The sequence below is a fragment of the Zalophus californianus genome, chromosome 7 (genome assembly GCF_009762305.2).
Source record: "Zalophus californianus isolate mZalCal1 chromosome 7, mZalCal1.pri.v2, whole genome shotgun sequence".
Classification (NCBI taxonomy): Eukaryota; Metazoa; Chordata; class Mammalia; order Carnivora; family Otariidae; genus Zalophus; species Zalophus californianus.
This window is the reverse complement of record NC_045601.1, coordinates 8,342,587-8,630,944: the sequence shown is the minus strand read 5'-3', so window position 1 is coordinate 8,630,944 and position 288,358 is coordinate 8,342,587. Positions and strand designations below refer to the sequence as shown.

The 288,358-nt window shown below is 43.3% G+C and overlaps 7 protein-coding genes, 1 long non-coding RNA gene, 2 other non-coding genes and 2 pseudogenes across 16 annotated transcripts; 5 read left to right on the top strand and 7 right to left on the bottom strand.

Annotated features, from left to right (window-relative positions):
• The first annotated feature begins 54,095 nt into the window (after positions 1–54,095).
• Positions 54,096–55,377, top strand: LOC118357194 (L-lactate dehydrogenase B chain-like). The gene has a single exon (XM_035728562.1). It carries the CDS (start codon positions 54,178–54,180, stop codon positions 55,180–55,182), a length of 1,005 nt encoding a protein of 334 aa, XP_035584455.1. The 5' UTR covers positions 54,096–54,177; the 3' UTR covers positions 55,183–55,377.
• A 107,212-nt stretch (positions 55,378–162,589) lies between these two features.
• SOD2 (superoxide dismutase 2) lies at positions 162,590–174,489 on the bottom strand. The gene is made up of 5 exons (XM_027601251.2): positions 174,097–174,489; positions 173,549–173,751; positions 168,835–168,951; positions 167,089–167,268; positions 162,590–165,508 (listed from the first exon to the last, which is right to left on the bottom strand). The coding sequence occupies exons 1-5, from the start codon at positions 174,117–174,119 to the stop codon at positions 165,363–165,365; spliced, it is 669 nt and encodes a 222-aa protein (XP_027457052.1). The 5' UTR covers positions 174,120–174,489; the 3' UTR covers positions 162,590–165,362.
• A 4,822-nt stretch (positions 174,490–179,311) lies between these two features.
• LOC113926567 lies at positions 179,312–192,469 on the bottom strand. Its single transcript, XR_003521359.1, has 3 exons — positions 192,344–192,469; positions 179,910–180,009; positions 179,312–179,420 (listed from the first exon to the last, which is right to left on the bottom strand). It is a non-coding gene; the product is annotated as an uncharacterized LOC113926567 (long non-coding RNA).
• Positions 192,470–193,015: 546 nt separating this feature from the next.
• On the top strand, positions 193,016–219,097 carry LOC113926566 (WT1 associated protein). 3 transcript variants are annotated; one of them, XM_027601626.2, is made up of 8 exons: positions 193,016–193,146; positions 200,272–200,309; positions 202,670–202,725; positions 205,803–205,861; positions 207,556–207,683; positions 211,122–211,300; positions 216,239–216,393; positions 217,836–219,097. In XM_027601626.2, exons 2-8 carry the CDS (start codon positions 200,280–200,282, stop codon positions 218,417–218,419), a joined length of 1,191 nt encoding a protein of 396 aa, XP_027457427.1. In that variant the 5' UTR covers positions 193,016–193,146; positions 200,272–200,279; the 3' UTR covers positions 218,420–219,097. The 3 variants fall into 3 exon arrangements, with proteins under 3 accessions (XP_027457427.1, XP_027457426.1, XP_027457428.1); XM_027601625.2 differs by lacking the exon at positions 193,016–193,146 and adding an exon at positions 193,292–193,482; XM_027601627.2 differs by lacking the exons at positions 193,016–193,146; positions 216,239–216,393; positions 217,836–219,097 and adding exons at positions 193,292–193,482; positions 211,520–212,353.
• LOC113928184 lies at positions 209,267–209,379 on the bottom strand (annotated as a pseudogene).
• A 6,844-nt stretch (positions 219,098–225,941) lies between the features above and the next one.
• Positions 225,942–242,284, top strand: ACAT2 (acetyl-CoA acetyltransferase 2). The gene is made up of 9 exons (XM_027601902.2): positions 225,942–226,075; positions 226,612–226,746; positions 232,944–233,125; positions 234,640–234,757; positions 238,956–239,099; positions 239,974–240,096; positions 240,686–240,840; positions 241,364–241,474; positions 241,880–242,284. The coding sequence occupies exons 1-9, from the start codon at positions 226,021–226,023 to the stop codon at positions 242,048–242,050; spliced, it is 1,194 nt and encodes a 397-aa protein (XP_027457703.1). The 5' UTR covers positions 225,942–226,020; the 3' UTR covers positions 242,051–242,284.
• On the bottom strand, positions 236,393–236,830 carry LOC113926666 (annotated as a pseudogene).
• TCP1 (t-complex 1) lies at positions 242,168–253,013 on the bottom strand. Its single transcript, XM_027601901.2, has 12 exons — positions 252,778–253,013; positions 251,879–251,964; positions 251,558–251,686; positions 249,638–249,735; positions 249,149–249,259; positions 248,659–248,840; positions 248,148–248,274; positions 244,374–244,549; positions 243,881–244,004; positions 243,383–243,575; positions 243,082–243,245; positions 242,168–242,490 (listed from the first exon to the last, which is right to left on the bottom strand). Exons 1-12 carry the CDS (start codon positions 252,839–252,841, stop codon positions 242,274–242,276), a joined length of 1,671 nt encoding a protein of 556 aa, XP_027457702.1. The 5' UTR covers positions 252,842–253,013; the 3' UTR covers positions 242,168–242,273.
• On the bottom strand, positions 243,700–243,829 carry LOC113928171. Its single transcript, XR_003521848.1, has one exon. It is a non-coding gene; the product is annotated as a small nucleolar RNA SNORA20 (small nucleolar RNA).
• Positions 249,342–249,481, bottom strand: LOC113928176. The gene has a single exon (XR_003521853.1). It is a non-coding gene; the product is annotated as a small nucleolar RNA SNORA29 (small nucleolar RNA).
• Positions 253,014–253,310: 297 nt separating the features above from the next.
• MRPL18 (mitochondrial ribosomal protein L18) lies at positions 253,311–259,022 on the top strand. 3 transcript variants are annotated; one of them, XM_027601905.2, is made up of 4 exons: positions 253,311–253,995; positions 254,274–254,460; positions 257,913–257,995; positions 258,634–258,701. In XM_027601905.2, the coding sequence occupies exons 1-4, from the start codon at positions 253,944–253,946 to the stop codon at positions 258,699–258,701; spliced, it is 390 nt and encodes a 129-aa protein (XP_027457706.1). In that variant the 5' UTR covers positions 253,311–253,943. The 3 variants fall into 3 exon arrangements, with proteins under 3 accessions (XP_027457706.1, XP_027457705.1, XP_027457704.1); XM_027601904.2 differs by having other exon boundaries at positions 253,806–253,995; positions 257,913–258,144; positions 258,634–259,022; XM_027601903.2 differs by having other exon boundaries at positions 253,806–254,037; positions 257,913–258,144; positions 258,634–259,022.
• Positions 259,023–260,530: 1,508 nt separating this feature from the next.
• Positions 260,531–278,584, top strand: PNLDC1 (PARN like, ribonuclease domain containing 1). 3 transcript variants are annotated; one of them, XM_027600927.2, is made up of 19 exons: positions 260,531–260,627; positions 261,074–261,131; positions 261,439–261,512; positions 262,698–262,737; positions 263,295–263,418; positions 263,578–263,666; positions 265,285–265,385; positions 266,812–266,888; positions 267,069–267,212; positions 267,718–267,787; positions 269,323–269,408; positions 270,609–270,664; positions 273,928–273,992; positions 274,435–274,488; positions 274,676–274,718; positions 276,268–276,334; positions 276,679–276,854; positions 276,983–277,081; positions 278,337–278,584. In XM_027600927.2, the coding sequence occupies exons 1-19, from the start codon at positions 260,552–260,554 to the stop codon at positions 278,398–278,400; spliced, it is 1,563 nt and encodes a 520-aa protein (XP_027456728.2). In that variant the 5' UTR covers positions 260,531–260,551; the 3' UTR covers positions 278,401–278,584. The 3 variants fall into 3 exon arrangements, 2 of the variants coding, with proteins under 2 accessions (XP_027456728.2, XP_027456727.2); XM_027600926.2 differs by having other exon boundaries at positions 276,268–276,367; XR_003521254.2 differs by lacking the exons at positions 276,983–277,081; positions 278,337–278,584 and having other exon boundaries at positions 275,801–276,367; positions 276,679–276,717.
• The last annotated feature ends 9,774 nt before the right edge of the window (positions 278,585–288,358 follow it).

Genomic DNA, 288,358 nt, shown 5'->3' with positions numbered 1-288,358 from the left:
CAAGGACTTCAGATATTAAAATGCCACACATAGATAAACCCCATATTAAATGTTCAAAGGAATAAAATATAGAATTACAAACATGAAAAAGCAGCAAAAGATGATTAAAACTGACCAATTTTAGATACTTTAAAAATAAAAAATAAAATAATAAATAAATAAAATAAAAAATAAAAAAATACAACTATTTGAAAGAAGAAATTGTGATACTCCTCACAAAGGTAACCAGGAAAACCCATGTCAAATAAGCAAACTGGGTCAACAGGCAAGGGAAGGTGTGCTAAGAACAGGGTCTCGACAACATCTCGAGAAGTGAAATCACAGAGGAATTTTATGGCACCGGACCTGTGTTGAGTGTTAGGATTCAGCTGATTTGGGGGTGGGCTTTCAAAGGCACCCAAGTAAAGATTGGATGAAACAGTCAAGAGTGGATTGGTGGGGGGCATGGAGAAGGGTTTTCCCTGGAAGTTGTGTCATGGAGCATGATACAGTCTTAGCTTTCCAGAGTAGGTCATGGTGGCAGACCTGGTTCCTGGCTACTCTGCATGACTCCTGCTAGGGAAGGTTTTCATTCCTACATCACTCTTCTGTGTCCCTACAGTACTTTAAAAACAGCTCTTTCTTGGGACTTTTAGCATTCATCATTGCTCTCTCCATTTTTCAGTACCTGCTATGTAACTTTGAAGGTTGAAAGGCTTCAAAACATGTTTATGACAGAAAGGAAAGAAGAGGGAGGCAGGGAATGAATACTACATATCCCTTATTTGTTGGGGTATCAGACTTCTGGTCTTGCCTCTTAGAAAGACTTGCACATTCCATGAACTCGAGGACTAGTAGAATTTCCAGGAGCCTACTTAGTGTTTCTCAGAGGTAGTCAACACTTCTGAGTACCCATCTGTGAAACAAGAGCTTTGAGCACTATCAAATATGGGTTTCCCCAGAGTCTCCCTTCCTTGGTCTTTCACATGAAGAAGGGCCACCTCTGAAAGCTACTCAGCTGGGTGGAAAGAGAAAAAGCAAATGGGCTCAATTATCACTTTGTATGCCATGTTCCTGCCACAGAGCCCTAAGGAATGATGGTGGATCTTCACATAGAAGAGCCAGAAGTGACCACAGTGAACTTCTAAGAATGATGGCCACCACTTCACACCTGCCTTCCACATCTCCCGCAAATATCCTTTGGCCAACTCTAACCCAGGAAAGGGGATTCAAGGAACCATAGCTCCCAGCTTCACCAAGTTGGCCTAGAACAATCTAGCAGAGTTGGCAATGTAGAAGTTCCTAAATGAAAAAGTTGCTGACTTGGGGTTCCTGGGTGGCTTACTCGGTTAAGCATCCAACTCTTGATCTCAGCTCAGGTCTTGGTCTCAGGGTCGTGAGTTCAAGCCCCACATTGGGCTACACACTGGGCATGAAGCCTACTTAAAAAAAAATTTCCTGACTTGAAGAAGACAGAGGAGAGGAGGCAGACAGAGTTCATAGAAAGAGCTTCATGGAGGAGGTGCAGTGTTCACTGAGGCTCAAAACAAGAGTATAATTTAGAATACAGAGAAAGAGAATGAGCACATATTTCCTGTTTAAATGTGGCTGCCTCCTTTATTTTGATGTTGGTCCAGAGTGTATACCACTTCCACGGAACACTGACAAGGAACCAGAGGACTCCGGAGCTAGGATGTGGCCGAGAAACAGACACAGATGAAAAGCCTCATCCTCGCCTTAACTCTGTGATTGGGAAGGACAGATCCAGAGTCCTGCTGCCCAACTCACCCAAAGTGGAGTGGTAGGTCTATGCAATGGCCTCAGTTCTGCATCCCACTGTTTCTGTGTCTGCTCAGAGACCTTTTGGCATGCCTACCCTAGAGGAGAATGAATTCTGTCTGTCTGGTTGCTTTTTAAGGCAAATTTTAAAATAAAGACAGCTTTGAAAACAAGTAGAGTTTTGTTCTTCCCTGACCTCAATGAGATGCTTGTTGGCACCAGTGCCCAGCAGTCTGGCTTAGAGTTCTGCTAAGCCAATGGCACCTCATGTGGAGTGAGCACTGCAGAGGAGGGATGCAATGCTGGTTTCTGCTGCAGTAGGGAAAGGGGACCATGTCAGAGGGGTTCCTCCAGGGTCACAGCTGCAGTGCTAGCCCAGGGCCTCCCTCCGGGGTTGGTGGGGGAGGGAGGAGCCTGCATAAAAGGCTCATGGTGTTCAGAGGGGAAGCAGTTCAGAAAGAAAAGGAGGAGGTGGCAGCCAATGAAGAAACAGGCTCCCCCTGGGTGGCTCAGTCGTTAAGTGTCTGCCTTTGGCTCAGGTCACGATCCCAGGGTCCTGGAATCGAGCCCCACATTAGGCTCCCTGCTCGGCGGGGAGCCTGCTTCTCCCTCTCCCACTCCCCCTGCTTGTGTTCTTTCTCTTGCTGTGTCTCCCTCTGTCAAATAAATGAATAAAATCTTAAAAAGAAAAGAAACGGGCTCCCCAACGATAAGCTCCAATCCTCAACAAATGAAGTCACCTCTACTGCAATATAGCCCAAACTTCAGGAGCCTTTGGGGTAGGAAGCTCTTTTAGATAGCTGACACAGCTCCTCCTGCTCTCAGCATCCTCAAAACCACGTCTTTACTCATGGGAAGACTGAAAGGAAGGATTTCCCCACACACTTCCACAAAAACATCATGAGATTCCCTTTTTTTTTTAAAGATTTTATTTATTTATTTATTTATTTATTTATTTATTTATTTATTTATTTAAGAGAGAGAATGAGATAGAAAGCATGAGAGGGGGGCATCAGAGGGAGAAGCAGACTCCCTGCTGAGCAGGGAGCCAATGCAGGACTCGATCCCAGGACTCCAGGATCATGACCTGAGCTGAAGGCAGTTGCTTAACCAACTGAGCCACCCAGGCTCCCTGAGATTCCTTTTAAGCTATTTCTTGGTATTTTTAGATTCTCTCCTCTAGGTCTTCAACATTTGGATAACTTCTTCAGCTCTGGGACACAAAACTGAAAGAAGACTCTTCACCTCGCTGATCCCACATGTATGTTGACTATGCACATGACAGATTATTTTAACTTGAGAGCTGTATTGTTAACTGGGGACATTCATGCTGACATACTTTTTAAATGGTACCAAAGAATACCTAGGGGTTTCCTGTCTTGTTAGACCACTAAGATCTGACCCATTTCCACTTCACAAAGAGCTTACTCTGGTCCCAGGTTTGAGCAAGCTATCTTTCCTCCCCATGTCAAGGATATTGAATCAGCTTCTTTTTTTTTTTTTAGGGAAAATTGAGTTTTCATCAAATGGTTCTCACATTTCTTTTCAAACAAGCAGGGTAAATGGACTCCCGGGCTGGTTGGCGTGTGGCCCTTCTGAGACACAAATGATTTCCTCCATCTGGGGGAAACCTGACCCTGCAGCATCCTACGCCTTGCCACTGGGAGTGTTGAATGTTGTTGACAGGAAAGATAGTCTTTCTTTCTACTCACCAAGAGGCTTTGATGTCCAAATCCCAATCACTCATTCTTAGAGACTGTCAGGGGTGCATGTGAGAGCACCAAATGCAAATCTCTGAGATCAGGGTCTTGTCTGTGTTCAAGTGCATGTGCCCCACAGTCCCTAATGACCAGCATGTCCCTGTCTGCCCGTGGGACCATCCTTGGCCTGCAGCTCCTACTATGCTCAGGATTCACCTCACACGCAGGTGGAGTACAAATGAGGAAATCAACACAATCTGATTTCTAGAGGCATGAGAAAGCCCCGATTTATATTTTCTGTTTACATTTGCTCAATGAGTTCATTCCTTCACCTGCCATTGGAGTAAAGAAAATCAGTCCTTGGAGAAGTCTTTTGCCCACAGTCTTCACTGTACTCCATGAGGTGCCCCCCCTTCTCGGGGGAGCAGCTTCGGGAGCAGAATGACATTATGGAGGGAGGGAGACAGTGGAGAGGGCAAGCCAAGGCCGCTGCAGCTGTTGGTCTTTGACCACCTGAAGAGGCAGCCTCACCCCAGCCCGGTCCTGCTTCCTGCTTCATGTGTTCCCCACATCCCACTATGTCCCAGTCCCCAGCCTCTCTTCAGGCTGCCAGAATTATATTTTTTTAATGCAAGTGGAATTATGTCATTCTCCTGCTTAAAACCATCTTCTGGCTTCCACTGTCCTTGACTTAAAAGAAGAGCTTTTGGGGTCCCTGCGTGGCTCAGTTGGTTAAGCTTCTGACTCTTGATCCCAGCTCAGATCTTGATCTCAAGGCAGTGAGTTCAAGCCCTGTGTTGGGCTCCATGCTGGGCATAGAACCTCCTTTAAAAAAAAAAAAAAAGAGCTTTTTCCTGGGCCCCCAGCCACCATCACCAGCCTCCCTCCTTCACCTACCATCTGAACTTCCTTTGGTTCTTGCCTCCTGTCATGGCCGTTCCCCACTCTCAGCCTCACGCATGCTACCCTCCCTGCTGGGCTGGTGCCCTTTCTTTCTCCTCCTGTCAAACTGGCAAATGTGTCGTCTAGAGAGGCCCTCACTGACCTCTAACCCCTGCTCCTACCGTTACCAATGGTCCCCTTGCTATACTGTCCCATAGGATTTTGTGCTTGTCCTTCATGGAACTTATGACAATGTTCAATGACATAGCTTGTCTGCTAGTTATCCAACATGTCTGTCTCAACAGACTTGGAAGCTTTAAGTGGCCAGAGATCGTACCTATATTGCCCACCATGGTCTACCTAGTGCCTACTACAATGCCCACCACACTGAAGGGACATAATCATTTGCTGAGGGAATGGACATATGAAGGGACAAATAATGAAGCCTAGATTTCAACCCCCTGCCCCACCAGGGCCACACATCCTGGAGGGCACTGCTCCTGGCCTCTCCTTCCCAGACTCATGCCTAGTGTTTGTGGTTATGTGAGCTCCGTCCACTCAACTAGCAAATCAGGCCTGTCCTCCACCTGCAGCAAAGAAATGCAGGAAATCTCTGTGTTTTGGAACAAGGAACTCCAACTTCTTAAATAGACCCCTGAGTTCTACAATGAACTTCACCAACATTAACCCTGGAAGGTACCTTGACAGCCACCTCCCCATCCCTCCTGCACTCATTTACTGATGAGCAGAAAGACCCATGAGGGTGACATAGGACACTATTGGATAGCACTTTGGGGTCCAGACCCCAGGAAGTTTTTACGGCAAAGGTCAGTCATCTCGTGGTCAGTGCTGTCTCTTTCCCATCCTTGGAATCAGTGTGCAGGACCCCCAGCCAATAATAATGGCCAAGCCATTATTCATGATAAGTTCTGACCTTAGCATGATTTTGAGACATAGCAATTCAAGACTTAAAGCAATATTGATAGAGTCTAGCTAGACAGTGGTTTTCCTAGCCCTCTTAGTAGAAACATTGTTACCACTACTGCCATTCTAAATATTTCATTTTTGGAACATCAGTTCAACAAGAAAACATGAGACTTGTTGTGTTAATAGGTGTGCCTGAACACACAGTTGGCCAATCTGAGTATCTCTTGTAAGGGACTCCATGGGTCAACGGGATGTAATTTGGTTGAGGAAGGGGGAATCTTGATACCACAGCAAATGAATAAATGATTTGATGACCTAAAAGGAATGAATAGAATTTTCACCACAAGATAAGGCAAAAGAATTAATTGTTAAAAGTGCACAGAAAGGTGATAGGATCCTCTTTTAATAATAATGCTGTTCAGAAACAAAATTAATCTAACATACACAGCCTGAAATATTTTCACATGCAATAACAAAAATGAAGATTATTGGCCCCTGTAGCTCCTTAGGGATTATTTGTCTGTGAACAGCATATGAAGAAAACTTTGGAACTGATTCCATATAACAGAAAACATCTGTTTGGGTATCTTTCAATTATAATATGTTACGGGGGGGGAAATGGGATTTAGAAATACCAGTCTGACATGTATACTGGCCATTTCTGACTTAAATATTTCATAGACTCCCTTGGCAGAAACAGCTATGGCAATCCTTTAAATTTATCTCTTTGCCTTTTGCAATTCTTGAAAACATTTCTCTCCCCGGCTTCTGATGGAGTAAAATAAGCAGGCATACAAACAAAGAATAATCATGAGGCCAGGTTCAGAAACATTTCCCCATTAATATGTAAGAAGAGGGAGGAAAGGGAAAACCTGGATTAATAGCTGGAAAATCTTCGTCATATGATGTGAGTCACTGATCGTGGTTTTTCAGGTGGAAGCTGCAAGGAGCGAAAGAAGGAAAACCCGCATCTTCCATCTTTTAAAAACTCTGTGAGCTCACATTGCCTTCAGTGGCTGTGCTCTCTCCTTCCCATCACAGCTCAGCAAGTTCCCAGCCATGGTCTCACAGGCAGCGGGCACCGGGCTCCACTTACACACGATCCACAGAAACTAGACTCTTCCCTGAAGTCTCCTACTGTCACCGGGGCTGTCCTGAGGGCCAGTAGGAGGATGTGATGTGAAATGCCCGTTCTTTGGCAACTGTTTTTCTTCTGCTGCACCCCGCTTGCCGATTCATCATGAGCCCTTCATCCCTTAAATATCCTGTTTCCTTAAATATCCTGTGTTTCCTGTGTCCTCAGTTTCCACCCCCCGGATGTGTCTGACCCTGCCCCTCCTGCTCCATTGGTCCAGGCCCTCATTTTCCCCCCTAGATGGTTGCATGTGCCTCCTCAACACACACCCCCTCACTCCACCCCATCTCCTCATCCTGCCCCAGATTGCAGTCAACCATCACTCTACAGGGCAAATCTGTGGCCTCATTTCTCCCCTGCCTTAAAATCCTCCAGGGGCTCCCCACAGCTGTCAGGATAAGCCCAGTTTGCCCTGCCCAATCTGGACCCTCCTGGCTACACCTGCCTCCCGTCCTGCCCTTCCCGAAGGCCAGCCTCTCTCCCACTGCTCCAGGCAGTGAGCAGCACCGGCCTCAGCCCCTGTCACTGGTCCAGACTGTCCTCACTGCTGGGACATCCGTTCCCCTGCATCACCTCCTAACTCACTCTCAGCTCTTTAAACCCCTACCTCCGCACCCCCTTTCTCATCTCCGGTAGTGACTTCTCTGCCTTTTTTCAGTGTCGTATTGATCCGCCTTGCCCATGATTTATCAATTTTATTCATCTTTTCGGGCGCCTGGGTGGCTCAGTTGGTTAAGCGACTGCCTTCGGAGTCCCAGGATCGAGTCCCGCATCGGGCTCCCTGCTCAGCAGGGAGTCTGCTTCTCCCTCTGACCCTCCCCCCTCTCATGCTCTCTCTATCTCATTCTCTCTCTCAAATAAATAAATAAAATATTTTAACAAAATAAAATTTTTATTCATCTTTTCAAAAAACATAACTTTTGGCTTGGTCTATTCTGCTTGGCTTTTATTTCAGTATTTTCTACTCTTGCCCTTATTGTTTCCTTTCTTCTAGTTTCTTTGCATGTGTCTGGCTTTTCTCTTTCTAATTTCCTGAGACAAACACATAGTTCACTGAGTCTTTTTCGGGCTGTATCTTTTCCTAGTACAGCGTTCTCAGGTGAAGATTTCTCTTTAAGCTCTGGTTTCACTACATCCCACATGTTTTTTAAAAACACGTTTTCTAAAAAATGTGGTTTTGTTGAGATTTATTTTTGACCTGAGGGTTATTAGATATTTTTTCTTAAATTTTAAACATATGGTGATCTTCCTGTGAACTTTTTGCTTTTGAACTGTGGTCACATTACATCCTCTGTAATTTTAACCCTTTGAAACTGTTGATAACCTGCTTTGTGGCCTCCTATAGGCTGAGTTTTGTAATTTAATGTGTACTTGAAAACTAGGTATATTATCATGTTGTCTCTTGGTGTGTCAGGTTTTTAATCATGTTTTTGAAATTTTTCACAGCCTTACAGATTTTTTGCCTGCTTTATCTATCAATTCTGAGAGAGATCTGTTACAAAATTCCAGAATGACTAGATTTACCTATAGCTCCATCCTCTGGTCTCTTTTTCCTTCAAATATTTTGAGGCCATATAATTAGATGCATATAAATTTTAAGTTATTCAATATCCCTGATGGGTTGAATCCTTAATCAGTAAGAAGTGACTCTTAGTCTCCAATAATTTCTCTTTCTTTCTTTTTTAAATTTGCTTTGAGGTCAAGTTTGTCTGATGTTAATACAGATTTAATAGCTTTCCTTTGGCTACTGTTTGCAAAGTACAGTTTTTTCCACTCCTTTATTTTCAAACTTTTTTTATTTTTATATTTTAATTTGTGCCTTGGAAACAGAATATAATTTGGCTTCGATTAGTTATCAAGCCAGAAAATCTTTGTCTTTTAACTGAAGTATTTAGTCTACTTATATTTAATATAATTATAAAATATTTAACTTTAAATCTATTGTCTTACAATATGCTTTCTATTTGTCCCACTCACTCCATGCTTTTTTTCTCTCTTTTCTTGCCTTCTTTTGGATTGACCATTTTTTTTTATCATTTCATTTTCTCAGTCTCTTTATTTAAAAGTTTTAAACTTTTTATTATGCTTTTAATGTTTACTTTGGAAATCACAACATGAATCCTGGATTTACCAAAGTGTCATGGTAATTGGGCAACTATTTACTTCCTCTTCAGCAATTTGAGGACCTTAGAACACTTACAATCCTTTTAGTCCCTTCCAAACTTAAATATTTTTGTGTCCTATGTAGAGATAGATGACAGATTGATTGATAGATAGATAATAACACACACATATATATGTATCCCGCAAGTATTATTGTTTTATAAAAGCCATGTCATTTGGGTTTACTCATATATTTATACCTTCCTTTGCTCCCATTGAGGATTACTTTTTGTCTGCCTAAAGAACTCTCTTTAATGTTTCCTTCACTGACAGTCGCTGCTAACAACTCTCTCTGTTTTTGTCTGAAAACATCTTTATTTCACCTTCATACTTGAAAGATATTTTTACCGATAGTCTATGTTAGCGGTTTGTTCTTTGCTTTTGCATTTTCAGTGTATTGAAGATATTCCACTATCTTCTGACTCCATTGTTGTTCTTAATAACTCAATTACCAGTGTATCTGTTGTGCCTTTAAAAAGTAACCACATCAAAAACTAATGATGTACTGTGTGGTGACTAACATAACATAATAAAATTAAATTAATTTTTGAAAAAAAAGTAATTTTTCCTCTCAGGCAGTTTTAAGGATTTGTCTGCAATGACACCATGATATATCCTTTATATTTATCCTGACTAGGATTTCTTGTGAATTTTTATATGTATAAAAATGTCTCTTAGGAAAATTGTCAGCAATTATTTTATCAATTGTTATTGATAAATATTATAACTTTAGCGGTTATTTTATTCTCAAGGCTCATGGCACTGCTCCTTCCAAATCTCCAAATAGACATGTGTTGGACCTTCTAATTATATATATATATATATATATATATATATATATATATATGTTATATTACATTTTCTTATTACCTTTTACCTTATGTGCTTCATTTTGTATATATTCCTCTAACTAATCTTATAGTTTACTAATTTTCTCTTCAGCTGTGTCTAATTTGTCATTCATCTATACATTGAGTTTTAATTAAGTTACTAGATTTTTGTTCCAGAGTTTATTTGTATTTATTTAAATCTGCTTTGCACTTTTTATGGTTTCCAATAATCTGACAAATTTTTCAAACTTATCTTTTCTCTTTTTAAAAATAGTAAGCATAGTTGTTATACAGTCTCTCACTGATAATTCCCATATCTGATATTCTTATGGGTGTGTGTGTTATTTCTTGTTTTCACTGGTTCTTTCTCAGGTGAGTGTCTATCTTCATGTACCTAGTTTTTTGTCTTGTTGGAATTTTTTAACTATGTGCTTGACATTGTATTTTTTAAATTATTGGTAGAAATATTTTGAAGTCTAAACTGATGTTACTTTTTAGATTTAATTTTTATTTGCTTCTGCCAAGTCTCAAGACACTATCAATTCATTACCCTTAATTCCTACTTCAGGACATAAGATTTCTTGGTCACCCAGATGACCCAGAACTAGGCCAAATTTCATGAGAGATCTGTTTTACTTCTGTTTCACCCTTACCTCTAGGATGAAAAGCTCTGCTGAGACTGAGACCAAAGCATAGCAGCTTATATCTTGGTGGGCTTGGGGCTCCAAACTCACATCCCCTCATCTCCCAGGACTGGAAAGGTGCTGCTTACTCTCATAACCATATTTCAGATTCTCAATTGCCCCTTGGTCAAAAGCAGTCCCGGTGCCAACATCTTCTCTGGATTTTCATCTTCTCTTGAATCTTAACCCACTAATTCCTCACTATGTCATTAGCTCTTTAACGCTTTTGAGAAAATTTTTGAATGTCATTTAATTGTCTGTTGGTTATTTACAGTGAGATGATTGGTATGGATTTTCCCACCTTTATCACCAACAGAAAGAATCTCTTTTGCCACTTTCAAGCAATGTTATTCATCTTTCCACTCTTGCTATGCACTACAGTATCAGATAATCATGCTGGTCTGGTATAGCATGGGGGTGTGGCCCCCTGAGAGCTAAAGGCAATGATTATCCAATATTGGATAAACGTCTAGCAAAGAAGACACTTTCAGCTTCTGCCAGCCAGCTTGTGTCCCTCCCCTGGGCCCCACTCCTTCTCTGTACCATCCCCTCATCACTCTCCTTCTGCTCTCCCCTGTTCCTCCCCCGCCATAAAACCAGTTCATCTACAAATGGCTCTTGAATCCATTCTCATTATTTTGTGTTTTCCATCTTAAAAAATCAAAAGCGATTCTTTTTCTGTATGGATTCAAATGACTCTTAATTTATTTTTCTAGAAAAGAAAGGTCCAATTCCTTTAAATTAAGAAAGACATTGAGAGGGCGCCTGGGTGGCTCAGTTGGTTAAGCGACTGCCTTCGGCTCAGGTCATGATCCTGGAGTCCCGGGATCGAGTCCCACATCGGGTTCCCTGCTCAGCAGGGAGTCTGCTTCTCCCTCTGACCCTCTTCCCTCTCGTGCTCTCTATCTCATTCTCTCTCTCTCAAATAAATAAGTAAATAAAATCTAAAAAAAAAAGAAAGACATTGAGAAACAATGTTAAATGAGTGATTCATCATGCTAACATTAACTAGGAGGATGGCCAAAGCACACAGAAGAGTAAACACATTTAGAAAGATGATTTTTCATGTTTAAAATCATAATAACCATGTTCCCCATGTACTCTTTGTTGAGGTTTAAAGTGTCAGACTAAAAGTAATTAAGCTTTACATTCAGTACAAAAACGTATTCAGAAAACTGTCATGTCTCAACTTTGTCTTTATTTTTATGGTTGTATAACAAGGACTGGCCTATCACCAAAGAAGTGGCACTGCATTGTCAACATCTCTATCCCTCACCTCCTCCCATGCTCAGCCTCCTTCTCAGAGGAGCATCTGTAAACTCCATTCTCATAAAAACCCAAAAAGATGCAAAACCCACAGGACTGAGTTTATTAAAGTAAAACCCAAAACAAAATCCCTACATTCCTCCCTTTTAGATCTATTCAAAAGAACCAACAGCCTTCAAAACTGCCACATTATTTCCATTCCAATGAAAACAAACATGCTTTAACTGAAAAATCTTAGACTCCATGGCAAACAATAAATCAGGTAATTTCCCTCAATAGGGACACATACTTGTAATTAATGAGGCAAAGCAGTAAATTTCAAGGGGCATTCTTCCCTCCCATAACTTCCACCAGTCTTTCCTTCAGTGTCCACCATCTTACATCATACTACTTCCCCCGGTCAATAAACAACCTCGGTAAAATGAGCTGTTTGCCATAGACATGTATATGTGCATAGATAGAGGGATAGAGAGAGATGGAGACAGAGAGAGAGAGACATAGAGCTACAGAGATGAAATGGGGAAAGGGAAAGCAATAAAGCAAATGCAGTGAAGTGGTAATTTGGGAAATCTGGCTCATCTACAGAATTCTTTGTACTATTCTTACAACTTCTCTATAAATCAGAAATCATTTCAAAAGAGAAAGTAGAAACAAAACCAAAAGCAACAACAAAAAATCGGAGGCTTTTCCCTCAATTCGTGAGCTGGACAAACACAATCTCTATTCCCTAGCTCCTTTTTAAATAAGTCACTGCAAACGGCATCTTCAGGCAAGTTACAAAACAGTCAGCTGTGTCACAGGCTTCCTTTATGTCATTATTGTCATTGTCCTTCCCAAAGTCTTGTCTTGTTGCCATGATAAAACTTGGGTGTTTTCCAAGTCTGTGTCAGCGAGAGGTAAACAAATTGTCTCTTCAGGTAAGGAACTTCTGTACATGTTCTGAACCAGAAAGAAAAAGAAGTAAAATTAAGAGTTATTTTGTAAAAGAGAAACCAAATCTCCTACTAGCTCACTAGAAGACAAGGTATGTATTAGCCTCTCATTAATGTTCAGTGGATACATGTCAAGGGATGAAAAAAATATGAAATGTACATGAATGTCCAAAATATCACAAAGCATACAGATGTGTTCACACCATGGCTTGGATACTATCCCCTCTACCCTGGTCTTGCTCAAGGTTGGGATCTTCTACCAGCTCAACATCCTGATTCTGCTCTGTCCTGCAGCCACATCAGGTCCATGCTGGTCTGCTTCCTTCAGACCATGGGAACTTTGGGCACCTATCCTAACTGCAGAGCGAATTTGATTTCTTTATCTGAAAATCTCACATTTTAGTCTTTAATGCCCAAAAATCGGTTAGCCTCAACTACAGAGACTTCATAAACTTTCCTTTGCTCCACTTCTTTCTACTGCACAAATTTATCACCTGCAAGACTTGACACACCCAGCAAAATGCAAGATGCTTGCTAAGCCCTCTCAAGGTGGCTCAAGGGGTTACAGACCCTCCTGGGTTCAGAAAAGGAAAACCATATCCTCCGTGCTGGGGGCTGTCTGCATGATAATTCACTATTTCTTACATTTCTTCTTTGCTTGCTTCCTGTCTTTCCTATGGCTGTGGTTAAAACCCATCCACTTGGTAAATATTTGTCTATTTGGAACCTTGAGATTTCATATTTTATTTACTTACACATGTGGGGTTATGGTCATTCAGCAAAATGCATCAACTGTCTGCCATAGAGCTGGCACTCGGGTTGAAAATGCAAGGTTCAATCTTGGACAAGATATAGTTCCTGCTGAACGCAGCACCTCTGGTCTTGGAAGTCAGCACTTCAGTACTAGCATTTGGTGGTATATCATGTATCAGCATATGATAAGTATCAGCTCAAATAATGTTAATTAACCCTCTATGCCCACCTAACACAATACAACTTTTTATATAATGAACAAAAATTTAATGAGCCTACAAAGTGAAGATCATTGTACCAATGACCTACAGGAGTAAGAGAGTTCAAACTGTCTTGGAGGAGATACGACATAAATGTGTGAAAAAGTAATGAACAATTTATGGAAGTTTATGATCCAGGACCATCCACTTCCTTGAAAGGAGCAGGCCGTGAAGGCAAGGCAGCTCTGCTGGCAGAATTCCAGACACCGTCACACCAACATGAGAAAGGTTTCCAGCCAAATTTCCTCATGCTCTTCAAATCACAGCACACAGGTTACTACCTATCTCGTGTTCCTCCCAAAGACACAGTGCACCATATTGGCCTGCTCAGAATGGGCCAGACATCCTTAGTAGGTCAGGAGGGATGTTGGAGCCCATGGTGCACAGGAGGCTCTGTACTCCGGGAGCAGCCCAGGGAGGCCCCTTGCATGTTCACCTCCATCTATGTGCCATGCTTTCCAGCCACTGGGTGCCGCCCAGATGGACATAGTCCCCAGATAAGGTGCCACACTCACTATTGTGTTTTCTCCACTGTGAGTAACACACCGACCTGTGGTCAGTGCCTCCCATCCCTCCGGAGGAACATATTGTCACTGAATCACTCACTCCTCTCTTAATGAGTCTTTATTGAGGACTTACCCTGGTCCCCCAGTGAGCATGACTTGCTGGACTCCAGACCTATCCCAACATTGACTCCTGAGTGAAGACAGCTGAGACTCCAAAGGGAACCCCTGCCTCACAAGCATCAACAAGGGCTCATGACCAAACCCTTGACTAGACACCGCAGTGAGCCCAGCTGTGCGTATCAGGCACGTCGACACTGGGCGCATGTAGGAGGGTGCTAGGACAAAGGCACCGCTCAAGGAGCTCGGATTCATGTTCCTATTGGAGAATCTCCTAGCCCGGATTATTCCTTGGGCAAAGGAGTTCCAGCCAAAACTTATACTGAGCTCATTTAACTTCCCACTGTGTCGAGACCTGGGCATGCGCTCCCCACACCACGAGCCAGGTCAGAACTCTGGGAATGAAAAGTGAATGGAACAAATAAACAAAGACTTGAGACACTTCTACCCTGTAACGGAGGGCACCTCCTTGGTCCTGCCATGGCCCAGGCAGGCAGAGGGTCAAAGCATGCACAGGTGTGGAGGTCTGGATCCGCTGACCCCGGCGCAGGCTCTGCTCCGGGAAGTGCCAGCGAGGCAGCTCCTGAGTGTGCATTTATGAGGCTGCCTGCACAGGCTCAGATTGTCTCTTTGGGGGCCTTCTTGGCCCCAGGTGGGAGCAGAAGGTGGGGAGCCAGTGCTCCCAGTCAGAGGGAGCCTATTAAAGACCTTCGGGAGGGCGCCAGACTCATTCGTGTGGTTCTTTTTCCTTTAGGAAAGCGGACTCTCCTGGAATAATTAAGCCAACGTGAGCTCCTGCCCCACCCTCCCGAGTCTGGCCAGGCAACTCAAGCCCCGTGCCCATAGCTCTCTCCTTGACCATTACCTCATCCCCAAACACTGCAGGCCAGGCCTCCCAAGCAAGCGTGGCAGGGTGGGAAAGGAAAGGCAAAGTTTCTGGAAAAGGGAAAAGACTTCACATGACAAGGGCACTCCCCTCCCTCCTGGGTTTCTCCAGGACATCCTGCCCTGCAGCATGAGGACCCTCGAGCCCCCTCACCAGGGCCTCAGCACAGCCAGACTGAGATGCCACAGCAGTGAGCCCCAGCCTGGGTGCACCAGAGTGGCCCGGGGAATATTTTCATAATAAAGATGCTCAAACACCCTACTCACTGCCTGACCTACTGCATCCTAATCTCCAGCTGGGGGCTTGGGGTGGAATAGAAGGCATGCACCATTTTCAGAAGCCCCTCAGATGACTTTTAGAAGCTCCCACATCTTCCTGGTGAAAAGCCTCTGCACTGCAGTGTATAAAGTCTGTAGAGTGTCAACAGACACACCACCTCTGCCCTCACAGAACTCTCAAACTTGACTCCTGTCCAAACACCTCACACATAACATGGCTTGAGAAGATGAGAAAGGTGGGTATGGGGCTTCATCCAGCTGTGGGCCCACAAACAGCACAGGCACAGGCCAAGTGTGGTCTGGAGGCCACTGTTGAGGTGGTGAAGCCATGAGGCCAGAGTCGCCGTGAGTGACGAGGCTTCCTTCAGGTTGGTAGAGGGACCCAGGAAGCTTCTGAGGCTTGGGACCCACTCTTAGGAGAAAGGCACCAACTAGACAGGATGTCAGGGGCCATCCCAGCAGTCTACAGGTGGGAACAGACTTCATCTTCAGTGACATACTCTCCCAGGTACATGGCACCAGGGCCCTGGAGTCTCAAGATTCACCTGGCCCGGACCCGCCTCTCCCCGCTCACCTGCTCCCCACCCACCACCACCAGGACCAGCGCTGAAGCCACTGCCCAAGGCAGGCAGGTTGCTTTCCACGTTGGCCACACTCTACCTCAGCTGCTAAGAGCCCTGGGGTCCTGAGAGGAAACAAAGGACTGCTGGGGCCAGCCTATCCTGAAGCCCTCTTTCTGCTCTATCTAGCCATTATTAACAGGCTAATCCTAAATTTTCTGCTTCTTCTGGGACTATGGCTACTCCTCCCATGCACTAAGAGGTAAAACCAATCAGGGTCTGAAGGGAGACAATCTTATTCTGGCCATATAAACAGACAAGTCTGATCATTCAGAGTTTATACCAAATTCCACATACACTCAAATCATAGCTATGGTTTTTGGGCTTTTGCGTGTGCTAACCCCCTGAAGACTCACAGCGATGCCTGCAGTAGACACAACTGACCCTCTACCTATAGGGAAGGAGACAAGGGCTCTAGTGCTCAGCTGTCACAGGGCCTATGAAATCCCACCTCATAACCTTGTTTAGAAAGTAGACGAGATGGGGAGAGGTAGAGCATAGGGGATTTTAAGAGCAGAGAAACTATTCTGTAGTATACCTTTGTCCAAACCCATGAAACTTTAGGACACAGAGAGTGAACCCTAAGGTAAACTCTGGACTTTTGTTAATAATATTGCATCAATAGGGGCTCATCAGTTGTAACAAATGTACCACACTAATGCAAGATGCTAATAACACTGGAAACTGTGGGGAGGGGTGATATATGGTGAACTCTGTCCTTTATGCTCGATCTTTCTGTAAACCTAAAAATGCTCTAAAAAATAAAGCCTGGCTTTTTAAGTTAAAAGAGAGAACATGTTTTAAAGCATTTGCAAAGTGTCTGACATGTTACCTGCTATAGTTATCATCATTTTGCCTGGAAGCCCAGGACTTAAGTGAGTTGTCATGGAACCCAGGTGGATCAGAAAAGCCCCATCCAGGAATCTAAAAATTAAAACAAGCAAACAAACAGCAACAGCAAAAACAGAAGGAGACTCATAAATACAGAGGACAAACTGGGGGTGGCCAAAGGAGCAGGGGCTGGGGGACCTGGGCAAAATAGGTGAAGATGATGAAGAGGTACAAACTTCCAGTTATAAAACAAATAATTCACGGGGATGAAAAGTATAGCATAGTATAAAGTAGCAATATTGTAATAGCTGTCTGGTGACAGATGGTAGTTACACTTATTGTGATAAGCAGTGTGTAATATATATAATTATGCAATTACTATGTTGCACATCTGAAACTATATAACATAATATGCCAACTATACTTCAATGAAAATAAAATATAAATAAATAAGTAGAATAAGTTACACATTTAATTTTTTTAAAAAAAGAACAGTCCCACTTAGACTTCATAGACAAAAGTTATTTCCTTGTGTCCACCATCTTTGGGGACAGCCCTCCCATTAGGTACTGCTGAAATTATGTGTCAGTGGCAGACAAATTTATAAAATTGCTGAGTATTCACCAGACACCTGTTTTTCTTGCCTACCAGCCATGCTGCTCAGTGAGAATGTGACATCCGAGCCCCAGGTGTAGAAAAGATGTGCTCAGAGACACTGTATCACTGTCCCCACTGCCATGCCCTCTTCTGGCCTTACTTATATCCTTGTGTTTTTAAAGATATGGCCTTAGTCAGGGTTCTCTAGAGATACAGAACCAATAGGATATATATGTTAAGAGACATATTTTAAGGAATTGCCTCATCAATTGTGGGGGCTGACAAGCCTGAAATTTGTAGGGCACACTGGTAGGCTGGAAATTCAGGCAGGGTTTGAGTCTTGAGGCAGAATTCCTTCATCTTAAGGAAACCTCAGTTTTTGCTCTGAAACTCATAAGGCCTGCAACTAATTGGATGAGGCCCACCCATATTATGGAGGGTAATCTCCTGTACTTAATGTCAATTTAGCCTGGATGTGAATCACATGTATAAAATACCTAAAAGCAACATCTAGACTAATGTTGGCAGAACAACCAGGCACCATAGTCTGGCTAAGTTGACATGAAATTTAACCATCACAACTATTTTCCTAAACAAACAAGATGGATTCTATCACATTGATTGATTTGCAAATGTTGAACCACCTTTGCATCCCGGGGATAAATCCCACTTGGTCGTGGTGGATGATACTTTTAATGTATTGTTGAATCCTATTAGCTAGGATTTTGTTGAGGATTTTGGAATACATATTCATCAGTGATATCAGTCTGAAATTCTCCTTTTTGATGGGGTCTTTGCCTGGTTTGGGGATTAAGGTAATGCTGGCCTCATAGAATGAGTCTGGAAGCTTTCCTTCTGTTTCTATTTTTTGAAACAGCTTCAGTAGAATAGGTATTATTTCTTCTTTGAATGTTTGGTAGAATTCCCCAGGGAATCTATCAGGCCCTGGACTCTTGTTTTGTGGATACATTATGTGGAAAACCCAAAAGGCTTCACCCCCAAATTACTAGAACTCATACAGCAGTTCAGTAATGTGGCAGGATACAAAATCAGTTGCTTTCTTATACACTAACAATGCAACTGTAGAAAGAGAAATTAGAGAAATGATTCCATTTACAATAGCACCAAAAACCATAAGATACCTCGGAATAAACCTAACCAAAGAGGTAAAGGATCTATACTCTAGGAACTACAGAACACTCATGAAAGAAATTGAAGAAAACACAAAAAGATGGAAAAACATTCCATGCTCACGGATCGGAAGAATAAACATTGTTAAAATGTCAATGCTACCCAGAGCAATCTATACCTTCAGTGCCATCCCGATCAAAATTCCAATGATATTTTTCAAAGTGCTAGAACAAACAATCCTAAAATTTGTATGGAATCAGAAAAGACCCTGAATCACCAAGGAAATGTTGAAAAAGAAAAACAAAGCTGGGGGCATCATGTTGCCCGATTTCAAGCTATATTACAAAGCAATGATCACCAAGACAGCATGGTACTGGCACAAAAACAGACATAGAGACCAATGGAACAGACTAGAGAGCCCAGATATGGACCCTCAACTCTATGGTCAAATAATCTTTGACAAAACAGGAAAGAATATGCAATGGAAAAAAGACAGTCTCTCAATAAATGAAGCTGGGAAAATTGGACAGCTATATACAGAAGAATGAAACTCGACCATTCTCTAACACCATACACAAAGATAAACTCAAAATGGATGAAAGACCTCAATGTGAGACAGGAATCCATCAAAATCCTAGAGGAGAACATAGGCAGTAACCTCTTTGACATCGGCCACAGCAACTTCTTTCAAGATATATCTCCAAAGGCTAGTGAAACAAAAGCAAAAATGAACTTTTGGGACTTCATCAAGATAAAAATCTTCTGCACAGCAAAGGAAACAGTCAACAAAACAAAAAGGCAACCCACAGAAAGGGAGAAGATATTTGCAAATGACACTACAGACAAAGCACTGATTTCTAAGATCTATAAAGAACTTCACAAACTCAACACCCTAAAAACAAATAATCAAGTCAAAAAATGGGTAGAAGACATGAAAAGACACTTTTCTGAAGAAGACATGCAAATAGCTAACAGACACATGAAAAAATGTTCATCATCATTAGCCATCAGGGAAATTCAAATCAAAACCACATTGAGATACACCTTACACCAGTTAGAATGGCAAAAATTGACAAGGCAAGAAACAACAAATGTTGGAGAGGTTGTGGAGAAAGGGGAACCCTCTTGGTGGGAATGCAAGTTGGCACAGCCACTTTGAAAAACAGCATGGAGGTGCCTCAAAAAATTAAAAATAGAGCTACCCTATGACCCAGCAATTGCACTACTGCATGTTTACCCCCAAAGACACAGATGTAGTGAAAAGATGGGCCATATGCACCCCAGTGTTCATAGCAGCAATGTCCGCAATAGCCAAAGTGTGGAAAGAGCCGAGATGCTCTTCAACTGATTAATGGATAAAGAAGATGTGGTCCATATATACAATGGAATATTACTCCGCCATCAGAAAGGATGAATACCCAACTTTTACATCAACATGAATGGGACCGGAGGAGATTATGCTAAATGAAATAAGTCAAGCAGAGAAAGTCAATTATCATATGGTTTCACTTATTTGTGGAACATAAGGAATAGTATAGAGGACATTAGGAGAAGGAAGGGAAAAATGAAGGGGGGGAAATTGGAGGGAGAGATGAACCATGAGACACTATGGACTCTGAGAAACAAACTGAGGGTTTTAGAGGGGAGGGGGGTGGGGGAATGGGTTAGCCCTGTGATGGGTATTAAGGAGGGCATGTACTGCTTAGAGCACTGGGTATTATCCGAAAACAATGGATCGTGGATCACCACATCAAAAACTAATGATGTATTGTATGGTGACTAACATAACATAATAAAAACAAACAAACAAACAAGATGGAAAAAGGTATGTTTGGAAAATATTTACATTTCAAATGCTCTTGGAGAAGTGTACCTCAAAATGTTGTTATCTGACCTTCCAGGCTGAGATGTGGACTCTTTTGTGCCCCTCTTGGCTACCTCTGGAGAAAAGGACTTGGCCCCCTGACATGGCCTGCCACACTCCACCCCATGTTTATGGGGATTTAGGAGTAGAGGATGTAGTGCCCAGTTTAAGAACCTGCTCATGATGTAGAAACATCCTTGCCTGTACACATCACTCTGGACACTCCTTGCAGCCACTAGTCAGAGCTCTGTTCTGTTGTCACCTGAGTACCTAATACCAGAAATGCTTCTCAACCAGACCCTGGGGAGGTGAAATGTCCTCACTTTTGGTAAGAAGACAGATAAGGTCAATCCCAGCATCAGAGGGCCAAGAGACACTGACCAGGACGTGGTTATTCCTAACAAACACTTGGCCCTGGAACTCTCAGCACTGGTCTAGCAGGACAGAGAAGGTCATTCCCTTCCAGTGCCCACTGTGAGCTGCGACAGAAGGGTTCTACAGAGGCCCGACAGGAAACCAAGCTAGAAGTGTGAAGAAATAAGCTTAGGTCATTTTATTATAATGTCTTTTTGTGCTGTGCTCACAAAGAATGATGAGTAATATGGAGTTGCTAGAACATGGCCCAAGGGGTAGGTGGGATTTAGGAAGCCATCACTATCCAAACATTTTGAGGACACTCAGCCAAGAAAGAGCATCTTCATCTATAGGACCATCCCTAGGTGGACAACTGATTGAGCAAAGACAAATCCAGACAGAGATTATTCCCAGGGGATCAAAACTCATCAGGGGGGGTGGGAGGGTGGGGTTCCACCACTAACCAAGGCTGCCCACTCAGCCTCAGACAGGCTAACATCCTTTCCCCCAACATGAAAGGCTCCCTTCCAGAGGAAGGCTCTGCTTGGTGGCCCTGGAGGATCCTCCATCACAGTGGTGGCTCTTTGAACATGAACAGGTCTTATTGGGTGGGACACCACTTAGGACTCCTATCCTACTGAGGGGTGGGAACACCCTGCCATGAGCATTGAGCCTGCTCTGGGTGCAAATCCCCACAACTGCCAGAAGAGGCCAAACATGAGCATTCAAAGAATCCAGGTGGGGTGATAAGCAATATTGCTCATCCTTCAAAAGGCAGAAAAATGAGACGTAAGCCAGGTTAACCAGAGAGATCAACCTTTCTGAGCACGTTTCCCCACTTGCCTGCCTACCTCAGAGTGCGGTCTGGTGAGCCAGGCAAGCACTGCATGGGAAGTGATTTAGGAAGATTACCGTGCATGGGAGAGAACTTTGGAACTGTATTGCAGGAATGCAGGCTACCAATATATTGTCATCCTAACTAAAACAGGGTAGGTTTAGGGTAACTGGATAATTTTTTCCCTAGAATGTAATGCTCAGTTGAGATCATCATCTTAGTGCACAAAAGCTATCTGGGCTCACAGTTTGCACATATTTTAGACATTCTTGGTGCTGTTAACCAAAGCTCTGCCAAAGCTGATCCACTCCTCCCCAACTTGCCCTCTGTAAGCTATTTTATAAATTCCTCTCCTCTGGGGACACCTGGGTGGCTCAGTCTGTTAAGCATCCAACTCTTGATTTTGGTTCTGGTCATGATCTCAGGGTCATCAGATGGAGCCCTGAATGGGGCTCTGCACTCAGTGCAGAGTCTGCTTGAAATTCTCTCTCTCTGCCCCTTCCCCCACTTGCACACTCTCTAAATAAATAAATAAATAAAATCTTTAAAAAAATATTCCTCTCCTCTGCTAAACCAGCTACCACTCTTCTTCAACCACTTTCTTCTGAAGTTTTGTTTGTATCTCCTGCCACTGTTTTCTTCTCTCTGGCATTCTTTGGACTTAAAGGTTTGTAGGTTTTTCCTATCCTTTTACAAGGGGTTCAGTAGGAAAGAGGGGTACATTCATGTAGCTCATCTGCCATACTTAAGTCAACATCACGTTGAGGTATTATACCTCATTTCTGATTCCATGGTATAGGTTTGATTATTGTGGGAATTTTCAGGGACTTTCTGCAGTGGAAGTGAGAATGATTTCAGGAAATATGACATAAACAACACAGGAGCCATCTGCACTCTCTCAGCCAGAAGATGGCTCCAGAAAATGCCAGTCTCTGATGACAGGGTCAAGAGGGCCTCACATCTATGGCAAGAAGGTGATGCTGCAGGAGTCAGAGCCCACTGACCCTGCCACTTAGCAAAACCTCCCCTTCCAGTCATTCCTGCCTGAACCCTCACTCCATTGTCACTGATTCAGACAAGATTTTTTCCCTGGAACCCCTTTTCCTCATTCACCAGTTGCTTCATTTATTCAATTAATGCTTACCAAGCACATCCTATGTGCTGTGAATTATGCTATGGATCATGGATACAAAAATGAATAACATAGGATATTTGCTACCATAGAATAAATATTGTAGCTGGAGAAACAGACATATCAGCACATTATGTGGTCCTTGTGGGAGCATACTGGTTGGAAAGTTCTACCTGGCTGAGGATGCCTTCAAAGAGAAACGTCCCTGAAGACATTGAACCAGGCAGGGGAAGCAAAGTAATAATGAACAGAGAAAGGTAGGAAAAGCCAAGGACTCCTGAGAGAAGCTATCTATATTAAGTCATATCACCTTGGTATGAATTACATTGAATAGTTTAATAAGTAATCTCCAGTAAGCCACAGAGGTGGGTAAGAGGTGGGCTTAAGAAGTAGAATATCTACCTATCAACAAACATGATAGGTAGGAACAGAAAACAATGAACTCCACATTCTTGTATTCAGCTTTGGTTAAGAAATTTCAACAGATCTTGAGAGAGTGAGAAAGCTGTCATCACAAGTATTTTGAGAATACAAAGTACCAAGTTTGCCACATCTTATTAAAAGTTATTGCAGGGGCACCTGGGTGGCTCAGTCATTAAGCATCTGCCTTCGGCTCAGGTCATGATCCCAGGGTCCTGGGATTGAGCCCTGCATTGGGCTCCCTGCTCCGCAGGAAGCCTGCTTCTCCCTCTCCCACTCCCCCGGCTTGTGTTCCCTCTCTTGCTGTGTCTCTCTCTCTGTCAAATAAATAAATAAAATCTTAAAAAAAATTATCACAGAAGGTAAAAAACATTTATAAGTCAAACACCTCAAAGACACTCCCAGATACAAACACTAACCAGTCTGGCAAATTCTTATTCTGCCTAGTGTCAAACTGAGTCTAGGCTGATTTATTTGCAGGAAATTCTCCTGTGACATTCTGTTTGCAAATTCTAAAAGTCTTATTATCATCTCTTCTGGAATGCAACCCTTAATCTCTAGGCTACGCTTGCTTTGTATAGTTGTGGAGAATTGCTTTCCTTTGCTATTTTATTTGTTTAGGAGATTGCATTTGTTATAAGATATTTATTGTAGAACACAATAGTTTACTCATCTAAATTATAATGTACATAGCAGTGCTGTGGTAATTAGATCACTCTCATGACCTCACTGATTTTATTCTGGAAAGCTCATCTGTATATATCTGGCTTGACTTGACTTATGCATCAGGAATTATCAGGAGTGTATCTTGGCTTTGATCCTACAAGCTGATTCAAGAAACAAACTGAGCTCTGGTCAGAGTCATTCCTTTGAAAACAATGCAAAGTGAGTTTTGCACAACACAAATACACAACATGTTCAGATGAGGAAAGCTACAGGCTAATTTCACAAGCAACTTTGAATGACACCGGCTTCTTCCTAGCTGAGAGCTTCTTTTTCTACATTGTACAGCTCTGCCTGACTCTCCTGACAGGGGCTTGCCCAAGCCTTCACTGCAAGAAGACGAACCTTAGAGCGGGAAGGGGGTTGTTTCTGGAGGTCTGCCCTGTGCCATCGAACCATTCAACTAGAGAAAGAAACAACAAATGTTGGAGAGGTTGTGGAGAAAGGGGAACCCTCTTACACTGTTGGTGGGAATGCGAGTTGGTACAGCCACTTTGGAAAACAGTGTGGAGGTGCCTCAAAAAATTAAAAATAGAGCTACCCTATGACCCAGCAATTGTACTCCTGGGTATTTACCCCAAAGACACAGATGTAGTGAAAAGAAGGGTCATATGCACCCCAATGTTCGTAGCAGCAATGTCTGCAATAGCCAAACTGTGGAAAGAGCCTAGATGCCCTTCAACAGACGAATGGATAAAGAAGATGTGGTCCATATATACAATGGAATATTACTCCGCCATCAGAAAGGATGAATACCCAACTTTTACATCAACATGGATGGGACTGGAGGAGATGGTGCTAAGTGAAATAAGTCAAGCAGAGAAAGTCAATTATCATATGGTTTCACTTATTTGTGGAACATCAGGAATAACATGGAGGACATTAGGAGAAGGAAGGGAACAATGAAGGGGGGTGGGAATCGGAGGGAGAGACGAACCATGAGACACTATGGACTCTGAGAAACAAACAGGGTTCTAGAGGGGAAGGGGGTGGGGGGATAGGTTAGCCCTGTGATGGGTATTAAGGAGGGCACGTACTGCATGGAGCACTGGGTGTTATACGAAAACAACGGAGCATGGATCACCACATCAAAAACTAATGATGTATTGTATGGTGACTAACATAACATAATAAAATTAAAAAAAAAAAGAAGATAGATGCAAAAAAAAAAATCAACTAGAGCACAGAAAGTGGACATTCTTTGCATCACAAAGCAACACGCCCATTGTAGAACATAACAATAGTTTGTTGCTGCTGTATTCCCAACACTTGTAGTGGTGCCTGGCACATGGAAGGTGTGCAATAAATATTTGTGAGATTGAATGAACCTGAACGAATAAACTAATTCCAACCTTCATTTCCTGTGATACGTATCAAACTGTAGACAATGTCTTGGTTTCTTTTGATTCCATGACACACACCACCCCAGGCTACTATGTTGAAGAAAGCATTGGATAATGGCATCACCATGTCACCCATGTCACTGGGGGAAGTGGAAACTTATATAATCAAAAAATACCACAGTTGTAACTGGTCATCTCTCTCATTTTACTGATAATGATACACAACCCCAGAGAGAAGACGCGGTTGCCCATGGCTTTCTCCCCACTCATGGAACCCCAGCTGTGAACTAGACACTAGGCTAAATGCTGGGACTGGCACAGGGGACAAACAAGGTCCCACCCTCACAGAGCTCACTGTCCAGTGAACACAGAGGTTTTCAAGACCTGTCCTCAAACCAGGCCAGGCATTCCAGGATCCTCTGGAAGCCTTATTAAAAGTAGAGAGTATCTTTCAATGAATGCCAAAGCTAGTGGGTGATGGTGGTCAAGATTACAGGAACTAATACTGTCTAAATATCTCTCTCTACAAGGTACTTATTAATTACAAAGGGTAAAATCACTTTATGGTTGAGAAACCTGGCAGGGACCGCCTTAACCGATAACTAATGCTGCCATTGCCAGGAATGGAGCTAGCCAACTGAAGGGGCCTCCAGACTCGATGCACAGAGAAAGACACATCATCACTCCCATGGTGTGACAGATGGCCCAGAGAGCATAAGCCGAATCCAGTCATAAGGAATCAGCAGACACACCCAAATTGAGGGACATGTTGCAGAATCACTGACCTGCACTCTTTAAAAATACTAATGTAAAAAGTAAAGCCTCAGGAACTCTTCCAGATTAAGAGAGGCTAACGAGATATGGCAATGGAATGCAAGGCCTTGGATTTACTTTTTCTATAAAGAATACTGTTGGACCATTGGCAAGATCTGAATAAAGTTTTTAAATTAAACAATTGCATTGATGTTAATTTTCTGGTTTTGATTATTATATTGTGTATTATGAGATAAGTCTTAGTTTTTAGGAAGCAAGGATATTTAAGGGTAAAGAGGCATCATGTCTCATGCCTATAACTTTCTCTTTCTCTTAAGTCGTTCAGAAAAAGACTTAAACACACATAAGCAAATAAGCAAGCATGCGCGTGTGTGTGTTGAGAGAATGAAAATAGGTCATCTAGGTGAGATTATTCGGGAATTCTTTATATGATTCTTGCATCTTTCCTGTAACTTTTAAATTATGTCAATTTTTTTTTATTTAAATAGAGATACTTGGGCTTTCCCCTGAGAGATTTTGATTTGGTAGACTTGGGATGAGTCTAGGTATTCTTGTTTTTAATAAATACCCAGGTAATTCTGATGCAGCTTGCTTTCAGAAAGGGATCCGGGAAACAGAATGCACTGAGATTTGCCTACAATCACACAGCTATTCAGGGACCAAGCCAAAACCAGGCTATCTCTTCCCTTCCCATCCAGGGTTCCTTCCACCATATTATAAACTTTCCTGAAGTAAAATTAGGCACATGTTTAAGATTATTTCAGCCAATAGGTATCAACAACACATTGCTCTCTCAAGGCTATGTCATTGAAAATGGCTCCAGCTGTGGGAACAGTGGGCAGTGAGTATATTCCAAAAGTAGAAGAGAGAGTGAGGAGCTTCTGATCACCTGGGTCCAGCTCACAGGTCAACCAGCAGTCATGCCCTCACAATTATCTACTCTGACAGGAGGTCAGAGCTCATACCTACACACAGCTAGGTCTAGCCACTGCAATGAAAAATATGCACCAAACCAGGGGTCATGGTACCCCCATACGAACCCATGAGGTCATTGCAGCCTGGAACAACAGTTATTTTCCCAGTGAACTGTGGGGTAAACTGGCTGTCTGTGTGTATGCATGTGTTTGTGTGTGTGTGTATGTGAGTGCACCAGAAATTCTTGGATTCGGAAATATCACTAGGTACTAGGTCTGTACAAAGAAAGAATAGCCTACCAAGCACCTTTCTTGGGCCCCAAATTCTCAAGTTCACATTTCACTATAAAAAAAAGAAGAAGAAAAGATTAGAGTCTCATCAACCACAGGAGGACTCTGGCTCCATCTACATAAAATATGATTCAAAAATCATTAGAATCTTCAATTCTTAGAATGGAAGTCCCTTTATGAAAGAACCTGGCCCCAAACCTTACCAATTTTTATAAACAGCCGTTCTGGGAATTGATAAATTTTTCAGTCATGGGGTTGACTAGAAGACGAATGTTCTAATGTCAACCCTGCCCAGTATGATCTCAAATGCAACTTTCCAGAAAGAAACGTAAACTAGCCATTGACAAACTAATAGGATATTTTCTTCATCCTAAAAAAAAAGAATATGACTGTTTTTCAGTTTGAGTGATTCAAATTCTGTGAAGTCAATTTATGGTCAGTGATGACAAGCAAAGAAGACAATGGTTATTTGAAGAAGTAGAAAAACACAAGTGATTTCCCTTGGGAGAAAGGGAAAAAGATGACCTGATAGGGATTTGTTATTTCCCCATGGTGCCTGCTCATGCACCTTTTAAAGACCAGAGGAGAAAGAAGAGCAGCTTCCCATCACCTAGTCTACGGGAATGGGTAGGAGATATGAGGCACCTGCCATTGGTCTGGGAGGTCAAGAAATGCAGGCTTCTGGTACAGGGGGGAGGCAGTACAACCACAAGCATGGTTCCTCTGCTTCATCCCACTTCTCTGATCCAAATAACCTCCAGTCCAGGGAAAGAGCAAAGGAATAAGCACAGAAACTTATTTAAATGACTGAGTTATAGGGGCGCCTGGGTGGCTCAGACAGTTGGGCATCTGACTCTCCCTTCTGACTCAGGTCATGGTCTCAGGGTCGTGGGATCAAGCCCCCATGCCAGGCTCCGTGCTCAGCACAGAGTGTGTTGAGATTCTTTCCCCACCCCCTGCTCCTCCCCCCACTCTCTCGCTCTCTCTTACTCAAATAAATAAATTAAATAAATAAATAAATAAATAAAATATTTTAAAAATAAAAAACATTTTAAAAAAATGACTGAGTTACAACTTTAATTGAGAAAAACCTCAGCTTGTAGTGTGAGCATTACAGAAAGTGCAGGGACTAAGGTCTTGGCAGGAGCTGATAGACACAGAAGGACCAAGTGAAAATACCCCAGTCCGGAGTGACCTCCTGCTGCACCCACTGAGGACTGGGGACCCTGCACGGACATCTGACCTGACTTTCGGGACCTTGGACATCAATGTGAAGATGGCCACTCTAAGATGCACACCCTAAAGCCCAGCATGAAATCATTGCTATTATTCTTGTTTTCAAAGGGAAAATTCCCTCTCTTGGGTGCAGATCTTTGCCAAATTGCTTAGTTACCAAGTGTGTGTTTGCAGTTGTATTTACAAACTCAGTCCTTCCCTTCCCTTCCCTGTTTTAATCACCAGAAACCCTGTTGGTTGACTGCCCGGGCCTGGCTTTGAGATCAGACTGTCAGAGGCACACACAATCATCAGGAGGCCTGAACAAGAGCTGCACCGGGAGGGGTGTTCCTCTCCTGCAAGCCACCGTCTCCTTCCGCAGGCCAGTTAACTTCTTTTGAACTGTGCTCCATCTCCTCACTCCCTCCAACGTGCCAACAGACTCCTACTGAGCACCTACTATGTAGCAGACACTCTGCCATGCACTTGGGGACACCTAGACAACGTGGAGCGAGTTCTTGCCGCACGTGAGGCTTGGTTCCAGGGACTTGACATATCTTAATTTACTTAATCCTCACAATTATCCTATAGAGGAGGTATTAATGCTTCTATTTCACAGAAGAGGCAATGGAAGCACAGAGTACTTTAGTAACATGACCAATGTCACACTGCTTCCAAGTGTTAGAGGCAAGATTTGACCCAGGAATGCTGATTGCAGGGCTCACACTCCCCACCATACCCTTTAATGAGAGCTCTCAGTCCAGTAGTAGACCACTCTGTGGATCCCCAGTGCAGGGCAGCGTACAAGGTGCCATCCTAGAGATGGACGCAGGGAACAGCAGGGCACAGGGTCCAACTTCACCTGCGATCCACTGCATGGAAGAAACCACATTGCCAGTTTGTGTCACTAGCCTTTGAGACCCAGAACCATCATGGCAGCATCTCAGATGTGCCCCAGGGCTCCAGACCAGCTTATGGAATAAAGTGATGATTGCATGAGAAAATGGCCTCCACTCTGTGTGCTGTGTGGACCTCAGCATTCATTTGGCCACTCCCTTCATGGGTCGCTGCAGCAGGCGCACATGCCATCTAGAAGAAATGCCTTAAAGGCCACAGCCTCAGACACCCCATTGCCTCCAAGGAGATGTCTGTTAGGTGGCTCCCTGTTAGGTGGCCCTGAGGGGTCCCGGGAGTCAGAGTTGGGAGCAGCACGGGAGGCTGGTAAGGATGCTCAGGGTCGCAAGGCTCCAAAAAAAACAAACAGAAAGCGGTGGAGATTAAATAAAATAAAAATAAAACAAATTCTTGATTTAGCTAAAGGTCAACACCTTCTGCAGTCCTCTGAGGCTCTTCTAATTTTGTTAGCTTGTCTTGTTTTAATCTCATTTAATCATTTATTTTCAGACTGCCTGCCTGGGGCTATACAACTCTATCTACAGAGTCAGGAATCACAGAATTTCCAAGTTAGAAAGGATAGTTGAGGTCACTCAGTACAGCTCTTCCATTTTACAGATGCTGACACGAAAGCCCAAGGAGGTTTGGTGACAAGTTCAAGGTCGCTCTTCTACCAGTATAGAGCAGGAATTAAAATACCTCTGCTGTCTTGCAGTCTAAACAGACTTCTATTTCCCAAACACTCAGGAATCTGTTACCTAATGTCATGGCTATTTCTGTAGTAAACCTAATATGCCCAGAGACAAATTTTTGAAAATTCTACACTTGGTTTAGTAGTTTTAATCAAAATGTCCCATTCTCTTCTGTCTTCCTAGCAATGATTTTTCTGTGTGCTTCTGTGACTCTTCCACCCTTGGGTATTTTTTACTGCCTTTTATTATCATTCTATCAAAAAAGAATCCCATCTGTTTCTAAATGTGTCTATTGTCTCTGACACTGTCTATGGCCAACCATCCCGTGGCTGGATGGTCCCACAGTGCCACCTCTGGACTGCAGTTTGGGGCATCAACTTTCACAGTGATTTGAATAAAGAGCTGAGTTGGCAGGAAAATAATTATGATTATACATTCTTTATTAACCTCTCTTGCCCATTGCTAAGAATAATGTTGAAATAAAATTGTCCGGGTTAAGAAGTTGCTTGCGGGTGAATGCGTGGCATCACCCTTTTGAAGTCCTCTCTCCCATCATTCACAGACACATGGGATTGTTCACCTCTGTGACTACTCATGAATAATATGGCAAAGCAAGTGCAGTGCAACTAAGAAGAGATCTGAGGACATGAAAATGTGAAGCCTCCTTTTATCTGGCCCCACAGCCAACAACTCCAAAGGAAGTTGGTCCCATCACTGTGGCTCTACTTTAAGAGGGACAGAAAGAGCCTCTGGCCAAGGGTCCAGAAAAAGAGTTCCAGAAACCTTGTGATTGGCTTCAAATGACTGTGTCTGTATATTTTTAATCCACATTTCAAAGATATACATGACCCCCAAATATTTTTAAGTTAACTGCAGGAGAAGATAGGAAACCATGGAAGGATTTTTCAGGACAAGTATAGCCTGATCATGTTTTTCAGATCTCTCTAGCGCCAGGGCACAGTCCCCAGGGGAGGATGGCTGGAGACAGGAGACCGGCGGGAAGGGTAAGGAGGGGGTTGAGGCACGGGAGGGCGAGCGCCCAGCCACACACAGCCAATAGAGTGTGCGGAGAGCAGGGGTGGAACTGTGAGATTTGGGGGACTATGGCTGGATGTGGGGTGTAGGGGACAGAGAGGAACCCGGCATGATCCCCTGGATTTCTAGACTGGGCAAGACACAAGACAGTGTCACCAGATGAAGCCGGACTGCAGCAGGAAGAGAAACCATTTTGAAGACAAGATGATGAACTCCGATTCAGACACTTTGTACTTCAGTTTCCTGTGGGGAAAGATGCTCTGAGATGGTTTAAAATGCACCCAGTGCTTGGGGGGGGGGGCGGGTTGGTGATCAGGGACAGAGCCAGAAAATGCCATTCACATTTATTTAGGTACCAGTTAAATGATGATGGTAAATAAGATCGTCTAGGGAGGAACTGCGGCAGGAGACTACAGATGGTGGGAGACCAAAGCCAGTGACACCCCAACATTTGAAGAACAGGCAGAAGAAGGGGTCACGGAGGAGAGACGGGAGGAAATGGCCCAGGAGGCTGAGCGAAGATCACTAGGGTGTGAAGGACGTCGGTCCGGTAAGACAAGGAATGGGAACTGCTCGTTGGATTTTGCAAGTGGAAAGTCACAGGTTAGCTTAGCTGGAGCACTTCCACACCCTTGAATCATGGAAGAAAAATGGTTGTGGCTTTTCCAATGTCTGAAAGGTAATGAAGAAGAAGTAGTGAGTGTCTTGGTCCATTCTGGCAGCTGTAACAAAATACCACAGACGCGGTGTTTTATACACAACAGAAATTTCCCTCTCACAGCTCTGGAGGGTGAAAGTCCAAGATCAAGGCCCAGACAGGTCCAGCATCCACAGAGAGCCCACTTCCAGATTGTAGGTGGCCCCACGTGGGACCGGGGCCAGAAGTGGGAGGGGGCTCTGGGGCCTCTTTTCTAAGGATGCTAATCCCACTCCTAAGGCTCTGCCTAAGCACCTCCCACAGGCCCCCCTCCTAATACTGTCACCCTGGAGCTTAGGTTTCAACCCATGAATGGGGGGGACACGAACATTCAGACCACAGCAGGAAGCACACGGGATCAGGCCGAGAATGTGAGGTAAAAGGAGAGAGGGAGAGTGGTAGCTAGAGATGGTGCCAGGGAGACATTTTGGGTCCCCTTTCCAAATGGAGATGGAAGTGAGTTTGGGCCTGTTGGGGGGGCAGTGAAAAGTCAGTGAGAGGGCACACGCAGGCAAGAGGATGAAGCCTGAAGACACAGGCCTGAGGAGACAGCGATGTTTGTAGTGGTGGTCCCTTTCCTTTTGCTTTGTTCTTTTGTATACATGTAAAGTATACAATTTGATTTGATTTATGTATACACTGTGAAGTAAACACCACAACCAAGCTAATTAACACATCCAACACCACACGTAGTTACCGTGTGTGCACATGTGTGTGTGTATGCATGTGAGAGTGTGTATGTGTGTGTGTGTGTGTGAAGGGAGAACATTAGGATCTACCCTCTCAGCAAATTTCAAGTGCACAGGATGCTACTGTCACCTCCAGTCACCATACTACACCTTAGACCTCCAGAAGGTCATCTTGCCGAAGAACCAAAACTTTGTACCCCTTGACCAACATCTCCCATGTCCCCCCTGCCCCAGTCCGGGTAACCACCACTCTACTCTCTGCTTCTCTAAGTTCGGCCTGCTCAGATTCCACATGTAGGTGAGATCATACAGTACTCGTCTCTCTGTGTCTGGCTTATTTCACTTAGCATAATGTCCTCCAGGTCTATCCATGTTGTCACAACTAGCAAGATTTCCATCTTTTCTCAGGCTGAATAATATTTCCTTGTATGTACCTACCACTCCTTTATCTCTGCATCTGTCAATGGACACTTGGGTTGCTTCCATATCTTGGTTACAGGGAAGACCACAGCAATGAACACAGGAGGGCAGGTATCTCTTTGAGATCCTGATCAATTCTTTTGGATAAGTACCCCCACGTAGGATTACTGGATCAGACAGTAGTTCTGTTTTTAATTTTTTGAAGAACCTCCATACTATTGTCATAATGGTTGTACCAACTTACATTCCCACCAACAGTGTGCAAGAGTTCCAATTTCTCCATGTCCTGGACAACACTTAATTTTTGTTTTTTTAATAGCAGCCATTCTGATGGGAGTGAGACTGTTACTGAACCCAAGTTCGGTTGCCCGTCACTCGGAAGGCCAATACTCAAAAGATGAGTTTCGACTGGAAAGGAATATGAGTTTTATTCGGGAGTCTGGGCACCTGGGGAGAAAGCAGACTCCTGTCCAAAAGCCAACTCAGGTTTCTGCCTGGCTGAAGGATTTTTAGAGGGGTTTAATTGGTTAAGGGAGTGCAGTGGGCTGCGACATTTCTTGACTACACGCAGACTGATGATGCCAGCTACTGAGTTATCTCAGTGCTCGGAGGTTGTGCAAGAAGTTCTGGTTCCCTGGCGCTCGGGGGAGTGGGGAATTGTGCAAGGAGGTCTGGTTCCTCGGTACCAGAGGTTGTGCAAGGGTCCTCTGTTCTTCCTGCTAAGGAGAGCAAGGTCTAGAGATGCGCAAAGGGAGGTCAGTAAAGTCATTTGTTGTGACCTTAAGAAAGAAAAACATTTTGCTAACAGATTGCTGGGCTGCTCAGAAAGCCGAGGTGGCTTCAAATAGACGTGCTGGCCTTTGTGGCCTGGGAACGTTCTGGCCCTTCATTCCCAAAGGCTAGTGGTCTGCAGATCTCAAAGAAAGTCAATCCGTTCTATTACAGCTCAAGGGCCTTAAGTCAGCAAGCACAGAGTGTGTTACCTTGAACAAGTTAACCCTTCAGACCGGCTGGAGTGCTGGTATGAGGTGATATCTCATTGTGGTTTTGATCTGCATTTTCTGATTAGTGATGTTGAACAAATTTTCACGTACCTGTTGGCCATTGTATGCCTTCTTTGGCAAAATAGGTCAGTTTTTTTGTTTTTTAGATAAGGTCTTTTCTTTTTTTTATTTTTAAGATTTTATTTATTTATTTGATAGAGAGACAGCGAGACCAGGAACACAAGCAGGGGGAGTGGGAGAGGGAAAAGCAGACTCCCAGCCGAGCAGGGAGTCCGATGCGGGACTAGATTCCAGGACCCTGGGATCATGACCTGAGCTGAAGGCAGACGCTTAATGACAGAGCCACCCAGGTGCTCAGTTTTCAATGGGAACCAGGGTGTTTTAGGACCATGTAGAGCTTTAGAGTAAAGTCATCTAATCTCTTCAATTTGTGGCCGAAGCTGAGGCACAGTAAGGATCTGGGCTGCCCAAACAGACTAAGACACTATTTCTTCAGCAAGAGCTCTTTTTCCTCCAGGACAGAACTACTGTTCCAGTTCTGGTTCTCGTGCTCCTGAAAATAAGCATCTGATTTGCTAAAGGCAGGTTCCATGGGGCTGCAGTTGGCTAATAACTATATACCTCTGCATCCAAAGCTGAGTTATCACTCCCCAGAGAACATGGTCAGCGACTCCTGCCAGAGGCCAGCCCCACAATTAGCATGGTTTCATTTCTTTGTCATTGACCTACAAGAAGGATTGAAGGATACACCCATCTAGCTTGATGGATGCTGCCGAGTGAGGCAGGGGAGCTAATGTCTTGGAAGAGAGATGCAGAATTCAGTCACTTGGTTGAGTTAGACAAATGGTTCAAAGGGAAAAAGAAAAAGTTCATGAGGAATTATGTTAAAAAACAGCACCACGTTTGCACAAAGGAAAAGGACTCAACAGGTATAGCTTAGCAGCAAGACATGCAACTATGAATAATTGGCTGCTTTCAAAAGCCAGAGAATCCTGTTTCTATTGCCATCTGTTTTGGTCTCATCATTCCTACAGTATTAGACCTAACTTAGATCTTTGCATTTTTTTTATTTTATTTTATTTATTTGAGAGAGAGAGATCACAAGCAGGGAGGAGGGGTAGAGGGAGAAGCCGACTCCCCGCTGAGCAGGGAGCCCAACTCAGGACTCGATCCCAGGACCCTGGGATCATGACCTGAGCCAAAGGCAGGCACCTAACTGACTGAGCCACCCAGGCACCCAGATCTTTGCATTAAAAAAACAAAACAAAAAACTGAGCTAACAAGAGTCAGGAAAGAGGGAAACAATGAAAGGAGATGGAAACTAAACCCTACCTAGGAAAGATAAAGAACAGAAGGACAAAGGAGAACTATTATGATCATCCCACCATTTTGTTAAGAAAAATGTCTGATGTGAATATATCAATAAATGAACATAATGTCTTAAAGTGCTCTTTTACAGTGTCAAAGAATAAGTATTGAGAACACAGGCTTGTTCTTCACTTTTGGAAAGTAATTGATGAGCCAGCAGCCAGGTGGAGCTCAACTGATCTGCAAAGCAGAGTCCAATGCAAAATAAAATGGACCATGAGATGCTGCAGAACCTCCTTTCCTGAAAACTGTTAAAAAAAAAGAGACACTTGTTTCACTGCTGGTATAAATTCACATCGGGAGAGCAATTCGGAAATATGGTCAAAAGGCTTAAAAATATTCATATTCTTGACCCAAAAATTCCATTTGTAAGACTTTATGCAAAGCCTCAGTTCTGATTTCTACTCCTTAATTTAACGTCTCTGTGCCATTGAATATCTCTGAGCCCAATGGCTCTTCCTGATCCGTTAAATGGGCAAATAGCACTAAATCACAAATTGTATTCAGAAATAATCAAAATAACGTAAGTCCTATGTTAATAACTAAAATAATAAATTTTAATAAACAATAGTTGTTTACAAGCCTGTTCTGGTAGGCATCCATTTAATTATGTAAAATGAGAAAATAACAATAGATAATTAGATAATAGGTAATTAAAGATATATACATACCATAATAACTGTTCAACTGCTAAAATAAAAGATTCAGAAAGTGATAAAGTTCATGATATATTTGTCTGTGCTTTCCGGTACAATCCCAACATATTTGGGATACATAAATTTGTAAATCGATCTGAAAGCCATACGACATGGGTTGCTTATGGGTGGTACAGTAACAAGTGAACTTTTTTACCTTTATGTTTTTCTATTTTCTAAGTCATCTACAATTAACCATATTACTTTTTTTAAGATTTATTTCCTTATTTTAGAGAAAGAGTCTGTGCATGAGTGGGGGAAGGGCAGAGGGAGAAAAAGGGGGAAGGAAGCAGACTCCCCACTGAGCACAGAGCCCCATGTGGGGCTCACGGGACTCGATCCCACGACCCCGAGATCATGACCTGAGCTGAAACCAAGAGTCGGACGCTTGACCGACTGAGACACCCAGGCACCCCCACATATTACTTTTCTAATCAAAACGTACAAATGAAATGTTCTATTTAAAATTTTGGTTTAGAGAATCAGCTGGCCTTTGTGGTATTATTAAACTAGCTGTAATTCTGTTTAAAAATTCCCTAAACAGTATTCAAAATAATCTCTAGGAAGAGGTTCAAGTTACCTTCGGAAATAATTTCTGGAAGAGTGTGCAAGTTTATAAGGCTTGCAAATGAGCTCTATCAAATGCTAGAAACTGATGACAATGGTTTACGTATGTGTCCCCAGCGGCACTTCCCAGAAACTTAACCTTAGGAGGAGGAAGGAGGTTACAGATGCCTGTAAATTCCTCATAAAAGCTCTGGACCATCTTTCCAGGACATGCACATTTCCTGTATATACTTGGAATGTGGGGTCCTGCTTCAGAGGATGCAAGGACTCTCTGCCATTTAGCCCACCAGTTGCTATTTGGGAAACTCCAAAGTGAGATGCTCCCTTCAATCTAAGAATGAAGTGGAAAACCACTTCTTTCCTATTTCAGAGAATAAGACAGGAGCTTGGCATAAAGAAGTAGCTAATGACCAGCCTGGCTCTTCCTTTTTATTTGCCCCAAGAGAACAGAGGAGAGACAGAGACAGAGAAGAATGGGCTGGACCTCATAGGTGACCTGTTGTGTTAAAGATGCTAATTAAGATTAGTTTGAATAATCTAAGCATAAAGAGTAAACCTCCTATAGTTGAGTTGGGGGGCAGAAGTCACTGGTACTTGTAGATCCCAGTAGATCAATAGACTATAAATATAGATATAGTTTACATGATATAGACTATAGATCTATAGACTAAGACCACTGGAAAATTTGCGCTGCGATCAAATGTTAGACCAGTTTTGGATTCGGTTGTTCTAGATAATTATTGTTTTTTAGTGAAAGCCTTGTAGAAGCTAATAGAGTTAGGAGTTTATCTCTTTTACAAGCTGACTCCGTAAGATTATCTACTTCACTCTTTGATGCTTGGGTTTTTTAAATATAGTTTTCATTTTATAAGTGTGGTTTGGGAAATTCACAGGCATTCCTACATCTTGTAGCTCAGAATGCAAGAAGGGGGCCCAGAGTGCTGCTGCCCAACCCCGTGGCAAAGTCCCAGCACTGTAGAAGGAGAGTACTTGCTCTAGGGACATATGACAGATGTCTGGAAACCACAGGTTCAGAGCTAAGTGACGGCCAATGTCCCACACTGATTTGGGCACTCATCTTTATGACACTTTAGCATGAAGCTTGCGCATTTTTGACTGTTGGTGTAACCCCTCTCTTTGCTCCATGAGGGGATAGCTGGGTGCTGTATTTGTGCTTCCAGCATGGAGGGAAGCTGGGAGCTGCCAACTGGGGAGGCCTCTGAATAGTTCTGTGAAAGAGGAGAGGAGAAACACTTCTGGAAAATACGCAAAAATTGCCATGGACAGCTTAGTTGCCAAGAAACAGTGAAACACAAGATGAAGATCAGAAGAGAGGAAGGCAGAGAGTCGGTGACCTCATGCGCCAGCTCTAAATCTTACTCATGAGGCACCTGCCCCGCCGGCACCGTGACCTGAAGTCATGACCTCCCTGCACACATGCTCACCCAGGGGGCCGCATGACTGGCCTCCCATGGGTCGAGGGAGTTGACCGAAGGTCAGTGGAGGGTTGTTTCTGAGCCTGACTCCTAGAGTGGTATGACTAAGGTCACGGTCAGGACCATGACCCCATGTGAGCCAGGGGCCTCGGGGAAGTTCAGTGGGAGCACAGAGGCTGGGGGCACAGGTAGGCTAAGCCATGGACATACAGGGCATCCAGCAGTTCTGCTCAGGATCACAACTCATATAGCGTAGGGCTGCACACAGCCTGGTGAGGACCATGCATCATCAGAAAATAATTCTCTTTATATGTTTATAATAGGAGCTATAATAATCACTGCAGCATATTACCTTCAGAGTGCACATGGGCAGATTTCATGGGTCTATAAATCAATGCAGGACTCAAGGTGAAAATGGCTGGACGGACAGCCTAGCCTACCAGACAAAGAGGAGTAAATCATCAAATGAGGCTGATCTGGAATTGGAATTAAATGTGCAAAGAGTTCCCAGGACTCCAATAGAAGTAAGACTCCTCATGACCAAGGCCGAGAGAAGGGAATGGATGCCTGGAGGCTCTGAGAAGGCATCGCCCAATGCTCTCACAACACTAACAGCTTATGTGTATCGAGCGCTTGCTCCGTGCCCCTGACATTGATAATCTAATCCTCCCCCACAATGAGCAAGGTTTGTGCGATTCCCATTTTATAGATGAGGACACTGATCTTCAGGGAGTAGTCTGTGGTGATTTCCCTAATAAGTAAAATCGGGCTCTGAACCCAAGTAACCTGACTCTAGAGCTTGATGCTTTTCCCCCCAGCTTTGTTGAGGGATAATTGGCAAATATACTTGTATATATTTAAGGTGTACAACTTGATTTAATATAAACACATTTTGTGAAATGATTACCACCATCAAGTTAACACACCCATCTCCTCACATAGTTACCATTTTTTGTGTGTGAGAACACTTAAAATCCAATCTCTTAGCAACTTTCGAGTGAACAGTACAGTATTACTAACTGTAGTTGCCGTGCTCTCTCTTAGAACCCCAAAATTCATACATCTTGTAACTGAAAGTTTGATGGGTTTTTTTTTAAGTTTGATATTTTCAATAACTCCACTCTGTATCTCCTCTTGAGCGTCCACCCCACCACCTCCTCTCTATTTCAATCACTTGACAGTGAGTCCGGGGCTGCTGGCTCTCGAGAAGCAATTTTTGGCGTAAAGGGTGAAATCTGGTTTATGTCCCACCCTCTCCTCCAGCTCTCTCGGAACCCTGACACCGGGTCCAACAGCCTCTAGGGAGCTGCTTCTGTTCTGGCTCAGAGGGTTGGAAAAGGTAAGTAAGCCACACATTATGACAGGTAGAAAAGAAGGGATTAGTCTCAAGTTCATTTTTTGTTTTTGAAAAGAAGAGCAAATTGAATGGTGCATACTGGAGATAAAATGAGACTTGAATGCATGCAAACCAAATGGCCTTAAACTTGACTGCAGCCAAGCAGTTTCTAATGGTACAATATTGGCTATTCTGGTCGTTTTCTCTGTCATAAGGACTAGCCAATAAGCCAAAGAAAGACCCCTGGGCAACTCGCTTCAGCCAACCGTTACAGTAACTGATACTCATCCCACCGCTTGTGGTTCTGTCACCATGATCCTTGTTAAAAGAGATCAGAACCATCCACTTATTCACCTGACTCGTCATACTCCCTGTGGCCAAGTCTGTCTGGCTTTGGCTTCCCTCTGAAGACAGCCTGTTCTAACTGGACCGCTCCACAGAATTCAGGCTGCTACGGAGGAGGCTGCAAGAGCTGCAGTAAACTTTAAACTTCTCTGATGAACGAGAATGGATGACCAGTAAAATCACGAAATCCTCTCCCAATTCGCTCAAAAAGAAGAAAACCTCTCAGGGCAGACATAGAGAAAATAAGGCTGCAGAAGAGGCAAAGAAATGGAACTCCACAATGGTGGGCACTGATCTGCAGTAATGGGTCTGTACATTTGTTATGACTGCTGCAGGGAGACACAGAAAGGGAGGTTTGAAGAAAGGATTGGTGGGTCATTTTTGTATAGTGTTTACTGCTGGTCCAGCCAAGTATCAGCAGAGGCAAAATCCAAAATACCTGCCATGGCTTCCGTACTGACCCTGGCTTATCAACAGCAAAGGAGTCCCCATTATCCCCAGAAGAAACAGGCCATCCTCAGCATCCACTCACAGACCAAATAACACATCCAGCTCAGTAGGAGTCACCCTACCTGGGGCTCTGGGAGCTTGCATGTGGGTGGTAGTTACACAGCTCACTCCAGACAACTTCTGCTGTGCCACACACTCATTCTCTACAGAGCATTCTCTCAAGTGTGTAGTCTCCCACAAGGCTACAGGCCCGCCATCTTGCAAACAAGTCTGTTAAAAGAGCCCTGTGCTGGGAGCCATCATCTCTAATCTTACCATAGCCCCTGGACTTTGGTTCTTTACTTGGCTGATAATGAGCCAAAGACCCAATTGGAAATGTAGGTTTCCCAACCAATATATCTAGAACAGAATAATCTTCTCAAAAAACAGAACTTCCTATTTGTCATGAAACTGCTTTCATGTTTTAAATAGATCCATATTACTTGGCATGCATGAAGAATTTTGTGTTCCTCTAAAAATGGAACTTTCCAATGAATAAATAAATAAATAAATAAATAAATAAATAAATAATGAAACTTTCCATGGTGTATCCGGTGCAGGGATAAATCTTCTCTACAGGGAAATTTAGCAGTGAAATATGTAGAGGACTGAACATCCAGATGTGCCAGGTGCCTAACGCTTGTTGTGCAAATAGCCCAGTGCTTCTGTTTCTCTCTTTACAAGATGAGCTTATCACCTTACCAGCCTCACTGCTATTTCCTTTTTTAAAGATTTATTTATTTGAGAGAGAGAGAGAGAGAGAAAATGAAGCAGGGAGGGGGAGAGGGTGAGACCCCGTGCTGAGCACAGAGTCCGACACAGGGCTCCATCTCACAACTCCAAGATCATGACCTGAGCTGAAATCAAGAGTCAGATGCTCAACCGACTGAGCCACCTAGGTGCCCCCTCATTGCTATTTCTATTCTTAGACCAAAAAAGGTTGATGTACCCAAAAAACAAATAATCAAGTCAAAAAATGGGCAGAAGATATGAAAAGACACTTCTCTGAAGAAGACATACAAATGGCTAACAGACACATGAAAAAATGTTCATCATCATTAGCCATCAGGGAAATTCAAATCAAAACCACATTGAGATACCCACCTTACACCAGTTAGAATGGCAAAAATGGACAGGGAAAGAAACAACAAATGTTGGAGAGGTTGTGGAGAAAGGGGAACCCTCTTACACTGTTGGTGGGAATGCAAGTTGGTACAGGTACTTTGGAAAACAGTGTGGAGGTGCCTCAAAAAAATTAAAAATAGAGCTATCCTATGACCCAGCAATTGCACTCCTGGGTATTTACCCCAAAGACACAGATGTAGTGAAAAGAAGGGCCATATGCGCCCCAATGTTCATAGCAGCAAAGTCCACAATAACCAAACTGTGGAAAGAGCCGAGATGCCCTTCAACAGATGAATGGATAAAGAAGATGTGGTCCATATATACAATGGAATATTACTCAGCCACCAGAAAGGATGAATACCCAACTTTTACATCAACATGGATGGGACTGGAGGAGATTATGCTAAGTGAAATAAGTCAAGCAGACAAAGTCAATTACCATATGGTTTCACTTATATGTGGAACATGAGGAACAGCATGGAGGACATTAGGAGAAGGAAGGGAAAAATGAAAGGGGGTGGGAATTGGAGGGAGAGACAAACCATGAGAGACTATGGACTCTGAGAAACAAACTGAGGGTTCTAGAGGGGAGGGGGGTGGGTTAGCCCGGTGATGGGTATTAAGGAGGGCACGTACCGCATGGAGCACTGGGTGTTATACGAAAACAATGGATCGTGGATCACCACATCAAAAACTAATGATGTACTGTATGGTGACTAACATAACATAATAAATTTTTTTTTAAAAATGTTGATGTTGCTTTGTAGAAAATAAATTGTGATGAAATCTCAGAAATAAGAAATAGTAAAAACATATTACCGTGACTCATGCAACCATACCTAGCTTGTCTTAACATCAGAATCGTGGACACTATTGAGGAAAGTGACAAAGCATGGCTCATGAACATGTCTTTGGACTCCACTTCAGCTCCCATAAAAGGATATAGCCTACAGCTGCCACATTTTAAAAGTTATAATTTCACATATTGATTTGCTTGAGGAAATCCTATGGATGGGATCAAAGAAATGTAACTAGATGGGGTAGACTCAACATCCTGCCATATGGTTATCAGGTAAACTCTGTGGGGTCAGATATGAGACATTATGGCTATCACTTAATTCCTTCTCAGTGCCCACCACTGGCTACCTATATCCGTTTGTATTCCAATGAACTCTCATTTCTTTATTGGCCCTTAAAGTACCTACCTACCCAATCTCCTTTACAAATCTGTTCTACACTGCTTTTGACTTGCTCTTGCCCTGCAGAACATAGAAATACGGTCCTCCCTCACTTTCCTTAGGACACTCTTCACTATGCCCTGGGCCAATGGATTGATTTCAGGAAGATGATCAGACTTGCAGCTGAAAACTCTACCTCTGAAATTTATCATGAAAAACAGTTGTTAGGCTTGATTCTGAATCAAGAATTTACAGAAAATCATGAGAGTTATTCTCTTCTTCTTTGGAAGAGTATGAACAATAACCAAACTCTAGTCAAGGCCTTGAGCACAGTCAGAACTAAGAAATCTTTGTGCACACAGCATACGCCAGTTTAAGGTCAAGCATAGGATAACAGCTCTGTCTGGCATTGTCAGCTAGTGATTTGACCATTAGATTCCCACTCATGCTTCTATTGTGCATTTTTCAAGTTTGTGTGAAATAATCTTTATTATTCTACCCTACTATAAACTCCTTCAAGGAAGTGATCTATTCCCTATAGTGCCTGGCATACATCTTCACAAATAGTATAAGACAAAATAACTTTAATAAACACATGAATAAATAATCAGTGCAGGCAGGAAATTCTTTGGGGAATAGAAAGTTTTATAAAATTATATGTGGAACAAAGGTACATGTTTCAACTTAAACCCACAATTTACCATGGCACTAAAACAGACCTCTATTTCACCAATTTGCTAATACTCGTGACTTTGGCATATATGAGTCTCCAATCTCTAGCCAGAAGATACTTATAACATTCCCAGAAAATTCTTTGATTAATTTTAAGACCTGAAGCTAATGTCAGCTCTAGCTGGAACGTGATCATACACATAAATTCCAACGGAGACTGAGAAGTGCCTTCCAGCAGCCACTAGCCTCGGCTTCCTGAGAAAAATCCCAGTTTTTAGTTGGGATCATTGATTCTCCAGCCTTTCTAGCAGCTAATGGTGGACATGTGACCATGCCTTAGTCAATGAGATAGGAGCAGAATATTGTATGTGGTTTCTGGAAACCATCATTAGAGGGAAGGGGCTGGCCCTTCTCCTTCCTCCTTCCTGCCATCTAGAAAGAAGAGCTGGTGGCTGGAGCTGGTGATATCGGACCATGAAGCCATCTTGGATATGACCACCCCATGTGGTAAAACAACAGCAAAGCTCCTAACTTTCTTTTTCAAAAACAAAAAATAAAAATGAAAAACTCCACATTGTATGACTTTTCACATTTATCAAGCACCTCAGGCACCAACCAACCAACTTTTCAGTCATCCTGGTGCCTCCCGATTACTCCCACCACCATTGGATTATTCACATACAAAATATTTTTAGAATACCACGTAGTTGTTAGGGTCCTTGAAAACACACCACAGCCCCAACTCCTTCCCCATACTCTAGAAATAAGAAAACTCAAACCAATTAGACAAACTTTATTCCTAAACAGTCTGTCCCGAGTCCCAGCATCCTTCAAAACCTCCAAAGCAGTCCTTGTCATCTCTCTCCAAGAGCAGGGCCCATGGATGCATGACTTACATGTTCTTCCCCATCCTCCTCAGGTTCTCACCCAGGGCCAATGTGTGCAAGGACAGGTGAGCTCGGGTGGAGTTGGGTGGCTCTCATTCCCCTGCTGCTGAAGATACTCCCTCTCTAGTGTCTCCCTCTGCCTCCTCTCTCTCCCTCTCTTCCCCTTCTCAGAGAACTTCCCAGCCTTGCTCTCCCCTTGGTACACTTGGAACCTCGCTATGAGCTGTGGTTGGGTGAGCTACATCATGTCAAGGAAATGGGATGGTCTCACTTTGATTGAGCATTTAGTATCTGACATAGCACTTTTTTTTTTTGCCCATAATACATTTTCTCATCTAATACTCACAGCTAATCAGAGTGGTTTGTGTCAATATTCCCATTTTCCAGATGAGAAAACTGAGCCTTTGAATTGATAGGAAATTTTCCCAAGATCACAGCATGCATTATAGCCGGCATCTGAATTCAGGCTTGTATGATCTCAAAGCCCATCCTTCCACTACATCCCACAATAGTGCAGCTCTAATAAATACATTTGAAATTGTTAATATTTAATAGCTACCTAAAAATACAATCCAATTTCTTTTTCTCTGGATCCACGGAATTAAGGCGGTGAGGGAAATATTTGGTCCAATTTGGAAAAGATAGAGAGTTGGTTTTGGGGGGACCTTTTTTTTTACCCAAAGCTCCTTAAGAAAGTAGCATGCCAGTTTTCAGGACCAAGCTAAGAAAGAAGCATTTAAATCTTAATTTCATCTTACAAGAATTAAGCATTTCATTAAGGTCAAAAATAGAGCTTAAGACACAGAGTCCAAAGTTCAGCTGTCCTGAATTTTAGGCAGCAACAATACATCTAAAACGAAGTTAAGTAATAGTATGAATAATGGAAGGAAACATTTTGTAAGTTTATATATAAAAGATAATTTGGCAATATAAAGTCCCCACTTAATATGTATTATGCCAGCACAGCCTAAGCTCCATCTGCTTCAAGCATACTTCAGTTTCTAGAACTGCCAACTTTCTCTAATACCAACACGTAAGGGAAAGGAAAGAAAACTTGCTTCCTCATATTGCCTTCTTTGTTTAAAGGAAATGAAAGGAGGGTTAACCTAGGTGAACATCTCAAAGATTCTTATTACGAATGTGGAAAATGGAGCAAAATTGTTAAGAAATTGATTTATGTAAAGCCAGGAGGTCCGCAGGCCGGAGTGACTGTGGGTTTATTCTTAGCAGTTAAAGTCACTGCTTATCTTTTTGAAATAAATTTTTCATCTTTGGCTTTCAGCACAGGTGCCAAGTTCCATGAGAGGATGCTTGAAGATCTATTAGTGAGAGCAAAGGGTCTCTCTGTTTTCTGAGAGTAGTCTCCCAGCCCCCACCCTGTAACCCCCCAAGGCCTTCAATGACACAGAAAATACATAAATTCCATTTCCGTATGTGGCTTGGAATGCTTATTGTCCTCACGCTATTGTGTCTGCCCTAAGTATCTGGGCTCTGGGAAAGGTTTCACTTACAGCTCCTTAGGAGGCAAGGGAACCCTCGGCCTTTTCTCTCTTCCTGGTTCCATCATCACCTCCATTTCCCTCCCATCTGAGAAACTGTAGGACTGAGGGGAGTGAACCTGTCTCCAGTGAATCAAGGAAAATTCAGGTCATTTTGACCAGAGGCACGGAGATGGATCCACACAGGGCAGCACCCAGTGCTCACATTTTCTCCTCACCATCCAGGGCTACCGCTCACCGGTGTGGCCTGGGAGGAGGGGATGAAGGTGCAAGCGGTGTTCATTTCAAGTGGGCAGGCAGTGCTACCCTTAGTCCTGAGGCTCTAAGAACTCTTAACATGGTTCAGCCTGCCTGCCAGACTCCAAAACTGTCAGCTATTAACTGCACCACGGTGCTTGCTCCCCACATTCTTCCTAAACAAATAAAGATCACTGTCATCTTGAAGTATTTTAAACATACAGAAAGAACACTATAGCAAACACCCATGCACACATCACCCAGATTTTTTTAAGTGTTGAGGACACAGAAATATCTGGGCCGGTAGACTTTCCAGATCAGCTTTGCCAGGCGACCCTGCCCCTGATTTGCTTCTGCGTCTGTGTTGTGATGTTCGGGGTTTGTACCACTCGTATCAGCAAAGATATGTGAACAGCACGTGGAGTTCTCAGAGCCGATGAAAGGTGCTGTGTGACACTGGTATGCTCTGCTCAAACAGGGCTCACTCTTGCTTCTCACACCCAGAATACACGTGGCCCATCAGGGCCTGCAGGCCCTCAAAGGGGCCTCCTATGCAGCAGATGTATCATCAGTTTTTCTCAGTCCAGTAGCCGCAATTGTCCTAATTTAGAGCTGAAAGAATTCCCAAGACCCATCCAATTCAACCCGTCATTTTATAGATGAAAAATTGAGTCTCAAAGGGGTTCAGTAGGCGTACACAGGTCACAGAAACACTTGATAGAATCTGGGCTGGAACCCTCTTCTCTCTGATCCCTCAGCCCAATGTGTTTCCCATCAGCTCACCATACTGCTTTCCTGAAAAACACAGCGCAGCCCTTGCGCAAGGTATCAGCCCCGCCTTTCCTTACAGTTTTTACCTCCTTCTGACCAGGTGCTGAGGACCCCGACTTTCTCCTGATTGCCCGGAACACCACCCTCTGTGATTTCTCCCCTAGCTTGTCCCATTTATGCCTGGAACACCACACAGGGCCCCATTCCCGCTACCGTTATCTGCGCCTGTCTAATCTGAGCAAGGAGCTCTCCCTAAAGATATTGTTGTATTTGGTTAGTGGCCCACTGTGGCCCTCAGATCCCACCGCATTAACACCTAACACTTGACGTGAATCTCCTCCTAGCACCATTGGACCAGGATTCCTTGATTGGGCCTTCTCCATTGCCCTTCCCTCCACGATCAAATAGCATAAGGGCAAAGTCCAACTGCAAAAACATAAAGGTAATACATAATAGAACAGAGAAGGAAAAGACCCGGAGCCCCCACTAACAGAATAATCTAACACTGAAAAATAAAGAATGGGCCATAATTATCATCCTTCTCTCGAACGTTCTTCCAAGTGACTTACTCTCCCACACCTTCAGTCATGGCAGCGAGACACCAAGAAGGCTTCCACATGAACACTTTTATGTCAGGGGAGAAAAGGCATCTGGACTCCTAGTTACCTGTGGTGCTGATGCTCGACATGAATCTGAATCACAATTCCCAGATGCTTCCCTGAGAGGCCCCAAGCCCTGCTTTCACGGCACAATCCCACCTCAGAATAGAGTCAGTGCCACGCATCCCCAGAGCCTGGAAAATGCGAAGAAGCCAGAGTCTTGGTCCAGAAGGGGCTCTGCACACAGCACTCAGAGCTCCCCTATCAGCCTGCCCAGGAATCTCCTGCAGCTCCTTTCTTTCTTTCTTTTTTTTTTTTTAAGATTTATTTATTTATTTATTTACTTATTTGAGAGAGAGAGCACAAGCAGGGAGGAAGGGCAGAAGGAGGCTCCGCACCGAACAGGGAGCCCAACCTGAACCGAAGGCAGCCGCTCAACTGACAGAGCCACCCAGGTGCCCCACTCTGGAAGTTTCTGAATCTAGCTTCAGGCTACTGGTTTCAGACGGACTTGTGTATTAGAGCTGCTGAATGCAGAAATCCATTTTTTTTTAAGATTTTATTTATTTATTTGAGAGAGAGAATGAGAGAGAGAGAGAGAGAGAGAGAGAGCATGAGATGGGGGAGGGTTAAAGGGAGAAGCAGACTCCCCGCCGAGCAGGGAGCCCGATGCGGGACTCGATCCTGGGACTCCAGGATCATGACCTGAGCTGAAGGCAGTCGCTTAACCAACTGAGCCACCCAGGTGCCCCAGAAATCCATTTTATCTTTAAATCCTAAGACTCTATGGTTCCAAGGTCATTTTTCTGCAGAGCTGGGGTTTCCCTGAGTTGGGGCCAATGGGCCATGGAGAATTCTTCACTGGCCCAAGGAAGCCCTCCTTGCTCCACCTTGCCTCAGTTCTCGAGTGCTGGCCATTGGGCATGACAGGAGAAAATATCCTCCAGCTCGTGAGAGGACCCCCGTGAAACTGGCAGCTTCCCACCACTGGACTAGGACAGATTTGTGACCAGGTTGGCCTCTACTACTCTCTGGATGCCACAGCGACAGAAGCACGTCTCCCGAATCACTCAGCCCCCCTCAGAGAGGCCGATTCAGAGTTAATGCTGCCTCCAGAACCTTCTACGCCTATGCAGCCCACCAAGTCACTTCCCCCTTTCAAGACTCTGCTTCCACCTCTGAAATAGGAAAACGGTTTTACTTAACCTGTAGGGATGCTTGCATAGAGAAATGAGAAAACATATGTAATCTCCTAGCACAGTGCCTGGGACATGCTGCTCTTCACCAGCGGGCCTCCCAGAAGCTGGGAACTAGGATAATATTGGGAATCATAAGGTCCAAGGCCCCCTCTAATACTGGAGAAAACAGAAAGCCAGAAAGGCTCATGCCCCTGGTCGGAGCAGAACACAGATCAGAATTGGGGTGCCCAGCCCACAGCCAGTATGTTCACATGCCCTCAGCAGCTTTCTCTCTGGGCTCAGCCCTTTTCTTGATGGCCACAAAGCCATCTTGAACGTCTACTTGTTTCTTTTTCTTAGTTAAACAAAAACCAGCACCCTCTGGAGCGCCCATTCACTTTCCAGAACAGGCCATCTGCCTTGAGTTGCTTTTCACACAGTATTTCCATAGACTTGGCATAAAGCTGCCTTTCCATTCCCTCCTTTCTTTTTCCAGCCCTTTGGATACTCAACAGAGCCTCATCTAAAACGTCCTTTGGAAATCCAAATGCCTTAATGACTTACGTCAAAGAGATTTCCCCTCACCTACTCATGAGTCAGAGCCTCCCAGCTGACAACTCACGTGTCCCCCCCGAGGGGAGAGGTGTGGGCCTGGCTCCCGGAAGTCACCTCAGGTCCAGAAGCTACCATAGGGCCGTGGCCCGTGGCCCCAGCTACAGGGAAACAACTCACACAAGGAACATCTTACAACTGAGCTGAAGAAATGTGGTTTCTGCTCAGAAAATGAATTTGATAAATGGGTTTTCTTACTAGGTTCTCACCCAGCTACCCCCATATTTCCCACCATAAGACACATTTTTAGTATCCATTGATCCTGGGTGAGTTAGATTCAAGGACTCCCAAAATAAATTTGCTGAATTCTTGGATAAAAAATGTACTTAGAGGCAGTGCCACAATTGGTGAACTAGAAATTCTATTTTCAAAGTCATTTCAACTCAACACATATTTATGGAGTTTCCTCTGAATACAGGGCTCAACCTAGGCGTTCTCATATACATGTCTTATTTACCTCACAACCTCCCAGTTGAGTAGATTTTGTTCTGTGTCAGTAAGTATTTCAGGAAGACAGAAGTGAATAGTGGGACAGCCGGGTTAGAGGCAAAAAAAAAGTCTTTGTCATGAATTCAGTATAGAATTCACACATTTCTCTACTTATATGATCTATAGAATAAATGTTTCATTAGTGGAACTAATCTTCCATATAGTTTGGTGTAAAGAGAGTTGATTAAGGTGGTTTTATTCTGAGCAGGCAAATTTATGACCAGCATTTAGCAACTATTTTTTATTTACATTATCCTTCAGGAAGCAAGGTAGGGGGTAGAGACTCAGAGGGGTACCTGTGATTCACCAAGATTTTCAGATTTTAAGAGTCTGCTCAGTGTGACCAAGACACAGCAGGGTCCAGGCAGGGGTCTTCTTGTGGTGAATGTTTGCAGGACACACACAAACCCCTCCGTCCCTGCAGGGTGTTTCCATGGAGGGTTGATTGCGTCCCGGGGTGCCGGTCCTACATGGTGACACCAAATTGTGAAATCCCAGATAGATGAAGTGTGGGTCGACATCTGCTCTGTCAATTAGAAACAGCCCAAGGAAATGATCATTCTTTTTCCTGGGTAATTTATAACACTCTCTCTGATCTTCTCCCCTGGCAACTGTGTGCTCCAAGACATCTTCCATTGGGATGAAAACACTCTGCTGCAGTAAAGCATTGTTTACATTACTATTTATTGAGATGATTTGAGGCCTCCCACTTGTCTAAGCTGATGGATTTCAGCAGGGTTTTATCAATGCTGGGAAAGCTGGCTCTCAGGCCTTGCCATGGTAAATAAAGAGGCATCTCTGTATCATCAGGTCTGGGGGTTTCAGTAGCCATGGTTAGCTTTTCCTTCCCTCCACACCACTGACATCTTCATTTATTATTCATTTCTGTATGAAGCTAGTGTGTCCTCCTATTGCGTATGCTGATGTTTGATACTGAGTCACAAAAAGCGTAAAAGGAAAGCAAGTGTCCTGATACAGAGGGACTGAGAGAGAGAAGATAATTTCAAAGTCTTTGGCAGGGATTATTCCACTGTTTCCCACCAGTAGTGCTGTGGCAGAAGCGGCCTGTAGTAAGTATGTGGGAACTTAGCTTTGATGTTATTTCTGACATGTGGTTGCAGCAAGCAGCACACTTGCTTTGGAGGCATCTAAGACCACATCTTTCTCAGTGGCTACGGTGAAGGCAGAGGAAGGCACCCAGCAACCCTCTGCTTACCACTGGTTTCTCTTGCATATTTTCCCACAGGAGAAAAATGGCTGCTCTGTTTCTCACTGTAAACTGAAATTTTAATGACCTGGTTTCTAATGTCTCTCGAGAGTGCAGTCATGGGGAGCCAGCTCCTCTCAGGTGATCAAACCTGGGATTGTGGGGAGACCCAGACCTCAGGCAGAAGAGAACCCTTATCACCTGCCACCAAAGGCTCTGTCTGAGCTGTTGGCCAGTCTCTCTGTGTCTGGTGGTCTGACATCAAGGTCTGAGTCAGCCTGAAGCAACCACACCATCTTCCCTACAGGGCTAGGCTCGTCCAGCAAAACAGATAGGGCAGGAGGCCAACCGGCATGCTCTGTCCTCACCCTGCCCCCCAGTAGTGGAAGATCTCTCAACAATTCTCGCTCTACAGGCTTCCTTCTTGTAGACTCTATTCAAATCATCCCATATATAAAATACAACACAATTGATTGGGTTCTTTATTAATCACAACTTTTGTGCTGCCCTGTCCCCGAATCATCTTGATCAGATGGTGTGAACCCAGATCTCTCAGGTACACATTTATAAATTATTGGGAAACCATTCTTAGAAGGCAATCTCATTGGCAATTAGACATATTTCAGTTAATAAGGGGTAAGGGGAATTTGGGAATGCTAAAGATGGGACATGACTGGAGCTTTAAGTAGGAAGATCAATGTAGATCTTATGAGAAAATAACAGGGAAAGACTATACTTCACTGCAGTAGGTATTGTAAGACATTAAGATGAGTCAGACATAGCATCTGAGTGTAAGAAGTTTGTCATCTAATGGTGGAAAATTTTCAAGAAGAGACACAACAGACTGAAGTCATAAAAAAACTGATTGGAAAATGTATATAAATAGCATTGAAAGAAAGAGAAAGCTAACTCTAATGAGATACATATATATAAAGAGTGTTGGTGGGTCCCAGAATGAAGACAGAGTGGTAAGAATATACCAGAAGTATATTGGTATCTGTACCAGAAGACAGTGGTATCTCTACCAGAAGTTTGATGAGGGAGGGAGAGGAGCGATGAGAGGCCAGAATGAGGGGACTGCTCTCAGAGAATCAGGTGCTATAATGTTGGGAAGAGCTGAGAATGTGTGAAGCCTGGGGAAGGTGGGAGGAAGGCTCTGTAAGAGTCAGCAGAGAGAACTGACTGTAGACGATACGACAGAGGAGTCCCTGAGGAAGTGACGGAGGGTAGACCAAATGGATATATTACCCCTGGAGGTGAGGCACATTTCTGTCTCTGAGATACATGGGAGGCAAAATCAAAGTAAGGATGCAGAGAAGGTTGTGATGGAGAGGAGCAAGGGGGTTCAGGCACCCCTATCAATTTCCTCTAGAACTTGGAAAGTGAGGTCATTTGCCAAGAGTGAGTAAGTAGGGATGAAGTTTAGGGATTTGGCAGGCCAGAAGAGATTTGGAATAAGCACACCGAGAACTATGCTTATGGGTCAGATAAAGATAAATAAAAAGGAGCACAGAATATCAGCAGTTGGAACCAAGAAGCCCTGGTTCAGGACTTTCCCCGAGATGTTCAGCCACCTGGGACAAGGCAGAAAGACCAGGGACAAGAGAGCCAGGGGTGTGGATGGTGAAAGATCAAAGAAGGTGGAGTGATCTACCTCATAGCTCATGGGCCACATGGGCAATTCAATAGGACTGTTAGCAGTCCTACAGTATCTGCACTAAAAATCAGTATGTCATCATGAGCAAACAAATGAAATGGTTGGGAAAATCATTCGAATTTAGCTGGAATGCCATACAGTGTTGACCTGGCACACCTAATTTAATCTAGTCCTGGGCCTCCACAACAGGAGAATTGAATAGGAGAAATCCTCCCTATTTGCTCTTCAAAGAACTTTAAAGCCATTAAGGTATCATTTTGTCAGTTGTATAATGACATTTACATCTCAACTTTTTTAATTCATAAGCAGGAACAAGGCCAAATTGCATAGTTCTGAAGAAAATATAAATGTCAGCTTGTAAACCATATCTCCATAAAGTACAGCATTTGACAACTTCCCCCTTAAATAATTCAGACTTTGTTTTCCAACAAAGCACACCTCCTATACAACCAATACAAATCCATACACCCAAGCTCTTTGTTCTGAAATATGTCAGTATTGACACAATATTGTCTGTGCATTTAATTTCAATGCTTCATCTTCCTGCAACTATGTTTCTTATATAAAACGCTTGGGGTTGGCACAAAAACAGACACATAGATCAATGGAACAGAATAGAGAGCCCAGAAATGGACCCTCAACTCTATGGTCAACTCATCTTTGACAAAGCAGGAAAGAATGTCCAATGGAAAAAAGACAGTCTCTTCAACGAATGGTGTTGGGAAAATTGGACAGCCACATGCAGAAGAATGAAACTGGACCGTTTCCTTACACTACACACAAAAATAGACTCCAAATGGTTGAAAGACCTAAACGTGAGACAGGAGTCCATCAAAATCCTAAAGGAGAACACAAGTAGCAACCTCTTCGACCTCAGCCGCAGCAACTTCTTCCTAGAAACATCGCCAAAGGCAAGGGAAGCAAGGGCAAAAATGAACTATTGGGATTTCATCAAGATAAAAAGCTTTTGCACAGCAAAAGAAACAGTCCACAAAACCAAAAGACAACCGACAGAATGGGAGAAAATATTTGCAAATGACATATCAGATAAAGGGCTAGTATCCAAAATCTATAAAGAACTTATCAAACCCAACACCCAAAGAACAAATAATCCAATCAAGAAATGGGCAGAAGACATGAACAGACATTTTTCCAAAGAAGACATCCAAATGGCCAACAGACACATGAAAAAGTGCTCAACATCGCTCAGCATCAGGGAAATCCAAATCAAAACCTCAATGAGATACCACCTCACACCAGTCAGAATGGCTAAAATTAACAAGTCAGGAAACGACACATGTTGGTGGGGATGCGGAGAATGGGGAACCCTCCTACACTGTTGGTGGGAATGCAAGCTGGTGCAACCACTCTGGAAAACAGTATGGAGGTTCCTCAAACAGTTGAAAATAGAGCTGCCATATGATCCAGCAATTGCACTACTGGGTATTTACCACAAAGACACAAATGTAGGGATCCGAAGGGGTACGTGCACCCCAATGTTTTTAGCAGCAATGTCCACAATAGCCAAACTGTGGAAAGAGCCAAGATGTCCATGGACAGATGAATGGATAAAGAAGAAGTGGTATATATACACAATGGAATATTATGCAGCCATCAAAAGGAATGAGATCTTGCCATTTGCAACGACGTGGATGGAACTGGAGGGTGTTATGCTGAGTGAAATAAGTCAATCAGAGAAAGACATGTATCATATCACCTCACTGATATGAGGCATTCTTAATCTCAGGAAACAAACTGAGGGTTGCTGGAGTGGTGGGGGTGGGAGGAATGGGGTGGCTGGGTGATAGACATTGGGGAGGGTATGTGCTACGGTAAGCGCTGTGAATTGTGCAAGACTGTTGAATCACAGATCCGTACTTCTGAAAGAAATAATGCAATATATGTTAAGAAAAAAAAAAGAAGAAGATAGCAGGAGGGGAAGAATGAAGGGGAGTAAGTCAGAGGGGGAGACGAACCAGGAGAGACGATGGACTCTGAAAAACAAACTGAAGGTTCTAGAGGGGAGGGGTGTGGGGGGATGGGTTAGCCTGGTGATGGGTATTAAAGAGGGCACATTCTGTGTGGAGCCCTGGGTGTTATGCACAAACAATGAATCATGGAACACTACATCAAAAACTAATGATGTAATGTATGGTGATTAACATAACAATAAAAAAATAAAATAAAATAGCTCTTTGCAGATCCTGCGCCCGAGGAGACACACGCAGCTAACATCGTCTTCTTCGCGCGACTCTCCCCGCGGGTTCTCTCTGGGCACAATGGCAACTCTTAAGGAAAAACTGATTGCACCAGTTGCAGAAGAAGAGGCAACCATCCCAAACAATAAGATCACTGTAGTGGGTGTTGGACAAGTTGGTATGGCGTGTGCCATCAGCATTCTGGGAAAGTCTCTGGCTGATGAACTTGCCCTTGTGGATGTTTTAGAAGATAAACTCAAAGGAGAAATGATGGATCTGCAACATGGGAGCTTATTTCTTCAGACACCTAAAATTGTGGCAGATAAAGATTACTCTGTGACTGCCAATTCTAAGATTGTGGTGGTGACTACAGGAGTCCGCCAGCAGGAAGGAGAGAGCCGGCTCAATCTGGTGCAGAGGAATGTTAATGTCTTCAAATTCATTATTCCGCAGATAGTCAAGTACAGTCCTGATTGTATCATAATTGTGGTTTCCAACCCAGTGGATATTCTCACATATGTTACCTGGAAACTAAGTGGACTACCCAAGCACTGTGTAATTGGAAGTGGGTGTAATCTGGATTCTGCTAGATTTCGCTTTCTCATGGCTGAAAAACTTGGCATTCATCCCAGCAGCTGCCATGGATGGATTTTGGGAGAACGTGGCGATTCAAGTGTGGCTGTGTGGAGTGGAGTGAATGTGGCAGGCGTTTCTCTTCAGGAACTGAATCCAGAAATGGGAACAGACAACGACAGTGAAAATTGGAAGGAAGTGCATAAGATGGTTGTGGAAAGTGCCTACGAAGTCATCAAGCTAAAAGGATATACCAACTGGGCTATTGGATTAAGTGTGGCTGATCTCATTGAATCCATGTTGAAAAATCTATCCAGGATTCATCCAGTGTCAACAATGGTGAAGGGGATGTATGGCATTGAGAACGAAGTCTTCCTGAGCCTTCCATGTATCCTGAACGCTTGGGGCTTAACCAGTGTGATCAACCAGAAGCTGAAGGATGATGAGGTTGCCCAGCTCAAGAAAAGTGCAGATACCTTGTGGGACATCCAGAAAGACCTAAAAGATCTGTGACTTCTGGCTTCTAGGCTGTAGAAATTTAAAACTATGATGTGATTAACTGTGAGCCTTTAGTTTTTCATCCATATACATGGATCACAGTTTGCTTTTATCTTCCTAAATATGTGAATCTGGGCTCACAAAATCAATGCCCATGCTTGGTTTAATGCTTGCAATATGAGCCCTTGAACAAATAAAATTAACTATTGCAGTGTGAAAAAAATAAATAAATAAAATAAAATAAAATAAAATAAATTCAAATGTTAAAAAAAACATTTGGGATTTCCAAAAATAATGCTATGAAAATGATTCACTTATGGACTCAAAATAAACTCTTCTCTGTAGTTAGGCAAAGGGGACACATTAGCCAATGTGTTGTCAAGATGACTAGCAAAAGGTTCTGGGCTGTGCATGAGCCAAGCGAGGTCAGGCAGAGAATTGTGAACTGGAAGGACTGGGATCCCCTGAGGTCCAGGGAGAGATGTGCAGATGGTGAGAATGAAGAACAGTTCTATGGGGATAAGGAAGGCCAGGGAGGATGCAGGAAGTAAGAAGTGTCAGAGAGAATTTTCAGGAAGGGAAGGGGCCCAAGTTCACATGTAATGTAGCTCCTAATGATAAAGAGTTCCAATTTGAATGAGATTGCTGACCTGGACTGGAACCCAAGGTCACTGGGGACCAGAAGGCTGGATTGCTGTATGTCTAGATTTCCTTCTCCAATCTTTCTTAAAGTCACCAGAATAATCTTTCCAACAGCAAAATCTGAACTGAACTGTTGCACGTTTCATAAATGCCATCTGGGCTACTTATTCCAACTGATAAATGCTTGTTCAGCCTTCAAGCTTCTGGTCCAGTGTTAACTTCTTTTGAAGAGTCTTCCTGGGTAAAGCGTGGCATTTGCTTCTCCACCATCCCATAGCACTGTGCACAGTGTCAGCAACATTCATTGCTCTGTGTTGTAAATTCCACATAATCAATTCTCTTCTAAAATACAAGATCTTTAAGGACAAAGAGTCATATTCACTCACGTCTATACCTCAGTGCCTAACACAAAGACTGGCACATTGTTTGTGCTCAACTAATTAATATGTAAGAGTAGGGGGTTTTTAAACAGAGACAAACTGTTGAATCTTCTGGAGAGATTTTGCAAAATGCAGAATTCTTGACCCTTCCCAAGGCCTAATGGATCCAATCTCTCAGGTTGCATTTGGACAATTGTATTCCGGAGAAGCTAGTTCAGATGAGTCAGATGCTGCCCATGGTTGAAAGCCTCTGCCCTGGAGATACTACTCCAAATTCTAAGCTCTCACGCTACTAACATCACTCATGAAATCTGGAAGCAGGAGTTCACTGTGAAAAATCCAGGTTCTGGAGCCAGGTGGATCTAGATTCAATCCGAAGCCTTAGTCTGAGTTCATTGACAACCAACCATGGGAACTTGGACAAGTCCTTACACCTCTCTGAACCTCAACTCAGAAGGTGGTTGCAAAATGAAATGAGACCATGCATAGTACATAGTAGACGCTCAAGCTGGTACTGATTATGTCTGGTAATAAACTGAAGTCTTCGGTAGTATACTCTTTCCCCTGTCTTTTACAATAATGATGATATTTTGTATATTTGCAAAGCTAATTCTTCTTCCTAAAGAACTTTCACATTGTTGATATCATGTAGACTTCATAGTAATTCCGAAAGGGGGCAGAGAATGTCATGTTTCCTCATTTTATAGATGCAAGACTTGCATTTCATGGCAGTGTAAAGATTAACCTTGAGCATATCTGAATGCCTAAACTGGAACAAACACCTTCCTGCTCTTCTCACTTGACCACCAACTCACCCGTTCACATCTGCCTGCCTCCCCAGTTAGTCGGCAGGGAGCTGGTTAGAAGCGCCAAGTAAAGAGTCATTCATTAAGTCATAATCTGCTCAGGGTAAGAGGAAAGCAGCATGCCAGAAGTGAAAGTTCTACTAGAAAGATAAGATTTGAGGTGAAGAGAATACCATGTGCTAAGATGCAGAGATAGGAAAGAAAGGTATGCATCTGGAGAACGAGCTCATGGTTGGTTGTGATGAATAAGAGAATATGCCAGCAGGGAGCATACTGGCCAGATCATAAGGGACCTTGAAGGACATTTATGCTTTATTGGCTTGGCAATTGAGTTGCTGAAGATTTTTAGCAGAAAAACTGATACCTTCAACACTCTGGCCCTGGCTTTCTGAATGGATTAAAATGGGGATGATGATGATACTAAAAACAAAACACTTAATAAGGCACTTCCCTGAGTGCTTTACAAGAATTAACTCATTAAAAAAAGAAAGAGCTCATAGATAGAGAAAACAGACTGGTGGTTGCCAGAGGCCGGGGATGGGGAGATGGAAGAAACAGGTGAAGAAGGTCAAAAGGTACACACTTCCAGTTATAAAATAAATAAGTCATGAGGATGTAACGTACAGATGGTGACTATAGTTAATAATACTGTATTACATATCAGAAAGTTGCTAAGAGAGAAGATCTTTAAATTTCTCATCACAAGAAACAATTTTTAACTCTGTGTGGGGACGGATGGTAGCTGTGGCTATCACCTCACAATGTATACAGATGTCAAATCATTAGGTTGTACACCTGAAACGAATATGATGCATGTCAATTATACCTCAATTTAAAAAAAAGAATTAACTCATTTAATTCTCACACCCACCCTTAAGGCAAGTCCTATCATTTTCTTCATTTTATAGATGAGTACACTAGGATGAAGAAATGGTAAGGAACAGCCCATGATCACATAGCTGGTCAGAGGCATAGCTGGACTTGCTGGTGGTCTAGCCTGTGGCGCCAAGTTCTGGATCACCTCATGAGTGGTACCTCCCAAGACAGGAGAAAGCAGGCAGAGCAGTTAAGAGATGTTGTAGTGGGAATGAAAAGGAAGGAAAAGAAAGCCTGATGGAGAGCAAATAAATGTGCAGATACTGTGGGAAACAATATGGAGGGCCCTCAAAAGATTAAAAATAGAATTACCCTATCATCCAGTAATTCCACTACCATTTACCCAAAGAAAATGAAAGTACTAATTTGAAAAGATACACGCACCCCCATGTTTATAGCAGTATTATTTACAATAGCCAGGATATGGAAGCAGCCCAAGTGTCCATCAATAGATCAGTGGATAAAGAAGATGTGAGGGGGAAAAAAAAAAAAATATATATATATATATATAATGGAATATGACTCAGCCATAAAAAGGGATGACATCTTGCCATTTACAATGGAGGTAGAGAGCATAACGCTAATCGAAATAAGTCAGAGAAAGACAAATACCATAGGATTTCACTTATATGTGGAATTTAAGAAACAAAACAAAAGAGCAAAGGAAAAAAAGAAAGAAACAAACCAAGAAACAGACTCTTAACTATAAAGAACAAACTGATGGTTACCAGAGGGGAGGTGGGTGGGAGGATGAGTGAAGTAGGTGAAGGGGATTAAGAGCGCACTTATCATGATGACCACTGAATAATGTAGAGATTTGTTGAATCGCTATGTATACCTGAAACTAATATAACACTATGTTAACTATACTGGATTTAAATTTTTAAAAAGAACAAATAAATGTCAGTTTTTAATATAATTTAGTATTTATGGAAATCTACCTGCCAGGTAGATCAAAGACATCTTGTATTAAACACCTTTATAAATAGAAGGATGGTTGGTAAGGATGACTCATTTTCATCTTCATCTACATTTTGCAGGCAAGGAAATATTCACAGATGTTTTAAGAATTTCCTTCTATCTGTCAAGCCCATTATTTGGTCTGATGGGACCAATGCCTCACAGAAACCAAATAAGTAATGGCTCAAGCAAAGAGAGCACAGGAAGGACAGGCACCCAGTTTGTGTTTGCTGTGAGCCTCCTTCATCTTCAGAAGCCATGCGTTCTAGAAAACACTTGGCAATAAAAGGTAGAAGAATATAAAGATTGGAAGAGTTAAGGAGAGGGATTGAGAGAAAAAAAACAGAACTGAAATACTTCAGCTATCTCTGAAAATGACCAGAAATCTAAAAACATAAAACCTTTTCAAACTTGCAACTGAAATGGAAAAAGGGATAGTGATGAGTGAAAGCATACCCAAAACATTGCCTAAGCTGTCCTGGGTGTCCTGCAAGAGTGTTAGAAGTCTCTATGCCAAGAGAAAAGCCCCATCTGGATGATCTGGAGACGTCCCTCACTGACCTCACACTCTCACTGAGCTCATCTTGGATGGCTTCATGGATAAGCAAATCATGTTGGATGTGCTGCTTTTAATATCTGTCTTTGCTCTCTGATTTCTCTTTGCATAATCTCCAGAGTAATTTCTGTTCCAAACTTCCCTGAAAGACTATTTCCAGGGCACTCCGTTCTGATCGTTTATCTATAAACTCTGCAGAAGTCACTCCTACAGTGCATTTTGCTATGTAATATTCCTCGTGGGTAGCTGTGATGGAGACTGGCTGGTTGTTCCCCCAGCTGTGTTTCTTTACCTCTTGGGCACCCAGTTATGGCATTTCCCAGACTCCTTTGCTGTTAGGGGCACCCATATGACTGAGGTCTAGACTAAGACTGTAGACAGCATGATGTTCCCCATTTTCAGGCTGGCCCACGAAACCCTCCCTAATGCAGCGGGTGTTCTGCCTCAGTCATGCTGAGCCTGAAGTGCCATTGAGAGACCCAGATCTGTGGGTTAGAAGCTCAAGAGAAAAGCCTGTAGAATCACTGACAGAGATGTGATTGCCCCGAGACTGGAGAATGAGAAAGAACCTAGGGCAGATAAGACCACTAGCAATTAACAAGTGAGACTATGCCCAGAAGCTGGAGACACATTCTAAGAAGGAAAAAGGAAAAGAAAATCAGGGTGAAATGCTCATGAAAACTGAGGAAGGAGAGAGTTTCCAGGAGGCAGTAACCAATAGTGACCACTGTCACTGCAAGTTCCATAAAATGAGGAAAGAAAAATGTCTGTCAGATTTGCCAATGCCAAGGTCTTTGACAGTATCTGCCAGCTTCTAGTGGGGGGTGGGAAAAGGAGGGCTTGGGAGGCATAGAGTACAGTCTTCCAGAGTTTGAGGACTGAATGAGAAGGCAGACGTGTAGACAGGGAGTGTAGCGTCATGACGTTTATGAGGGAAAGGAAGACAGGAAAATACAGCAACAAGACAAAGAAGCATAGCAACAGGAAGGTGAAGTAGATTAGAACATGGATCTTCATTACCATTCTAATTTTGTATGTGGGGGGGGAAAGGGTAGAGAGTGAGAGAGAACACACATAGAAAAAAATCCAAAAAATAATATACAAAAATGTTAAAGATGATTATCTTCTAGTGATAATTTATATATGGGTTCTATTTTTCTTCTTTGCAATTTTGTGTATATTCCAGATTCTGTACAGCGAATACTGTATTACATTTGTCACAGTAAAGGGATTTTGGTTTGGGTTTTTAATGCAAGAGACTCAAACATGTTTATAAGCAGAAGACCAAAGGGCAAGTGGTAAGAAGGAGAGGGGCAGTTTGTGAAGCAAAGTTGTGAGTTAGTGGGGAGAGTTCTCATCTGATACTTTATTTTCTCAAGGCCACAGTTGAGGAAGAAGTGGAGAGGCATGAGATGAAGAGCTCAGAGCTGGAAGTTGAGGTACCCTGAAACACATGGTCAGCTCTCCCCCACCCACCGCCAGAATCAAAGCTCCCTGCCAGCAACCCTTGTCTTGTCTAGGCTGTCCTACCTTGTTTCCTTAGCCTGCTCAGACTTCCCAGGGCTGTGGTCCTTGCTCAAAAGCTGTCCTTCTCCCTCCTTCTATCAAAGTTAATTTTCCTGTTTATCCCTATGTGACCCCACTCCAAGCCAACATCATTACCTAGCACTCCATGAATTAATAAAGCTGACAGTGAACAATGACTAATATTTGTACTTTCTACTGATGAGAAGTTGTGTTTTTTAAGTTTTTATTTTAATCACCCAGTGCAGTGAGAAGTTGCATTTTAACACAAGACTTTTAGAGCCACATGTTTTAATCAAGAGGTGGTCATATCCAGCTCTGTGGCACTTGGGCAAGAGAGCCATTTTTTTTTTTCAGTGGAAGGGAAGAGCTGTTTGGTTTTCTTTAAACCCACCCTCTAGGTAAAGGGGTGCCTTGTCTCTGTGGGACGACAGCCACACTAACAGGGGTATTCTAAATACCCATCTGTTATAAGCCACTTCAACTAACAGAAGGATAAATAATGACATAAGAAAAGAAGATTGTATTCATCAAATATGTCTTCCAAGGACCAGGATAAAATAAAGATTTTTTTTTAAAGAAACAAAAACTGAGAGTTTGCTAGCAGCAGACCCTCACTAAAGGAAATCCTTAAGCATTTCTTTCAGGAAAAAAGGATATTATCCCAGATGGAAAGAATGAGATACAGAAAGAAATTAAAAACAAAGAAAGGGGAAAATATGTGGGTAAATCTAGGAAAACATTGATATATAAAATAAGGAGAAGAATGAGATTAACAATAATAATGTTCTTGGAGAGTAATTTCAATAAATAGAATCGAAATACACAACAACAATAGCACCATGTTAGAAGCGGTGATTGAAATGGAAGCATTTTAAGGATTTCATGTTATTTGGAAAGAGAGTTTAGAACCGATTAACTTTGTAGTTTGATAAATTATGCATATTAAATTTTGTAGTAGCTATGAAAACAACAGAAATAAAATGCATAACTTTTAAACTACTATAGAAAAGAAATGACATGAGAAAAACTAACCAATCAATCCAAATGAAGATAAGAAAAGACAGGAAAAGGAAAATGGAAATGGTGGAAAAGGCAGAAATCACAAAATAATATATAATATGGGAAATATAAAAACAAACATTTCATTAATTACAAAAATGTAAACATTAATTTCCCCAGTTAAAAGGCAATAACTAAGAGACATTTTTTCAAAGAAATACATTAAAAACATATAGGTACAAGAAATCAGCATTAAAGGAAAAGGATAAAAATATATATACAGGTGAATACCAGTCAAAAAAAATATTGCACTTGTAGTAATTTTAGAAAAAAACTGGACTTTAAAGCAAAAAAAGTATTGCTAGAAGTAAAGAGGGTCACTACATAATGATAGAAGGTTTAATTTGCTAGAAAGTTAAAATAATTCTAGACTATTATGCACCTAATTACAAGACCTCTAAATAAATAAAGCAAAAATAGAATATGTAAGTCTACCACTGCTGTGATAGATTTTCATATAACACTCTCAGAAATTGTGAGCCCAAGCTTTCAAAAAATCAACAAAGACATAAAAGATTTGAAAAATAACACAATTAAAAAGTTTTATCTAACTGGTATAAAAACAGATGCATAGATCAATAGAATAGAACAGGAAACCCAGAAATAAACCCACAATTATATGGTCAATTAATCTTTGACAAAGAAGGCAAGAATATGCAATGGTAGAAAGTCTTTCCAACAAATGATGTTGGGAAAACTGGACAGCTACGTGCCAAAGAATGAAATCAGACCACTTTCTTACACCAGACACAAAAATAAGCTCAAAATGGATTAAAGACCTAAATGTGAGACCTGAAAACATAAAAATCCTTGAAGAGAGCTCAGGCAGAAGTCTCTCTGACATCAGCTGTAGCAACATCTTTCTAGATATGTCTCCTGAGGCAAGGGATATAAAAGCAAAAATGAACTGTTGGGACTTCATCAAGATAAAAAGCTTCTGCACAGCAAAGGAAACAGTCAACAAAACTAAAAGGCAACCTACTGAATGGGAGAAGGTATTTGCAAATGACATATCTGATAAAGGGCTAGTATCCAAAATATATAAAAGAACTGAAACAACTCAATACTCAAAAAAACAAAAAATCCAATTAAAAAATGGGCAGAAGACAGGAACAGACGTTTTTCCAAAAAAGACATCCAGATGGCCAACAGACACATGAAAAGATGCTCAACATCACTCATCATCAGAGAAAAGCAAATCAAAACCAAAATGAGATGTCACCTCACACCTGTCAGAATGGCTAAAATCAACAACACAAGAAACAAGTGTTGACAAGGATGTGGAGACAAAGGAACCCTTGTGCACTGTCGGTGGGAATGCAAACTGGTGCAGCCACTATGGAAACAGTATGGAGGTTCCTCAGAAAGTTAAAAATAAAACTGCTTTATGATCCAGCAATCACACTACTGGGTTTTTACCCCCAAAATACAAAAACACTAATTCAAAGGGATACATGCACTCCTGTCCTTCTTGCAGCATTAATTAAAATAGCCAAACTATGGACACAGCCCAAGTGTTGATGTGGTGTATATATATACATATATATATATACACACACACACACACACACACACACACACACACAATGGAATATTACTCAGCCGTAAAAAAAAAAAAAAAGGAAAGAAATCTTGACATTTACAACAACAGGGATGGAGCTAGAGAGTATAATGCTGAGCAAAATAAGTCATGCAGAGAAAGACAAATACCATATGATCTCACTTCTAGTGACAGAGAGACAAACCAAGAAACAGACTTTTACCTATAGAGAACGAACTAATGGTTACCAGAAGGGAGGTGGGGGGGAAGGATGGGAGAAATAGGGGATGGGGATTAAAATGTACAGGGGCACCTGGGTGGCTCAGTCAGTTAAGTGTCCAACTCTTAATCTTGGTTCAGGTCATGAGCTCAGGGTTGTGAGATAGAGCCCCACGTTGGGCTCCATGCTGAGCATGGGGCCTGCTTGAGATTCTCTCTCTCCTTATCCCTCTGCCCCTCCCCATTCATGCATGCACTTTCTCTCTCTCTCTCTCTCTAAATCAACAAACAAATAAATAAATAAATAGTACATTTATCATGCTGAAAAAAATAAAATGATAAAAAAAACTCTAATGAACGGATAGAATATTGCACCCAATAGCTACTGAGAATATTTACAAATACTGACCATATACTGTGCCATACAGCAAGATTCAACACATTTAAAAGAATTGGTATCATACAGAACATATTTTATAGCAATGCTACCAGTAAAAATCAATAACAAAGACATCACTGAAATTGCCATGTTGAATTAAGAAACCCTTTTCAATAATGTATAGATCAAAAAAACAAAATAAAAGTTGAAAATATTTTAACTGAATGATAATGAAAATGCTGCTAATGAAAATATACCAAAGTTGCCAGGACACAGCTGAAGAAGAGCTTAGATGGAAATTCATTTAGATAAATAAAAAATTTCTTTAGATAAATAAGTGAAAAAGAAAGACTGACAATGAACAATGTAAGCACACATCTCCAGAGGCAGGAAGAGAGCTGTAAAAGAAATTTATATTGAGTGGAAAGGAGAAAACAACGAAGATAAGAAGAAAACATTATGATACCAAAGAGAAGAGCACGAGAGAGAGCCACAAACTGAGTGCTTTGTAAAGACTAATACAATGACCAGCTTTGAATCAGAGTAATAAAGAAAAAAGAGAGATCGCAAACACCATTAGGGACATAGCTTCAAGTATTGCCGATATCACAAAACATAAGAGCATATTAGGAACAATATTTAGGAACAAAATTGTACACACAAAACTTGTAATACAAATGAAATAGTCCAACTCCTAGAAAATTATTACTTAACACAACTAAGAAAAACTGGAAGACCTTCATAGTCCAATAAGCATTAAAGAAATGGAATCAGTAGCTCATTCAAGGAACAGATAATTACATCTTTGCACAAAGTATTCTAGAATACCGAAGACAAGGGAATGCCTCTCAACTTGTTGTGTGAGGTCAGTAGGATGTAGGTAGGTGAAAGGGAGAGGCAGAAAGAGCGAGATAAGCTCTATATCGTATATGATTAAGAATAAAGGGTCTGCTATAAATACAGAGAACAACCTGGGGGTTGCCAGAAGAGAGGGGATGGCAAAATGTATGAAGGGGTGAAGGAGGTACAGGCTTCCAGGTATGGAATGAGTAAGTCTCAGGAATGAAAGGCCAAGCATAGGGAACACAGTGAGTGGTATTGTAATGGCAGCAGATGGAGACAATATGGAGCTACACTTGTGGTGAGCACAGAATAATGTATGGAGTTGTTGAATCACTACATTGTACACCTGAAACTAGGGTAACGTCGTGTGTCAACTATACTCAAATTAAAAAACCAGAAAGAGGAAGAAGGAGTCTGGGGTTAAACCTTCTGAGTTTGAATCCTAGCTCTGGTCACTTACGAGCTCATCTTATGTGTAAAATAAGGACTTGAGACCAACGTACGTTGGACTGAGGATTGTGTGAGGATTAAATGAGTTGCTTAGAACTCTCCTTCTAAGGGGACTTAGAAAAACAAGCACCCAACCATATATTGCTGCTGATGCTGTTGTTATGAATTATTACTAGCTTCTTGATATCAGGCCTGACAAGGATTGTATGAAGAAAGAAAATTACAAGTCAGTCTTAGTCATGAAAATGGATATAAATAACCCAAGCAAAAAAAATAGCAGAAGGAAAACATATATGTATAAATAATAGAATGATCTACCTAGGTTTATTCCAGACATTCATGGTTGATTTAACATTAGCACATCAACTAATGTAACTCACCAGGAGAAAACCATACATTTATCTTAATAAATGTATGAAAACCTTCTGACAATAATCAACATTCTTTCGTGATTTAAAAATACCTCTCCACAAACTTGGAACAGAGTATTTCCTTCTTCTGCTGAAGAGTATCTAAAACAAAACCAACAGAAGGCTCATTTTTAAATAGCAAAACAGTGGAATTTCTTTAAGATCGAAATCCTAGGTCCACTGGGAAAATGGCACTTCTGGAAAATTGACCATTGCTTCACCCCATGTCACCGTGGACTCTTAGAAATGGGCCACAGTTGCTCTCAGTTCCTTGCCCTGCTTTGGCAAATAGGCATGGAACAAGACTGGAGGGTGAAAGCCTTGGTGTGAATGGAACGGGACCTTGTGGTGGGGCCTGACAGTCTCTTCACCCCCAAACAGGCAGGATTAGCTAGAGCTGGGGTATTCTGGGGACACAAAGCCCTTCGAAGCTTGGGCCTCGTCATTTCCATCATGCCACAGTGAGCATTAGCTTTAATTTAAGGGGAATGTGAAAGCAGATCACCAGGACCTAAACGTGCTTTATTTAGATGTTGGGATATAAGATGACTTAGCCTTTGTTGAAAAGAAACTCGAATACTTACAACGAACAAAGTAAACAAAGAATCTTGGTGAGTTGATGCGTCAACTGGAGTCAGCCCCTAAGATAAAACTTGTCCACATCATAGTCTCCATCACAAGTAGAAACAGTTTTTTTCTTTTTAACTTTTCTATTGTATTTTCCCCTTGTTAAATCCTTCTACTATAAGACACAGTGTTCACCCATCTGAAATATAAACTGCATCTATTGGAATGGACATCCAAGCTGGTTAGAGAAACTTATTTTAAGTAATTATGTGGCTGTTGGAAGTAGCAGAGGAAATAGCGACTATTTATAAAACGTGCTTATTGAACAATCAGACAGAGTAGCCAGGTCTGTCTTCTCCCCTGAGCAGTGATTTCAGTGAGAGTGCTTCTAGACAGTTTCAAATCCCAAAGCTGAACACAAATCTATGCACTTCCCAGGGGGAGTGGAAGATTGGCAGGGTCCTCTGTTCCACACCAGTTATCACTCAGACATCTGCATGTTCCCTACATACGGCCCTCTGCTGTTGAGTGCCACATTTGGGACACAGTAATTCTTAACAAGGCTCAGGATACCTGTCCTGTTTCCTCCCAAGACCATGCCTCTCCCAGGTCCCGCCATCTTCCTAGGAAGCTGTCAGAAACTCAAAGAACTGCCCCTGCCTCCATTCCAGAGCGATGTCTACTCCTGTTTCTCCAAAATAAATTGCTTCTTTCCTCAACCCTTTTCCTCTCTTGTTCTTGCTCTGGTGGGTATTAATAGCCTATTAAATCCAGATCCTTGGGGTGTCTGGGAGGCTTAGTTGGTTGAGCAACTGACTCTTGATTTTGGCTCAGGTCTTGATCTGAGGGTCATGAGTTCAAGCCCGGTGTTGGGGTCCTCGCTGGGCGCGGAGCCTAGTTTAAAATAAATAAATAAATAAATAAATAAGTCCAGATTCTTGACCATTACTACCCCTAAAAACAAGTTGTTTTATCCTCAAGGGCAAAGAAAATTTAACTTTTAAAATCCCCTGGGAAGTAAAGAGAAATATTTATGTTCCATCCTTCTAGCACATCAAAGAATGAACAAAAACAAAACAAAACAAAAAAACCAAAACAGTTTCACTTCCTATTAAAACAGTCCACACAATCATTTGCTATCACACTCTGGTCATGAACATTTACTGAAATCAGCGGTGTAGGAGCCCCAGGCAACTGTACCCTCCTGCTGTTCGTGGTGGAGTCACCCCAGGGAGGGTGTGGTGACTGTGCTGGAGGCAGGGACGCTCCCATATCCTGTGGCTTGTGTGCTAAGGAAGCCTGGAAAGGCAAGAGGGCAAGGGGTAGATTCTACAAAAATCATACTAAACAGAGTTTTATAAACTTTTTTCCACTTGAAATATACTGCAGGCATTTTCCCTTCAGTAAGTAATCTTCGACATTACTTCTAGTGGCCACTTAATAATCCATATACATGCATAACTTAATTTGTTACCAAACCAGCCCCTATTGTTAGATATTTTCGTTGTTTCTTATTTCTGGCTATTATAAGTAATGCTTCAAAGACCATCCTTGTGAATAAATATCTTTGCAGCCTTGATATTTCATTTGAATGCATTCCTAGAAGTAAAATTGTCGGGCTAAAGGACACAGCATTAAAAAAGAACAAAACTGATAAACATTACCAAAATGCTCTTCAAAGGTTTGTGCCAATTTCCAACCCTACTATCAAAAGAGGACGCTAGACTGCAGTCCTCAAAAGGCAGTGTCTCTATATTCATGAATTCAGTCCTAAATCTGACAAGTCTTGTCAGACTTTCCTTGCAAGTTCATTGTTACCACAGTCTCATGCTCTCAGACGTCATTGGTTTCTTCATTTCCAGATTGGAAGTACTCTGCATTTTCCAAATCTGATAAATGCTGACAAACTGATATATACCATGCACTTCCATTCAAAGGAATAATTAAAGCTAACCTGTATGTATGTATCAAATACTTCATATCAGGTCTCATTCTGAGCACTACATATGTGTATATCTAAATTTTCACAACTCAATCAAGTAGATGCTATTATTTTTTTACAGATAAGGAATCTGACAAAAAGATTGTGGTCTAAGACACAAATAGCTGAGCTGATAAAACCTAGGTGTTTCGGCTCCAGAGTCCAGAGTCTAAATACTATATTATACTGCCTTTCTCAAAATTAGCTGTAAGTCAGTCTCTTAGAAGTAAACAACCTTTTTGGGGGCACCCTGGGTGGCTCGGTTGGTTAAGCATCTGACTCTTGATTGGGCTCATTTCATGATCTCAGAGTCATGGGATTGAGCCCTGCGTTGGGCTCCCCTCTCAGTACAGAGTCTGCTTGAGTTTCTCTCCCTCTGCCCCTCCCCCACCAAATAAACAAATAAATCTTAAAAAAAAAAAAAGAAAGAACACAAATAACTTTTTTGACTGGTTATTTCTTAAACACCAAGGGCACAAAAACTTATCCAAAGGAGAAGTATAATATGCCATCCAGATATCCCAGTCCAAAAGTTCTTCCTGCCAATGTACTCACTGGCTAGCCTCTGTCCAAATTTAAGTTTAGTGCTCTGCATTTTAAACTTTGATTTAAATTATACTCCATTCAGATGGCTCTTAACCTTAGTAACCATAGGAGGTCTTGCCCTTTCTCCAAATGTACCAGCAATGGTTTTCAATGTGGTTAGTATATATCAGCCAAGCTAAGGAAGGTGAAGGTTAACCCCAAGTTAACTATGTTCTAGAGCATAGTTAGACTAGTTCCTATTATATCAATGGAGGGTATTTCTCTGCATATCAAAGGCAAGAGTGTATCTGGAAAAGTCAGGGGGTCCTTTTCTGTGGTATTTATTCCAGAAAAAGTATAAATAATCACCATGAAATAAAGGCATGGTGATCAAGACTCAGCAGGTTTGGAGGGTTTGGTAGGTAACTGTTAGGCGGGATTCATCCTAGGACAGCCCTTAAAACATCTGACTTGGAGATTACTCAAAGAAAGGAACAAGTTCTACAGTAAGCACCAAATGACTTTAAGGGAAAGTTCTAAGCCCTAGAGAGACAAGAAACTTGTGGTCAAAAGCATCACTTGCCTCTAAAAGTGAGCACCAGGGACGGAGAATCTTGGAGACCCTGATGCACAAAATCCTAACAGGAGTTGTTGACCTTCACAGGAGGTCAACTAACCATCCCTCCAAAGTGAGGAAAGCAGCTTAGGCTGGGGAAGTTCAGTCCCTACTTCCAGTGTTATCTTCCCTGGCCCTGTTTGGGTGCTATCACCAGATGGGAGAAGGGCAAACACAGAGACTACACAATAGAGGCCAAGAGATGGAACTGATCCTTAACACCATCTGGTAGAGCTGGGCCCCTGAAATTTTGGGTCAGACTTGAGTAAAAATGACAAAGTGATTCCTACTTGAGATTAGCCAGGAGCAAGGACTGTAGACCATAGGTTCTGTTTTGTGCCAGCTGTTCAGGTATCCTGACAGTCAGCATCCTCTTTCACTCTCAAGTGTCCCAGGGTAGCTGACAAATTGTACTATTGGACTTGTGGTTCCAGTCAAGATGGAGTAGCCCCATTCCTTGTGAGTCTTCCCTCTTACAACTCAAAACCCCTGGACATAATACAACAAACAAACATAGAAGGACTGGGGCGCCTGGGTGGCTCAGTCATGAAGCTCTCTTTCTCTCTCTGACAAATAAATACATTAAAAAAAAAAATTAAGGAGAGCACCTGGGTGGCTCAGTTGTTAAGCGTCTGCCTTCAGCTCAGGTCATGATCCCAGGGTCCTGGGATCGAGCCCCACATTGGTCTCCCTGCTCCCTGGGAAGCCTGCTTCTCCCTCTCCCACTCCCCTTGCTTGTGTTCCCTCTCTCGCTGTGTCTCTCTCTGTCAAATAAATAAATACAATCTTTAAAACAAACAAACATAGAAGGACTGAATGGTACAAAGAAGAAAGAGAGCTGGCTAGGGACCACAGGACTTGAGGAACAGTTCAAAGGTGAATTCTCTGGGTTTCTTTTAGCCTCCTATATGTCTGGGAGGGGTGCTAGAGGAGCCTGCAGCTCAGATCTACCAAAAGGGACAGACAAAGAAGCTTATCCCTCTCACCAAAGGACAAGGAAAGAGGCATAACAGAAACCTTTTTGGTAACACCCACCCATCCAAACACCAAAGGTCAATGGGGCTGAGCAGGGAGCTGAAATTCCACCCACATGTGGCAACAAGCCTGAGAGGGGCGTGAGTTGGTGCTTTTCTTCTGCAGGGGTAATGTCAGCGGGGCCCACAGGAGAATCTTCACTATCCCATGATAGCAACAAGGTCTAATGAAGCAGGGCATACAATCCCCCTCTATTTCAAACACCAACAGGTGTCCTGAAATTTGGTTCTGATGCTAACCACTCAGAGTTAGTAGAGATCCCATAACCTAAAGGGCGTGGTCCCCAACAACCCTACCCTCACTTCAGATGCCAACTGCCAACTTCAGCAATCCTTAGGCTGCCCACACTTATTACCACTGGATACAAATGTGAGGGGTCCCACAACTCTCTCAGGTTGGATAACTCACTATAAGGACTCACATAACTGAGAAAAACACCATACTTATGACTAGTTTTATTATAAAGCATAAAAATCAGGACCAGCCAAATGAAGAGACACATAGGGCAAGCTCTGAAATAGTCTCAAACTTAGAGCTTCTATGCCCTCTCTCCATGGAGTCAAGGTGTGTCACTCTCTAGCACATCAATGTGGTCACCAACCAGAAAGCTCCACTGAACTGTGGTGTCCAGAGTTTTTATTGGTGTTACATATTCAAAATTGATTGAATCATTGGACCTGTGACTCAACTTAATCTCCAGCCTTCCTCCTTTCCCAGAGGTTGGGCTGGCTCAAAGCTCCATGCTCATAATCGTAAGGTTGGTCTTTCTGGTGAACAGCCACCATCCTGAGTCATCTCATCTTCTAGAATAAATTCAGGTGTGATCCCAGGGGCTCATAATGAACAAAGATACTCTTATTACTGAGGAAATTCCAAGGAATCTTCTCCCAGGAACCAAGGACAAAGGCCAATCAAATTATTTAATACACAATGCTTTCCTCTGCCTCCACTGCACCCCTGATGTTCAGTACAGCACTGAACTTCCATGCCCACGCATTAGCTACAAGGCAGGGACAGACGAGCAAGGTAAGGCCCTCTGGCACTCCACTTTTGTTGGAGTGATGTCAGTAAGCCCAGGGGGTGCTGAATATCCATTTCCTTCTGGACCTCCATACTATACTCCAAGAGGGTGACTGCCTGCAAAAGCAGAAGATTAAATGAGACCCAGAGTCTCACAATGTATTACCCCAAGTGTCTAGAATACAGTCAAAAATCACTTGCCATACCAAGAACCAGAGAAATCTCTACTTGAAAGAGAAAGACAATCAACACTAAGATGCCACAGATGTTGGAAGGACTTTAATTGTGTGATCATCCCAACTATAAGCATAATGCAGGAGAAAAGTTCAGTTTTGGAAATAAGTGTCATGAGGAATGGTTTCTGAGCAGTGGCAGTGGCAGCCTTAGAATTTTCCAGAATCAGAATGAATTTGAGGGGGAAGGGAAGAAACAAAAAGCAACAACTGTGGTAGAGCTAAGATCCAGCTCTATTGTTGACCAGCTGGTAGTGTAGCCAGATTTTATAATTTTATAATATAATTTTATATATTTTGTAGTATATGCTAAAGGCCCTGGAAGCAAAACAAAGAGGTCAGTGGAGCCAAATATAGCAATTCTAGCACTAGGAATGATGATTTTGGACCTTTCATGTAATGTACTATAAAACCTGAATACACACACACACACACACACATACACACACACACACACACACACACACACACACACACACACACACACACACACACACACACACACCCTACCTGGGTCTCCCTGACCTCCTGATGGCAAAGATTTTTGTATTTTAGCTCATAGGAAAACCTCTCAAAATACCTGATTGTCACAATTTCTCTTGTGCTCCAAGTGAGTCACCTCATGGATGTGGGTTGTGTTCCTCACCTTTCCTCATTCCTAACTGAACTCTCTTCCACAGGTTCCTGCCTGGTCTGCACCATCCCTGAGCACTGCCTTGGCCCCATGTCACTTGCTCCTCACATTGCTGATGCTTCCCAAGTCTCCAGATTGGTCTGTGCAGATTTGGGGTGCACGTCACTCATTGCCCTTGGCCTAAGACAGTTTCAACATCTGTGTCACCTTGGTATTGATTTTCTTTTTTCAATCAAGTGGAGATTTTCCTATTTCCTGGTGTGATGAGTGATTTTTGATTGTTTCCTGGACATTTTAGGGTCATGGTGCCAAGAGTGTGTGATCTTGGAAACTCCTGAAGCTACTAACCTTGTGCCCACACCACACTCCACATGGAAGATCTATCATTACTTCACCACAGTGCTCACAAGGACAGACCTATCAATCTTCCTATGAGATCTCCAAGTGGGGAGATCACAAGGTAAGGATCATTTGTTTTTCCCTCCAATGAATATCAAATATCATGAGGAAAAACTCAAGGAAAAATAACTTTAAATTCCCCCAAGCTTCTCAAGTTTGAAACACACATTTTTCAAAGGAAACCCTCCTGTTTCTTGTTTCCATACCACCAACCTATAAAGTAGATAAAACACAGAGTCTGCCAGGCCTTCTGCTAAGAGCTATTTATTATGACAGAGCCAGTTGTCACTGTCCACATGAAGTCATCTGGGCCTGAGCATGTTAGACGCCTGGCTTGGAAGGCCATGTCATTCCTTGAGCTATGGAATATTGTTTTGGCAAAAAGCAGCTAATTGTATGCTCTCACTCTTAGGAAACCATCCAACACCTCCCCTCATCCAGTTCATCATAAGCACGCCATCCCCTGAACACGTTCCCCTAGCCCTGGATATTCTCTGCAGGGACATCCTCCTTCTGGGGGGGTGGCAGCACACCTCTTGAAGGAGCAGAAAGGTATCAAGCTGATTTGAGGCCCAGGGAAGCTAGATGCAGAAAGGCCTACAACCCAGGCTCGTGTCCTTCAGAAGTTGATGGTGGAAGTAAACAGGGGGTGTTCTCAGGAGCCCAGAACTCTGAAACCTTTCCCAAGTAGAAGGGCCTGTGTGCATCCTGCCAGCTTGTACTTTTTCAGCTGAATCTACTTGAGAGCAAACTTGCCAGAGAAAATGGAAAAAACATATCTTAGAGATAAATCAACATCAGTTCCAAGTTTTTGTTTCAGTTGTTTTGCTTCATGGTCTGCCCTTGCTCATAACTGTGTTGCAATGACCTATTGCTGCATGTTCTCTTAAGTCAAATGATGAGGTATGCTCTAGAGAGTTAACTTTTCACCTGGGTGGTCTGTTATAAAATAGGGTTCCTATGAGAGAATCATAGGATTTTAGAGTGGAAAGAAGCTTAGACAGCAACTATTCCAACACTCTCCTTTTACTGATGAAAAGATCCTCATCTTTTAACCCAGAAAGTTTAAATAACTTGTGCAAGCTTGCATAGCAATCCAGCTGCAGAGCGAGGAATGGTGCAGAGTCTCCAGAAGGTGCAGGATTCTTTCTACCTCAACATGATAAATCCCTAGGCTCTCTAGTTTTTGGTTGAGCTTGATTTCAAAATTGATTCCAAATATTTTCATTTTAAATGGAGATAACTAAAAACAACTTAAACCTCTGGGTACTTTTCTAAATTTTTCTATTTCTTTGGATCAAATAATATACCATTTTATAATTTAAGCCATCAAAATTTGAAGAATACTTAACCTAATCTTATTCAACTGAACCAAAGGATTGCAGACTTTGAGATGTTTAAAATGGTATTTTAAGTCAATTTCTGGTTTGAGTTTAGCATCATAAGTAAACATGTCATGTTTGTCATCTCCTTTGATGTATTTGGAGCCTGGGATTTATATTCACAAACTATTCACCAAGTACGTCATCCTCATAACAGGACTCAATCAAATCATCATGGTAAAGATGGGACTGGTATGTCGGATATACTGATGACATTCTAGGCCAATAACACAAAGCCAAGAAAGCAATTACTAGATAGGACATATGTTCAACCTAATGTAGAACATTCTCAAGCAATACGCTGGCAGTATTCAATCGTGTGTGTTTTGAATAAAGCAATAATTGGTCAAAACCTATACTAGTAGCTTTCATATTTCTTAAATAATATGTTCTTTAGATAACGGCAAACTGCTCATTGAATAAAATCTTCCACTGAACCTGTTTTGGAGACACTACCTGTCCCAGACTTGCTTTCTGAGACATTGGTATCTGTAGTTGGTTGATTGATGGCCCCCAAAAGATATGTCCACCCAAAACCTGTGTATGTGACCTTATTTGATAAAAAGAGTCCTTGCAGATGTGATTAAATTCAGGATCTCAAGATGAAGAGATAATCCTTGATTATCTGGATGGGTTCTAACTCCAATGATGTGTCCTTATGAGAAGAGAAGAAGACATAGACATGGGGGAGAAGACACAGAAAAAAAGCTCATGGGAAGTCAGACGTGGAGTTTGGAGTCATGCTGCTACAAGTTAAGGAATGCTTGGAACCCCCAGAAGCTAAAAGAGGCAAGGAAAAATTTCCCCCAGAGCTCAGAAAATATGACTGTGACCCTGTAAACATCTTGATTTTGGCCCAGTGATACTGCTTTCAGACTTCGGGCTTTCAGAGCCGTGAAAGAATAAATTTCCTTGGCTTGTGTCCACATCACCCCAATCTCTACCCCCAGGGCCACATCGTCTTCTCCTCTGGGTATATGTCTAAACCTCCTCTGCCTCTCACCTATAAGGACACTTATGATGGTGTTTGGGACTCATCCAGATAATCAAGGATAATCTCTTTATCTCAAGGTTCTTAATTTATTCACACCTGCAAAGACCCTTTTTCCATTTACAGGTTCCAGAGATTAAAACCTAGTATCTTGGGGGAGGGCAATTAATCTGTCCACTATGCCCCCCAAGTCTCATTGGCTTAACACAGTAAAGACCAACATGAACAGGTGGCCTTCTCCATCTTGCGGTATGCCATCCGGAACATGTGGCTCCCAAGGGCATAGCAGCAAGGAAAGAAGAGAGATGGGAAAGGATCCAGGGCTCTTAGTACATTGGCCTGAAATTAACTCACATCAGTTCTGCTCATGATCCATTGGCCAGAACTAGTCATATGGACCAAACCAAGTGTAAGGAAAGCAAGCATATGTAAGGGGGGAAATGAATATTTGATATTTGATGGGCACTAACTGTCTTTGCAACATGCTGAGAGAGATCATAAAATTACAGGGGACTTGCACCATGGGAGACTACAGCTTCTGTCACCCAACACTGATCCCCGCTTCCTCCACTCAAGCATCCCCATCCTTTGCAGAGCTGCCCCTCCCCACGCCATGTACCTCTAGTCTCAAAGGTGGCAGGATTACCCAGTCTGTGCAATCAAAGTCTTAATGTGGAATTTTCAATTTCAATGTTAAGAGGGAAAAATATCTCATCCTTTGCCAAGGTAGTTGCACATTCTCTTTGCAAGGTAGAATGCAATTCTAACCACCCAGAGTTAGGTCAATGTTCACAGGTTAAGCGCACAGTCTTATAACAGATCACCCTCAGCTCAAACCCCAGATACAAGTTGGGAATCTCCAACGCTACAAATTTGTGGATTCCCACCACCTCCTCAGGTTTGATAATTCACTAGAATGACTCATAGAACTCGGAAAAACACTATACAGCTTTATTATAGCACAAAGATACTAATCAGTACCAGCCAAATAAAGAGAGATACAGGACAATAACTGGAAGGGTTCCAAATGCAAAGCTCCCATGTCCTCAGGATGGGTCAATCTCCAAGCACTCTGATGTATGATTACCAGAGTTTTTACTGGCGTTTTATTCTGTAGGTATGATTGATGTGGTCATTGGCCTTGTGCTTAAACTGTCTCCATCCCCCTTCCCTCCACAGGAAGTTGGGCTGATACCACCTGGCTCACAGCCAACCCTCTAACCCCATGGTTAGCCTTTCTGACATGGCCAGTGCCTGTCCTGAAACTATCTAGGGGCTGACCATGAGTCACCTCAGTAGTATAAACTCAGGTGTGGTCCAAGCAACCCACATTGAATTACAAAGGCACGCCTATCACTTGGGAAATTCCAAGAGGTTAGAGGCTTTCTTTCAGGAACCATGGACAAAGGCCAGCCAAATTCAGCATACAAGAGCTGGGATGATAAAAGTCTGTAGCTGTCTGCTACCAGGTCCCCTGCTCCCTATTCATATCCCTCTGCCCACCCCCATCACCTACCACATAGAGGAAAAGTCTTGTAATAAAACCAACACAAAGAGAGAATGTGAGATGAGAGATGGAGAGTGAGAACAAGCCCTGACAACATCATTTGATTCCTCTGGGCAACCCTGTCTTTCCCAGGTACAGTAGTCAGTAAATCCCAGCTCTTACTTAAGCTATATGGACTTGAATTACCATCACTTGGAACCCAAAGAAGCTAATATCCCTGCCTTCCGGGAGCATACTATTTAATTGAGGGGTGAGATATACAAATGAGAAATTAAATAACAATTGCCAAGCAATAATTTAAGAATAATCATACATCCATTTGAGCAAGTATCAAAAGCAGAAGACAACTAATCTTCCCAGGGAAGGGTCCAGAGCTAGGAGTCTCGCTTTTATTCCCGTTCTCATTTATTCAACAATATGCCAGTGCTTGAGATGTCAGGACAAAGTCACTATGAAACATACCCAAGAGCAGAAAGAACACAAGGAAGAGAGTTGGATCTTATTTTATACCTTAAGGAATTTCAAATTATCTTCAAGGGAGGGAGAGTCAGTTGGAAAAACAAGCAGAGTCACAAAATTCTGAAAAAACATGTTGATTTTAAAACTGAAAACCAGCATTAAGTTTCAATCACTTTTTTAAAATATTAGTTATAATATTTATAATCCCCAAACTAGACTGAAAGGCGTATTTCAATGAATGAAAGGGGGAGAATGATAATGGCAAATCACACAAGTAACAACTTCCATTTCTCAAGATGTTGGAAATCACTACTTTATACAATAGGTGTGTTTCTGAGAATCTCTGTGACAATCCACGATTTGGGTCTCATTTTAGTATTGATTACCATGACTATTTCAGAGCAACAGTCCTCTCCTTTCAACCTGGCAATCAGCTCTATGTGATCTCCCCACCAGCCCCTACCTGGCCAGTAAGTACAGCAAAAGCAAGTATTGACCCAGCATTCGTTCTCCAAAAAGTATGTTTAGTGGCACCAGCAGAATCCTATCTGTTGTGGGTGTGGCCCACGTAGACAGCCTGGCAGAGCCCCAGGTTGGGCCCATCTCACTAATGTACAGAAAGCTTCCTTCCATGGAAGTAAACCATCAGCTTCAGTGGGAGTTGGCAAGGTTCAGAGACACGCTTCATCTCCCACAACAGTTCACAGAGCTTTGACAAAGAGCTTTGGTCCTAAGGGTCTTTAAACCTGAGAAACTGGACAGGTTCCAAAATTCCTGGAGGGTAGGTGGGAGTGGGATTGATAGCTGACAGGCTCAGAGACTGGCATTTAGCATCTGGCAAAAGTATCCATTGAATGAACCCTCCAAACACACTGGGATATCCTTTTGTGGTTCAGAGGATCCTTTTGCTAAAATGACATCACCCCCATGTGCCTATGATTTTGGTAAATTCTGAATCCTGGGAATAATATACCTCACATATGCCCAGCTAATGTTTCAATAAGCCAGAAACAAGTTTCCATGGTGATGATATGCTTCCAACACTACATTTTAGAAAACTGGAACTTTAGAACATTGCCAACAGCACCTGGGAATGCCAGCCAAAGACAGTCTGCCCAGCTGTGGGGCCAGCCGAGGCTTAAGAACTGAGAATGGTAACTACCATTGATTTGTGCCCATGATGTCTCAGATCCTGTGTTAAGAATTGTATAAATATCATCCCATTAATTCTCACAGTGACCTTACATGCTAAACACTGTTATCCCCATTTCACTGATGAGAAACTGAGGCTCAGAGATGTCACCCACTGATTAGTGGGACTAGAATGCAAAGGCCTGTCTAGCTCCAAACCCCACATTCCAAACACCTGCTTCCATGTAGTGAAAACTGTTGATTGTCTTCTAACTGCCATTCCCCACTTCTTCAATACTTACAGAGCCCCAATTCTATATGAGTGAGCACCCTTCCCCACCATGAGCCAAAGTAAAGCATTATTGGTCTAAGCCAACACTGTGCAAGAGAAATTGAATGTGAGCAACAAATGCAAGCTACTTACACAATTTTAAATTTTCTAGTAGGCACACTGAAAGAAGATAAATGAAAATACTGTTATAATCTGTTTTACTTAACCTAATATATTCAAAATATTATCCTTTTAATATGCAATCAATTTTTTAAATTACAAATGAAATCCTATTAAATTATCCACATAAGGACAATAAAGAAAAGTAAACAAAGCACACGGATGGAGAGTGATGAGTGAGGAGGGTGGTCAACACACAATCTGAGCAGACACAAGAGGGAAGTGAGGAGTGAGCCACATGAATATCTGGGATAAGCATCCAAAGCCAAGGGAAAAGCAAGTGCTAAGATCTCAGGGCAGGGGTGGGGTGACTGGGCAATAGTAAGGAGGTGGATCCAGCCTAAAAGAAGAAAATGAAGGGAAAGCAGTAAGGGCTGTGGTCAGGGGCCTGTGGGAATGAGGTAGACCCTCACAGTCTGCTGTAAAGACTCTGGCTGTGGATCTGAGCAAGACCAGAAGCCACTGGACAGCTTTGAGAGGGAAAACGACATGCACTGCCATTACATTTTTACAATCTCACTGCTAAAGAGGAGCGAGAGTAGAATCACAGAAACTAGTCAGGAGGCCACAGCCACATCCCAGGTGAGAACAGGCAGTGGCTTGAATTGGGCCGGTCAGAAGCTGTCAAGATCTGGATATAATCTGAAGATTTGCTGGTGCTTAGGGAGATGTCGGAGAAAGAGTCGAAAAGAACTCCATGGTTTGGGGGTAGAAGAAGTGAAAGAATGGAATTGCCATTCCCCGAGATGGGACAACTGGAGGAAGAGCAGGTTTGGGGCAGAGAAGAAATCAGGACTTGGTTTTGATGCTTTAAGTTTAAGATGCCAATTAGACATTCCATACTCACGCCGGATTTGTGGATTTATGAGTCTAGAGTCTGGTGGAGAGTCCCAAGTTGGAGGTCTAAACTTGGGAGTCATTAGCACATAAGTGACATTTAAATCCATGAGATAGGATGAGACCACTGAGAGAGAACATGGGTAGAAGAAAGCTCTCAGGACTAACCCCGGTTACGTCAATATTTGAAGTCCAGAAAATCAGAAGAACCCCAAAAAGAGACTAAGAAGAATATCAATGCAGTAGGAAGGGGACAAAAGCCAAGTAAAAAGTGTTTCAAGGCAAAAGGAGTGATCAACTACATCAAATGCTGCTGAGGGGTCAAGAAAAGAAAATTATCCACTGGATCCATCAACACTTCTGGGACCTTGATGAGAGTAGTTTCAGAGTAAAGGTCATGAAATCCTGATTGTGCTCAACATCACTACTCACCAGGGAAATACACATCAGTACCGCAACGGGACATGACCTCATACCTGTTAGAATGGCTAGAATCAAAAAGACAAGAGGTAAGTTTCAGAGAGGATGAAGAGAAAAGGGAACCCTTGCACACTGTTGATGGGAACGTGATTGGCGCAGCCACTATGGAAAACAGTAGGAAGGTTCCTCCAAAAATTAAAAATAGAACTACCATATGACCCAGCAACTTTACTTCTGGATATTTACTCAAAGAAAACAAAAACACTAACTCAAGAAGATATATGTACATCAGGTTCACTGCAGCATTGTTTACAATAGCCAAGAGGTGGAAGCAACCCAAGTGTCCATCATCAGATGCATGGATAAAGAATATGTGATATATATATATATATATATATCTCCAATGGAATATTAACCAACCACAAAAAAGAAAATCCTGCTGTTTTTGACAATATGGATGGACCTTGACAGCATTATGCTAAATGAAATAAGTCAGACACAGAAAGATAAATACTGTATGATCTCCCTTATATGTGGAGTCTAAAAAAAAACCAAACCACAGAAACAAAGAACAGATTGGTGGTTGCCAGAGGCAGGGAGTGGGGGGTGGGCAAAATGAGTGAAGGTAATCAGTCAAAAGTCAATTATAAAATAAATAGGGGCACCTGAGTTACGGAAGGGGATAAATCTCAATATGTAAGCCATTTTGTTCGGTTTTCTGCTGTCTATAGGCAAAACAACATCCTAACAAATACACTTCACTAGGAAACCCTTAAGGATTATACCAAGTGACAGATATGATCAGTCAAGATGTAGGCTTTGAAAACAAATAGACCAACAGACAACACAGAGATCCAGACCTTCAAAACAAGACTCTCAGCTGCCATAGGCTGCTCAAACCAAGAGGGTTTCAAATGCTTTAAGAATTTCTGATTTAACTCTCTTACCCATTTATCCTATCCCAATGACTCTCTCAATAAAAACAAAGGGCTGAACCTCTCCCAGCAAACTCATGCTACTCTGAGGTAATTTCCTTGAGTAAGAGTCTCCCTTGGAAGTAGATGTGCTGTTTGGCAGGAGACAGCAAGGACTTGTCCCACTTTCATGTTAATAAAAGGCCCCTGTCTCCTGCTTAAGCTTAGTGGGATTTCCTGAAGTCAGTAGAAGCAGGTCGGTTTTAAGGCTAGGGAAATGAGATGGCATGAGGAAATTAAGGGCTCTGCGCCCACAGTCCCAACATGTGAGGTGTGGTTCTCCCCACACCACCAAGCGATGCTCCAAGACACCAACTGGGTATCCCATGATTCAACTCACATTTGATACTATCTACCCCTATGTATCTGGAGACAGCTTCAGATTCCACAGGTAAAGGGTTCAGTCCTACCAGACTGCCCTCCACTTCAGACACCAGTCACAAGCTCAGGTTGTGTGCTTCCGACCAACTGGCTATAAATCAGAGGTTCCCATGAACCTCTCCTTGGGTTTGATTAATTTGCCCCTGGGCTCACAAAACTCCAAAAACCCATCCACTCACTAGATTACCCATTTATTAGGAATGCTATTGAAGGATACAAATCAACAGCCGGATGAAGAGATACACAGAACGAGGTCCCAAATAAAGGATCCCTGTTCTTATAGAACTTGGCAAGTAGAAGTGTCTTGGTTCCCCAGTCTGGAAGCTCACCAAACTCCCTCCTTGTGGGTCTTTATGGAGGCTTCATTACATAGGTATGAGTGATTAAATCCTTAGCCATTGGTGATCGATTCTCCAGAAATCAGAGGGTGAAAGCCCCACCCTTCTATTCACTTCTGGTTCCCCTCGGCAACCAGCCCCCATCCTTGGGTGTTTTGCAGGTCACTCCATGAACATAAACTCAGTTGTGATGGAAAGGGGCTTGTTATGGATAACAAGACACCTGTTTCACCTTCATGACTCTGAAGCATTTTCAGGAACTGAGGACAAGAGATGAAATATTATATATATTTAATATACAACCAGAGATGTTCCCATTGCTCTCATGCCTCAGGAGATTCTAAAAGTTTGAGGGACTGTGATCCAGGAACCATGGATGAAGACCAAATATATATGAGAAATAGATTTTGGTCATCTGAATGGCCAAATATATAAATTCCTTATAAATCACAGTATCACAGAAATGGAAATCTTCCACGTATTAGCTTTGAGCCACATATTGCTCTCAGCCATCCTAAACATCAAGTTAGAAAGACTGCCGTGGGAAACCGTTTGACCTTGGGAATGAAAGGCTAGAGGGAAAGGAATTTATTAGAGGACCAGCCTCAGCACATAGAGTCTTTCCCTACATTGAGCCCTTACCCCATCTTATCAGGCATGATAGTTTATTAGACTCATCTCCTTGACTACAGTGTAGTGCCACTAATGATTGAGTGAGTCAGTCAGTGGATGCCTCTTTTGGGTGATGGATTGATTGGTTGTTGAAAGGATCTTCTTTGTAAGACAACACAAAAGAATGGCTTGAAAATGCCTACATTTTAAGACATTTGTAAAGATAACAGAAAGTGATTCTCACACTTGTGGTACCACACAGATGGAAGTGGGAGCCAGGCAGGTGGTGGTCAGAACTCTCAAATACAGGGTGGGATTGTCATTTCTCTTCAAGTGGAAAAGAAAAAATTATCTGACAAAAGGTAAAATTCAGTTTGATCTTCATTTTGCCTTAATAGTAAAGAGTAACTCTCAAACATGACTAGTGAGCAGATTTTATTTATATTCTGAAGTAATAATAGTACTCCAAATAATCATCTGAATTAGCAAGGACAAAGCAAACAGTAAAGATTTAAGGAACATTCCAGAATAGATTACTGCTATGAAATACAAGCTTGAGAGTTAGATAAAAAGAGTTGATCATGAGAATGGCACATTTTCAGTTTTAAACATTTCATGCAGCAGATTTCAATAATATAATAGTATACAATTTCAGCAGGATAATTATAATAATATAATGAATCCTCCATGTTCCACATCACCCAGCTTTCAACACTTGTCAGCACAGGCCAGACTTCTTCCATGTGCCTGTCCCACACACCCTATTCGTTCATCCATAAATACCTCAGTGTGTATTTCACAAAGACCAGAGCTGGTTTACCATCACCACAATACTATTACCACACCTAAAAATTAACCATTCTTTAATACCACAGTTACTGTTTGAATTGAGAATAAATCTCTTGAGAGAGCTCCATGTAAATAATTTAAAACATTTTCTTTTGAAATATTTTTAAATTAAAATGAATACACACATTATGTATAAGCATAAATATACAATGAAGTAGAATGTAAAGTTTGCACAAATTTTTTGGTTGTTTTACTTTTAAAAATTTCTTCAGGGGCACCTGGGTGGCTCAGTCGGTTAAGCCTCTGCCTTCGGCTCAGGTCATGATCCCAGGGTCCTGGGATCAAGCCTCGCATTGGGCTCCCTGCTCAGTGGGGGAGTCTGCCTCTCCCTCTGCCCCTACCCCTGCATGTGCTCTCTCAAAAATAAATAAATAAAATCTTTAAAAAATTTTTTCTTCAAACAGGGGTGCTTGGGTGGCGCACTCAGGTAGGCATCTGACTCTTGGTTTCAGCTCAGGTCATGATCTCAGGGTCCTGAGATTGAGCCCCCTATTGAACCCCACGTCAAGCCCCGGGGGGGGCTCCAAGCACTCAAAATGAGATCTGCTTGAGATTCTCTTTCCCTCTCCCTCTCCCTCCCCACTCATGTTCTCTCTCTCTTTCTCTCTCTAAGATAAATAAACCTTAAAATTTTTTTAATTTAAAAAAATTTCTTCGAACATACATAGTCTGTTACATAAATATATAAATATGGTAATATATAAACCATTTTTTCTTGGACCCCTTTTACCCATATAACCACACACACTGGTAATCTCTCAATCTGGTATCTGCTTTTCTAATTTTTTCTCTAAATTTATACCGGTCGCCTAAGCATTATAGATTATGTGGTAAACAATAAAATCCCTGTGTTAGTTGAGCTTACATTCTTGAGTTCCATATACTTACACTTATAAACATGTCTTATGTACATGTACTGTGAACACATCACACAGTTTTCTGATTCTTGATTTTCTCACTCATCACTATCAAGTCCACTGGTGTATTTCCCTTCATCCTCTTTAATGCCTGTGTAACACTTCAATCTATCCTATAAACTGTTTGACTAGCTCCCTGAAAGTAAGTATTCCCTTTGTTTATCTTTTTTTTTTTTTTTGCCACTATAGATATCCTTACACATGTGTTATTCCTTCCCAGTGTTTTTATTTCTATAGATTTCAGTCCCTAGAAGTACAACTGTCAGGTCTGGATGTGTATATTTATATCCAGAGTACAAAGATTTATTAGGGGAAAAGCCATGATAAAGGAGGTTGCTAAGAGAGACAGACATGCCAGAACCATGAGAAGAATATCAAGGAGGATGAAGGATCAGCTGGGTCACATGTGGAGTCCACAGCAGGGCTGACTCGTTCCTAATTCTTTCTGCCTAGAGGCACTTAGAAAAATATTTTTCCCTCTATTCTTAGAGTTCTACATTGTTACTAGAAAATGCCTGGACACATGCTTTTTCTCAACAAATTGGCCTCAAACTGGGCTGACTCTTTTAAAACGGCAGACTTTCAAGAAAATGAGAAGACAAGCCACAGACTGGGAGAAAACAGCTGCAAAAGACATATCTGATAAAAGACTGTTATCAAAATTTTTTTGTAATTTTTTAATTAAATTCAATTTAGTTAACTTATAGTGTATTATTAGTTTCAGGGGTAGGATTTAGTGATTCACCAGTTGCATATAACACACAGTGCTGTTATTAAAATTATGCAAAGAACTTTCAAACTCACCGCTAAGAAAACAAACAACCCAATTTTAAAATGAGCCAAAGATCTGAACAGACACCTAACCAAAGAAGACATACAAATGGCAAACAAGCATATGAAAAGATGTTCCACATCGCATGTCATCAGGGAGATACAACTTAAAACAATGATGAGATGCCACTGCACACCTACTAGCATGGCCAAAATCTGGAACACTGACACCAAATGCTGGTGGGGATGTGGAGCCGCAGGGACTCTCATTCACTGCTGGGGGGCATGCAACATGGCGCAGCCGCTCTGCAAGACCCTGTCTTCCAACATTAAACATACTCTCACCATACAATCCAGCAATTGCACTCCTTACTATTTACCCAAGTGAACTGAAAACTTATCTCCACATAAAAAACCCACACTCAGATATTTATGGGAGTTTATTCATAATTGTCAAAACTTGGAAGTAACTTAGATATTGTTCCGTAGGTGAATGGATATATAACCATGATATGTCCTGACAATGGAATACTATTCAGGGATGAAAAGACATGAGACATCAAGCCATGAAAAAACATAGAAGAACCTTAAATGCATGCTACTAAGTGAAAAAAAAAAAAAACAATCTGGAAAAGCTGTATCCTCTATGATTCCAACTATATGGCATTTTGGAAAAGGCAAAACTATGGAGGCAGTAAAAAGGTCAGTGGTTGCCAGGGGTTGGTAAAGGATAGATAGAAGGAACACAGAGGATTTGTAGGGCAGTGAAGCTACTCTCTATGATACTGTAATGATGGATCCACGACATTGTGCATTTGCCCAAACCCATGGAAGGTACATCATCACAAGGGAAAGCCCAATGTGAACTATGGACAATAATAAGGTCGGTGTGGATTCATTTATTGTAACCAGTGAACACTCTGGCGGGGGATGTTGATGGTCAGGGAGGCTCTAGGGTGGTGGGGAGTGGGTCTATGGGAACTCTCTGTGCCATCTGCTCAATTTTGCTGTAAACCTAAAACTACCCTAAAAAATAAAATCTATTAAAATTTTTAAGAAGAAAAAAAAGAAACAGGCTCCAGTCTGCTTCAGTTCAGGAAAGTCTTCTGTTATCATTAGTATAATAGTTGCCCCTCCTCTGTTGTTCCTTTCCCTCTTTCTGCTCCCACTACTCACAGTTCAAAGTTTTAGGATCTACTTTCCAAGCTTCTTGTCCTTTTCTACTTGCTTTCTGTCTCTTCTTATCTCTGCTCTATGTCAAAATATTTCTTGCCTTTGATTTTCTAGGATGCTAATTCAGATCCCCTGGTGATCTTCCTGGCCTTTAATTAATCTCTTGAATTGTATTTGGTTAGGGAATTATGATTTTTAGCTCCAGAAAGGTTTGTTTTGTGCTATATTTAAATCTCCTTCAATACACTAATATTTTTTTGAATTCAAATTGTCTTGTGTCTCCTCCAGCAGCCCTGTTTGTTTTGCCATGTCTTCCTCCTCTAGGCAAGAACCTGAGAGGGGATATTGTTTTGCATCATTGGCTCCTGATTTCACTTGCCCTGATGGTAGCTGCCCTCTCACCTGTGTGGTCCAGGTCACTAAAGCAGAGGTGCTCAGTCTCTGCTGAGGCCAAAGCCTCCATGTCAGGGTCAAAGGCAGGAAAGACCCAGCCCACACATTCAGTTGCCTCTTGGCCTCTTCAAGACCAGGTAGCTCAGGCACATGCACATGGAAATTATGTCAACCTTACCCCTGGGGCTCCTCAGAGCCCGAAGTCCCCTTGTGCCCCACTTCCCATTAAGCCCAGTAGTCATTTGCCTCAGAATAAGGGCAGGGAGACTGGAGTGGAAGCAGAGGGTAGGGGAGCTATGTTTATTGGGGGGGTCTTCCCAGAGTCCCAGCATGAACCCTCAGACAAATCGTGACTTCAAATGCAAGTCCAAGCAGCATCAGGAAGCCCCCAAGCATTCTGGTGGTACACATTGTTCTCTCTCTACTGCTGATGGTGTTTGGCTGGGCACAGTTAAGAAATATGGGGCCAGTGAAACCTGGAAGAAACGGGGAAGTGAGAATAGGCAGATACACTAAAACAGAGACTTGGAAAACAAAGGTCTTTAGAAGGAATTCTCAGAATGTGACTACCTGGTTCAATTGCACTTAGCTAGTCAGATTAGTGTGTCTGCTTGGGCTGCTTTTACAAAATAACAGACTGGGCAGCTTGAAGAACAAACACTTATTTCTCACAGTTCTGGAGGCTGGGAATCCAAAGTCAAGGTGCCGGCCAGTTCAGCTCCCGTGAGAGCCCTCTTTCCGGCCTTCAGACGGCTGCCTTCTCGCTATGTGCTCACATGGCAGACAGAGAACTCTTTCTCTCTTCCTTTTCTTATAAACCACTAATGCCATCATGAGGGCCCCAACCTCATGACCTCAAACCTAATCCTAATTACTGCCAAAGAGCCTCATCTCCAAATTTAGATGGGACTCATCCCCCACCAGGTGTTAGGGCTTCCGTACATGGATTGGGGGGTGGAGGGGGACATTATTCAGGGCACAACAGAGCATTGCAGCCAACGGCTATATAACAAACTCCCAACTTCCAGTGGCTTAATGTTATAGAAGGTTATTGCTCACATATATAAAAGCCAACTGGAAGTAGGGTGTGGTTCACGTAAACATTTAGGGTCTGAGCCGTCTTTGACAGCTGATTCCCAAGGTCATTTGAAGACTCACCATCCCTTCAGCAGAAACGAGGAAGGATCAGGCTCCTGCGTGGGAGGTTTTCCTAGGCCAGTCCTGGAAATTATCCACATTAAATCCATCCACATTCCATTAGCCAGAACTCAGTCATGTGGCCTTACCTAACTGCAGGAGAGACTGGGAACTGTAGTCTGACTGTGCACCCAGGAAGAAATGTAGACTAACTATACCAAGGTTCAGGTTTGGTGAGCATCTGGCGCATCTTCCCAGAAAATCCTATTCATGAAGATATTGTACATGTGACCCACAAAGATTCACTTCCCCAAACTGTTATTAATTACCCAGACCTCCGAAATTAGCATATGATTACTCAGATAAGTTTCCTCATTGTTGTCAACTTCAAGGTAAGTCTTGAATTTATAAAATTCATGTAATGAAAATCCTAAATAATAAAGGTTTTCAACAAGTAGGTTATTGTTTATGGGACTTATTAAAAGTGTAATAATGTACAGTGGGCCTCTGCCTATATTGCATAAAAAGGAGGAACATTAGATCCACCAGAGCAGTTGTTCAAGCAGCCAACTTTTCCAAGAAAATGCAACAGAACAATCCTCACCAGAGACGGTAGATCAATGGCATAGGCTTATGTCATAACCAGCAGGTCAGCAGCTTTGTTGTCTTTTGACACCGGGTGCCTAAAGACAGGATTTCAGGGCCCCTGGTTGGTAGATAAGCTGGTAGGTCCACATGCAAAGACTGCATGCCAGGGAGGCATCCCTTAGATCATCCCTTTCAATGGCGGCCAGTAGGGTATCTGGATCTATATCCCTCATCTCTAGATTTTATCTTCAAGATATTGCTCAAACCCACCTCTTCTCCCCATCTCTGCCTCTGCCATCTTCATCCCAGCCTCCATCAGCTCACCTTTCACCTAGACCATGCAGGCTTTCCAAATGGTCCCCTATGTCCATTCTTTCTTCTTCCCATCCATTCTGTGCCCCAAATTAAATACTGCCACTATTTCCCTTTGCTCTTAGAAAGCAAAACTCCAAACATGGCCTACCAGGGCCCACATCGCTCCTTCCTACCTGTGACCCCATCCCCCTCCACAGCCCACTGGGCTCCAGCCACACTGGCCCTTTCTGTCCCACATGCTTTTCCTTTCAACTGGCACACTTCTCCCTCCATCCCACCTCTTGACCTCTGCTTGAACCTCATCTTCTAACAGAACCCTCCTAACATCTTTGAGTAGGTGTAGGGGATCAGAATTTGCCACCCCAAAATAGGTCTCTTTGGCATAAGGATTATTCTAGGCTGATTATTTTTAAGAAACCGCAAACACAGGAGAAGCTCTAGAAACCAAGTCAAAATCACCCTTTTATAAGGACATTTATGTGTGTAAGGGGAATCTCTCTGCTGTACCGGGAAGAGGGTAATGACTCGAGGGCCCTAGAAACTCTTACCCGTGGAGAAGACAGCAACTCGAATCTGCGTAACAACCTTGCCCTGTTTACTGTGCTTTTCTTGGTCACCTGGTCACCTCCCCTAACCACTCCCACCCCCCACATCTTACATCTTCTTTTGTCTTTAGGGGAAGACAGTATTTAAAGTGATAGTTTTTGGGGCGCCTGGGTGGCTCAGTCGGTTAAGCATCTGCTTTCAGCTCAGATCATGATCCCAGCGTCCTGGGATCAAGCCCCAAATCAGGTTCCCTGCTCAGCGGGGAGTCTGCTTCTCCCTCTCCTTCTGCCCCTTGCCCCTGCTTTCTCTCGCTTGCTCGCTTGCTAGCTCTCAAATAAATAAAGAAATAATCCTAGAAAATAAAAAAAATAAAAATAAAGTAATGGCTTTGGCCATCTCAGAGAGTTTTTCTGGGTGTCTCCCTGTGTATATGTAGGGGAAAAAAAAGTCTTCCTCTACCCTTCAAGGTCTTCCAACTGGACTTAAAGTTAAATTTTACATGAAATGTGCTAACAGGAGAAAAAACCCAACATTTTATTACATGTACACAAAGGCCCAATGAAATTGAGACCTAAAGAAATGACCAAGGCAGGAAGTTTTTATACATTTTAAACAAAGAGACAATAGATTTGTGAAGAATTAACAGAATAAAGAAAAGAGGAATTTAGGAGCTTTAATTAGTAGGGAATTCCAAGTAGATTTAGGTTGAGGTAATAGATCAGAAGAAAATAAGATTTGTTTCTACAGCTTTCTTGGCATTAATGTCCCAGATCTCTGGGGTTAGGAATATCTTTTTACTTCTTAGTACAGGGAGGGTATTTTTCATATAGGAGATTTATTTCCTGCTTTCAGGGCGACAAAGGAGGGTCTGAGTGTCCTTGCCACTGGCTGTTTCTTAAGTAACTTTTATTTAAAATAATAAAAAATAAAATAAAATAATCAATGCGCCAAGAGAGGCACTTTTTGGGGCAGCCTGCCCTCGGCCCCTGCATGTACATGTTACTAAACTTTTGTTTTTCTCCTGTTAATCTGTCTTGTATCAATTTAATTGTTAGACCAGCCAAAGATCCTAGAAGGGAAGAAAGGAAAATTTCTGCGCCTACATATAACCTCCTAGGCTCTATTACACATATAACCTCCTAGGCTCTATTATGTGTCTCCTTTGTCACACACACCAATTTGGGTCATATTGGATAGATATTATAATTTCCACTACCCTTATAGAGGGTAAGTTCCAGTAGGCATTGGTCCCCCTCCTGCCAGGCAAGTTGCCTGGCACAGAGCAGGTGAGTAGTAAGAATGTGCTGGAAAAATGAAACGAGGACAGAAGTGCATATGAATAGTTCTCTGCCATTTACAAAGTGCTTTTGTATGAAGTATGACATGTGACCTTCACAAGTTCACTTTCAAGTGGATTTTAGCACTTCCTTTCTACAGATGAGAAAGCTTAGTTTCGTTTTGCTCCCCTGTGGGTTTTTAAAATGCTATTTTATTATTCCTGCTCTTTCTCCTTTTTATTTGTCTTATCCTTTTTTGGGACTTACTCTATTGCTCTTTTCCTTACTTCTTAAGTTGAAACTCAGCTCACTGATTCATGAAACTTTTTTTATAAATATGTTTAAAGCCAAAAGTTTCCCTGTATACATACTGCTTCAGCTACATCCCACAATTTTTGGTAGTGGGTTTACTATTATTCAGTTCAAAATATTTAAATTCCCCATTATGATATTTTCTTTGACCTATGAATCATTTGGAAGTATTTGTTTAATTTTTTAAATACTTATATAACACATTTTGGATATCTTTTGTGTTGTTTCTTTCACATTTTGTTGTATTTTGGTCAGACTTTTTATTATTGATGATGCCAATCCTTTGGTTTTGTTGAGATTCCCTTTATGGTCAAGTATGTGATGAGCTTTTTTTTTTTTTTAAGATTTATTTATTTTAGAGAGGGGGTGGGAAGGGCAGAGGGAGAAGGAGAGAGAGAAGCTCGAGCAGACTCCCTGCCAAGCATGGAGCCCACCTTGGGTCTCAATCCCAGGACCCTGAGTTCATGACCTGAGCCGAAACCAAAAGTTGGAAGCTTAACTGACTGTGCCACCCAGGCACCCTTTAACTAGCTATTTGTAAAGGTCTCTGGAGGGCTTGAAGCCTGAAAATTACATCCGAGAAGGCCCAGGTTGTCAGTGGCAACATGGGGGGAGGGACAACTGAGCCACTGTCAGGAGGGACAAGGGTCTGTATCAAGGGTGGCAGTGATTTGGGGCTGAGGGAGTAGAGAATACTCAGGGCATTCTGAAATGTCATCTAGAGACAATATTACCCATCTCACTGTGTCATTACTGTGTCATTACTATTGTTTCTAATTAATTCCATGAATCCATCAGGGTCTTTGAGGTTAGTTTGAAAGGAAGCATTGGAGAAGTGGGTGGTTTTCTCCTCTCATTGTTGGGTGACTAATGGAGCAATCTTGTTTTGCTTTCTGGCATGAGATCCTGTGAATATTTTAAGAAAGAATAGAGACCTTTTCATTCAACCCAGAGCCTCTGTTTTTAAACTTCTCAGGAGCTCCCGGGAGGAAAGCACCTCCGCAGCTCTCTTCCACCCAAGCAAAAAAACAAGAACTCCACATGTGGGACTCATGCACCACATAAAATGGAGATGTTAACTTCATCCACGATTTTTAAAGCGTGACCTCAAAAATCCTCAGAAAATGAAGCTAATGGCCCATGTGTTCACCTTTGTCTTAGAAGACCAAAAAGAAGTGTCTGTTATGTCATGAACAGACACTTCCCCAAAAAAGACATACAAATGGCTAACAGACACATGAAAAAATGTTCATCATCATTAGTCATCAGGGAAATTCAAATCAAAACCACATTGAGATACCACCTTACACCAGTTAGAATGGTAAAGATGGACAGGGAAAGAAACAACAAATGTTGGAGAGGTTGTGGAGAAAGGGGAACCCTCTTACACTGTTGGTGGGAATGCAAGTTGGCACAGGTACTTTGGAAAACAGTGTGGAGGTGCCTCAAAAAATTAAAAACAGAGCTACCCTATGACCCAGCAATTGCACTCCTGGGTATTTATTTACCCCAAAGACACAGATGTAGTGAAAAGCTGGGCCATATGCTCCCCAGTGTTCATAGCAGCAATGTCCGCAATAGCCAAACTGTGGAAAGAGCCGAGATGCCCTTCAACAGATGAATGGATAAACAAGATGTGGTCCATATATACAATGGAATATTACTCAGCCATCAGAAAGGATGAATACCCAACTTTTACATCAACATGGATGGGACTGGAGGAGATTATGCTAAGTGAAATAAGTCAAGCAGAGAAAGTCAATTATCATATGGTTTCACTTATTTGTGGAACATCAGGAATAACATGGAGGACATTAGGAGAAGGAAGGGAAAATGAAGGGGGGGGAATCGGAGGGAGAGACGAACCATGAGACACTATGGACTCAGAAACAAACTGAGGGTTCTAGAGGGGAGCGGGCTGGGGGGATGGGCTAGCCCGGTGATGGGTATTAAGGAGGGCACGTACTGCATGGAGCACTGGGTGTTATACGAAAACAATGGATCGTGAATCATTACATCAAAAACTATTGATGTATTGTATGGTGACTAACATAGCATAATAAAATAAAATTTTTTTAAAAACCTGCAAAAAAAAAGAAGACCAAAAAGAAGCATCTTTTGGTGAAATTCAACCCTTTGGGTTCTGGGGGCTTCACAGCACTGGGGGGCCCTCCTGTGGAGGGTCCTGCAGTGAGAGTTGCCATAATTCCACAGATAGAGGACGTCACCCAAGTCAGGGGGAAAATTCAGCAGAGAGGAAGGCGAAGTACCACCCGAATACATTGGCACCAGGCTGGGTGGGCTTTCAAATGCCAAGCAATGACTGAAGCAGGATTGCCTGAGTTCCCAGGATCTCAGTCGCCCTCATGATTAGGGGTACAAGACAATCTGTGGGTCTGGAAGGACACACATGCTCATATCACAGTGAGAATTATGTTTAATCATTCAGAGCTTTAATGACCTCACGATTACTAAAAACAGGGTTCAAATCAAATGAATCCACTGCTGTAGAAACCATATCTTCTGGCTGAAATATTCCTTTTTCAGTTGTCAGTTTCTAATTTATCGTTACTTCTTCCCAAAATCACGCAAGTTGAAAGTTTGATTGCAACCAATCAGTCACTTCCAAAGGAATCATGGCCTTAATGCCCTTATTTGTTAAAAATGCTGCAACACACCCAACATGTCATTCAATCAACAAACATTTTTGCATACATCTACTCTACCTAGGAGACTGAGCCAAGAACAGAGTAATGTAAACAAAATATAAACACATGAAAATTTCAGTAATGATGCCAAACAATGAACCCTGGAGGTGCAATAGGAAATCTGTTTACCTCTTACCTTGTTATTGGGAATGCAAGCTGGAGCAGCCACTCTGGAAAACAGTGTGGAGGTTCCTCGGGGAGTTGAAAATAGAGCTACCCTACGACCCAGGAATTGCACTACTGGGTATTTACTCCAAAGATACAAATGTAGTGATGCAAAGGGGCACCTGCACCCCAATGTTTATAGCAGCAACGGCCACAATAGCCAAACTGTGAAAAGACCAAAGATGTCCATCAACAGATGAATGGATAAAGAAAATATGATGTGTGTGTATACACACACACACACACACACACACAATGGAATACTACTCAGCCATCAAAAAATGAAATATTGCCATTTATAACAATGTGGGTGGAACTAGAGGGTATTATGCTAAGCGAAATAAATCAGAGAAAGACAATTATGTGAAATTTAAAAAACAAAACAGGATCATAGGGAAGGAGGGAAAAAATAAAACAAAAGATGAAATCAGAGAGGGAGACAAACCATAAGAGACTCTTAATCATAGGAAAAAACTGGGGGTTGCTGGAGGGGCGGGGGTGTGAGGATGGGGTAACTGGGTGATGGGCATTAAGGAGGGCACCTGATGTAATGAGCGCTGGGTGTTATATGTGACTGATGAATCACTAAAGTCTACCTCTGAAACTAATACATGTTAATTAATTGATTTTACATTTAAAAAAATAACTTAAAAAATAAAAGAAAGAGGTTCAAAAAAGAAAAAAATAAATAAAAATTGAAATTAAAAGGAAGGAATCTGTTTAATTCACAAATAGAGCTGGGAGAGATGCAGCCTTGAGTTCAGTGCAGAAAGGCAGCAATGTTGCCTGGAGGGAGGGATCAAAAGTCTTATGAGACAGATGAGGTCTTGATATGAGCCCTAAAAAAAAGGAGAAGCTGGAAAATCAGAAAGCCTAGTAGAAGACATTCCAAGACAGACAAAATGATGTGAATAAAAATCAAGAAATCTGGACACTGTCAACAAAGTTTCTTAAAGGTAAGTTTCATCATCTGAGACCAGGGCCAAACGGTGATGGAATTAATATGTAGGAGGAGTTGATCTGCTGCCCTATCTCTCTCCTCTCTGCTTCGCTGCTAGATTCCCAGCGTGCAGGGCCCGCTATAGAATTTGCGGAACCCAATGCCAAATGAAAATCAGAGCACCAGTGGAGAGCGTAAGTGAGCCTCCCCTTTCCTTGGGCCCATGGCTCTAATCCTCAGGGAATGGGTGACCCCAAGGGATTGCAACCTTTATGCAGGAATGTACTGGGTTCCTGGACCACATGGCAAGTGCGCTGCCCAAATTGGGCATGGCCAGCCCAGGGAAGGATGACCACTGCCCTGCCCAGTCTGAGAGGCTGACTGTGGAGGGAGCAGGAGAACCTGGACCTCCCCCACTGATGCCTCAAGATAGAGGGTAGCATGGGTTTGGGCCAGGGTTAGGGAGAAAGCCCTGGGCAGGATCCAGGCTCCAGAAGGCAGGGTGCAGGCAACTGCAGATGTGTTCCAGGGAGGCAGTGGGAGGCCCCTGCACGTGCTGCAACATCCCACTGGACTTCACTTACAAAACATAAACGGAGACAAAATTATGAAGAATTTCAAGATGACAGCCACAGAGCAAGGCTCTCCGAGGGCTGGGCCCCCTGTGACTGCACGAATCTCTGGTCAGTGAAGCCAGCCCTGCCAACATCCCACAAGGGCCCCCCCTAGAAATCTCCCCATCTTGCAGAGCTTACTGTCCACTCCCCACCCAAAGTGATATTACAATCACGTTCTAAACTAGTCTGAAAAGTTCCTGCTAATCCTTTACGAGCAGGGGTCCCCACCTGTGCTTAAGCTACATTCACCATAAGTCAGACCTGCCCACATGTGTCGGCAAAACCAGGAGCAAGTGGGCCTCGGGTCTTTCCCAGAGAGAATGGGGAGCCTGCTCGAGAGGAACGTTTCCAGAACTGCTGAGTGGTCCAGCAGGGACTCACCAAGTCCTGGCAACAAGGATCCTGGGGGTCCTCACTGTCAGTGGCCGCGGGTTTGCCTGCAGCACCCACACTGACCAGTGAAGCCTGAGACATTTACTCTTGCACAAACATAAGTCACCCTTGAAGATTCCAAGCACCTGGGTGACCCTCTGAAAGGAGCTGAAGTTGCAACAAGTTCACTGGTAGCTTCCAGGGTCAGAGAAATAGTGGGCAGAACAATGACCTCACTCTCACCTCTTCGGTTCCTGTGTCCAGGGGTTTCTGGAATTCCAGCTAACCCACCTGCCCTTTAACATTGGCTCTCTGGAGGCAAAAGTCTTCTCACACAGAGGGACAACCATTTATGAGACCTCAAGGCATTATCATAGTTTGGAAAGAAGGATCACTTTTCAGGAAAGTGGGACAGACTCCTGGTTCCTGAGTCTGGAGTCACCTGACACAGTTTCAGGGGGACCCAGAAAGACACCTGAAGCTCCACAGAAGCCAAATCCTCCCTGAGAGGCTCTGAGGGCTGAGGTCCCTTCAGGGACAACAAGTACCATTCACCCATGAAAACTACACCCCGAGTTTTCCACAGCAGGAAAAAGACACAACTGTGACCTGCAAATTTTGCCCCGGTTTGTTGCAAAAACCTGACTGACCTTAAAAACACATAAAATATACATATTGGCCCACAAATGCATTGTATTCCTGAACTAACCAAATAGTCCACAGTCAATTCTCTAACACAAACCTGCCATTAATCCTTTAATCTTACAGCAGAAAGTTTTCCTAAAGGCATTTTGAAATCACACAGTATTTTTTTGGCTAATTTTTTTCCAACTTTTCATTCTGAAAATGTTCAAGCCTAGAGTGAAATGACAGAATGATGCACTGACTACCTTCCTACTCTCCACCTAGAAGTAGTGCGTTAACACTTGGTCACACTTGTTTGATCAAGCAGTACTGGCCCTTGGAAAGGGTGCAATGAGCCTCCCTTAGACTAAGATACTCTTGTTTCATGGCAAAGCAGGTGTTTGCCTAGATAGTAGGTGTGGGGAGATGTCTGTGGGCCTCTCCCCAGTGAGGTTTGACTACTCTTTCTGAATTAAGAACCAAGGGAGATTAGTTGAGGAAAAGCATGAATTGCACTTATGCATGCGTACTTTAAAAAATGTCAATAAATTCAGTAAATATTAAGTTTCTTTCATTTACTGGCGTCCATAATAAAAGCAAAACCCTTCTTTAAACATTTTTACGTGCTATACCTGCATTCACCAAACATCCATGAAGCCCCGCTCTGCAGTGGGGGGCCCTGTTATGGACACCGAGGACACAGCCTTGCACAGATGAGGCTGAGATCTCACGAGCTCCCCCTAGAGGGGGCGGGGACCAACAATGAACCTAGTACAGAAATGTCAATTCAGTTTCAAAAGATTCCACTGGACACTTCGTGAAAAGGTGATTGTAGGGCTTATATTAGCTTCCTAAAGCTGCAGGAGCAAAGTACCACAAAGTGGGGGGCTTCAAACAGCAGAAGCTGATTATCTCACAGCTCTGGAGGCCAGAAGCCCCAAATCATGGTGTTGACAGGGTCACACTCCCTCAGAAGCCTCTAGGAGAGGAACTTTCTTCTTCTTCTTCTTTTTTTTCCTATTGCAAGGTCTCAATTTGTTAATTTGATTTTTTTTCTTCTGCAGACCTCCGTTCAAAAGGTTGTGATTTTAACTTTGTGTATGACACACTACCCTTATTTGTCCATGCAGCACATTTAATTGTTAACAATGTCTTAGGTAGTACTTTACAGTTGAAAGATGCTTCTATATGCATAAATTATGACATGATGGGCTCTCCCTGTTGATGATAATTACTAGAACTGAACTCCAGCTACCTACCATTCAATACAATATTGAAAGACTCAACTAAATTTTCTTACTTTCTTTTTGTAAAGAGATAGTGTAGTTTCTTTTTTTTTTTTTTTTTTTAGTTTTATTTTAACTCCAGTTAGTTAACATCCAGTGTTATATTAGTTTCAGGTGCACAATACATTGATTCAATACTATTAGGGGAAGCTCTTTCATTGCCTCTTCCGCTTCTGGTGGCCCTGGTGTTCATGGGCTTGTGGCTGCATCACTCCAAACTCTGCCTCGATCTTCCCGTGGTGCCTTCCCTGTGTGTGTGTGTGTGTGTGTGTGTGTGTGTGTGTGTGTGTCTTCTCCTCTGATAAGGACACCAGTCAGACTGGATCAGGACCCACCCTAAGGATGGACTTCATTGCACCTGCAGACCGTATTTCTAAATAGGTCACATTCGGGACGCCTGGGTAGCTCAGTCAGTTAAGCGTCTGACTCTTAGTTTCAGCTCAGGTCACGATCTCAGGATCATGAGATCAAGCCCCGCGTCAGGCTCCATGCTCAGAGTGGAATCTACTTAAGACTCTCTCTCCCTGTCCCCCTTCCCCTTCCCCATGTGCTTACTCGCACGTGCACTCTCTCTCTCTCTAAAATAAATACATAAATCTATAAATAAATAAATAAATAAATAAGTCATATTCAAAATTTCAAAATTCCCAGGGGTCAGGACTTCAACATACCTCTGGCGGGGGGGACACAGTTCAACCCACAGCAGGGGCGTAGGAACCAAGACGGGGGCTGCTTCGGGCTCCTGCGGGGCGCAGGCAGGAAAACAGCCGTCAGAGATGGCTTGGGGGAAGCAGAGTGAAAAGAGAGGTAGGATTTGGGTTCTGTTTTGTAACTGTACCCATATGACTTATGAGGGTGAGAGTAGCGACTTCCAGAATCTTAGATAGTCCAACTGGGAAGATGGGAAAGTTAAGAGAAAGGTCAAGTTGTGACAGTAAATCAGGCGCTGTATTGGGAGCATGTTCCCTCTGGGATGCCTTCTCCATGAGCACGTAGATACACCTGCTGGATCTCAGGTGACAGGTACCCACTGGAGATGTAAATCTGGAAATAAGCAGCACAAGGATCCTCCTTTGAAACTGAATTTCCTCGCTAATAGGGCCATTGAGACTTTGAACAAGGAAATAATTTTGAAATAAATGATAAAGTCTATTTTAATCACCTCTTATGTTTCCAGAGAGCCGTGACCTGAGGCTTCATGCTGACAGTGTTGGGAGGTCATCTGCTGGTGGCTTAGTTCACGTGGGGCATCTGAGGAAGTGAGATGGGCTGTGTTGCTGGCTTTGTTGCTTACAGACTTCCAAACCCTTGAATCTCGTTATCAGTTAAGGACAGGTAAATCCTGTCTCATGTGGCAAAATGTCTCTGTATTTTGAACAATTGTTCTTAAATCCAAAATAAACTTATAATAAAAAGCATGGTCCCCTTTTTTGATGTTCCCTGACAGCTTTTAAGCCTCTCCCACCCACCCCCCCTCCATCCACACCGGAGAGAGCTGAGAAGGCCCAAGTGCTCCCTCTTTGGGGGTAGGGGGACTGGTCAAATGTATCTCCTGACCTTTCAGGCCAGCAAGGAGAGCCTGCCTGCTCTCCCCAAAAGCCTCCATACGTGTGTGATCAACTTCTCATATACCCTCTTGCTGTGAGTGTGGTATCAGCCCTCTTGAGATCCAGATCGAATTTTAGGGGGAGGCCATCCTGCCTCTTCAAAGTGCTTAAAACAAAACCCAGGAATCGATCATAAAGTACTGTTTAGGAAAGAAAAGAAACGCTTAGCATTACAATCGAAAAGACGCAGTTTGGAGACTGATGAACAGTGAGCCATAACGGAGCTGATCCTGGACAGAGGCACCCACCAGCCCCCTTCCCAAAGGAGCCATCGATGGGAGGCTGTCTCCCACAGAGCCACGCCAGCAAAGCCTGGCAGGAGGCAGGCTGGGAGCTGGCCGCCCTCCTCGGGCAAAATCTTCGATTACCACTCGGAGGCTAAACTGGACACAGAAATGTTAGTAAGTTATAGAAACTCGCCTCCTGCATAGGGGCCAGAGGGCGGGCAGGGACGGACAATAGCGCAAGGAAGGGCGTGAAGCACTGCCCGGTGAACGGTACAAGACAACACCCTCCAACTGGCCAGAGAAGCCCCACAGCCATAGTGGCTTCTCCAAACCTCGCTCATGTTCAGGGTCCGGGTACTCCAGGGTCCAAAACCCAGGCTGTCCCGACCCCATGCCCTGCTTTGTCCTTGTCTGGAGGAAGCGCCCCAGACCGTGGGGAGGCCTGGTGTGCATGTCTACGCAGAAGAGGCAAGCAGGCATGACCTTTGTGCAGGTGCCGGGGTGGGGGGAACAGGCGGCAGGTGCAGCTCCGGGGGACACCGAAGGCAGGTAGGTGAAAATTGATGAACAGTCCCATTTGGACATGCAAGTGAGTGATAACCTTAGCTTTTGCAGAGTCTTCAAGTCACATCAAAATATACAGTAACTGGGGCACCTGGGTGGTTCATTCAGTTGAGCCTGACTCTTGGTTTCAGCTCAGGTCATGATCTCAGGGTGGGATTGAGCCCTGTGTGGGGCTCTGTGCTGAGGGTGGGTCTGCTTCAGATTCTCATTCCCTCCCCCTCTGCACCTTCCCCTGCTCGCTCGCTCTCTAAAATAAATAAATAAAATATTTTTTAAAAATACAGTAATGTAATTCTTATAACTATTACCATCCCCATTTCAAGGATGGGAATATTGAGACAATAGTGAATATAACTGTTTTATAGCTCCAAAAAATCTGGCGTGTGAGTGTAAGACTGTCATCCCAGTTTCTACACCTGTAAAACAAACAGAGGCTGACAGCATTCATCATGTGTTGTCTGTCCAACCCACGCACCTAAGAAGAGAGTTTTAGTGTAATAAGGGAAACATTTTTATTTGCTGAACAACTAGAGCAGCAGAGGGGGAGAGAGAGGGACAGCAGACTCCATGCTGAGCACGGAGCCCCACTCGGGGGGTTTGATCCCAGGATCCTGAGATCATGACCTGAGCTGAAACCAAGAGACGGGGGCTCAATCGACTGAGCCACCCAGGTGCCCCTCATCTTCTTCTGATTGCCTCCTAGCCTCTTCCCCACTCCACTCCGCTCCACTCCACTCCTCTCCACCAGGTCCTTCCAAAGAGGAATCAAGGACCAGAGCAAGCCTACTGATGCCTTATCCAGAGCAGACCTGGAGTAAATATTTGTGGCTAATAAGCATGCTGAAACCTGTGATCCTGGGCCAATCTCCCCTTTGTCAGAACCAGGTGAAGAAAACGGAGAAGGTACTAATTTTAATGTGTGCAGTCACAAAGCATAACTTCTTTGTCCATTATTTCTGTGTTACAAATGAGAGCATGCAGGCTCAGAGGGGCTCTTTAATGCATGTGATCACAGCAGTGGGAAGGCTGTGGTTCAGACTTAACTGTTCTGACCCAGCAGCTTGTGCTATTTCCATAATACCCATCACTTTTTGTGTACTTGACTCCAAGGCAAATGAGAACAGAGACATTTTGTAGAGACTCCTTTATCAGGTTGAGGAAGTTTCCTTCTGTTCCTAGTTAACTGAGAGAGTTTATCATAAAGGGATATTGAATCTGGCAAATGCTCTTGACAATATGGCTTAGCTTTTGGTGTGCACGTGTGTGTGTGTGTTTTAGTTTGTTAACATGGGGAATTAAGTATGTTAATTTTCAAATTTTAAACAAACTTTTCATTTCTGAGATAAATATAGTATATTCCTGGCCATGATATATTATTCTGTCTATATATTGTTGTGTACAATGTGCTATAAGTTTGTTAAGAGTTTTTACAACTATTCCTATGATGATATTATGTCTGTGGCTTTCTTTTCTTATAATGTCTTTGTCTGTTTTTTTATCATTTACCATTTATTAATAGGTAATGTTAGCCTCATAAAATAATTTATGAAGTGTCCCCTTTTCTTCAGTTGTCCACAAGAGTTTGGGTAAAACTGATGTAAGTTTTTCCTTAAATGTTTGGTATGATTCATCAGTAAAGGCATTTGGGGCAGAAGTTTTCTTTGTGGGAAGATTTATAACTCTAAATTCAGTGTCTTTAATAGGACTATTTAGGTCATCTATCTCTTTTTGAGTGAGCTTTAGTAATTTGTGTCTTTCAAGGAATGTGTCCATTTCATCTAAGTTGTCAAATTTATTAGAATAAAATTTGTTCAGAATAGTCCTTTATTATCCCTTAATATCTGTAGGATCTGTGATGATACCATGTCTCTCATTTTTCATATTGGTAATTGTATCTTCTCTCTTTTCTTCCTGATCAGTGTGTCTAAAGCTTATCAATTTTATTGATTTTCTCAAAAAAAGCAGTTTTTGTCTTGTTAATGTTGCCTATTGTTTTTTGTTTATAGTCCATTAATTTCATTCTTGTTTCCTTCCGTTTATTTTGAGTTTAGTTTGCTCTTTTTTTATTGTTTCCTAATTAGTAAGCTGGAATCGTTGATTAAGACCTTTCTTCTTTTCTAATATATGCATTTAGTGCCCTAAGTTTCCCATTGTACCAATTTAGTGTTGTGTCAAAAATTTAAATATTGTATCTTCATTTTAATTTGGTTCAAAACACTTTCTAATTTATCTTTTGGATTCTTCTTTGGTCCATGAATTTTTTAGAAGTATGTTGTTTAATTGCCAAAGATCTGGGAAGTTTCCAGAGATCTCTTTGTTCCTGATATCTCATTTAATTCCATTATAATCAGATAATATATATTTTATAACTAGAATTCTTTTCAATGTACTGAGACTTCTTTTATGGCCCAATAGCTGGTCTATCTTAGTAAATGTTCTATGTGAACTTGAAAAGAAGGTGTATACTGCTATTGTTAATTTTAGTGTTCTATAGATGTCGATTAGGTCAAGATGGTTAATAGTGTTTTTCAGGATTTCTATATCCTTGCCAATTTTTCTGTCTACTTGTTTTATTCATTATTGAGAGAGGGTTATTAAAATCTCTGACATGATCGTGGCTTAGCTATTTCCCCCTTGTAGTTCTATCAGTTTTTGCATTATGTATTTTGAAGGTCTGCTATTAGGTACATAAAAGTTTATGATTGTTATGAGCTCCTGATGAACTGACCCCTTTATCATTATAAATTGACCCTCTTTATTTCTGTTCTGACATCTACTTTGTCGGATATTAATGTAACCACCCCAGCTTTCTTTTGATTAGTGTTAGCATGGCATTCTTTTTCTATAGTTTTACTTTGTCTACCCATATCTTTATATCTAAAGTGTGTCTCTTGCAAAGAGAATAAAGTTGGGTCTCACTTTTTATCCAATCCAACAATCTCTTCCACTTAATAAATGTATTAATTTTCTAGGGCTGCTGTAACAAAGTACGACAAAGTAGGCTTACACAATAGAAATTTACCATCTCACAATTCTGGAGGCTAGAAGTCCAAAAGTCACAGTGTTGGGCAAGGTTTCTTCTTTCTAAAGGCTGTGAGGATGAGATCTGATCCAGGCCTCTCTCCTCCATTGGTAGATGGCTATCTTCTTCTTATGACTGCATGGTGTCTTCTCTCTATGCATATCTATCTCTGCACCCAAATTTCCCCTTTTTATAAAGACACCAGTCGTATTGGATTAGGGTCCACCCTAACAACCTTATTTTAATTTGACTCTCCCTACAGAGACCCTATCTACAAGAAAGGTCACATTCTAAGGAACTGGGGGTTAGGACTCTAACATATCTCTTCCAGGAAGACACAGTTCAACCTGTAACAAGGTGTTTAGACCATTTACACTTAATGTGATTATTGATACAATTAGGTTTAAGACTATCATCTTGTTCTCTGTGTGTCCCATCTGTTCTTTGTTCTTTTCTTCCTATTGCTTTGGAGCAATTTAATATTTTCCACAGTTCCATTTTCATCATTTGTTGACTTATTAGCTATAGCTCTTTGGCTCTTTGTTATTTTCATGATTTCTTAGAGCTTATAGTATACACCTTTGATTTATCACAGTTTAACTTCAAGCAATATTATAGCACTCAAATATAAAGTGAGAACTTTATAAGACTCATTTCTTCACCACTGCCTTTGCAGTTTTTGTCAACATTTTACTTTTACTTTTTTTTTTTTTTTTTTAGTGTAGTTGACACACAATGTTGTATTAGTTTCAGGTATACAACTTAGTGATTTGACAAGTTTATACATTATGCTGTACTTTTTTTTCTTTCTTTTTTTTTTAAGATTTTGTTTATATGTTTGAGAGAGAGAGACAGAGATAGCAAGAGAGAGCACAAATGGGGAGGAGAGGGAGAAGCAGGCTTCCCGCAGAGCAGGGAGCCTGACGTGGGGCTTGATCCCAGGACGCTACGATCATGACCTGAGCCAAAGGCAGACGCCTAACTGACTGAGCCACCCAGGCACCACATTATGCTTTACTTTTATATATGTTTTAAACCCCACACCACATTGTTTTTGTTTATTTGTTTAATTATATTTCAAGGAGATTTAAATAGTAAGAAAAAATGTTTTTACATTTATCCACATAGTTACTATTTCTAGCACTCTTCATTCTTCTGTTTAGAGCCATATTTTCATCTGCTATAATTTTTCTTCTGCCTGGAAGATTTTCTTTAAAATTTCTTATAATGTAGGTCACTGGTGAATTCTTTTAGCCTTTGCATGTCTAAAAAAGTCTTTATTTCATCTTCATTCTTGAAAGGTATTTTTGCTAAGTATAGAATCCTAGGTTGACAGAGATTTTGTTGTTGTTGTTGTTGGGATTTTTTTTCATTCAGTAGTACTTTAAAGATGCTGCACCACTATGCAGCATCTTTTGTACAAATGTGTATTTTCCCCACTGGCTGCTTTTGACATTTTCTTTTTATCACTGGTTTTGAGTAATTTGAGATGTGCTTTTGTGTAGCTTTCCATGTGTGTTTCTTCTCCTTCAGGTTCATTGAGCTGCTTGGGTCTATGAGTATATAGTTTGCATCATATTTGAGAAACTATCAGTCATTATTTCATCAAATATTTTTCTGACCCCTTCTAGGGAGACTCCAATTGCATATACATCATACTGCTTATAGTTGTCCCACAGATCACTGAGACTCTGTCTTATTATTATAGTTTTATTATAGTTATTGTTTTCTTCTTTTTTTCTATCATGGTTTAATTTTGCACGGTTTCTATTTCTCTGTCTTCAATCTTTTCATTAAATTTTTCTTGTATAATATCTACTCTGCTTTCAATCCCATTCAGTGTATTTTTATCTGAGACACTGTAGTTTTCATCCCTAGAAGCTCTATTGGGTTTTTTATAACTTCCATTTCTATCTGAGACACTGTAGTTTTCATCCCTAGAAGCTCTATTGGGTTTTTTATAACTTCCATTTCTCTACTTAACTTTCAAGCATATAGGACATAGTTATAATCTTTTAATGTCTTTGCCTGCTAATTCTAATATTTGTCAGCTCTGGGTTGGCTTCAATTTTGACTTTTTTCCTCATTATGAACTGTGCTCCCCTGTTTCTTTGCATGCACGTCAATTTTCTATCAGATGTCAGATATTTTGAATTTTCATTTGTTAGGTATTGGATATTTTTGTATGCCCATAACTATTCTCAAACTTTGTTCTGGGGTGCAGTTAAGTTTCTTTGAACCAGTTTGATCCTTTTAGGTCTTGCTTTTAAGTCTTGTTAGGCAGAACCAAAACAGGATTTAGTCTAGAACTAATTATACCCCACTACAGTGACCAGACCCTTCAGGATGCTCTACCCAATTTCGCATGAATTATAGGGCTTTTCAATCTGGCTGGTGGGAACAGGCATTATTGCTGACCCTGTGTGGACACTGGGGTTGCTGTTCCCTCTGAACCTTTCAGAGAGTGCCTTCCTAGTCTCAAGTACTCTCCACAAACATGTGGTGATCAGTGATCTGATGAATACTCAAGAGGTGCTCTCAGCAAATCTCCAGAGTTCTTTCTCTGTGTAGTTCTCTCCTCCCCAGAACTCAGTCCTGTGAACTCTAACCACCTTGGTTCTCTCCCCTCAACCTGGGGTGTCCACTGGTTTTGGAGTGTCCTGTGGGTGTCCCATGTGGAGTTCCCCTCTCTGTGCTGCAGCCTAAACTCTCAAAGCAGTAAGCTGGGGCAATCACAGGACTCACCTCATTATTTTCCATATCTCAAGAATTACTCCATTGTCCAATGTTTAGTGTTTTGAAAACTACTGTTTCACATATTTTGTCTGGTTTCCATTTTTTTAAGATTTATTTATTTATTTGAGAGAGAGAGAGTAGGGGAGGGGCAGGGGGAGAGAATCTTCAAGCAGACTCCCTGCTGAATGTGGAGCCCGACATAGGGCTCTATCTCATGATCCATGAGATCACAACCTGAGCCAAAACCAAAAGTCAGACACTTAACCGACTGAGCCACCCAGACACCCCTGGTTTTTGCTTGTCTGTTTGTTTGTTTCAAGTGTGAGAGTAAATCTGGTCCTTGTTACTCCAACTTGGTCAAAATTAGAAGTCCTCTCCTCTGGATTCCTTTCTTATTTTTCCTTTCTTAAACTCTGATCCTAAGAGACAAATTGGCATTGCCCATCCCTGAGCTCCACTATGTGGTACTGTAAAGGCAAGAAGACTTCTCAGGCTCTTCCCAGCCTCGTAAACCTTTGTGTCTGTTGGCTTGTTGGTCTTATATCACTCCATAAGTAGACAGAGATTCCCCTGTCATAGTTAGAACATTTGATCTCACCTACTTCTACCAACATTTGGATTTCTACTGTGTCATAGAAAATATACATATTGGTCCCTGCCACTGGTTCTTGGCACAAAATTCCTAAAAGTCTTGGAATTTCATAAGTGATAAGAATACTAGGAGTATCTCTTGTTCTAATACCTGTCTTTGTCCCCCTCCCTGACACAGATCTCCTAAAACCCTTGTAAATTTCTAAGTGATAAGAGCACAAAGAGCATCTTTTGTTCCAGTGAGGCGACTCTAGTGGGCTCCTGGATAGGGACTGGCTACCAGAAAGACCAAGCGATTGGAATTTCCAGCCCTCCCTTTCATCCTCCAGAGAAGAAAGAGGGGTTAAAAACATGGTTAATAATTGATCATGCCTACTTGGGGAAGCCTCCCTAAAATCCCAATAGTACAGGGTTCAGGGAGCTTCCAGGTTGGTGAACACATCCACACCAGGAGGGTGATGCTCCCCCCAACTCTACAGGAATAGAAGCTTCTGCACTGGGGACCCTCTTAAACCTTGCCCTATGTACCTCTTCATCTAGCTACTCATCTGTGGTCTTTATCACATCCTTTAGTAAACTGGTAAACAGAAATAAGTGTTTCCCTGAGTTGTGTGAGCTGCTCTAGCAAATCAATTGAAACTGAACCCCCAATTTGTAGCCAAATTGGACAGAAGTTTTGGATAACCTGGGGACCTACTAGTTGCATTTGTCACCTGAAGTGGGGGGCCACATTCTGGGGCTGAGCCTTCACCTGTGGACTCTGATGCTTTCTCTAGGCTGGTAGTGTGAGAATTGAGTTAAACTGTAGGCTGCCCGGCTGGTGTCACAAAAAATTGGTTGGTATGGGGAAAAGCCTCCACACACTTGATAACCAAAAATTTCTGAAGTGGAATGTGCTGTGAAAATTGAAAGGTAAAGGAAACATGCAGGAAAGCAACACACAGATGGCAAAACCGAGTTTTTTCCGGTCACTACAGTCTCTGACTCCACCTTGAAGTGGGCTCCCCCACCCCCTTCCCCACCTCAATTAGGGTAAGTAGAGATGGGACTAACCCCATTCTCCCACCCCACTCTACCCCAACAGGAATACTTGTCCCACCTTTCTGTAAGGCTCTGCTGCCTGCTAACTTTTCAGACCAGCCTCACACTCTGCAGACCAGACGTTGCTCAGGGCCTGGCCTGGTCTTCAGAGATATTTATTGGACCACACACTGTATTTACACCTTTAATTTCCAAAACTTTAAAAATCAGCAGATTTTTACATTAGAAATATTAATTCCCAGCCTATCTTGAAAAATCAGAAGCTGTGGCTACACTGCATTGGCCTTCCTCGATGGCAGTTCCCTTCAAATGAGCCCTTGTGTCCAGGTGGCCAAGCCTCCCCTTGCTGGCTTCACTCCCATAATTTACTGTTTGGTCCATATAGGCATTTGGTATTGCCACAGATGGAAACTTGTGCAGGATAAATATGGGCAGATGCTTCTTTTCCTCTTTGTGGAAGTCACAAACATAATGTCCAGATATAAGAATCATTTTCAAGAAAGCAAGAGCATAACTGGGTGTTATATGAAAACAATGAATCACTACATCACTACATCAAAACTACATCAAAACTAATCATTACTACATCAAAAATTAATGATGCATTGTATGGTGACTAACATAACATAATAAAATTAAATTAAATTAAAAAAAAGAAAGCAAGAGCATAAAACATTTGTACGAAATTATGAACTATAATGACATTGCATTGAGAAATACAACTCTAAGCCTTTTCCTTTAGGCTCCTCACCTGTCTCAGAACTGTGATTCAGTCTTCTGTACATTCATCAAGATTTTTACTCTTAAAAGATTTGTTTTAAAACACTTATATACTGACATACAAGTTTTTGGCCACAGCATTGTCACCCTCTGTGTTTAATTCAAAATGGTACGGAAAGTACATCACAAGGAAATTTTGAACCTTAAGAAAATGCATATTTCAGCACATGTTTTCAATTATACTGGAATGACTTTGAAGCTCTGGAGACCCAGCTTGGCATTGTGAACAGCTGGCTGGGTGACATCCCCACAGCTTTCATCATGTGATACACACGAGCCTTCCAAACAGGGCTTTCTGAGGTCGGCTTCCAACTGTTGTCTGGCCCAACTCGGACCTTTTACAAAAAGAGGAAAATATGTATTATCCACCCCTCAAGCTCATACACCAGTGAGTAAATCAGGACACAAGATTTCAACGTTTCATTCGTCCTGAACACTGCATCTCAGAGGCACCAGCCTACCTTTCCACTGTCTTCCAACTTCCATTCTCCATTCAAAACAGAAACGCCAATTAGGGTAAAATTTTGTTTTTCTCCACGTGTTGGCTTGGAAAATGGTTTGCTCTGAATATCCACCTAGGCTGAGTGAGTCTTTTATGGGTCAAAATTGGCACAGTATTATTTTCTGGCCAAATGTCATATTTCTTTGACCGTATTATAGGCAGGAGTGTTCTGGGGGTCCAGTAGGCTTCAGGGATACTTGATTAGTCCAGCAGGAGTCAAATTCACATGGACCAGGTAGATTCCAAGGAGTCATTCCTTTCAATGAACGGACTCCCAACCATTCCTTAAGAGGCTGGCCGTTCTGCAGAAGTGCTCACGCGCTGCTTCAAGGAGGAAAAACCAAGAGTGAAGGCTGAGCTGTCAACCCAGCTTTCAATTAGGGCACTTTTGTTTCATCTGTCTTAGTATTAGCTTATTTAGAGTAATGTTTCACTTAAAGAAGAATCTGCTGGATAAAAAGTTTGAAAACCACTGCTTAGGGACAGATAACAACCGGGCAACCTAAATACCACCTTCCTCCCCTCCCCCCCAAAAATACACAGGGTTTTGTTTTGTTTTAGTAAGTTGCACACATGCTCTAATATAACTATCCCTCACTATCCAGAGCTATTTGCTTCCTGAACTTACTAACAGGAATCCAGACAGACACACAGACTGCTTTGGTTGAGTGACTGCAACTAGGCTCACATTGGCAAGTTTGCAGTGAATCTTCGTTTAATGGTATAATTTTGAGCTTTTCATGTTTCAATCACTAAACCTCAACAATGAAGCTTAAGAAGGATTACTGACATCAGAAAAAGGATGTGACCAGACTCCACACATTCTACTCATGTTCAAGTCAAGTCTAATTCTCAAACCTCCTCAAATTATCATTCTAAAAAAGAAAATGTTAACAATGTTCACACACATTTGGATTTCTGGTCATGTCTGTAGCCCACAATTAAAAACACAGAAACACTTGGTCACCCCTGAGTTGAGAAATTGGCTTACCTGTTTTAAATATAAATCCTCCTATAAGCTGAACCAGTAAGCCGTTCTCAACCGCTAGCGCTATAGATAAGGTGGCTCAGCAAAAAGCTGAGCTCAGGTCCTCAGGGAATGGGACATTTCAGGGCAATGGGTCCTCACTGTAAGCCTATATCCATGTTTCCCAAGACTAAAACTAGAATTCACTATCAAACAAATTCAACTAAGCTTTGGGGAACATTTACACTGAATCTTCAAAATCAGGACTGTCTTGCAATGTCTTGATTATACACTTGCCAAAAGCCCTGAGTTCCCATGGGAAGTGTGGAAGCCAGAAGAAAAACAAAGCTGGGAGCTGGGCAGGCACACGCTTGACCTGCTTTGGCATTTGTTCCTATGAGCCCTGAGCTTCACAACTATTTCTCACAGGTGGTGAAACCAAAGCCCAAGGGGTTACTGGACAGGTGTTGGCTAAATTGGAAGAATACCCTGGGTTGCTCAGGAACACAGGCAGGAACTTGTGTTTGGAGACAATTCCTAAAACTATGCCACAACTCCAAAAACTCTATGGTTTTTCTTTGGAAAGAAGAGCAATATTTCTCACTTTGTTTTCCTTTTTTGCCAAACATAGGTTTCTTTTGAACATCTGCGATCTGACCCAACCCCACTTAATTCTATAAATATTTTCAGATCAACTTTAACAGACATTCCCCATACACCAACACAAAGCGATAACCTGCACGTGAGGTGGGTTGAGAGGTGGAGCTAATAATAAGAGCTCAGGAGAAACTGAGACCCAGAGGGTGACCACTGCCAGGGTGACAGTGGCAGGAAGCAAAGGTCGTAGGCAAAGGAAAGCTCCTTCCCCAACCCTCCACCAATCACCAATTTCAACTTATGTTTAGGTTGTTCATGTTTTCATTATCATAAAAGATGAGTGAGAAAAGATTACATCCTTGATGCCTGTTAAATTCACCCTCAATGATCAATTTCTCCATCCAGGAGTGGACGCAAACATCCCAACACCCACTACTGGGACTGCAAGTTGGATGTCTGCATAGTCATGTAGCGTGATTTTCTTAAGTCGTTACATAGAACTATCAAAACTTTGGCACTAAGGAAACTAAGATTGGGGAAAGTCCAAGTGATAAAAAGTATCAAAATGTAAAAATTTCATTTTTTCCTTTATTCTCCCATTTTATGAAATGACTTATTTTCTTTCTTCTTGTGTTTCACTTAGTGATCATTTATTTAATCACCATGTCCCTTCTTGGGGAGGCCAGAAAACTTTAGACTCTAGCATGAGGGTGGGAGTTGACATATAATTTCCAGACATCCACGCTAGACCCAGAAGAGCTGCCAAGATGTCTAATTGCCCCATAAGTCACATTTATGAAGCCCAGAATCCTTATTTCCCATATCCAGAAAACGAATTTTGTCAAGAAAGTCTTTCCAATACCATCATTAAGTTCCTTCTCCAGTTTAGCCAAACACTAGACTCACAACAGGAAGGACTGAGTCTCAGGGGCTGGTGGTAAAAATAAGCTGAAAATTGGTAGAGAGCAAGCGGGTCCCCTTCTCATCGGCCCCAGGCTCTCAGGCACACAGCCATTGGGTCACAAAGGGACATAGCTGAGTGTCGTTAGTGGTCAAAGGGAAAACAGAGCAGAGGACATGAAATTAAAGAAACCAAAGTATTATCACTTTATTTTATCACATCGAACTTAAGGAAATACATTCTCTTTCTTGATTTTGTTAAATGAAGTGTTTCTGTAGCTAGTGGTGCATTTGCTTTCATCATTTCCTTTTTCCTATTGGTATTCTCTGGATTAATGTAGTGTAGACCTGTGCCGTGGAGCCAAGTAAGCATGTTTCCTGGGTGCCAGAAAAGGTTAAATATTAGTTCATGTCTCCATAAATGCTAGTATCCTACTTTTTAAAATATGAAAGGTAGAGAAAGACAAAGGCACATCAGAGGCTTCCCCTAGTTCCAGAAGAAAAATCGGGGAAATAACGATGAGGATGAGGATGTGGACAGCTGGGGACAGGGACAAGCTCTGGGGCTTGTTGTTCTCTGTGCATCACCCAGCTGGTGGCCAGCAGCTGACCGCTCCCTCAGTGGGGTCCTCGAGCTGCCCAGGCAGGGCCAGTGCATTTCATCCAGAGTAGCATCTTCTTGTAGGAAGTGCAAACAGACAAGCAATGATTGCTTCCCCTTTCAAGGCATGGACAAAGAAAATTACACAGTGGAGATGGAGATTTTGCAAATGAAAACTAGATTTCTGCATCTTTTGCTAAGACTTTTTAAAAGATGAGGGGTGCCTGGGTGGCTCAGTTGGTTAAGTGTCTGCCTTCGGCTCAGGTCATGATCCCAGGGTCCTGGGATCCAGCCCCGCATCAGGCTCCCTGCTCGGCAGGAAGCCTGCTTCTCCCTCTCCCATTCCCCCTGCTTGTGTTCCCTCTCTCGCTGTCTTTCTCTCTGTCAAATAAATAAATAAAATCTTAAAAAAAAATAAAAGATGATATGATTTCAATGTTATACATTAATGAGCACTTGGCTATCAGTATTATTTCCATTCTTATGGAAATATGGATTATTTCCATTCTTATAATTTAACACTAGATCCAAGCCTGTGAGCCTCGGATCCCAGTGGGGTTCTGGAGTTATTACCTTCAGGCAGGAAACCCTCTCGTCTATAGACTAAATAATAAATCAATAGATTGATATATGCACCACCTTTTCATGTGTTTGTAAACACTTTATAAATAATAAAATACAAGTTTATGGAAGCATTATTAAATTCAGGTCACCTTTTATATTTATATATATATTTGTCAATGATTTGACATAAAAAAATATAACTATCATATAGCAGATTCACTGAGGGAGTCTTGTCTGTATTTTCTTTCAACTTCATTCTGATTCTGAGTTTCCATCTCTCTGGACAAGCAGGAAATTCAAGCTGGTTTTCTCCAGGTTCCACTCACCCACATGTGAAGCTAGTGTTACATTATCAATTCTCATCCATTCTGCCCAGTCATTTTGTCAAGTATAGAAATCTTCAGTGAGCCTGGGTGTCAGCAACCTGGGACCCAGTTCCATTGGATGCAACTCGCAGCTTCTGAGGGCTGGCACCTGTCAGGACCAGTACTGAGACTCCTTCTCCTCCTCAACTCTAGGCTTCAAATAAGAAGGAAGTAAAATATATAAGGGAACAAACTCGGTATTTCTAGCAATTATCCTACTATCATCTTGTATCAATCAGGGTCTAGTTAGGAGACAGAAACCACACAACAATTTTAACAAGGAGAACTTAATATATTATATGAAAACAATGAATCATAGAACACTACATCAAAAACTAATGATGTACTGTATGGTGATTAACATAACATAATAAAAATAAGATTTAAAAAATAAAAAAATCTAAAAAAAAATTATTAACCATAACAGGGGGTTGACTATCAAGGGGTAAAGAGAACTCTAAAGAATACCCAAGAGATGAAGGAGAATGCCTAATGAAAGAACAAACTTGGAAAGGAGAACACTCCCAGCTTCCAAGGCTGGGATTCAGATCTCACTGAAAAGGTGTGATTGACGCCTACTGGGGGGTGGGGAAATTCTCTGGGCTGACCTGAGCCAGAGCTGGTCCACAGTGGCTAGGCAAAGGTTGGAAGGCAGAGTAACATGGGCTGGGACTGGCCAGCAGGAAACACCCCACCAGGGTGTAGGAAGCTCAAGGCAGAGAAGCCAACCTCTAGGGTGCCTATGAGACTCACTGAGAATCTACCGGCACAGATGCTACTGAAACTCAGTGGAGGGGGGTACCACTAGATGTCCACCCCTTGTGCCACTGACTACCACAGTAGTACTTAAAAAAAACAAGACAAAACAAAAAACAGAATCACACCAGTATAGGAAGTGATGCCCATTCTCCTTTACTTGCTGAAGTGCCCTGCCCCAGCTACATTTGGGCTCTCATGGTGCCCAAATTGTTCTGAGGCAAAATGAAGCAGGATGCCTCATCACCCACTGGAGTTCAGGTGGGCAAGATTACTTGAGAGATTCCATGGTTCTCCATTCCTTAAGAGATCGTTAATAAAGCAGCTTCTAGAACCCAGACATTTAACCAAGGAGACAAATCACAGGATGCATGATGAAACCTGGAAATGCTTCTCCTCTCCCATGATGGAAAAAGTTTCTAGGCTTGCCTGCCCCTTCTGCAGACTCAGGCAGGTGCACTTGCCCCAGCTTCTCCCACCGTCAGTTTGCCAACATGCCCAACCTCCAGCATGGTCATAGTTCTATCCCAGGAGGCTCCTCATCAGTAGAGATTCCATGAAGGGGCTGAAAGGAGTGGCCTTCCTTCCCCCACCCCACCCCACCGTTGTCACCAGCAGCCCTCTTCCATATTCTTCAATGAATAAAGGAAAGATCATCTCTGTCTTGTATAAAGTACTGAGCAAATGCAGCTGTCAGTCACGTCCCCAGCTCTTTGCCTTTCTAGCTTGATAGCCAACCTATAAACAAGTTCTACAGGCTCATCCTATAGAAAATTCTGACATCTCTGCCTCCAAGAATTCCCACCCTCACCCCCACCAGAGAGGCTTCAGTGGGGTCCATCCAACCCTGGTGATACATTCGGAGGGACACATCTCGGTCCTCACAGATTCGAACTAGGACCCTCCAGCACCCACAGTCAGATGTCTCGCCAATGACTGGCCAATTTCTGAGCAAACAGGAGGCAGGGAAACAGCAGCCTCCCAAACTTGCTCCTCCCCTCGCTCTTTCCAAGGTGAGCTTTCTAATGAGAAGAATTTTATGATCATAAAGAACTGGAAAACAATGAATATTTAAAAGACTTTAGAATTTTAAAGGAGTTGGTCATATCCAAATTTCCATTTGGCATGTTCAGAGATGTACCTTCTCTGCAGAGCGAGAGGAATTTGGGGGGGGAAAAGTAGTCTGGCTTTGATCCCAAAGGAGGACCTGATTTTTTTGGAGAGGTTTTTGGTTCAATTTGAGGGGTTTTGGGTTGGTTTGTTCATTTTTTTAGGGAGTGGGTTTTTTGGTTGGTTGGCATTTTAAATCGTGGACACTAGTTTAAAGACAACTTCACCCACAGGTGTGACTTAAAAATACAAACTCAGTGACTCAGAATTCAGAGACCAGAAAGGAATAGGAAACATCCAGCCATCACACAGTGTTCTCATATATACGTTAAGGGATCATTTTACCTTTAAGTAATAGAAAGAAAGAAAGAAGGAAAGAAAGGAAGGAAGGAAGGAAGGAAGGAAGGAAGGAAGGAAGGAAGGAAGGAAGGAAGGAAGGAAGGAAGGAAGGAAGGAAGAAAGAAAGAAAGAAAGAAAGAAAGAAAGAAAGAAAGAAAGAAAGAAAGAAAGAAAGAAAGAAAGAAGAAAAGAAGGGAGGGAGGAAGAAGAGAAAGGAAGGAAGGAAGAAGGAAGGAAATAAAGAAAAAATTGGTTCTTGGAGTTTCTTTTTGGACAGGGGTAGAAAGACTTTCTAAAACATTACTAAAATATATGTGTGTGTGTGTGTGTGTATGTTCCAAAAGCATTAATTTAGAAGTTAGAGGAAGATTAAGAGTTTAGCAATTTGCTGTTTTAAAATTTTAGCCCTATAAGATCACTCCTTAAGAAGAAAGAAATATAATGTGATGAGAACTGGGTGTTATATGCAACTAATGAATCATTGAACATTACATCCAAAACTAATGATGTACTATATGTTGGCTAATTAAGTTAAAATAAAAAAGAAGAAGAGAAAGAAATATATAGAAAGAAATGGGAAATTGGGTGCAAATTTGGAATATAAAGTTGGGTGGTATGGCCAGACATTAAGGTAAAGGTAGAGCTTTTTCTAAACACAGAGGAAAAGCTTAGCATTGTAAAATTATAGTCAGCAAAGAAATAAGAGCAGAGCTGTTAACATTCAGATTTGAAACATATGACTGCTTTGGGATTTATTTTTTACTGGATTTCGCAAATTGCTAAAACCAGGACAAATAACCATTCTCCTTGGCAATGATTTCTTCTGTTCTTAGAATGCCCCTCTGTGAGAGTGGTGCTGAGCAGCCACTTCTGACCCTAGAGAAGCTCAACAAAGCAGTCAACTTCTGGAGGTGGGGAACAGCTTCACTGGCCCCAAGGACAATACAGTGGATCAAGCTTCTAACTAGGAAATCAAGCTTCTTTGTCCAAATTCTTCTACTGATGCTGAGTAAAATGGGGAAATAACAGTACCTACCTCCTAGGCTGTCATGAGAATTAAATGGGTTGACAGTTGTACAGCACACAGCTCTGTGCCTGGCACACAGTAGGTGCTTACTTGGTGTTCGCTCTTCCCTTACCTCACGTGCCTGAACACTCTACTTTAAAACTCTGCAAAATCATTCTCAGCGTCTTCCAACCCTTCTACAAATATGTACAATTCCAGCAACTGGAGGCTACAAAATCCCATCATTCTGCAACGTTACATATCTCCTATGAAAGTGAGAAATCTGTCATAAACACCTTTAAGCAGTTTAGACGTGCACATATCTCTAAACAAATCACCCAGAAGGAATATAAGCAACTGTCAAATAAGTTTTTCCTAAACTTCATCACGTCAATCTCAAGCATGCAAATGAGAAGCCCATTTTTTCTCAAAGAAAATAGCTTTTTTAAAACAAAACCTCATCTAAAGTCTCCTATTTTAGAGAAAAGAAAGAGTAAAGTCTTCTTTAAGGTCATTCAATAAAACAAGGGAAGGCATCCGAAGGACCCACAGTGACATGTTCTTTGCCTCTTGCGCAAATGTCTTCTACCTCTTTGCCCAGGGAAATCATTTCTCCCGCGGACCATTAACCTGCTTTGAGAGAACGCAAAGGAAAGAAAACAACCCACAAATAGGTTGGAACAAGACATGTAACGTAGAAATGCAGGTATTTCTCACATTGTTGCACAAAAAGCACCGTTGTGTGTAGATGGGAGGTTTTTCCTCTCTTCACTTCCTCCCCTAAACAGATTAGGGGTACAGTATTTCCATTCAAGGTCCACAAAGTCATTGGTCATAAGATTGTCAAGTCCTTCACCAGCCTGCTGTAAGGAGTTTTCTTTTACACAGTGGGGACTTCCTGTAGACAGACGACAGAGCGCCATGAGGAGCATGGTGCGGACAAGGAAATGCCTTCACCGAGTCACTGCTCCTTGGACCCTCTTCCTCCTGCTGCTCTTCAAACAGTCCTTAATCTTTCTCCCCCTGGTGAACACTCATCTTAATTAACTAATCTAAAATATGGGGAAATGTGTGTGCTTACTTCCAGCATTTACAGAATTTTACAATAGAAAAAAAGAAACAACGTACATACACAAAAGTTGAAGAATGTTCACGTTATGGCATGCCAACCCAACAGACTATGATGAAAACATTTTAAATGGTGGTGATAAAAACTATGGACAGTCTGGATACACAGGCAAATTAACAGAGAATAATTTATTGATATTACATTACAAGACACCACATGTGAAATGGCATTTCATGTTATAGTCAGTGTCGCTTCTCTTAAAGTAATGCACAGGTATGTTGCAATGGACACAGTGCATTAGGGCAGCATTTCCTTCTGGCCCTGTGCCTGCATCAGTGATGCCTTGCCTCAGGTGACCTGTGTCTCTCATTTTCATTGACTAAAACCGTAATTCAGATCTAGCAAGCATGTGGCCCTCTCCTGTTGGCCACGTCATCCACTCTGGTTTGGGAAACTTATCATCTAACCACTTTGATGTAATGGGGTGACATGTTCTTCTACTGGAACCGCTCAGTGACCTTCCCCAACCTTCAAATGCATGCATTCATTATCGACCACTTAAAAGTGGTCAAATATGTCAGACAGTTGCCTGTGTTAGCAGACTTTATGAGACCCCTGTCTATAGACCCAAGTATTCTGACATATCTGGGTATGGCCTGAGCCCTCTTTCTGGTGTCTCTTTGCTTTAAGGATCAAAAGCCCCCTTCAGGAAGAAAGAAATGGATGTTTAGAAGCTTGGACCAAGATAAAGTCTTTTAGGTTAAAGGGAGGCATAATTATTAGTACCTATCTCTCCATTTCCCAGAGATCTTCCCAAGAGCAGCGTTTGCTGAGCCCTAGAGAGACCAGAGCTATGAATAAAACCGACCAAGTTTTTCTCCTGGGAAGACATTGCTACCCAGCCATGCTGTCTTAAGATCATGCAGCAAGGGGCGCCTGGGTGGCTCAGTCGGTTAAGCATCTGCCTTCGGCTCAGTCATGGTCTCAGGGTCCTGGGATCGAGCCCCGCATCGGGCTCCCTACTGAACGGGGGGCCTGCTTCTCCCTCTCCCTCTGCCTCTGCTTGCCACTCCCACTGCTTATACTCTCTCTCTCTGTCAAATAAAAAATTAAAAAACTAAATAAAAAAAAAAGATCATGTAGCAAGACCCATCGCCCCCAGAGCTATGAGCCCCGAATATCCTGAAGTCATGAAAACTTAAAAACAGAAAGACCATTTGACTGGCAGAACCTTAGGAGAATCAAATAAGAGTGTCAAGAAATATTTGAGATTCTCCTACATAATCTATGAACTCCAAAATTACAACTTCCTATCCCTTCTTGCTATTCCATCCTCAGCTCAATGTACACTGTGGCCCCAGTATGACTGGGTGCTGAAAGGGAGTGGACTGAATCTTACAGACCACATGACCATATAATTGATCATCAAAATCAATAAACTTCTGAGGTTGTAAAGGAGCATTATCAGAATCATGCCAGGACAGCAGGTGTCCGCTAGGACGGTCCCAGGCAAACCGGCATCTGACCACCCTATGAGTCTGCGAGTTCTAGGGGAAAACATTTGTGTCTCTAACTTTACCCATTTGTTCTGATCAACTTTTCATCTCATCAGATGTTCTTGATCTTTTAGATGCATCTTTGGCCACTCAAAGCAAAAATCTAGGCTTTTCCAAAACTGTGGAGAGAGCCAAGATGTCCATCGACAGATGAATGGATAAAGAAGATGTGGAATATATACACAATGGAATATTATGCAGCCATCAAAAGGAATGAGATCTTGCCATTTGCAACGACGTGGATGGAACTGAAGGGTGTTATGCTTAGTGAAATAAGTCAATCAGAGAAAGACATGTATCACATGACCTCACTGATATGAGGAATTCTTAATCTCAGGAACAAACTGAGGGTTGCTGGAGTGGTTGGGGGTGGGAGGGATGGGGTGGCTGGGTGATAGACATTGGGGAGGGTATGTGCTATGGTGAGCGCTGTGAATTGTGCAAGACTGTTGAATCACAGATCTGTACTTCTGAAACAAATAACACAACATATTTTAAGAAAAAAGAAAAAGAAGAAGATAGCAGGAGGGGAAGAATGAAGGGGAGTAAGTCAGAGGGGGAGACGAACCATGAGAGATGATGGACTCTGAAAAACAAACTGAGGGTTCTAGAGGGGAGGGGGGTGGGGGGATGGGTTAGCCTGGTGATGGGTATTAAAGAGGGCACATTCTGCGTGGAGCACTGGGTGTTATGCACAAACAATGAATCGTGGAGCACTACATCAAAAACTAATGATGTAATATATGGTGATTAACATAACAATAAAAAAATTTAAAAAAAAATCTAGGCTTTTCCAGACATTTTGATGAACGCCGCCAAAACTAGAAAATCCTAAACAATAATCCTATATATGTTTATCCTGGACCTTTCCCACCTGCACCCTTACTTCACAGAGATTCAGAGAGACATGTTTCCTAATAAAAAGGGTGCAAGTGGTTAGCTATTCAAAACAATCTTACCCTAGAGAGTTGCCTTTTGTTCATCCAAAGGGAAAACAAACAAACAAACACAAAAAACACAGTTACTAAATGCCAGGCACACTTCTAGGTATTGGGTGACACAACTTTTAAAAACACAGGACCATAACCCAGCTCAAGAGATTGCATATGCAGTGAGGGAAGCAGCTGATGAATAAGTAAGCAAGTAGATCATTGTGGGATTACCTGATGGTGTGACCCCAGGGGGAGAGTCTACTGCAGTAAGAGAGGTCCAGGAAGACACCTCTGAGAAGTGACATTTGATCTTACTTCAGGACGGACACTGGCCAGTGTGACAAGCCCCTTTCACAGATCACATCAATTTCGTTTCCAGCCCTACACCAATTTTTCCTGCTTCCTCCCAGTTTGTGAAGATCATGGACCCCTCTGCGGTTTTCTCACGAAATGGAATGGATATAGATGAAAAGCGAAAGGGGTTTCCACTGCACACTCGAGAAATAGTGGGAAATAGAATTAACACCATCAGTCAGTATAAGGCGGCCACAGGGTGCCTGAATGACCCACTCCTGAGTGTGGTTTTAATCATCGACAAGGTTCTGGGGTGCTCCTCTAGCAGTCCTGGGTGTGGGGATCGGTGGAGCCTGCACCCCAAGTCCTGAGGACAGGCAGCTCTCACTGGGCTTAGCTGACCACAGTATTTTCTCAGTGCAACTTTGAGCTCGTGTTTATGCCAAAGTCGGCCTGAAAGGCAGTTGTCTGAACCCATCAGTTCCCAGCATCATTCCTAGCCTCTGGTGGCCGCTGGTCCCACTGACCGATCGGTTCTTGTAATTAGATTACTCCTGCATTCAGTGTCTATTCCCCTTGCTGGCAGTGTCACACTGTGATTTCTGATCCCGCTGTCCTTGACCAATCAGACTAATGAAGCCTCTCTCTTCCAAACATGAGCCACAAGTCACTGTCAGCATCAAGCTAGTTGGGGTGTTTTCTGTATCCTTCTTGCTTTCCAAACTCCAGGTCAGGATCCCTGCACTCCTCTCCATATTCTGCAACATGTGATTTTTGGAAATGTAACCCAAAAAAAGTCTGAATAGAGCCCAGCAAGAGCCAAAGGAAATGGAATAATGAACTATTCAGTCTAGGTCTGTTATGGGCCCAAATGTGGTTTTGCCTTCTACAGTATTTAGATCATACTGTTGACTCATGTTCCATAAGAACAGACTCGATTTATCCATGTGGCCTCTTCTACTCCCCACTGACCTGCATACTCATCCTTCCTCCCTTTCCCTCCAGGAAACTTTTGCCCAAAGCCAGTTTTTATAATGGCACATTTGATTGGACTATTGTTTACAGTTAATTCACCCAATTGTGCTTTATTAACTCTCCTTTGCTTGCTTTCAGATGCTTTTCTTCTACTTGTCAAGATAAGTAAGACAGTTTTCGTTCCTTTGTTACATAGTAAAATGTTGTTATTCGCCATATCGTTTGGATCCTCAATAGATCTTTTTTCGGGTATTCTTACCACCGGACATCCTGGCAATGTCAGTAACGATACCAAACTTGTAAATAGCACTTACTATATTCCAGGCACTGTTCTAAGGACTTTACATTCATTAACTCATCAAATCCCCTAAACTCTAACAAGTAGGTATTATTATAACACTTTACAGGGGCGCCTAGGTGGCTCAGTCGGTTAAGCATCTGCCTTCGGCTCAGGTCATGATCTCAGGATCCTCGGATCCAGCCCCACAACAGTCTCCCTGCTCACAGGGAGTCTGCTTCTCCCTCTGCCTCCTCCCCCCTGCTCATGCTCTGTCTCTGTCTCTGTCTCTCTCTCTCTCAAGTAAATAAATAAAATCTTTTAAAAAATAAAATAACACTTTACAGATGAAGAAACTGAATCACAGAGAAGTTAAGGAACTCAATGTCACACAACTAATAATGCAGAACCCATAGCATTTGCTCCTTGGCACTCAAATTTAACAGTAAAATTTCACAGTGTTTTTGTTCATGTTTAATTATCACCAAATTCTTATCTGTCTCTTTTCTAAACCAGGAGAAAAAGATCAGACCGAAATAATCATGAATATCATCAAACTGGGACCAGTCATCCCCTTAGAACTGAGTGATTACATTGAATTTTTTGTACCTCTCGTCTCCCGAGAGGACAAGTAGTTCCCTTCTAGAGAAATGACTCAGATACATTAGCTTTTCCAGGCCACTGGGCTGTGATTGAACTCATCAACAGTTAGGGGACTTTTTTTCTTTTTTTTTTGGTCCAAGTTCTATCGCTTGGCACATCCAGCTTCCCACAATCTGTCTCCAGCTTCCCTCCTCCTAGTCTCATCTCTTGCTCCTCCCCCACCATGTCCCCCCTCCGGTGGGCTCCTGCTCACACCTGTGTTCATGCCATTAGCCCAGAATGCTTGACCCATCCCCCACCAATTTTTCCCTCACTTTTAGTTAATTGGTATTTTTCTCAAAATTATATAAGTAATTAAAAAAATAGTTCTATAAATCTTAAAGAAAGACAGTCGTTCCCTGCCTCATTTTTCCCGACCCCCAAGTCTTAACTATTTTCAACTCTTTTTTTTCCTTTTTTTAAAAAAGATTTTATTTATTTTTCAAGATTTTTATTTATCAGCAAGAGAGGGAACACAAACAGAGGGAATGGGAGAGGGAGAAGCAGGCGGAGCAGGGAGCCCGATGTGGGACTCGATCCCAGGACCCTGGGATCATGACCTGAGCTGAAGGCAGACGCTTAACGACTGAGCCACCCAGGCGCCCTCCTTTTTTTTTTTTAATGTATTTATTTGCCAGAGAGAGAAAGAGAGCACAAGCAGGGGAAGCGGCAGGCAGAGGGAGAAGCAGACTCCCCACTGAGCAAGGAGCCCGATGCAGGACTCGATCCCAGGACCCTGGGATCATGACCTGAGCCGAAGACAGATGCTTAATCCAGGTGTCCCTACTTTCAACTCTTTTAACTGTGTCTTTTCTATATTTTTTAACAATGTTTGTTAAATGGGTTAAGATTATGTTCATTTGCAAGTAATAGAAAACCTTTCTAGAGTGACTTAAACAAGCAAGGAGTTTATTTCATATAAAAAGAAGCCCACACATAGACATTCTAAGGCAGGCATGAGTCTCAACAGGGTCTTCAGAAACCAGGCTCTTTCCACCTTTCTATTCCACCATCCTTGCTTATGGCATCCATCCACATCATCACAAGATGGTGGCTCTTACCTCCAGGTATTATGTCCACATTCCAGGAGAAAAAGAATAGGGAAGGACAAAGATATCTTTCCTAGTAAGACTTTGCCTTTTATTTGAAAAGGAATATCCTCTGCAAGAACGTCTGCCTGTGTCTTCTCTAGTCTTTTCAAAGTTATCTGTTGGGGGCAGGGGAGGGGGGAGGGGGGAGGTTTTACTGCTTCTCAAATATTTATTTCCTCCAAATTCCTTTTTCTATTTGTCTTTGTTGTTTGTTTGTTATTAAGCTGTCTTTAATGTTGGAAACTTTCCCCTAAGTCTCATGATCTTCGTCTGCTCATTCATATTTAAAGAGTAAATTTCAGATAAAGTGGTTGAAATTTCTGTGTGCATGGCAGGACTTGTGGACAAGGGGCTTCACGGCAAGGAAATTGGGATGTAGTTTTCAGTGGACACACAGTTGTTAGTATCAGAAGGCCTTTTCTCCTGGGCTGCTCAGTCTCCCCAGAAGAGAACTCTAATATTCTGCTTGGGGTGTGTGAGCGTGGCTGCCAACATCCAGAACAGGACTGGGGAAGGTTCTAGGGTGTCTCACCAACCAGCAGCCTTAACTGCCTTAACTGCCCCAGGCCTTTTAGCCTCCAGCCTTAACTGTGCCTGGCGCCCCTGAGTCCAGAGCATGGGTAGTCGGGATACCTTCACGGAGTAACCATATGGTCTTTTGCTAGGGCAGAGGAGGAGTAGTTGCCTAATGGGATGGGATGGGGAGGAACCCTAACCACTTCTCCTGCAGACCTTCAACCTGTCCTCCGACCCCAGCTGCACCTGCATCTTCAGAGATTCCTGTAGCTCCAGATACTGAGCCGTTCTGGGGGCTGCAGCACAGAGCAGGAGCCTCCTCCCCTCCTCCCTCCCTGCCTGCTTCTCTTTCGGGTGTACCTGCTCGGTTTGGTCAGTTCTCACTCATTCAGATGTTATTTGGCCTCCAGAACAGATCCCGTTTATCTCTACCCCCGACTTATCATTTATAATTTAAAAACAAATTTTAAATCACTATATGGTCGTTTGAATGGGGATTCCAGAGGACGCACAGGTCAATCCACCACGTTTATCCAGAAGTCAGTTTTTGGGTATCAGAATTCAGAGTCATCCTTCAAGGCCGAGTGCAAATGTCTGCTCTTCCGCAAAGCTGTCCCCATTTCCTCTCCACGTTCTCCACCCTATAAGTTAATGTCTTCCTTTCCGCAGTGCTCAGCACACACTTCCATCACCCTTCTTATCACGCCATGTCACAATAAGGGCTCCCCACGGCTTTCCTCTGGCTAGACAGCGAGCCCTACAAAGGCAGAAATGGTTTAATGTTCATCTTTGTATTCCTACTTCCTGGCTCTCTGCTCACCCAAGTAAGTTCTTTACATTTTCGGACAGATTTAATGAAGCCTGATATTAAAAATAGTGGATTAGGAGACAGGCCTTCACTAAGCCAATCTGAGCTATAGTGCTGAAATAGTTATCACCTTATGTGTATGTCTGAGTCAGCTGGGGCTGCTACAACAAAATACCATGGGCTGTATAGACATAGAACTTTATGTCTCACAGTTCTGGACTCTGGAAGCCCAAGATCAAGGGCCCCACAGACTCAGCTCCTGGTGAGAGTCATCTTCCTGGTTTGCAGCCACCTTCCCACTGTGCACTCACATGGGGCGAGGAACTAGAGCAAGCTCTGGTCTCATGGTCTCATCCCCTCCATTTAAGGGCCCTAATCCCATCACTGGGGGCTGCACTCTCATGACCTCATCTAAACCTAATTACCCCCCAAAGTCCTCACCTCCAAATACGACTATATTGGAGGTTAGGGCTTCAACATATGAATTTGGAGGGGGGCAAGCGCTTGGAAGAGGATGCAAATTTTCAGTGCATCATAGTATATTTTGCTGATTGAAAGACAGCGCTCAATACCTGGTGGTGATTTTTATTGTCACTGTCTCTAAATGGCGAGAGAATTCACATCTCACTTTAGAGGACAAGCAATATGCTTACCGGGCAAGGGAAGTCCAAGATTAGGAAGACATGGTAGATAGCTGTGAGCCAGACTTACGTACAGAGTGGGAAATATTCTGGTGTTAAAGGCAGCTCAGCAACTGAGATGACCAGTCATTTTTATTTTTCAATGGCTTTCTATGCTGTAAAGCAAAAACTGTGTTCACTCTTAATCAGTAAGTTTGCATTTTGCCTACAGTACAGTCTTCATTAAAAATGGTAGCAAGCCTTCCTTAAAATTCTTACCAGTTAGTGACTCTGGTTGTGAGAAATCTTCACATACCTATGCTGTGGGTGCCCTTATTTTACAGAAGAAGAAATACATGTGAAAGGCAAAAATGATATATATGTAGGTGACTAAGATGGACATAAATACACGTAGCTTGCCTCTCAATTTAAATTCCTTCCTCAAGGTGGCACTGGGATATGAGTGTATTCCAGGATCTATGTCTCCTGTATTTAATAATACTATTCAGAAGTACTGTTAAAGACAACAGGACCCAAATTGGAGTCACATATGCTAACTCGCACATCACCAACATGGGAGTAAATGACAGTTTCGGCTCTCATAGAAATGGACTCTTAAACTAGTCATCAGGAATTGCTGGATTGGCATTAGTTAGGTAATCTGCTTGATTACCCTTCCATCCCCTAAAGGAAAGTAACCTCACAATAACCAATCTGCTTTTTTGCCTAGTACCACCTCCTTGTTCCTACTCCCTTCTGCCTATAAAATCTCTTGCCTTGTACAGCTCTTCAGAGCACCTATCTGCTAGATTAGATGCTGCCCTATCCATGAATTACTGACTAAAGCTGATAAGATCTTTAAATTTTACTCAGTTGAATTTTGTTTTCTGACAGTACTTAACCAGTAAACTGAATTACCACATTTCATTTGTGGGTGATGAGGAGCAGAACTAATATCCTCTGATTAAATATTGTGTTTATGCCTAAAAACCACCCAGAAAAACTGTATGAATTGATGTAGGAACCACTGATTCCAGTCTTAAATCCCACAATACTCTCACTTGTTTCCATTATAATTGAGCTCACATAGCTAAATAAAAAAAAGGAAGAACTAACTCACAGAGAGTGTAGCCCATCCACAGAACTTTCTCTGCATACAACAAAGCCACTGATGTCTGGCTGCTACCCAAAGTTCTCTCTGAGAATAATGCTTGGGTTTCTGCTGGAGATCCCTCTCCCTCATGCTTCCTGCTTTGAACACACAGAAACCTGGACATTAGAAGAAAAACAAGGAAGGAACCTGCACAAAGAGACAGAGCTCAGGTTGTAAATGGGGAAATAGAGGGACAGGCAAATGCCCTTTGGCAAGCACCTAGCATCTGGAGCTACTGTGGGGATGGAGAGCCAGCGTTGACTGTGACCATGACCATGACCACACTTAGAGCACAGCCTGGCCCACCAAGAGTAACCACAGCTCTTACTTCAGCAAGAAAAACATTTAGCCCAGAAAGGAGAAGAGTGCTTAAAGCAATGATGACCCCACACAAACAACAACAAAAGACTTGAAGAATCTAAAAAGAACCCTCCATCTCAGAAATAAAGATAACAACTCATTTTGAGATGACAAAGGTGGGACTTTCCATGCCCAATTTGGGGCTCAAACTCATGACCCTGAGATCAAGAGTCACAGGCTCTACCAACTGAGCCAGCCAGGAGCCCCAGATGGCAAGTGAATTTAAAGAGAAGTCAAAGTGTTCTAAAGTCACTGTCTTTTCAAGAGTAGGAAAGAGATATTTATTAACTTTATATATTGTTAGAAATATTAAAATAAGAAGTATGTATACATATATAATTAGAATGCATAATTTCCAAACCAGTATAGGAACAAGATAGAAACTGTTAAAAGAGAGAGAGAAAAGAAAGAAAAAAAGGAAAGAAAAATATATCTTTTACTTCAACAAAATAGGGTAAAGAAAAAATAAGAACCAAAGAAAAACATAGTAGTTACAAAATGAAATGATAGAAGTCTAAATATATAGTAACTACAATAAATATAAATGCCTTTGATTAACCAATTAAAAGACAAACTCCCAGATTTATTTCTTTATTTTTTGACTATCTAGTCTTTCACTTAAAATTTTGACATTGGGGTGCCTGGATGGCTCAGTCATTAAGTGTCTGCCTTCGGCTCAGGTCATGAGCCCAGGGTCCTGGAATCGAGCCCTGAGTCACTCCCTGCTCCTCAGGAAGCCTGCTTCTCCCTCTCCTACTTCCCCTGCTTGTGTTCCCTCTATCATTGTCTTTCTCTCTATCAAATAAATCAATAAAATCTTTTAAAAATAATTTAATGTTAAGGGGTGCCTGGGTGGCTCAGTCAGTTGAGCATCCAACTCTTGATCTCGGCTCAGGTCTTGAACTCATGGTGGTGAGTTCAAGCCCTGCATTGGGCTCCATGCTAGGTGTGGAGCCTACTTTAAAAAAAAAAAAAGTGACATTAAAAGGTTGAAAATGGGGACACCTGGGTGACTCAGTCAGTTGAGCATCTGCCTTCGGCTCTTGTCATGATCCTAGGGTTCTGGGATTGAGTCCTGCGTTGGGCTCCTTGCTCAGCAGGGAGTCTGCTTCTCCCTCTGCCTGCTGCTCCCCCTGCTTGTGCTCTCTCACTCACTCTCTTTCTCTGACAAATAAATAAAGTCTTTTTAAAAAGTTGAAAACAAAGCCAATTTAGTAGTATTTAGTCAAATAAAATTAAAGAAAAATATATTCATGAAGATACAGATATTACTTAATAATTAAAGGGGAAAATAACCAATAAGATATAAAAATCATTAATTTGCTTCACCTAACAAAATTCCCTTCAAATATACATGCCAAAAATTACCAGAATTAGAAAGAGAAATTGACAAATCCACAACCATAATGAGGTTTCTTTTTAAACATATTGCCATCAGAAACTGTTACATCAAGCATAATAAGAGCACAAATGATTCAAGCAATGCAATCAGATTGATATACATCCCAGTAAACAGATAATATACAATATTTTATGAAAACAAAGCAATTCTCAACACACTCCAAAATATTTGTACCATGAAAACCAGGTTCTGTGATCATAATGCAATACAATTAGAAGCAATACATTTTTTAATCAAAAAACAAAAATATCCTTGGAAATTAGAGAGCAGATTTCTTTAAAAAATCTTGGAAAAGGAAAAGCTCACATGAAAGTTCCCAAGTACTTAGAATGAACAACAAAAGAACTACCCATCAACACTTATTGGATGTAGCTAAAACAGGAAGCATATTTAAAAAAAAATGCACAAATTAATGAGATAAATATTCAGGTCAAGAAGCTAAAACCTATAAATACGGAGAACAAACCAGTGGTCGACAGAGAAGAGGTGAGTGAGGGGAGGGGCAAAATGGGTGAATTGGAGTGGAAGATACAGGCTCCCAGTTATGGAATGAAAAAGTCACAGGAATAAAAGACACAACATGGGGGATATAGTTAATGATATTGTAACACCAGTGCATGGGGACAGATGGTAGCTATCTACACTTGTGGTGAGCACGACACAATGTATAAACTTGTTGAATCACTGTGTCATACACCTGGAACTAATGTAACATTTCATGTTCACTATACTCAAATAAAAATAAATATTAAATCAATGAAAAAAACTAGAATATATAAATACAGAGAGCTCATGAAATTAAAAACTAAATACATTCAGCATATTGTATATTAATTATACCTCAATAAAATGGTTTTTAAAAGTTTATCAAAAGAATTGATAAAAAATTCAATGAATCAGAAAGAGAGCCCAGAAATTGACCCGTATATATGTGGTAACTTGGGATATGATAGGATGGCAGTACCAACCAGTGGAGAACTGGTGAGTCACCCAATAAATAGTATTAGGGCAGTTGACTTTTCATATTGAAAAGTTAAAGTAGTACACTCATTGTGATGAGCACTGAGTCATGCAAAGAATTGTTGGATCACTACACCATACACCTGACATTAACACTCTATGTTAATTATACTTCAATAAAAACAAGAAAAGTTAAATTAGATTCATACCCCCAAAATCAACATCAGATTGATCAAAGATCCAAACAGGAAAGAAGAAAAATATCTTAAAATTATTAGTAAAAAAGTATAAGAATATATTTGTGACTTCAGGGTAGTAAGGTTCTCTTAACCGTGACACCAAAAGCATGAGTGATAAGGGAGAATGTTTAACTCTGCCAAATGCAAAACTTCCAATTTTTCGAAAGATGCCATAAACAGAATTAAGAGAGAAGTCACGGACTGGAGAAAGTCTTTGCCCTACATAGAACAAACTAAGAATTCATATCCAAATATATACTTTTTTACAACTTACAAATCAATAAGAAAACAGCAAACACCCAATAAAAACATGCACAGGTGATGACTATATAGTTCTCAGAGGAAAGAATGCAAACAGCCAATACACTAATTGGAAAAAAATTTTAATGGGAAAAAAAAGCTCAACTCCACTGGTAATGAGAAAAGTCTAAATCGGGGTGCCTGGGTGGCTCAGCGGTTTAAGTGTCTGCCTTCGGCTCAGGTCATGATCCCAGAGTCCTGGGATCAAGCTTCACATCAGGCTCCCTGCTCAGCAGGGAGTCTGCTTCTCCCTCTGCCTGCCGCTCCCCCTGCTTGTGGTCTCTCTCACTCTCTCAAATAAGTAAATAAAATCTTTAAAAAAAAAAAACACCCTCCAAAATCAAGGCAGAGATAGCACTTTTCACCCATAAAAGACTAGCAAAAAATTCAGATGTAAAAGTATCAAGACTAGGCAAGGACGGCTTTGGAGAGCAAGTTGGCACACACTATCTAATAAAATTGAAAATGTTTTTATCTTACAACCAGCAGTTTTACTGGGGAGGGGGCAGTGATGGCAGTCCAGGAAGTTTGCCCCATCTGTGTTCCCTGAAAGATCTAGACTGTCTGCCCAAGCTCCAAATTACACGCAAACTCTCGTGCCACCTCAGCACCTCTCGTGCTAAGGAAGGAGAGGGGGCCCGCATGGGGTCGCACAGGAAAGGAGGAAAGCACAAACCCTCCTTGTCATCGTTCCAACAGCTGCTGCTTGCTCCGCCGCATCACCTCTTTGGAAGCTGGACACCACATCTTTCTACCTTCCTGCCACGCTCTGCCCCTCTGCCTGCCTGGGCCTGCTCACTCCGAGTTCCTCACTGGCCACCATGCTGGCTCGGCCCCATCAGACGATGATCAGACTGAGCACAAGATGTTCACAACAGGGGGGCGCCTGGGTGGCTCAGTCGGTTGAGCATCCAACTCTCGGGTTTCGGCTCAGGTCATGATCTCATGGGTCGTGGGATCGAGCCCCGAATAGGGAAATCCACGCTCAGCAGGAGGTCTGCTTGAAGATTCTCCCCCACTGCCCTTCCCTGCCCCACTCACATTCTCTCTCTCTCAAATAAATAAATAAATTTTAAAAGGTAAAAAAAGATGTTAACAACAGGCCTGGCAGTTGGTGTGTCTGGTCTGGTGAAACTCGGGGAGATAGCCTTCATCCTCACCCGCAGAACTAAACAGCCTTCCCACAGAAAAATAAACAATCTAACTTTTCCATTTGTAGAAAACAACGAAGAAGCTCTATGAGTCTGTGGAGCATGCCGGTCTCATGTGGAAATTACCTCCCTGACGCACCCGCATTGCAGCCGAGGGTTGGAGACGTTCCCGAGTCAACGAGGTGGGCTGGTGCCAGCCTACCCACACGTGTCACCAGATAGTCCTTGGCGTGGCCTGATGTGGGCGAGGGTTGGAGCAGAGCCCACAGCCCTGACCTCACCCGTGCCCCGCCCTGGCCCCCGGAGCCAACCAGCCCCAGACAGCCCCCTATTTCAAGGGGTGGGGGCGACACTTGCACCATCCCGTACTTCATGACACAGACTGACAACCATTCGTGTGCACCCAGCACTGCCTTGTCTTTCAGGGTTTGTTTGACAGTTACTGATTGATATTCTATCAATAAAAGTATATACACAAACAGGCTCATTACCTACGTATCCATTACCACAGGCTAACCCAGAGTCAAGGTTCTGGAGGAAAAAGAAGCTGGCAATTTTCCCACTTTCCTGCAGTTCTTTTTCTCTATTTGGTTTTCCTTTGGGACTTGCAGGATGAGAGGATTCCAAAAGGCAAACCAAAGGGTTCTGATTTAGGGTAGTATAACTGGTTCCCAGTAATGGAAGGGTTCATGCGCTGGCCTTGACTTTCAGCTGAGAGAGCAGCCCCACATCACAGAAGCCCAGGGATGGCTGGCGTTTCCGGGGGTGTTGCTCCGCTCCCACACCCCCACCTTGCTCCAGGGCACTTTCCACCTGGGGAGCAGAACCAACGTGCCCCCAGCTGTAGGACTCACCTGTCCTTAAAATGACCCGCATTCCTGCTTCACTCTAGCGATGGCGCCGAGCTCTCTGTCAGTCAAATCCCCGCTCAGCCGACCTGCCAGTAATTCAGTTCTTTTTTTTTTTTTAGAGATTTTATTTATTTATTTGACAGAGAGAGAGACACAGCGAGAGAGGGAACACAAGCAGGGGAAGTGGGAGAGGGAGAAGCAGACTCCCCGATGAACAGGGAACCTGATGCGGGGCTCAGTCCCAGGACCCTGGGATCATGACCTGAGCCGAAGGCAGACGCTTAACGACTGAGCCACCCAGGCGCCCCTGCAGTTCTTATTTTAGTCTGAACCTCCGGGCACTGCCAGCTCAGGCTCAAGCGTGAGCAGGCAGGACTGCCAGATCGAGGCCCTCCAGGAGTATACAGCTTGCCTGGTACAAATATGAGAGCCCTCCTGTGGGTGGACAAGACTCAGGGCCACCCCACAGAGTGGCTGAGCTCAGCCCCACTCACCCCTCGGCTGGGCAGCTTTGGGCTGTGCAGAAACGTCACCATTCTCCAGGACTCTGGCCAGAGTCCCTTCCTTGGCTTGAAAACCGTCTAGCAGCCCCATTTTTCCTGACCTTCTTATCATTACCATCCTTCTCCCCAGAAGCCATATTAGGCATTTGTGTCCTAATCACCCCCTTGCATAAAATGTTAATGCCACAGATATACTGATATACGGTGGATTGAGGCTGTTTGGAATTCCACAGACCACTGCAATATCTAAGATGGGTTTTTTTGCCTCCCCAAAACAGGATTTGTGATAGCCTACCCCTCTCATCCCCCACCAGTGAGAATGCATGCATTAGCTGTGACTGCAGTAGGGTCCACCCTCTGCCAGCAGAGAAATCCACCTGTCCAGGGAGGGTAGAACCAACTCGTGACCAGCACTAAAATGACCGGTTCCTCACACCAGTCCCAGGCGCTCCCCCTCCTCCAGGCAGCCCCGGACAGGGCACAGACCCTCATCCCTTGTCCTGTGCTCACGTTTCCTGTGCCCTCACTAACCTCCATTCTTCATCCAGTCTCCTTTTCTTTCCATGTGCTGCTTCCTGGTGTGCTGGAGAGATTCAGCCCACAAGGGAATTTCATAATCCTTGAATACTCAGTAAAGCAAAAACTCCTAAGTCTCTAAGTTGGCAAATTGATAAAGTAGCAAATGTATTCATTTATTTATGTATTGGTTCAGTTAATCAAGTAACATAAGGAGGTGGATGGAAAAGAAGCAGGCGTGAAGCACAGGACGGAGAGGGCAAGGGATGCACAGTGACTTCCAGAAAGAGCTGATGCTCACCCAGCCCTTGAGGAGCAAACACTACCTGGTTTGGAGAGTTGGAGGGACCTCTGGGCAAAGACCAGGAGGACAGATGGAGCATGACCGACAAGCTTGGGAAACTGTGCCAGAGTTGAGTGTGGAGGGCAGGCAGAGAACATGGAGCCCCAGGTGAGCGAGGAAGGCAGAGAAGGAGCTGAGAGAGGTGGTGTCAAGTCAGCGTGGGCCAAGTCAGCGTGGGCCAAGTCAGCGTGTGCCCTTGCATGAATATAGAAAAGATACGTGTGGCCCCTGGGGAGAAGTGACATCCTGGACTGTGCCCACACAGGGGATGGTGGGAGTTGAGGAGGGTCTACTACAGGTTGGAGAGAGGTGGGGGGAGAGAAAGAGAGGAAGGGAGGGAAAGAGATGGCCCATCAGGTTCAGATGGAGCTGGATGGGCTGAACAGGAGAGAACTAGAATCATAATCCACACAAGATGAAGGCTGAGGTTCTAGGCATAAGCACTGTCTAATTTTAATTACTTCTGGAGGTCACAAAGGCATATGCAGGCTTGAAACTAAAAGATGAAGCCACCAAGAATTAAGAAGGGAAGACATGACTACTCTAGCCAAAGGTCTAAGTTGAATCTAAAACATCTAGTATCTAAGCAGCGACCATGCAGGAAATTGTCAGAATTCAGATGGACAATCCAACCTCAAGACTGCAAGACAACCAGCAGCACGAAGTCTCCTCATTAGACACAGGATTGTCCAAAAGCCTGTGACAGGGTCAGCCTACAGCCAGGAGCCAGGTGGATGCAGATTCCCAGGTTAAGAAGGGAGCTGGGCCGAACCCTGTTATCAGGAGAGAAAAATATCAGTGCAGACAGAAGAACTTACTTCTGACCTGAACACATTCATTCCATGTTCATGACCTGAACGTGTCCATTCCAAAGCATATAAATCCTTCCCAACAGTTCTCTAACTCTAGAGTTATCACTAAAGGATCCCAACTAATGAGATATTGACTAAGGGAATTGATTTTAATTTAAGAAGTGCAATTGTGCTGAAAGAACGTCCACCCCAGCTGAGGTAGTGAGAAAGAACACAGTTTGCAGTAGATAAGAAGGAAAATGCAACCGCTTTAGAGTGCATGCTGATAGTAACAAAGCACAGGCATGCTGTAAACTCTTTTTTGAGTGACCTGAGTAATGGAGAAAAAGGTCACAGATTAACCCTGATTAGCCACATGTAGTACAAATATGGATAAATTTATGGATAAAAACAAGTGATTACAATTAAATTCTTAAAATGTATTTATTTAATTTTTCACAAAAAATAACTCAAAATAGGTCCTAGACCTAAATGTAAGATGCAAAACTACAAAACTTATAGGAGAAAATACAGAATAAAATGTATGTAACCTTTGATTTGGCAATGACTCTTCCGATACAATACCAAAAGCACAATCCATGAAATAAAAATTAGTTAAGTTATATTTCATTGAAATTTAAAAACATTTGCTCTAGGAAAGACACTGTTCAAAGAATGAGAAGACCAGCCACAGGCTGGGAGAAAATATTTGCAAAACACATATCTGATAAAGAACTCGAACCCAAAACGTATAAAAAACTTTTAAACTCAACAATAACAAAGCGAACAATCCAATTGGAAAACGTGCAAAAGATCCGAACAGACACTTCACTAAAGTAGACATAAAGATGGAACATTCCAGATGAGCATATTCTAGTCAAAGAAAAAGTGACATATTCAGTCCAGAGGTAATTCGTTCTGTCTACACTGATGTTTTTCATTCCTGATGTGGTAATAGCATAGAAAAAGATGCTCAATATCGCTGGTAATTAGGGAATTGAAAATTAAAACAATACAATAATGAGATATCACTACACACTTAATAAAATGGTCAAAATCTGGGGCACCTGGGTGGCTTACTCGGTTAAACGTCTGACTCTTGATTTGGGTTCAGCTTATGTCTTAGGGTCGTGAGATCGAGCCCCGTGCCAGGCTCCATGATGGGTATGGAGCCTGCTTAGGATTCTCTATTTCCCTCTCTCTCTGCCGCTCCTCCACACTCTCTCACTCCCTCTCTAAAAAAAAAAAAAGAAAGAAAGAAAGAAAGAAAAATTGGTCAAAATCCAATACACAGACAATACCAAGTGCTGGTGAGGATGTGGAGCAACAGGAATTCCCATTCATTGTTGGTGGGCAGGCAAAATGGAGCAGTGACTTTGGAAGACAATTTGACAGTTTCTGACAAAGCTAGACATAGTCTTACCACAGGATCCAGCAGTCACACTCCTAGCTACTTACCTAATTGATTTGAAAACGTGTATCCAGACAAAAGCCTGTAAATGAATGTTTATAGAAGTTCTATGCAACCAAGATGTGCTTCAAAAAATGAATGTATAAGCAAACTTTGGCATCTCCATATGATAGAATATTATTCAGCAGTGAAAACAAATGAGCCATCAAGCCACAGAATGACATAAAGGAAATTTAAACGCATATGGCAAAGTGAAAGAAACCAGGCTGGAAAGGCCACATACTATATGATTCCAATTATATGACATTCTGGAAAAGGCAAATATGTAGAGATAATTCAAAGATTAGTGGTTACCAAGGGTTCGGGTGGAGAGGTGAGGTTGAAAATGTGGTGTACAGGGGATTTTAGGATGGTGAGACTATTCGGCATGATACTATCATGGTGGCTATATGACACTGTGCATTTGTTAAAGTCCAAAACACATTACAGCACAAAGACTGAGACTTAATGCATGCATATTTCAAAAAATTCATTTAGGAAGTCAAAAAAAAGCCCAGGAAGGAAGGTAGACTATGACAAAGGATCTCACTGTATGACAAATGTATGACACAATCTCACTGAGGGGTGTTGGGGAAAGGTGCTGAACTAAGTAACTTTGGAAGTGGATGGAGCCTAGAAAATTAAAGGTAGACAGGAACTGCATACAAGCACCATTCTCTAGTGGATAAAATTACTTCCCATGGGTGTACAGCTCAACAGTTGCAATGCTGCTATCCTGTATACTGCAACTAAATAATTAAGTAACGACCAGCAGAAGGTCGAGCAGGCACTAATGGAGAAGGAATTTATACGTAAGCAAGAAGGTCAGAATGAGCCACATGGTGATATATTAGAATTGGAAACATCAGTCAGGATGCATGTTTAGCTTAATGGAGGTATAGACGGTTACATGTAGAAATATTTCCAGTGTGAGTCTGGGCAGAAAAATCCGGGCTACGCTTTCCAGCCCTTTTCGGTGGATCATCCTCTCTTGGAGGTCACAGCTCCAGGACCCACCTGGGGAGGGAGCCTTTTAAGAAGACCCCAGGCCAGCTTCCTTTTAGCACATTCCACTTCTCGTTCCTACAAACCCACACATTGGCCCCGCCGTGGACTTAGGAACCGCCAAATCAGCCAGCGCCCTCCTCCCTGCTCCCCGACTGGCAGCAACAGCCATGTCCTCTCCCCTTTACACTTCTCTTATAAAGAATTAGATCCTTACTCACGTGTCCCGACTCTCCAGGGGACACATACTGGGTTCTCCAAGGGTCCTCTTGGAGCCCCCTCTTGTGGGTTGAATTGTGTCCCCCAAAAAGTTATATTGAAGCCCTACCCCCGGATACCCGTGACTGTGAGTGTGATCTTAACCAGAAATAGCGTCTTTGTTTCTGGCTTTGGGGGCCTCTCCTGAAACTGACATTTTTAAAAGCTCCATTTTAACATCCTGCTGCATATCATATGCGACTCAACGTGTTCTATTGGCTGGATTTCTTCTCTGCCTCTTAACTCAATCAGAGTATTTGGGCCAGAATACACCACATATTTCTTGCTCCGTGTCATGCTGCCGCCTACTCCCTACCTTCTGCAACTGAAGCCACATAAGCCCCATCAGTAACCACAGCCCCGGCTCCAAACCACACTCCAGAGAAAGGCAGCAAGATCTAAAGAGTTCTGGGGAGACGGCCCATCCGCTCCACATGAAGTTGGTTTTCTCATTCACTCTTGGTATCCTCAGGGCTCTGAAACTGAGATTTAAGACTTCCTATGTCCTACTTCATTCTTCCCTCAGCACCTTTAGAAACAAGATTCCTCCCCCAGCACATTGGCTCTTCTAGCCGAAATGACGGCACTCTTGGCTCTGAACCCCAGCCCCATGAGATCAGGTTTTAACCATCTCTGCTCAATCCTTGACCCGCCCTTTGAAGAGGAAGCCTGGCTATTGGATCCGGTCTGTACCTTCTGCTAAGGAGTAGCATTTGTGCCTCACCTACTTTTCTCCCTTGCCTTCCCATCCGTTGCGGTTGACTCCAGAGAACCACACCAGACCTCCCTCCCACTGGATGGGAAGAGACAAGCATGAAGCCCTAACTGAGCTGCTGACCAAACCACAACTACTCAGAAAACAAGCCTTTGCTTGAAGCTGATACTGCAGATGTCAGAGGGGACAGACAGAAAATACCGGGATCCTTGAAGACCCCGTGAACCGCTGGCTCAACCAGCCCCAAAGTCCACCATGGCCTCAGACTTCTGTTACAAGAGCCAACCAGTGTTCTCATTAGTTAAGCCAGTGTGAGTTGGGATTCTTTTTCCTTGCAACCAAAGCACCCTATCTGATCCACCCTCAATTTGGACCAACGATCGGGTTCATGGCTCCACATGCTTGTCACCTGATATTCAACTGAGTGTGCGTGTTTGTCTACACATCTCTATAAACGCCTTGAAAAACCTAAAATGCAAACTGAAACTTCTAACATGATTTGTTCTGTATTTACATACTCTACAATGTGTCAGTAAATTAAAGTGACAGACACAATAAATATTGCAAAATTGCAAGCACACACACACAGGCACACACAAATATAGCTGACGCAGCATAATCTTAACTAGAGGGGAAAAAAAATCAGTGTTTTATGTCATGAACAATGACACTTTACCAAAATTACTAATTAGTAATTCTAGTGCCTTACAAATAAAATACGTTAGCTCTTAACTAGTGAAATACACAAATGTTAAAATTCAATGTTAAAATTTAATTCTGACCTTGATAAAGAGCAAAGCGGTATTACAGTCAGACCATGGAATAAAAATGTTAACATGTAAAATTCTATTTCACAGTCTAAATCCATGACTTTGGAGACACCCGTTGTCATTTGATTATTTTTAGTTTGCAGTCAGAGTTGGGCGTAACGTAGGGGGTCATAGCATAGCTTAGCTAATAGACATATTTACTCGTATGGAATTTTGGCCATTGTGATAGCCTCAGTGTTGTGTCTGCTTACCACAAGATTTGCTCATTATTTTTATTAGGATCCTAACGGTTATTAAGATAGCTTTTAAAATCCCATCCTAAAACTTTACACCAAAGCATTTAAGTTTTACTGCCAGAGGGGGATGCATTTCACTAGTTAAGAGCTAGTGTATTTTATTTGTAAAGCACTAGAATTGCTCCCCACATAGAACTAGAAAGTAGACCATGAAACTGAATCTGAAGTCGCTACACTTTATGTTAATATGGTCATCTCAATATTGAAGCTCTCATGCATTTTCAAGATGGTGATTCCACACTAATGTCACAATTTGGTTTTTAAACAAACGTATTTCAAATGTTCACAGATGTTAGAGTTCAAAAACTCACATTTAAGGCATATACATTTCTTTGGCGGTAGTAAAGTATATACTGTACTTTTGAAGAATTCACAGAAAACATTTGTATAAAGAAAAAAAGGAATTTGACATTTTAACTGAACTTGGCCTCGTGACAATTACAAAAGGCTAAGAAGAGATAATTAAGCCATTTATTATAATCTAAATAAACACCAGTAAGTTTTCGATAAACTCTCTATTGAACAGTCTAAAACATAACACAATGGTGAGCACTATCTCCAAAGAACATTTTAAAATAGTTTACTTAAGTGGAAAATAAAAAGCAAGTCTTGGCATTTGCCCAGGACATGCCTTCTCAAATTCTTGTATTTATTTACTAGAACAATATAGTATCTTTCATCCCTCAAGAATGCCAACTTAATGTTAAGAATCTTGAAAATAACCAGAGGCAAGCATACTCTTGATTGTCCTCAAAGATCTCCATAAGAAATTATGTACCCATCCAAATTTAAGGACTAGCCTAAAATAAACAAGTACATTTCAAGAATAACTTCTCTCTTGCTCCCTCCCTCCTTCTCTCCGTGTCTCACACACACAAATACACACACACATACCCTCCATGCACACACAGAGAAAGAAAAAATACCAAATTGATTATTTGGGTCTGAATGAATAGGCAGTAAGTCACCATTTAGCCTGATGTTTTTAAGCCACAGACCTCTGATCTACAGTTGGTCACTCTCAATTTTTTTCGACAGCAAATTAGTAAATCATTAATTATTTTTCATTTCAGTTGTAATGCATAAACTTTTAATGTATGCACTGTCTGGGCTATTGGAACATCTGCTTTATGTCTAGGGACAGCAAGGTGACTTCATTGCAGTTGGGCTGATTGATTAGTCATCGAGTAATACGACTTTTAGTTTGGTGAACTAAGCAGAAATGAATTTAGTAGATAAATGAGGCATTTTTAATCCAGTGGAAGTAAAAGGTGAATTGCATTGCCTATGGCAGAAGGAATATATATTTTGCAATATTTTGAGCAAGAGGAATGTTGGGAGAAGCACATCGCCGTAGGGAATGGGGTGCAAGGCTGCCAGGGGAAACAGGCATGGGGGGCAGGGCAGGGTTCATGCAGGAGGCACCGCTAGGTTCACTGATGTGGTTCCTGTGAATTATATCACTTTCATAATTGAGCTCATATTAAATGACATATTTATTTGGTTTTATAGTTGCATAAGATTCATAAAAGTAGACATTTTTACATAGGTTGGTATTTTTACGTATTCATATTAATTTAAGAATCATTTATGTTAGGGGCACCTGAGTGTCTCAGTCAGTTGAGTGCCCAACTCTTGGTTTTGGCTCCGGTCATGATCTCGGGATCAGCGTGGAATCTGCTTGTCCCTCTCTCTCCTCCTCTGCATCCTCCCCCCACTCCGGCTTGCGCATGCTCAAGTGTGTGCTCTCTCTCCCCCTCTCTCTCATAAATAAATAAATAAATAAATAAAATCTTTTTAAAAAAGAATCATTTAAATTAAAAAAAAAAACACCAAACTGAGTCTCTTGAATTCTTTCATTTACACACACACACACACACACACACACACACACAAATGGGTTTTCTTATCAAATCTTACCATTCCTCTGAAATCTTTTTGTCTGACTTCCCAACAAATTGGCAAAGAGGGGACATTTCAGACAGTTGCTAAATCATGACAAAAGCTGGGCCCTGCGACCCACATCTTGTTGACGCAAAGCACAGTCTTGCAATGTGTTCTTGAACAGATAGATTTTATCCAATGATGTAATTGCCTACGGCTCTGTGAACACAGGTTTCCTGTGTGATTCTAGCATTATGGCAGCAAAGGAAATAGAAATTATCACACTGATCCAACATAGCTACTCATTCAACCAATATTTATAAGTGTACAGGGCAGTGTAGTGGGTTCCAGGACACAACGCTGATTTTTAAAACAGCGCCATGAACTGCGCCTTCATGGAGCTGATGGTCTAGTGGAGGAAACCGCTACTAACCAAACGATCATGCCAAGATAGTAAAAACCAATGATGGTACGTGTTCTGAAGCCTCCTACTGCTGTGAGGAAGCTGTGCAGGTTTCATCAACCTAACATTCTATTGACAAAGGAGGCCCTTGCTTTGCCCTGAAAGTGGATGTAGACTAGCCCTCTGGCTCTCAACAAAAGGACACAGCCTGGGAAGTCACACCACTCACACTTTTCATAATCTTCTCTGAAAACCACGCAGCTACTCAGGAACAGAGCTGACCTGATACTGCAATTTGAAGAAAAAAATTTCCTGTTGATCTACCCAAAGGAGGAAGAGGGAGAGAAGAAGAAGAGGAATGAGAAGAAAGAAAGAAAGAAAGAAAGAAAGAAAGAAAGAAAGAAAGAAAGAAAGAACGAACGAAAGAACGAAAGAAAAGGAAGAAAGGAAGAAAGGAAGAAAGGAAGAAAAGAAAGAAAGAAAGAAAGAAAGAAAGAAAGAAAGAAAGAAAGAAAGAAAGAAAGAAAGAAAGAAAGAGAAAGGGATGGGAGAGAGGAGGGGAGGGGAGGAGAGAAGAGAAGAAAAAAGAAAAGAAGAGAGAGTTTCCTGGCCGGCTCAGTCAGTAGAGCACGTGACTCTTGATCTCAGGGTTATAAGTTTGAACCCCACCTTGAGTGTAGAGATTATTTAAATATAAAATCTTAAAAAAAGAAGAGAGAGAGGAGGAAGCAAACAGTGAGACACAAGTTGAACAACACACCCCTCACTCACACCCTCCAATGGCTCTCATCTTATTCAGGGCAAAAACCAACGCCCTTCCTGAAGCCAACAGGCCTACGTGAACGATGCCCCCACCCCTACCCCAACCTCGTTACCCACTGCTACCTCCTTGCTCTCCAGCCACATTGTTCTCCTGGCCACTCCTGGAACACACCAGAAACTCAGCCCCACGCCAAGGTTTTAGTGGGGTGCCCTTCCCACCGGCATCTGTGCCGCTCACCCCTACTTCCTTCAAGTTTTCACTCAAAGGACATCTTCCCAGTGAGGCCCACCATGATCACATTCTTAAATGCACCCTCTTCCCCCACTTTCTTGTTCTATTTCCATAGCATTCTTGCATTCTAACATATTAAATAATTTAGTTATTTTTTTAAAGACTTATTTATTTATTTATTTGAGAGAGAGAGAGAGAGAGAGAGACAGAGAGAGCACAAGCAGGGGGAGAGGCAGAGGCAAAGGGAGAGGGAGAAGCAGACTCCCCGCCGAGCTGGGAGCCCAATGCGGGGCTCCATCCCAGGACCTGGAGATCATGACCTGAGTCAAAGGCAGACACCCAAACATCTGAGCCACCCAGGTGCCCAAATTTACTTATTTTTTGTGCTTATTGCCTCCCACCGCTGACCAGCAACTAGAATATAACCTTCTTGAGGGCAGGAATTATTTAATGTTTTGCTCATTGCTCCATCACCAGCAGTAAGAATCATGCCTGGCAATAATAGTCAGTCAAAAAATACTTCACAAATAAATGAATAAATGAACATCTTGGCAAATTCCTACCACAACATCACAAGGGAACGCTGTCATAATGTTACCCCCATGAATGCCAATGCACAGTTAATAATTATGTCAAAAGTTTTAAGTAGTTTTTAAATATATACACTGAGCACTTACGATGAGCCAGGCATTGTGCCCAATGCGGCGGGCGAATTATTTTAATTCTTGTCCCAACTCTGTCAGAAGGCATCCATACCCTACGTTACAGATGAGAGAATTGACATCTAGGGAGATTGAGTCACTTGCCAGTGGTTACACGGGTGGCAAGAGGAAGAGCCAAGGTTAGAGCAGGATTCAAGTCAGGAACACCTGTATCTGATGCCCAAGCTCTCAACCGCTGTTTGTACTGCTCACCTGTTCAGCAAAGAAGGTCTATAGAAGACTAAAATAATGCAGTGCCCATGAGCAGCTATCCTGCCGAGTCCAGGAATGATTTTTAGCAGAGCTAGCCCAATCTGGTGATGGCAAGGGATCAGAGCCTGTCACTCACGAATGATCTCCACATGATGTACAGTCGTGCTTCATATAAATGCTTATAAATATTATTTCTTGACTTTTATAAACACTGGTCAGGAGAGAGTTTGGGGCTTTACTCTGACAACTATCTAAGGTTCAAATTGCTACTGCAAAATATGGGAGGGTCCATACCCCTTCATTGTCCGCTGGGTTGAGGTTGGATTTGTAGGATAAACTACAGGGTGCATGAACAGAAGGCGGTTCTCTCCACAGGAGGTGGCTCAGGGCCATCCTTTGCCCCACAGGACAGTTTCTGGGTCTGCTTCAACACACAGACAAATAGACCCTTGAAGTCTGAGTTGCGGGCCATTAAGGATACCCACGATAATTGTCTCCAAGCAAGTGTTTTCAAATGAATCTGACCAAATGCTATGTGTAGCCATTGTTTTAAAACAGACAAACAAACAAACAAAAAAACACAACTAGTGAAGAGCCAGAAATGTACTGAAGCATGTTAACCTTCAAAAAGCTTAAATAAATGGGATGGACTGTTGTAGAGTGGTTAGCAATGAGCCTTTAAAATGACAATTTGGGTTTCCAAAGAGACTCTTATGTTCTGCTCTCCGACAATAACTAGCTGTCTATTAAGACAGCTTCTAGTTATTGATAACAAAGCCATGTCATCAATATATGGGATAATGCTTTTTATTACATTTTCCACAACCAAAAACACATGCCAGGTAAACGGAGGGAAATGCCAAACTGAAATGCCAAACTGAGAAGAAACTAGCTAAAGGAAAGGGCTGTTGAGGGCATCCGTTTTTAGAGAGGCTGACTCATGAACCAGGGGTCAAGCCCTGTGAGAAGCGCTGGGGATTCAGAATGAGTAAAGACCAATTCCCACCCTGGAGAAACGTGAAGCCTCTTGGAGGACACAGACCTGGAAGCCAATTATCACCATGTAAACCAGTACACACCAGAATGGAGACAAGAGCAGACAGGTTGCAAAGGACTGACCAGTTAGGCCTGGGGCATCAAAAAAAGGCACCATTACACCGAATCTTGGAAAGTAAGTGGATTTTCCCAGGAAGAAAAAGAGATGGAAGGAACAAGTGGAATATTTAAAGAAATAGGGATAGAGATTCATGACCCAGATAAATGTGTTTACCTTCTCGAGGGAAGAAACTCCTTGGCAAGACGTGGGGGAAACAGGACCAGTGGGCAACATCATGGCTGGCACGCACACATGGTTTCCCTCAACTGCGCTTGGGTCCTCCTTAAAATGCCTGAAAACTAAGGATGGCATCTCGTAACCCAAATAAGTCAGAACAAAAGATGTGGAAGAAAAATGTGACACAGGAACTTTTGCCTCAAGGAAGTTTTTTTCTTGAGGGGTGAGAAAGATGTGAACAGAAGCCAGTGGACTCAAGTGGCATACCACGGAAACTCACCACAGGCCTAGTCGGAAGCTTCCCGTTCTGAGCCTTCACAAGACTGTGCATGTAGGCTAAAAACCCCGACAAAGGGTGTCGAAGTACAAAGGAAAGCAAAGGGTGTTTTTCCCACTATGACCCTTTGCACAGGGTCCAGGACATGGGGGCCTTCTAAGGACACCCATGGCAGCCTCTATGGCAGGTTCTCTGGATCATCAGATGCCAGAGCCAAGGCCAGCCTTCTGATCCCATGACCTGTGCAGGCCGGTGGGGACCCAAGCTCAGAAGAGCCCCACGCTTTGTTTCATACTCTGCGTCACCTTCTCGAAATTCTTAGCAATTTTGTTTTTGAACTTGTGCTCTGTAAATGAAGTCTAACAAGACAATAGAGTCTAGAATACACAGAGGAGATGTGGCAATACATGTCTGTCGTTCCCTGAGGTCCCCTTCGCATGTGGCATCTGCCATGCCCCTTGAGCACAGGTTCTCATGGACCCACTGGGATTTCAGTGAGACTCAAAGCCAACAACACAGGAAACACATCCCTTCTGTGACTGAGAGCTCTGAGAGCCACGCCTTCCGTTTGGACTAGCACTTGCTAGAAGACAATGGTCTTCTAAGATAAACAAAAGGCCGTATTCTTCCTTACTCGTGTTCTATTGTATGAGCCAACTAACTTTGCCGAAATTATGGACCTAGAAGGAAAGGGAAAGATACGGGAATTGTTAGGGAGGAAGCAAGATTCTTCTGGTTGGACGAAGAATTAAACCGACATGAGACAGATTAACGCAAGAAAAACAAAGGTTGATGACACGCGCATGGAGGCCCAAGAATGAAATGGAGACTGAAAGAAGCAACCCAGACCGACGGTTCTGACACGTTTTAGACAGAGATGATAAATCTGTGAGAAATTGACAGGACAAACAAAACAACTTCCAGAGCTTCAATTAGTCAGGAATTCTCCACAGAATTTGGGCCAGGGTAGCTAATTAGTAGAAAGTCACAAGAATATATACAGCATCTGGGCTCTAAATTTCCCATCCCTGGTGATAGGTTGTCTCTCCCTCCTGGTACAGGGAAGGCGCCTGTCACATGGGAGATTTATTTCCTGCTGTCAGGGGGACAGTAGGGTCTGAGGCCATCTCTCACATACCTTGTATTTAAAACAATCTATATGTCACAGTGGCCCCTCTTGGGGCGGCCTGCCTGTGGTCCCCACACAGTTTGTAGCTCCTTTGCTTACATCCCTCCTGGCTCATCAGTGAGCCTAAGCTGAGCAGACAGTGTTGGCAGAACGTGCACCTAGCAGGAGGGGAAATAAAAACAGTTAAGTCGGTTTTGTGTGGTGTCATAGCTGTCCTGGTAAGAGCAAAATACGTGTGCCTGTACAAAATATGTATTATTCTAGGTGATTCCACATACAGGTTAAATGCTTTTATATTTGCACTGAAAACTGGCATTGCACAATACACAGATGAAGAGTAAAAGTCATGCTAATAATCTAAATTTTTAATTATTCTTTCCTTAGAGTGACATTAAATAGCAAATGGAAAGACATCCTGACAAGTTGGAGAGAAACTATGGAAAACAAGAAAAAGCTTTATATTTCAATAACTTACACAGCCCTTTTTTTCTGTTTTTTGAATAAGGGGCATCACATTTTCCTTTTGCACTGGGACCCACAAATTATGTAGCAAGCTCTGGTGTGGACTCATAGTTTTCAGTATATACAGATAGAGAAAAAATTGTAGATATAACTGTCTGATATGTATATAGGTATTTTCATATATGTGTGTGCACATATGTGTACATCTAGGTGTGTATACCTGAATGTACGTGTGGGTATCTATGTGTGTGTATTTTTATGTGTGTGTGTATGCGTATATGTGTGTTTGTGTGTATGTACATGCATATATGTGTATCTGTGTGTGTCTATGTTTGTGTGTATATGTCTGTGTGCATCTATGTGTGTATATACATGTATGTGTGTGCCTATGTGTGTGTCAGTGTCCGCATGTGTGTGTGTCTACGCATGTGTGTGTTTGTGTGTGTGTGTGTGTGTGCACATACTCACATGCATAGTCACATATTCCTTAGCTCTGTCCAACAAAAAGACCTGGGAGCAAGGGCGCTTGAAAAACAATGAGCTCATCTGGCTCCTCAATCTGGTTTCTAAATACCATTCTCCAATAAAAGAACCCAGAACTCTTAGAAGAAATGGCAGATGGGGGGACAAAGAAAGTACTATATGAACTTCGTACATGTTGTGCCAGAAATTAATGATGGGGTGTGTCAAAAGGACATAGAAGTCACCTCGAAGCGGTTCTCACTGACTAAATATGAAACAAATAGACCACTGAATAAAACAGCAATTTATCAGTCCATACTGGTAGAAGTAAATGAGTGAGTAATTCAAAAATTTGTTGATAAACATGCTACTCACATGGTCTCAAAGTAACTCCAAAAGTCATGTTAGTTACAAAGGGAACTAGAATGTCTTTATATGACCGACATGACCGCCAGACATTACTGTAATCGAGTGGGCGGAGGCACAACAGCTCGCCGGTCACGGCACAGGCTGAGACCTGTGCTACCTGATAGGAAGCAGTGAAAAGGATCCATATCACTTTTGTGATTATTCCTGCCAAAGATGCATAAACTGAATCTCATGTAAGGACACAGATACACTGAGGGACATTCTACGAAGTAATACCTGTAATCTTAAAAGTATCAAGGTTATGGAAAACAAGAGAAGACTGTAGAACATTACCAGCTTGAAGGATATTAGGAGACATGATAACTAAATACAGTGGTGATTCTGGACTGGATCCCTGTGCTGTAAAGGGCATAATCGGGACAAAGGGTGAAACTTGGATGGTATCTGAGAATCACAGAATAGTCACGTACGGTTGTTCATTTCCTGACTTTGAAGGCTCTCTAGTGGCTATGTAGAAGAATGTCCTTGTTTGCAGGAAATACAGATAAGGTTCTCTGTGGTGATGGGACATCACATGGGCAGCTTACTTCCAAAAGATTCTGAGGAAAAAAACAAAGTTCTTGAAACATAATTGCAACTTTTATGTAAGTTTGAGATTGTTTCAAAAGAAAAAGAAAAGGGTTAAAATGAAAAAAAGGTAAAAGATTATCTGTTCTCAAATGAACAAAATAAAAAAAGTCTTGTGCCTTTGGAGGCTTCCTCTAATACCATCTCAACACCCTGAACCCACTCTGCTCTTACATAAATCCTGCGTTTAGGAGAGCGCATGCGAGAGAGAAAAGTGTGGGAATACTGCCACCTACTGGCGGAGAGCAAATACATTTAGGGTAATGGGGGCGCAGAGGGGGAGACCATCTGTCCCCTGCACTGGGAAGAACAGAGCTTCCTATGGGGACTGACTTTTAAAAGCTGTCGGAGAGCAAGGGAAACGGGTCTTTTAACCTTGAGGCCTGCCCGAGAATTCAATCTGACACTTGGAGCTGGTGGCAGTGGCTTCTTGGGTTTCAGATGAGCCCAGAGCATGCTCCAGAATGAGGAGCTCAAGAGGAAGGGATACATTTACAGGGTATGAAAAAGACACAAAATCTTTCCAATCCCCACCACACCGCCAGCAGCCTTGGAGAAGAGGAATTCTCTGAGAAAGAGAAGAAATGAGAGAACAGGCCCAAGGATAAGATGCCAGGCCAGGACCCAAGGAGAGAGAAGACAGCTAGCAGGATCTAAGCTTGCTCACAGGGCAGTTTTGTGGGAGTGGAGCAGGTGAAGCATCACACTAGGGCGGGAGAAGGCTGGATCCCAGCCCACACTCACCCTCCTGGCCCAATCCTTGTGGGGCACAGTCTGACGATCATTTGCAAAGGCCCTGGCTACTGGTAAGATTCTCTGCACATTGAGGTGAACATTTAACCATCTAAAAGTTATTTGTTAATTTTTTGAAATTTTATTTCTACAAAATTAGACACAGTCTCACTATAGGATCTAGCAATCATTCTCCTCGGTATTTACCCAAATGAGTTGAATACCTATATTCACACAAAAACCTATGCAAAGATGTATATAGGGGCTTTATTCATGACTGCCAAAACTTACAAGCAACCTAGATCAACTGTGGTCCATCCACACAGTGGAACATTATTCAGCACTTGGAAAGAAATGATCTACCAAGATATGAAAAGACATGGAGGGGCCTTAAATGCCTATTACTAAATGAAAGAAGCCAATGGGAAAAGGCTACATTCTGTGAGATGCCAAGTATATGATATTCTGGAAAAGGCAAAACTATGGAGACAGTAAAAAAATAAAATAAAATAAAATAAAAATCAGCGGTTGCCAGAGGCTTGTGGGGATGGGAATGACAGGTGGAGCACAGAGGGCTTTCAGAGCAGTGAATCTATTTTGTATGATACTTTAATGATGGACACATGTCATTGTATATTTATCAAAATCCATAGTGATGAATATACAACACGGAGAGTGAACCCTAATATAAACAACTGAGGACTTTGGGTGATCATGATTTGTCAATATAAGTTCATTGAATATAACAAATATACTTCTCTGGTGAGGAATGTTGATAGTGGGAGAGGCTATAGGAGGTCCAGGGAGTAAATGGGAAATCTCTGTACTTTCTGCTCAGTTTTACTGTTAACCTAAAACTGCTCTAAAACATAAAGCCTAGGGGGGCCTGGGTGGCTCAGTCGGTTAAGCATCTGACTCTTGATCTCAGCTCAGGTCTTGATCTCGGGGTCATGAGTGCAAGCCCCGTGTTGGGCTCAATGCTGAGCATGGAGCCTATTTAAAAAAATAAAATAAAATAAAATAAAACACAAAATCTATTTTTTTAAATTCTATCTCTACTTCACCAAAACCATAATGACAGCTGAATATAGCCAAAGTAAAGAGAATAAAGGATACAGTCACCCACATCCTTCCAGCACTGAAAGCACCACAAATTCATGTGTCTGGGTTCAACTTTAACCTTTGAGGAGTTAAAAGGAACCCCTTACAAGTACTCTATTAAAACAAAACTTAAGTATGGATTTCTTCTATTTCCTACCTCTGTAATCAGAAAATATGCAAGAAATCTTATATTGACAGATGGCAAGTACACTATCATGGTGAGCACTTCATAATGCATGTAATTGTCAAGCCATGATATTGTACAGCTAAAACTAATATAATGTTATATGTCAACTATATTTCAATTTAAAATAAATAAATAAATAAAAGTACATATAAATAAGATAAAATATCACTCCAACCTAAGTGAATATTAATCAAAATATTATATTCGGGTGCCTGGATGGCTCAGTTGGTTAAGCGACTGCCTTCAGCTCAGGTCATGATCCTGGAGTCCCAGGATCGAGTCCCGCATCGGGCTCCCTGCTCAGCAGGGAGTCTGCTTCTCCCTCTGCCCCTCCCCCCTCTCATGTGCTCTCTCTCTCTCTCTCATTCTCTCTCTCAAATAAATAAAATCTTTTAAAAAAATATTATATTCAATTTGCACTTAGTTCAGGAGGAAGACAAACCAACAAGGACCATAGAGAATTTCTAGTCTGAGGGGTTTCAAACTGCCTTCTGAGGACCCTCTCAAGGACAGTCACATGAAGAGAAGAGTTTTTTATGGAGCACCAACTATGTGCTAGGCACGGGGCCCAGAGATTCAGCTATGATTAGCACACAAGACCCCTGCCTCCTTTAAGCTTAGGTTCTAAAGCAGAGAGGCAAGTAACAAACAAGTAAAAGAATAAATAGACAATCACAGACCCTCCTGGGAAGGAAATACATTTAAATAGGATGGTTGGAGGCCTCTCTGAGAAAGTATAGCCATGTTGGGAAAGAAAGGAATAACTTCCCTCTGGTGGGAACAGCAGGTGCAAAGGCCCAAGGGCCCAGAAGAACTGAGAGGGATCTGGGAAATGGTAAGTCCAAGACCCCAAGTCAAGGGATTGGCAAGAGAGGGATGAGAGGTAAGGTTGAAAACCAGGGAAGAGCCAGACCATGCAAAGACTTGAAGGTCACAGGAAGAATTTTGGAAAAGCAAAGGAAGGACATTGCAGTTTTCAGCAGAATAATGTGCACTTCTGGGATTATTCTAGTCGCTACATGGGAATAAGTTACAGGGATGCAAGAGTGGAAGCTGAGAATCCACTAGGGAGAGTCTTGGAGAAATTGCAGGTGAGAAAGTAGAGAAATGAGAAGGAAGAAGAAAGACAAGACTTGCTGATAAACTAGACAATGAGAGAGAGAGAAGATTGAGAGCAACTGAAGTTCTGGATTCAAGATATCAGAGGTGGGAAGGACTCAGAAATGAGCAGACTGGGGCGTGGGCAGAACCCTAAGCTCTCCTTGGTGGCTCTCATGGAGCTGCGAGCAAGCGAGCAGGGACTGTGTACCATGAGCCTGGAGAGAAGAACGGAGCCAGAACTGACCAGGCAGTGTGTTGGCTTGCGACAATGATACTGCTCGACTTGCCAAGGCAGAATAAGTAATGAAACAAAAGTTACATACAATAATTTCAATGAATTTTCAGCTCACAGAAGCAGTGAACCCAGGCACTGTCTTTAGGCACCACTAGCTTCAAAGACCCAACAGTGATAATGGAGCTCTGCCTCCGTCTCCATGCTTCAGCTCTTCCTGCCTTGCTCACTGTCTTAATTCTGTTCCACCGCAGAGGACAAGATGCCACCATTTTGTAGGCTCTCCCAAACAGGAGTCCAAAGAAGAGGAAAACTACTTTTCCCACTGCCCAGATGCTGAGCCTTAGAAAGATTCTTATTGATACAGTTTGAGTCATGAAACCATTCCTGAACTGATTATGCATCCAAAAATGGAGAACTTGACGAGACTGGTTCATACACCCACCTAGTGGGCCAAACTGGGGAGAGACGGGGACAGAGCACAGGAATAGACAGACTTACCAAGCCATGATGGAGTAAAAAGAAGTTGTTCCCCAAAGAATAACAGGATACTATATCAGGCAGAAGGGGAAGAACCCTGGGTTATTAGTGTTAGTTGCTGTAATAAAGAAATCACAACATTTTCCTTTCCACATTAAGACACTAGTTCTTGCTCTCATAATCTGGGTATTCTTGGTCACACAGCTCTCTCTGAAGCAACAACTCAAGGACACAGATTTTTTTTCTCTTCTGTGTCTGAGCCATCTTCAACAAGTGGCTTCCAAAATAGTAGCATTCGTGCCCAGCAAGCTAGGAAAGGGACACGAGAAGATTAGGAAGGCTTACTCACTTCTTAACCACCTGCAGTCACCATATAGAAGCAGTCATTAGGGCCCAGCAGTGGGCTGGGGACAGACATCTGATCTGACTGCAGGCTCTGCCCACCAGTGAAAGCTTCTTTGGGGACAACACAGGGAAAGTACCCTGCAGTCTGGTGCTACTGCATCTCTGGTAAACCCCCAGTCTGACTCAATTCAAGCCCTACTCGGCCCCAGACCAGTCAACTAACACCACAGGGACCAAACACTGCCCACAACAGGCAGAGAGCCATTGAACATGACAGACTGAAGGCAAAAGCGGATCAGCCACAACAGCAGGGTACACACATCACTTATAGGAGACAGCCCTGAAGTGCCAGGTTCTGATGAAGAGAGGGCATTACGCTGCAGGCCACTACAGGACCTCTTCTTCATAAGGGCACTACTTTCCAGAGCAGGAGATGAAGTTAACTTTCCCAACACATATAAACAGACACAGAATTAGACAAAATGAGACAGAGGAATTTGTCCTAATGAAAGAACAGGATAAAATCACAGCAAGAGACCTAAGCAAAATGGAGATAAGTAATGTGCCTGATAGAGAATTTCAAGTAATGGTCATAAAGATACTCCCTGGACTTGAGAAAACAGTGGAGGACCTCAGTGAGACCCTTAACAAAGAGACAGAAAACATAAGAAAGAATGAATCAGAGATGAACAACTCAATAACTGAAATTGAAAATACACTAGGTGGAATAAATAGTAGACTAGAGGAAGCCAAAGAACAGATCAGTGACCTGGAGGACAGAGAAATGGAAAGCAATCAAGCTGAATAGGAAAGAAAAAAATAATAATAAATAAAAATAGACTTAAGGAACTCAGTGACATCATCAAGTGTAATAACATTTGCATTGTAGGGGGTCCCAGAGGAGAGAGGAGACAAAAGGGGGCAGAAAATTTATTTGAAGAAATAATAGCTGAAAACTTCCTGAATCTGAAGAAGGAAACAGAAATCCAGATCCCAGGAGTCATGGAGAGCCTCCAACAAAATCAACCTTAGGAGGTCCACACCAAGACACATAGTAATTTAGTACTGATAAAGGCAAAAAGTAGTGATAAAGAGAGAATTTTAAAAGCAGCAAGGCGCCTGGGTGGCTTAGTCATTAGACGTCTGCCTTTGGCTCAGGTCATGATCCCAGGGTACTGGGATTGAACCCCGCATTGGGCTCCTTGCACGGTGGGAAGCCTGTTTCTCCCTCTCCCACTCCCCCTGACTGTGTCCCCTCTCTCACTGTGTCTCTCTCTGTCAAATGAATAAATGAAATCTTAAAAAAAAAAAAAAAAAAAAAAGGCAGCAAGAGAAACTAAAACAGTTAGATACAAGGGAAACCCCATAAGTCTATCAGCTGATTTTTCAGCAGAAACTTTGCCGGGCCAGAAGAGAGTGGCATGCTATATTCAAAGTTTTGAATGGGAAAAACCAACAGCCAAGAATACTCTATCCACCAAGACTATCCTTCAGAATAAGAGAGATAGTTTCCCAGACAAATGAAAGTTAAAAAAATTCATCACCACCAAACCAGCCCTACAAGAAATGTCAAAGGGGTCTCTTTAAGTAGAAAGGAAAGACTATAAGTAGGAGGAAGAAAAGTTGGAAGGACAAAAGCAATAAAATTAAGTATATCTATAAAAATCAGTCAGGGATTCACAGAATAAAATAATGTAAAGTATAATACTATACATCTAAAACATGGAGGAGTAAAGATGGGGTTCAAACTTCAGCAATCATCAACTTAATATAGACTGCTTCTGCATACGATGTTATATATAAACCTAATGGTAACCACAAATCAAAAACCAGTAATATATATGCAAAAAAAAGAAAGAAAGAAAGAAAGAAAGCCAATAAACCATGAAAGAAGATAGCAAGAGAAGAAAGGAACAGAGAAGAACTACAAAAACAACCAAAACAACTAACAAAATGGCAGTAAGTATCAGGAATTACTTTGAATATCAGTGTACTAAATGCTCCAATCAAAAGACATAGGGTGATGGAAGGGATAAAACAGGATAAAACACCCAATCTATATGCTGCCTAAAGAGTCTCATTTCGGACCTAAAGACATGCCTATTAAAAGTGAAGGGATGGAGGGGTCCTGGGTGGCTCAATAGATTAAGTAGCTGACTCTTGATTTTGGCTCAGGTCATGATCTCAGGGTTCACGATCTCAGATCGAGCCCCATGTTGGGCTCCAGACTCAGTGTGGGGTCTCTTTGTCCCTCTCAATACCCTCCCCCTGCTCATGTTCTCTCTCTCTTTCTCAAATAAATTTTTAAAAATCTTTAAAAAAAAAAAGGTCAAGGGAGGGAAAAGCATTTATCATGCAAATGGAAGTGAAAAGAAAGCTGGTGTAGCAATATTTATGTTGGACAGAATAGATTTTCTTTAACAAAAAAGATTTATTTATTTATTTATGTATGAGAGAGAGCACAAGCGGGGGGGAGAGGGGTAGAAGGAGAAGGAGAGAAGCAGACTCCCCGCTGAGCAGAAAGCCTGATGCAGGGCTCAATCTAAGGAGCCTGAGATGATGACCTGAGCCAAAACCAAGATCAGACACTTAACTGACAGAGCTACCCAAGCGACCCCAAAATAGATTTTAAAACAAAGACTGTAACAAGAGACAAAGAAGGACACTACATAATGATAAAGGGAACAATCCATCAGGAAGATATAACAATTGTAAATATTTATGCACCCAACACAGGAGCACCCAAATACAAAAGCAGATAATAACAAACATAAAGGAAGTAATCGATAGTAATACCACAATACCCCACTTACGTCAATGGATAGATCATCCAAACATAAAATCAACAAGGAAAGGGTAGATTGAATGACATATTGGACCAGATAGATCTAACAGATATATTCAGAACATTCCATCCTAAAACAGCAGAATATACATTCTTTTCAAATCCATGTGGAACATTCTCCAGAATGGATCACATGTTAGGCCACAAAACAAGTCTCAACAAATTCAAAAAGATTGAAGTCCTGCCATGCATCTTTTCCAACCACAGTGCTATGAAACTAGAAATCAACCACAAGAAAAAAATCTGGAAACCGTACAAGTACATGGAGACTAAATAACATGGTACTAAACAATGAATGGGTCAACCAAGAAATCAAAGAGGAAATCCAAAAATACATGGAGACAAATGAGAATGAAAACACAATGGTCCAAAATCTTTGAGATGCAGCAAAAGCTGTACTAAGAGGAAAATTTGTAGCAATACAGGCCTCCCTCAAGAAGAAAAAAAATTCAAATAAACAACCTAACCTTACATCTCAAGGACCTAGAAAAAGAAGAACAAACAAAACCCAAAACCAATAGAAGGAAGGAAATAATAAAGAATTAGAGCCGAAAAATAAGTGAAATAGAAACTTAAAAAAAAAAAAAAAAAAGACCAGATCAATGAAACCAGGAGCTGGTTCTTTGAAAATATCAACAAAATTGATAAAACTTTAGCCAGACTCATCAATAACGAGAGAGAGAAAGAACTCTGAACAAAAATCAGAAATGAAAGAAGAGAAACAACAGCCAACACCACAGAAGTACAAAGAATTATGAGAGTATTATGAAAAATCATATGCCAACAAAATGGACAACCTAGAAGAAATGGATAAATTCCTAGAAACACATAACTTCCCAAAACTGAATCAGGAAGAAATAGAAAATTTGAACAGATCAATTACAGCAATGATATTGAATCAGTAATCAAAAACTCCCACCAGGGGCGCCTGGGTAGCTCAGTCGTTAAGCGTCTGCCTTCGGCTCAGGTCATGGTCCCAGGGTCCTGGGATCGAGCCCCGCATCAGGCTCCCTGTTCCGTGGGAAGCCTGCTTCTCCCTCTCCCACTCCCCCTGCTTGTGTTCCCTCTCTCACTGTGTCTCTCTCTGTCAAATAAATAAAATCTTTAAAAAAAAAAAAACTCCCACCAAAAAAAAGTCCAGAACCAGATAGATCACAGGTGAACTCTATCAAACATTTAAGAAGAGTTAATACCTATTCTTCTAAAACTATTCCAAAAAGTAGAAAAGGAAGAAAAGCTTCCAAATTCAGCCTATGAGGTCAGCATTACCCCCATACCCAAAACCAGATAAAGACACTACAGTAAAAGAGAACTATAGGCCAAATCTCTGATGAACATAGATGCACAAATCCTCCACAAAATATTAGCAAACTGAATCCAATAATACATTTTCAAAAATCACTCACCATGATCAAGTGGGATTTATTCCTGGGATGCAAGGGTGGTTCAATATTCACAAATCAATCAACATGATATATCACATCAACAAGAGAAAGGATAAAAACTATATGATCATTTCAATAGATGCAGAAAAAGCATTTGACAAAGTACAACATCCATTCATGATAAAAACCCTCAACAAAGTAGGTTTAGAGGGAAAATACCTCAACATAATAAAGGTTCTATATGAAAAACCCACAGCTAATATCATACTCAATGGTGAGAAACTGAGAGCTTTTCCCCTAAGATCAAGAACAAGACAAGTGTCCAGTCTTGCCATTTTTATTCAACATAGTACTGGAAATCAGTCCTAAGCTGCAGCAATCAGACAAGAAAAAGAAATAAAAGGCATCCAAATTCATAAGGAGAAAGTAAAACTTTCACTATCCGCAGATGGCATGATACTATATATAGAAAACCTGAGAGACTCCACTAAAAAACTACTAGAACTGATAAATGAATTCAGCAAGGTCACAGGATACAAAATCAATGTACAGAAATTAATTGCATTCCTATACACTAATATGAAGTAGCAGAAAGAGAAATTAAGAAAAAGATTCCAGGGCGCCTGGGTGGCTCAGTTGGTTAAGCAACTGCCTTCGGCTCAGGTCATGATCCTGGAGTCCTGGGATCGAGTCCCACATCGGGCTTCCTGCTCAGCAGGGAGTTTGCTTCTCCCTCTGACCCTCTCCCCTCTCATGTTCTCTCTCTATCTCATTCTCTCTCTCAAATAAATAAATAAAAATAAAATCTTTAAAAAAAAAAAGAAAAAAAGAAAAAGAAAAAGATTCCATTTACAATTGCACCAAAAATAATTAAAGACCTAGGAATAAACTAAGGAGATGAAAGACTTCTATTCTTAAAACAATAAAACATTAATGTGGGGCGCCTGAATGGCTCAGTCGGTTAAGCATCCAACTCTTGATTTCGGATCAGGTCATGATCTCAGGGTCATGAGATCAAGTCCCAAGTTGGGCTCCATGCTCAGCAGGGAGTCTGCTTAAGATCTGTCTCTCCCTCTCCCTCTGCCCCTCCCCACCACTCTCTCTCTCTCTAAATTAAATAAATAAATCTTTAAAAAATTAATGAAAGAGATTGAAGACAACACAAACAATGGAAAGATATTCCATGTTCATAGATTGGGAGAACAAACGTTGTTAAAATGTCCATACTACCCAAAAAAATCCTTATCAAAATACCAACAGCATTTTTCACAGAACTAGGACAAGTAATCCTAAAATTTGTATGGAACTACAAAAAACCCCGAATAGCCAAAGCAATCTTGAAAAAGAACAAAAGGAGGTATCACAATCCCACATTTCAAGATATACTACAAAGCTGTAGTAATCAAAACAGTATGGTACTGACACAAAAATAGACACATAGATCAACAGAACAGAATAGAAAGCCCAGAAATAAAACCACAATGACGTGGTCAATTAATCTTTGACCAAGGAGTCAAGAATATACAATGGGAAAAAGACAGTCTCTTCAACAAATGGTGTTGGAAAAACTGGACAGCCAAATGCAAAAGAATGAAACTGGACCACTTTCTTACACTATACACAAAAATAAACTCAAAATGGATTAAAGACCTAAATGTGAGACCTGATGCCATAAAAATCCTAGAAGAGAGCAGAGGCAATAATTTCTTTGACATTAGTCATAGCAATATCTTTCTAGATATGTCTCCTGAGGCAAGGGAAACAAAAGCAAAAACAAAGTATTGGGACTTCGTTAAAATAAAAAGTTCTGTACAGTGAAGGAAACAGTCAACAAAACTGAAAGGCAACCAACTGAATGGGAGAAGGTATTTGCAAATGACATATGTAAACTGGTGCAGCCACTGTGGAAAACAGTATGGAGTTTCCTCAAAAAATTAAATTAAAGATTGAATCACTGTATTTTCCAGTAATTCCACTAGTGGGTATTTACCCAAAGAAAACAAAAACACTAATTTAAAAATGTATATGAACCCTATGTTTATTGCAGCATTATTTACAATAGCCAAATTGTGGAAGCCATTCAAGTGTCCATCAATAGATGAACAGATAAAGAAGATGAGGTAAGGGTACCTGGGTGGCTCAAGAGTTGAGCATCCAACTCTTGATCTCAGCTCAGGTCTTAATCTTAGGGTCATGAGTTCAAGTTCTGGGTGAATTCAAGCCCCCACCCAGCATAGAGCCTACTTAAAAAAAAAAAAAAAAGATGAGGTATACACACACACACACACACACACACACAATGGAGTATTACTCAGCCTTAAAAAAGAATGAAATCTTGCCATTTGCAGCAACATGGATGGAACTAGACAGTATAATACTAAGTGAAATAAGTCGGTCAGAGAAAGACAAATACCATATGGTTTCACTCATATGTGGAGTTTAAGAAACAAAACAAATGAACAAAGGAAAAAAAAGGGAGAGACAAACCGAGAAACAAACTCTTAACTCTAGAGAACGCAGTGATGGTGACCAGATGGGAGTGGGGTGGGGGCTGGGTGAAATATGTGAAGGGGATTAAGAGCACATTTATCCTGACGAGCACTGAGCAATGTATAGAATTGCTGAACCATTGTCTTATACACCTGAAGTTAATATAACACTGTATGTGAACCATTCTGGAATTAAAAATAAAAAAATTAAAATGATGAATTTAGGCCAGAACTTGCCCCAAAATATCCTTTTTTCTGAAAAACATCTCACTCTCAACACCCCCCCCAAAAAATGTCAATTTGCTTACAAGGCCATGTAAAGGATTTTACCCCTTAACTATTTGATGGCTAAGTCTAAGAAAGAAAGAAAAGAAAGGAAGGGAGAGAGGGATTAAAGCCATTCACCCTTTCCCATTGGCTCTCTTTGAAGGGACAGTATATTCACTTTTGGCTTATTCCAGGCCTTCTCACAGAAAGGCTTAACCAAATAAAAATACTTTCTTTAGAAAAAAAGGCTTTGTCATCTGACTTCAGCTCAGGTCATGATCTCAGGGTCCTGGGATTGAGCCCCGAGTCGGGCTCCACCCTCAGCGGGGAGTCTGCTTCTCCCTCTCCCTCTGCCCCTGCCCCCACTCATACACGCACACACTCTCTCTCTCTCAAATAAATAAATAAAATATTTTTTTTTTAAAAAGGACTTTGTAAACAATTACATACTTTGGTATGGGGGAGGAAATGAAAGTAATATTTGAAACATGCATACAGAAAAGTAAATCAAACACATCAGCAGAATTACTTTATTAAATCAGGAGATTAGAGTTTTTTCCTAAATGAAGCAGTTTTGTTCCCCTGACCTATAAGGTATAAATAAAAGGCATTCTTTCAGAATATCATGCAGTGCTGTGGAATGAACACTAAAGCAGTCTGAGGTTCCCAGAACTGGCTGTTGAGCCGGGCCAGGGGTGTCTGTGTCAGTCCCTGATTCTGTGTCCTCCGTGCCTTTGCTGGAGAGTGGCTAAGTCAGACCATGTGAAAATTGGGAAGCCACGTTTAGCTGTATTACAACTGCACTTCATGGTGCATATTACACACCAGACACTGTTCTAAGCCTCTCACATGTATTAAGGCATCTGAAACTCACAACATCCCATTATCACCAGCTGAGGACACTGAGAAACAGAAAGGTCAAATAAACCTGGGCGTGGGAGCAGAACTAAACTACATGTCCCAGCCTGCCTCCCGGGGAGGTACGGTGTGGCCGCCCATGAAACAGAAGCAAAAGCATATGCACCATCTCCAGACCTAGCCCATAAAACTTCATACCTGCCATCCTCATGCTTGTTGACACCACCGGCTCAATGACGATGACAAGAGCTACCTTCCATGACACTTAACTGAGACGGCAAAGCAGTAAGACCTAAAGAGCCTGGATCTTGGAACCTCCAGTTGGAGGAAAGCCCCTGCAAACCAGAAAACTTCACTGTAGACGTTGCATGAGTAAAAAAGTCTATTGTCCTTGAGCCATTATATATTTAGGGTTTGTTGTCAAAGCAAGAATTTGTTACCTAAATTAAGTAAAAAATTAGGACCTACAAGTGGGTACTGCCCCGGGGTGGGGGGACATAAAGCAGGTGACACTGGGTTAGTGGGTGATGAACAAATTGGAGTGAGAAGCTGAAGAGATGGAAGGCGATGTCACACAGTGGCAAGTCATGCAGTAAAGCTAGTTCCTATAGTAGCATGAAGGGCAAGGCCATGGTAGCTCTGCAAGTGTTTAGGAAGAACCAAACTGATACTGCATGTTGGCTCTTACCTTCCCCTTTCAAGAGGTATTGCTGGTGTGTTCAGGAAAGAACTGGTCTGTCTGCAAGCAGAAATGAAAGGGGAAGGGTGCCTGGGTGGCTCAGTCAGTTAATCGTCTGCCTTCAGCTCAGGTCATGATCTCAGAGTCCTGGGATCGAGTCCCACATCAGGCTCCTTGCTCAGCGGGGCACCTGCTTCTCCCTCTGCCTGCCACTCCCCCTGCTTGTGCTCTCTCTCTCTGCCAAATAAATAAATAAAATCTTGAAAGAAAGAGAAAGAAAGAAAGAAAGAAAGAAAGAAAGAAAGAAAGAAAGAAAGGAAGGAAGGAAGGAAGGAAGGAAGGAAGGAAGGAAGGAGGGAGGGAGGGAAGGAAGGAAGGAAGAAGGAGAGAAAGAAAGAAAGAAGGAAGGAAGGAAGGAAGGAAGGAAAGAAAGAAAGAAAGAAAGAAAGAAAGAAAGAAAGAGAAAAAGGAAGGAAGGAAGAAATGAAAGGGTAGATATAGTTCAGAAATTTGGGACTCCAAAGTCTGGGGAAGATATTTCTAAACCCCAAACAGTAAAAGATGTAAGACTAAAAAAGACTCTGAGCAACAAAGGCTCCAGACTCAACCCAAAGCAAAGATGGAGGATGTGGGCTTCCCATGTGAGCCTATCATTTTAACTGACTCAAGGTAGCTGCTATTACATGGATGGGGTGAACAAGCAAGGATGTAAATCATCCTTGAGAGGTGTGTCTAGTAAAAAATTTTAGAAGTGGATGCTAACACATGAACTGGCAGCACAATTTGCTTAGAAACCCACCAACTTTTTAAGGGAATCATATTGCCATGGAAAACAATAGAGTCAGACTAAAAAGTCTTCCACTGTTTGAGTTTTAAACTAATTTTCAGACCAAACTTGCATTGCAGAAACCAGGCCATGAAAACTATGCATCCTCCCACTACAGGGAACTGCCCATCACCTACTCCAAATGAACCGTGGAGGATGCACAAATTAGAACCTCCAGGGGATGGAGCCAGGGTCAGGAGAACGTAGTACAGGGAGCAGAACCATGGTCTAATCAGGGAACTGCTCTCACCCTTCATGATGCCTGCCATGGACCAGTGAGTGCTGAGTTATTTCCTCCCTCTTTTCTGAACAGGACTTTGTATTGCCATTATCTGTCCATGCACTTCCACTTACATTGGGTTGGGATGGGAAGGTTGGGCAGGCACCTTGACTTTTTGGTTCATAGGTCCCCAGGCCATGAGGGGCCACAAACAAATCTAATGGATAGGACCGTATATCACTTGGAGTTGGGACTTTGAGGATTGGTGTTCTAACAGCAAGAATGGAACACTGACTGAGACTGGTGACCTGCAGACAAGACCACACCAGTATCCCTTACAGTTTGGTATGGGTTTAAATTCTAGCCAATGAAATATGAGCGGAAGTGACATGTGCTAGACCGTACAAGCTCCCCACAAGCAAGTCCCCATGCTCTCCACTTCTGCCAGCTTGATGCCAAGTACAGGAACCCTGGACACCACATAGTAAAGATGGTGGGGCGCAGTAGAAGCCTGGGTATGTGAATCATTATAGAATAAGCGATTGACTAGGGGAAGCACTGGGAGCTTTATAGGAAATAGAAATAAACATCTATAGCTTATTCACTCACATAGGGCTTCTTGGTACAGCAACCCGCAAAAACAGGGATATACCTGGGCTGTAAACTCAGGCAGCCAGGCTCCACCATCTGGGCTATGCTACTCTCCATGAAAAAACACGAGGTATTATTATAAGCCACTTTCTCTTTTTTTCAATAAAAAAGTGTAATGTCTAACGTGTAGTAGTCTCAAAATCTGGTAGGTGTCAGGGCTCATTATACAGTCCTGGGCATCTTACTTTCCATCAGGGTTATTTCCCCCAGATCTCTCCTCCTTTTTTTTTTTAATCTTTGCCAGAAATTTAACAGGAGCTCACTGAAAATTTCACAAGTCAATGGCACACAAGATAATGTCTCTTAATAAGGCAATAAAGAAATAACATACTCCAAATCAATGATAATCACACGATTGCTCCAGGCCAGGGGAGATAAAAGGAATAAAGTCCCAATTTAGTCTCGGTGCAATTTAATATGAGTTGGTACCCAGCAGACAGCTTAGCCAACTGAACCACGCCTTTTGATATCACTTCAATGTGGCTGGGGATGAGAACCTGAAAGACTTGGTTGTTCTTCCTCCTGGCATCCTTCTTGAGCCCCAGTGAGAGATGTAGCCGCTACGAGCAACACCAGCAAGACTTCCATTGTTGCAGAACCCTTGTTCAAAGGACGTAAGCTGGACGGATGCCCTTTGTGACATAAGCATTTTGTGTAATCGGTATTCACTTATCCACCACAAATTTAGCCAATACACAGATAAATCCATAAAATGTTGGGAGTTGGCACCTAAGATGCTCTCTCCAAATCTAACATTCTACATCAAAGGGATAGGATGTGAAAACAGGCGTGCTGACCGTGTCACACGGGTGCTGAGTGAAAGCCCCAGGGCTGGGTCCCAGGCCTGCCATGAAATTCTCTGTTCTTCCTGTGCTGCGCGCAAAGGCCAGCAGCAGGGAGAGGAGCAGGCGTAAGGCCTTCAGTCACAGCAGTTCTGCCATCAAACATCCATGTGGGTTTTGGCAGGTGAACTTGGTAATTGAACTGAGCCTTGCAAATACAGGTATTTACAATGAAGACAGCATTAAATCACATCATTTAATAAAAAATTTTAATATGGGCCAAAATGATGTGCTCAGTACCAAAGACCCAATGAGCAAGAATCTCCTGTCCTGGGCCTTCCTAGAGCTCCTGTTTCAGTGGGGGCCGAGACAAACACAGAATGGCCTGTGTTCAGAGAACTGAATGCAGCAACGGGACAGTAAACGACTAGCAGAAAGCAGGGACTCGAAAGCACTCATTCTCTTTTCCTTTCACAATCTAAATTGAGAGGTCTTATTTTTCTTAAGGTGTTCCAGAAGAGTCTTGAGAACAGGACCCGTTACCACTACAAGCACACACGGGGTAGCAGGCAGCAGGACCTCACCAAACAGGTGCACCTTACGCCCCCTTCCAGGCTGTTATACAAATAGTCCAGGGAAAGATGCATGAGGTGAGCTCGTAATTCCCAGTATGAGTGGATAAAATATCACCTGCCCAGAACTGTATGGGAAAGAAAGTAAACAGCTTTTTATCACAAGATGTGCTGTATATAGTTAAGGCAATATTTTTTTTTTTAAGATTTTATTCATTTATTTGAAACAGAGAGAGTGGGGAGGTGCAAAGGGAGGACCTCAAGCAGGATCTCCACTGAGCTCGGAGTCTGACATGGGACGTTCAACCGCACGACCCTGAGATCATGACCTGGGCTGAAACCAAGAGTCGGACGCCCAAACGACAAAACATCCCAGGCGCCCCAAGGCAATATTCTGTCTGGTTAGTGTTCGAAGATGTTCTAACTTTATAATTTAGTATATAAAATACCATGCTATTACATTATCAGAGGTTACTACAGATATGAATAGACTTCATATGCCTTCTGAGTTTTAAGAGTAAAATTTCAACTACCTATCATTTATTATCCCTGTCCCACAGAAAAGCATTAAAAATGATAAAAGCATTACAAGATTACTGTTTTGACACACATGCATAACGCAGACCTCTTCTGATAGTTGACATTCTTTTATTAACAATCAAAAAACTTCACACAATAGGAAAATAAATGTTTCTCTAATGAATAATTAAATGAAAACTATCCAGGACCTTATAGGATTTTTAATGCATCCCAGGTTTGACGTGTACCTTAGAAGACAGGACATCAGCTTGCCCAATCATTAGGTATGACTGAAAATGAGAAACAGTGATTTATAAAAGATTTACCTAACGGCTTTCCGAAACAGTAGCTCCCCTGCTTAAATTAAAACAGGAAATAAAATTTGTATTTAGATCTAGTTTTAGATGACTCACAATACTCAATATCAATTGATGTTGGGATATCAATCTTAATTTTATCATCTTGATGTTCCTTTTTTAAAGGTAGTTACCAAAAAACTCAAATCTCATTTTAAGATCATGAATTTGATGTGTGCAATAAAACTTGTCATTTCTCAACATCAAAGTTTAATTATTACACAACAGTTCAAGCAGCAGATTCTACTTCAGACAGTATTTGTCTCATGCCCTGTTTTCTTGCAGCATTAATCACGTGATGGTGTTCGAAGCACATTTAAGACTAGAGCAGGCACTGCTGAGTGGTCACAAAAATCCCTCTTGGATGAACAATGAATGCTTGGTTCATTTCAGAAGAAATGGCTTTTACCTTTTCTATTTCTTTTCTATTATGAGAAACAGCTAAACAAAATCTTGAAGTCTCATTTTCTGCTGGATGATTAAAAGCTTTATCTGTAAATTATCTTAGTCTCTTAAAATCTGACGGGAGGAAAAAACAAAACCCTTAGGGAAGAACAGTGTGCTTTCCCTTGTTCCCGCAACATAAAATCAGAGCAAAAATAGAGCGCCATAGAAATTTCAACATTGAATTTTTTTGAAAACTTAAAGCTTAATAAAACTCAAAAAGTCTTATATTAATCAGTAATCTCTGCATACCTGCTAGTTCAGTACAAACCAGGATCTGGCTAGACTACTTGTATTCAAAATGCCATCTTTCAAAAAGGTTCTATTTCTCTAAATGGTCCATTTAAAGAGTTCACTGCCTTGCGTACACACGTGTGTGTGTATATGTGCGTATACGTAAGCGGTAAGCACAGGACTCTCATTTGCACTCCATGAAAGTCACTTCACAGGACTCTCATTTGCACTCCATGAAAGTCACTTTACTGTGCTAGATGAAGGATGGCAAGCCTAGTCTCCACAAAGTGTCTTCAATCCACAAGCACACACAGTTACCACTACTCTCATCAACGCTGCTGACAATTCAGAAATCCTAAATACTTTCTAATTGAATTCTAAAAGAAAAGTGCCTTAAATTTAATTTTTTTAAACTTCAGTCTTCAATACTGAAACTGTTAAGTTGTTCCATTTTTCCATGCAAAAAAAAAAATAGAATAAACTTGGGGAAAAAATAATATACTAACTTGGGAAAACACCCAGTTACTAAACAGGCTTAAGAAAAAAACCTATATAGAAAAAGTATTCCCAAAGAAGGTAAGATCTATGTGTGTTGCTCACCACAGGATTATTTGAATAAATAACAATTAGTAACCAATGAAATATTCAGTACAGAACTGTAAAATAAATTAGGAAGTGTCCAATTGATAAATTATCCAGCCACCAAAAATAAGGAAAACGACATGACAATGTCAAGCCAAATTACAAAAGGCTCCCTGCTACATTCAAACAGTCGCACCTGCAAGCACAAAACAGGAACACAATTTGACAGGCTGTGTCACTGGATTATGGGTATTGTTTTCCTTTATTTAAAGAACTATACAACATAAAGCTCTATAGTGACCGTGCATTTTTTTAAAAGAAAAGAAGATCAAATATGATGGAATAACTCAAAAACATGTCTTGAAAAGCAATGTTCCTGGGCAGGGACACGCCGCTGCCCACATCCAGAAACCAACCACCTGCCGCTCTGGGAAGACAGCACCCGACCCAGGCTGCCGCTCTGCAGAGGGGTGCTTGTGAACAGGGTGGAAACGTGGGGCAAGCGCCTGGCCAGAACAGTCTGTGGCCTCATTCCCAACATTCATTTTATCAACAAGGCCCAGATTTGTCTGCTTTGAGCAGGTACCTAACACATACTTCTTTGTTTGATGACAAACTTTCACATAAAAGTCTTTTTATTTCTCCCAACAGAAAAATTCAAATGCACGACTATTTCCTTTTCATAATAGAGAAATTCTCAATTGGCAATCAAGTGATATTTTTTAAAAGACAAAATGGTGTTAATCCTGTGGAACATGTGACGAAAAATAATTAAAGGCCCATGGGTGGTATCTACCACAAGTACTACTAGACAGAAGATTACTTACAAAAAGAGCAATTTTCAATAGAAAAACTGAACACTTCCCTTGGGAAACAAATTTAATCTTTTATCATTAAACAACTGGGCAAAGGACCAGGTTTTCTACAAGTGCAATAAGGGGCAAAAGGCTTCCCCAGAGGCCCTAAGGGGACAGGGGTGAGATCTTTTCAATGGTTTTATGATGGCAATTATAACCTGCTGGCTGTTTCAGCTCTCGGAAGATGATGTTCAATCAAAAGACTAAATCATACAAAGCACTTACTATTTTCAGTTGCCCAATAACAAAATTTGAAAACAAGAAATTCCGAGCATTAAGTCATGTTCATCAAATGCTTGAACAAGCTAGAAATGCTACAATAGAGCAGCTCACTGGAGGACCATGGTACTCTGCACTACTACAAAAATAGTTGTGAAAAGCTTATTTTGCTCAATGTAATGATCACGTTTTACTTTTTGCAAGCCATGTATCTCTCCGTTACATTCTCCCAGTTGATAACATTCCAAATAGCTTTTAGGTAATCCGGTCTGACATTTTTATACTGAAGGTAATAAGCATGCTCCCACACATCGATCCCCAGTAGTGGAATAAGACCTATTGGAGAGAGGGGAGGAAAGAAAGCAAAAACTATGAATTTCAATCTAAAACGTGACTGCATCTTCTCCACTGAAGCTTTATCCTTTGCATACAAAATTACCCTTCACAACGTTCCCATCCATTTTTCAGTTTCTTTTACAAGTAGGAAATTCGCCTAAGAATAAACATCCTATAAAAATGTTTTTAAGCTTTGATCTTTGGAAGAAAATGCGCTAAAGAGTAAAAAATTTAAAATAGAGTTTGGAAAATTAAGTACGGTATTTTAAGAGCTGTTCTTGAAATACCAACAAAGCTATCCATGAGCCAATTCTCGGGTGATCAGTAAGGTACCATGTTTGTGGGGGTGGCTGAGGACCTTCTGAAGCAGTCAGGGGAGTTTTAGGAGAACCCGCTCTGCTCCCAAGGCTAATAATGTTAGTCTCAGAAAATACAGAGCATTTATGAGACACTAACAGAAAGAATAAGTTAACAAGGAAAACTTAACAGGACCAAAGAAAAAGAGACACTGTCCTCAGAAATTAAATAGTGTAAAGAAGGAATTACTTACACAACACTCATTTTCAAAAACTCTCAAACTAAAATGACAAGCTCTCCTTTAGAAAAACAAGTACCAACCAGTAGGTCTTGAGCAGTGGGGAGGTATGTCACTAATCATGTATTATGAATAATTAAGGTAACAAAGTTTATAAATGATTTTTTTCCCTCTGTAAACTGCCGTGACTTTCACGGATTTTCATTCCAATGGGCTTTCCTCAAGTAGAAGAGAAGCAGGTGTGGCCAGGGTTCACCTGGAAATCACAGCCTTGTCTGTAAGGCACCTTCAAAGGTAGACCCAACTCTCTGAATATTCTCCAGCATCTCACTTTCCCAAAAGAGCCATTTAGAGCCTGGCTAAATCTGAATATATCCAGGGAAATGAGGCACATAAGCATGTCTGCGGGCATGTGTTGAGGCAGAAAATGTGGCTGAGAACCACGGATAATTGACGTTAAGACGTCACCGCAGGTCCCACTGCTGGATGCCTTGTGACTATTTCCTAAAGACATTCTGATTCAATCTGGCTCAACATGGAAAAGGATTTGGTGACCCCAGCCTGGAGCTTCTAAGCCAAATATTTTCCTATACCAAAACCAAAACCCCCCAAAAAGGCAGAAGTCTGGAAATCTGAGCTCTAGTGCCATTCTGACCACAGGTCCTCAGCGAAAGGGCTGAGAGTCCAAGGCCTGAGGTCAGACTCGGCTTCCAGGTCTTCTCCTCCTGCTGTGTTTATCTAATTTCAGTGCATGTAATTATGTAAGCTGATACGCATTCTCTGTCAAATGAAGCAGGGTTTATGTTCAAAACATGTTTTGTTAATGTATCTGTAAAATTAAATGTGCTAATTTTGCAAAACATCAAGGGCTTTTAAAGCATTTTTGCTTACAGAAGACTCAGGGTACTATCAGCTGTTAAGATCTACTCACATTAGGACATGCTCATGATAGGTTTAATCACTGCTCTTGTTCCTTATTTCAAGGTAAATGCTTTACAGTGAACCATCTCCCACTAGTGAATGTGAAACAATTTTCAAACCTAACCTGTTGTTCCTTGCAGGGGATCCTGGTTAAAACAAGCAGCAATCTGTAAGCGTCCCTGTTCCTTACTGAAACCAAGCCAACCCCAACCTGAGCCTTGGACGCCAACGGATACAGTAGTCAACTTCTCCTTAAATTTGTCGAAGGAACCAAAATCACGTTTGATGGCTTCCAGCAATTCCCCTATTTTAAAAAAAATCCAACAACATGCATAAGTGAACAGACTGTAACAATAAACAATTTTATTACATATATTAAAATATGCCTGTCATAAGGCACAAGATACAACTAGACATCGGAAGACATAACATAAGCCAGTGAGCCCAGACGGCACCACGTTACTCCTGCCTTGACACTAGCATCATAAGGTCTCACAATTGTAATTCACAGGTTTGTTACTGAACCATGTTAGAGGGATTTCTTCCCTCACTGTGCTATTTCCATCAGAAAAGAAATGGTATTTTCCGTTAGCTTTCTTGTTTCCCTTCAACAGAAAATTTTACTTTGACTTCTACCCTACCTATTCTGTCACAATTTGGGAATAAAATTTTATGGTTGTTATTTGGTTCTTCCCCAAGGCAGCCTAGATCTTTCCTATCACAATTATGTAATTTTAAAAAGAGTGATTTTTGTCTTTTATTATTGAACAAAGGGTACACTGTAAGAGCTACAGTCCTTTTATTCTGTAGCAACGTAACATATAATTCTAGATTGAGTACATCAACCAAATCAAGTAGGCCAAAATATCACTTCTCTGATTATCTACTATAATAGATAGTAATTATCTATTATAAGCACAAATAATAAAGTGGTACAGATAACCCAAAGTGTCAGAGAACCAAGACCTGTTGGCTAAAAATGGGCACATCTGACATTCTACTAAATCCCAAAACCTCAGAAGTATTGTCACCGCCTGTAGACCTAACTCATAAAAAGAAATGCCCAGCTTCTCAAATTTACTCTCCCATTCATCTTTTTTTTTTCCCATTCATCTTTACTTCCAAATGAAATTGCTTATTACAAGTGCCTAAGATGCCTTCTACAAAACAACTGAAAACAAACAAATAAACCCACAGAAACGTAAGGTACATGCCAGAAGCCCAGAGACAGGGAGAGTTCTACTTATGCCCCATACCTTCCCTGGGATGAGGAGGGTAATTAAAGTCCTCTGGGCCTCCACGAGAGACACAGGAAGTCAAGTAAACCAGCCAGAGTGAACAAGACCATGAGCTCTGCAGTCCCCTCATTTACCCTCCAGGTGTCCTGGAAAACCTAATTTTCTGGGACAACTAACTTTTTATAAGTTAGGAAGAGCAGGAAAATAATAGCAAAAGGCACTATTCTAAGCATTTTATGTTTGATAACTTATTTAATTTTCAAAATAACTCTATTACTGTCCCTGTATCATACAAATGAAGAAAGTAGATACAGAATGATTAAGTATCTTACCCACCCCCAGGCTGCTCAACTTTCCTAAAAACTGTTTACCAGTCTTGTTCTAATGTAAAGTACAGTACATTTCAACCAGAAGTTGACATCGTATCTGACACTGTATGTGTATAAAAGCTGATGATGTAACTCCCTGAATGTACTCCATTCCTACACATGTCCCTTTCAAAGTTACAACTTTGTTGTACTCCTTGCTATGAAAAATACGTCACTATGATATCTCAGAATTAACATAAGAAAAGCAACCGTCATTCCTATTGTGCACAAAATGTAGCTAAGACTATACCAGTATCTACCAACCTTTGGGTTCTCCACCACCCTTAGGGCTCAGGTTTGTCCAGAAGATGGAATGATTTATATGGCCTCCGCCATTGAACTTGAGCCCAGGCTGAAGAGCTACCTGAGCTGTAATGTCACCTGTAAAGAGGCAAACATACTTTTTAGAATTCTTACTTTGCAAACATTCTATATACCATTTTCTTTGTAAAACATCAGATAACTGGACTAGCTTATCTATAACATCCCCATCGGTCCTAAAATTCCACAATTTCGAACAACAACAAAAGATTATCTTAAAAAATTATTTGTCCCAGTGGATTTTCAGTTCAATTAATAACGTTCTGAACAACTCAATGAGTGTCCCAGCAGGGGGTGCAAAGCATGCAGAAAATTCTTTCCTGAGCTTCAAAGAACTCAAAGTTTTCTTGGATATTAAAGATTTCAGGGGCACCTGGGTGGCTCAGTCATTAAGCGTCTGCCTTTGGCTCAGGTCATGATCCCAGGGTCCTGGGATCAAGCCCCACATTGGGCTCCCTGCTCCACGGGAAGCCTGATTCTCCCTCTCCCGCTCCCCCTGCTTGTGTTCCCTCTCTCACTGTGTCTCTCTGTCAAATAAATAAATAAAATCTTAAAAAAAAAAAAAAAAAAAAGATTTCAGCAGGGGCGCCTGCGTGGCTCAGTCAGTTAAGCATCTGCCTTCGGCTCAGGTCATGATCCCAGGACCCTGGGATCAAGCCCCGCATCGGGCTCCCTGCTCAGCGGAGAGCCTGCTTCTCCCTCTCCCTCGGCCTGCCACTCCCCCTGCTTGTGCCCTCTATCTCTCTGTGTCAAATAAAAGAAAAGAAAAGAAAAAGAAAAAGATTTCAGCAACAATGAGAACAAAGACAGAAAACAGTGAAATGCGGATATGTGTGGTTCCATAAACAGTACTACATGGTAAATTTTCAGGGGCGCCTGGTTGGCTCAGTCAGTAGAGCACAGAACTCTCGGTCTCAAGGTGGTGAGTTCAAGCCCCACAGTGGGGGTAGAGATAACTAAAAATAAATAAAAGTTTTAAAAAAAAATGGTAGATTTTCAGCTCTCACTTTCTAGATAGACAACTATTCAATTGGGAAATAGTTCAATGTTACATGAACAAAATATTCAGCATATTCAAAACTCAACTCCGAATTTCCAATCCCAAACACCCTCCAATCGCCTTCCCCAGCCCAGCTGCTTTCTCAGGACATTTTTGAGGACTTGGTCATTTCTTACTCCTTTCCCCTCACACCACGTTCAACCCACCAACATACCCACTGGCAAAGCCAGCTCTACCATTAAAAAGATCCAGAATCCAGTCCCCTCCTCCTGCTTCTGGTGCAGACGAGCAGCATCACCTACCTGCGTCTGTGCCACCATGTCCCACACTGGTCTCCTGCTTCCACACGTGCCCCCTACAGTCTGTTCTCAACACTGGCCAGAGGGCTCCTCTGCACCCCACACTGATGGTGGCACTCCTCTAGTCAAAGCCCTCCAAAGGCTGCTCCTCTCACTCAGAGTGAACCCCAAGTCCCTACAACCGGCTTCAAAGATGCAGGTCATCTGACCGTGTGCATTTCCTCACTGGCTGGCCCAGCTCCAGCCACAGTGGCCTCCTTGCACTTCTAAGAGAAGCTCAGCCTGCTCCCAGTTTAGGGTTTCCTAACCCTAACTATTCCTAACCCTAGCTGTTGCCTGGACCGGAATGGAATACTCTTGCTGAAGGTAGCCTCGTGGCTCAGTCCCACATTTCTCCTCCATGTCTCCACGGACATGGCAATCTCATCAGTGAAGCCTTCTCAAACCATAATATAAAATGGGCAATTTTCATCACTTCCCCAACTTGTTTTTCTTGATAGGACTTACAGCCCTGGCATACTACTACATATTTACTTGTCCACCTGTCTCCCCACTAGAACAAAAGCTCCGATAATAACAAGGACTTCTGTGCACTGCCGTGTCCCAGGGGCCCGATATATCGTGCTCGCTTCGGCAGCACATATACCAGGGGCCCGATGTATTGCCTCCTACATACCAGGCACTCAAATAAGTGTTTGATTGACTAGATAACTGAATACTTTAAATGTAGTTTTTATGAAAAAAAAACAACTAATTCTCTAATATCTATACTTAAAAAAAAAGTCACATTGGAAGACTTTTTTTCTATCTTGCTAAATAAGTAGGCAAAATACTCTTTTCCATACCTTTAAGAAGCTAAGATTAACTATTACGGAAAATGGCAATTCCCTTGTTCAATTAAGTCCCAAGTGCTTATTATTCAAAAGATACTAAGAGACAAAGTGGAACACACAAAGAACCACTGAGAGCTCTGCGCTTAGGGAGTATACATAATAGAAAAAGTTCTCTAATCTGTTCTTAGGGCATACCTCGGAGAGGAGGAAAGGGCCAAGTGATCTCAGAATACACAGATCATCTTGGAGAGTTGTTTTAAGATGCCAACTTCTTGTTGTTATTATGTTCACAATATAATTCTGTTATAGATCAATGTCCGTCTTAGAAATTATTCTAGGAAAATCACCCTAAAAATAAATACAGGTTTTATGTTGTTTTTTAATAAATCAAGTTAACTAAATTTTTCTAATGGGAAAGAAACATGCTATTGAAAACCAGCTTAATAATCTCAATCTCTTAAAGTTTTCTTCATCTTTTTTTTTAAGATTTTATTTATTTAGGGGCACCTGGGAGGGAAGCCTCTATCGGGCTCCCTGCTTGGTGGGAAGCCTGCTTCTCCCTCTCCCACTCCCCCTGCTTGTGTTCCCTCTCTTGCTGTCTGTCCAATGAATAAATAAAATCTTAAAAAAAAGATTTTATGTATTTGTCAGAGAGAGAGAGAGCATGCGCACAAGCAGGGGGAGTGGCAGGCAGAGGGAGAAGCAGGGTCCCCACTGACAAGGAGCCCGATGCAGGACTAGATCCCAGGACCCTGGGATCATGACCCAAGCCAAAAGCAGACACTTAACCGACTGAGCCACTTCATCATTTTTAAATTTTAATATAGGGGCGCCTGGGTGGCTCAGTTGGTTAAGCGTCTGCCTTCAGCTCGGGCGGAGATCCCAGGGTCCTGGGATCAAGCTGCTTGGCGGGCTCCCTGCTGGCAGGAGGTCTGCTTCTCCCTCTCCCTCTGCCTCTCCTCCCTGCTTGTGCTCTCTCTCTCTCTCTCTCAAATAAATAAACTGAATAAATAAACTTTAATATAAATTTGGGGGGTGCCTGGCTGGCTCAGTTGGTACAGCATACGACTCAATCTTGGGGTTGTGAGTTCAAGCCCCACATTGGGTACAGAGCTTAAAAAAAAAATAGTAGTAACTGGGGCTTCTGGGTGGCTCAGTTGGTTAAGTGTCTGAGTACGGCTCAGGTCGTGATCCCAGAGTCCTGGGATCAAGCCCGCGTCGGGCTCCCTGGTCCGCAGAGAGCCTGCTTCTCCCTCTCCCTGCCGCTCTGCCTACTTGTGCTCCCTCTGTCTCTGTCAAATAAACAAATAAAATCTTTAAAAAAATAAAAAATAGTAGTAATAAACAGAAATGTGGGGGGCTTTACAATCTTTTAAAAATACTATCCTTAAGTTCAACATTTTCCTTGGTTTCAATTCAATTTTTTTCCTGTTAAGTACAAGTGAAATACTTTTGTTTGAAAAGTATTTATTTACCTACTTGTAATGAGATTGATGATGTTTATGTCACTTAATACTTTTGCCCCAAATTTTCAAACATGAAAATTTAATTCTTCAACAGTCTTTAAAATATATAATTTTTTAAATAAAAGAAAACTTTGTAGGTACTTACTAATCTTTAGTCAACATAATACAACATAATGTACAGCTTTTTTTTGTTTTCAGTAACTTTCATGAAAACAAGTAAAGGTGTGATTGCACAAGAGAAGGACTGAAATTAAGTTGTTTTTTAAAATATTGAAGAGAAAAGTTCAAGTTGTCAGGTGTTATCATGCAGGAAATAATTTCACAACTGGGATATTCCCCACCCTGTCATCATTACCACATCTTCCCCGAATTTGTTATTTTCTAAAACCCCTTTCCCGTACAAATCACCAAAATTTTTCCCCATACTCATGGTTCCCGTTCCAAATCTTCCCGAATGTGGCAACTTCCTCTTGTTTTTGTTTAGCCAATTACCTCACTCGATCAGGCTGAAATACTACATTTTCCCACTAGATGCCAACCCCCCCCCCCCCCCCCCGTCAACAAGATGTCACGGTCTGAAATTTACTCAAATTTCAGAGGACCTAAAGTCAATAAACTTGGAGAAAATACATCTTTTAACTGGGCAGCTTATTAATACATACCGTCAATTATCTTTCTCGCGCAAGCCACTGATTAGTAGGCTGAAAAGTGTAATACGATTTTGTAGAGAGACATTAAAACACAGATTCTCGTACACACACGCCCCCAGCCACAAAGTTCGCACACTACTTACTGGTTTTGTCAACTAAGCTCTTTCGGGGGGGAAAAAAAAGTGTAAGTCCATATTATAGCACAATACTGAATTCTAAGTATTAGTAGATACACACAGGCCTGTTTCAGTTTCCCCCAAAATGACTGCCTTCCTTGTGAATTCTGACCCCACGTCAATTCCAGAACACGCGGAGCCGCTCTCCTGAACGGAAGGGCCTGGTTCCCGGCGCCGCGCCTCGCTGCCCCCTTTCCCTGCGGTTTCTCACCGGCACGCAGCCTGGGACCTACCCTTCTGCAGCGCCTCCAGATACTTCTCCTCGATGGCATTCAGGTTGTTCACGTAGGTCGCGTGGTGCTTGCTGTGGTGCAGCTGCATGATCTGGGCGTTGATGTGAGGCTCCAGGGCGCCATAATCGTACGGCAAGTCGGGGAGGCTGTGCTTCTGTCTGGAAGCCAGCGACCCCAGCGCCGGCACCACCGTCCGGCTCGTGCTGCAAAGAGAGCAGACGCAGACCGATTCGCTCACGCGTCCACGCAGACCCAGCGCCATCTGGGCCTTTCTACCGCCTGCTCGCTCGCCCTCCACATTCCCTTTAGCTTTAAACCAACGCGGCGGCCCTGCGCCGCGGCAGCACCGGGACGCGCTCAGCTGACACCTGCCCTGAGGCAGGGCCGCCCGCCGCGTCCCCAGGACGCCGAGGCCCCGAAGACGCCCGGGACGCGCCGCAGCGGCGCGGGCACGCAGGGAGCGGGGCCGGTGGAGGCGGCCGCCCGCGCCCCTTCGCCCTCTGGGCCGCGACCCGTCCCCGCTGCGCCATACGGCCCGGGCGCCTCACCTGCGCGCTGCCCGGGACAACATGGCGAGACCGCCCAGTAGCCTACGCCGCAGAGTTGACCGGCCGCGCCGACCGCCCGGCGTACACAGACTCACGGCCCCGGCCGCGCCGCAAGGACACAGCCGACCTCCACGGGCTCCGCCCCCTGCGCCTGCCGCTCCCACGCCGGGGGGCGCGCAGCCCCGGGGTCTGCCCTGCCGGAGCCAGCCCACGCCCTGAGCCCAGAGGATGCGAAAAGGAGGGACATGAGGGACCTGCCGCAGGGGGCCAGGGGAACCGCGGCGCCCACCTGCCCGCTTCTGAGCGTGTGACCAAGGGGAAGGCCGCGCTCTACCTCCCCCATGGTGGAAGATGGTACGGCCCGCAGCCCCGCCCCCTCCACCCCACCCACCCCCCCCCCGGGGGCCCGCGGGAAGGGCCGCAGCGGGCTCCGCCGGCAACCCCGCCCCTCTGCTCCCGGCGCCTCAGGGCCGCGGTGGGGGCCGGCGACCTCCTGCGGGGAAGGGTGCGGTTTCCCTGAGCAGGCTTGGCGCGCCCTAGAGGGCTAGGGAGGTCCCTCAGGAAGGAGAGTCCTGAGCGCTGGTAAGGTGCGAGCCGGTGCCCCTCCAACCGCGGGCCGGAGTGACCTTTCTTTCCGAGTGAATTTGACCTTGGGACCGGTGCCAGGACCGGGGCGGCCTGATAATAGTGTTACTGAACGCCTACAGTGTGCCGGGGACTATGCTGCTGGGTTTATATGCATTTATCTTTATTTCACTCCTAGAGTAGGTATCGTTGACTCCAGACGATATTACTGAGCTCACTGAAGTTAAGCAGGTTGTCCTGATCACACAGTTAATAAGTAAAAGAATGGATTAGAACCGAAAGTTCGTACGGTCTTGATTACTGAGCCTTACCAGTCAGGTCCTGAGTGTTTGTTCAGAGTGACGTCCATGAACCAAAAGCTCAGGAGAATATTACAAAAGTGCAACAGAGGATTCTTTCCTAGTGTGTCGAACAGTCTAATGAGCTGCATCTAATGCTTTCTCAACAATTAAAAAAATAATCCTGAATTGTGTGAATCCTTTCTATATAGAAGTTAGGAAACCCTTACACTATTATTGGCGTTAAGTTGGATCCTTATTGAATAGAATAATATGAAAGGAAGCAGAGAGTAGGTGCTGAAGAGTTTCAGCTACTCTCTTACACCCCCCTCCCCATCTCTCCCCCCTTCCCAAGGATGACTAGGATTTGGGTTGGGGAATAGCTAACGGGAACCACTGAGCTGGCTTCTCAGCAAGAGGGCTGGGGCTTGCCAACAGTTGGGAAACTAACCAAGAACATTTGATGGGATAAGAGAGGAAAATCATGGGCGCCTGGGTGGCTCAGGTCATGATCCTGGAGTCCCGGGATCAAGTCCCGCATCGGGTTCCCTGCTCGGCAGGGAGTCTGCTTCTCCCTCTGACCCTCCCCTCTCTCATGTGCTCTCTCTCTCTCTCTCTCGCATTCTTTCTCTCAAATAAATAAAATAAAATCTTAAAAAAAAAAGACTGCTAGCGCAAATTTCGATTCTTCTAAAAAAAATAGAGGAAAATCAGGTTGGGAGCAAGCTAGGCATGTGCTTAAAACTCAAACATATGGTTGGTTACGGAAATTAAGAAGCATTTTAGCTGAACTGAGATATAAAGTAGTTTTTCAGTCAAGGTAGTCTGGCATTGATATCATGAAGGGCAAACTAGTTAGAAAGCTGTTCTGTGAATCCTCGCTGAGGTCCTAAGAGCCAGTTTTAGGGTACTCGCTCTGAGAACGGGGAGAAAAGGACATTTTGAAGGACGAAATAATGGAATTCAGTGACAGATCAGTCACTAATGAAAAGGCTTGTTCTATCACTGTAAGGCGACTGAGCCCAGTTAGGCTGCATGGATGTACTCCTAGTTTGTACAGATGATGATACTTTGATACTTAAACTGACCCCCTCAGGAGATGCCCTTTTGAACAACCAACAATTGGGGGGTGGGCTGGTGACAGTAACAGTCTGGTAGAAGTGTCTCTCACATCACATCTGTAGCAGCTACATCCTTCCAGAAGACACCCCCCACTGTGAGAGTATCTGGATTGAAACCAGGGATTTGGGGGTTACTGGAGATTAGGAGAAGTTTTTTTACCTTGTCTGCCACACCCAATAAACAGGCCTCTTTTTCTTTTTAGTTGGCCACTATAGGAAGTACTTATTCAGTATTGGCCCGGAATTAAGATTACTGTTGACTGGGGTCTGTCCCAAATTCCTCCAGCCAGCTCAGGACGTCATCTGCCATATCTGGCATCATAACTGGGCATTTCCCTTGCATAAACTTCCCAAGGCTACTCAGACCCGCCACATTATACCAACATATTGGCTGCAGAAAGCAAAATATGGGTTAAGATGAAATCATTTTGAGCCAGTTATTAATCACGTTCATGTTCTAGTGACTGAGTGTCTCAAACACAGAAGAGCATATCCATTCCCTCATGTAAAAGCAATCTGAAGTAGGCAGTCCAGGGCTGGGCTGACAGTGCCATGAGATGATCAAGGACCCAGGCTCCTCTATCCTCAGAGTTGCTTCATGATCCGTGATAGTTTCTAGAGCACCAGCCATCTCACCTCCTTCCCATGAAGAGGGAAGGAGAAAAGGTTGGGCCCCAGCTGTCTCCCTTTTAAGGACCCTTTGTAGTAATTAACCCAACATATACTTAGCTACAGAGAAGGCTGGGAGATGTAGTCAGTTAGCTGTGCATATTTCCAGCCTGAAAAAAATGTGAAACCTAATCTCCAGACTCATCTCTTGCATATGACTCAGGTCATAATTCTTGGACCCGAGCTTGATACTGCCCCTCTGTTCTCGTGTTGGGTTGTACTTTCAATCACATTACTTCTTAGCCTCAGTGAAAACCCAGCTTCCTAGAGCTGCCTTTGGCACTGGGTCACGCTTTCCACACGTGCGCAGTGTGGAAGCACTGACTTTTCCCACCCTTGCAGGCCATAAACCTGGGAAACCAGAATAGAGGAGCGTAAAAAGAAAGGGGGTCCCATATCTAGAGTCCAGCAGATCCCTCCATAAAGACAATGCAATGTCTACCCCTTTAGGGGAATGAATAACCCACCATCGTAACTACTCCGGGTGTATTAGTCAGAGTTTACCAGAGAAACAGAATTGATATATGGAGAGAAAGAGATGTATTAAGAAACAGAATTGAGGGGCACCTGGGTGGCTCAGTTGGTTAAGCGTCCAACTCTTGATTTCTGCTCAGGTCACGATCTCAGGGTCATGAGATTGAGCCCAGCGTTGGGCTCAGCACAGAGCCTGCTTGGGATTCTCTCTCTCCCTCTCCCCTTCTCCTTTGTGTGCTCTTTCTTTCTCCAAAATAAATAAATTAATCTTTTTTTTAAAGAAACAGAATTGATATGATTTGTATACAGAGAGAGAAAGAGATATATTATAAGGGATTGACTCATGGATTATGGAGACTGGCAAGCCCAGAGTCTACAGTGTGAACTGACAGGCTGGAGAGCCAGGACAGCCAATCGTGTGGATCCAGTGCAAAGACAATCTGAGGGAGAATTCCTCTTGCTTAGGAGGTCAGTTTTTGTTCTGTTCAGGTCCTCAGCTGATTGGATGAGGCCCACCCACATTATGGAAGGCAATCTGCTTTACCCAAGTTCACCCATTTAAATGTTAATTTCATCCAAAACACCCTCCAAATTGACACGTAAAATTAACCATCACACTAGGTAGAAAAACAACTTGGCCAATGTATTCTGTGTGAGAAGTGGGTTGATCTATTAACATCCCAGTATTATCACGGAATAAAATTGATTCACGGGCACAGTTCTAACAATAATTCCCGAGAGCTACCCAAGATGAATGGACCCACATCCCTGAGGGCAATGACCAAGCATAAAGATCTCAGGCTGGCTATATCTCCTGGCCAGCATATGCCAGGGGTTACACCCCACACCAAGGAACCAGAGTAGGTGTGCAGGAGGCTTGGCCTCATATACCACAGAGGTTCATGCCAGAACTTGGTCCACTGGGAATAGTATGAACTTTGGGTCCCACCTCAGGCATGTCCCAGAACACCAGCTATCTTGGCCTACACCCCCCTACTCTGGTGTTGGCTTACATCTTCACTGGCCCTTTTGTGGGGAAAATAGCATAAAATCATGTGAAATAAGACTAGAAGTGTTTTGACCCTAAGAGTATTAATTGAGAGGCACCTGGGTGGCTCAGTCAGTTAAGCGTCTGCCTTTTTGGCTCAGGTCGTGATCCTGGGGTCCTGGGATCCAGCCCCCCATCGGGGTCCCTGCTGGGCGGGGAGTCTAATTCTCCCTCTCCCTGCCCCCACCCCACTCATGCTCTCTCTTACTATCTCTGTCTCTCTCTCTTAAATAAATAAATAAATAAATAAATAAATAAATAAATAAATAAATAAAATCTTTAAAAAAGAGAGTATTAATTTAGTTTAAGGAGCTAGTCAGCTATATATTGGTACAAGATAGTCTCGTTGATTATGAAAGAAGGCTCATCAATTACTCTTAGTATGGGGTTTGAAGAGTGTCCTCTCAGTGATGTACAAACCAGAAGTTCTCTTAATCTCAACACTGACCCTGAACATTCAACCCTCCCTTGAGCAGACATCTTAGTTTTGTCCCAGACCAGGTTAGTACTTAACCCAGTTATTATGGACTGCATTGTGTCCCCCCAAAATTTATATGTTGAAGATCTAACACCCAGTACCTCAGAATGTGACTGTATTTGGAGATAGGGCCTTTAAAAAGGTGCTTAAATTAAAATGAGAGTTTCAGGGTGGGCCCTAAGCCAGTGTGACAGGTGTCCTTATAAGGGGAGATAAAGTCACACACAGGCTGAGAGGTGACCATCTGCAAGCCAAGGAGAGAGACCTAAGGAGAAATCAGTCCTGCTGACAGCATGATCTCAGACTTCCCGCCTCCAGAACTGTGAGAAAATAGATTTCTGTGGCTTCAGCCACCCCGTCGATGGTATTTTGCTTTACAACCCAAGCAAACTAATACAGCAGTTCACAGCTTTCTGTAATCCAATCTGGTTATCAAACTGTCAGCCACTGTTGAGTTTATAATCACAATCACTGGGTCTCCTTCCCACTAGGGACTCCCCCACGGCACTCCCCTCCCCTCTCCTCCCTGCCCTGCTCCTTCAGAGGGCTTGCTGGCACTCACCTGCAGGGAGGGAAAGGGGAGTCTGTATCCAGGAGGGCTGGCCTTTCTTAGCTGTCTCCTGCTTTGGTGTCATCTGACCCCAGGTACCAGTTCCAGCCACAGTCAGGGGCTGAGAGAGAAGAGGTGCGTTTTATCTCGGTCTGGTTCAACTTCATTTTAGTGGCCCCACATATGTACAAGCGTTTTTATACAGATGACATATCTGGCTCAGCCTCACCCCAGCTGGCTCTCTGTCAGGTAGACCCCTTGTCCCTGCCCAGGTGTGGCCATGCCTCTGTTAGGCTCCCCTGTCCCTTTTCTGGGTGAATGTTCCTTTGATCAACATGCAGGGCAGGGCAGCCTGGTTTCATGCTTCATCACCATCCTCCCCTTGAGACGGGTTGGTGCCTCCACCTTCAAAAATATCCTGACAAAAAGCGGGTAGTGTCCAAGCTCACCCCCAATGTTCAGGGCGCATAGGTTCCATGATCCCCTTTCTCCAAGGGCATGAGTGGAGAGCAAAATCAGAAAGGATCAAGCCCAACACTCTGTTAAAGCCCAGAACTGCTCTTCTTTTCAATCTCCCTTCTGTATTTCCCAGTGGGGGAAGCTGCCAAACCTGCACAGCCTGTCCACATCATGAACCTCTCCACCTTTGAGCCAGGCTGTAGGGAATTCATAATCTTACTTCTGGTAGCGGCTGACTCCATTAGTTGGAACTGGAAGGTGAATGAGAAAGGATTTCAACTAGTGCTTTAACCTCTGTGTTCTGTTATTATTTATAAATTTATTTTTATTTTTTTTTTGAGATTTTATTTATTTGACAGAAAGAGAGATAGCGAGAGAGGGAACACAAGCAGGGAGAGTGGGAGAGGGAGAAGCAGGCTTCCTGCGGAGCAGGGAGCCTGAAGCGGGGCTCGATCCCAGGACCCTGATCATGACCTGAGCCGAAGGCAGAAGCCCAACGACTGAGCCACCCAGCCGCCCATGTTGTTATTATTTAAACAATGACATACCAACTGTCCTCTGGATGCTAAGCTCGTTATGAGTTGTGTATAGAACCAGCCATCATCCTTATCTCCAGGAGCTGTCACAGACCTGGGGAGCCTGTCACTCAGGAAGGATGGTGACATCTGGGAGTGCTGATGGGAAGGCCAAAAGCCACCCAAACACTGGAGTCTGGGGTCAGAGGCCAGAACCCAGAGAGCAGGATCTCTCCCCCCAGCAGAGCTGACATTTTGGACCAGATGACCCTGTTATGGGAGTTGCCCTGTAGATTGTAGGATATTCATCCACCTCCCTGTTACCCCCCCACTAGATGCCAATAGCACTCACCTACCTCCAGCTTTGACAACCAAAAATGTCTCAAACATTGCCAAATGTCCCTTGGGGGCCAAATCATCTCCAATTGAGGACCACTGTCCTAGAGGTAAAACTATTACAAAAACGTCACACCAAGTGAGTTAGTCAGCAAAGGATGCCAGACCATGGAAGACACAGTGGAGAAACCCATGCTTTTCCACCATACCATGCCGTTCAGGGCAGAATACATATCATAGAAGCTTTCATACACAGTCCACCTCAACAGCTTTCCAGATTAACAGACATCTTTCCATTCCTCTGTAGGGCATAGTGACAGATGCCCATAGCCCATGAATTATCAGGGCCAGACCACTCACTACTGCCCCAGCAGGTGGGGTGGATGCTTACCAAGAGGCAGGTGTATTTGTTCCCCTAACAGATCTATGCCTAGTTTTACTTATTTACCAGTTATTTAAATTACGTGATTTAACGAAGTCCTATGTAAACTGATAAGATGTGAGAAAGCAAGTTATTTTAATGAAAACTAAAGTGAATACTTGGTAAAGTTTCAATAAAGGTGAGCCACTAAAAATAATCACTGTTCAATTAGATGAGGGCAAAACAAGTAATATAAGATTGGGAAGATCATTGAATGGTGAAAGGATCAGATTGCTTTGCAGGTATCTTCAAGTTCCCACCCCACAGCAGAGAACTGAAAACGGAAACCATAGACAACGCATGATTAGTGTGGTCATGGGCAGCTCCAACAATTTTCTGGCTCTTCATCTGAAAAGTATTGAATGGATATGCATTTGCATGTTTTAAGTTAAAATGCATTGTTTAAGGTAAGTACATGACATTTTTTTTCTGACTCCAGCTTTTTTGATCACGTGGAATAAGAAGATGTCTCTTAGTGTTAAATGAAGAACACCTATCTCTGGGTATGCACTTTGGAAGTTATGTTTAAATGACTGGTCTTTGGGGGCATCTGGGTGGCTCAGTCATTGGGCGTCTGCCTTCGGCTCAGGTCACGATTCCCGGGGTCCTGGCATCAAACCCCGCATCGGGCTCCCTGCTCAGCGGGGAGCCTGCTTCTCCCTCTCCCACTCGCCCTGCTTCTGTTCCCTCTCTCGCTGTTGTCTCTGTCAAATAAATAAATAAAAACTTAAAAATAAATAAATAAATGACTGGTCTTTGGACATAACATTTATTTTTGTTAAAATTTGACTTTCTGCTGGCCTACTTTTCTTTCAGGGTCAGCATAAAGCAGAGATCTCGTTTTCTTAAGCTTCCCTGGAACACAATACAGTTTCTCAGCTTTTTGACTACGTTCTGGGTGAGAAATCCTAAGTGACAGGTGGTCTCCAAAACCATAAGAGTCAGTGTCAAACAACAGCCAGACAAGACAGTAATAGTCAAGTTAAGATTCCCCCACAGGCCCCTCCCTCCCCACACCACCAGCATGAACCATAAGCCCACATCTCCTCTCTCCTGCAGCTCAATCCCTGGAAAGCCAGAAACCAGGGTTAGCATGCTAGGAGAGGAAGAGCAGGAGAAGAAGGCCCAAGACTGGAAGAGCCCACCAGCTTCCCTCTCCTCCCACTGCAGACTGCAGACTTCCCCCTCCTTCTCCCACTGCAGTCCTACACTAAAGGACAAGTCTCAACTTAAAGTCCACGGCAGAGGTTTGTACATAGGACTGGGCATTTAACACTGAGCCTGTGTCCCAACTTAAAGTGATTATATGATTTATCACCTACAATTTAAAAAAAAAAAAGGAAAGAAAGAAAGAAAGAGAGAGAGAGAGAAAGAAAGAAAGAAAGAAAAAGAAAGAAAGAAAGAAAGAAAGAAAGAAAGAAAGAAAGAAAGAAAGAAAGAAAGAAAGAAAGAAAGAAAGAAAGAAAGAAAGAAAGAAAGAAAGAAAGAAAGAAAGAAAGAAAGAAAGAAAGAAAGACGTCCTGGCACCAGCATTTTTGTCCAGGGGCAAAGAAAAAACCAAGCTCAGCCAGCCAACATAATGATACAGTAGAGTCACTGTGCGATCACATCCCACAAGTCATTGCTACCCAATGTGACAGCGACACACCAAGCCTATGTTTACCAGAGGGATGCCTGGGGGGCTCAGTCAGTTAAGCCTCTGACTCTTGGTTTCTGCCCAGATCATGATCTCAGGGTCGTGGGATCGAGCCCCGTGTGGGGCTCCCTGCTCAGCAGGGAGTCTGCTTGAGGATTCTCTCTCTCTCTCTCCTTCAGCCTCCCTCCCCTCCCCCCAATTAAAAAAAAAAAAAAAAAAGACTATGTCTACCAGAAATTCTCCCAGATTTTTGGTCTTTGAGTGGCACTTCAGATTTCTAGCAGTAATGTGGATTTTTTTTCCCCATGAGTTTGTCCCATGGGTCATTTTGGTGGGGATTTTAGAGGCAAGCCTGCACCCACAGCGCCACCTTCCCCAAGGGTACCCACCTCTAATCAGCCCAAACATGACTTTAAATCTAGCAAGTAGTATGAAAAGTTACAACTTAGGTTCTTCAAGATGTTATGGCATCCTGAGTTGTTTTCAAATGTCTCTTGAAAATTCCTTTAGAAAAGTTGGGGCGCCTGGGTGGCTCAGTCAGTTAAGCGCCTGACTCTTGATTTCGGCTCAGGTCATGATCTCAGGGTTGTGAGATTGAGCCCTATGTTGAGGCAGGGAGGTGGGGGGCTCAGGGCTCAGTGGGAAAACTGCTTGAGATTCTCTCCTTCTGCCCCTCCCTTTGACCCTCCTGCCTCCCTCTCTAAAAAAAAAATTAAAAATAAAAAAATAAAACATTTAGTAGTAGTATGAATTTAACTTAATTTTTTATTTTTATTTTTTTAAAGATTTTCTTTATTTATTTGAGAGACAGCACGAGGGGGGGCGGAGCAGAGGGAGAGAGAGAAGACGACTCCCCGCTGAGCATGGAGCCTTCCATGAGGCTCAATCCTAGGACCCCGAGAACATGACCAAAGATCATGAGCCAAAGTCAGACACTTAACCGACTGAGCCACCAAGGCACCCCTGTACAAAGTAGTTATTAAGAACACTTAGAAAGCTAAATACATTTGAAGATAGGTTGAAGTAAATGAGAATGTTAAATATTAGGTAGAAAACTTTAGGAAGACCGTTATATTCTTTTGAGTCAATAAATGTTGATAAGAATTTAAATGATATTAAACAGAAGAGAAATGTATTTAAAAGAGCTAAATACATTTTAGCTCTTTTAAAGCTTTTGTGTAATGAACATACATTTATATAACTAATAGGACTTCAGTGAACACAGAACCCAAGAAGATGTTCACCCCATGCTACATCTGTCTCTTGAAAATAATCGGGGGGCACCGGGGTGGTTCAGTCATTAAGCGTCTGCCTTCTGCTCAGGTCATGATCCCAGTGTCCTGGGATCAAGCCCCGCATCGGGCCCCCCGCTTGGCCAGGAGCCTGCTTCTCCCTCTCCCGCTCCCCCTGCTTGTGTTCCCTCTCTAGCTGTCTCTCTCTGTGTTAAATAAATAATCTTAAAAAAAAAGAAAAGAAAATAATCAGAACACTCTGCCTTGATTCTATGAGTGACGCTGTTACCCCAGTTGAATATGACAGTAACTGAAGCAATTACACAACCTCTCGTCTAGCACAAGGCCAGGGATGGTCCAAATGACCATGAAGTGAGCACTTGATCCCAGTTTTCTAAAGGCCAAGGCTGAAGCCACATATAGAGTGGGTTTTGGAAAAATACCTAGGTCAAAGCCACACTACGGTTTATCCTTTAAAAACTTATTAAATAGGGGCACCTGGGTGGCTGTCGGTTGTCTGACTTCAGCTCAGGTCATGATCTCAGGGTCCTGGGATGGAGCCCCGCTTCGGGCTCCCTGCTCAGCAGGGAGTCTGCTTGTCCCTCTCCCCCTGTTCTCTCTCTCTCAAGTAATTAAATAACATTTTTAAAGAAGTACTATATATTTATTACCTTTGTAATGCCTCCTAGTAAGATTCCTATATGAAACGAGCACATTTGGCTGCTGTGATTTATCCTGGCTCTCTTATTCATTCCCTGTTTTCAATGTCTGAGGCCCAAGAACACTTCCTGGCCCTTGCCAGTCCCTTCTTCTAGGGGCTGGATCCCCTTCTCTGCCTCTGGGCTCCCGCTTGGGCTCCCACGTGGATTATAATTAGCACGGCTGCCACAAACTCTGTCCAGCATCACCTTCCACCTGCAGGACTCCCTCACTGCTGAGCCCTGCTCAGAGAATGGAGCTCTGGAAACATTTATTTGCCTAAACACACCTAAATTTTCCATGCCTTCTGGACATGGCCTTGGACAGCCCGGTTTTCCTTATTAAGAAAGACCCTGTGGTCACTGCAGCCACTTTTAGATAGCCTCCTACCCAAATCTGCCCTCATTATCATTTGGTTATTCCTCTCTTTTGGGCGGAAGCATGACTCAAACTTACTGGATGGTTTGGCTATATTTAGCACTTATTTTCTACGGAACAAGAACAAAATCCCCCTCCACTGTACATAAACCTTCTCCTGCTGAGAGGGGAACTTGCTCTTAGGCACAGGGGTCTACAGGCATAAAATAAGGCTGTCCGAAAGAGGGACCCTTACTTTTATATCAGGCTGAGGAGATTAAACATACTTTTAAGTTACGTTCTCTGCAGTAGTTGTACCTTTATTTTGCTGAAGGTTTCTATATGTACATATGTTCCTGAGGGAAGCCTGTTGTGTATGTTTAGGAGAGGAGACCCTGGAATCAGCTTAACTTTGTCCAAGTTGAGGCTTTCCCTCTTCTTATCTGTATTGAACCTCTCTGTGCCCCAGCTGTCCCACCTGCCAAATGGGACTAATACAAGACCTCACTTCCCTACAAGTCTGCTTGTGAGAATAAAACAATGTATGTAAAGCCTCCAGCGAAGTGTTAAGCATCACTTTCCTTCTCTTTCTTTCTATAACTTTCCCAATCTTCTTTTTCCTGTCCAGAAAGCCAGGACCTCAGATAACCCTGAGTCCCCCACTGTGTGATACATCTCATACAGAATGTTCCCGCCTCAAGAGGGATGAGCCCAGCCTTGATCTGGAACGCTGGGCTTCATCAGCCCCTTCTCTGGATGGTACACCACCCTCTGGAGAGTCATCCTCTAAAAGTCCACCTTGACTTGGCTTTGACCAAGGGCTTAGAAGGACAGCGTTTCAATTGTTTCCTTTCTTTCATCACAAGGTGGTGCTCTTTCCCAGAATACTAAAAAAAAAGCACTTCCGGTGTCATCATTTGTTGAAAAGGTGTAACAACGTGTTAGGGTTGTGAGGTAACTCCTGCTCCAGTGTCTCCGGATTAACCACATCCTGGCTCACCGATGCTTTTGATCAGTAGCCAGTGATGGCACGGGTGGGGGTGCTGGCTGTAAAGAGTGGTTGCTGTCTAAAGATTGTCTGTCTTGCTGGGCTGCCTCTTCCCTGGTCCTTTGGTTATAGGGAGCAGACTTTTCTGGGTGTGTGTGTGGGGGGGTGGAGTATGTTTTGTCTATGCCTGTTGGTATTTCGAGATTGCCTGCTTCTGAGGTTTATAAAGCAAAAAGAAAGCCCAGGGAACGGGACAAGCTTTGTGTTGCTCTCTGGTCCTGATGTCCCTAACTCATGTGCTTTCTTACGCCTGTTTCATAGGTAACATGCGGGACTTTTTGTTGTGCTTAGTGAGAAGAACATGGAATAGTATGTCTGCTCCATAACCCCAAAAACGGAAATCTCCCAGAACTGCTCTGTGGACGATGGTTTTGTTGGGTGGCAGGGGACCAACTAGGAGGCTGTTGGAGTTTTGCATGAGAAAAGATAAAGATCTGGATGTGGCCAGTAGCACTGGACACAGATGGGTGGGATAGAGAAAAGAGGCTAAAAAAGGCAGGGGGCGCCTGGGTGGCTCAGTCAGTTAAGGATCTGCCTTCGGCTCGGGTCGTGGTCCCACAGTCCTGGGATTGAGCCCCGCATCGGGCTCCCTGCTCAGTGGGGAGTCTGCTGCTCCCTCTCCCTCCACTTGCCACTCCCCCTGCTTGTGCTCTCTGCCTTCAAATAAAAAAAAAATAAAAAAAAAAAAAAGGCAGGAAAGAGCAATGAAAATAAATCTTATGTTGTTCCTAACAGGCGTCTGTAGCAGGTGGTCAGCACAGTGACTGGAACAACTGCTCTTCTCTGGAAGTACAGATTTTCAATGATCAGGAGCAAGTCAGGCACATGGTTTTTGGATGTACTGTCTCCTGAGCTAGTGGTTCTTTAATTTGTGGGGAATAAAAGGCTGTCCTTTTTAAAAATTAGAAGAGGTTTCATTGAGGGTTTGACCCAACAGAACTTAACTGTTGTACCCATAGGTTGGCAAGCAGCAAAGGAAAAGAGAATAGTAGTTTTGAAAAGTTCTGAAAATAAGATTCTCCAGGCCCTTTACATATTTAATGTGGCTAGCTCTATGTCTTATAAGGCTTGGGTTTCTGGAAGTAAATAATGGTACGTAAATTTCTGCTTTATCAAGTCACTAAACAACGAGGGCCATAATCATAATCTAATGTAAAGTGGTACAGGAAGAACAATTATTTTGATGCATGGGTTCAATAAAGCAAACATAATCCATATATTGAGACTTTTAAGTATTCAACTCTCTGCAAGTGAATTGTTTTATTGTATTTTCCCCCCAAGAAAAACCTAGCTTTACTTGGTATCTTTCCATTTTCTTTAACTTGTTTATCATGTAAATACTCTTTTTCCCTAAATGCCTAAGTCAGAATGTGTTTGGTGATGTGTTAATATGCACCCTGATGGACAGTGGTTTAAAATATATTTCTATTTTACTTCATAAAAAGCCCAGCAGTTGGCAGTCCCTGGGTTCATTTGGAAGCTTAACAATGTCATCCACAATCCAGGAACTTTTCACTCCCTACTCTGTATTCTCAGCAGGCTGGCTTCTGTTTTCCCACTTGGTACTTCCTGCTCGTGAGATGGTTCCTATAGGTACAAGCATCACAGCCTCTCTCAGACTGTTAAGAGGAAGGGAGGGTGAAAAACACTTTTTCCTCATGTACACCTCTCTTATCAGAAAGAAAAAGCTGAAGCGCCAGGAGATTTCCTCTGGTCCTGGCCAGAGCTGATCAACTGGCTAATTCTGCCTGCAGGAAGATCGGGTATCATGATTTCTGGTAAAGAAGATTCCAATACCCCCCACTGATTCTCATCAGGGGAATCCTCCCCACACAAAGGTATTGGAACTATAGAGGGAGTACTTTCAGTTGTCACATAAATAGAGAGATACCACTGGCATTTAGTGGGTTAGCCTTGGGATGCAGAATGTCCTAAAATGCACGGAACACTTACACACACACAAAAATCCATCCTACCCCAAATATCAATAGCACTCCTGTTAAGAAACATTGGCTCATACCAGCCATAATTCATCCCCTGGGCTGAAGATCTTATGACTCAAACACCATTAGGAAACCATCAGCAAGAAGAGGAACATGGCTCCCAGCAGTGTGTGCCATGGTACGTACCCTGGTGCAAGTTGGAAGGAGGGCAGTGATGCTTAGTCATGCTGGCACACTGAATCCTTTTCAGAAAGTGCTGTTATTTGCACTGAATAGGTGACAAGGACAGAGATCATGATAGGGAAATTATCTCCAAGGTCTGCCTTTATTTTTTTTAATAAAGGATTTCCCAGGAACTAGACAAGCCTGTTTTCAAGAACAAGTGATTCTGCGTTCCCCACACCTCTATTATCTTTGCTCCCTGCCCCCATCAAGGATTCAGAATGATTGAAACTTCACAGTAGAGCCACTATTTGGGGAATAAAATTTCCTCTGTATTTAGTGCAGTGTGGCAAGTATTTAATGAATGTTTCTTGTGTTTATAACAAATACACTGATTCAAAACAATACAAGAAGGGGCACCTGGGTGACTCAGTTGGTTAGGCATCTGCCTTTGGCTCAGATCATGATCTCAGGGTCCTAGGATTGAGTCCTGCATTGGGCTCCCTGCCCAACAGGGAGCCTCCTTCTCCCTCTCCCTCTGCACCTCCCCCCTCCTACTCTCTCACTCTCTCTCTCAGAAAAATAAAATCTTAAAAAAAAAATACAAGGAAACAAAGCCTGGAAAATTGTTCAGTATTATGTTCAGGAGATAAGTACAGTGAAATAGCATTTTAAAAATAGTACTTGTAAAAATTATTATATGAATATAATTACTTATTTTTTAAAACTTGTTTAAAGAGACCAATGGAGTTCTTTTGGTCTGTAAAGAAAGACTAAACATCATTAGCTTTACGGTTGTAAACGTTAACGAAACCTGAAGGATTAGATACATTGGGTTAGTATATTGCATTGCTGCTCAAAGAAAAGCTTTGTAAGAAAGTCACTGTAAAACCACTAGCTTAAAAACAAAAAATTGGTCTAGAAAGCTTTGTTTAGCTCCCCTATGTGTGAAACCACAAATCTCTATGATCAACACATAATAGGCTAAATAATGTCTCTAAAGCTAATTGCTAATGAGCAATAGGAGATAACCTAGTAAGGAAGAGTAAAAGAGCAAGGCAGACAGGAAGAATGGACCAAGGTAAGGTACTGACTTATGGAAAAACTTGATATGCTCAGGGTCATGGTCACACCATCTCTGAGCTCAGAAGAGCATACATGAATTACCACCAACTTCTTTAACTGCCAATTCTGCCCATCTCCAAGGTCTCTGGACTTCTTATGTGCCAATGACAGAGGCCAGACTTACTGTGAATGCCTTTTTTCTTCTTCCTCTTTTTTCCTATTCATATTTTATTAGATGGTTCCTAAATCAAAGTAGTAGGAATATAGGTTATAGGCTACTAGGCTGATGGGAAAGAAGTGGCCAATTTACTTCATGTCAATCTAACTCAACAGCATGTGCTATTCAAAACAGCCAAATGTAAATAACTTTCAGCATACTTTGATATCTCTTTTGAAATTGTAGCTTAAAGTTGGGTGGATAGTGATACTGAGGACTGGGCTAGACCTAACTCAGGTGTTCAATAAAAAGTTATTGCTTACAGTTTCGTAAAGTTTGGGGGGGAATAATTTTGCTACTGCCATTAGATTTGTTACTATTACTCTTTCTCCTGTATTTTCTGTAAATTGGAGGTTGTCCCACTATTACAGATTCTAAATTTGTTCATTTGGTTCAGATGGTGACCACAAAATGACTCCACTACAAAAATGTATTCTCTTCACTATTAAATAATCTGAGAAATGATATTTTGGTTCCAAATGCATACTCTGATTTCCCAGTAATCTGTCATCTAAAGGTTTTAAAGTCCATTGATGATCCTTGCCTGAATCAATTATTTTAGATTTGCATACTAATTATTTGCTAATTACATTATTTATTCTACATTTGCTAGCACCCTATTGTGAAGAAAAGGTTTTCCTCATTAACCAGGCGTGAACCACAATTTTCCTTTTCTTAAAAAAAAAAAAAAAAAAGGAGGGCAAAATACTATATTCCCTTTAATTGCTCATTTTCAGAGTGACTTGATGTAATACTCATTTCCAATGATGGAAAATCATCCCCCACTCCTTCTCTCATCAAGTGTTACTCTAGGGTCATAGATTTTTTTATCCAGTATTTACAATTAATCGTTGCCATTTTCCTTTTGATGTTAAAATTACCATGAATACATACATACATAAGAAGCGTTAATTTATACGAAGTGTATTTCGTAATAAATATGTATACCTTATATGAGGTAAAATTGACATCAAGTGTGCCCATTTAGTGACGCAGTGTGATGAATGGTGACATATATGTATGTTATATATACATATATATATATACACATACAAAGTCTGGGTAAACACCACCTTAATCGAGATGTAGAATATTTCCATAACCCCCCAAAGTTCCCCATTTTCCTTTCCAGTCAATTCATGCTCTGCCCCCCGCCCCAGCCAAGCATGGATTTGACTTCTATCCCTATAGATCAGTTTTGCCTGTTCTCCTGAGTCTTGTTGGCTTACCTTTATTAGCCTAAGCACTTCCTCTGCATTGAGGCACAAAATGTCTGACTCATCCTGTACTTTCTCTGCCTCAGCCTGGAATCAGCCAATTCTCCAAAGAGTTTTGGATCTATTTAGTGAGAAATGGAATTTAGAAACCACGATCTGGGGGGCAAGTGTGCTCATTGCTCCTGAAGGTGACCAACCATCCTGGTTTGCCTCCGACAGTTCAGTTTTAACACCGAAAAGGCAGCATCCTGGGAAATCTCTTGGGACAGTTTGTCACCCTAGTGCTTCTTGGCCATTTCAGTGCACAGAACCAGGAAATTTATTTTTAGAATCACGTGCTCAAATTGATACTTATAATTTAAGTGTATTACAGGCTTTTTCTGAATTTCCTTGATTTTATATTTGTACCTCTTCTCTTCTGCCTGAAAGTTATACATTATAGTATTACTTGTTATCCTATAATATATAGTTTCAAAACCACAGCAACAGTATCGCCATTAATTCTAAAGCACTGAGAGAAGCTTAAGATTCCTTTGTAGTTCTTTTTCATCCTTAGCACATATCCCACCACAGATGTTGCCTGAGTACCATGTTCAAAAGCCCTGGGGGAATAATTAGTTTCTCTGGGTAACAACATTAGTTATGTTACCAATTTGACTTAAAGGTAAGTTTGTTTCAATTTGCTTTCAACGTTTACTTTGTTTCCTTCACTTATTTTGGCTATGTAAAACTTTAGAAGTTCAAAATCAGACGTTTTGCTTCTACTTCTTTCCCCTGCACCCTTTCCACAATCCTCTGTAGGTAACCGTTTTTGTTTCTAGGATATCCTTTCAATTTTTTTTTTTTTTTAAGATTTTATTTTTTTCCGAGACTGAGAGCACGCGAGAGCACACGAGTACACACGAGTGGCGAGGGAGGGGCCAAGGGAGAGGCAGACTCCCCAATCAGCAGGAAGCCCAATGCAGGACTTGGTCCCAGGACCCTGGGATCATGACCTGAGCTGAAGGCAGACACTTAACTGACTGAGCCACCCAGGCGCCCTATCGTTCCAATTTTCCATATAACTTGGGACTCATTCCAAAGCAACTCATTTTTTTTTTTTTTTTTTTTACAGCTGCATTGTTTTCCATTGTATGGTTTTATCATGTGCAACCAGTTCCCTATTAATGGACATTCGGGTTATTTCCAAACTTTTGTTATGACAAATGACACTGCAACAAGTAACCTTGCCTACATGTTGTTTCTATTTGTGGAGGTGTATTTTCAGAATACGGTTTGGGTTAGAAGTAGAATTGCAAGATTTAAGAATAAATGCAAATGGCATTTTGGTACTCCATAGGTCTTCAGTCATTTTTCCATTGCCACGAAGAAATTTATGAACACTGTTTCTCCAGAGTTTTGTAATTTCAATGCGTATTTCCATTATAAGTGAGGACAAACAGTCTTTTATGTTTGAGGACCAGTGCTATTCTTTCCTGTGAATTGTCTGTTCACGTTCTTGCCCAAAAACTCTCTTTGGATTTTGGTCTTTTCCCAGTTTTCAAGATTTCCTGTGCTGTAAGTTGCAAATATTTTCTCCATACTGATCTGACTTACTGGGAATATACCATGAACCCTTTGACCATCTGGAGAACACGCCAATCTTATCCTTATAAATCACCTCATTTCGGGACAGCTCCTTTAAGGATAAACACTTTTAGTAAAGCCGGATAAGGGAAGATCAATCAAAAGAGTTACCTGGCCCCTTGTAGTAAGTGTGAAAAACTGTTTCACGCTTGGCAGGTAACACCATCGTTCTTACGCAACGGTCTGGGTGACACAAAGTCTTGCGTAATGGAGCATATTCAAATTACAAAACGTATTTCATAAGGCTCATTAACAACTCACAGGGTTCGCCTTCCCCGCGTTTCCGAGAGTTTGCAAGGTGCCCCTAGAGCTGCTGACATAGGCACAACCCCCATCTGCTAGACAATAGCTCCTCCGTTTAGCCTCGGGATGTCAAGGTGGGGATGAACCAAGAAGCCGGGATGTTGCGTTTCAGAAGACAGAACACTGGTTTCTAAGCTTTCAAGCAACAAGGCTAAGCGAAGCCTGAACTGACCCTACTCTCCACCCACGGCCTAGATCCTGAGGTTGCACCTGGCCCGCCAGCGCGCGGAAGCATCACCGATGCACCCTGCACCACAAACCGGCCAATCACGGGCCGTCTGGCCCAGATTCCTCCGCCAGAGGCTCGCCGCAGCCGCAGGTGGCCCGGCGAGCGCGTTCGCCCCGTGCCGCCAATCGCGACCCCCGCCGCCCTTCCCGTGATGCCCCGCGGCTGACCTCCGACCTCGTCGCCCACCCCCTCCTCGCGGCCCAATTCTCCCCCCGCCCCCGCCGAGTTTGCAGGGCTCCAAATCTGCGGGGCCTGCTACCCAAGCGCAACTCCTCCCTTAGCGCCTGGAGGCTCCGGGCGAGCGCCGTCCCTTCGCCTCTACTCCCTGCAGCGGGGCCCAGGGACGGGCCGGTGGCTGCGTCCGCATCCGTGAGACGACTAGGTGAGTGGGTCGGGCGCAAACATGGCGGGGCGGCGACGAGGGCGGGCGACGGCTGCGGCGCGTTAGGGCCGGGCTGCGCGGCGGGCGGGGCGGTGGGCGGGGCGGGGCGGGGCGGCGGGCGGAGCGGGAAGGGGGTGGGGCGTCGGGGCCTCGCGTCCTCCCTCAGCGCCATTTTGTGGCAGCGAGACCCGCAAATAAAGGGGAGCGACGGGGCTGCGGCGGTAGGAGGAGCGCGGGGGCCGGGGGTAGTGAGGTCTGGCGGTCTGGGCAGCGAGCGGGCAGCGCGGCCTTGGCCTATGTGACTGGGCGGCGCCGGCGCGGCCTCCGTCTGGAGAGGTAGGTGCGGGCCGCCGGCGGGAGCGGCCGCGAGGACCTCCGGGTCCCTAGGGCTGAGGCGCGGCCGGCCCGGGAAGGGGCGGGCAGAGCTCAGAGGGTGAGTCGGGCTCCCGGGCCCGCCGGCCTCCCGTTAGCTGCGCCTCTTTCCCGCCTGCGGGGACACTTCCGCCGTCCCGAGGCCATTTTGCCTCCATCCTCCGTCCCGGGGGCGAGGTGGGCGCTCCCGCGGGCCGGCGATACCGGGAGGCCGCCCCCTCGGTGCACGTCGTGTCCCCGCCTCTATGTCGCCCTCTCCCACCTCTCCTCTGGATTCCGAGGACTGGCGGCACTAACGAGTTCAGCAAGGGAAGGAAAGCCGTGTTCGTTGACCAAATTTCACGTCGCGCAGGTTATTACTGCAGCTGCATCCTCCTGTAGACTTCCATTTTTTAAATGATGGCATACGTTCCGAGTAAAGAAAGAATTCTGTATTAATTCTGTAGGGGGAGGTTTTCGTGCAATTTTTAAGTCTCGTCTTGGGTCTCTCTAAGGTTATTTGATTTTTGAAAACCGTATTTAGTTAGTGGAGGACACAGTGGAAAAGTCCAAGTTCTTGTTTGGATGAAGTCAATTTGATCTTAAAGGACTGTGTTACATTCCTCAGTAACTGTGTTTCTAAAGTAGAAAGACGGTTCTTTTGCCCTGGGTAGAAGAGTATTTCCAAGAGAGTATTTACAGTTTTGAGTTGTCCATCTAGTTTTGCATTTCTTAGAATTTAGCTAATTCCATTACTGAGGAAGATAAGTGGAAGTCACGGGTCTGTCACGAGTTCTCGTTTTTTAATTTTTTAAGTTCTGACCATTAAGTTTTCTGTGATAGGTGCATCTGTTGACTTTCAAACCCCCATTAAGAAAAAAACTCACGTTGGAAAATCTTTTCAAGATACCTAATTTTATTTACTACTGTCGTTCAGTAGCACCTGATGAGGCAAGTCGGGGAAAGAAATTGCAGTCCACCAGGTGGCATGTGCTAAGGATGAAGTTAAATTTTAAGGGTTTGGGTGGGTGTATTTGGGGAGTTCTTTTATTTTAGATCTTACCATGTCTTAAACACATAGCTATAGCCAAGTGGTAGTATTTTCACTTCCCAGTGGTGGAAGTGAAGCATAAATTTCTAAATCCCAAAGGAGGCAAGTAATAATAAAAGTGTGTCCCAGGCACTGCTGATGTTTTACTTCGCTCATCAGAACTTAATAATATCTAGTTTTACTGATTCAATTTTGAGTCATGCCTGCTCAAAATATTTTTGTGTGTTAGGAATGAGTTGGTCTATATGATACAGAAAATCTCTACAGTGTGGAGACAAGAGCTGTGATTATGTTTGTACAGGGCGTTACAGGTTGCAAAGCCCTTTGTGTTCTTGTATGTATGTAGTATAGAATCTCCTTGAAAATATCCTGTACTTGCTGGTCTTAGCATTTTCATATAATTGTATGGGTTTTTTTGTTTTTAAAGATTTTATTTATTTATTTGAGAGAGAGAGAAACAGCACGAGAGGGGAGAGGGTCAGAGGGAGAAGCAGGCTCCCTGCTGAGCTGGGAGCCCAATGTGGGACTCGGTCCCAGGATTCTGGGATCATGACCTGAGCTGAAGGCAGACGCTTAACCAACTGAGCCACCCAGGCGCCCCATATAATAGTATGTTATCTTGCTCTTGAAAAAAGTTGACTCTTAAAATTTTTAAGTTGATGGGTCTTTTAGCAAAACAAGATCTAGATAGTGTTTGGTTTTATGCTTGTTTGTATTTTTAAAATTATTTCCTACTTTTTTGCCTCTAAATGTTTTCTGATACTCAGCTTCTCAGAAAAACTTTTAAGTATTCCCATAACCGTATATCCCAGTGGATATTAAGCTGGTTCATCAAGCTAGAACTGGGTGCTATAAATAAATATTCTCCACTCTTGAACATGTAGTTGGTGGAATTTAGTTTAATTTTTAAAAATGCACATTAAAATTATCTTTTGATGGGGCGCCTGGGTGGCTCAGATGGTTAAGCGACTGCCTTCGGCTCAGGTCATGATCCTGGAGTCCCGGGATCGAGTCCCGCATCGGGCTCCCTGCTCAGCAGGGAGTCTGCTTCTCCCTCTGACCCTCTCCCCTCTCATGCTCTCTATCTCATTCTCTCTCTCAAATAAATAAATAAAATCTTTAAAAAAAAAAAAAAATTATCTTTTGATGTTGATATTTTATTTGAAAAATCCTTTGTGTAACATTTTTATGGCACTTCAGCGTTGAGATTTGCAGCACTTTGTAAGGCAGGCAAAATTGGTATCTTTTTTTTTTTTTTTTTGCTGATTTGGAGACTGCAGCCCAGAGTTAAGTGACTTGCTCAAGATCCATTGACTGATAAGAATCAGGAAAAGGTGGTCGTCTGATTCCTAACTGTAATACCCTTTTTACTATAGAGCCAAGGTTGTTTGCTGTCGGATTATTAGTTTTTTGAGTTTAGTTAGGATTAGTTTCAGTGAGGTACGTGCTTTTTCAAATTGTGTTGGCTGGTGTTCACCTCTCTAAGAGAGAACTGAGTTGCATAACTTAGGATCATAATGCTAAGAGCCAGGGAAGTGTTGTGATCTGGGATGCTAGGCACCTAGCCAACTGAAACTGAACTCTCCATCGTAAAGTTTTTGTCAGTGTTAAAAGACATCAAGAGTACGTAGTGATTCTGAGATCTGAATTTAAGAGATTATCCTGAATTAATGCATGTGAATAACTAAAACTTTCACATAATTTTAAGACCATGTTTTAAGCAATCTTAAACCTCCAAAAAGGTAGCCATATTAGCCAATTTTAAGTTTTTTCTCTTTTGCTTTTCTGTGTTCTTTAGTTAGTTAAGCTTATTCATTATTGAGGATGGAAGAGTGGAAGAATAATCCGTCTTCCTCAGTTCCCAACTTTAGAGAGGTGCTGCATTTGGGGTCCTAACCCCCAATTTATTAATTAATAGCTGTTTTGACCAGAGTTAATCATTTAGTGACTCATAATCATTTTCATCATCTGGAAAATGGAGGCTAACTTTGACTTTGAAAAGTTGTGATTGTTAAGTGTGTGACTCATAGCAATGAGTATATACTCATTTTTCCCCCCAAGACTCAGGATTCAACTCCAGATATTTCAATTACTCCATTTTTCTGATAAAAAAACAGATCTAAGAACCTGGGATGTACACTGTCTTCATGAATCTAGAATTGATTTTAGATGACTGTTGTGCTTTCAGTTGTAATTTAAAGGTTGCCTTGGGGAATAATTTTCTTAGTATATTCATGCAATGTGAAAGTCAAATTTGAAAACCAAATTTTATTTTGACTAAATAGTTGAATGTTGATACTTTTAAATTTAAACCTGTTCTAACTTCCCTTTTGCCAAGCTGCTTGTTTAACTCTTATGGCATATTATGGACTCTGAAGGAAAGATTGATTTTTCAGTAGCTAAAAATCAGGGAGGAATTTCTTTCAAAATGCTTAACCTTTGAATTCCTAAGTGACATATTCTATAACATGTGGAATGACATGTGACTCAGAGTCAACATGAAATGCAAACCTTTATACAAAAACTGCTTTTATCTTTGGCGTATGCCACAAATTTATATTTATTTTTATAAAGAAAATATACACATTCTTTGAGCGATGTGTAATTAAAATTTGTCCACCATCAAACTTTTTAGAAGAGAATATAAACCAGTGTTTAAAAAATTTAAAACCTTGCTGTTTAGAGTTTTAAAGATTGGAGATCACCAAGAATTCTGCAGTGGGGCTTAGAAACAAAGACAGGAGCAGGTGTAGGTCATGATCCCAGGGTTCTGGGATCAAGCCCCACATCGGGCTCCCTGCTCACAGGGAGCCTGCTGCTCTCTCTCCCTCTCCCACTCTGTCTCTTTCTCTCTCAAATAAATAAATCTTAAAAAAAAAAAAAAATGACAGGAGCAGCAGGTCTTCATTGTTATCTCAGCCTTTGAATTCTCCCTTCAGTTTCTTCAAGAAGTAGTGATTGAGAGTCTTTGTTTTTTTTTCATGGGGAGAAGGAAACTAATAATTGCTTATTTTGTGCTAGTCACCATATTAAAGATTAATGTAGTTTATCTTTAGAAGTAGCTGAATAATTTTGAGCCTTGGTGGTGATAATCCATTTTGGGATGGGAAACCGACGCTCAAGTTCTGTGGCTTTTTTTGTTTTCATAGTTTCCACCTTCTTATAGAAAAGCAGGCTTACTAGTTCTTTCCTGTGTTTCTTAGTCCTTTCAATGCCTGTTAAAAACAGTAGCTTATTTGTTGCTAATAAAGCTTGCAATTAATTTTACTTTAATGGAATAATTTAGATATGTATTAAGGAAAGAATGAATTAATAAATCTGGGGAAAGTGTCATGTTGTAGAAGCATTTACTAGTTTATAACTGGAATTTATATTGAGTAACATCCATAATGCTTAAGTTTTATAACTAAAATTTTGAGTAGCTATAGTGCCCGTTAACTAGTTAACAGTTAGACTCTCCACAGTGGTAAATTTTCAAACTGTCACAGCCTTTTACCACAGTATCTGTTACATTAGGTTTCACATTCTCAAAATTTTACAGTAGGTCATCATGGTTATTTTTTGGGGAAAATTATATTGGGTTATTTAGCTCACTATTAATGATTTCAGTAGTAACTGAAGCAAATTCATTTGTTCATATTTCCATTCAGCATATGTTTGAGTGCCTGTTGTGTACTGTGGCATTAGCAGTGAATGAAACAGCTCTCATGGAGCTTATTTTATAATTGGGAGAAACAGTATGTAAAATATCAGATCATGATAAGAACTATGAAGAAAAATAAAGATTGATGTGAGGGGATAGCAGAGGTTTGGCATGCACTATTTTGAGTGAGATGGGAGCCTTTAGAAGGATTTAATCAGGTTAGTGACATATATGGGTACACATATACTAGTTAAATTGGCTAAAAGTTCACATGGCTAGAATCGATGTTTACCTATTATATTTAGCTTAGACAAATGGGAAGTTCCAAGGAAATGCCAGGCTTGAGGTTGCAGTCAAGTAGAGTGAATGTACTTTAAACATACTAAAATAGAAGTAGATCTCTGTGGGGATAAACATGGTGAAGGTTTGTTTCCCAAATGATTGGAATCACTGGTATCATGTTAGGATAGTCACTAAGGCGCTGTCCATTACTTCTAACAGAGTATAAACTGGGCAACAAGAAGAGGTCTAAAGTAAACAGGGACCAATTTAAAGGAAAAAATTAGAAAAACCTACAGACCTTAAGTCGTAGAAATATGGTTATGTCTTTATAGATATTGGCCAGAGACTTGGTCAGCTTGATTAGCTCAGAAAAAAAATTACATACTCAGGTTTTTGCTTGCTGCATCCAATGATAAGATTATTAAAGAGGGAAGAATTAAGCCAGAATTATATGATCAATTTATGATTTTTTTCTAAAATGTACTGATTTCTTCAACACAGTATATCTAGTCTGAAAATGAGGTTTTAATGGCAGTTTATGAATGGAATATCTGATTTACAGAGTTGGGTTGGTATGTAACATAAAAAATGGTATCGGAAGATTATCTCCTTTTGAGGAATTCAAATAATATGAAGTCCAGTAGCTTTTAAAAATTCAGTTTTACACTATAAATTCTTTGGCTAATTTTTAAAAAATTGTATAATTGACATGTAAGGTCAGTTAGTCTCAGGTGTACAACATAATGGATATTTGTGTATTCTGTGAAATGTTCACCACTTTAAGCCTAGTTACCATCTGTCACCACATAGAAAAAAGTTCTTACTTTTTTCCTTTTGAAGACCTTCAGGATTTATTCTCTTAGCAACTTTCAAACATGCAATACAGTATTATTAATTATAGTTACCATGCTGTACATCTCTCAGAATTTGTTGTAAGTAAAATGAATATATCTTTTTTTTTAGTAAAATGAGTATAAAGGAAGTGTAAAATATAAGGGGAAGATTCATGACAAAGCTGTTGGAAATAAAACCTAGGAATAAATTTAAATTAGCTTGTGTCCTTATTTGAATATTAGGAAGTAGAAGTGTTTTCAGTGAGCATAATAAAGTTAATGAGAGTTCTGTTGCATAACCTATGTTTTGCTATTGTTAAGTCAATTTTGTATAAATTTATGAAACTAATTTGAGATACAAATTCTGTGGCATGAAATTAAATAGTGTAGGAATATTTTATTAAGGTGTAAATATATATCATATATGTAAGCATTGTACAGTAGTGAATTATCACAATGATAGAGTCTGTCTACCTTACTACAACAACATGATGTTGTAAAAGGAAAGGCTTAGCAACTGGAACTATACTTCATATCCTTTCAGCAAGATGCCTGGGATACTGCCTGAGGTCAGTGTCTGACTTTAGCACAGTGATGTCACTTCTGTGAGATTTGTCTTTCTTATAGGGTGGTTGTAAGAATGCATTGAAAATTTACATTTCTGTCAGTCCTTTGTAGGAATATCAAAAGGAATGATCAACTTTTTTTGCAAAGGAATTTTTTTTAATAACTTAAGAACAGCGGTAATGTAAGGTGTTAACAAAGGAGAAAGGTGGGTTTGGAATATACAGGAACCTTGTAATATTTTTGTAACTTTCCTGTAAATCTAAAACTGTTATTAAATAAATAATGATTTGGTCAAATCTGAGTTCCCTAATAAATTGGTTTGGCAGAGCCGCTATTTCTTGTTACTACCTTAACTGGAAGAATATCAGTTGAACTTCTTCTCTGCCCCTTTTTCCTAGGATTCAAGATGACCAACGAGGAACCTCTTCCCAAAAAGGTGTGTTTTGTTTTTTTGCCCACAGTTTTTAAGTCCTTGGTGGGGGGGGCAATCAATAGATTTGAAAGGACTTTTTATTTGCTTATTTTTCACTCTCTTGCGTTATAACACTACTAGCATTGTGGGTGTATAATGTGCTAGATATTTTATCTTGTATGCAATGTATTTTTAGAATATTTTCAGTTTTTGGAAAACTTGTGTTATAATTTATCTCTGTGGTCTACTCTTAATTTTTGCTTTGTGAATATTTCTACCTACATAACTATAAATGTGAAAAAAGATGTCTTCACGAGTTGTTTATAAGTTACTTCTTTTCTTTTCTTTCGTACTTTTTAAATCCCTTTGGTTGTAAGGTAAAACCACTTCTTTATTTTTCAACAGAAGGTTATAGCTAGTTTGTAGATTCTGCTTTCTTCTCTGAAGTTGTTTTCTAGTCTCATTTTCTCCCTGTTCTATTTTCCTAGCTTCAGTTTAGTCACTATTAAACACACACACACACACACACAAACACACACTCTTAAAGTCGCAAAATAACATAGTTTCTGAAGGTAATTTATAATTCAAATGGGAAAGCAGGGTATGAGCTTATTAACAAGTGAATATTTAAATGAACAGTTTAGATGGTAAGTAGTATGGATTTGTCTTAAGTTTTGAAGTCGAATTATTCATGAAAGAATTTTACTGTGTTTTAATAATCAGAATTAACTGTGTGCTTTCTGTTAGATTTTTTTTTTTTTTTAAAGATTTTATTTATTTGACAGACACAGCGAGAGAGGGAACACAAGCAGGGGGAGTGGGAGAGGGAGAAGCAGGCTTCCCGCGGAGCAGGGAGCCCGATGTGGCGCTCGATCCCAGGACCCTGGGACCATGACCTGAGCCGAAGGCAGACGCTTAACGACTGAGCCACCCAGGCGCCCCACTTTCTGTTAGACTTTTAGTATATTTTGGTCCAATGATTAGCTCTCTTCTATAATAGTACTATGCTACTGGTTAGTATTAAAATTTGAAACAAGTTTCTTATAAAGGAAACTAATAAAGCATTAATTTTATACTAAAGCAGCAGAGGTGCTTCACCTTTACAATCTTCACTTGGTATAGAGAAATACTTAATATTTCTCAGTTTACAAAGCAGTTTCAGCTAGAATATTGTGCCCATTTTTAAAAACTTTTTATTTTGAAATAATTATTGATACACCGAAAGCTGCAAAAAAATGTACAGGGGGTTTTGTGGCACTCCTCATCCAGCCTCCTCCAGTGTTAATCTTGCATAACTATCAGACTTCTTACATAACAATACCAAAACCAGGAACTTGACATTGATACAATCCAGTTTAACACGGGCATATTGTGTGTGTTTTGGTAGCTCAGTGTAGCTTCATCACGGGTAACTTAGTGTAACCACCATCACAACCAAAATAGTTAACTGAAGCATTACCACAGGCTTCCATTTTGCCAATCCTCTATAGCCCCGTCCATCCCAAACCCTTGGCAACCACTAATCAGTTCTGCATTTCAGTAACTATGCTATTTCACAAAGGTACAAATGAAATCAGGCAGTATATGTAACTTTTTGAGTTATTTTTTTCCACCCAGTATACTTTCCTGGAGGTTTATCTGAGTTGATCCATAGGCTTTCTTTTTAATGGTGAATCTAGTATTCCAGGGGTATGGATGTATCATAGTTTAACCATTCACCTGTGGAAAGACATTTGGGTAGTTTCCAGTTTGGGGGCTACTTACAGATAAAGCTGTAAACATTCATGTACAAATTTCTGTGTGAAAATAAATTTATTTGTTTGAGATGTATGCTTATGAATGCAACTGCTGGGTTGGTTGTATGTCACATCCATTTTTAGTTTAAAAGGAGTTGCCAAAATATTCTCCAGAGCAGCTGTACCATTTTACATTCTCACCGGCAATGTGTGAAAGTTTGGTTTCTCTACATCTTACCCCAGCATTTGGTGTTACCACTATTTTTTTAAAAGCTATTCTAAAAAGTGTGTAGTGATAGCTCATTGGAGTTTTAATTTGCATTTCCCTAAGAATGATGCCTATATTAAAGATAGTGTACCTTTTAAAAACAATAATATAAAATTTTTAAAAAAACAATAATATGTACTGGGCCATTTAACCTGGGGCTCTGGAGAGGTTTCATATTATTTCAGCACAGAGGTCCTTTGGGAGGGACTTTGTGTATCTTCAATAATAAGGGTATTTCTAATAACAGAAATGAGCAATTGGACTAAAATAAGATCCTGTCTTTATAAAAAATATGAAGAATATAAGAGCCAGTGGTATTTAATATTTTAAAAGTTTTAGGAAGAGCAGTCATTTCATATTTTAATTTTCTTTATATATAGGTTCGGCTGAGTGAAACAGACTTCAAAGTTATGGCACGAGATGAGTTAATTCTAAGGTAAAATGTTCTTTTATCAAAAATATAAAATGCTTTCTATAGAATATATTGTGATTCTATCCTATAATTATTTTCAAGTTTGTTTGGTTTTTAACATTAATACATCCTCAAATCATTTAATGTACTTTTTGAACGCACTTTCTATGGTCTGTTTCTTCAATAGGTAAACACTGAGGAAAGCATAACACTTGAAAGAACTAAAGTACTAGCTTGGGTAACTTCTAGATTGCTAGATAACCTCAGTTTTTCTTGCAGAGGGAAGATATTCAGAATTTTACCTTAAAGCATTTGAAAGACCCTGCTCTTAGAAAGCTTTCAATTTAACAAATACGTAGACTTGTTTTGATGTCATTATTTTTTCCTTCTCTGATTAATGTGTGAAAAAGTTGTAGTCCTAAAAGATGACATGTTTAGTTATGGAAGAAATACATTATTTACTGAGAGCAAAGTTACTCTTTCTCATAACTGTGACATTGGTCAGTTCGTATAACTATATCCATTTTCTCCTCTGCAAGTTAAGGAGTTGAATTAAATTACTTTAAAAGGTTACTCCAAGCTCTGAATTTCTGTGGTTATCTTATAAATGTCTTTTAAAAGCTGGTGGTGAAGAACAGCATTAAGGGTATTTCTTTTTTTAATATAAAATGGGATCAACACATCTTTTGTGTTGTGTAACTTAAATTTGTTCTTTTTACATTTTATTACTTTGGGTGATAAGTTTTTTAGATGATAATTTTTAGATACAAAGAAAGTTTTTTTCTTTTTTTTTTTTAAGATTTTATTAGAGAGAGAAAGCACAAGCTGGGGGATGGGCAGAAGGAGAAGCAGGCTCCCTGCTGAGCAGGGAGCCAGACTCCAGGCTCAGTCCCAGCACCCTGGGATCATGACCTGAGCCAAAGGCAGATGTGTAACTGACTGAGCCACCCAGGTGCCCCAGAAAAGGTGTTTTATAAAATAGGCAGGTGCAGATGACATGTTCCATTGTTAAATAGAGTCTGGTAATTTCCCACCTTCCTTCGCTACTCATATTGTGGACAAGCTCTTTATCGTCTTCATGCAAAGGACTGTTTTTTCATTGCATACTATTTTCCCATACATGAAATTTAAATTCTTAGTATTCTAAAACACTTGTCCTCTCCTGCTGAGGTGTAGACCCTTGCTTTGATATACTGCCGCTCACGTGTTGATACTCTCTTTGTATCTCTGGTTAGTATGTGTAGTCTTTTTCTTCATTTATTTGTAGGGAGAGAAATCAGTAATATAATCTTAATAAAATTTCATAGTAGCAATTTTTTATATTAAGTTACCTTTAAGGTTTTTAAGCCCTGCAGTTTATATTCTTTAACTTCTTTTAGGGACTTCTCATGTGTGACTTTTTTTTTTTTTTTTTTAAGATTTTTTATTTGAGAGAGAGAGAGCACAAGAAGGGGGAGGGTCAGAGGGAGAAGCAGGACACCCTGCTGAGCAGGGATCCTGATGCGGGACTTGATCCTGGGATTCCAGGATCATGACCTGAGCTGAAGGCAGTTGCTTAACCAACTGAGCCACCCAGGCGCCCCCTCATGTATGACTTTTAAGTGAGTTTTTTCCCCCCTCGTTAATTCTCTTGGTGATTTTAAATCAAGTGCTATTTATCTAACTATTCTGTGTTATCTGTCATTTTGAAAGGATGCTCTTGGTTGAGGGATGGCTGGGTGGCTCAGTGGGTTAAGCATCTGCCTTCAGCTCACGTCATTGGGATCAAGTCCCACCTAGGGCTCCCTACTCAGTGGGGAGACTGCTTCTCCCCTACCCTCCCCCCCTGCTCATGGTCTCTCAGATAAATAAAAATCTTAAAAGAAAAATAAGCATGCCTTTGAACAGTAGTCTTTATGTAAAGCTTGGTATTATGGAAATTTTTTTTCATTATATTGTAATATTAACATATCTCATAGCAAACCTGTCAAGGTTACTAAGGTTTTATAGAAAGATTTTCTAAAATCAAAGGTACGTTGACCCTTCAAACAGATTTGAACTGTGGGGGTCCACTTACGTTCAGATCTTGTACAGTATAGTACTTCAAGTGTATTTTCTTTTTTTTTTTTAATGGTTCCTTTTTCTAGCTTTACTGTAAGAATGTAGTGTATAATACATATACAAAATGTGTGTAATTTAAGTGTTTATATTTGTCAGTAAGGTTTCCTTCTGGTCAACAGTAGGCTATTAGTTAAGCTTTTTGGGGAGTCAAAAGTTATACACGGATTTTTGACTATGCAGGGCTTGTCACATCTAAACCCCCACCCTACATTGGTCAAGGATCAACTGTAAATTTTGATTAGCTGTAACTGAAGAGCAGCTTAAAAGCATAGCTCTTCAGTAAGCAGGATAGCAGAATTTTAGTGCATGTTACTTTTTGTTAGTTGCTTAAACATAAGACTAGGGACCTTGTTTTCAACAGTAATTACCAAACTCACATAGCTTGTATTTTGAGGGTAGAGGAATATAACAAGGAAGAAAGGTTCCTTCATACTCTGATAGTATATGTCATTTATGCAGATTGTTTCTGCCAAGTAGGTGTGGTTTAAAGAATAGTCCTGGAAAATAGTATATTCTCCCTTTTTTACAGACAAAAATAAATACTACTTTGAACCACTGCTTTGGCTTTATGGTATTTTCACAAAAGAGCCAAGATAAAGAACCTTTAAGTTCTTTATAATTAGGCACGTTTCTTAGGTTCCATTTGTTTGAAGCAGACAGCATATCTGAAAGTAGTAATAAGTTTTGTACTTAGCTTTTGTAATCCAGGCGTTGTGCTGAGCCTCAGTGATACAAAGTCCTGTAAGACATATGAACTGACCCAAAGGAGCATACTTGGTATATTCTTAGCAGAGAACACTTTTTTTCTGTATTTTCTTTTACCTAGTTTCTGTAAGTTGAGAAGGAATAATGAAGTGGCTAATTTTATTATTGGTTAAAAATCATATAGTGAAATTCCTGGCATTACTTAAATTTATAAGTTTATGTGTGTAATTTTCTAGTATTTTTAATAAAAGGAGTATCAGTGTGACAACTAATACATGAATTTATTTTTGTACTAGATGGAAACAATATGAAGCATATGTCCAAGCTTTGGAGGGCAAGTACACAGATCTTAATTGTAAGTTTGAGTTTTAGCTTCCTAAAAGTTATGCGACTGTCTCCTTTTAGATTTTTGTTACAGACACAGGATAATTGGTTTTACTAAGCAATTGTAATTTTGTTTTTTTTAAGTTTTTATTTAAGTAATCTCTACACCAGTGTGGGGCTCAAACTCATGATCCTGAGATCAAGAGTCGCATGCTCTTCCAACTAAGCCAGCCAGGTGCCCCTAAGCAATTGTAATTTTCATTCAAGCATTTTGTTAAAGAACTCTCCCAAGCACTCACTATATTGCTGCTACAAAATAGATGAATGAGCCATGATCCCTCTTCTTGAGGAATTCCTACCCAGTCATTTGGGGAAAACCCGATATATAATAGTTGTATAATAGCATGATTGTTTTAGTAGAATTACATACAGGTGTCTGAGAGTAGAGATGGGGAAATACACAACCACTTGAAACTTTCCTTGATGTGTCCATAATTCCTTCCACAGAAGAATTGAAAGTGAAGTATGAGTTACTGGTTTTAGAAAGGAGGTACATAGAAGCAACACATAAATTCTGAGAGCTTAATGTGTAATAATAGGGTATAGGTACATATTTACAGGTTTTTCAAAACCTGAAAAATAATACCAACAAAGTTTATTAATTTCAAACCATTTTAGTTTTTGTCACTTTTCACTGGGTTAGGAGTAACATACTATTTGTGAGTGTACAAAGCAGTATTGTTTTCCAAGTTCAGAAAGCTTAATACCCTGAAATTTCAATTACTGTATGACTATATTATAATCCATAGACATTAGTATTGTGAAAGCTTTTTTTTTTTTTTTTTTACAATTTCCTTTATTTGACGGAGAGAGAGACAGGGAGGGAGCGAGCGAGCACAGGCAGGGGGAGCAGCAGAGGGAGAGGGAGAAGCAGGCTCCCCGCGGAGCAGGGAGCCCGAAATAGGGCCTGATCCCAGGACGCTGGGATCGTGACCTGAGCTGATGGCAGACAGTTAACCAGCTGATCCACCCAGGTGCCCTAAAAGCTTTTTTTTTTTTTTTAAGATTTTATTTATTTCAGAGAGCTTGCGCGTGCATATGCGCGGTTGGGGGGGGCAGAGGGAGAAGGAGACAGTCTCAAGCAGACTCCGCCCAGAGCCCCAACCCCATGTGGGGCTCAGTCTCACGACCCAGAGATCATGACCTGAGCTGAAACCAAGAGGCACATGCTCAACTGACTGAGCCACGTAGGTGCCCCAATATTGTGAGAGCTTTAAGTGATAATTGTTTATGCAGTTACTGGCATGTTTTCATTGGATAGGTTGAAAACAATATAGTCAGGACATTGTGGACATGCTATAGATGAAGATAATGACGTTCCCCGTGTTCTGTTGGAGGTAGATTGTACAGTAACAACATAATTCTATGTAGTATTAGGTGGCTGTAGGCCACTCTAACACCGCTATCTCCTAAAAGAGCACTCATGATCAAGAACAAATTTTATAACAAATTGTTATAAAAGTAGGATAGAAAAAAATTTAAAAAAAAATAAAAAAAAATAAATAAAAATAAAAAAAAGTAGGATAGAAATTAAAGACTTGATGAAATTTTTTGCCCCTGCTTTTATTCTTGACAAAGGCAATCAGAACTTTATTTTGGGTAGGTCATTTTGATCTTGAAATTATATTTCATAATGTTCTGGAATTTTTTTCTTTTATTCATCAGCTAATGATGTAACTGGGTTAAGGGAGTCTGAAGAAAAACTAAAGCAGCAACAGCAAGAGTCTGCTCGCAGGGAAAACATCCTTGTAATGCGACTAGCAACCAAGGAGCAAGAGATGCAAGAGTGTACTGTAAGTATTTCAAATGTTTTAGGTCTTTTTGAGGAATTGGTTTTTAGTCTGCATTATTACATGTATTGGTAGTTAGCTAATTTACAAACTTAATAGTAATTACAAACGAACATTTTGTTAAGGTAGATAGGCTTTGAGCTATAAAATGCTAAAATTTTGGTAGATCACCCCATTGTTGGATTATAAAATTTTTTTTGGCCAAGAAGTTAAAAGTTTTAAGTTATTCTCTGAAATTTCCATGATACAAGAATCAGTATATTGATTCAGATATTTTTCTTGATACCTGAGGGCATAAGAAGCATTTGCTCCTTGCTAAGCAAACTCTTTCTCCTCTGCTCTTTTTACTTCTCTGTGTATAAAACTTTTTGTTAGTATGAGTAACCTCTTCCATATCTGCTTTTAATGTTACCGCTTTCATTTGTAATATTTGCCATTTCTACATAGATCTGAAATCTAGTGACATATTTGATCAATTGGCTCTGGTTGAATTTAGGTTAAGTTATATGCTGTCTTCAGTAGTCTTACCTATTCCTTTTTATTAGTATTTGTATATATGTTATGTAAAGTAGAGGTAGTTTTATCCTTGTTCTAAATTTGAAAATCTGAAATTTTTAAAAAAATTATTTAAAGTAATCTCTACACTCAATGTAGGGCTCAAACTCACATCCCCAAAATTGAATTGCATGCTTTGTTTTTTTTTTTTTAAATAATTTATTTGAGAGAGAGATCATAAGCAGGGGGGAGAGGCAGAGGGAGAACTGACTCTGCTGAGCAGGGAGCCCGATGTGGGACTCGATCCCAGGAGCCTGGGATCATGGCCTGAGCCGAAGGCTGATGCGTAACCGACTGGGCCACCTAGGCAGCCGAATTGGATGCTCTTCTGACTGAGCCAGCCAGGCGCCCCAAAAATCTGAAATTTGCTTGAATTCTTTGTGTAACCTCCATTGATCTGATAATACTGTTTGTTAGATCTAATGCAGAAGGCAATATTCTGATCATTGGAGACTCTGATAATATTTGGGGCACACTCCTATTCCTAATTCTTTTCTTACCAGTATAGTGTTCTTTAGGGCTCAGTCAGAGTCCTTTTATTTCTTAAAATTTCTTTTCTCAGTAATCACACAACTTCAGTTTCTGTAATTTAAACTCTTGACCATCCCAACCTTTGGTTATTTTTTTAATCTGGACACATAGTTCCAGGAAGTCTTGCCCAATAGTTAGAATATAATTTTTTCTTTATTTGTAACTCCATCCCTTCAAAAAAAATTTTTTTTCCCTGTTAGATTTTCATATCTAATGGAGTGGGTACTATGTCTCTAGAATACCGAGTTTTAAAACTTTTTAGTTCTTTTCTGCTTTTTCTGGTATTAATAATTCTAGATTCTACCTAGTTTTAGGTCTCTGTTTGCATGGCACTCTGCTACATGCTTATCACATGCAAAGGATGAATCTTACCTTCAAAGTGCTACCAGCGGGTGAATGGATCATGTCAGTAGTATTATCTGGTAGCACCAGTGTGTCCTGAATTCTTTCTTCTTGGGTCCTACTGTTGCGATTCTAGTTTATGTACTTTTTTTTTTTTTAAACAATGGTTAGATGCCATGCAGTGGATGGCGATTCCTTAACTATATATGTGTTGTAAGGACTGAGGGCCTGTTCCATCCTTGTCAAGGGGAGTTTTCCTTTTATACAACACGTAGTTCTTATACTTCTTAACACTTACCTAGACAATATATGCTCTTGACTCACTTCTGTGATTCTCCAGCTATTTTATATATACTCTGGTAGTTTTGATTGTATGATGCCTGATAAAAGCCTTTGGTGATGCTCCATCACCCTTTTGTCTTCTCATCCCAGGTTTTTAAGGCTGTTTGAACAAGAACCTACCCATTTCCAGTCATATTTTTTACAGCTCTCCCCTGCACAGGTCAGCTGAACAACTGTTTTCAGTTAGATACAGAGTAAGGTTTTGCAGAAAGGGCCGCAGGAGCAAAAACACAAGGAAAGGGCAAGATTATATGTGCAGATGAGGGCAGGTCACTTTGTAAACCTAAAAAGTAACTATGTCAGTGTTGGAGAGGCATGTTTTCTTTAGGGATCCCAGGCCGTGTTGTATATGCTATATGATATGCTTTATTCCTGTTCAATTATTTTAGCAACTGGTCTTATATTGAATAAACAGTTGTACTTTTTTGTTTAAAATGAGTTACTTTAAAAAAAAAATCTCATTAAGCTAAATAAAAATTATTTCTGTTTGTTCAGTGAAATAGTAAATATATTCCCAATCCAGATATTTGTATTTTTTACTAAATTTATCGTGGAAATTAACAGTTTATAAATTGTTAACTTTAATCCTATTTAAGCCTTAGTGTGCAGCAGGATGTTGAACCAAATCTACTTTGGGTGTGAAGAAAGTGATGCATTTAATGCTAATAAACTGTATTTCATATTTTAGAAATGTATTTTTAGTGTGCTAGTAAGTAGTACAACTGAAGTCGAAATTGAAGGTTTCATATGTAAGTAGAGGGGTTCTGGTGTGGTGGAAAAAGCCCTAGGTTGGGAGTGAGGAGGCTTGAGAACCATTTTCTAGTCTCAAGTCTCAATTCTGGCACTGAACTAACTGTATCCTTGGACAACTAGCTTATTTAATTTCAAAAATAAGCAGTTTGGATTTGGTCAGGCACATCCTACCTATACAATTCTATGATTCAAATCTACTCAGAAGGAAAAATTGAATATATTGATTACGCTGCTGTTTATAATGCTGTGATGTCAACTCATGTAAATATAAGCATTATATATTTTTAAATTTGGAAATACAAATATGTATTATAAGTTATTTTTTACTAGGTGTATTTTTTAGGAGATATACATAGAATAATTTCCATAGATACAAATTGGAAAGAGTAAATCGCTGTACTTTTTTCTTTTTTTTTTTTTTTTTAATATTTATTTGATAGAGCACGAGTGCACAGTTGGTCAGGGCAGAGGGAGAGGGAGAGAGAAACTTCAGTGGGGCTTGATCTCATCACCGTGAGATCATGACCCTGAGCCGAAACTAAGAGAGTCAGATGCTTAACTGACTGCGCCACCCAGGCACCCCTCACTGTACTCTTATATAATATTTTACACATGGCTTTTTTCTAGTGGGTGTCAACATTTTTAGGAAATACAACAGTGAATTTTTTTTTTGGTATCGTTTTAGTTTCAAAGTAAGATGTAGCCTTTCCAGATATGGAAATGCAATCATAGCCTTAATTCCTACATGGATAATCTTAAATAGTTGTTTATAATTTGTACTTTTCTTAGAGGATCTTAAGATCAAAGGGGGAAGGACTTAAGTTGGTAAATTCTGTGAACGAAAGGGGTTTTGTCCCACCTTCCTGTGTATGTATTTTTCTTTGATTTGGTAGTAATTGTTTTTTTTGCTTTGTACAGACTCAAATCCAGTACCTCAAGCAAGTCCAGCAGCCTAGCGTTGCCCAACTGAGATCAACAATGGTAGACCCAGCGATCAACTTGTTTTTCCTAAAAATGAAAGGTGAACTGGAACAGACTAAAGACAAACTGGAACAAGCCCAAAATGAACTGAGTGCCTGGAAGTTTACGCCTGATAGGTAAACAAATCATACTCCCCAGTCAAGACTTCCCTGACAGTCCCACTACGAGAAAGCTGTGGTGGGACAGCCAAGTACTCGTTTCCACACCAAGACTCAGACTTTTTGAGCCAAAAAAAGCCACATTCTTATACTATCCAGCTTGTAATGGTTAATGTAAAACTTACCAGATGAACCTTGTGTTTCAGCTTTTTTCTCTTCCCCCTCCCCTTGCTTCAGAGGCCTGATGGCGTCGGACTATTCCGAAGAAGTGGCCACCTCCGAAAAATTCCCCTTCTAGAACATGTAGACACTTGAGAAATGTTTCTGTTTGAAGAAAATAGAGGGAGAAACAGAAGTTTTAAGTCTGTGGCACACTGTGTCTTCAGACAGTTTGGAGGAATGAAAACCTAGAGATTTAAAATCATGAATTGAACATGTAAAATTCCAGTAAAATGTAAAAATGGAATATGCATCGCTCTTAACCTTGAGCATAGTGACTTAGAGACACTGTATATCAGTTTTGCCAATAAGACTGTGGACTTCGTGATTGTTGTTGAACTTCTGGGTCAAAACTCAAATGAGGTGAATTTTGCCTTTTAAAGAGTTTATTTGCTAAGAACCAATTTAATAATAGTCACGAGAGAATCAAATAATAGATGTCAGTACAAGTAGTTCATATATTTAACCATTTAGTTTGGGGCTCTATATTACTTGATTGAGCCTTAAATCAATGTGGTTTTAATCAATGGTTTGTTCTTTGAATGGTTGCTAATGCTGTAGATAATCTTATTGAGGACTGTACAAACAAAGGTGTGGTATCAAACTTCAGGTTGAAACTGTTTGAAGCATTATAAACATTCATTTCACTACTAGATTGTATAAGGATATTGGCTGTGATGAGACTCACTGCATTATTTTTTTTAGTAGTGAAATTAAATCCCCATTCCATTCAACAGGCACATGTTGAAAGAGCATTGTCGTTGGTGTTAATGGGGGAATGTGTTTCCTTCATTGTATTTGGGCCTTTTGTATTGCACTCTTGATATTAAATTAAATGTGCCTTGAAATAGTTGTTTTTTTTTTTTTTTTAAGTTCAAGGAATACTATGATGATTTTGTTGTACTTTTAACATTTTGATTTGGGGGGCTGTGGAGAGCAGATTGATTTTGGAAAAATTGTTGCTGTGCTCTTCAAAGTGAAGGAAAAGGCTGTGTCTCATTTTTAAAGACCTACGTTTTTCCAGCTGGTATCATAAAAGACAAGGAGACTTGACACTTGTTACTTTTTGACACCTTGTCCCAGGATATTGCAGTAGAAATTAATGTGGGACAGCTTCACAGGGTGCCTACCAGAAGATTGGGGAAATAATGTATTGGAACTGTGGGCTGGCCTAAGTGAGACATTTTGTGAATTGAAAAAAAGGTATAGTGATCATTTCTAGCAAATTCATTTGATCATTTAGATAAATGAGGCATTATTTTCTTCATGCTTCCATCCAATCCTGGAGGTGAATTTTTTTCGTCAGATCATTCTATAAGTCACCAGTGCGAATTTTCACTTGGTGATAATGGAGTCTAAGATGAGTGGAAGATATATGTTCCAGATTGTCCCAACGTTTAAGTGCAGTTTTAACAAGGGTGACTTAAGTTCTCTCTTAACCATTCAAATCAATTGTAAGTATCTTGTATGTTTGTGCTTTAGGGAACTGATTGTGGGGCAGAGGGTGGGTTGAAGAAGTGGTTTGTGTGACTTTACAGCAAGAAATCCGCTTCTAAAATTCTCACTATTTGTGGGGTTGGAGGGTAAGTAACCAAATCTGTTTGAAATTAGCTTATTGTGCCACATTAAGGCATTTGCATATATTTTATGCCATTTAAGATCACAGTAGAAATGGCCTACGTATTTTTAGTAAGTCAAGAAATAATTCATAAAATGTATTATGAACATGTACTCAGATTTATTAGCTAGCATCTTTCTTCCCGCTTAGGTAAGAGTCACTGTGAGGTCTGTGGATTTTTTTCTTCTTACTGTTAAAAACGTTTTTTAATAAGTTAATACAGGCTCATGTGTAAAATTGGAACAGCATGAAGAAAGATGGAGACAAAAAGTGAGAGTCACTCCTGGATGTGACCTTTCCTTCCCCAATCTGTTCTCCAAGAGCAGTAACCACTGCTAAGTTTCTTGGGTATCATCAAGATTATGCATATACAGTCATTTTATAGATACCGATTTTAAACAAATGTGAACGTACATAACATAGATGATTGAAGCTTGGCGTCCCCCCTCCCAACACACATTTTATCCCTTTCACAGTTTTTTATCTTTTAAGTACATTTAGATTAATTTTTAATGGTTACATAATATTTTCTTTGTATTAATAAATCATAATTTAATCACCTGTAAATGGATTTTTGTTCTGTAAAGAATAGGCTATAAACGGTACTATAAATACATCATTAACGTGAAACAGTGCTCAGTCAGTACTGTGTTTGGAATAATTAAAATAGAATGGGTTGTGGGTCCCCCCCCACATACACACACTTTCTTACTCTGTTTTAATTTTGAAAGAGAAAGATTGAGTTATCTTCTCTGCTTTAGTTAAAATATTCCATACATGTAACACTGCATATATTTTAAGAGCGATCTATTTCAGTTGTTTTGACAGTTCTGTTTTGCATTTAATCATTTAGGTAATTTTGTGTACACCTCTCAGATATCTTGGCCCCCTTCCTTGTGATTATAAAGCAATGTATAGTGTCTGTTCTTTTTCATAAATCTTTCTCTCAAACTGTTTCCTTTCATATTTTCTTTGGAATTATTTGATTTTAGGAATGGGTTGGGGGGGTTTGTAATTAAAGAAAATTATTCCAAAGACAGTTACTTGTAATTGAACTCTTCTCATTTTGGGGGATGTGATGAACACAACATAAATCTTATATGACATGGTAAAATGACAAAATATGTAAAGAACAGTTTTGTTAAGACTTGTAGAAGTGATAGGATTATCTTAGAGCAGGCCTTTATAAAAAGGTACTACAACTATGAATGAAACATTTTTTTGCATTCACTTTATGATAGACTTTATATGAGATTAAGTTAGGTCACAAATTACTGGTTTTACAGTATTTTTTTCTGCTCTCAAATTCATAGAAGGATTTTCAGGTTAGTTGGAGAACGTTGATGCTATATAGACTTTGTGTAAGAAAACAAAATTATGGGAGCATGGACAGTAAGGTGGGAGGAGTGCCACTACCTGACAGTGGTACCTCTCTCTGAACTCCCTCGTGAGACTTCTAAACTGTTCATTGGAGGCCAAAGTCTGAGGGTGCTAATGGGAAATGGCGGGGAGGGGAGTTGTCTGGAGCTACAGTTGCAATGAACAAGAACACCAGCTAAAGTTGCTATATAGAGAATAAAACCCTTAGCAAGTGCTTTCACCTGAGGCTGCTTTGAGCAGCAGTAACCCAGGTTTTACTGTACCACAGATAAATTTAAATTACCAACTTTTGCTTGAATTACATTAGGGTAGGATATGTACTATGGGTAAAAAAAAAAACACCTTACAACATGGAGTCAAAAGAATGAGAATCATTTACAAAATGCTCTCATTTTAAGTCTGCAGGCCTTTGGTAATCAGGTTCAGATGCATTCTGAAGTGATATATCAGACGGGTGAAAGCCCCGGTAGGTGAAGGAAAGAAAGTGTCAGCAAAAAAATTCTCTAACCAGTTAGGTTAGGTCTTTCTGAACTTAACACCATCAGAAGAGTATCAGACTGTCCCTGGTGGAGCATGTGACTCTTGATTTCGGGGTTGTGAGTTCAAGCACCACATTGGGTGTAGAGCCCACTTAATTTTTTTTTTTAAATATCAGGCTGTCCTAGTCAAGTATCAGGTAACATCACAATTATGTACTTAAATCAGATCCCTTTAAAAGTGATCATTTCTCTTGTTATCGTTGAGTCTAAAGAAAAGGCAAAGTTTCATTGAGGACTGTTACCAAGGCTTTTGATTGCATTTTTGCAGTTGCTGTGTATGTGTGTGTAGGTTCTATAGAAGGTTGCACTAATACTTGGTAACTAATTTGTGGAAAGTTTGGTGCTCCTAATTTGGCAGATACTTAACATATTTACATTATTTGTGATAAACAACCCCAATCTTATTTTCCTGTTCTAAAGGTAATCTTTTATAACATGGATAAAATCTTAACCACATATCAATATTAAATTTTTAAAAACTTGTGTTACAGTTTAAGACAGCTCAAAAGTATATAAAAAAGTTAAATGAGGGATTAGTGGATGGAAATATTCTTAAGGCTCTTTTTAAAAAGGCTTTTTAGGGGCGCCTCAGTCAGTAGAGCATGTGACTCTTGATCTCAGGGTCATGAGTTCAAGCCCCACGTTGGGTGTAGAGATACTTTAAAAATATTAAAAGTCTCTAAAAACAATTATTGACTATGCCTCATTTACTGCAATAAACATTCTTATGACAGCTGCCTATGAAGAGGCACCCTCATCAAATGCTACTTTTTAGCAACAATAAATATACTCTACGTTATTGCATTTACCTTTTCAAGAACTTTTCTGTTCCATGAAACTAAGTACCTTAGTGTTTTATTAATATTGGTATATCTGAGGTTTGCATTAGTTAACTGGCTTGTTTCCATTTCAAATGATAATTTGGGATGAAAATAGTTATCAGAATCCATTACTAGTGTAATAGAAAATGTGGCCATTTGGGTACTTTTTGTTTAGGGTTTATTTTTGCTGCTGTATTGGCAAAATACTGAAATGCAGAAGATGGACGTGTTCCAGAAAAGAAGATGGTAATTATAGGGAGGCAGCTGCCGTGACAGTTACATTCTGTACGTGTTAACATCTATTGCTGTAATAATTGCAAGCAAACAAGGTTGTAGACACTTGTCTTCATTTTATGATGGATGGCTCTTTCCTTTGCAGCCAAACAGGCAAAAAGTTAATGGCGAAGTGTCGAATGCTTATCCAGGAGAATCAAGAGCTTGGAAGGCAGCTGTCCCAGGGACGTATTGCACAACTTGAAGCAGAGTTGGCTTTACAGAAGAAATATAGTGAGGAGCTTAAAAGCAGTCAGGATGGTAAGGGTTTTTTTGAAAAGTTTGGTTAACTTTGCACTGGCTTTAAAAAATTTGCCAGGCATGAATATTAATAGATTAGATTCTGTATGTACTAATCTGTGCCAGTGGTCCTGAAAAATTACAAATGAAACATTTCTAGTTGAGTCAGCAAAGCCATTTAATTTTAGTGGTCCTCCCCCCCACACACACACTCTTGTTTATTGTGCAAATTTCATAAGTTTTTGGTTTTTGGGGGGGTGGAATTTGGTGAAAGGCTGTTTATTACTAAGGCATTACATATATAAATTCAATATTTAAAAGGGGGTTATCTTCACTTAACCAATATTCTAACTGTAAGTCTTAGAAGTATTTGGCTATTTCCAGTGGTCTAAAAATACAGAATTAATTGTACCTGTTAAGGTCCTGTTTAGTGAATAAGATGTAATATTTAAATTTGCTAAAGATAAACTGGACTTAATTGTCAGCCACTGCCGTCCCCCTTCTTCCCCCGCCTTTTTTGGGGGGGCAAGTGTAGCTGTATCCCCTCTGTTTTTTCTCTTTTTGAGGAAGATGAATAGTAACTAAAATATCTGAACTCTGGAAATAAAATTGAAAGTTAAGGGGTGCCTGCCTTTGGCTCAGGTCATGATCCCAGGGTCCTGGGATCAAGCCCTGTATCAGGCTCCCTGCTCAGCGGGGAGCCTGCTTCTCTCTTGTGCCCTCTGCTTGCTCTCTATCAAATTAATACAATTCTAAAAATAAATAAATTGAAAGTCAATATATTTGATAATTGCAAAGATCAGTAGTCAATATGATACCTTTTAACGTACCTTTTCAAAGTGATAGTTATTAGCTCTTAATATTTGTAAACATAGTGACTAGGAGATTTTGTATAGTAGTCAAGGACTTTCCCCTCTCCCAAGCCTTTTTAGGACTTAATGGACATGTGTATTTTATCAGTTTTTAGCAGTTATTTTCTCTAATTCTTGTTTTCGTTATAGCATAGGCCTCTTTGGAGTGTTAGAGTAGAGGACCCACTGCTCCCTAGGGCTAAACCTGCTGTGGAGCTGAGACAAACACTGGCTGGGGGGGTAAGGAGAAAGGGAACCAGCCATGTGGGCCCCAGGTAAACATGTGGAATGGATTTGGGGGATTATAATCAGTTGTATGTGGCTAGATGGTTTGAATCAGTTTTAATTTGGTTGCTTTAAGGTATTTTAAGCATGTCTCCCCCACTCCCCACCCCCGAAAAACCCAAACTCATTCTTAAATGGCTATTCTTAAATTGCAAGCAAAAATTTTAATTAAAATATTTCGTGATTTTTAGAATTGTATTCGTTCACTTAAACATGTATTGACTGGCTTTGTGACAGACACTAATATTTTAAAATATGTTCTAAATCTTTAAAAAAATAAAATATGTTTAAGAGATATTAAAGTAGGTTTGACTCTCCTTTGCACAGAACTGAATGACTTCATCATTCAACTTGATGAAGAAGTAGAGGGTATGCAGAGCACCATTCTAGTTCTTCAGCAACAACTGAAAGAGACTCGCCAACAGTTGGCTCAGTACCAACAGCAGCAGTCTCAAGCTCCAGCCCCAAGTACCAGCAGGACTACATCTTCTGAGCCTGTAGCACAGGCAGAGGCCACAGGTAAAGACTGCAGTCGGCTGGCCAACGGACCAAGTAATGGCAGTTCCTCCCGGCCGAGGACGTCTGGGTCTGGATTTCACAGGGAGGGGGACACAGCCGAAGATGACTTTCCTTCTTCTCCTGGGAATGGTAATAAGGCCTCCAACAGCTCAGAGGAGAGAACTGGCAGAGGAGGTAGTAGTTACGTAAATCAACTCAGTGCGGGGTATGAAAGTGTAGACTCTCCCACGGGCAGTGAAAACTCTCTCACACACCACTCAAATGACACAGACTCCAATCATGACCCTCAAGAGGAGAAAACAGTGAGTGGGAAAGGTAACCGAACTGCGGGTTCCCGCCACGTTCAGAATGGCTTGGACTCAAGTGTAAATGTACAGGGTTCAGTTTTGTAATATTTTTTCCAGCAAATTTTTATACAGTGTCATTTAATTTGGGAGAGGATACTGTCCAGGAAATTAATGCATACTTTTGTCACAATTTGCCTTTTTTTGTGGGTGTGGTTTTTTTTTTCTCCTCCTCCCCCCTTTTTTTTCCCTCCCCTTCTTTGCTTCAATACCTCTGCCACTTCGGAAATTGTAACAGTTAATTACCTTGAATGTTGCTAAAAGGACATTTTGTGTAGGGTCAAGTTATTTTTATATGAGTTCATGTGAAGTTGTAAATGGAAATCTTTCCTTAAAGTATAACACAATGCTGTCTGTATAAATATGTGTCTCCTAGAACCTGTGCTGTGGAAGGGCATTCTTACTCATGCTGTTACTATATTTACGCACCATTCAGACTTGTTAGAGTAGATGTGGGTTTCTGACTGCCAAGTTTGCCCAGTACAGTAGTTTTATCACTAAAAGTTGGACTTGCTGATGGAGTCCTATAGTAGTTTCAGTGTTAGATACAGTTTTTTCCACCATACATCTGTGCATTTTCTCTTTAGGTGACTGAATGTTTAAGAAATTTGTGTGCATAGTTACTCAGTTTTTATGAACTGTTGTATCCTGTTAATGCATATTGCTCTGTGACTCCAGTAGATCTTACCTGTACTGACCAAACCTAAATAAAGATTTTTATTGTAACCGCTTGCATTCGTTTTTTTATTTGTTTGTGTGTTTAACTGTTGTCATTTATTTTCATTGAATTGCTGAATTTCTACTCATTATCCTTCAACATACCACAATGGTGAAGCTTATGTTTATGCATCAATTTTGATTGTGCACATAATTTTTAAAAAAGGTATGCTTTAGGGCGTTTGGCTGGCTCAGTTGGTGGAGCATGGAACTCTTGATCATAGGTTGTGTGTTACAGCCCCACATTGGGTATAGAAATTACTTAAAAAAATAAAATCTTTAAAAACAAGTATGCTTTGGGGCGCCTGGGTGGCTCAGATGGTTGAGCGTCTGCCTTCCGCTCAGGTCATGATCCTAGGGTCCTGGGATTGAATGCCACATCGGGCTCCTGGCTCAGCAAGGAGCCTGCTTCTCCCTCTCCCTCTGCCTCTCTCCCTGCTCATGCTTTCTCTTCTCTCTCTCTGTATCTCTGTGTCTCAAATGAATAAATAAAATCCTTAAAAAAATAAAAAAAAACAAGTATGCTTTGTTTTGCAAAATGAACATGGAATTTAGGACTATAAATGTTTTTTGTGACTTGTAAAAATAATTATAAAATATTCAGATATTTTCAGTATAAAGAAAAGTATTAGAAGAAAATAGTTACGTATTAGTTTTTAGTTTGAAAAGTAGAGTTTTTGTGAAATGATTCAGGTATCTGTATAGTCAATGATTTTTATTTTTTTTTTTTAAGATTTTGACAGCACAAGCAGGGGAAGCATCAGGCAGAGGGAGAAGGAAAAGTAGGCTCCCCACTGAGCAGAGAGCCCGACGTGCTTGATCCTAGGGACCCCAAGATCATGACTGGAGCCGAAGGCAGACACTCAACAGACTGAGCCATCCAGGTGCCCCAGTGATGTTCATTTTAAAACATTGGCCACATTCAGGTCATGATCTCAGGGTCGTGAAATTGAGTCCCACATTGGGCTTGCGCTTATCACAGAGTCTGCTTGGAGTTTGTCTATCCCTCTTAACCCTCTCCCCTCTGCTTGCTCGCTCGCTTGCTCGCTCTCTAAAATTAGTCTTTAAAAATAAAATTAGCCACTGCTCTTGAGTTAACTAATAACATACCTGCTGATACTACATGGTAAGGCTGTGGGTTGTTAGAATAAAGGAGAAAATGTATTTAAGATGTTTTGAAGACTCAAGTTGGTTTCATTGTCTGATTTTAAACATTAAGTATCAAAGTGTGTGGTATGGAATGGCTTTAGAATCTGTAGCTTTTCAGATATGTGGTTGAGATGAAATGTGATTTCTGTTGAAAATATTTTCTTGTTTTAGGTATTGTAACAAAGAACCTCAGAAGGTGGAGTTAACGGCACTTGAAACAGGTACAGCTTATTTGAAAATAGCTCCTGTGTTTTTGCTTGTTTAACTGGCATACAGGTATATCTTGTCTTCATTGGTGTGTTTAAGATAACTGCACTTCCTGAATTTTGATTAGCCTCTTGTGTAGTCTCAAGTAAATAGATTCTACACAATTTTAAATACATTTACTTAGGATAATTAAACATTTTGGTGTATATTAAAATACTAAGTATTTTCCCCATTATAAAGTACTTTTGACTTTGGTTTTTCTTATGTACGTCCTTTTTTAACTTGCCCAATTTAAACCAAAATGGAATTTCTCTTTCCTTTGATGTTCTGTAATCCTTGGTGTACAGTAGGAAATTAATTTTTCAACTAGTGATAGAATTTTATGACTAAATTTAATATAGACCTGTTGTCTGTCATTACTCATTTTGAAGTTTCTGATGCATCTGTCTTAGTTGATGAGTAACTTGGGCAGAGAGAACTTTGGATTGTGCAGAGTCAGTATTCTTCATTTTTGGAATTGGATGCTTTTTTTGCTGGTATAACTATGATAAGAGAGGTGGTAAGTCATAATCCAGGATGAGCAGGTGGACTCTGGAGCAAATGGATTTGAATCCTGGCTTTACTACTTAACCTGCTTCATGGCTTGGGCAAACTCCTTTCTCCCTCTGTGGCTCAGTTTTTTCCTGTAAATTGCATTAAATGAGTTAACACATGTAAAGTGCTTACAGCAGTGCCAAGCACACAGTGCTCAGTAGATGTTAGCCATTGCTATTATCTCAAAGTTCCAGTCCTGATGATAGACCATCTCTGTTGATCAAACTACTTCAAATATAAATTTGTATTATTTGGTAGAAAAGATGGAAGCTTAGTTTAAATGGATTGTGATGTCTGAGATGTAAAAGTGAAAAGCTGTTTACTTCCTGTTAAAAGTGTATTACTTCTCTTTAACTGGTACAAGTGAGAGTGCTGAGGCATTCTTTAGATGACTCCTGGAAATGGAGAATCCCACCATTTGGCAAAAGCTTGAGTGTACTGCCAAAGAAGGTTACTTTTAAGGGCAGTCAGTTTGGGTAAAACCTAAAAAGTAAGATAGTTTTGATGTCTCTACTTTAGCATTATTCCAGGGAGATTTGTACTATGAAGATAGTTAAAAAAAAAAAAAATGCCTTAACATTTTTGATATCTATTGAATACTTAACATGCCAGAAACTGACACATATTTTATATATGCAATTTTACTATCACCCCCTGTGAGAAGAGGCACTTGTCTGTTTTACAGAACAGGAAATGGGTTTAAAAGGGTTAAGTGATCACCCAAAGGTTTTTTAAGTGTTGGGTCAGCGCTCTAGGGTGCTGTCATCAAAGCTTCCTGGACAATACCTGCCTCAGAGCTGGCAGCAGAAGCATGTCTTGATTCCAAGAGCCCAGGCTTGTTGCTGTGTCCTCCTGCCTCGTCCTCTGTAGTAGGAGGAAGAACTGTGCTGGAGCTGAGCGTGACATTTCGCAAGCAGTCTGAATGGTTGTGCCAAATATGTAGGAGCTGGAAACAACCAAATGAACCAGCAATGCGGTGATGGGGGAAAAATGCAAATTATAAAACTTCTGAATGTAGTTGAAGATGCTGGATAAAGTAAGAGGGTTTAGTTAAGAATAGTCTTAGAAGTGGTTTGACTTGAAGGACATACCAGTTTGTGGACAAGAGGGATGAGAACATTTCATGAAGGTGTGGCATGATTGGAGGGTGGTGTACCAGTTGCCATCTCTTCACATAAGGTTCAGTGGATGCTGCTGCTGGAAAGGTGGTAAAGAGAACAAACGTAACCATGCTTGGTACAGAGGGCTCACTAGATGTTCGTTTTCTTGGCCTCTCAGCTATATTTGATGCAACTGAGCACTCTAGTTTCTAGGACGCTTCTGCAAACAATTTTGCAAAGCCATTCTTTCTCACGATTTTCAGATATTCCTTATTTCTCGTTAGTAGCAGTTTGTCCTCTAGACCAGTCATTGCCCCCTCCTCTGTTGATGCTTTCTTGGGAGTTTACTTATCCCGGTGGTTATAATGAACACTTCTTACAACCCTGGATGATACTACCTTTGACCTGGAGCCATCCTGGGGGAGTTGTGCCAGGAAAGAGTGGAGCTTACCCCTGTTGTCAAGAGTGCACAGGAAACTAGCTGTGGCCAATCCACAGTGTTGAGTCATTGCTCCCTTCAGACAAACCAGGGGGTTTGCTGCATGGGAGGTTGGGGGATTCTACCTTCTGGCTTAAATCTGGCCTGCACTCCTGCAACCCTGTTTGTGACACTTAACCAAGAACGGTTGCAAGGCCCCTTCAGGAGAAACTGGCTCAGTAGCACTGATATAGCAGTGGCCCCTCACTTGCACTTGGACATTATGGTGGCTACCCACCCACTCTACCAGCCTAGGTAGCATATGATCGTAGATCTAGATGCCATTTTTAAAATGATACTCTTCTTTTGCCTATTTGTTATTCTTAGTTCCTATCTGGCCCATACAAAGCTCTGAATAGAGCTTTTTGAGCAACTGTAATGACTCCCCTGAAGACAGGTGCTTGTGTAGCCCCTCAACAGACGCAAGCAATTATCCTCTCAATTTTTGCTCTTGGTTCTTGATAGAGCCTCCAGGTAGGAAACAGTTGAATACATTCCTTGCATCCCGAAGAATATATTCATATTCATTCATGTGTGTTAGGCACTGGGCATAGAGAATATATAAATATTCATTCATATTTAATGCCTGCAATGTGTTAGGAGCTGTGCATAAAGCAGTATAACAAGATGATCTTGCAAAGCTTATGTAGTCTACTACAGGAGACAGATGAAACTAGGAATTTTAATATCTGGTAAGAAGACAAGTTAGGTAGATGATGCCAAGGGGCACCAAAGGCAGGAGATAGGAAGGCTTCCTGGAAGAAGTGATGTCTAAGTGGAGCATGCTTGCTACCCAGTAGATTGGTTGACAGAAGATAAGTTGCACTGCTAATTTTTTGAACGGAGATTAAAGAATAAAGGCTGGAAGAGGTAGATACAATGAGTTTGGTTTAGATGTGTTAAACTTGATGTGCTTGTGGGGAATTTTAATGGAAAGGGCATCCGCTCAGGATACAACTCGATTTCAGAGTGGTCAGCATATAGTGGTAACTGAAGCCATGGGAGTCACTGGTATTACCCAGAGTGCTGGTGCAAAGTAACAACCTTGGGGAATATATTAAGGGGCAGTCAGAGTAAGCCCACAAAGGGGACTGAGTAGCCAGAGATGTAAGGGGACGCGGGGATAGAACAGAGCCTGAAGCCAAGGCACAAGTTCCATACATTCCTAGATTGTGCTGTTTTGGGACAGGGACCACATGGCAGAAAGAAGACTCTTAGATTTGCTGCTGAATTCTTAGGGAGGACTGCGGATTCCATCACTATTCCAGACTAAGGATTTCTCCCAAAGAAAACAACTGTTACCCAAGCTATCCTACTAGAGGGCCGATGCTCTGTCTTCTCTGGTTCATTTGGCCCATCCACATACCTCTGCAAAGTCTTAATGTGTCCTAGGACCTAATGAGTTTTCAGTCTACTTGAAAGCTCTTCAGAAGACTTTTCCAGGCTTGGCAGCAGTTTCCCTTGCACAACATTGTGACAAAGTTCTCTTGCCCCAGTGTTCTCAACAAGCACTGCCTGCCTAGAAACCCCTTTCCTTCCTATCGTACCCAAAAATCTTACTTTCCTCCCAGGAATTCTGTGTGGATAAATCAGGATGTTCTCAGTGGCCTGTGACACAATAGCTTGTCTAACTCAAGCTGGCCTAAACAAGAAGGAGTATTTGTCTCACGTAGTTGGAAAATCAGAGGTTGAATTCAGATGCTGAACTTAGGGTTGACCTCAGAGATGCCCTCAAAGGCTGTACTCTTTCCACCTCTACTCTGCTGTCCTCAGTGTGTTGGTCTTGCCAAGGGTCATGCTGGCTCCACTCATACTCAAAAGGTGGATGCAGCCGTTCCAGGCCTCACACCCAGACACTGTCCGAAGGAAAGGATGATCCATCCTTCTTTCTATTTCTTAGAAGTGAGACTATTGTTCCCAGAACGAAGCCAGCAAACTTCCTTCACCCTTCTGTTGCAAAGATTGGGTCACATATCCATTCAGTAAAATGGATGTTGGGACTCAATCATCATAACTGGATCTATGGAAAGAGGTGAAAAGTATCAAGTCTAAATCCATGATGTTCCAGCTACCGCCGATTACCCCACCCAGGTGTTGACTCAAACACACCTTGCCACTATTGATAATCGGTGATTGTTCAATGTTAATTATTCAGAAAATTAAGAGTTTTAAATTTTTTCTAAGATTTTATTTGAGAGAGTGCATGGGTGCACGTGAGCAAGGGGAGGGGCAGAGGGAGAGACTTTCAAGCAGATGCTGCGCTCTTGCAGAGCCCATCTCAGGGCTTACTCTCACAACCCTGAGATAATGACCCGTGCGGAAACCAAGAGTCAGATGCTTAACCAGCTGAACCATCCAAGCACCCATAACGATTTTAGTTTTACGTAATCTCTACCCTCAGTGTGGGGCTCGAACTGATAACCCCAAGTTTGAGTTGCATGCTCTGCCAATGGAGCCACCCCAATTGAAATATTTAAGTTTCCGTATCTGTGGCGGACTCTAATTTCTATATGGGGTCTTATGCAGCCCTTGGGGATTGCTAAAGCTTTTGGATAGCATCATGAAAATTCATTATTATTTATTAATGCATTAAGCCCCTACTGTGGGTCCAACACTGCCCTGAGGGCTAGAGAGAAGACAAAGAAAGAGCTCTCTCTGGAAGACTGTGGGTATGTCCAAGAGAAAACACCCAAACCTGAGGCTGAAAAGCGGGTTACTGTTACTGGAGGAAATGTTTTGGTCTGTAGGACTGACACCCCGACTTCCTCACCCATCAGCGCTGGAGCTGATCTGCCAGCATAATTATAAGGCAAATGGTGCCAACCCCGCAGGAATGCACGGAAAAGGGTTTGCCCAGAGGAGAACCAAGTTAACCTCTAATGAATGGGTGATACTGGCGCCCAGGCAAACGGAGAGGAGCTTTCGAAGCCACCAGAGCAGAAGCACACAAAAGAACCGCCCGCAGGCCTGCAGCTGCAGGATTCGTACCCACATTCTCACCCCTGGGATCCGAGTCCTGGGCTGAACGTGGGGTACTACTGTCACCGCCACTTTTCACTGACTCGAAAAACACTTCAGTTCAAAAAAACCCTACGCTTGCCACCCAAAACAAAACGTCAAGACAAACTACAACACCGGGGTGTTCGGGTAAGTGTCTGAGGTGAGGTCGGGGCGCATCTCGGCCTGGGGCCCGGGGGGCCCGTCCGCCACCGGGGCCCCCTCACGGCCCACCTCACCGCCACGCGCCCCGCCGTCCTGCCTGCGCACGGGCGCCCGCGGAGACGGAGGCGGGGCAGCCTGCGGCTCCGCCCCCCGACGCGGCCCGTCAGCGGCCGAGCAAGGTTTTGCTTCACTCGCCCGCAGCGTCAGGCCGGCAGCAGCTCGAGAAGCGGTCGTGCGGCAGCATGAGTGCAGGCTCTGATCCCGTGGTCATCGTCTCGGCGGCTCGGACCGCCATAGGTAAGTGGCCGGCGGCGGTTCAGCCGCGGGGACCCCGGAACCCCTGGGATGCCCCGGAACAGGCACCCCGCGCCTTCTCGGGCCTGCCGGCGGGCAGCCCAACCCCGTCCTCGCCCGGTGAGGCCTACTCCGCTTCACGTGCTCTGATTGGGTCCCCGGGTAGAACCACCGTGCCGCTCTGCATTCCCATTGGCTGGCGAAGGTAGGCGCTCTCTTTCGAGTCCTCTGGTTGGCCAGCTCCTGGAGGAACCATGTCAGCCCGTGGCCGCAGGGGCGGGGTCGCTGGGTGGTCTGAGCGGAGCCGCGCTGGTGAATGGAGGATTCCTGAGAATTGCCTTCCGATGCGTAGCGCCGTAGAGATTTCAAAGCCCCTGGGCGTGCGGGACCGTGGACCCCTTTTGTTAGGGAAGCGTGGGCCGAGTCCGTCCGCTGGCACTTGGGAAACGGATGCGGGGGTTTCCCGCCGGTCCGCTCGGGACCCGCTCGAGCCGCGCTCGGCCCCCTCCTCATCGCCCGAACCTTCCCTTCTTCCCCAGGCTCCTTCAATGGTGCCTTAGCCACCGTCCCTGCCCATGACCTGGGCGCCGCCGTCATCAAAGAAGTCCTGAAGAGAGCCGCTGTGGCTCCCGAAGAGGTGTCGGAGGTCATATTTGGACACGTTTTGGCAGCAGGTAACTCCTCAGAGATCCCGGCGGAGGTCAGGTTCATTGGAAGCAGCCCTTCAACACCCTCTCACACCCCCCGCTCCCGAAACTTAAGTCTTAACTCACGGAGTTCCGTCTGTTGGGATTCTTCTGTTGCCCCCCCGCCAAGCCCCCGCCACTAGCGGCTGTCCGGCTCAGCACCCTGCGACTTTCCTAGGCGTTTCCCGATGAACCTAGACTAGACCACGGGCCTCCATTACCTTTTCCATTCTTTAGAACGAGGCCCAGCCTCATCCATCAGAGTATACACGGCCCTCCGTATGCCCCTGAAGTGTCACGCATTTAGCAAAAATGTATGAATTCTTCCTTTGTGCCCTGCACTGTGCTAGGTGCTGCGGAGAGTGCTCCAACAGCACAGGTCAAGTCCTTGCCCCCAGGCCCCATAAGGCTCACTTCCTGCTCCTCACAGGGCTGTCACTCCCTGGGTTGGGGACAGGTGAGTCACCAAGAACGCTCCAGTCTCACTTCTGGCTCCCACTGAGTCTGCAGACCAGTGACCACTGACAATTCCTAGTTGGTTATTAACAACTAGATTCATGAGGGGCACTCCTCCTGCTTCTGTTCCCTCTCTCGCTCTGTCTCTCTCTGTCAAATAAATAAATAAAATCTTAAAACAACAACAACAGGGCGCCTGGGTGGCTCAGTCGTTGGGCGTCTGCCTTTGGCTCGGGTCATGATCCCGGAGTCCTGGGATCGAGCCCCGCGTCGGGCTCACTGCTCCGCGGGAAGCCTGCTTCTCCCTCTCCCACTCCCCCTGCTTGTGTTCCCTCTCTCGCTGTGTCTCTCTCTCTGTTAAATAAATAAATAAGATCTTTAAAAAACAACAACAACAACAAACAAACAACTAGATTCATGCTCACTCAGGAGCATAAATTCTAATTGTTCCCAGTGGTAATTGGTAATGCTCACTTACAACCAACTTTTGTCCTTACCCTGAGACCTGGCCCATTCTTTTGTTATATTCACTTTATAGTTTTGTAGTTCCAATTCCTGATTCTCCTTTCTGAAATTGTCCTTAGGGGCTATAAAGTTGGAGCCTACCACTTTCTCATGACTCTCAAGGGCTTTAAAATATGTAATATTCTCAAACTGGCTGCCTTCTGCCCACATCCTCCTTCCTTCCCAGACCCACGATTCAGACTTACTCAGTTGCCATAGGGTCCATCATGCTGGTTTCTCTGTTATCTCCTCCACATCTGTCCTCTCTAGGATCTCCACATTATTATAATACAAATAATAGCTATGTTCATTGAGGACCTGCTGAATGCTGGGCCTTTAAAGCACCCGGCTTAGTGCTTTCATTGCTTTATTGAATCCTGTCAGTAAGTCCGTTGAATCATATTATCCGTTCTGCAAATGATTAAATGAGATTTTCAAGGGCACAGTTTAAAGTGCAGCTAGTATTTGAACCCTCATCTGTCTGACTCCTTAAGCCTAGGTACCCTCCACAATCCTGTAAAAATATTACCTGGGCACCTGCTGTTCTCCAAGCACTATTCTTTCCACTAGGGATAAGCAGTGTTCATATCAGATAGAAATCCTCATTCTCATGGAACTCATATTCTGCTAAATGCCAGGCTATTAGTTAATTATGTGTAACACTCATTTCTTACCTTGAAGATGGGGGTTATGAATAGACACATAATATTTTTATGAAGGAGTTATTTACTTAAATGCATATGTAATTAATTGTAGCTTCAAAAGCAGGAGCCTTAAATAATATCTTTTTTTTAAAATTTTATTATGTTATGTCACCATACAATACATCATTAGTTTTTGATGTAATGTTCCACGATCCATTGTTTTCGTATAACACCCCGTGCTCCATGCGGTACGTGCCCTCCTTAATACCCATCACCGGGCTAACCCATCCCCCCACCCCCTCCCCTCTAGAACCCTCAGTTTGTTTCTCAGAGTCCATAGTCTCTCATGGTTCGTCTCTCCCTCCGATGTCCCCCCTTCATTTTTCCCTTCCTTCTCCTAATGTCCTCCATGTTATTCCTGATGTTCCACAAATAAGTGAAACCATATGATAATTGACTTTCTCTGCTTGACTTATTTCACTTAGCATCATCTCCTCCAGTCCCATCCATGTTGATGTAAAAGTTGGGTATTCATCCTTTCTGATGGTGGAGTAATATTCCATCGTACATATGGGCCACATCTTCTTTATCCATTCATCTATTGAAGGGCATCTCGGCTCTTTCCACAGTTTGGCTGTTGTGGACATTGCTGCTGTGAACATTGGGGTGCATATGGCCCTTCTTTTCACTACATCTGTGTCTTTGAGGTGCAATTGCTGGGTCATAAGGTAGCTCTATTTTTAATTTTTTGAGGAACCTCCACAGTTTTCCAAAGCGGCCGTACCAACTTGAATTCCCACCAACAGTATAAGGGGGTTCCTCATTTCTCCACAACCTCTCCAACATCTGTTGTTTCTTTCCCTGTCCATTTTTGCCCTTCCAACTGGTGTAAGGTGGTATCTCAATGTGGTTTTGATTTGAATTTCCCAGATGGCTAATGATGATGAACATTTTTTCATGTGTCTGTTAGCCATTTGTATGTCTTCTTCAGAGATGTGTCTTTTCATATCTTCTGCCCACTTTTTGACTTGATTCTTTGTTTTTTGGGTGTTGAGGTTGAGAAGTTCTTTATAGATCTTGGATACCAGCCCTTTATCTGTAGTGTCATTTGCAAATATCTTCTCCCATTCTGTGGGTTGCCTCTGTTTTGTTGACTGTTTCCTTTGCTGTGCAGAAGCTTTTTATCTAGGTGAAGTCCCAAAAGTTCATTTTTGCTTTTGTTTCACTAGCTTTTGGAGATGTATCTTGAAAGAAGCTGCTGTGGCCGATGTCAAAGAGGTTACTGCCTATGTTCTCCTCTAGGATTTTGATGGATTCCTCTCACATTGAGGTCTTTCATCCACTTTGTGTTTATCTTTGTGAATGGTGTTAGAGAATGGTCGAGTTTCATTCTTCTGCATGTGGCTGTCCAATTTTCCCAGCACCATTTATTGAAGAGACTGTCTTTTTTCCATTGCATGTTTTTTCCTGCTTTGTCGAAGATTATTTGACCATAGAGTTGAAGGTCCATATCTGGGTTCTCTATTCTGTTCCATTGGTTTATATGTCTGTTTTTGTGCCAATACCATGCTGTCTGGGTGATCACAGCTTTGTAATATAGCTTGAAATCGGGCAACGTGATTGCCCCAGCTTTGTTTTTCTTTTTCAACATTTTCTTGGCGATTTGGGGTCTTTTCTGATTCCATACAAATTTTAGGATTGTTTGTTCCAGCACTTTGAAAAATGTCATTGGAATTTTGATCGGGATGGCGTTGAAGGTATAGATTGCTCTGGGTAGCATAGACATTTTAACAATGTTTATTCTTCTGATCCATGAGCATGGAATGTTTTTCCATCTTTTTGTGTCGTCTTCAGTTTCTTTCATGAGTGTTCTGTGGTTCATAGAGTATAGATCCTTTACCTCTTTGGTTAGGTTTATTCCGAGTTATCTTATGGTTTTTGGTGCTATTCTAAATGGAATCATTTCTCTAATTTCTCTTTCTACAGTTGCGTTGTTAGTGTATAAGAAAGCAACTGATTTCTGTGCGTTGAGTTTGTATCCTGCCACATTACTGAATTGCTGTATGAGTTCTAGTAATTGGGGGTGGAGTCTTTTGGGTTTTCCACATAAAGTTATCATGTCATCTGCGAAAAGAGAGAGTTTGACTTCTTCTTTGCCAATTTGAATACCTTTTATTTCTTTTTGTTGTCTGATTGCTGTTGCTAGGACTTCTAGTACTATGTTGAACAGTAGTGGTGAGAGTGGGCATCCTTGACGTCTTCCTGATCTTAAGGGAAAGGCTCTCAGCTTTTCCCCATTGAAGATGATATTTGCTGTGGGTTTTTCATAGATGGATTTTATGAACTTGAGGAATGTTCCCTCTATCCCTATACTCCGAAGAGTTTTAATCAGGAAAGGATGTTGTATTTTGTCAAATGCTTTTCCTGCATCAATTGAGAGGACCATATGGTTCTTCTCCCTCCTCTTACTAATGTGTTCTATCACATTGATTGTGTTGAACCACCCTTGCATCCCGGGGATAAATCCCACTTGGTCGTGGTGGATGATCCTTTTAATGTATTGTTGGATCCTATTAGCTAGGATTTTGTTGAGGATTTTGGAATCCATATTCATCAGGGATATTGGTCTGAAATTCTCCTTTTTGATGGGGTCTTTGCCTGGTTTGGGGAATAAGGTAATGCTGGCCTCATAGAATGAGTTTGGAAGTTTTCCTTCTGTTTCTATTTTTTTTGAAACAGCTTCAGTAGAATAGGTATTATTTCTTCTTTGAATGTTTGGTAGAATTCCCCAGGGAATCCATCAGGCCCTGGACTCTTGTTTTTTGGGAGGTTTTTGATCACTGCTTCAATCTCGTTACTGGTTTTGGCCTGTTTAGGTTGTCAATTTCTTCCTATTTCAGTCTTGGCAACTTATAGGTTTGGAGGAAGGCCTCCATTTCATCCAGATTGCTCAGTTTATTGGCATATAGTTGTTGATAATTTCTAATAATTGTTTCTATTTCCTTGGTGTTAGTCTGATCTCTCCCCTTTCATTCATAATTTTATTAATTTGGGTCCTTTCTCTTTTCTCTTGGATAAGTCTGGCCAGTGGTTTATCGATCTTACTAATTCTTTCAAAGAACCAACTTGTAGTTTTGTTGATCTGATCTACTGTGTTTCTGGTTTCTAATTCATTGATTTCTGCTCTAATTTTAATTATTTCTCTTCTAATGCGTGGCTTAGGCATCGTTTGTTGCTTTTTCTCTAGTTCTTTAAGATGTAGAGTTAGTTGGTGAATTTGGGATTTTTCTATTTTTTTGAGTGAGGCTTGGATGGCTATGTATTTCCCCCTTAGGACCTCCTTTGCAGTATCCCATAGGTTTTGGACCGATGTGTTTTCGTTCTCATTGATTTCCATGAATTGTTTAAGTTCTTCTTTGATTTCCTGGTTGACCCAAACATTCTTGAGCAGAGTGGTGTTTAGCTTCCAAGTAAATAATGTCTTTTTTTAATTAACTAGCATGCTATGAGTTTAATTCAGGGGTATTTTGATTCCTTTTTTTTTTAAGATTTATTTATTTGAGAGAGAGAGTGTGTGTGCACGGAGAGGGGCAGAGGGAGAGAGAGAAACTTCAATCAGGCTGCTCGCTGAGCTTGGAGCTCGCCTTGAGGTTCAGTCCCAGGGCCCTGAGATCATGACCTGAGCCAGAATTAAGAGCCAGCCGCCTAACCAACTGAGCCACTCAGGCGCTCCTCATTCTGTCTTTTTAATAATTTCTCCTGTATCTGTTTTCAGTCTCAGGGCTACCAGTCTAATCCCAGATACAGAACACCGTGATGAATATAATCTCTAAATTTTTGTCTGTGACCCATGTGCTGGTTTTTGCTAACAGACTCACTGAGGAAAGGTACTAGGTGTGGGTGTATCTGAAATTGGCAATAGAGTGACCATTGTAAAAACATTGATCCTTTGATAATAGACAATGGGTACTGAGAATATTCGAAACTTTCCACTCCATTCCCTTCCCTGCTACGATTATGTGTGTAATGTATTTCTTCCCATTCCCTGAAGGAGGTCCCCACAGTTGAATTATAGAAAGGTATTTGTCAGTTCTGATTTCGTACATGTCTTGTTACATAACCAGTTAAGCAGGTGTGATGAATATCAAGGAAGGGAAGAAGTTTTCCTCTTTAACCCTCTTACCATGCCAGATGTCTTAAGCCATGATCATGGAAGCTCATACCCCTAGTTAGAAACATGAATAATGCCCGAGTTCTGCCCTGTGTTTAGAAGAGAGAGTATGCTTATTCAGGCCCTGTCAGAAGATCACCAGAAGCATGTTTCCTTCTTATGATATTAATAACTTCCTTGTGTAAAAGAAAGCTTATGTCCACAAACAAAGGATAATCCATATTCAGGGGCCCTACTGGCAAGTATAGAGTGGCCATGGGCCTTTTTCTGTCTGGTTGGGAGTGTGGCTTGGGTCAGCTTGACTGGGAAGTGACAGGAGCCCAGTTGTTAATCTGATATCTGTGCCCTTTCATCTAAATATTTTGCCCTTCTCTTTGATTGCTGTGAGGTCTCTGTGTTCCCTCTGCCAGGTTGTGGGCAGAATCCTGTTCGACAAGCCAGTATGGGTGCAGGAATCCCTTACTCGGTTCCAGCATGGAGCTGCCAAATGGTCTGTGGATCAGGCCTAAAAGCCGTGTGCCTTGCAGCCCAGTCAGTAGGGATAGGAGACTCCAGCATTGTGGTTGCAGGAGGCATGGAAAGTATGAGCAAGGTAAGCCTCTGGAGAGATGGCTGTCACTCACCTCTCACTAATAAGCTCATGTCCGTACCATAGCGGAGTAAACTGACCCATAGCAGAGCTGAAACCAAACAGTAAGCCCTGAAAAAATTGATTCAACTTTGAATCCCTATCTGGATGGTTTTATTTTTATTTTTTAAAAGATTTTATTTACTTACTTGAGAGAGAGTGAGCGCATGAGCTGGGGGGCAGGAGGGGAGGGGCAAAAGAAGAGGGAGAAGCAGGCCCCCCACGGAACAGGGGGTTTGACACGGGGCTGGACCCCAGGACCCCGGGATCGTGACCTGAGCCCGAGGCAGACCTTGACTGACCGAGCCCCCCAGGCGCCCCTCTACCTGGTTGTTAATTAGTCTTCCAAGTTGCACGGGAGATCCAGGTTGTAGAAAAAGCGCATCAGCCAGTGTGACTGGAACAGAATACACTTTTTTCCAAAACGTTACCAAAGCATAAAATATTTTCTGAATTAGACCTATAACATTAGTCAGTTGGTATCCCTATCTCAAATTTTCTCATTATGGGGAAAAGTCAAAAGCAGATGTTTTGACTTACTGACCTGCCCTTGACAAGGAGGACCCCAGGGACCCAATTTAGTTGACCTTTGGGAAGCATAGAATGTGGGAAAGAGGACCAGGTGGGATTTGTTTCACCAAGGTCCAGCCCTCAAATTGGCATGGCAGTGAAAAGGAAGAAGTATACCCCCGGCTTCCTACAGGTAGTTCAGGGTCTGACCTGGGGATCCGCTAGACGGAGGCCGATTCGGCTCAGCAATTGCTGAGGCCCAGGAGGCGGTAAGTGGAAGGTACCAAACGGCATCAGAGTGACTGATGGGAGTGCACCAGTGTCTGTGTGGTACTTCACAGGTGCTCTTATACATAACCGCCACAGCAGCCCTTAGAGGGTAGGTGGTATCGTTCCCAGTTTACAGATCAGGAAACTGAGGCCCAGAGCCAGAATTCAAATACAGATCTTCTGACTCCCAAATGTTTCCATCCTATTATAGCTGCTGTTGAATTGGTAGGAGTTAAGAAGATCCCCACCCAGAAATCCCTTCCCATTAGTTAATTAGGCAACCTGATTATTCTCATTTTAGGCATTATGTCTTTTATCAAAATAAGGGACACACTGTTAGCATCTTTTATGCTTTTAGATGAGCTCCTCATTTAACAGATAACTTGTTGCCTCTTTGGAAAGAATAAATGAGGTCCTTAAGGAAATAGGACACAGAAGGGAGAGATTTGGTGGTAAATGGAAATAGGTAGGTAGGAGAGTAACAGCTTCTCGGGAGTAGGCAGGATAGAGTAGCCTTCCGATTCCAAGGGTCTTCAGGTCCCAGACCCTGGGTGGGGAAGAGGGTGGGCCAGAATTGTGGAGAAGGGTCACAGAGGGGGGTCTAGGTGAAGACTGAGGAACCACTGGATAGTTGAGTGGGACCCTATGAGGAGGACTAGTCAGACCATCCTAAATCCATTTGTATTTCTTGTTTCCAGGCTCCTCACCTGATTCATTTGAGGGCAGGAGTCAAGATTGGGGAAATGCCACTGGCCGACAGCATACTCTGTGACGGGCTTACTGACGCATTCCAGAATTATCACATGGGCATTACAGGTAAGGCAGACACAGCCGAAAACAGACCAAGTGCAGAAAGGTTTACAAAAGATCCTATAATCATCAGCTTTGCAGGTGCTTTCCTCTTGAAGGGCAGGGACCATGTCCTGATCCTTCTGCATCACGGATGGCAGGGCTCCTTCCACTTTGCTGAGCCCAACTGAGGAAATAGCCTATGTGTGTGTCGCCCCCCCCTCCCCCCCCACCCCTGCTGTGACTCCTTGACCTTTGCAGTTTAGGGGTGGGTGGGGCTTCTGAGCTCTGAGCAATCTCCCATTTTACTATGGGAAGAAACCAGGGCCCACGAACCGCGGTTGTGTGGCCAAGGCAGTTATCAGAGATGACTGGGTACTTCTGGTGCCTCACGCTGCCTTCTTTGTGCTGTGCAACCCGGCCTTCCTTAGTCGCCTGCGGTTCAGGTGAACCAGCAGAGCAGCCAGAAAATCCAACGACCTCCTGTCTTTCCTGCTTTTAGAACATAAAACTCAAGAACAGAAGGGACATTTCATTGTAGTTGAAGAAACAAGCCCTGAGAGGTTACACACCCTTAAATGTATGTGGCAGTGGCTCTGGGTCTAGGAGAAGTAGAAATCAGACAGAAGTCAGATGAGAAAGTGGGGGAAAGAGCAAGAGTCTAAGCAGAGGGGACAGTGTGTGTCAAGGCAGAGGAGTAGTGAGGAGCTAAGGCGTCTTGGCCCCCATGAGCTAGAGCGGCAGCAGGGACAGCTAGAGAGTGTGGCCACACCCCGGCAGCCTCTGTGTGCACCGGGCCGGGGTCTTCCTGGTCGTCGAGACTGGGCCAGCGGTTCTCAAAGTGTGATACGACAGCCTACTGTCTCAACGTCACCAGAGGCTGTCCCTGAAAATCCAGCTCCCAAGCCCTTTCTGAGGTGTTTCGGGCTGAATTACGACCTTCCAGAAGTCCTATGTTGAAGCCCAAACTGCAGGACCTCAGAACGTGACTGTGTTTGGAGTCAGGGCCTTTTAAGGAGTAATTAAGTTAAAACGAGGCCTTTACCGTGGCCCCGAATGCCGTCTAAGTGGCAGCCTTGTAAGAAGAGGACGAAATACAAGAGATATGAGCGCGGGAGAAAGACCGTGTGCGGACTCAGCGAGAAGGCGGCTGGGAGCGAGGCCTCAGGATAAAACAGACCTGCTCACACCTTGATCGGGGATGAGAAAATAAATTTCTGTTGCTTTAAAAAAAAAAAACCACTCAGGCCAGGATGTAGTAATTAGTAAAGACTAGACTCCCTAATATAGACAGATATAAAACTGGTCAAAATATATCAAGCTACTGTTTTCAAATATCAACCAACAATCATATAAGACTGAGATTCTTTTTTTTTACACGCTGCTGGGGCCCTTATTTGTGAGGACCTTCCAGAACCCTCCATATTCCCACTCGAGGCTCAGCCCCCAGTACCCCACAGCTCGGCCTCCTGCAGGCTTCTGGCAGGGGGTGTCTGGAACAATCCAAATTAGCAGCCGCCCCCCACTCCCCTTCTCTCTGGTTCCGGACAAAGCCTGTCACTCCAGGGAAGGTCCTGCATGATCTCCACAGTGGTGTAGGCATCTCCAGTGGGCGTGGCCTCCGGAGCAGGCTGTGGGGGATGGTTGCCAGGAACTGCCATTTCACTGGCTGCTCCCCGTCTCTTGCTGGCACCTCCTCTGCTCCTGGAGGGCTTGTTCTAACAAGGGTAGATGCATTCCTTTCACACAAGTCAGTACCCAGGCCTTCCCCACGGAGCCTCCGTCTGATGCCTATCAGCTCTTTCCTCCTATCAGCCTCGGGAAACCCTTCCTCCTAGATTTATATGGAGGAACATGTTGTTCTTCCATTTCTGGTGTCCGAGCTCCCCAAGGACAAGGTACTGCGAGGCTAACTGGGCTTGGAACGGCTCCACCAGCTTGGAGCAGACCAGGACCCTGTGCTGTCGGATCCGTGCGGAGCCCCCAGGGTCATTCGGGATTGAGTCATGTCCCAGAGCCACAGCCTGCCGAATGTTCTCAGTGTGCCCACGTCCGGAACTTGGCCCAGGGGAAGTAATAGATCCCAGGTTTGGGTAGCATCCGAAATAGTTGAGAGGGCTGTTTGAAGATTCCTGTCAGGGCACTGGGGCCTCGGCTTCCCTCTTTCTGCCCCACAGAATCCCATGATCAGGGAGGGGCGGGTTAGAGCACCTAGCTTTCCCCCACCCAGAGCAATTTTGTTGCCCTTCTTCTGGGGTCCCCTCCCCAGGGGCTGCTCTAGGGCTCCCCTGGACGAGAGTGGGGGACTTGCCCACACCAGCCCCACCTCTACCTCAAATGTAGTCAGTTGCAAGACTGAGATTCTTTTTTTTTTTTTTTTTTTTAAAGTAGGCTCCACACCCAGCGTGGAGCCCAGCGTGGGGCTTAAACTCATGACTCTGACATCAAGACCTGAGCTGAGATCAAGAGTTGGATGCTTGACCGACTATGCTACCCAGGCGCCCCGAGATTCTTGAAAGAAGGGAAAACTTCACTGTCACTGACTTTTTACCTGGGGGGATGGTGGCCATTGAACTGGGGAGGCCAAGGTCAGAGTTTGGAGCTGCTGAGATTCCTGGAGTTTGAGGGGCAGAGTACTGGAGAGAAGGAAGCTAGGAAAGGAGCTCCAGAAATCTCCATAAGGGTTCCCTCAACTCTTGGGTCAAATACTCAGCTATGCATGTGTAGGACAACACCCTACCAGGTCCAGTAGAAACAGCTTCTAGGGAGTTGTGAATTGATTACTTGGAGACATAGGAGTTCTGACCCCGCAGAGTAGAAACTTTACTGAACCCACTGGACACTCCATTGACATCTCAGAAAGACCACAGTTTAGGGGCAGGGTCCCTCTAGCCCCAGAGTAAGGACTACTCTAGACCCAAACTAATAAGCTTAAAAAAATAAGCTTCAAAAGGATCCAGATGATCTGCCAGTATGTTAATGGGAATGAAACTCAGTGTACTTGCTAAAGATAACAAAATCTGGATGTTCAACAGTATAGCAACTGTAATGTCCAGCATGCAATAAGAAAATCAGGAATGTGAAAAGTAGTGGGTGAAATTGGATGAGGAAGAAGGCATTTCATCATAATGTCAAAATAACTTCCCATAACTTCCTAATTAATTATAAATGGAGGAACACCTGGGTGGCTCAGTCAGTTAAGTGTCTGCCTTCAGCTCAGGTCATGAGGGTCCTGGGATCGAGCCCCACGTCTGGCTCCCTGCTCAGCGGGGAGTCTGCTTCTCCCTTTCCCTCTGCCCCTTGCCCTGTTTGTGCTTTCTCTCTCGGTTGCTCTCTCAAATAAATAAAAATTAAAAAAAAATTATAAATGGAAAAATAGTAACTTTACAGTGTAGAGACACTTTAACCAAGTGATCAAAGCTCACGCCACCCGAGATCAATAATATCACAAGTATCCTGATTAAGATTCACTGAGAAGGTCATGTCAGTGGGATACCTGCTTTTCTGCAAAATCTTAATCTAATCTTGAGGAAATCTGAAACCTAAATTGGAGACATTTGATAAAAGAACTGGCCCCTGCTCCTCAAAAATATCAAGATGAAGAAACACAAAGATAGTGTGAAGAACTGTTCCAGTAAAAAGACACTAAAGAGACTGACAGTGAAGTGCAGGGCATGATCCTAGACTGAACATACAAACTAGCCACAGAGGACATCCCTGGGACGCATGGACATCCCTGGAATATGGACCAAGAATTAGATAATAGGCCTGTGTCAGTGTTAAATTTCCTGATTTTGAGAGCTGTGCTTATGTAAGAAAATGGCCGTTTGGGGGAAATACACAATGACATTAAAATTTAGGGATAAAGAGGCATGATTATAACTTTTTCTCAGATGGTTCAGAGAGAATGATGTAAATGGGGCAAAAATATAAACAGTTGGTGAATCTGCATGAAGGACATTTCTGAAAGTTGACAGTTACATAGAAAGGAAAAGAGGAAGGAAGCAAAGAAAAAAATGACTTCTTAAGAGTCACTGCGGCCTCCCCGAAGTCACTGGCCGTGGGAGGCCGGACGGCTGCAGAGCACTGTCCCAGCCCGGCAGCGGGCCTGCTCGTGTGCGGCGGGGGCTGCAGTGCTCGGTTTCAGGTGAAAAACTTGAGCTACTAAAAGCCAGTTCCTGAAAATGTTTGTCTTTCGCTTCATTATTATTATTTTCTTTCACAGCTGAAAATGTAGCCAAAAAATGGCAAGTGAGCAGAGAAGATCAGGACAAGTTTGCCGTTCTGTCCCAGAACAGGACAGAAAGTGCACAGAAAGCTGGCTATTTTGACAAAGAGATTATACCAGTTTTTGTATCTTCTAGAAAAGGTGAGTATATAGATTGTAATGGTTTGAACATTGGCGTGCCTATTTATGCGTAAGAAAAAATAATACACAAAAAATAATACACAGGAATGTCTATACATCGTGTCTTAGTTATGTCTTTCTGGCTGCAAAGAAAAGATTGATCTTGGATACGCCTGAAAATGGCAGGGTGGGGGTCTTGTTTCTGGGGTGCTGGAGGGTGAAGAACATGGGACACTGTGTCAGCACTGAGCACTCCTGGTCCCAGAGTGTCCACACCGTTCTGTAGATGGAGCAGGTTTTGTGTGAGAAACTGGAGCATTGGCTCCAGTTTGGCTCCGGTTGTTAGGAGGCAACAGTGACGTTTTGCCCCTCCAGGTGCAATCTCCTCAGAGGTGAACATCCATTACTTCCTGTATGTATCTGCATACATTTCATATTTCATGAGGTTGCGTGTTTTGGGGTCCTTTGCTGTTACCGAATATGGAATGCTCCGGTCAAAGAGCTGTTACTGAAAACTGTCCTGTTGCCCATAAGTGCCATTGCTTACGTCCAACCCTTAGGAGATTGCCTTTGACCTTCCCTGATCATGTCGGTTTGTAACCAGCAAGTCCTACGCTCCACACCTTATCCACCTTTTGCACAAAGAACTGCCTTCCTCAGAAAGGGCTGTGGTTGTGGAAGACACTTGGAAGTATCTCATGAGGACAGTGCTTATGAAATGTTTGAACATGCAACTTTTTTATGTGTGCTTTCCCGTTGGAATGAAAGTGTTTTTTTAATAAACCTTCTTTCCATATCTGAAGCCTCACGCATCATGTCTGAGGACTCCACCATTCCTAATACACTCACTGCCATCTCTGTACTAATTTTGGTTAATTCATCTTCCTTTGCTCAGGTCTTACTGAAGTGAAAGCAGATGAATTTCCTCGCCATGGGACCAACATAGAAGCTGTATCCAAGTTAAAGCCTTACTTTCTTACAGATGGAACAGGGACGGTCACCCCAGCTAACGCTTCAGGTTAGATTTCCCAAATGGCACGTGGGGGAAAACCATCTTCTGCTCGGTCTACCAAATTAATGCCTTTTTCATTCATTATTTATGTACGAATTATGCTAAGACCTTTAGTTGCTTGAAGGGAAGAGGTAGTTTCTCATATTTGATCATTACTTATCATCGCCCTATTTTCAACTTAACCTATACATTAAAGAATGGATTTGACTTCCTGACATCCTAACTAGACCTACGAATGAAAAAGCAAACTAGGGAACCACAAAGTTTAATCTCCTACCTTGATGCTTTTCCAAAACCAGAAACGCACAATGCCTTATGTGAGAGCAAGGCTCTTTCTCCCATTTCTTCTCATTACTCTTCCCTCCCCCAGTCTTTTAATCTTTCCACTTTCCTTGGTTAGAATGTTCTGTGGTCACTTAGGTCATATTGCCAAACTTAGCATTTCTAACTACACTGTAAAACAGGAATTATGGCACATGACTTTGCCAAGCTGTACTAAGAATAATTGAGTGCATGTCTTCAGGTGTTAGAGAAAGTAGACACGGGTATAGAACTTAATGAGCCTTTCAAAAATGAAGACGTTCTTATTTTACAGGAATAAATGATGGTGCTGCAGCTGTGGTTCTTATGAAGAAGTCAGAGGCTGCTAATCGAGGGCTCACACCGTTAGCACAGATAGTTTCCTGGTCACAAGTAGGTGTGGAGCCTTCCATCATGGGGACAGGACCGATTCCAGCAATAAAGCAAGCTGTGAGTTTAATTCTGAATGTTAGCACCTGTTCTGTTGGTAGAACGAACCTCTTCGGGACCAGACCAACACCCTGTAATTCCCTTTTCAGTTTCGCCTTCTTAAACCTTGGCTCAGATCCTCTCCACTCCAAAATGCCAAGGTTGAGCTTTTGTTTATCCCTATCAGATTTCATTTGCTTTCTCTTGTATGAGTCTTCCCATTGGCCTTCAATGAGCTTGTTCATTTAGTTTTCTCTCTCTAGTCTCCTTCCCTGCCGAAAACAGCCGAGAACATTTGGATCATAACACTTCTTAGTGGAACCGATGCGTCACCTAGATCATCTCACCTACGCTTAAACATGTTACTGCTTCAAAACTTTTAAAATCCAGGCGGATGTTTTATCCATAGTCTTAGAATTGGTATCACTAGGTTCATGTGGGAACCCTTAAGAGACCCTTTAATATCACAGTCTGTTGTTCTGGTATCTACAAGAAAGATTCCACCTGGGCTTTTAGACCTCTGTTCCATTCATCTTTCCCTTAGGTTGCAAAAGCAGGTTGGTCCCTGGAGGATGTGGACATATTTGAGATCAACGAAGCGTTTGCAGCCCTCTCTGTTGCAATAACTAAAGAACTGGGATTAAAACCGGAGAAGGTAAGCCCGAGCAGGCAGTCGCCAGGACAGCAGGCGGGTGAATATTTGCAATGCAAACTTGATTGCAAACCGCAAAACCCAGGTACAGAGCCCCACAGCGTGGCAGGTACTGGCCGTCTTGTTAACTGGGCGCACACTGGGAAGCTCCGGCTGGGATCAGGAGTTATTTTATTGCTTCCCAGGGTGAAACCCCTGGACTCCATTCACTTTTGACACAGAGCATTGTGACTCTTCTGAACTAGTAAGGTAGGGTGGATGTCACATGGGTATAAAGTTCCTAAGCAGTTAAAATAAAAGTGGAATTTGAAAGGAGAGTTTACTGGTGTAACGTTAAAAGGGAAAAGATAATTTAGGATTTTTACCCTATATCCAGAGAATAAATGGTATGTATCTTTTCCCTCTTAGGTCAACATTCAAGGAGGGGCTATAGCCTTGGGCCACCCTCTTGGAGCATCTGGCTGTCGGATTCTCGTTACCCTGTTACACACGATGGAGCGGAAGGGTGGACACCGTGGTGTTGCTGCCCTGTGCATCGGGGGTGGGATGGGCATAGCAATGTGTGTTCAAAGAGGATGAAATTGCTTAACAATTAATCATGCCTAAACGCAATTGGAACCTAATCTTTTTAAACTAATAAGGTACTAAGTTTACAGTATGTGAAATCACAGGACCAAAGTGACGATGGAAACCATCTTTCATAAGAAGCCAAGGCTTGAGAGCTTGTTATTTTTTAATGTGTAATACTCGAGGAACAAGAGAAGTGCATCCAACCATTGTTTTAAATAAAAGAGAAAGCAGATCAGTCATCAAGGGCCCCCGAGTGAACGGCATCTTCGTAACCTCCATGCTTGTCCTCTTTGCTCTCAGGGTGTAATTTGATGAGGTCATCAATTCGCAGAATGGTAATTGCAGCTTCTGTTGCAAACTTCAAACTCTTCACTTTCACTATGGTTGGTTCAAATACCCCTGCTTGTTTGTTGTCTCGAGGTTTACCATTAACCAAATCAAGACCAATCCTGCAATTAAAAAAACAAACGCTAAACAGGTTCTTATATAATGCAGACCTATCCCATTCCAGCTCTTTATATCTGGCCACTCCACTCAAATGTTCATCCTGGAAAATGTTGGGACCTTATGGTAAAGGCCAGAGGATAAAGATACTGTTTCTAAACATCATTTAACATCTTAAACAGGGACTGCTTAAGAGGATCCAGATCACCCCAAAACTCCCCGCTCTGCCTCTGTGGGACCCTTGTATAGGTACAGGGACTACCCAGAGAAGCAGGAAGAGATTTGGGAATCAGGGATGCTAACTAAAATATACCCATGCTAGGGGCACCTGGGTAGCTCAGTTGGTTAAGCCACTGCCTTCGGCTCAGGTCATGATCCTGGAGTCAGGGGATCAAGTCCCGCATCGGGCTCCCTGCTCAGCAGGGAGTCTGCTTCTCCCTCTGCCCCCTCTCTTGCTCATATAAATAAATAAAATCCTTAAAAAAAAAAAAATAGACCCATGCTAATATAATCACTAGCTATCATCTTTTAACTTAAAACAAAAGCTACACATAGAATACACGGGTGACCATGAAAGAGACAAACTGTATGCTTACCATTTTAGATTTTTGCGTTCTGGGTTAACTTGAGCCTCATTATGGAAAGCTCTTAACTTTGCAACCAGATCTGTGGAGTCTTGGGCAGCATTAACTGCCAGTGTGTTGGGAATAACAAGAAGAGATCTTGCAAACTCCGCGATGGCAAGCTGTTCCCGAGACCCCTGAGAAGAAAGACGAGCTGTCATCACAAAAAAACCCGCAGCAGCAGTGCCGGCCTCAGAGAAGGCCTTATCAACCAAATGCCAAGGATGGTGTCCCATACCCTTCTTGAAAAAAACACGTTATTAGATGTTCTTACCATGCTGGTTGCGTAGTTCTCAAGGTATATGGAAAGGGCTGCTTCTACAGCACCCCCACCTGGAACCACGGATTTTGACTCCAAAACTCTCTTCACCACACAAAGAGCATCATGTAAAGAGCGCTCCATCTCGTCACACATGAAATCATTTGCCCCACGTAAGATAATTGATGCAGATGTACGAGCCTTAGTGCTATTCAAAAAAATAAAGGTAGAATTCTGATGTCAGTAACTTTTATAAAATAAATCTACACAGAAATTCACTGTAAGCACCTTAACTGATTCCTGCTCAAACAGTTCATTCAGACACAGAGCAGCAGTGTCTGGGCCGCACAGAGGAGATGAAATGGTCACTCCACCTCCATTAACCACGGCCTAACATTGTTCTCTCCCATGCGTATAACCACTCCTATCACTGAAAGACTAGAGCAGCAAATCAATGGGAGGGTGACCTACTAATAAAATCTGTACAGCTTTGTAATTTAGAAAGCAGCTTACTTTTTGATCAAGATCAGCTCATCATCACAAATTCTCTCCTGTACCACCTCTTCAGCTTGTCCCAGCATTGAAGCTTCAAAAGTTTCTTCTCCTTCCAAATTGGCCAGGGTTGACAGAACAGTTGCTATTAAAATGATGACAAAGATCTGTAAACATGGTTTTCCTATGAATGTTTTCATATCCGGTCTTAAATTCAGAAACATGACAAAAGCAATGTATAGATGCAAATTTAAGGTTTACAGTTAAGCATCAGACAAACCACTGTCCTTTTATCCTAACATGGAACTATGTCATTTTGAGGTAAAGAAATTCAAAGAACTTTTCCAGTAACATGAAAAATGGCTAAGATGTATCTGTAGCACAAAGCATTTAAGGGAGTAAGTAAAAACTTTATAATATTTTTGAAGCTGCTTAGAACATTCCAACATAAAGAGACATGCTGGTGTATATGGTAACGTGACACACCGCCGCTGGGAGCCAACAGAAGCCCTACCTCCAGAAGCTTTAGCGATGCGTTTGAGGTCCCTTTTTAAAACTCTTCTAACTGCCATAGCTCCTGTCTCCACAAAATACTTCAGACACATGTCGTCAATTCCACCGGTGGTTAGAATAACGTTGGCACCAGTAGCCAGGATCTTCTGGATCCGCTCCTTGGTGATATCAGATTCTCTACAGAGACAGGATAACCCAAAGTTATCTTTTGTGTTGTTAATCTAGTTCTAACTTCCATTAAGTACTTTCCACAAAATAAGTGCACATTAAATTACATCAAACATTCTTTCCCTTCTGTGATCAAAATTTAAATCAATTTACAGAAAGTTCAAATAATTTAAAATTATCACTTGTCTCCCCCACCCCAATGGGAGTTCCTAACCAAACACTGTGGTCAGGAAGGGAACAGTGACCCTGCCTTTAGGGATCTGGCAGGGAAGCACTGTCAACCATGCTCTGAAAAAGTGTTACTACAATGGAATGCAGAGATGGTGAGAGGCCAGGCTCCAGCCTGCCAGGTGAGACCACGAAAGCCTGAAAGTCTGGAGTTAAGAGGGGTGCAGCATTGGAATGGCCAGAGGAACCAGAAAACGGAAAACCTTTTGTACGGATGCTAGAGTGTGGACTGTTAGTAAGTTTAATATTTCTAAATAAGAGTATTATCAAATCTGTCTTCAAAAGGATGCCCTGACGTCAGGGTGGAGAGCCCGCACTGGCAAGATGGAGGAGGAGTGAGGTGAGGAGGTGAATGGAGACCGAAGACCATGTCTGAGGAGAACACATGGTCTGAACAGAAGTCTGAGTTTATGGTTGAGGTGATGGGGAGGGTCAGCCAATGGCTCCTGGGGTAAAATGCTGCAGGATGAGAAAGAGTCCAGTTTTCAAGAGGTACACCTGAGGCCCCTGTGTTCTTCACGCGAGCCTGCCAAGAGGCAAGCAGACACAGAACGGAAATCATAAGCGAGCTATGGGGAAGGGTAACAGATTTGAAGAAGGCAAAATACAGATCACTGAAATAATCTCACTTACCAAAGAATTTTTAAGGTAGAATGAATTCAAGATGAACCTCAAATTAACCTCCCCAAGAATACTGAGCTAGATGCCACACTGTGGGCAGGAGCTGCGAAGCCAAGCACATCCTTCAAGGCTCTGCCTTTAGAGCTTACGGTCTGAGCCCTACAAAATCGTGCTCAGGCCCAGGAAGATCAAGTACAGAACTCATGGCAGAGTAGAATTTAGATTGAAGGAGAAAAGCAAAGCTGCTTTGAGAGACTGGCCAGCTAAAGAATAAGTAAAAAATTAACCAGTCAAAACCAGTAGGCTGAGAGTATGTCACAGGCAGAGCAAAGAACATTACTAAGGACCAGCAGGGTAAGTTTGGAGGATCTTAGTTCCAGGTGTGGCCAGACCACAGTGAAAAAAACATGTAAGAAATTAAAAAAAAATCTATTCCAGAGCCATGGGAAACCTACAAAAAGCTCTGCCCTTGGAAGTGATGAGGTCAACGTGGCTGCTGTGTGGAAAACAGTCTGGGAGAGGGAATGAGAGTGAAACCCCAGTTGGGGCGCCTGGGTGGCTCAGTCGGTTAAGCGTCTGCCTTCAGCTCAGGTCATGATCCCAGGGTCCTGGGATCGAGCCCCGCGTTGGGTTCCCTGCACCACGGAAGTCTGCTTCTCCCTCTCCCACTTCCCCTGCTGGTGTTCCCTCCCTCGCGGTGTCTCCCTCTGTCAAATAAATAAACAGAAGTTAAAAAAAAAAAAAAAAGGGTGAAACCCAGTGACCAGCTTGGCTTGGCTGCCCCTACAACAGCCTTGGCAAGAGATCTGATTAGGGATTAGGGGAAAGGCACGAGGTACAAAGAGGAGTTAAGAATATTTCCTAGTTTCCTCTGAGGGTCCTCAACACTAAAACGGCAAAAGTAGATTTATGGGTACCACCTTAAGTTCAGCTTTAAACATTGACTTGGAGATGCATAAGAAGTGTTCATAGGTGTCCGGAGCTCAAACAGATTTGGAAGTCTCCAGCACAGAAATAGTATCTGAAGTCCTAGGAGTGACAAGGAGTTACCCCGGGGATAGCAGAGCAGACCCTGGGGCTGCCCAGGCAAATACAGACGGGGCAGTATCACAAAGCCACTCACCACTTCTCCAAGTGTTTCAAGAGAGTAGTCAACCAGCTCGATAAAGGTCAAATGAAGATTCAAAGTGTCTAGTGAATTTTACCCTAGGCACCACTAGTGACTTTAGCAAATGGTCTTCCACTGGAGAACAAAACAGAACTGAGAAGACGAAAAATAAAGTATAAGAACACAGTTTTTCTATAAAAAACGTGGGATATCCAGCTGTGAAGAGATGGGGAAGGATGGGGGTACCGGGAGCAGGAGGCTTTTATTTCTGGTTAAGAGAGCTACAAAGGGGCTGCAAGTGGAATTTAGAAAAGGAATAGAACTAGCAACGGAATAGAAATGGAATAGAACTAGTAACGGAAGATGCAGCTTGAGAACACTTACACTAGAGGAATTTGGTGGAAGAAAGGACAATTTCAGTTTATTGGTAAGAAAAAAGTACATATGCAGATCTAAAAGGAGAGAGCATGCCTGACTCTTGGCACAGATTTCTTGTAGGTTTGGGTCAGTTTCTGTTTATTTTTTAACAAACCAACTAACCATTAAAAAATATGTGAACGATATGGGTCAAATGGAAGCAGGCAGGCAAACTGAACTCTAGGTCTCTAGCATGCTAGCCAATCAATAACCACGTAGTCTCCCTAGCACCTGGTGTGCAGCAAGCATGCAATCAGCACTACACTGTTATCTGAAGAGCCATGTTCTTGGACGTATTTTTAATGTTAATCACACACAGAATCAAAATTTTCATAGTACTTTTATACCAAATCTATCTTAAAACACCAAGTCACCACCATTTTCTAACTTTCCAGCAAAAGTTTGACTTCGGTTAAAAATTAATTTTTCGGGAAGCCTGGGTGGTCAGTTGTTAAGCGTCTGCCTTTGGCTCAGGTCATGGTCCCAGGGTCCTGGGATCAAGTCCCACATCGGGCTCCCTGCTCTGCGGGGAGCCTGCTTCTCCTTCTGCCTCACCCCCTGCTCATACCCCTCTCAAATAAATAAATAAAAATCTTAAAAAAAACAAGTTTATTTACTTACTTTTTAATTTATTTGACACACAGAGAGAGAGAGCACGAGCACACAAGCAGGGGGAGTGACAGGCAGAGGGAGAGGGAGAAGCAGGCTCCTCACTGAGCAGGGAGCCTGATGTGGGGCTCGATCCCAGGACCCTGGGATCACGACCTGAGCCGAAGGCAGACACTCAACCAACTGAGCCACCCAGGCGTCCCAAAAATAACCAAGTTAAAAATAAATAAAAATTAATTTTTCAAGTCCTCCAAGACACCCACACTTAAGATAATCAATCCAGTTGCATTATCACCATCCTCTGCTACCTGGCAACTGGTTGATTACTTGCTGTTACCTAGGAAGTGTGACATTCCTTGTTTTTATTTTTTTAAAAGAAGATTGCATTGGGGGGGGCAGGGGGCAGCAGGGACAGGCACACTCCCTGCTGAGCACAGAGCCCATCATGGGGCTCCATCTCAGGACTGAGATCACGACCTGAGTCCAAGTCAGATGTTTAACTGACTGAGCCACCCAGGTGCCCCACTCCTTGTTTTTAGTATACTTTTTTACTGTCACCTGCTCTAAAAGAAGTATAATTTACAAACACCTCTTTCAAAGATCAAAAATAAACTCTCAACATACCTCTGTCTAATCTGGTCCAGTTTCTCAGGGTCTGTAATAACCACCTGTACACCAAGCTTCATTTTTGTTTTCTGCAGGCTGAAGTCAAGGCAAGCAATTTTTGCATTAACTATTCTTTTGGTCATGCCTATAATTAAACAAATTAAATCCTTTTGTAAGAACTATAAAAATGTTACATTTTATAAAACACAGCTATTCTTAAAGCATAATAAAAGCAATGACATTAAATTTACTATCCTTAAAGATAGAAATTTACATTTTTATTACATTTAACCCTACAAACAAATTTTTATGGCCTCTACCCATGTACTTTAACTTGCCTTTTTCCTAAGTTTTATGTGCTTAAGTTACACAAGCGAAACTGAAAACCTGGATGTAAAATTTCCTTTTCCCCTGCGCTTCCCTAAAGAACAGTAAGTGCTAGTCTTGCATAGCTCACCTGAAGGACATACATAGTACGTAGTCCACAAAAAGCAAACTTCAGCCTTTAGTATCAAATCCTAAGCCTTACCCTGGGATCCCACCACACAGTTGAGCGCATAGCCACTGATGAGCATACTCTCCATCTGACTTCTCCCATGAGCTTTCAGAACATTAACGGAATTGACTGGGTAGCGAGGCTGGCCTCTTACATCTGTGTATTTAACTGCAAGTACAGCATCTACTACCATATTGGCAAAAAAATCACCATTTCTAAGCCAAGAGTTAAGGAGAACAAGAGACATGGAATGGATAATGGGTGCACACAAAAATCAAGGGAATTCAAAGGCACTTTTAGCAATCTCATCAAAGAAACAAGCATTAATCATGCCATCAAAATACTGGAGTACTATTTATCATTGCTTGCAATTCATATTACTACGACACTTTATTTAATCTCTCCCCCTGGGAAAGCAAGGAAGGGAGCAAATAATTTCAATACAGTTATCACTCAATACAAAAACTAACCAAGATCTTGCTTTTAAAAAAGCCTAAACTTGATTCAACCATCACAAGGATACATTCCAATGATTTTGGAAGACATCGATGTCTTAGCAGCATTGATCAGGCAATCTCTTCCAAGTTCATCTGTGTTAATAATTAGATTTTCACTGATGTATCGTACTGCCTCCCTGTTTGAAGTGTGTGAGAGAAAACATTTATAAATTCACTACTCAACTTTTTTTTTATCACTGTCAAAATGTGTTAGGCACAAATTTTCTGTTTGGCCATTTCATATAGGAGGAGGACACAAATAAATCCTCCCTCTTCAGATCATGGCAATTTTAATCTATCCCATAAGCATAGCCACCAAAATCTATTATTGGGAGAAAATGTGGTAGTCAAATGGGAAAAAAAAACACACTAGCCCCACTTCTTACTTCAAATATTACTACAGAACAGCACTTTTTCAAAATAAAATTTAGTCATTAACATTTAAACAACACAAACTGTTTACAACTGTAACATCACATAACTGTAAAATTTTCTCTGAATGCAAACAAGCTTACTTGCAAGCAAGTCGATAGCCACTAATAACTGATGTGGGATGAATTTTCTGTTTGACTAGTTCATCTGCATTTTTAAGAAGTTCCGCTGCAATGATAACCTGTTAAGAAAACATTCATTGCTCTTAGTCTGACAACATGTGCAATGCATATGTAAAAACAACACTAAAATGATCAGCTTTATCAACCAAAATGGTGATGGCAAATAACTGTTTATCGGGAATCTGAAAAAAAAAATATAACTGTACAGTTTTTTTTTTTTTTTTTTTGAGAGGAGAAGAGAGAATCTTAAGCAGGCTGCATGGAGCTGACATGGGGCTAGATCTCACAACCCTGGGATCATGACCTGAGTCAATTAAAGGACTGTGCCACCCAGGTGCCCCTTACAGTGTTTTATATGCAAATGGCCAAAAGCTGATAGGAGCCTGAAAACTGTTCTGGCTTACAAACCAGTTCTGCAGAACAATAGTAGAGAACTACACATCTACTACCTTTAAAAGATTAAGTGCTCAACAGAAACCAACTGAAGCCTCTACTACTATTACCTACACTGTTTCAGATTATTGGTTTATTTTAAAAACCATTCTTCTATTGGTGTATACACACACACACACAATGGAATATTACTCAGTCATCATAAAAGAACTTACCATGTACAAGGGCATGGATGGAATTAGAGAATATTATGTTAAGCCAAGTAAGTCAATCAGAGAAAGACACTCATATGATTTCACTCATGTGGAATTTAAGACACAAAACAGGATCACAGGAGGAGGTTAAAACAAAATAAGATGACAAAGGGGGAGACAAACCGTAAGAGACTCTTAATCTTAGGAAACAAACTGAGGGTTGCTGGAGGGGAGGTGGTGGTGGGTGGGGGATAGGGTAATTGGGTGATGGACATTAAGGAGGGCATGTGATATAATGAGCACTGGGGGTTATGTGCAACCGGTATCACTGAACTCTACTTTTGAAACTAATAATACACTATGTGTTAATTAATTTAAGTAAAACTGAAAAAAAAACCATTCTTCTAAAGACATTAAAAAATCAAAAACTGCTGCTTCTGGGGAAATTATAATCACTTTATTTTTAATAATATTGTAACCAAGTTACTTAGAAACTATTTTTGTTATTTCAGAAGAGGTACATTCCATTTTTTCATGGTTTGAACTTTAATCTTGAAATATAAACATTTCCTCCAAAAACCACTGCCTGTTTCTTTAAAGCTAACTATTATTTGCTCCTTACCAAACAACAGTGTTTCTATACTACAAAGCACACTACATCGGTTTGCGAGATGATCCTGAGAAGTTTGTATCACGTTATTGTTCCTGTTTACTTTCCTGCACTCCCACCGTGAACTCTTGAGATTGCCCATCAGCATTTAATATAAAACATCTTTTTTTTCTGGTTTAAAGCCAGTAACATTCTTCCCCTAGCTAGCTATAAAGAGATTTTTAGGAACTTCTAAGTTTCAGGTAGTGAGAGGAGAAAACTTTTTTTAACGAGGGGCTTGAACTCAGGACCCTGAGATCAAGAGTCAGACGCTTAACTTACTGAGCCACCTAAGCAACATAAAAACAGAACTTAAAAAAAAAAAAAAATCCTCTGTATGCGATGTATACATACTGTTGTAGCTGAAAAACTCATGAAACTTGTGAAAATCCACATTTAAAATGAGTCAACTATATTATCTCTTAAGTTTCTCTTCTTTCAACAGTACAAACTAGCCATAAGTACTGATTTTCAAATTCTGTTTCTGAATCATTATGCCAGAAACAACTTGAATTTTCTCCCTTAAATATATAACTTATTTCTGACTCAGAAACAAATGACTTGCTTATGGCTTCACTTTGTCGGAAGTTCAATTTTAGGAAAACAACTAATCTACAGCCATCTACCAGGTGATAAACTACCTACCACTGAGGTGGTTCCATCTCCCACTTCTTTGTCTTGCAGATCAGCTAGCTCACAAAGAACTTTAGCTGCAGGATGTTCTACCTCCAATAACTTCAGGATAGTTGCACCATCATTAGTAATGGTTACATCCTAAGAAATTTGCAGGGAAGAAAAAAGACAACACAATCACTGGCAAACACAGGGCATCCTTTAAATTAACACAAACCCATTATCACCTTTACCACACCTTCCAATACCAGCATTGTGATAAAAACAGAATTCACATAGCTAAATGCTTAAGCACTGTTATTTTCCTTTAAAATAACAAACAGGTGTACTTACACCAATATCATCCACCAACATTTTATCCAAGCCAACTGGACCAAGAGAGCTTTTTACAATATTGGCAATGGAAGCCGCAGCCATAACTGTAGAAATGAAAAAAAAAAAAAAAAATAAATCCACTGCCCCAAATGACATCCAACAGCCTCCGGATTTCCCAAATCTACAAATCTATCCTAATTACTTAAAATAAGATGGGCAGGCATCCACACATTCAAGGTGTTCGCGCTCTCAAGAGGTTCAACAACAACAAATGTCTTAATTCGTACCGTTTGCTAGGAAAAACGCATTTTAAGTACCACGCAGGCTAACGTTCAACTGAAATTTCCTCAACCAACTGCACCGTGAAAACCTGTCAGCGATGGGTGGGTCAGAACCGGAACTGGGCACGGAGCACCCGGCATCTACTGCAGATTCGAACCAATGGGGTACAATGGGCAAGTCATCTGGATTGCGGCCATTCGTTCCTCAGCGAAACGAGCAGTTAAGACTAGTCTTTTCTGGGTAATGGTCCTAAAACGAGGCGCAAAGGTTGAGATACACGCTCATGCTAGTTAGAGTCGGAACCCAAGAGGCGCAGGGCACCCGGACCAAAGGGGATTCGAGGCGTGACCGGCACGTGTCACTGCAGGGAGCTGGCTCTCCAGGTCCGGGAGCGCTTTTCCAGTTCCAGAGCCTGGGCATCCGCTGCCCAAGCAGACGCAGCGGGGACAGATCCCCAAAGCGTGCGGGGCTCTCCGGAATTCCTCGCCTGCGGGGAGAGGGCGCTGCCGCCTCACCGCGAAGTGGCGAGACACGCGCGGTCGGACCCCAGGCCCTCTCCCGGGAGAAAAAGGAAAGGCACTGCGCCCGCAGCCGCACACCGCCGTGGGCCCGGCCCAGGCCTTGTTCGCCCTTACCGTTCTGGGAGCGGATCGCCTCCCCAGTGCTGCGGTCTCCGAACACGGACAAAGGCCCCTCCATCTTCGCGGCGGCGTACACGTCGAGCGGGAAAGCAGCGTCTGGGTCCCTAGGCTCGGCGGCGGCGGCGGCGGCGGCTAAAGCGTGGAACAAGCCCGAACGAGGCCGCGAAGGCTGCTGGGAACACCGGTCCCCCCGCCCGGCCGCGGGGCAGGGCGGGAAGGAAAGAAGGGCTAGGCGGGGAGCGTAAAGGGCGGAAGAGCAGGAAGGGAGGAGCCGGGAGAGGGCGGGCTCAGCATTTCGCCCAATTAGAGAACGAATAAGAAGGGCACGCAGGCAGGAGAACGGAAGTAAGGATCTTGCCGGGGAGAAGGAAGGAGGTGCTCGGCTGAAGCTTCTCCTCCCCCTTCCAGGCACGGGTTGCGCGTGCGCCTTCGCCCATTCCAGTGCCTTCTAGAAAAAGTGGACGGTAGGGCGGGGCTTGGAGTTGGGGCGTGACGGGAGAGGGCGGGCCCTTCACGGGAAGGCTGGCCTTTTGAGCTAGTCGCGCGTGTTCGCTTCTAACGGTCTTCGGCGACCACGTGGCGAGTCACGAGCTTGGTTCCTGCGCTCACGGGCCTAAGCTTGGGGGCCTGAACGTGGGTTGGACGGGCAAGAGCTTTACATGGGCCATTCGGGAAAAATGACAAGTACGGTTTCTGAAGAGAAACTGCATCTCGCGCTGCCCCCGGTTTCTCCCATTCCCCAGCGGGGCTGCGGTGTGGATCCAACAACGATCGGCCGGCGCTTTGCGACCGCAAGGCCTAAACAAAGCAACGCGAAGTTACGGGAGCCTTGCGACCGCGACTCTGGCGAAACGCTGCGCGTAAACTAGCGGGGTGCCTGCTCGTTTAGGCCCCGCCCTCAAGCGCGTTGCGGCAAGTGGTTGGCGGGCTCCGGCGTCACGTGCACCCATCGTAGGCAGTGATTGGAGGAGCCGAGGCAGCCGATCGTCCTGTCAGCCGCTCGGCGGCGGGGCTTGTTAGTTCCGGGTCGAGCCGTAGGTGACCTCCTGAATCCAAAAGCTTTTCCCTGAGTTAACATGGCTGCGGCCGGCCAGCGGCTGCGACGCCGATGAGGAAAGGACGCGAGGCTTTTCCGAGGTTTTGCCCGCGATCCGTCAGCAATGGCGCTGCGGTCGCGGCTCTGGGAGAGGCTGTCGGTTTGCCGGAACCCTGGTAATTCCCACTTCTCTCAGATGACTCCCCGGGGCCTGCACAGTAAGTGTGCGCATGCAGGTCGTGTTTTCACTTCGACCCCCCCGAACAGTAAACGGGCTAGCAGCATTGTGGCGACAGTAGGAGGAAATTCAGAACCAGGGTCTGTGATGACTGTACCCTGTGACCAGATTTACCTCTTCTTTCCGGGGAGTGGATGGGGATAGAGGTTGGCTCATAGTCCTGTTTTGTCCGTGTTTGTCATTTTTTAAGATGCATGTGGGGGTTCCCATTCTTAGGGTGTGGGGTCGCAGCGCTCTCAACCGGTTCCAAGCCAGCGGCGAAGCCTGATGTGGACCGTCTGGAAAACGCGGCTGTTGCCCCAGAGTTCACCAATCGGAACCCCCGCAATCTGGAGCTCTTAGGTGTGGCCAGGAAGGAGCGGGGTTGGGGGACGGCGTGGCCCTCGCGTGAGTTCTGGCACAGGTAATCGGGTCGGCTAGGTAATTGACCCGACAGAGCGGTCCAGATATTTCTGGAGATGTCTTCTCAGGAAGCTGCATTTGGTGGTGGTGGAGGAGGGGTCGGTGGCCGGGGGGTGGGGGTGGGGGGGTGGACCTGGAGGGACAAACAGTAAGTAGGTGTTTAAAGAGGACGATGTTCGGATGGGGAGACTGGGCGCCTGCCCAGGCCCCTTCTGAAAGATAGGACAGTCTGCCAAGAAGAGCGTTCCCAGCAGAGGAAATGGCTAGGGTGGGAATGGGCCTGTGTGTTTGGACAGCTGCAAGGCCAGTGTACCCGGAGCTGAGTGTGCGGAAGCAGTGAATGGTGTTAAGGTGAAAATGGACAGGTAGGTAGGAGACACATCATTAACTTTGTAAATTGAAGTAAGCACGTCACAGGTTTTCACAGTAGTGGAAAACAGAGTCTAATAAATTCTGAGCTTGAATTGAAGATCATTCTAGTTGCTTTGGGGAGAAATTTGTAATGGGGGAAGAATAGAAGCAGGAAGGCAAGTTAGGAGTCTACTCTTTGTTATGAAGATGGTTATTTACTGAACACTTTGTTTTTGCCAGGAATTCTTAGTTGCTTTATGTGCATTTCCTCATTTAACCTCATTTAATTTATGAAGCAGATACAGTAATTTCCTTCATTTTATGGGAGCAAGAGAATGGAAGCTTAGGGGGACAAGGTTAATAAGCGCTAGAGCTAAGATACAGACACGTTTTGTCCGACCTACCTAAGATCCAAGACACTATAAGGTATTACCACTTGCTGCTTTATGTTGGTGTTTATCTGCTGGTTATTTACTTGGTAAGCATTTGTTAAAAATGGAATATTTCTTGAGGACTATATAAATTGGAAGTTAAATAGGAGTCATAACTGTGTGATACACTCATTCAACGAACAGGCCTATGACGCTTCATAGGCATTGTGCTAGATGCAGGAGATACAAAGATAAAATACGTGTCATCCTTGTTAGCAAAAATTTTTAAGTTTTGTTGTGGAAGATGGAATAGAGATAATAAAATTTTACAGTTGCTATGAAGCATTTTTACTTAGTGTACGTAGGAAGGAGTCAAAGGGAGTAGGCAGATCACTTGAATTAATCTAAAATTCTTTTGACACGTTCAACCTATTAATATTGGATCATTTAAATAATTAGAGATCTATTTTCCCACTTTTTTTCCTCTCTGCTATATTCACAGTATTATCAGTATAGAATTTTGGCATATTATAATAGGAAGTGACCTTAGAGAGGATGAGTCCTAAGCCTTTGTTGAACAAATGGTTTAAGACAAGGATCAGCAAACTATGGCCCATGGGCCATAGTTGGCTTGCAAGCTAAAAATTTCCTTTCTTTAAAACGTGAAAAAGAATTCCAAAGAATAATATTTTGTGATGTGAAAATTATATAAAATTCAAATTTCATTATCCACAAAGGATATTTTACTGTAACACACCACCACTCATTCTCACCTGGCTGTTCTAGTATTACTATGGCTGAGTTGAGCAGTTGCAGGAGACCCTATGGCTTACAAAGCCTAAAACATTTACTGTCTGAGCCCTTATGGAAAAGGATTGTTGATCTTTGATTAAGAAATTGTGATTTTTACTAGGCCTGCCAGCAAAACCAGGTGTAGAACCCACATTTCTCAATCTAGTGTTTTTCCTGCTGTTTCACATTAAGAGTCCTGGTGTCACCTCTAATTTTGGTGTTTTATTTAATGTGAGCCTAATTTTTAAATGTGTAATATAAATGTATGCTATAAAATCCAAAGGGCAAATAGGTTTTATGTGTATCCTTTTGGAGATAATTTTTGCACATAAGTATAAACTTAGTAGTTTTTAAATTACAAATATTAGGGCACCTAGGTGGCTCAGTCTGTTTTAAATGTAAGCGTCTGCCTTCGGCTCGGGTCATGATCCTAGGGTTCTGGGATCAAGTCCTATGTCGGGCTCCCTGCTCAGCTGGGAGCCTGCTTCTCCCTCTGCCAACCGCTCCCCCTGCTTGTGCTTTCTCTCTCTGTCAAATAAATAAATAAAATCTTTAAAAAAAAATTTACAAATATTAGCATACCACATACACTGTTTTTCATCTGAATCCTCCCTGCCCCCTTCAGAATCCATCTTGGAAATCCTTTGTGTTGTTTAGGAACATTGGCTCTGGAGCCAGACCCCTGGACTGAAGTCCTAGCTCTGTTACTTACCATTAGTTGTAATCTTGCTAGAGTTACCCTTTCTATGTCAGTTTATGTGGCCTTAAAAAAAAAAGAGAGAAAGAAAAAAGGAGAATAATGAGAGATCATTTTGAAACATGAGCTCTGCCTGTAAACAGGACAGTGCCTGGCACGGTAGGTGCTCAGTAAATGGCAGCTACTTCATTCCTTCCCGTAACTGGATAGAACACCACCGTATGGATGTTTTAATTAGCTAGCTCCATATTGATGATTACCTTAATGATTCCAAACAATGTAGCAATGAATTGCCTTGTCCATGCATCTCATCAGTGAGATGGGCGTATTTTCATGGGCCTGAGAGTCTTTAATATTTTGTTTCTGTGAACAGTCTGTTCAGATCCTTTGCCTATTAAGGTATTGGTCTTTTTCTTTTTTTCCGATTGTAGGAGGCTTTTTCCATATGGAAATTAGCCCTTCAAATAATATGTGTTTAAATTATTTTTTGTTTCTTGCTGCCTTTTGACTTCAGCTTACTGTTTTTTTAACTGTAGAAAACTTTGTCAATTTTTTCTTTGTAAAATCAGGATGACATGGTTTGATGTCCTATTTAAATAGGCTTTAGACTCAATCATAGGAAACAAACTGAGGATTGCTGGAGGGGAAGAGGGTGGGGGAATGGGATAACTGGGTGATGGGCATTAAGGAGGGCACGTGATGTAATGAGCACTGGATATAAGACTGATGAATCACTGACCTCTGTTTCTGAAACTAATAATACGTTATATGTTAATTGAATTTAAGTAAATTAAATAGACTTAGAGGTTGTAAAAAACAATTTGCTTGCTAGTATTATCTCAGTTTTTAATTAAATTTTTGATCAATCTTACATTTATTTTGGTGTTACTGGAAAGTAGAAACATAGAGTAAGTATATCCTTACTCATTGGAGGGTCACAGCTTAGCTCTGCCTCCTCAGATCCTTTTTTGAAGTGATGCTGTGTAATAATTCTTACATCTCAGAAATACCAAATTTCTCCTGGATATTTGAAGTTAAGTGGAAATGTTTAGTTTATTGTTATTGAGGGTAACCTCATAAAGACAGAGGAAAAATAGCTTTCCCAAGTCAAATCCAGGTTAACTCTGTTGAAGTAAATGAAACAGACATTGCATTCTTGAGTAATGTGTAGGCCTTTATTCACCTGAGGCCTTTTATCTTTAGGATTCTTTTATGATTTTATTCTCTTCTCATCTCATTTAGGTTGCGAGTTATAAGGACTCAGCATCATGTAGAAGCGCTGGTTGAGCGTTGCAACGGCCAGGTTGTGGTTTCAGCATCCACTCGGGAATGGGCTATTAAAAAGCATCTTTACAGCACCAAAAACGTGGTGGCCTGTGAGAGTATAGGACGAGTGCTGGCAGAGCGATGCTTAGAGGCAGGAATCAACTTCATGGTCTACCAACCCACTCCTTGGGAGGCAGCCTCAGACTCGGTATTTTGGTTTTCATGTACTTATTTTTAAAAGGTATGAATTCTTGACAGCAGGTGCTTACATAATAACAATAGTTGGATTTATCAAGTTCTTTCCATGTGGCAGATGCTGAGGTGGGTATCCTGACATGTGGGACCTCATTCCATCCTCATAGCCCAGAGGGTCAGGAGTAGTATGCCCAAGTCACCTGAGGCTGGCTTGTGCAGAGTGAGTCCAGGGTGACTGACTCTACAGCCGTGATGTCCCCCACTCTACTTCCCCGTTCATGTGTTAACATCTTGTCTGTATGATGAAACATCACTAATCTTTGACATCTCTAGAGTCTCTTATCTGTGTCATTATTAAGATCACTTTCTGGGAAATCAGTGTAGGCTGGGGGTTAGCAAGGAGCAAATCAGCTGTTTTTAGTTCTCTTGAGACGCGAACTGTTTGTCAGCTTCCTTATCGTGCTGACTTAACCTTTCCCTTTTTTCGGATCTTCAAAACCAGATGAAACGACTACAGAGTGCCATGACAGAAGGTGGTGTGGTGCTGCAGGAGCCTCGGAGAATCTATGAATGAAAGAGGAGCATTGTTCCGAACGTGTGAATATAAAGCTGTGAGCTGTTCCGTCCTTCAGAAGAGAGCATCTGGAAGAACAGCCAGCTTGGAAGTTTTGTATAATCATGTAACGGTGGAATGTTATCACTAGTTAAGGTCATCCCCTCCTCCCCTTGTGTGTGTGTGTGTGTTGGGGGGGCAGTGGTTTAATCAAGGGCTAAATTCTTCCCCTCTCTTGGACAGAAGTATCTGGGAAAAGCTGTTGCCAATTATAATTAACTTTGCAAGGACAAATTAAATGTTGTTTGTAAGTTAAAGAATAAACGCAGATATGAGCAGTTTCTGGTTACGTGAAATCTTCTTTGCCTTTGAGCCCTCTGTGGCAAGAGTACACATAGGAGGTTTGTGCAAACTACTCGTTACCATGTCCAGCTCATAGTGGTTAATCTCAATAAATGACAGCTGTTGCTGTTCAGAGTGTGGACCTTTTTTAAAAATAGGAACTGTCCGTATCAGTTAATTTATTATAAACAGTCTTAGTGCTGTGAAGATAGAAGGGGCAAATTGTGACCTTAGTTGGGCTCCTGAATCCTGACATGCAGAGCCAGATGTGAAAGAAGAAAGAAATGCAGTGAGGAACTGAAAGTGGAGGTGGAAAGGAGCAGGGTTGGTGTATGCTCAGTTTGCCTTGAAAAAAGAATTTGTTGGATAGGAGATGAAGCTTGAAGTGCAATCACCTTATTCTAAAATGAAGCTGGGCTAAGTGGGAATCAATGGCAGCTCTTTTATAGGAGTCGATTAAATCAAAACAACTTTCTGGCTATTTATAAGACCGGTGCAATGAGAAAGAACCTGTAAGCAGTTAAGGTGGCTTCTAGAGCATTTCCCAATTTTTAAATGTGTATCCCAGTTATATATTTATACAGAAGTGAAATAACATTACTATTTCTAATCCGAGTGTTTGGTATTTTAAAAAAGATGGGTATGCACCAACAGGTTTTAAAAGTATGATTGGTTCTGAGAGGCCTTCAGAATGCAGTGCCTTAGTGGTCCGCTTGTGATCAATACCCCAGTGGAGACGTTTGAAAGTGTTTATTATAGGTCCGATATTTTCTTGCCTCATCTTAAAGATTGGAGCACTTCACTTTGAAGACTGTGGTTGTAGAAGGCTTTTCAAACAAGTCTGGTGTTCAAGGGCGGGTGTAAAGACCAAAGACTGGACTAGTGGCTTTGGAAATTGGCAGTGACAAAAATAGGGTTCACCTGGAGGTAATGCCGTAGGTAGGGGTTTTATCTGCAAGCAACAGGATGGTCCTAAATCATCTCTGCACCAAAGGTTTCCTCAGTTTGATAGGCAACTCCTGAGGGTCTTTGTGCCAAGTTTGAGAGACGGTATTACGGATGACGTTGCCAAGTGAAGATGGGGTGTGGGGGAGGGGACAGGGCCAGCTCAGCAGGGGCGAAGTGCGAAGACGTGCAGATTTCAACACGGATGCGACGTGGCCCCGCCGCTCGCCGCGGCTGCCGTGATTGCCTACTTCTGCAGTTCCTTCCGGTGCGGCCGCCGGTCTGCACTTACCCTTCCCGCGCACTGTTTTCGCCTACCACGCCTCTTAATACCCAGCTCTACGGAAGGGCCCCTTCCAGCGACTGCAGAGATCGCCGCCGCCAGGGTCGCCGGGCTCTGGCTGCGAAGGCGGGTCTCCGGCCGCCGGGGCGGGCGGGCGGGGTGTGCACCAGGCACCTGTGGGCGGGCGGGCGGCGGCCCGCGGCCAATCGCCGTGCGAGCCCCCCAAGAAGGGCGGCGCGGCGGAAGCGCGTGGCCGCACGTGGCCGCACTGGGCGCCCTCGGCCGAGCTGCGTGGCCATGGACGTGGGCGCCGACGAGTTCGAGCAGAGTCTGCCCCTGCTGCAGGAGCTCGTCCTGGGCGCAGACTTCGTGGGTGAGGCGCGGGGGAGTCGGGCTGTGTCGCCGGTCTGCTCTGGGGGGCGCGAGCCTGCGGAGGTGGCGGGGCGGCCGAGGCGGGGGGGGGGCCGGACGGGGCGGAGAGGTGAGGCCCAGCGGGGCCGGGCGCCAGGCCGCGGGAGGCTCCGAGAGGGCGCCTCCGAAGGGCGGGGGGGGTCCTCCCGGCCGGGCGGGGAGACGTTAAGCAGCACCTACGGCCTTGGCCCCACTGTGGCCCAGGTGGAGCCGAGCCCGTGGGATGACGGGCCTGGCTTAGCCCTGCTTTGGCTTTCTCGTTTGCGTCTTCTTGACCCCACCTGGCCTCTTGAGCGCCGACGGGGAGCCGAACACATTTGCCACCCGCAGGATTGACAGCAAGAACAGTGTGGCAATGGTCTGCGTCTGGGGACTCTTGTCTTTTTTTTTTTTTTTCCTGGCCCGCAGGTCTGGACATAGAGTTCACAGGCCTTCGCTCTAACCTGTCCCGCCGCCAGCAGATCAGGTACAGCCAAAGCTGCCTTACAGCTGAGCTAGGGGAGGTGCGCTCACCTGTGCCCTTGTGCCTAGCATTCTGGCCATGTCCCGGTCCTTTCTCAGCAGGCCCCTTATTGGCTTTGAGGGGGCAGGGCAGTACTTGGGGGGGGGAGGCTGGGGACCTGGCCCTTATCCTCTAAATGCTGGTAGCCTTCCCTACCAGGGGTAACAAGGTAATGCTGCCCCTGGTTGAGAGGTGCCCATCCGGCACCGAGGCTGTGGCACCTTTATATCCTCTCCTTGCCTGTGGAATGAGATGCGTGTTTTTTTCACAGCCTTTTTGACTTGCCCTCCGAGTGGTATCTGAAGACCCGCCACAGTGTTCAGCAGTTCACCATCTGTCAGATTGGTGAGTGTCCTCTTCAGCCGTTCCCTCTGAGTTACTGAAGGAGATACTTGTGTTGTCTTTGTGTCTCCTGCTGGTGAAACAGCCTTGACCCCTTTCAGAGATTGGCTATGGTTTTGGATGCTTGTTTGGTTTTTGTCCGTGTTGTGCCTGTGGGCCGAACACTGTGCAACAAGCAGAAACCTCGTTTAGCAGCACTGTTCTCCTGCCTCCGTTCATCAACATGAAGGAATCTGTACCATCTTTCAAGGGAAAATGCGTATGATTTTTGTTTACAGAAAACTTATACAAACAAGATCACGTTGAAAGTATCTTGCCCTGTAGCCTTTCTCGCTAATGGAGCTTAGAAACCTTTCTATGTTGACATAAACAGCTCTCCATTTTTAACAGTCACATAGTATTCCAAATTGATTATATCGATTGACTCAGTCTCCTAATGATGCACATTTGAGTTACCTTTTGTGCGTGTTGTTCTGGCATGTACATACGTTTTTGGTATACCTCCAGCAGATTTTACTGACCCCTGCTTTTTCTGTGACTGATGACCATCTGTGTGTGTGTTGCTGTCTGTCCTTGTCCTTTGCTATTTTATTGTGGTTTTTTTCTTGATTGTAAGACCTCTGTGAAAAGTACATGAAACAGCACATTGATACCTTTCTGTTGTCCTCCCCTACTTTGAAGCCTTCCTCACTTTGCGTAGGGTCTCTTTAGCAATATGGACATTTTAAAGCCATTAAATGTATAAATCTGTGGTTTTTAGCATTTCCTCTGGTGAGTTTTAAAACTAGAAAAAAATATGCCAGTGTTCTGTGTTTGAAGAACCATTCACCATCCTATTTTAATAATTTCAGTGTGAATTATAGTTGACAGTTCTCCTGTTCCAAGTCTGTGTTTTCTTTCTTTCTTTTTTTTTTTTTTAAAGATTTTATTTATTAGAGCACGAATGGGGGGAGAGGGAGACGCAGGCTTCCCCGCGGAGCAGGGAGTCGGATGTGGGCTCCATCCCAGGACCCTGGGATCATGACCTGAGCCGAAGTCAGACGCTTAACCAAGTTTTCTTTAAGAGATAATCTTATTTTAAAGGGTACACAGTATCTTTAGGTGCAAAGTATTGTTCAAAATGTTTCCTTCCTGAAGCTCACTTCTGGTAGGTTTTCTTTGGTGTTCATTTCCTTCTCTTTCCCCTAGGATTGTCGGTGTTTTCCAGTATTGAAGGAGAGTCCAACAAGTATGTGTGAAGACCTTTTGCAAAACACCTGGCTCTTGCCCACTGACCCTCCCCACCTGCTCCCCTCCGGCTGCCTCGGGGTCCGAACCACGTTGGCCCTAGACATTCCATAGTCTCCTCTGCTTCTGTGCCCTTCCACCCCGCTGTCCCCTGCAGCTTCTGGCCTGTCCAAGTCTCTCCCGGCACAGTATCTTTTCTGGGGGGCCTTTCCCAGCATTTAGGTGCTCCTCTCCCCATTTCTGTGTGCCCTCAAGGTGGCAGTTAACACGATGTCATAATGAGGGTGATGTGGCTCCCAGGGACCGGCAGTCAGAAAGCCTGCTGAACAGTTGGCTCAGCATGGGGGCTAGACTCTTCCCTGCGGGCAGGATCTCTGCCTTTTTCCTTTGGCCCCAGGGCCAGTTAGTACTAGAAATAGCCAACATTCAAATACTCCTTGAATGAAAGGAGGAGCTTGCTCCAGAGTCAGCTCTGTGAGCTAGAATTTTAAAAATGGTTTTGGCTTTTCCTTTTCACATTTATTTATTTATTTATTTATTTATTTATTTATTTTATAGGTATGTAGCCCATTCCTGTAACTTCTTTCTCTTCCCGACGACATTTGGGATCTTGGATTCAGAATTCTCTTTCCAGGCTTCTAGTGTTCAGTTTTTGAATCAGTATGGCTTCGACTACAACAAGGTATGGCAGCAGAGGAGGCAAATGGGGAGGTTTTAAAGGTTCTCTGGTCCAACTGGGCTGAGTCCCATTTCCTGTCCACGTGAACTGGACAAGGAAGGCTTTTCCCTCTGCTCCCCTGCCCAGAGGATGCCTCCACTAGTCTCCTTGTTCCCCGTCTAGTTTCTCAAAAATGGGATCCCATATATGAATGAGGAGCAGGAGAAGAAAATTAAACACAACATCCTGACTGGGAACTGGAGAGTTCGCAGGTAAAGCCCATTTCTCTGGGGACTTTGGGACTCTCTGTTTCTGCTGATCTTCCGAGTTTCCTGTGGGTTGGTGTGCCGGCTCCAGGGTACGGTGACCTCACGCCATCACCTTTAGCTGGGGTGGTTTCGGCAGCATGCGATCAGCCAAACACAGCAGCTCAAGGTGCTGGTGGTTCTGTTCCCTCACCTGAGATGAGAGCCGTCCTACTATATCGAGGATGATTTTCGTGTTGAAAGGTGAAGGAAAAAGAGGCACTGACTCTTAACTCCATAATCAAATGAAAAAGCGGGAGCTTCATGCCAGTGCTGTGGCGGGGTGGGGGGAAGGGGAGCAGGCTCTGTGGGACTCCGTGTGAGATGTTACGCTGGCCTTCAGGGTGATCTCGGGGATGTCTCGGTGGTAAATGACGTGTAACCTTGACCATGCTAGTCATGTGCCTTGCCCTGGACATACTGCCCCGTGTTCTTAAATCTGCGTGCTCCTGAAGGCGCGGTCTGCCTTTTTTTCTTTCTTTCTTTCTTTTAAAGATTTTTATTTGACAGAGAGCACAAGCAGGGGGAGCGGCAGGCAGAGAGAGAAGCAGACTCCCCGCTGAGCAGGGAGCCCGATGCGGGGCTTGATCCCAGGACCCTGGGACCATGACCCGAGCCGAAGGCAGACGCTTAACCGACTGAGCCACCCAGGCGCCTCTCTGTGTTTTTTTTAGCCCCCAGTGCCAGTTGTCTTACTTGAAACCAGTACTTCTATGGAGCTGGGGCCAGGAGTGATGGAGTAGTGACAGCATGGTGTGGTCCCCCTGGGCCCCAGGCAGGGCGTGTTGGCAGAGTCTGGAGCTGAACTAGTCATTTCAGCTCTTTGAGCTTTAGATTCTTTGCCTTTATCAGGATGAGAGGTTAAATTAGACCGATTTTTAACTCTGGAATATTATGATTGAATATTGGGTCCAGATAACTATGTAATATTGGAGGGTTTTGTAGGCTCTATGACCAATGTGGGGCTTGAACTTGCAATCCCAAGATCAAGAGTCGTGTGTTCCACTGACTGAGCCAGCCAGGTGCCCCTGGAGGTGCCTTTTTTTTTTTTTTTTCCCTCCGCTGAAATCCTTATTCTGGGTTTTTCATATAAAAATGTAGCTTTTTTTTTTTTTTTTGTAAGAGAAGATCTATTTGAATTTTTAACCTTCTGTTATTTTCAAATGTTGGAGAAAAGTCTTTCCTTATCTCAAAATAACATCATGTTCTTATATTTCTAACGTAGAAGATGTGCTTACCAAAGTTCCTGTCTCTTCCTTATTTCACCAGATGGTGCTTTTTCACCCCAAAAGCTGAATTAAGCAGACAGGCCTGACAGGAGTGTTTAGTGTTGGCTAAGTTCCCATGCATCCCAGTGAAGCAGAAAGGGATGGAACATGCTCCTGTGATTGTAGGGAAGAGTAACAGCCGAGCGTCTGGCTCTCTCTTGCAGAGCAAGATTCAGAAAATAGTCTTTTTTGGGTCTATTTTTTTGCTGAGATCACAATGTTAAAACCGGAGTCCTCTGAAACTCTTGTCACGTTAACATTGTCTTAAGGTTCTCGTGGTTTTCTCCAGCATCCCACTTTCATGTGCCCATTTTCAGTTCTCTGGATAAAGACCAGATCAAGGTGGTGATCGATGAGGTGACACGGTGGCTGGACCTGGCAGAGGAGGGCGACTGGATGACTCTCCCTGGTATCGCTGGTAGGCAGGAGGCTGCTCCCCCAGCCTGGGGGTGTTGGGGCTGGTCACTGTTGGGTGCAGGGGTTGGGGGACGCGTACCTTCCCCTTTCTGTGGATCCTGGGCATACGCTCAGCGGGCGTGTTGTCACTGGGGACAGATCAAGCTCTGACCTCAACTCGGAAGCCGGAGGCCTTTTGACCTATTTTGAGTTTTAAGGTTGAAGACGTCCAGTTCCGTTCAGAGTCGTCTATCCTGAGAACCCTGTGTTATTCTTATTTACTTGTGTTCACCTCTGGATTTTATTTTTTTTTCCTTCCCCACAGCACAGTGTGGAATCACAATGAACGTGCCCTCAATTAGTGGTCCTTGGGCCTGGTCTGTGGCCCCCCGGGGTCTCAGACCCTTTCCAAGGGGTGCACAAGGTCAAAAGTATTGTCAAAATCTCACTTGGTTGTCACTTGCCGTTGTCACTGGGCATTTGCATGGATAGTACTGAGGGGGGTGCCGGTGGGTAAAAATGCACCTCGGAGCAGACCTTGCTGGCTGTCCTCCTGTACTTCGTTGCCACTTCCAGCTTAGAAACACAATCTAGTTTTTATGAACTATCTTCGTGGCAAAGAAGTAATTCTTTTATGACATCTCAACCTTTGTTCATCTTTTAATCTCAATGTGTCAAAATACATATGCGTAAAACCTTGCTGTTGCTAACCGAAGTGCAGCGGTTGCCTGTAGGAAAGCGCTCGTGCATGTTTCTGAGCTGGGAGCTAAGTCCACGCCTTTTCTTTTAATGGAATGTCGTTTTTACATGAACAGACTGTGGTTATTTTGATTTTTGATATTTTCAGTGCTTTTCTCAAGTGAGAAAAGTAAGCCTGTCACTTGCAGGAAAATAACTCGCAGAATTTGTGAGTGATAAAATTTGAGCTTTCCATCAAAAACTAAAATTTTGGAAAACTCGGGTCTGCCACCGGGAGCTTGACAAGCTTCCCAATACTGAGACCGTTCTGATGGCCCATGGTACGTGTCTTTTGTTGATCATATGTAATGTGTGAACATCAGAAGATTCGAGTAACTCCACAAACCAATATTTTTCACGTAACCAGTGCATGATGTTACAAAATCACGGGTAGCAGCGTAATGGTTTTATTATTTTAAAAGAGAACTTTGCACTGTTTAACGTGCACTGTTCTAACGCAGTGAATGTCAAAAGCTATAACCCCCCCACAAAGGCTCGCCAGGCTTGTCTCAGAGTGGCCCTGAGATAAACTTTGAGAATGGATGTGAAGAATGCTGTGCCGTCCCTGTCGGGGGGGCTCCTGGGTTTAGGTGCACCTGAGATCTGCCTCTGCATTGTACCCATGCATCTCTCAACTTCTCCTTCTCCTGAGGGGAAAGTGAACCCCCGTCTGGGTGGTTCTGTGCGAGCCTTGCGTCTCCTTGCCACAGGTTTCCAGGCCTTTGAGGTCCAGCTGGTGCTGAGGCAAGCCCTCCCTGACATCTGGACGGTCCTGAGAGATCAGGGGGTGAGTTCCCACCTGCGAGCGGGCGGTCCCAGCGGCTCCATTCTCGCTCATTCCACCGAATCTGGCCTCTGTGAAAGGCTTTCTCTTATCTTTTCCCCTCTCCTTTTGAGATGAATTGCTTCTTTGGCTTCGTTCCCAGGAACCCAGGATTCAGAGAACTTGTCTCTACTTTTGTCTCAGATAATAGTGAAAAAAGTGAGTAAACAACATCGCTGGTATCTTGAAAACACCTCCTGTGATCGAGCCAGCTGTTGGAAGGAGAAGATTCTTCTCTCCGCCAGGGGTTTTTCGGTCTTTTTCCAGATGCTGGTGAAAGCCCAGAAGGTAGGGGGGGGAAAAGATCTCTCGATCCCTAGCAGTCATTTGTATTTCTGAGCATAGAAATATGCTCTGTCTTCCAACAAAAATAAGATTCCTTGAGATAAGTGGTTCTTTCCTGTCAGTAACTGGCTTTCTAGATCTAGCCTTGCTTTCCCCAAATCATGATGGGTTAACTGGGACAGAGTGTCTGCATAAAACCCTGCGGCTCCTTTCCCCCTGTTGGGCACACAGCCGCTTCACTACTAGCTGACCTAGGACTGCTGGGGGAAGTTCTTCAGTTTAGACCCCCAGCAAGGACACCGTGCCCCACATCCCTCCTGCACTGCACTTGTCCTCTCGGCATCAGAGCCGTTGGGCCACCTCTCACGAGGGTGGGGTGAAGGGGGGGTGGACTGCCGTGTGGTAGGATCACCATGGGTTCTAAGGCTACCCCCTCTGCGAGAGCGTGTTCACCTCGGATGTCTGTTTTTAAACCTCGTCTCTGCCACCTGCCGATTCCTCCAAGTAGCCCTTAGTGGGCCACAATATGATGATGGACCTGCTGCATCTGCACGAGAAGTTCTTCCGGCCACTCCCAGGTACAGGCACATGTGCCATCCCCCTCTCCGTCTTCACTTGCCACCTTGCGAAGGGGTGGGAGCCAGAGTCCTCCTGTGCTATCTTCTCACCATCCGCCGGCTTCTGCAGAGTCCCAGCACCTCTGTGCCTGTTCCCATTTTCCCAGAGTGGAAGCCAGGTGCCTTTCTGGCAGAAAAACTTACATTTGAATGGATACTCTGGCCCCCATTATGGAAGTTGTCCCAGATCTTCATATAAAACCGTATAAAATCAGAAATGTGAGCAGGAGAGATGCTGCCTTCAATCTCAGCTATAATCCTAACACTTTGCTTTTTCCTCTGTGAGTTCTCACAAATTAGATCACACTACGTAGGTGATTTTATGTTTGGCTTTATTTCCACTTACCTAAAGCATTTGTGTCATTGACCTAATAAATGTCATATCAGTGGCTGTGTGGCCTTGTCTTTGGTTGGGCCATACTTTTCTATGACTGATGGTGCCCTGGCTGGATGTATAACAGGGTAGTGTAGCTGTTAAAAGCATGGACTTGGGAGCCATGCGTGGCTCCTCATTCCACCCCTTGTTACGTGTGTGAGGTCCAGCAAGGCACATTCTCTGCTTCCTATAAAATGGGGGGTAATAATGGTACCAATATCCTAGTATCGGGGGATTAAATGAAGTAATGTACACTATCTAGATCAAGAGGGTGAGACGGTTCTAAGATTTCCCCAAGAAATGATAAAACACCTTAGTTTGAGCATATTGAGGAAATTGGGTGAGAAGTTGGGGTAAAATATATAAGCCATGACCAGAAAAGCTTTGACAACAAAACAAAATTGCAGGGAGAACAAGAGCTGGGTAAGAAAGGAAAGTTGGGGGGGGACGTGACCTGGCCCCATGAGAGCAAGGAGGTGCGGCCCGGGGGTGAGTCAGGAGTCGTGCTGTCCTCTCACACAGTGGGAAGCCACATAGGTGACTAAAACTGGGGAAATCGCCCGCAGCACAGCGCTGCCTGCTGAGCAATCCGGGACCAACCAACCAGAGAAAAGGACTGGAAAGTGCTTGTCTGGGGAGTGGGTCGAGGAGAGCAAGGGTCGTGTTGGTTGGTTTCGTAGCAAACCTCTTTAAACTGTGTGCAGGTAGGCCTTTGATAGATAAACCTATCAATAGCGCAATTCCTTATCGGGGTACTTCACTCACAAGTTTTAGTTGATTTTTCTTGGATCTTCTCTGGATAGTCCCTTATAAGTGACGACTTCATATCTGCCTTTTCAATAGCACTTCTGTCTCCCTTTTTCCATTGGCTAGAACCTTGCAAACTGCATTAACCTTGACTATAGACGATACCCTGAATTTAATGGAAAGCCATTTGGCTTTCACCACCATGAACGGTGATGGCGGGTTGGTTTGAGATCTGTCAATTCTTAATGATTTAGGAGAAAGGACGTTTTTAATTCCCATTTTGTTTGCTTTGTTAGTGTTGGTGACAAGCTAGGTTGGAGAATCTTCCCACGTTTTACCAACAAACTCTCTTCTATCTGGTCTTTCTCTTCAGAAAGCTATGATCAATTTAAGCTGAATATCCACAACCTGTTCCCTGTTCTCATTGACACCAAGAACGTGACCAAGGATATCTGGAAGGTAAGGAATTGGGCTGCTTTGGGTTAAGGAGTGCTTTGTCCCAATCACACTTCACTTTGTCTCTTTTTAAAAATCTTTCCTGGAACCCTTCTCTCCTATTTTACAACCAGTATTGGCTGCCTTTGTGTTTTAACATTGGGTTATCCTATTAGCTTCTGAGTGTTTTCTTTCCGTCATTCAAGCTCCCATGTTTTGAATGAGGTATATGGAGCTTGTCTGATCTAAATAAGCACTCCGCAGAAGAGCTTGTGCTGGAGCTTGAGGTATGTGTGAGGAGTATTTGCAGCCAGCTCCCAGAGCATCAGGGTGCAGGAGTCTCTGAAGAACCTTTACTGAGGCGTAAGGTCATGGGTTTTCCACCCTGAGTGCATTACAATCACCCAGGAAGCCAAATCCTGACACCTGGGTCCCACCAGCTCTCAGTGGTTTGGAGGGATGGTGGGGGGGCATGTATTTCAAAAGCTCGCAGTGGCTTGTGCAGTGCAGTTAGGGTGAGAAGCACACTTGGAGAAGGGAGGCACCCAACCGGCCTAAATGCATCTTCGAAGTTAAACTGAGGAACAGAGAAAGGGAAATCAGATCAGCATTTTAAAGCCTGAAGCTGGTCACTTGAAGTTAACTATCCAATAAGGGAGCCACAGACATGTGGCTGCCTGGTACATCCTTGCCCAGAGCCCGTTCATTACTGTACTATCCTGGTTTCTAGCTCTTACACACTTCTGTGATGCTGCTCGTGTTCATGTGGCACAGTCCTAGCATGAAGCAGGAAGGATGTGGGCTGATCTGAGGGGACCCATGTGGACTCCTTGTCACACAAGAGGAGATGAGCTCTACGGTGACCTGTCATGTCCCAAGGCTCTGGTTCTCAGAGCACCTGGTGTCCTATGTGTATGTCCTTGGCCATGTCCTGGTGCCTTGGAGGCGTATGTTTATGGAACTACTTAAGCACATGTCTTTGAAGGAAGGGTGTAGGAGCTGTTGCAGTTTTTCTAGCTTCGGTTTTTGGGAGCCTTTTAGGAAACCCAAGATTACTAGGTGCCTGGACATCTTGATCAAGGAATAAGGACACTTATGTCTGAATAGAAAGAGGGGTTTATAGGAACTATTTTCCATGTTCTTTTAATGGCCATTTGGCAATACTCAGAGCAGATAACAGAAACACAAGTTTTATTCTCCCTGATTTGTTTTCCATAATTTTAGGAACTGAATTTCCCAAGGGTTTCAAATCTTTCAGAAGTTTATGAAGTCCTAAACAGGTAAGGAAGCCTTTTTTTTTTTTTTTAGCTGCTCCTAGAGCAAAGGTTCTCAGTGGGGGGGATTTTATTCCCCAGGACACATCTGGCAATGTTGAGACATTTTGGGTTGTTACAACTGGGGGCTGTATCTGGTGAGTAGAGGCCAGGATGCACAGGAATAGCCCCCAACAGCCAAGAATTCCCCAACCCACAGTGTTTCTAGTGCTGAGGTGGGTACACACTATCTAGAGGGCAGGAACCCGTGAAATACGTACAGCTGTTGAATTATGTGGTGGTTTCTGGTGGCCAGGGTTTAATTTCTCTTGATCTGTGTCTGATTACTGGCGGGGTAAGCTCCAGCAGATTGGGCCGTTTTCCATCTGGACCCTGGTGTTTGTCATGGGCCTTGCTGTGGGGCCGGAGGGTGCGCCCCAAACATTTGAGTGAAAGAATGATCCCAATACTAGGGACAACCCTGACCTTTCTCTAGAAGCAGCTCCCACCTCCCCTCAGAGCTCTGACTGACTGAGGCCTGGGTCGTGCTGGTGGGGACACGATGCCTGGGAAGTGCCAGGGTCCGGGGAGCTCGGTTCCTTCCTCCCCAACTGGGAGGACCAGGAAACCCCAAGCAGCAGGGGGGGGGGGCATCATGGCAGCTGAAGGCGGCACCTTTCTGAAAGGAGAACTGGTCTGTTCCTCTGTTGGGGACAGTCCTCTGACCCCCCCCAGCAGTGCGGTGCGTGGTAGTCTCTCTTGGGGACAGTCCTCCGACCCCCCCAGCAGTGCGGTGCGTGGTAGTCTCCTCTGTTGGGGACAGTCCTCTGACCCCCCAGCAGTGCGGTGCGTGGTAGTCTCCTCTGTTGGGGACAGTCCTCCGACCCCCCCAGCAGTGCGGTGCGTGGTAGTCTCTGTTGGGGACAGTCCTCCGAGCCCCCCAGCAGTGTGGTGCGTGGTAGTCTCTGTTGGGGACAGTCCTCTGACCCCCCAGCAGTGCGGTGCATGGTAGTCTCCTCTGTTGGGGACAGTCCTCTGACCCCCCAGCAGTGCGGTGCGTGGTAGTCTCCTCTGTTGGGGACAGTCCTCTGACCCCCCCAGCAGTGCGGTGCGTGGTAGTCTCCTCATCCTTTGTGGTCTTCCTCCAACGCCCCCCTCACCCCGGTCCCCATTTCCAGGAAGAAAATCCGAGGCCAAATGCAGGCAGTCTCCACGCCCTGCCCTGCCCTGAAGACATTTGCGGTGTTGTCTTTGTCAGGGTCTCACCCAGCAGCCGGGACACTAGTGCCTCCTGTGTGGGGGGCCCAGGCGGGAAGGGCTGCCCTGCGCCCGCCTGTCCAGCCTCCAGCCCTGTGGCCCTGCCTCCACTGGCTCGGTGGTTTCCCTGGCGGGGCCTCCAGCCTGGCCCTCTCCCCTCCCCTCCCCTGCCATCAGCCTCGTTCTCCTGGCTCAGAAACCGCAGAGCTCCCCTCCTGACTCTGTGTACTCGCTACCACTGCCTTCGTTCTTCTCTTTGCGACGTGCCTCTTCAGGGGCCTCTACGCGGCCGTGACCCATGCAGGTCAGGTTCTCTTCCTTCACGGAGCTCGCTGTCATGAGCTTGCCCGGGGCAGGCTCCTCCGTTGTCCCAGCCGAGGGCCGATGCACGGGAGGCCTGAGGAACAGGCATGGTGACTGCTCCCTGGAGCCTGGCACCCTCAGCCTCTCCCCACCCGTGCTTCGGTGGTACCCTTCCCTGGATTTCTGGTGGGTTTTATGGTTTTTCAGTCCATTCCTTGTGGGCTCTTGTTCTTCTACCTATCCCATAAGTCCCTTCAGGGTCATTCCTCGACCCCCTTCTTGCTCATTATTGTGTCCCTGGTGACCAGATGCACTCCCTTAGCTTTAGCTACTGCCGCCCGTGACCATTTAGACCTCCAGGACAGCCCTTCACTCGCCGCCTGGCTGCCGGGCTTTCCTGCCCCATGCGGCCACGGGCACCTTTAACTTGGCATTGTTCTCCGTCCCTCAAACCCACCTCTGTGCCTGCAACTCTTGCAAAGTCCTCATGGCCATGGGGGCCGTGTGCGAATGTGAGGGTTTTGTTGGAAACACACAGGCTCTGAATCGAGACTGCTTGGGTTGAAAGGCCAGCTTTGCCACCCACTGGCTTGTGAGCAACGACTGAATCTCTCTGAGCCTCCGTTGTACCACCTGTGACCTGAGGACATGACTGCGGGGAGCTTGCAGGTGGCCGTGGACATGAGCGTGCTCGCACACGGGCCAGGACTTGAACCGGTGCCTGCGCTCGGCCTGTGTCTGCGTGGCGCCTGCTGCTGGCCTTGTGGCCGGCAGCCTGAAGCCGAACGGGCACGTGCACTGGACAGGTGGGGAAAGGAGGTGCTCGGTGCACGCCCGGGTTCTGAGAGGTTTTGTCGGAAAACAAAGGGAGGTTTTCCTCGCTGAGGGCCATCTCCTGTGCCGAGGCCAGGGCTGGGCCAGCCACGTCTTCTAGTCTGTGGACTCCTCTGTCTGATGCCCTGAGCGCGTCCGGAGTCTCGCAGGTCTGCCTTGCCCCGGCCCCTTTCATTCCAGAGACGGTATGGGCACCACGGGTATCCCCTGGCCTAGTCCCGGCTCCTTGCGTACTGCCGCTGGAGTGATCTTTCAGAACACGAACCTGACTGAGCCAGGTTTCTGGTCCGTCTTCCCCATGTTCCTGAAGGCTCCCCACCACAGATCATCCAAGCTCTCTTCCCGGCCCTTGCCCTTCCCGGGGGGCTTCGGCCACACCTCTCACCTCGGCAGCGCCGTCAGGCCTCACTCCTTTTCCCTCGGTACCTCTGTGCTCTCCATGCTCGAAATGCCGGACACTTCCCCATGGCTTCAGCTGAGCGAGTTCCTGTGGCTCGGGACTCCTGGGGTACTGCCTGCTTCAAGAAGACTTCCCTCCCTACTGCCCGCAGCCTCCCTGTCCTTGAGTGCTCCGCGCATGCCTGGGGTGCTGCAGCAGCGGGGCCAGCCCTGCGCCTGCCCTTTGGGCCACGGGGTAGCTCTGCAGGCAGAGCCGGTGTCGCGTGTGTCCTGGTGCCTCGGGGCTGGCTCAGTGTGTGGCAGGTGCTCAGAGCAACCCGGCTGCAGCCTCCGGCCCTGGTGCTGCCTACCAAGATCCTACCGCCTGTTCCTGTTTGTCTTTTTTTAAAAGGGCACCCCGGTCCTGAGGACCTTTTTACTCATAGTAATGTGGGGAGGAGAGACCAAGAAGGGCTTTACCTGCGGTGATTCTTTATCCTGTTTTTCGTCTCTACTAGTGACTTGAATCCTACCAAAAATTCCGGGCCAGTGGTCATTCACGCAAGCAAGTGTGAAAAATACGGTACGTTCCTGTGAGCATAAGCTGCTCCATGGGCGGCAGAGTACTGAGGTACCAGAGTGGAGGCCTGGCCTCCCCATGGGCAGGTGTGTGTGAGGGCCACGTGGGATGCTCCATCGTTTTCCTGTCTGTGCTCCAGGTACCCCCCCTTACAGAGGAGCCACCCCAGGAGGCATCGCAGCTCCTGGGGGTCACCTGCTCCCCTTGGACATGTGGCTGGCCTGCCGGGAGGCTCTCCGCCTCGGCTTCTTGCTGCTGTGGGGGGACCGGGGTGAAGACAGGTGTGGGTGGGGAGAAGGGCACACACATCTCTGGAGGAACGATGGTTGTCGGTGGTGTGTGCGTGGCCAGTGCGGGTGTGCAGCTGGGTGGGGGAGACCCCTTGTCCAGGCCACGTACTGATGGCTGCTCCATGCTCTCTCCTGGTTCTGGAACGCTGCTTCAGTTGAGACCAAGTACCCTCACGAGGCCGCGTATGATGCCTTCCTCTGTGGATCAGGTGAGAGTTGCTCTCCTCTGAAAGGGGGACTCCTGCTTTATTTGTGATAATCCCCCACCATCCCGAGGCTCTCCATTTATTTCCAGGTGGGTTGCACATAATGGAAATAAAGCAGGAGTTTGCGTGTTTTGATGGGGTGATCTGGTTGAGCCTGGACGCGTGTTATATCTCTAGCTTTACCCCCCAGTTCTTCTGAAAGTGGCACACTTGCTCCTGTGGAGAGTACACGGGTGAGTGTTCCTTCCTTCTGTCCTGTTCCTGGAACTGTGGTCCGATTCCCTGAGCCCTCGCTGTAAGTGAAGACCTCTGGGCTCCTGTGGTTCTCCCAAACACGGGACGATGCGGGATGGCCTTTCCTACTGTCCCGGCCCCCTCTGAGCTGGGCCGGGGCCCTTGTCTCAGCACTGGGCAGATCCACGTGCCAGGAGGCCAAGGCAGTAAGGTCAGGTGCAGGGCCTCACACCTGCCTCGGTGCTTCCTGGTGTGTGGTATGCTGGCTTTGTCTGTTATCCGCCTGTTTCTTTTCTTTTTTTTTTTTAAAGATTTTATTTATTTGAGAGGGAGAGAATGAGAGAGAGAGAGCACGAGAGGGAAGAGGGTCAGAGGGAGAAGCAGACTCCCCGCCAAGCAGGGAGCCCGATGCGGAACTCGATCCCGGGACTCCAGGATCATGACCTGAGCCAAAGGCAGTCGCTTAACCAACTGAGCCACCCAGGCGCCCAATCCGCCTGTTTCTTGTAACCACGGAAATCAGTGAGGTGGGAGGGCACATCCTTGGGGGTCCACACAGTCAGGCTGCAGAGAAGGGTAGTGACTCGGAATAAGGCATATAGGGGAGAGATTCTTAAAACTCCAAACTGGAATCTTAAATGCATTTCCCCTTGGTAACGGCACCAGGCCCCTAGGCACCAAGGCCACACTTAGAATATGCGTTCTAGGCCACCATCCTTGGTGTATGCATTTGTTAAATAGGATTTAGGCCCGGTGAAAGAGCGAATCAAAATTGTAACAGGGTCTTTGAGGCTGTCTTGGAAACCTTGTCAGACTAGTCCAAAATTTTTATTAATTTTACCAATCTGTTAAATTTGGTGCTACCTATATGTTTCCGTCTTAGTAATGGCTATGTACTCTGTAACCTATCGACGTGAGGCTTGTAACTTAGAAGTCTGCCCTCTCTCTTTCCTGTGCTTTGACAGCATCTGAGTGCCGACTGGGAGGTACACGTGTGCCTGACGGGGGAGCCCTTCATGCTCTGCACCTGGGTGCCTCCCATCCTTGTGTTCTGATCCTCCTGACCGCAAAACCCTCCTAGGTGTAGAGAAGTTCCACGGCGGCCCGGGCCTGCCTGGCTCCGAGGCCCCTGCTTTTCCCCAGACCTGGGCTCCGGTGTATGGTCGTGTCTGCATGGAGGCAGGCACACGAGAACGAGGGCTGAGGGACGGCCGTTTGGGATCGAGGGCGATATCCTATCAAGTGGACCTTTGGACCGTGGCTTCTCACTGATTCTCTGAGCCCATTGCCGATGCTTGTCAAGGAGTCTTTATCCAAGTGTCACCGACAGATGGTGACCCCTGAAAGCTCAGCTGTGGCTGGAGCCCCAGAGGGCGCTCTGTGGGATTGGTCGGCTGGGGGAGGCCCGCCTGTTTGGAAGGAGGAAGGGGAGAGTGGTCTGAGGCGGCACCCTCCCCTGTTCCGTCCCCAGACCCTTCGCTGTGGCTGAGGACCTGTGCGTGACCGCTGGTGTGCCTGAATGCTTTGGGGTTTTCTCTGTCCCTGCAGTGCCGGCCCCCTGCCTGAGCCCTCCTTCTCTCTGTACCTTGACGTGCTCGCTCCCTATGTGAACCAGGTGAATCTTATCCGAGCCGGGGTCCCTAAGATTGTGAGTAGCCTTTTTTTTTTTTTGCTCCTTTCCCCTGCTCAGAGGCATGTGCTGGGAAGCAGCCTGGTTTTCTGGGGGATCTCTCAGAGGTGGTCTGAAAGCAACCAAAACCAGAGCGAAGAGGGTGCTCCCGCCCCTGCTAGGCTTGTTCTGTTCTTGTCTTCCTGCCCAAACCGCCGTGGATGCGCGCATTTCTTCCGTCCCCTCCCAGCCCAGGCAGAGCCTCTGCTAGCCTCTCGGGATTTTCAAACCAGGTCAGTTGTCCGTAGGAAGTGCACAAAACCTCCTCCGTTCTTCTCCCTGCCTTCTAGAATTTCTCGGGTCCAGATTGCCCCAGTATCCGACCTCCCATCCTCCTCCTCCGTGTCCGGAGGTGGCCTGGGGTCAGCGAGCAGCAAGTCTATCGTGAGTTTCAGAATCTCTGCAAGTTCGATGTGCGGCGACTCTCGCGGAGCCAGTTCCTGCTCTTGACCAATAAGTTTAAGGAGTAGGTGCCTCGGCTCTCGGCCCATCCCTGTGCCCCTCAGCCACCCCGTCTCTTTGTGGCCGCTTGGAGCCTGCTTGGAGCAGCAGGTCTGATACTTGCATGCCTGACCTGAGAATGTCTCTTGGCAGTGCCCGGAGCATCCTGAAGGAGTACAGGGGCCACCCCACCCTGCAGGTGTCCCTGTACCGGTACTGGAGGCACTCCCCGAACATCAACTGCCTGTTACAGTAAGTGTGCCCGGGGCCACGGCTGCGGAGTTTGCTCACTGGGGAGTGTGTGTGTTTAAAGATTTATTTATTTGAGAGTGCACACGAGCGGAGGGAGGGGCAGCGGGGGAGAGCATCTGAAGCAGACTCCCCGCTGAGCACCGAGCACGCACGACGCAGGGCTCAATCTCAGGACCCTGAGGTCACGGCCTCAGCTGAAACGAAGAGTCGGACGCTCAGCCGCCTGAGCCAGCCAGGCAACCCACTAGTGTGTGTTGTAAAGAAGTCATTCACAAGTACGGCGACCTGAATGTCCTTCAGTAACACTGGACGAGCATTTATTATTGAACGTCTGCTGTACTGGGTAGTGTCATAGGTTCTAGGCCTCATCAGCAAATAAAATCCCTGCTGTCCTACAACTCACACTGCAGTGGGAGGTAACAGTGAACAAGTGAATTTCAGGATCGATCGGGTGACAAGCATATACTAAAAATAAGAGCAGGTCAGGAGGTAGGAGTGGGGGGCCCAGAAGGAGGGGTTACTGGGTTAAGGGAAGAGATGGGGACCCCATTAAAGTCTCCAAGGAGGTAAGGGACAAGCCAGGGAGAGCACTGGGGAGGACTGGCCAGGCAGTGGGGCGGAGGCCCTTGAGTGGGGAGGCGTCCGGGATGCCGAGGGGCCGGGAGAAGACCACGAGGAGAGGCTGGGGAGGAACGTGGGCCTGGTGGAGTGGAGGGCTGTGGGTAAGGGCTGTGGGAGAAGCTGCGGGTAGCTGGAGATTTTCAGCAGAGGTGCTATGCTTGACCCTCTGTGGGGCAGACTGCAGAGCATGCAGAGCGCCGGGGAGGTAGGCGGGCAGACCGTCTGGTCGGGGCTTGGGCTGCGTGCTGGCAGAGTGGGGCGCTAAAGGGGCATCAGGGACCAACTGGAGCAGGGTCGAGTTTGAATCGGGGTTTTTGGCCTGCGTAACTGAAAGATGGAATTGCTCTGAGGATTTTGGCTTGCTGGTTAGGAGCCATATCTATAGAAAACCGCATGCTTGAAGAAAAATGGCCCTTAGGCAGTCTTTTCTCCATCTGTCGACCTCTGATGTAAATCAGTAGGAAAATGACTTGGCCGCATGTGTCCGAAAGCCCAAGTTTACATTGGGAGAATGATGGGAAGACAGGAGGAACATTTGAGTGAGCAGGGTGGGGGCCTGCGTGTCTGGCTTTGGACCTGCTCGTTCTCACACAGCCCGCCGCCGTCCAGGACCGCTGACCTCTCTGTCTTGCAGGGTCTGTGGCGTGGTCATCACCTGGGCCCTCCTGGCGCTTCTCCTTGGAAGACCTGGCCCCTGAGTGCAGCCGGCAGCCTCTGTCCTATCTCTGCACCTCCCTGGGACAGGCATCCGTTTGGGTTTTTTGTGGGTTTTGTTTGTGTAAATCATATTTTACTTGCAGACCAATCTCTGCGGTCCTTATGAGGAACTTTGTTTTGAAGGTGAAATTCTGTAATGATTATCAACGATAAAGAAATCCTTAGATGTGGTACTTTTGTGGCCAGAGCTTTTCTTTCTTTAAATGGGGAGAAGTCTTCGCCTCTGGGAATTTAGGCTAGACCCCCAGAGGGTCTCCTGCCCAGACAGCTAGCACTGGAGCTGGACAGTAGGTGAACCAAAGGCTCCGTTATTTCTGGGAGAGAGATTCTTGGCCGCTAGGCCATTCCCCAGACCTAAATCCCTACCAGCCTGAGTTTAGTAAAGGGGGAAAAAATGAAGCTAAGTGTCCATGTGCATTTGTGATGTTTTTGGTAATGTTTTGTGGTTTATAATATTTAACATTCGCTTCAGAAGCAAAGATTACCTATATGCCACAGCTGTGTACCTTTTGAGGCCAGGTACAATCTGGTTACTCTGTTTCCCTGCAGTGGGCCACGCTGCTCCACGCCTCACCCAGCTGTGTGTGTGTGTGTGTGTGTGTGTGTGTGTGTGTGTGTGTGTGTGTGTGTGTGTGTGTGTGTGTATAAAATAGCTATTCTCTATCGGGAGCTGAACTTGGCTGGGCTGTTTTCTCAACGGTGAACTTCACTTACCGATTTAGCAAAGCCTCCTTAAATTCAGGGTGAGGGGTGAGGTGCAGAGGAGTGTTTTCTCCATAAAGCGGAAGCACTAGTGGTGGCAGACGCCATTCCAGAAGTCCCAGGCCCGTCCTGAGGGACATGAGTGACCAGTGGGGCAGCTCATGGTTGGACCAGTGAAGGCATGCTCTCCAGGGGCCGGCGGAAGGAAGTTTTACCCGTTTGTCCAAAAGGCATCCTAGTGAGGTCCCCCCACCCCCCATTGAATGTAACTTTGTATACGCTGAGGAGCACTCCCTTTTCTCTTGGGGGCTTTTGGGGCTCAGTCTCGTTAGATGAGCTCTGCATTCGGTAAGCAAACTTGAAAAGTGAACACCCCCTTGGCAGAGTGAACCGAGTCACCATTTTGACTTTTCCGGGGTTGGAGCAGCTGGTTTGGTTCTGGAGAAGGGACTGTCTCACCTGTTGGCCCGTCTTCACGGCGCTGCTGCTCACCGCAGTCCTGCCAGGTAAGTGTGTGTAACCCCACCTTACGACGACAAAGCAGAGGCTGAAGCAGGCTTTGCTGGAGGCCAGGCTTGCAGGCAGTGACCCACAGCCTCTGCTGGGGACCCCACACTGTCGCTGTGGTCTCTGGAATGTTACGGTGCTTCCATAGTGTCAGCCAAGGGTCCACACAAGGCAGCTCCCACACACAGGTTTCCCTCACCCCAACCCCTGTTGTCTGAACTCTTTCTATCATTTGCCTTGACCCCTTTTCCTAAAGAGAAGTACCAGGTCCTAACATTGGGAAAGAGAGATTATAGGTAGAGACGTGGGCTCAGCCCACTTTGTTATTTACACTCGACCCCTGTCCAGCCTGCTCCGCACGCCAGGTTACAGGATAACGCCCACCGTACCGCCACCCCGACCCTCTAGCCCAGTCTGTCCTCGCTTCCCCGGAAGCGTGGCCCAAGGCCCTGGTGTAGACTTGGGCCCCAGTCCTTCCAGGGTGTGCGCCCTGACTGCCGGGAGCCTGGCCCCACCCGAGAGTGGAGCCACGAAAATGAGGCGCGCTCGGCACAGTGAGAGCCCAGGGAAGGCGGTTCCAGAGTGAGCTCTGGCTGTTCTGTCAAGGGCACTGACGCTTCTGCTCATGAACTTGTAAGGATGATTCCTTTAGCCTCCCGTGGACCTGCCCGGCCTCCTGCCCCATCGTCAGCCTTGTGGAGAAGCACGGGCCATCACTGCCCGTGTGATCCTGGAGAGACCCATGCTCGTGTGAAATGTGCTGCTGCAGACTCTTTAGAAGCCAGAGTTTATACATTTTTAAAAATAAAATATATATTGCAGAAAACGGAAAAGTCAGGCGCTCATTCTCTCTCTCCCTTAATACCATTTTGGACTTGCTCTTTAAAACATGCTTGTTTGAACCCCGTACGGATCTCAGAGCGCATAGTCTTTCATCCACAAACCTTCGCTCAGCACCTGCCCTGCGGCCAGGAAAGCACAGGCAGACACGACGAAGATGAAAGGGGACGTGAGGTCATTCAGAGCTGGCAGTGGAGAAACTTGAAGACGGGGGTAGATTGCAACCTTAGAGTGTTCAGGAGGCTTGCAGAGGTGCTGTGTGAGCAGGGGCTTTGCTGCAAAGGCCTTGGGGCCGGGGAGTGCCTGCCCAGGGGGGTGAGGTAGGAGCCAAGGGCAGGGAAGCAGCCGAGGGTGAATCAGGCTAGGCCCTGGTGATGCTTTTATCTGAGGACTGAAGCCCAGGGAGGGCACGGCTGGCTTAGGTTTTATTTTTTTTATTTTTTAAATTTCAATTCCAGTTTCGGTTGTAAAGGATGGCTCAGGCTGTGTGGGGCAGAGGGCGAGGGGTTAGGAGGCTATTGGTGTGGCCTGGGGATGGGGCAGGGGAAGCGGCAGTGGTGGGAGGTGGTGGGCTCTGCATCCAGGTGCCTTTTGCTGGCTAGAGCCCCTGGGCTTCCCGACAGAATGAATGTGGGCTCGAAGAGCGAGCGGAGTCGGGGATGTGTGGTCTTGGGCCCGAGCAGCTGGAAGCTTGGCGTCGCCATGTGAGTATGCTGAAATTGTGTTATTTCAGTGCCCGCGAGAAGGGGACGTTTGTATTTTCATTGTCGAGATAGTGTTTGTCATTTATTGGTGGTTAGCGATTCAGGTGAGGCAGCAGGTGAGTCTCGCCCCAGGGTCAGGCGGAGGGCCGGGGCACTTGGCTCTGCCATGCGGCTGGGCCCCGTGCCTGCCGCCCCCTTGCCTGGCACGTGGTTCCCTTTTTACAGGATGTTACGTGGTTAGTGTATTGCCCAAGGAATGCTTCGGTTTTGAGTAAGCCGGGAAAGGAAAGTTCCTCCAGGAGGGGCCGCGGACTGCTGACTGGGTGCTGCTGGATCATTCAGATGCCGACGCCCCGAGGGGCCTCATGGGCTCAGGGACCAGAAGGAGCAGCCACCACCCCGGCTCTGGGCGCATCCCGTGTCAGCTCGCCCCCGTGGGCACAGCTGGGGTCCCATCGTGCCACCCCATGTGGGCCTGGCCGCCAGCAGGGGGCGGGGCCTAGAGTCCGGGCAGCACTCCCCAGGCCATGCACTCTGACGAGGCGCTGCATCCCCTGGAGGAAGGGGACCGTGTCTGGCTCCACAGAGCGGCTGTCTGGAGTCAGGGAGGCCCTGAGGAGGCCTTGCCTGCAGCTCAGCTCAGAGAGTGTTCCTTCGCCGGCTCTGTGAGGATCCCTTGGCCAACCCAGGGAATGTCACCGGGCAAGGAAGTGTTCCAGTGTTCCTGCGTTCCTTCACCAAATGCCATCATAGCATCACCCTGCAGTCGCAACTGAAGTTATTTCTAACAGAATCCTAAACACCCGGCTGTTACGTTGCAGGCCAAATGGGGTCCTTTCTGTACGTCTTAAAAACTGCCCACACTGGGGCCTATTTACTTACCTGGGGGTCTAAACTGTGCTAAAACCCAAGACCTACGTTGGCGTTTGGAAAGGAAATAGGAGAACCTCATTTGTATTTATTTTCCTTACCCTTCAAAGTTTCATTTTCTCATGTGCATATCAGTACATTAGGTCAGCACACAACTTATCAATAAATACGCACATCTGGGTTAATGCTCAACCTGTTAGTGATAAGAGTGAACGATTGACATCATTTGGAGACTGACCATTTCCCTTTCAATGTCAGCGTTGACTTTGACAGGGATAAAAACAGCCTAAAACCAGCCTTGGGAGGCTGGCCCGAAGCGAGCCGTGCCCGGAACTACAAGGCAGGCTGCTTGAGGATGCGGACCGCTGATGCTCCGGTATGTTTTGGGTGGAGAATAAGTGGCCTTACCGTGTGGCAGGTGGAAGCACACACACTCGGTGGCGGAGTCCTCCTCTCTTCCAGCTGTACGGGGGCTCGAGACCTGCTGCAGCGTGACGCTCGGCGGGCACAATTACCGTGTCTGATCGGGGCAGTCAGGTGGGAGGGAGCCAGAACCTACCAGTGGGCAGATTTCGAATAGCATGAGATTCCATTCAAAGTGCTGATTACTGAAGATTTCGGTCACCTCTACTGTCTGAGGAGCTACTGTAAGAGGGCCCAGGGACCTGCCAAGTTCAGTTCCGTGGAATTGGAGCTGCAAGCTCTCAGCTGTCGTTGACCCCACACCTCCACCGTATCACCCACCAAATCCAAACCACGGCACCTTCCCCCGAAAGCCGCCTGATTGTGGTCTGGCGGCCAGTCTGAGAGCCTCCACGAAGCCTTCCCGGGGTGTCTCAAGGGTGGTTGCTACAGGCACATGCAGGTGGGGCGTGCAGCTCCTTTACATCCCTGCGACAAGCTCGCATTCAGCAAGTGCAAAAAGGGAACTTGAGACAGGAGCAGGAAAAGTCTGACACATTTCGGGGCTGTTTTCCTTTTGTCTCCCCTTCCTCGCCCCTCAATCCTGAGACATGTGCTGGGAGGTGGATGCAAATACCACGCTGGCCTGTGGCCCTGCCCATCATCAGGAGCCCCAGCTAGCTTCTGCAGAGCTGCGCCCTCTCTGTGGGCACCCGTCTGTAGGATGGCTGGGCACGATGCTGCTTGGAGTTTCCTGTGTGCTCTGAGCAGCCCACCTGTGCTGGCGCTCCAGGGGGGCCTTCCCCGGATCCTCTGACTTCCCCACCTCCAGTCCTGGTTCCTCCCTTATTCCCGTTATGCTTTTAGCAGCTTGGTTTTTCGGGCTGAACCCTAACCGAACAGACATGCTTCATTCCGCCGTGCCATCACCCTCACAACTCACGCCTGTATTTTCCCATCACAGACAAGCGAGAGCCCCTTCCAGTCCTTGAGGCTCTGGCACAGCTGCAGGGAACAATTTCTAAGTGACTTGCTTCCCTCCTTCCAGATCCAAGGCCACTTGGCTTTCTTCCTCGCCTCACTGGTCTCCGTTCAAGGTCACGTCTACGGGGAGGCCGCTGCCATGCCACCACCACGTCTAATATATAACTCCTCCCCACTCTTGTGCCTCTACTCTGCTTTGCACTAAGTAGCACCTTGCATGCACTTCATTGTTTATTGCTTGTGTGGCCTCCGTGAGGGCGAGGTTTGTTGTCTTGCTTGCCATTGTGTCCCCAGTGCCGACACGTAGGGGCTCAGTGAGCATTTGTTTAATGATGAATCAAACACCAGGCCAGGAGCATCTGACGGGCAAGAGGGCTTTTGGCTGCTGGGACAGAGACAAAGGGTCACAGACTGAAATGAGAAATAACTTCTCATATTATCAGAAGCTAGAAGTGCAAGTAGTAGGTAATTGGCTCTATAACCTGAACACTGTCAGGAAGGGGGACTTTTTAAAACCACTTAAACAAGGGGCTCCTGGGTGGCTCGGTCAATTAAGTGTCTGCCTTCAGCTCAGGTCATGATCCCGGGGTCCTGGAATCGAGCCCTGCATTGGGCTCCCTGCTCTGCGGGGAATCTGCTTCTCCCTCTGCCTCCCCCCCCGACTTATGCATGTATGCACGATCTCTCTCTCTCTCAAATAAAACATTTAAAAAAATCACTTAAAACCAGAATGTGGTTTTTTTAAACCAAAATGATTTTAAATAAAAGTGCCAGATAATTTGTCCAAATTTAATTGGTCTGTATTCAGCAAGTATAGTCAGCAAGGGAACGGGTGTCTACTTAGAGGTTCATTTTGCAACCTATTCATAGTAGTGGATGGTTCTCATGATGCATTAAGATTTCTCTGGCATAGTGGTGGGTACTTGTTTACTTTGCTCTGAGAGTCTTCACAACCTCCTGAGATGGGCTCTCTGCTGCACAGCTTTGTGGTCTTGATCGTTTTTTGTTCACATGCTGGGGAAGATCTAGAACAGTTGGCTAAGTAAAACTCTATCTCAGCCTGCAAGGGCCCCCTACATGGATGGAATAGTCATCTTTCTAAGTAGGAATCTTGGTTAGGGTCCTTAAATTAGCAGAAAAGGTCCTTAATCCTGTCATCTGGCCTGTCGGTTTTGAAGTCTGTGTGTCCGTCCTTAACCAGCACAGGTCTGCTCTGCCTGTCCCACCTTTCAGGCAGTATGCACTTGGGCTGCTCCCTGCTCAGTTTTGATCAAGCACCCGTCTGGAACAAAGTTGCAAACATAATTTGAAGGACTACCTGTGCATTTCATTTCTTAGATATTCTGTGAGCTCCACAGATCCAGCTGGATTACCAGAAAGCCTCTGACTTGATGCCTCCCCCCTGCTCCCCACCCCCCCCACAGAATTATGCTCTCTGCTTAACTTTACAAGAGACGTAAGATCTATGGATACAATAGAATATTACTTGGCAATAAAAGCGCTGATCCGTGCTACAACATGGATTGAAAACCTTATGCTAAGTGAAAGAAGCCAGTCACAAAAGACCATATGTTGTATTTATATGAAATGTTCGGAGTAGGCAAATCCATAGGTACCTTGGAAAAGTAGGTTTGTGTTGCCAGGGAATGGGGAGTGTAAGCTAAGGAACATGGGCTTGCTTTTGGGGGTGATAAAGGTGTTCTAAAATTAGATGGTGGGGATGGTTACACAATTCTGTGAATATACTAAAACCCACTGAATTGTACACTTTATTTTTTTAAAGATTTATTTATTTTAGAGAGAAAGAGAGGGAGAGGGAGAGAGCACGTGGGGGTGAGAGGGGCAGAGAGATTGAGAAAGCCAAGCAGGCTCCGTGCTGAGCACAGAGCCCGACACAGGCCTCGATCCTACAACCCCAAGATCAGACCTGAGCTGAAACCAAGAATTGGATGCCCAAGTGACGGTGCCACCCAGGCGCTCCTGAATTGTACACTTTAAATGGGTGAATGTGATGGTATGTGAATTGTATCCCAGCAAAAATGTGTGGAACCACAGAGGCATAAAAAACACCACCTGATGACTGATCTCAAAGTCTTTGCTCACTGTATCACTGGGAACATCCACGGTAGAAATTCTGTTCAGCCCAGGGTGTGTGCGCAGCCGCCCTCCCCGCACTGTGCCCCGCAGGCAGGAACTAGTCAGCTGACAGAGAACACAAGTCATGGACGCTACTGGGTTTTTCTCTTTGCTCTGATGCCCGGGAGCTTGGCGCCCAGTGGCTGGTGTCCGGATGACTCTGTGGTCTGTGTGTTTGTAGCACTTTCCCCTTGGCTTTTCTTTCCCATTCTGCCTGTGCCCTTCTGATTTCGGCTTTTATCCAGGTCCACATTTTTACTTAATTTATGTGTCTTAGCTACTTCACATCCTTTGTGGAATACAGGCAAGTGAAATACACACACACACACACACACACACACACACACACACACACACACACACACACACACACACACACACACACACCCCTATGGACATTTCCCGAGTGCTGCTTACAGGTAACAACTTCCTGGAACCTTCTACGTCCCCTGTAATGCACCTGCAGATGAACCATGGTGACTCCTCTTCAACAGCTGGTTTTGGAGAGGCAGTGGCAACTCTCCCCGGAATGTGAGGGTTAGTCAAGCACTAGGTGACCTACTGGTAATGAAGACCCCAGCGCCCCCCTCTACTCCCAACCCCCCGAAATAAAGGAAAGGAGACTCGGATATGGATGACCCTCCATATGGAATTGCAAAGGGTCTTGCTTAAAATTGGGCACTCTAATGTCAGTACTTTCTGCCCGAGAATCAACTTTTAAAATGCTATTAGAAAAATCTAGAAGGTTGACAAATTTGTATCGTGTATAGCTAGTATTTCTGGTAAAGAGGTTTGGCAACTGTACCCCCAAGATAAATAGGCACCTCTTAGAAAGATTCTGTACTTTTAGAAGGTTATCAAAATTCAGGAAGGGGTCATATCAGTTACCTCCAAGGGAAAGATGACTGGCAATATAGTAATGACTATAATCATTAGAACCATTTGTTAGAAGCAGAAAAGCCACATAGTGGCACCAAAAATCAGAAACCAAAAAGGGGTTGCCACTGGTCAACTGTTTTCTCTTGTGTGCTCTGTATGTAGGCCTGTCCTACAGGAATATCCTTTTAAAAGTATGCAACGGGCAAAAATATTCGTGTCCCAAACTTCCATTCTTCTTTCCTTGTTTCTTCCCAGATCCTTTCATAAAGAAGGTAACAGGCTTGTTTTCTTTCTTTCTCCTCAACCATTTGTATTTGGCTTTTCTTTGTCTTTGATTATCCTCCTGGATACGGCCCCTTCCCTCATTGCCCGCCCTTGCGAGATTCTTCCATCTGGTCCCGACATGGGTTTGCCCTCTCTGAGCAGGAGCTGGGAGCACTGGTGGCGGGGGGGTGTCGCAGGCAGCGGGATGATGCTTTGGCATCCAAGAGAGACGGGGAGAGAGAGAGAGAGAGAGCACGGGTGGGGGCAGGGGCAGAGGGCAGAGGAAGAAGCAGGCTCCCCCACTGAGCAGGGATCATGGCCCCAGAGCCCAAGATCATGACCTGAGCCAAAGGCAGACGCTTAACTGTCTGAGCCCCCCGGGTGCCCCAGAGACAGCAGTGGCTATCGGTCCTGGCGGTCACTTGCAGACCATCAAGCCTTTGTACAGCTGCCGCATGCAATCCTCACAGGGACCTGCCCCCTCCTGCAGACAGAACCAGACAGGATCTGAGCCCGGGACAGCTTGCCAGGTGGAGGGCAGGGAGATGGTGGCGGGGGCCTCCCTGGGCCAGGGCTGGGCTTAGGGGGAGCCGGCGGCGCTGTGGTCCCGCAGCGAAGTGTGGACAGACCTCGGGTCCTGAAGGCTAGAGAAGCAGCCGCATCTCCTGCCTCACGGATTCAGAGCCACCAGCTCCACCCCTCCCTCTCCTCATTGGCGGTGGTCGGCCCAGAGCTGCTCGTAGCCCGTGGCCCGCGGCCCTCTCTGTAGGCGACAGCTTCTCTGTCCTTCCTGCGCCTTGGATACCCAGCCAAGTAGCCACTGCTCAGCCTCTGTGTCTTCATTACCGCTTTCCGCATTAGAGCGTTTCCTCCTTGATGGGAACATAGTCACTTCTGAAGAAATAGGAATTAACTGTTCAGTGTGGGTGGTTTCTTAGTGCCACTAGGTGGAATTTGTGTCCTGTCAAAGCAGTAGAGAATATTTCCTCTGTGCAGTGCAGGCTAAGTGTCAGGTAGCTTCCTTTAGAAAACTGAGAGTTGCAGACCGACTGTTACAGGCAGCTGCCGTGGATGTCCTTCAGATACCAGGAACTCATGTAGCTGTGTTTATTTTGATTCTGATACAGAACAAAATAACTGCCTGGGACTATATCCTTGAACAGCCTGATGATCTACTCTTATCAAGAACCTACCTAGAGAAATCTGAGTTTATGGAAAATATTCTGAAGACGGTCAGTCTATTCCTAGGTTATGTAGGGTTTTAAGCACATTCCAAGCTGGACCTCTAAAAAGCTGTGTACTTGGACTGCAGTGTTTTTATGCTAAAAAAAAAACATTCATTTTTCACTCCAAAGAAGACCAGGGGAGAAATTGTATTCAGATCTAAGTGCAAAGAGAGCTAAGAAACAGCATCGGTGTAGTATCCTTCTGGAGAATGCTAATCATGTTTCCCTTTTTGCTTTGACCACCAAGAAGCTCAGATCAAATATGTAGGTAGCTATGAATTCATATTAATATCTGTGAGACTGCAGTCTGGATAGCTCCGTGGTAATTTTTCCTTTGGACTAAATCTTTCATCCTACCTGTGCTTCTAAGATCTTAATTTTATCTACATCATTTATAAGCATTCATTAAAATCATCTCAAATATT

Coding starts and splice junctions, on each gene's coding strand:
- LOC118357194 (XM_035728562.1), top strand. CDS start 54,178: ATGGCAACTCTTAAGGAAAAACTGATTGCACCAGTTGCAGAAGAAGAG.
- SOD2 (XM_027601251.2), bottom strand. CDS start 174,119: ATGTTGTCCCGGGCAGCGCGCAG. Junction 173,752..174,096: donor TTGTCCCGGGCAGCGCGCAG/GTGAGGCGCCCG, acceptor CTCTCTTTGCAG/CACGAGCCGGACGGTGGTGC. Junction 168,952..173,548: donor TCTGGAGGCGCTGCAGAAGG/GTAGGTCCCAGG, acceptor GCCTCTTTACAG/GTGACATTACAGCTCAGGTA.
- LOC113926566 (XM_027601626.2), top strand. CDS start 200,280: ATGACCAACGAGGAACCTCTTCCCAAAAAG. Junction 207,684..211,121: donor AAGAGATGCAAGAGTGTACT/GTAAGTATTTCA, acceptor TGCTTTGTACAG/ACTCAAATCCAGTACCTCAA. Junction 216,394..217,835: donor GCTTAAAAGCAGTCAGGATG/GTAAGGGTTTTT, acceptor TCCTTTGCACAG/AACTGAATGACTTCATCATT.
- ACAT2 (XM_027601902.2), top strand. CDS start 226,021: ATGAGTGCAGGCTCTGATCCCGTGGTCATCGTCTCGGCGGCTCGGACC. Junction 226,076..226,611: donor GGCGGCTCGGACCGCCATAG/GTAAGTGGCCGG, acceptor CTTCTTCCCCAG/GCTCCTTCAATGGTGCCTTA. Junction 226,747..232,943: donor TGGACACGTTTTGGCAGCAG/GTAACTCCTCAG, acceptor TCCCTCTGCCAG/GTTGTGGGCAGAATCCTGTT.
- TCP1 (XM_027601901.2), bottom strand. CDS start 252,841: ATGGAGGGGCCTTTGTCCGTGTTCGGAGACCGCAGCACTGGGGAGGCG. Junction 251,687..251,878: donor TGTTGGTGGATGATATTGGT/GTAAGTACACCT, acceptor CAAATTTCTTAG/GATGTAACCATTACTAATGA. Junction 249,736..251,557: donor GAGATGGAACCACCTCAGTG/GTAGGTAGTTTA, acceptor TTTTCTTAACAG/GTTATCATTGCAGCGGAACT.
- MRPL18 (XM_027601903.2), top strand. CDS start 253,944: ATGGCGCTGCGGTCGCGGCTCTGGGAGAGGCTGTCGGTTTGCCGGAAC. Junction 254,038..254,273: donor GACTCCCCGGGGCCTGCACA/GTAAGTGTGCGC, acceptor TCCCATTCTTAG/GGTGTGGGGTCGCAGCGCTC. Junction 254,461..257,912: donor TCGCGTGAGTTCTGGCACAG/GTAATCGGGTCG, acceptor CATCTCATTTAG/GTTGCGAGTTATAAGGACTC.
- PNLDC1 (XM_027600926.2), top strand. CDS start 260,552: ATGGACGTGGGCGCCGACGAGTTCGAGCAGAGTCTGCCCCTGCTGCAG. Junction 266,889..267,068: donor CGGTCCTGAGAGATCAGGGG/GTGAGTTCCCAC, acceptor CTTTTGTCTCAG/ATAATAGTGAAAAAAGTGAG. Junction 270,665..273,927: donor GTTTATGAAGTCCTAAACAG/GTAAGGAAGCCT, acceptor CGTCTCTACTAG/TGACTTGAATCCTACCAAAA.